Source organism: Hyperolius riggenbachi, chromosome 2, assembly GCF_040937935.1.
Source record: "Hyperolius riggenbachi isolate aHypRig1 chromosome 2, aHypRig1.pri, whole genome shotgun sequence".
Lineage (NCBI taxonomy): Eukaryota > Metazoa > Chordata > Amphibia > Anura > Hyperoliidae > Hyperolius > Hyperolius riggenbachi.
Window position 1 is genome coordinate 319,837,233 of NC_090647.1, and position 263,198 is coordinate 320,100,430.

The following is a 263,198-nucleotide window of genomic DNA, read 5'->3' on the forward strand; positions in this document are numbered from 1 at the left end:
TACTCGACATATAGCTCTGAGACAGCCGACAGCAAAACTTGGGCCCAGGTATATTGGACCATATCCAATTTCTGAAAGGGTTAATCATGTCACTTACAAGGTCAGTTTACTGCATTCTCTAAAGGTGGGGAAAGCCTTTCATGTGTTGCTCTTGAAGCCGGCTGTTCAGGTGGATTTCCTCCCACCTCACCCTGTCATGGTTGATGGTGAGCCTGAATGGGAGGTTGAGGAGATCTTGGACTCCAGACGATACGAGTTCAGGGTTCAGTGCAGTATTTGGTGCATTGGAGAGGGTACGGTCTAGAGGAAAGATCCTGGGTCAAAGCAGGTGATTTACATGCTGATAATCTTAGGAGACGGTTCCATGAGCTCCATCCTGACAGGCCAGGTGGGACGTGTCCGGAGTCCACGCCTAGAGGGAGGGGTACTGTAACGAAAAATCCGCAACGCCGGATGGATTGCGGAAATATGTTCGCATCCAGTCCGGCAAGTGGACCTTCCAAAGTGGGATGCGGAAATTCGTCCGCATCCGCTGTGCAAACCCGTCCGAGCACTCTGCTTCAAACTCACCAGCATGCTGCTCACCAGGGCTCTGCCATCTTGCCTCTACAGGGTGCGTGCGCACGGCAGACACGCCTTTATACTCTTAGAAAGCGTGTCAGCTGACCTGGAGGTCAGCTGACATTTTAGCCTGCTCTGATTGGTTGCTGCCTGGGGTGGAGACTTCTCTCCCAGGCAGTATATAAGGAAGTGCTTTTCAGTCACACTTCGTCTGTGTTTGCGATACCCTGTGTCAGCACTCAGACCTAGTCAGCCTTGTCTCTGGTATTGTGTTATATATTGGTTTATCGTCAATATATACACATATTATACTGTTTTATTTATGTTATCGCGACAGAAATTCTATGCTGATGCCCGGCGCTCACCTGAATTTGAGTTTTCTCCTGGAGACCTTGTTTTGGTTTCCACCCGTAACATTCCTTTGCGACAACCATCTGCAAAGTTGGGACCGAGGTTTATCGGTCCTCATCCCATACAAAAGAAAATTAATGATGTTGCATATCAGGTGACGTTACCTCAAACCATTAAAGGAGGAAACTCGTTTCATGTCACCCTTTTGAAACCAGCTGCTAACATAGTGTCGACTTCTACTCCTTCACCTTCTGTTGAGGTTGATGGAGGACCTGAGTATCAAGTGAAAAGGATTCTCGACTCCAGAAAGGTCCGTAACTCCTTACAATATTTGGTGGATTGGAAGGGACACAGTCTTGAGGAGAGATGCTGGGTTCCCGCACGTCAAGTTCACGCTGATCACAGTTGGTAAAAAAAAAATTCATCTCGAATACCCTGATAAACCTGGTAGAGAGTGTTCGGAGACCACTCCTCGGGGGGGGGGGGATAATGTATCAATCTTACATTTTCATGGCAGGTCTCGCAACATCTCCCATGGCGTCTCCGGCGGGACTCACTCGCGTGGGGGGTCTTCTGCGCCCTCAGCCTCGGTCAGAATCTCCAGCACCTCTTCAATGGTGAGTCAGAGCGGCCTTTACAGGCTTAGGAGCCATGTCTAAGGGTAGACTCGTCCTCCTGAGGGCTGGGCTGACTCATCACCTCAGCTATATTAGGCCAAGTGAGTCAGTTGCTCACTGGCCTTAATACTAATCAGTTCGCTGGTTCTAGGTCTAGCTAGTGATTTTGAGCTACATTAATATATTTTGTAGACGCACAATATATGTACTCCAGTTAGTCAGTCTTTGTTATTTTCGTATATATTCTTTGTAGTATTATTATATTAACATCTTATTATATATTATCTGTGTACCGACTCCTTGCCTGCCTCCTGACCTTGCTCCTGTCTTATCGTTTTGTACCGCTGCCATCTGATACACGTGTATTGACTCGGCCTACCTTGACTACTCTACTGCCTGATCCTTCTAACTCAGGGGTGCCTACACTTTTTCGGCTCGCGAGCTACTTTAAAATTCGCAGAGCCCAGGAGATCTACCAACATTTCAAATACTGAACTTAGCATTAATAATGCTGGTATATTACTATACAAGTCTTGCATAGTCATATAACAACATTATAAATGCTAAGTTTAGCATGGGACGACCACAAATTGCAATCTCATTGGCAGAAGATTTCCCCACACATGCAATCTCATTGGCAGAAGATTTCCCCACACATGCAATCTCATTGGCAGAAGATTTCCCCACACATGCAATCTCATTGGCAGAAGATTTCCCCACACATGCAATCTCATTGGCAGAAGATTTCCCCACACATGCAATCTCATTGGCAGAAGATTTCCCCACAAATGCAATCTTATTGGCAGAAGATTTCCCCACAAATTCAATCTTATTGGCAGAAGATTTCCCCACAAATGCAATCTCATTGGCAGATTTCCCCACAAATGCAATCTCATTGGCAGAAGATTTCCTCACAAGTGCAATCTCATTGATAGAAGATTTTCCCACAAATGCAATCTCATTGGCAGAAGATTTCCCCACAAATGCAATCTCATTGGCAGAAGATTTCCCCACAAATGCAATCTCATTGGCAGATTTCCCCACAAATGCAATCTCATTGGCAGAAGATTTCCTCACAAATGCAATCTCATTGGCAGAAGATTTTCCCACAAATGCAATCTCATTGGCAGAAGATTTCCCCACAAATGCAATCTCATTGGCAGAAGATTTTCCCACAAATGCAATCTCATTGGCAGAAGATTTCCCCACAAATGCAATCTCATTGGCAGAAGATTTCACCACAAATGCAATCTCATTGGCAGATTTCCCCACAAATGCAATCTCATTCGCAGATTTCCCCACAAATGCAATCTCATTCGCAGATTTCCCCACAAATGCAATCTCATTGGCAGATTTCCCCACAAATGCAATCTCATTGGCAGAAGATTTCCCCACAAATGCATTCTCATTGGCAGAAGATTTCCTCACAAATGCAATCTCATTGGCAGACGATTTCCCCACACATGCAATCTCATTGGCAGAAGATTTCCCCACACATGCAATCTCATTGGCAGAAGATTTCCCCACAAATGCAATCTCATTGGCAGAAGATTTCCCCACAAATGCAATCTCACTGGCAGAAGATTTCCTCACAAATGCAATCTCATTGGCAGACGATTTCCCCACACATGCAATCTCATTGGCAGAAGATTTCCCCACAAATGCAATCTTATTGGCAGAAGATTTCCCCACAAATGCAATCTCATTGGCAGATTTCCCCACAAATGCAATCTCATTGGCAGAAGATTTCCTCACAAATGCAATCTCATTGGCAGAAGATTTCCCCACAAATGCAATCTCATTGGCAGAAGATTTCCCCACAAATGCAATCTCATTGGCAGAAGATTTCCTCACAAATGCAATCTCATTGGCAGACGATTTCCCCACACATGCAATCTCATTGGCAGAAGATTTCCCCACAAATGCAATCTCATTGGCAGAAGATTTCCCCACAAATGCAATCTCATTGGCAGAAGATTTCCTCACAAATGCAATCTCATTGGCAGATGATTTCCCCACACATGCAATCTCATTGGCAGAAGATTTCCCCACAAATGCAATCTCATTGGCAGAAGATTTTCCCACAAATGCAATCTCATTGGCAGAAGATTTCCCCACAAATGCAATCTCATTGGCAGATTTCCCCACAAATGCAATCTCATTGGCAGATTTCCCCACAAATGCAATCTCATTGGCAGATTTCCCCACAAATGCAATCTCATTGGCAGAAGATTTCCCCACAAATGCAATCTTATTGGCAGAAGATTTCCCCACAAATGCAATCTCATTGGCAGAAGATTTCCCCACACATGCAATCTCATTGGCAGAAGATTTCCCCACAAATGCAATCTCATTGGCAGAAGATTTCCCCACAAATGCAATCTCATTGGCAGAAGATTTCCCCACAAATGCAATCTCATTGGCAGAAGATTTCCCCACAAATGCAATCTCATTGGCAGAAGATTTCCCTACAAATGCAATCTTATTGGCAGAAGATTTCCCCACAAATGCAATCTCATTGGCAGATTTCCCCACAAATGCAATCTCATTGGCAGAAGATTTCCTCACAAATGCAATCTCATTGGCAGAAGATTTCCCCACAAATGCAATCTCATTGGCAGAAGATTTCCCCACAAATGCAATCTCATTGGCAGAAGATTTCCTCACAAATGCAATCTCATTGGCAGACGATTTCCCCACACATGCAATCTCATTGGCAGAAGATTTCCCCACAAATGCAATCTCATTGGCAGAAAATTTCCCCACAAATGCAATCTCATTGGCAGAAGATTTCCTCACAAATGCAATCTCATTGGCAGATGATTTCCCCACACATGCAATCTCATTGGCAGAAGATTTCCCCACACATGCAATCTCATTGGCAGAAGATTTTCCCACAAATGCAATCTCATTGGCAGAAGATTTCCCCACAAATGCAATCTCATTGGCAGAAGATTTCCCCACAAATGCAATCTCATTGGCAGATTTCCCCACAAATGCAATCTCATTGGCAGATTTCCCCACAAATGCAATCTCATTGGCAGATTTCCCCACAAATGCAATCTCATTGGCAGAAGATTTCCCCACAAATGCAATCTTATTGGCAGAAGATTTCCCCACAAATGCAATCTCATTGGCAGAAGATTTCCCCACAAATGCAATCTCATTGGCAGAAGATTTCCCCACAAATGCAATCTCATTGGCAGAAGATTTCCCCACAAATGCAATCTCATTGGCAGATTTCCCCACAAATGCAATCTCATTGGCAGATTTCCCCACAAATGCAATCTCATTGGCAGATTTCCCCACAAATGCAATCTCATTGGCAGAAGATTTCCCCACAAATGCAATCTCATTGGCAGAAGATTTCCCCACAAATGCAATCTCATTGGCAGAAGATTTCCCCACAAATGCAATCTCATTGGCAGATTTCCCCACAAAGGCAATCTCATTGGCAGATTTCCCCACAAATGCACCCCCACACAGTGGCATTAACCCCCCCTCCCCACCCCAGCATATTTGGCAGCAATCCTTCCCTCAACAAGGGGTGCCCACATTAAGCTCAGTTAACCCCCCCCCATGCATCCCCAGCCCTCCCTCACCCCCCCCCCCCCCTGCATGGTTTCTATGGATAATAACTAAATCCCCTTCCCCCTGCAGCCCCACAGTAAAGTAATCGGCCCCGACCTGCAGCGCGACCCGACCCGACCCACCAGCACCATAATTCTATTGCCCACCTCGGCAGCAATGCAAATCCTCCGATCTCCAGTCCTTCCAAAGATGGATGCGGTGGTTGATGGTGTGCTAAAAGCCCGCGGGACCTGGGGGAGGCGTGGCCACAACGCATGACCATCACAGAGGAGGGAGAGAAGATGTTCACAATTGGCTCCTCTCCCCCTCCAGCCACGCCTCTCCCATCAGTGCTGCTCAATTGGCTCCTCTCCCCCTTCAGCCACGCCTCTCTTTTTAGCCGCGCCTCTCCCATCAGCGCTGCTTTGCTCGGAAGCAGATTCTGGCAGCCGCAGCACGACACAGAGTATGACGCGTGGCTATATTTAACAAGACGCGGCCAAGAGGCCGCGATCTACCAAATAGGCGGTCGTGATCTACCGGTAGATCGCGATCGACCTATTGAGCACCCCTGTTCTAACTAGACTGACATCTGACTTATGTGTATGATCCTGCCTATTATTGACTACGATATTGCCTTACGACTCTGTACTTTGTTACCTCTGACTTTGTATATGACTACGGCCTGTTCCAGATTATGTTACTCTCTTAATATTGTATATTGCTATCACTACGTCTACACCTTTCATGCATCAGCGTGATAGGTGGTTCGCGTTCAGGGTGAACCGCAAACTATATGTGAGTTCGACCCGCCCCCTATACTACATCATTAGGCTCAACTTTGACCCTCTACATCAGTCAGCAGACACATGGTAGCCAATCAGGCTACACTCCCTCCTGGAGCCCCCCACCTTCTAAAAGGCAGGCAGTGTCAGCCATTTCACTCACTGGTGTGGCTGCAGTAAGTAGAGAAGGGAGAGGAACCTGCTGTAGACATAGGAAAAGCTTAGTTAGGCTATTGTTAGGCTTGTTAGCTTGCTCCTTGCTGATACTTATTGCTAAAAAGCACCCCTCAATAGCGTGCGTGCGTGCGTGCGTGCGTGCGTGCGCGTGTGTGTGTGTGTGTGTGTGTCATAGACACTTGTTGCATATACAGTCCTGTCAATCAGTCGCAGCTGGCCCTTGGCCCTTTGGGAATTCCTACTGTGCCACTGCCAGGCCCAGTACATTCAGTGACTACCTGTTCACGGTACCTGTGTGTGTGTGACAGCTGCGCATTTGTAATACCAATCCCTCCATACCTGTTCAGTGCACCTACCCACGTGACCGCAAGCAGTGTTATATTATATACCAGTCACTGCACCTGTTCACGGTACCTGTGTGTGTGACAGCTGCACATTTGTAATACCAATCCCTGCATACCTGTTCAGTGCACCTACCTACATGTGTCTATATCCCTTCATGATCATTACCTTGCCGCGGTGAAGGGGCTTGTGTATCACAATGAAGCAATGATCGCTGGCTATATGAGTGTCTCGGGGGGGGGGCACATTCAAGATAATAAGGTCATTGCTTCATTGTGGACAGACCAAATTCGATCAGCTGGACACTGTTAAGCTATCATTGAGCTACCTCAGCCCAGCGACCATATGGGCTTGAAAAACACTATCGCCTGCACTCTGGCCATGGTGCGCACACAGTGAATTTGGTCTGTCAGTGTGAAGCAGTACACTAATTACACTACCTGATTGGAGGCCTCCAATTTAGCAATAAAATGTGATTTCTGCCTTTAAAACGCTACTGTGCGTCAAATCCGGATTTTTACCCGGGACTTTTGACGTGTATCACACTCCGCCATGCCTCCCTCCAGGTGTTAGACCCCTTGAAACATCTTTTCCATCACTTTTATGACCAGCATAAATGTTTCTAGTTTTCAAAGTTCGCCTCCCAATTGAAGTCTATTGCGGTTCGCGAAAGTTCGTGCGAACCGAACTTTTGCATTTGGGGGTCGCTAACCGAAAATCGGAGGTTCGAGCCATCTCTAGACAGCACTGATAGCGGCGGACTAGCAAATAGAGTTGGGGGGGGGGCTGGGGGAAGTAATAAGTTGCACACTAGTGTTAGGCTGGATTCAAAAGGGTCAGTTGTATAATGCATGCGTTTTAATGTGTGAGAACTGCAATGGGGACTGGACATAGACTTCCATACAAAGTCTGTATGCTGCGAGTTAGAATAACGTGATCAGTTACAACGCAGCACTGTACTGTGAACAGGCCCATAGAATTGTATGGGCAGGGAGTTGACAAGCATAATTATTCTGCAAAGCAACTGAGCACTGTGAAGTAGCCCTTAGATTAGGCAGAGGGAGCTAAAGTAAAGAGAAGTTAGTCGGTAGGTTAGCGATAGGAGATGGTAAGGAGGTTAGTGTTAGGCGTTGGTAGCAGTTGGTTAGTGTTAGGACTTGGTATATGGAGGGTTAGAGAGAGAAGAAAGCTATGTAAAGCATCAGTAAAGTTACCAATATTCTAATATTGGCATTAGAAGGTGCCCAGTAGTAGAATATCGGCTTCACCAGGTGCCCAAATTACCAGACACCCTTTTCCAGCATACACCCTATTAGGGGCCTATTAACAGAAAACTCTGAAAAATAAACCATGTCTATCTTGTACTTTTGTGCAGTGCACATAGTCTGCAGCTACCCAAGATCGCACAGCCCAAGGCTGTAAGCATGAAGACTCTCAGGAATTGGCCTCACAACACTGCTGATTCTGACTTCCTGGCCGACCCCTAAATGTTGATGTCCCCCCTCCCAACCTCCCCCCTGTTCAGATGGGCCAAACAATTCGCCCAGAGAGTAGTTTGCAGCGGACAAGGAGTATTTGCATTTGTCACCTCAGGCGAATGCATGCAGTAAGGTCGACCCACCCCCAAAACATTATAATGGAGCCAAACTTTGACCCTTCACCCCAGCGTCAACAGACACATGGCAGCCAATCAGCTTTCCCTCCCACCTGGACCCCCCACCTATCACAAAACCAGCCATTTTGCAGTCTGTGTTTGGCTTATGTCCTAGGCAGATCATGTAGGATGTGCTGCTGACAGGGAGAGAGTTAGGTAGGCCTGTGTTGTGTGTTCTCGTGCAGATTCTGGTTGCTACCACATTGTCCTGGACAGCTAAGTCCTTCTTAGGGCTGTTACATTGTCTTTCTTGCTATTGTGTTGCTGCTCTGTGTCCAGCGCAAAAGTTAGCTGTTGGAGACAGGTCTGCTGGTTCTAGAAGTGCACTGATCATAACCCAATAATCCTTCAACACCACTACTTGCATCTAGTATCCACTACTGCCCCCTGTAAAAGGCCTCAGTGCAGAATCTGTATTGTATTGGTCACCTAACTGTCATTTACCTCAGCCTGACCATAGAGGGTGGAAAAACGCAATCGCCTGCACTCCCGCGAATGTGCACACAAGCACGGCAGTCACTACACACCACTACACAAAGATTGCCACAGAGAGGACTAACATTTATGTCCGGGAGGTGTCAACTAGTAAAAACAAAGATATGCTCACCTGACATAATCACTAAAGGTCTTTGCGGTTGTTTGCAGACTGCGGTGCATTAAACACGGTGTTTGGTCTGTCAGTGTGAAGCTGGTGTAACACTTACACTACCTGATGGAGATGTACACACGCCAGATGTTTTAAAGCACTTTATTCAACCAATTTAGGAATGTAATGTGATTTCTGCCCTTTAGAGAGGAACACACAACTCTGCGTAAATTACGTAATTTTTGGTGGGACTTTTGCCATATATCCTCCTGAGGCATGCCACCTTCTGGGTGTTAGGCCCCTTGAAACAACTTTTCCATCACTTTTGTGGCCATAAACAGTCCCTTTAGGTTTTAGAATTCGCCTGCCCATCGAAGTCTATGGAGATTCGCTGGATTCGTCTGTTTACAAATCTTTGTGGAGATTCGCGTTTGCGAATCTTAAACTTTAATGTTTGGCCCATCTCTATCTCCAAGTCCTAGTGCATTGTATATCTCACCTTTCCAGCTGTACTGACTCCCGGTTTCCTGTGCTGTCTCACCGGAGCACCACTGTCACACCGAGCACCACCATGTGGTTGGCACGTACACCATGTGGCGTGTGTATGATGCTCCGGGGAGACAGTGCAGGAGACCAGGAGTTGCAGTAGTTAGACAGGTGAAATTTACAATGCACGGGCAGCAGGAAGGGGATGAGGACATTTACATTTGGTGGGGCAGCAGCCGTAGGTCCATTGCGTTATTGCACACCATGAATCGACCATGTCTGACCGGGATTTTCCAGCTTGCTTGATCAATACGTTCGACCAGTTTCAGCTCCAATGATTGATTGGGCATGCTTTTTGTGGCACAAATTTTTTATCTGATTCAATAAAATTATGGAATTGCATGGTGCAAAATTGCTAGATGAATGCCCACCCTTGGGCTACAGGCTGAGGTGTACAGATTGGAGATAGTTTTCTGACATGATCTTGTTATTATCTTCCCTCTGTACAGTGCTACACAGAGTGACAAACATTCTGTGCTATGGTGAGTGGAGGAGGGGATAGGAGCAGAAAGGCTCCCACTCAGAAAAACTAAAAGAACAATATATAATAACAAATGGCTTTTAAAAATTTAGTTCACAGGGCAAATAAATGAAATTGGCTAATGCTAAATACTTTTTTTGCCTACATTCACTGCAAATTCTATTTCAGCTGAAGCAATCTGCATCTATCTAGCCACCTAGCTATATAATACAGTATAAGTTCATGAAATTATGAATCAAAGCCAGCGTATGTCTTCTGAAAGCCAATGTAACGGTGTGTACAAATGGCTGTCAATTTAAAATAACAAGCTTCCTAAAGTTTACAATTTGTATTTGTATACCACACTATGTATACAGTGGGATGCGAAAGTTTGGGCAACCTTGTTAATCATCATGATTTTCCTGTATAAATTGTTGTTGTTACGATAAAAAATGTCAGTTAAATATATTGTATAGGAGACACACACAGTGATATTTGAGAAGTGAAATGAAGTTTATTGCATTTACAGAAAGTGTGCAATAATTGTTTAAATAAAATTAGGCAGGTGCATAAATGTGGGTACTGTTGTCATTTTATTGATTCCAAAACCTTTAGAACTAATTATTGGAACTCAAATTGGCTTGGTAAGCTCAGTGACCCCTGACCTACATACACAGGTAAATCCAATTATAAGAAAGAGTATTTAAAGGGAACCTAAACTGAGAAGGATGTGGATTTTTTCTTTTAAAATAATACCAGTTGCCTGACGCTTCTGCTGAACCTGCGTATCTAATACTTTTAGCCACAGCCCCTGAACAAGCATGCATAGCAGGTCCTCTGACTGAAGTCAGACTGGATTAGCTGCATGCTGGTTTCAGGTGTGTGATTCAGCCACTACTGCAGCCAAAGAGATCAGCAGGACTGCCAGGCAACTGGAATTGTTTAAAAGGAAACATCCATAGCCCTCTCAGTTTAGGTTCCCTTTAAGGGGGTCAATTGTATGTTTCCCTCCTCTTTTCAATTTCTCTCAAGAGTAGTAACATGGAGGTTTCAAAACAACTCTCAAATGACTTGAAGACAAAGATTGTTCACCATCATGGTTTAGGGGAAGGATACAGAAAGCTGTCTCAGAGATTTCAGCTGTCAGTTTCCACAGTTAGGAACATATTGAGGAAATGGAAGACCACAGGCTCAGTTCAAGTTAAGGCTCGAAGTGGCAGACCAAGAAAAATATCGGATAAACAGAAGCGACGAATAGTGAAAACAGTCAGAGTCAACCCACAGACCAGCACCAAAGACCTACAACATCATCTTGCTGCAGATGGAGTCACTGTGCATTATTCAACCATTTGGTGCACTTTACACAAGGAGATGCTGTATGCAGAGTAATCCTTTTCTCCGCCAACAGCACAAACAGAGCCACTTGAGGTATGCTAAATCACATTTGGACAAGCCAGCTTCATTTTGGAATAAGTGCTGTGGACTGATTCTGCTCAACTTCTCAGTGGCTTTTTGACACAGTTGATCATGGAATCATGCTTAATAGGCTACAAGAGTACTGTGGCATAAATGGCTTAGTTCTCCAATGGTTTAACTCCTTCCTTGCTGGAAGAACACAAAGGGTAGCCGGGGGCTCTTCCTCTCCAACCCTGTACCACTAAAATATGGTCTACTCCAGGGTGAGATACTATACCATTTGCTGTTCACCATATTCATGCTGCCACTTGGAAAAATCATCCATAAAACATGGCCTGACATATAATTGCAATGCTGATGAAAATGATGATGCTAAAACTAAATCCTGCCAAAACCGAGGTTCTTGTTATCGAAGTCTGTGCCAGATGGTAAAGCAGCTCCAGTGTCAGCCAGCACCGCTAAGGATAGGCAGCTCACACCTGAACAATTCAGCCTTTGTGTGCAGCCTGAGTGTACTAATTGACTGGGAATTTAACTTCAGGAATCAATCTCAGCTGTTGTGAAACATTCCTTTTCTCACCTTAGTATCATTGCAAAAATTTAGCACCTCATATCTCCAGCAGATCTTCAAACCCTAGTTCATGCCTTCACAACATCACTATTGGACTCCTGCAATGTTCTCTATACAGGCCTTCCAAACAAAGACCTGCACCACCTGCAATTAGTACAGAATACCGTTGCAAGGCTGTTAAAAAGACAATCCCCCCATTGCCACATAACAGAAACCTATCCACTCTACCTAACTCACTCCACTGGCTGCCAGTAAAATGGAGAATTCTTTTTAAGATTCACTAATTGACATTCAAATCCTTGCACAATCTGGGCCCAGGATACCTGAATAACTTGTTGCAAGTTGCAATTACATCACATCCCCACAATCATATATCAAAAGGATCTAATAACTTGGTCACCCCCAGAGTCCACCTCAAAACCTTTGGAGACAGAGCCTTCTGACATGCTGCCCCTACACTCTGGAACTCCCCGCATCACCCAATCAAGACATCTCCATCCCTGGAAGCCTTTAAGTCCAAACTGAAAAGCCGCCTGTTTAGTCTGGCATTTATGAACACCTGGCTATTTCCTCTGTAACACAGTCCACTCTGCAACCCTGTATTGATATGAGACATATCAATGCACTTTGAGTCCTATAGGAGAAAAGCACTTTACAAATGTTGTTGTATCATATATGTATTATTAAATTATGTTTTAATGAATCAAGTCACAAAAAGTTCAGAAAGCAGCTGCACACCTAACTAACTGATTTCCATCTGCTAGTGACCTCTAGGGAAAAGTAACAGCAAGTACTGAGATGAACACAATTATGCCAGCCTGTGTGTGTGTGTGCGTGTGCATGTGTGCATGTGTGTGTGTGTGTGCGTTTGTGCGTGTGTGTGTGTGTGTGCGTGTGTGTGTGTGTTTGTGTGTGTGTGTGTGTGTTTTTACACATATAGAGAGCTAATAAGGAAGTGAAACAAAGGACTTGATTTACAAAGTTCAAGGTCACCAATGGACATATATGACTTTGCAGGACGGCATGCTCATAAGTTTGAGTGCTTTCCCTGACTGCATACATACAGTTGGAACAGTTACATGTAGGGATCTGTGATTTTCAGTACTGATAAATACAGCATTCCTACTTTATTCTCATGTCAATGTGTGAAGAGTTTCTACATATAATAATAAAACTTCCCTAAACATAATAAATTACATAAATTTAGTGTCAAACAAAATAATGTTTTACAGTATGTTCGTTTTTTGTTTTATGTTAGTTTTAAGATTAATCTCAGTCTCACTATTAAAATAATTATTTAAATCAAGCTAGCCTGATTATTATAAAATAGTAACCTTAGCCCTTTTAAAAACAGGCTAGGTCCGTCACCGCCGCCACCTGCCAGCACGAGTGCACGCACCCCCACCCGTCCGCCGTGCTCGTCCACCCGGCCGGCCGCCCCCTGGCTGTCCTGCTTCTGTCCAAAGGGTGTCCCTGCAGCACATGCGCAGTAGCGAAAACGCAGACACACGGACACGGGACGCAGAGACACAGGGGTTTTATTATTGAGGATTCTGAAATGAATTACAGTATCTACTTTATCTTCATAGTTTTAACTTATAAAATAACTCATACAATAAAAAAAATTAGCAATATTTAGTCATAAGAAAACTCTTCAAAAACTTCACAAATATATGTTACAAAATAAACAGTTTTCAAAAGGGGGTACAAAAAGGAAAAGAGATTTGTAAAATGATATAGGTGGGAAAGTACCGCATTCGGATTTTCACAGGTGCTGTAGAAGTTCGGTGATTTTCCAAAACCCATGGCTTCAATTCATAAAAACCTGTTTGGTAACAGCAGAGCAGTGTGGAATTGTCTCTGTTTTGTTACATGCTGTTTCCTGCAGTGACGGCATTAGACAAGTAAAATGCATCCCAGACAACCTTTTAGAATGTACATGTTTGTAATACTGCCTCTGCTCCCTCTAAATCTGTCTGTTAGTCTTTCTTAACATTTTATTTAATTGCCACAGCTTAGATGCACTACCAGGAGACATTACACATGTCATGCTTAGGTGGTTTCCCCACCAGCTCCTCTGCATCTTCAAACAGGAACCTAAAGGGTTAAATGCCCGAAGGGCCACATGGGAAACCTCTATTGTTTGGAATCTCTCTCCTCCGCTGCCTGGGGGGTAGAAAACTTGCAGGAGACAGAGGCTGTTGCTATTGGCTCTCTGCTCCTGCCAGTCATAGGTAATCCCTTCTCTGCTTCTGTGAGTCATGGCTCCCACACACAGTGTCTGCACTGTTTTCGACATACCAGACTCAGCTGCCAGTAATTATCGAACATGATACTGGGCTTTACTGCATGCTGTAATCTCAATGAATTGACATTTGCTGACACTTGTTGAGGTGTTTACCGCATAAGTCTGTACTTTACCTCACTGCTCGGTAATTTCAGCTTGCCATGTGGTAACAGCCTTGATGAATTGACATTTTACAAAATGCTCCAAAAATAATCAGCTGTTTTCAGTATTAACGAATGCGGTAATGCTTGATGAATTGAAACCAAAGTCTTAATTTTTTTATGTACAGCTGTAAAGTAAATGTTTGTCGACTACAAAACAAGACATATTCAATGATTTAAAAAAATGAGAATTAAAGCATACAAATATTTAGATTTGTTATTAAAATGATAACAGACTGCAGAAAAGTTTAAGGAAATACCTTTTATATGAAAAACACTGGCCCATATGCAATTAACTTTTTTTTCCTGGGAGATCATTTTCATCTTCTCTCTAAATTAACTTTTCAGCATTTTACAATTGAAAAAGAAGGTACCCAAAAAGTTTGTGAAAAAGTGCTATCAAAATTATTTTGAGTACTTTCTTGCTTGTTGGTGGTTTAAAAAGGCATTTTATGACAAGGTGTGAAAATATCACCTAGGAGTTGAGATGGCCCGAATGGTTCACCGGCAAGCAGTTACAGGAGAACTTTGGGTGGTTCGCCTTCACCGGCGAAGGCGAACTTTCCCGGAAGTTCGATTCGCACCATAATGCTCCATTAGGGTCAACTTTGACCCTCTACATCAGAGTCAGCAGGCGCATTGTAGCCAATCAGGCTACACTCAGTCCTGGAGCCACTCCCCCCTTATATAAGGCAGGCTACGCCGGCCATTACACTCACTCGTGTGCCTGCAATAGTGAGAGTAGGGTGAGCTGCTTCAGACTGTTTTTCCTAGGGAAAAATTAGTTAGGCTCTTGGCTTGTTCGCTTGCTCCTAACTGAATCTTATTGCTATAATAGCACCCGGCAACAGCTCTCAGAGCCAATCCTGTTCTTGTGATTTTTTTTTTCTGTGTGTCACTTACACACTTGTGTTGTATAGACAGCTTTTGTAATTCATACTGTGTGCCACTGCCAGCCCAGGCCAATCACAATCAGACACCTGTGTCTGCTGCACATTGTGCAATACCCATTACTGCACTTGTGTTGCATGGACAGCTTTTGAAAAAAGCATATATATATTATATATATATATATATATATATATATATATATATATATATATATATATACTGTATATATATCTACCTAACTGTTGTGTTCAGTGAACCCACCTCATCACAGCATATACCTGACTGTTGTGTTCAGTGAAACCACCATCACAGCATATACCTAGCTGTTGTGTTCAGTGAAACCACCTCATCACAGCATATACCTTTACCTAACTGTTGTGTTCAGTGAACCCACCTCATCACAGCATATACCTGACTGTTGTGTTCAGTGAAACCACCATCACAGCATATACCTGACTGTTGTGTTCAGTGAAACCACCTCATCACAGCATATACCTTTACCTAACTGTTGTGTTCAGTGAACCCACCTCATCACAGCATATACCTGACTGTTGTGTTCAGCGAAACCACCATCACAGCATATACCTAGCTGTTGTGTTCAGTGAACCCACCTCATCACAGCATATACCTGACTGTTGTGTTCAGTGAAACCCGAGTATACAAAAAATCAAAAGAGCGTGCACCTTCCGTCTCTGGATTTATTTCCGCATTGGTGACAGTGAAACAATACAGCAAACTTCTTCATTTTCAATTAACACTGCATATAAACATTCGTGCATGGTTGGATCTTACATGTCCTTTGGTTAGTGGGTCATCATAGTGGAGGTGGGTGGTGGGCAATAGGGTGGTTTAGCGACGGCCGTTTCGCGTCTCCTGATGCTTGGTCACGCTGCGTACCACTATGAATGGAGGTTGTGGGCTTCCGGACTTAATACGGAGTTCTAAGCTCCGCCCCTTCCGGCTGCGTCACTTCCTCCATACTCGAGCTGGTTGCCATAACCACGGGGACGCCAATCCGAGGGGTAGAAGGCGGAGGTTCAAGTTCCGCCTCCGCCACCCTGACCAATCGGTGGGGATATCCACCGCAGTAGCCCCCATTGTAAACACATTAATACAACTATGACGGCGCATTATTATAAGCGCACAGTGCTACCCATGACGGGGCACCTGTGCAGCGGGCATATTTTTACAGCCTGCCCTGCGAACGTCAAAAAAAAGGGGGGGGGAATACTACAAAAAAGGTCATCATATCCCTCTGTGATCAGCGTCTCCGCTGTCATGGCAACCATGAGAGAAGTGTTATGTGACTAAAAAGTGAACCTTAAAAACACTTGGGGGCTATTAAATTTAGATTACACTAGAGTATATCATTTGTTCCCAATAGGTAGAGCCTCTAATCAAGGGGCGAACAGCAACAGGGATAAAGAAGCGTAAGTCATACATTGCCAATCTTAACGTTCTCAGGACCCGAACTAGACCATATCTATTGGTCATATATTTATCATTCTATGGTCCCTGGAACAAATTCTATCCGGCAGTGTATATCACCTCTATTCATACAGATCACAGATTATACCCGTCTTAGTTGTAACAATATGAATACAAATACTAATTTATACATGATATCAACTGATCTTTTTCTTATAGAAAAATTCTTTTAAGGGTCCAGCATGCAAGAAAGTTCCGTTTTGTCGTTAAGGCCTAATGGGCCCATTGCTTCAGTCCTCAAAATCATCTTTGTCTCTCTCCTCAGTAACAACCTCTCCCTATCTCCGCCCCTTAAAGGGATCTCTTGTTTTTCCAGGGCTATAAAACGCAGATTAAATCTTTCAGTAGAATGCTCGTTTCTCATATGTTCAATAAGTCGGGTACAGCCCTTTCCCGACTTTATAGAACTCATGTGTTCCCCAAATCTAACTTTCATTGGTCTAGTAGTCTGTCCTATATAGAACCGACTACAAGGACATATCAATGCATACACGACAAAATTTGTTTGGCATGTAAAAAATCCCTTTATCTGTATCAATTCTGCACCTATTTTTACAGTTTTTTGAATAATCAACTTTTTACACCATTTACAATGGCCGCATCTGTAATTCTCCATGGACAACATAGCAGTCAACCAATCCTTATTTTTGGGAGAGACGAAATCACTGCTAGTTAGTATATTGCCCAGATTTAGGGGCTCGTCTAAAGGCCACCCTGGGGATACTGTGCGAAATGCATGCCAAATCGGGATCTCTTTCGATCATGGACCAGTTGGAATGTATGGCCTTCCTAATTTGGTCGGCCATCGAGGAATAATCAAATGTAAATGTCATTCTTACGACTCTCTCGGAGTCAATAAACTTAAGAAAGTTTTATAGAGACAAGGAAGATTTTGACAGGAAAAAAATCTTTAGCTGGGGACCACCGGCCCCTTTAAGGAGGAACCCTAGAACAAAAGGCTATTGGACCACAGATTCTGGGTCAGATAGCGAAGATAACAAAGGGAAAGGAGGCAAAGTACCAGTTAAAAAGAGACATCCTAAGAAATTTAATAATAAAAATAAGGAAAAGAAAAAAGGTCCAAGTGAGCAAGAAGAATGTGTAGGTGCAGCAGCCCCTTTAGGAAATGAATCAGAAGAGGAGGAAGGAGAAGAACTAGTAAGCAGATTGAAAGCAGTCAGCTAGGAGGGTTCGAGCATCCTCAAACCAGTCAAAAAGAAACGGAAAGCGGAGAATTAGAGAAGGAAGATTTACAAGTTATAAATATTTCAGAGGTAGAGATACCACCAGAATGTTATGTGCTCCTGAGGAAAGGACTTAATTTTTGCCCTACACTGAGTTTTGATGTTGTCTCATTTACTATTGATCTATTCAAGTCTGTGCGTAAACTGGTCATTGCGCAGAAATTTAAGCAGGATGACCCCTCTCAACCCACGAGCGAGAAGGAAGTGGCCAGTGGATTGACACAACAAGCTCTCCCTATTGCCCCAATGATATTTGGGAATGTAGCAGGTGTGGATGGGAATATCTCTAATCCCCTGCAGGCATCTATTGAGGGGTTTTTACCATCGAACCATGATTTTTCTCCCTCAAATGATAGGGGATAATGATACGAGCACTCTTGGTTTTTTTCCTTCGGTGCAGTTGAACCCCACTGATGAGGAGATAATACAGGTACTGGAAGATCTGTTAATGGAAACTGATCAAAAAGAAGGTTTAGAAAGTATGGACTCTAGAATGTTGAGTTTAGGAGATGTTGGCTCGTTTAGGGCATGTAGGTCGGTACAGCCCTTTCCCACAGTCCCAGGCTCCACATTGGAGCATTTTTTCGAGTGCACACTTAGAGATGTAAAAGCTGTAATTTACGATTCAGTTGAATCTAACCTGAACGTGGAAGAGAGGAGAGCTTTGAACTGGCTAAAGAAGAATCGCGAGGTGGTACTCAGAAAGGCGGACAAAGGGGGTAACCTTGTCATTATGTCCAATGAACAGTATTGTACTGAGGCTTTAAGACAGCTCAATGACAGGGAGATATATCACCCCATACCTTCTGATCCCACCTCACGATATCAAAATGCACTACGCACTGTGTTGCGAATAGTCGTAGAAAAATGTTCTTTCATTTAAGTTGGCCACAGATTTGCTCCCACTCTATCCACGACTACCAGTGTGGTACCATATACCGAAGCTCCACAAATCCCTGACCTCACCGCCGGGGCGACCCATAGTTTCTGGCTGTGGGTCCCTCACGGAGAGGTTGTCCAGGTACCTGGACCACCTCCTGCGCCCCCTGTTGGAGGGGGTGCCATCCTACCGAGCACGCCACGTGGGTGCCCGGTGACAGACTGCCCACGATTGATGTGGTCAGTCTGTACAGCAGGATCCCACACGACATGGGAATAGCTGCGGTCAGACAGTACCTTTTGCGTACTAATAAAGACGAAGAGTTTGACGAATTTATCCTTGAATGCCTTAATTTTGTATTGACACATAACGCCTTCCTGTTTGACCGCAGCTGGTACCATCAAGTGTCTGGGACGGCCATAGGGACCCCCGTGGCATGCTCCTACGCCAACCTCTTCCTAAAGGGCGTGGGAGGAGTCTGCCGTGCTCTCAGATCTGAATCCGTTCAAGAGACACGTCAGACGGTGGTCCAGGTACGTGGACGACGTCCTGGTGGTGTGGTCGGGGACGGAGAACGAGTTTATGGAATTTATGCAATATTTAAATGTCAATGAGGTGACATTTTTGGATGAAGATAACCAGCTGATCACAAAGGATTTCAGAAAAAAACACAGCTACTAATTCTATTCTTCATGCACAAAGTTTCCACCCTAGGCACGTGATAGAAGCCATTCCCTATGGGCAATATTTGAGGTTGCGGCGCAATAATAGCAGAGATAAAGATTTTACTGTACAAGCTGACGAACTCACTGCCAGGTTCCAGAGAAGAGGATACGATCCTGACCTACTTAAAAGGTCTAGACATCGAGCCTGGAAACAGGCGAGGAGGTCGTTATTGACTCTGAGAGAAAAGTGAGACCAATGTCATAAAAATGACATTTACATTTGATTATTCCTCGATGGACGACCAAATTAGGAAGGCCATACATTCCAACTGGTCCATGATCGAAAGAGATCCCGATTTGGCGTGCATTTCGCACGGTATCCCCAGGGTGGCCTTTAGACGAGCCCCTACCCTGGGCAATATACTAACTAGCAGTGAGTTCGTCTCTCCCAAAAGTAAGGATTGGTTGACTGCTATGTTGCCCATGGGGAAATACAGATGGGGCCATTGTAAATGGTGTAAAAAGTTGATTATTCAAAAAACTGTAAAAATAGGTGGAGAATTGATACAGATATAGGGATTTTTTACATGCCAAACAGATTTTGTCGTGTATGCATTGATATGTCCTTGTAGTCGGTTCTATATAGGACAGACTACTAGAAGAATGAAAGTTAGATTTGGGGAACACATGAGTTCTATAAAGTCGGGAAAGGGCTGTACCCGACTTATTGAACATATGAGAAACGAGCATTCTACTGAAAGATTTAATCTGCGTTTTATAGCCCTGGAAAAACAAGAGATCCCTTTAAGGGGCGGAGATAGGGAGAGGTTGTTACTGAGGAGAGAGACAAAGATGATTTTGAGGACTGAAGCAATGGGCCCATTAGGCCTTAACGACAAAACGGAACTTTCTTGCATGCTGGACCCTTAAAATAATTTTTCTATAGGAAAAAGATCAGTTGATATCATGTATAAATTAGTATTTGTATTTATATTGTTACAACTAAGACGGGTATAATCTGTGATCTGTATGAATAGAGGTGATATACACTGCCGGATAGAATTTGTTCCAGGGACCATAGAATGATAAATATATGACCAATAGATATGGTCTAATTCGGGTCCTGAGAACGTTAAGATTGGTAATGTATGACTTACACTTCTTTATCCCTGTTGCTGTTCGCCCCTTGATTAGATGTTCTACCTATTGGGAACAAATGATATACTCTAGTGTAATCTAAATTTAATACCCCCCAAGTGTTTTTAGGGTTCACTTTTTAGTCACATAACACTTCTCTCATGGTTGCCATGACAGCAGAGATGCTGATAACAGAGGGATATGATGACCTTTTTTGTAGTATCCCCCCCCCCCCCTTTTTTTTGGGGACGTTCGCGGGGCGGGCTGTAATAATATGCCCGCTGCACAGGTGCCCTGTCATGGGTAGCACTGTGCGCTTATAATAATGCGCCGTCATAGTTGTATTAATGTGTTTACAATGGGGGCTACTGCGGTGGATATCCCCACCGATTGGTCGGGGTGGCGGAGTCCGGAAGCCCACGACCTCCATTCATAGTGGTACGCAGCGTGACCAAGCATCAGGAGACGCGAAACGGCCGTCGCTAAACCACCCTATTGCCCACCACCCACCTCCACTATGATGACCCACTAACCAAAGGACATGTAAGATCCAACCATGCACGAATGTTTATACGCAGTGTTTATTGAAAATGAAGAAGTTTGCTGTATTGTTTCACTGTCACCAATGCGGAAATAAATCCCGAGACGGAAGGTGCACGCTCTTTAGATTTTTTGTATACTCGTGATTGAGCTCTTTCTTCAGCAGTTCATGCGGAGCACACGTCTTGTGATACACAGTTAGAAGTGCATGTAGTGGGGCCCATAGCCATTCGCCTGTGTAACAAACACTGAGGACTATCTTCCTGTATGTGGGAAGTGCCACACGCTTGCTTCTTTCTCCTCTGAGTGACGTGTTCAGTGAAACCACCTCATCACAGCATAGACCTAACTGTTGTGTTCAGTGAAAGAACCTCATTACAGCATATACAGTGGGTTGCAAAAGTATTCGGCCCCCTTGAAGTTTTCCACATTTTGTCACATTACTGCCACAAACATGCATCAATTTTATTGGAATTTCACTTGAAAGACCAATACAAAGTGGTGTACATGTGAGAAGTGGATCGAAAATCATACATCATTCCAAACATTTTTTAGAAATAATTAACTGCAAAGTGGGGTGTGCGTAATTATTCGGCCCCCTGAGTCAATACTTTGTAGAACCACCTTTTGCTGCAATTAAAGCTGCCAGTCTTTTAGGGTATGTCTCTACCAGCTTTGCACATCTAGAGACTGAAATCCTTGCCCATTCTTCTTTGCAAAACAGCTCCAGCTCAGTCAGATTAGATGGACAGCGTTTGTGAACAGCAGTTTTCAGATCTTGCCACAGATTCTCGATTGGATTTAGATCTGGACTTTGACTGGGCCATTCTAACACATAGATATGTTTTGTTTTAAACCATTCCATTGTTGCCCTGGCTTTATGTTTAGGGTCATTGTCCTGCTGGAAGGTGAACCTCCGCCCCAGTCTCAAGTTTTTTGCAGTCTCCAAGAGGTTTTCTTCTAAGTTTGCCCTGTATTTGGCTCCATCCATCTCCCCAACAACTCTGACCAGCTTCCCTGTCCCTGCTGAAGAGATGCACCCCCCGAGCATGATGCTGCCACCACCATATTTGACAGTGGGGATGGTGTGTTCAGAGTGATGTGCAATGTTAGTTTTCCGCCACACATAGCGTTTTGCATTTTGGCAAAAAAGTTCCATTTTGGTCTCATCTGAACAGAGCACCTTCTTCCACATGGTTGCCATGTCCCCCACATGGCAAACTGCAAACGGGACTTCTTATGCTTTCTGTTAACAATGACTTTCTTCTTGCCACTCTTCCATAAAGGCCAACTTTGTACAGTGCATGACTAATAGTTGTCCTATGGACAGAGTCCCCCACCTGATCTGTAGATCTCTGCAGCTCATCCAGAGTCACCATGGGCCTCTTGACTGCATTTCTGATCAGCGCTCTCTTTGTTCGGCCTGTGAGTTTAGGTGGATGGCCTTGTCTTGGTAGGTTTACAGTTGTGCCATACTCCTTCCATTTCTGAATGATCGTTTGAACAGTGCTCCGTGGGATGTTCAAGGCTTTGGGAATCTTTTTGTAGCCTAAGCCTGCTTTAAATTTCTCAATAACTTGATCCCTGACCTGTCTGGTGTGTTCTTTGGACTTCACGGTGTTGTTGCTCCCAATATTCTCTTAGACAACCTCTGAGGCCCTCACAGAGCAGCTGTATTTGTACTGACATTAGATTACACACAGGTGCACTCTATTTAGTCATTAGCACTCATCAGGCAATGTCTATGTGATGAAACGCGGAAAAGCCGCTGCCTCTCAAGGTGAGGCGGCTGTTTCTGCGTCCAGCATGGCGTCACAATGCGGAAAAACCGCCGCATGCCGCATAGGCAGAGCGGCGGAATCCGTATTGGTAACGGCGGAAGCCGCATTGGAGGCGGCTCCCACACTCGGTTCACTGGATACATTGCAAAACAGTACTGGTGTGGCTGGGACTGATAGTCCACCTAGATTGAGAGTGACGCGCGCGCGCGCGCACAGAGGCAGAGCTTATATAACAGCCAGAAGGGAGTCAGCTGACCAGGCGGGTCAGCTGACATTTTCCACTACTCTCATTGGTCCAGCAATTAGGGAGGTCCTGGAGAGGTCCTTGTGTATATATACTGCTGGCTGTTCACTTGCTCTTTGTCTGGCGTTGCGAACACATACGTGGGAGCACTCAGACCCGTAGTCAGATCCTTAAGTGTGCCGGGACCAGCTGGAGCTGTAATCCTACACTTAGCTAGATTCTGTTGATAGCTTAAAGTACTAGTTTGATTGTGAATATCTGTTATGACCTTCTGCCTGCCTGACCATCCTCACTATTGGAGGCGGTTCCCCGTCCTGTTAGTGACACTTTCTCCTGAGTGTCACTCTCAGACTTACCCTTCTACTCGCAGCCTGACTCCTCCCGCCTTGGAGAGTTCAGGTCTTCGGAAGGAAGCCGTGCAGTACTCACTGCACTGAGGCTCAGTCCTCTTAGTGTTACTGTTACACCAAACACTACACTCTACTCTAGTACAGAGGTTAGCTGGTATATCGGATTATCGGTGATACTGCAGATCACTTATAATCTGGTATACATCTGTATTCCCAGTGATACTGCAGATCACCGGTAATCAGATCCTCTCCGTGCTCCACCGTTCGTTACAGTCTATAGGCAACTGACTGCACTCAGATCAAAGGGGGCCGAATAATTATGCACACACCACTTTGCAGTTACTTATTTGTAAAAAATGTTTGGAATAATGTATGATTTTCGTTCCATTTCTCATGTGTACACCACTTTGTGTTGGTCTTTCATGTGGAATTCCAATAAAATTGATTCATGTTTGTGGCAGTCATATGACAAAATGTGGAAAACTTCAAGGGGCCGAATACTTTTGCAACCCACTGTACCTGACTGTTGTGTTCAGTGAAACCACCTCTTCACAGCATATACCTAGCTGTTGTGTTCAGTGAACCCACCTCATCACAGCATATACCTTTACCTAACTGTTGTTTTCAGTGAACCCACCTCATCACAGCATATACCTGACTGTTGTGTTCAGTGAAACCACCTCATCGCAGCATAGACCTAACTGTTGTGTTCAGTGAACCCACCTTATCACAGCATATACCTGACTGTTGTGTTCAGTGAAACCACCTCATCACAGCATAGACCTAACTGTTGTGTTCAGTGAACCCACCTCATCACAGCATATACCTGACTGTTGTGTTCCGTGAAAGCACCTCATCACAGCACATACCTGACTGTTGTGTTCAGTGAAACCACCTCATCACAGCATATACCTGACTGTTGTGTTCAGTGAAACCACCTCATCACAGCATATACCTGACTGTTGTGTTCAGTGACACCACATCATCACAGCATAGACCTTTACCTAACTGTTGTGTTCAGAGAACCCACCTCATCACAGCATATACCTGACTGTTGTGTTCAGCGAAACCACCTCTTCACAGCATATACCTAGCTGTTGTGTTCAGTGAAAGCACCTCATCACAGAATATACCTGACTGTTGTGTTCAGTGAACCCACCTACCTACCTACGTAAGTGCACGCAGTGCGATATACCACTCTATACATACCTGTTAACTGCTGCACCTGTGTGACTGCACATTGTATTAGTCAAATCAGTGCATACCTTTCACTTCATCCCCCCGATATAAACAAAACAGGCAAAAAAGGTAGAGGAAGAGGTAGAGGCAGACCCAGAGGAAGGCCACCTGGCAGGTCTGTGTGAGGGGTCGTGTTGATGTGATTTCGTGCGGCCCTGGGCAAAAGTACAGTGCTCAGAAGAAGGTACGTCCCATCACTTCCCAAGATTGACAGAACATGGTTGACTATTTAACACAGAACACCATCTCCCGCAGCCACCAGTGCTACTAGAAGCACCACATCTGCTGCATTTGACACATCGCAGGAGTTATTTGGTGTGGAAATCACTGATTCACAGTCAATACTGCTACAACAACATGAAGGCGCTAAGCAAGTTACACCACCTCATACGTGAGTTAGGTGGCGATACTATGGACGTAACATGTGAGGAGGGGGAAGATGAAGTACCTGGTGTTGGTGCAGTTTTGGAGGTGTCTGAGGAAAGCGAAGCTGGGCAGGATGATTATGATGACGATTATACGGATGCCACGTATGTTCCCAATAGAGGAGATGACCAGGGGGACAGTTCAGAGGGGGAGTCAGAGAGGAGTAGGAGGAGATGAGTCCCTGAAAGAAGCAGAGGGGGCTCGTCTTCAGAAACAGCTGGTGGCAGTGTCCTGCGCCATGTATCGCCAGCTATGGACAGCCAGCCAACATGCCCTTCAACGTCAGCTGCTGATGCCACCATAGTGCCATCACCCCAGGGGGGCTCAGCGGTTTGGAAATTTTTTAATGTGTGTGCCTCAGATAGGAGCAAAGCCATCTGTTGTCTCTGCCTTCAAAAATTGATCCATGGAAAGGCCAACACTCACGTAGTGACAAGTGCTTTACGAAGGCACCTGGAGAAAAGGCACAAACAGCAATGGGAAGAACACCTGAGGAAAAGCAGCACCCAAAAGACAAGCCACCCTCCGCCTCCTCTTCCTCCTTCAGGTGCATCATCTTCAGCCGCTTTCTCCCTTGCACCTTCACAGCCACCCTCCTCCACTCTGCCTCTGCCCTTGAGCGATTCCTGCTCCTCTGCCCACAGCAGCCAGGTGTCCATGAAGGAAGTCTTTCAGCGGAAGAAGACAATTTCTGTCAGTCACCCTCTTGCCCGGCGTCTGTCAGCTGGCATGGAGGAACTATTAGCTGGCCAGCTATTACCATACAAGCTTGTGGACTCTGAGGCTGTCCGTAAATTTGTGGCCATTGGGACAACGCAGTGGAAGATACCAGGCCGCAATTATTTTTCTAAAAAGGCCATACCCAAACTGTACCGTGAAGTTGAGAGGCAAGTGGTGTCATCTCTGGCGAAGAGCGTTGGGTCAAGGGTCCACCTGACCACGGATGCCTGGTCTGCCAAGCACGGGCAGGGCCGCTACATTACATACACAGCCCATTGGGTCAACCTGGTGAACGATGGCAAGCGGGGAGTACGTGGCTGCGCAGCAGGCTCCACGGTTTGCAGGCAGGCCTCCTGCCACCTCCTCTCCTTCTCCTCCTGCTACATCCTCTTCGCTGTCATCCTCCTCCTCCTCCTCCTTGCCTGAGTGGCAGTTCAATTCTAGTGGTGCTGCCATCTCCTCCTCTCCAGCTACACAGCCCCATCTCCCCAGAGCCTACGCTGCATGCCAGGTACGACAGTGTCACGCCATCTTAGACATGTGTTGCCTCAAACCGGAAAGTCACACTGGACCAGCTCTCCTGGCTGCTCTTAACGAAGAGGTGGAGCAATGACTGACCCCGCACCAGCTGGATATCGACAATGTGGTGTGTGACAACGGCAGCAATCTCCTTTCCGCTTTGAATTTGAGAAAGCTGACACATGTACCCTGCATGGCACATGTGCTGAATCTGGTCGTTGAAAGATTTGTGTCAAAGTACCCAGGCTTAGAGGACGTCCTGAAGCAGGCCAGGAAGTTGTGTGGGCATTTCAGGCGGTCTTACACGGCCATGGCACACTTTACGGACATTCAGCGGAGAAACAACTTGCCGGTGAGACGCTTGATATGAGATAGCCCGACTCGCTCGAATTCGACCCTGCTCATGTTCTCTCGCCTACAAGAAGAGGAGAAAGCCGTCACCCAGTACCTGTACAATTACAGTAGAAGGACACAATCTGGGAAGATGGGGATGTTCTGGCCACCGAACTGGACGCTGATGTGAAATGCATGCAGGCTCATGCGGCAGTTTGAGGAGGTGACCAACCTGGTGAGTCACGCTGAAGGCACCATCATCCCCTACGCTTACTTCCTGGAGCGTGCCATGCGTAGAGTGGTGGATCAAGCTGTGGAGGAGCGTGAAGAGGAACAGGTACGGCAGGAAGATTCGTGGGATCGATTTTCATCAGACCCAGATGTTTCCTCAACACCTGCGGCAGCACAGAGGGGGGAGGAGGAGGAGGAGGAAGAAGAGTCGTGTGGGGAAGAAAAGGAGTCAGACTCGGAAGATGATGAGGAAGGTGTTTATGTGTAGGAGGAAGAGGCGGCGGCAGAAGAACAACCGCAGCAGCTGTCGCAAGGGGCTTGTGCTGTTCCACGTTCCCGTGGTATTGTTCGTGGCTGGAGGGAGGTAGAGGACTTACGTGACGTCACTGAGGAAGAGCAAGAGAAGATGGATAGTATGTCTGCATCCGAATTTGTACAGATGGCCTCTTTCATGCTGTCCAGCCTGTTGAGGGACCACCGTATAAGAAAACTCAAGGGGAATGACCTGTACTGGGTGGCCACGCTACTAGACCCTCGGTATAGGCACAAAGTGGCGGACCTGTTACCAACTCACCTGAAGGTGAAAAGGATGCAGCACATGCAGAACAAGCTGGCAATTATGCTTTACAATGCGTTTAAGGGTGATGTGACAGCACAGCGCAATAAAGGTACCACTGGCAGTAATCCTCCTCCCATGTCCACGCAGGCAAGGACAGGACGCTCCAGCGATCTCATGGTGATGTCGGACATGCGGGCATTCTTTAGTCCAACGCCTCGCCGTAGCCCTTCGGGATCCACCATCCACCAACACCTGGACCGGCAGGTAGCCGACTACCTGGCCTTAACTGTGGATGTAGACACTGTGAGCAGCGACGATAAACCCTTGGACTACTGGGTGCGCAGGCTTAACCTGTGGCCAGAGCTGTCCCAATTTGCCATCCAACTTATCTCTTGCCCTGCCGCAAGCGTCCTGTCAGAAAGGACCTTCAGTGCAGCTGGAGGCATTGTCACTGAGAAGAGAAGTCGCCTAAGTCACAAAAGTGTTCAGCACCTCACCTTTATCAAAATGAATAAGGCATGGATCCCGGATGGCTACTGGCCGCCCAAAGAGTACGTCAGTCCCCACACACAGCATCTCTGCCTGCACGCCGTGTGACTGGCTGCCTTCCCCAAGACTAAGTCGCTCCCCACACAGCACCACTGCCCGCCGGCCGCTTGACTGCATTCTCTGCCACCACCAACAGGGTCCAGAACTCCAAGCGGATTCCTGAATTTCTTAGGCCGCTGCTAGCAGCGGCCGCTATAATAATTTTTCTGGGGCGTCTACATGCCTGCCTAATTTTTCTGGCTGCACTGCGGGTGGCTGCAGCAACAAAACAAAAGGCATGTACATGTGCCCATCCCCCTTTGTGATCATTACTTTGCAGCGTTGAAGGGGCTTGCATATCACAATGAAGCAACAGACACATATTCATGTAAATTAGCTTAATTATATTGAGGGGAAATTTACAAAAAAAAAAAAAGGTTTGTACACAAAATAAAAACAATCCCAAAAATGTGTATGAAAAATCAACTGAAAAATACCCCAAAAATCACAAACACAGATTAATGCATGCAGGAAATTGCAAGCAGAAAATGGTATGAAAAAAGTCCTCTTACAATAAGAATCAGTACATTGTGGCCCATATGCAAATCACTTTTGCTCCTGAGTTATCTATTAGGATCTCCTCTTTAAAATATCTTTACAGCATTTTACAATTGCAAAAAGTTCCAAAAAGTGAGTGAAAAGTTCTATCAAAATTATTCTGAGTATTTTCATGCTTGCTGGTGATTTAAAAGGAGTTTTATGACAAGGTATGAAAATATCACCTAGGAGAAAACTCAGGAGAAAAAAAAAAAGAATTGAAGGTATGTTTTCAGTTTTTCTATAATTTTGTACACAGTTATTAACAAATGTATGTAATCTAATGAGCCAGCAGTACATACATATATTGCACATACTGTCTTTACAAAATATATTTTTCCATTCATTTTGTACTATGTGGGGCATGTCTGTATATTTGTAGATATACTTACATATATATATATATATATATTTATATATATATATGTATGTATGTATGTATGTATGTATGTGTATGTATGTATGTATGTATGTAAAGAGAGAGAGACTTTCTGGTAACTGTAACAATGTCAGGCTGTTCATATAAATAAAATATTATACATTGGAGATACTGTGCATACCATATTGTGGAAAATTCTTAATATGGCAACTGCAAGCACATATTTGTATAATCTGTTATTTGTTTACAATAAGAAATATGGATTTCTATATTTGGATAATATATGGTTATATAAACTTGATACACCTGTAGCTAAGGGTATCTCTGAATTGGCAGAAAAAAATATATTTTTCATTTCGCTTTAATTTTTTTCATTTTTCATTTCCTTTTCCTTGAATATTGCATCAGGTGAACGATTTGTTAATTTAATGATGTATTCATTTAATCTTCCATTTTTATTCTAATAAAAATGTTTCATATGAGATTCTCTATAAATTATATATATTTTACAGAGAAATTATTTGTAAATAATCGAAGGTCTACAGCCTAAGTGCACAACAATACAAAATCATAAATTACATAAATATATTAGATCTCCCTGACATCCCTATGTTTAGTAAACAAATTGTTATAATATGACTTTTATTTTCGGACTTTAACCTCCCTGTCGGTAAAATTCTGTCTGGATTTAGGAGTCAAAGGCGGTACAATTTTTTCAAGAATTTCAGGACCTCCGATTCTTAAGTTATAACTCACCAAAATATGTCAGAATAAGAGCCTGGTAGAAATTTTACCAATAAATAAAAGACTGGAACACAAATTTGTTGAATTAATTATATTTATGAATAAACTTGAAAAATTGTGCAACTGTACAAATAAGGCAGGTAAAGAGTATTCAAAATCCAGGCAGATGTCGGTGCAGCCACCGCCGCTCTGCTTGGTCGTCAGGTCCCCGCAAGAATAGCGGGGATATGGGGATCCCGGCGGCCGGACAAGTGCAGCTGCTGGGTGGAGAGACGCAGGAGTCCCTGGAGAGCGCTGATCGTGCGAGGGACTCCTGAAAAGCAGGTAAATTTGCCACCGCCGCTCCCATCACATGGGCCGCCGGGTTCCCGCAAGATTACCGGGGATATGGGGATCCCAGTGGCCGCACAATAAAGGCACACTTTGGGGGACTGATGCAGGAGTCCTGCTGCAGGACTCCTACACGCAGCCGTAGCAGTTTTTTCACTGCCCCGACCTGAGCTCGGGCTAATCTGTAGCAGCTGCTTTTTCCTACCCCGAGCTCAGGTCGGGGTTACCGCCAGGAGGGTTAAGGGGGTTTTCATGAAATTGACACAATGAATGGTATAAATTAAAAACAAATCTCTTTATTAACTACTTCCAGATCTTCTTCTCGCGATTGCTGCACCCTTTCCGTTCACCTCAGCGGGACATTGGCTTTCATTCACAAAACCGAAAGTTAACAGATACATTCACTAGTTCCCGTCTTATCAGGAACTAAGTGTGGAGCCAAGTGAAAATATACCCAAAATACACTATTATACACTATTAAATACAAAAATTAAATACATTTTTATTATGTTTTAACTCTTTCCACCCCTACCTCATAGTCAACAAATTAAAACACGTGTAAAAACATTTTTTTAAAATTACATCATTTAAAAAAGATACATAAATAGTTACCTTAAGGACTTTTATAAATATCTATGGTATGGGGTATATGGTATATTACTGTTAATTTTGCAAATAAAGGCTTGTAATTAGTGATATAGTATTAAAAATCACTAAACGGAAAAATATATATAATTATAATAACGGGGACAAATGGGCAACATAAATGTGTGGGTTTTATCCACAGCCAAAAACTGAATAATATTGTTTTTTGTTTTTTTTCTTGTTATTTCCTTTACAATGCACATAAAATAAAATCATTCTTAGCAAAAAGTACCACCCAAATGAAGCCTAATTTGTGGTGAAAAACAAAACAATACAATATATAGATTATTTCAGTTAGTTCTTTGTACTGGTTGAACTCGATGGACGTATGTCTTTTTTCAACCAAAATAACTATGTAACTATGTAACTATGTAATAAGTCATCATCTTTGGCCACACATCTTTTTCAGATGATTGTTGCTACATCAGCGGGTATTATCTTGTTAGAGTTGCCACATCTTCGCTTGTGGCCAAATAAGCCAATAGCAGCACGGCATTTCTTGCTACATTTGTCGCAGATAAAATGTGAAATGGTCAGTGCGCCCAAAGTGATGCAAAGTCTTTTCTGCTTTAGATTTTCGAGCCAGACTTCATGGTAAAAAGAGGTCATATTGATGAGCATTGTAAGTTAATTTTACATACATTTATATCTAAAAAATTCATAAACAAATACATGGAATATTGTGTCTAGTTTGTTGAATTGTACAGTTGACAATCAATTACCCTAGGTTTGTGGACTTTGCCATACCCCCTAAGAGTGAACAACAAAAAGTATCACTAGTGCTCATGATAAGAAGACCATAGCACTACGCATTTTGTTTTGTGATATAATATTTCCTTCAGGAGTTTTTTTGCAGGACTTATCAATAGACACAAAGGTAAATAATTATATAGGATGCTACACAACCTAATGTACCTTCTGGGTGCTAGGGTGAGAGTAATCCACCTCCCAGTCTATGAGGATGTGATTAAAGAGACACTGCCTCATGTAGTATTTGCAGGTATATTAGGTTCTTTGGGCTGTGTAATTCTAAAGAAAAAGGGTAAACCCAAAAGGCTTTTGGAAGACCCCCTTGTTAGATTGAAATTTGTACTGTTGAATTTCAAATAATCTTATAATTATACACACACAAAATGGCTTTAAAGTAACACGTAAAAGTCAGAAATCCCATTATGGGCAGACTCTGCCTTGAAAAATTAGTTTGCATATTTGTTTTGGGGCACCAATTACAAACACTAACAGTCTTGTTCCTGCCTTCCACAATGGAGTTCCCCAGTCTCTGTTATTACGCACACTTTTGTCATTGCACCTTAAATATCAAATCTGTAGAGCCATAAGGAATTTATGCTTCAGGGTAACATTCTTGCTTTTATCCATAGATGACCTTTAGTATCTTGAAATACGAAATTGTTGCGATGAAATACCAACTCTGTATTTAGCTCTAGGCAGTTGTGCCTCACCCTTTCTAAAATGACTAAAAAGTTGTGAAAAAGAAAGGGCTTTGGGTTGATAGATATTTTCTCATAAATAATGGAAAAGAAAAAGAATGATTTACGTAGACATGGAAAAAAAAAGCAAAAATGTGTCTGGCACACATCACACTGGTTCATCTGTCCATGTTATATATTTCACTGAGACTCAGAACTTAAGAAAGACAACAAAGGTAAACTTGACAGCCAGTAGTTGTTATGGTGATACATAGATGCCTATAATGACTCCCTGTCATTAAATATATTACGCAGTAACCCTACTGTTGTCACCTCGTATATCGTATATGGAATCCAACATAAGTCAGCCTTCACCAAGCTCATACTGCAAAAGAGAACTATGCTGATTTATGATTTTTCCTTTATTTATTTTTGTGGTCAGCTTGGTATTGCTTATGCATTTGAGATTGTTTTCTTTTAAACTACCGGCACACCTTTTTTCACACAGTATTTTGATTTGATTGTGAATCATCATCTTGACCAATAAAAATATAGTGTGTACATAGCTGTAAAACCGAACCATTATGCAGGCATATTGGTGTATTGATTAAAACTTTATTTAACCACTCCAAGGGTTTTTCACCTGTTAGAGCGCCTTCCATTCATTCGCCTATAACTTTACTACTACTTATCACTTTCTTTGGAGGGTACCATACTTTTTGCTAAGAATTATTTTATTCTAAAAGGAAAAATAAGAAAAAATATGGAAAAATTCATTATTTCTCAGTTTTTGGCCATTATAGTTTTAAAACAATACATGCTACCGTAATTAAAACCCACACATTTTACTTGCCCATTTGTTCCAGTTATTGCAATGTTTAAAATTTTTCCCTAGTACAATGTATGGCGACAATATTTTATTTGGAAATAAAGGTACATTTTTCCAGTTTTGCGTCCATCACTAATTACAAGCCCATAATTTCAAAAGTAACAGTAATATACCTTCTTGACATACATATTAAAAATGTTCAGACCCTAAAGTAACTATTTAGGAATAATTATTGGGGAGTGTGGGAGGTAGGGAGTTCCTTTTAAATGTCTTTTAATAAAAAAAATGGTTGTAGATGTAATTGTACTATTTGGCCACAAGATGTCCTTGTGCATCCCTTCTCTATGCGTAGTATTACTACACAAACAGGAATTAATGCATGGACGTGTAAGTATCGTTTTTTGTGAATGACGATGCCATCTCATTGATGACCGCGGTCATTCACACGGGGTCTTAGATCAATGAATGGGAACTGTGTTCCCATTTATTGATCTCCCGTCTAGCAAACCTTCTAAGAAGAGAAGAGATAGTGTTCAATCAGGATATGAAAAAATATCATCCCCACATCCTAGGCTGGTATAGATTTATTGATGATATTGTGATGCTTTGGAGTGGACCCAAGGATTTATGTGATGAATTCTCCAATATTTTGAACAATAATGAAACTCGACAGGTTTCGGCTACACAAATGGACTTTTTGGACAGTAAAATCAAGATGAATCCAGATTGTTCCCTGAGCACAGATCTTTTTTGTAAGTAAACAGCAGTAAACTCACTTTTGCATTACAGGAGCGCACACACCAGGCCATTACAATATCCCAACAGGCCAGTTTCTGAGAATACGACAGGTTTTTTTTTTTTTTCTAATTCTGATGACTTTTCCTCACAGGCCAAAGCCCTGACCAACCACTTTAGAGAAAGAGGCTATCCACTTTGAGTTATCTCCAAGGCTTATCAACACGCTAAAAGCACAGAACGTTCAGACTTGCTATGGAGTTACCCTAGACCACCAGACAAGCTGGTAAGATTTAGTACAATGATTAATGATCAATGTAAAGATATTTATCGGATTTTAAATTAATCTTGGCTGACACTGGCTAAATTTATTTGCCCACATGCCTCCATTACAGCAAAACGATGTCCAATTTTGAAGAATAAACTTTATTCTAGCCAGTTTATGGGAACCTTAACTGAGAGAGATATGGATGTTTCCTTTTAAACTATACAAGTTGCTTGGCACTCCTGATGATCTCTTTTACTGCAGTATTGAAATACGATAACAGAGGCGCCAAGCAGAATAAAATTAGTTAAAATTGTTAAAAAGGGGGAAGTGGGTGGACTCACCTCCCTTCTGAAAAAAAGGGCCGGACAATGGACAGGTTACTTACAGTCTAAAGTAACATTTATTAGTAACTTCAAAAGTGCAACGCGTTTCATGGGTAACAGCCCCGCTTCTTTAGGCAAACGATTTTTGGAGGGTGCAAAATCAGGTCCTGATCCGGGTAGAGCGCCTCTGTTGACAGAGGCGCTCTACCTGGTTCATGACCTGATTTTGCACCCTCCAAAAATTTTAACTAATTTTATTCTGCTTGGTGCCTCTGTTATCGTATTTCAATATTATCTAGTCCATCCTTGGTGGAGGGGTGTATCCCCATTTTCTCCTATCTACAGAGAGCGACTTTTTAAACCTGAGCGGGGTCAGGTTACAATTCTCCCCACCGGCCTGTCCAGTGGTTGTCTTTGTCGCGACCCACCCTTGTGATTATAATCATCTCATTTATTAACAACAGATCTCCATATTAACATACTGCACCATATTGGGCTCTCGGTTTCTCCCCCTTTTTCAAGCTCTTTTACTGCAGTAGTGGCGGAATCACACACCTGAAACAAGCATGCAGCTAATCCAGTCTGACATCAGTCAGAGCACCTGATCTGCATGCCTGTACAGGGGCTGTAGCTAAAAGTATTAGAGACACAGGCTCAGCAGGGGAGTCGGGCAACTGGTATTATTTTTGAAGGAAAAATCCATATACTTCTCAGTTTAGGTTCCCTTTAAGGAGTGGGAGTAACAGAAGATATACTAGACCACTTTGTGGCAGCCAGCCTTGTGGTCACTGCAATATATGTACTGTAGGTGTATGAGACCAAAAAAGGAAATATTTGATACAACAGGCCACAACTCCTACAAAATTAATGATTTCATCAATTGTAAAACCAGAGGAGTCATGTATACTTTAATATGTCCATGCACAAAGAGTTATGTCGGTCAAACCAAAAACATGTTTAAAACCAGAATACAGCATACATTTTTTCAAATATAAGATTAGCAAAAAGGAATTTTGAGGATGGGAAACAATTGACTTTGGTGGCAGCTCATTTTCTATCTAACGAGGCATCAATGAAGAAATAGATTGATCTGGCTTTCTAGACTAGTCAAGAGTATCCTTGGGGTCGTGGCTTGACTTATGGATAGATTATGTTGGTTGAAATTTCAAGTTAACCTATATATTTTTTCTCATACACATATCTATGTGATCAGTACTGCCTGTTTGATGTTCGTATGTGGATTTTGATGGTGTGTATATTGTACCCTGCATTCAAAAATGGACGTTATTTGCAAGGGTCTGGAGCATTTCGTACCATCCTAATGGGTGTCACTCCTTATGGACTCTTTGGTGGAAGTGATCATCTCACTTGGACCATTAATATTTCAAGATAGTATTATTACTGGGTTTTCTCTTCCTTTTACGGACCCATGCACTATATAAAATATTTTGGGACCTTTTTCTATATGGAACTGAATTGCCTCTCCAAAGGAACTCTATTTAGGTTGTTACCCAGGATTTATATAATGGGGACTGTTTCTATGCCAGGCTGTCGGTTCAGCACTGAAATTGTGATATAAAATTGTGTCCCCTACCCTCATTTTTCTATTTCAGCTCAAAATGTATGATTTTGTATAGAACTTTGTTCCCTTGCCCTCTTGTGGTTATAGGTGGTATTGGCATTGAGGTCCGTGTCGCCTGTAAATCCAATTGCGCAAGTACGTATTGAAGCATCTTGCACATGGTTATCCGCATTGAATGATTTGCATCTGTAAGGATACATAAAAACTTAAGCATAGACTGCTGCAATTTAAGTTCCAGTGTGGTTATGCTTTTTCCTGGGTAGTTTTCTTTTATACCAGACATCATTTCTGGCCAATGCGAAGGTGGTCTTGCACCTTCTGACCCTCTGGGCTTATTTAAACGCCAGTTAGCCAGTGAATGCTACAGCTGGCCCTCCTCTCCTTGAAAAAGTGGGGTTACACCCCCGATACTAGTTTGGTTGTTTAAGGGGGTTCTCCATCCTTCCATATCGCCATCCCGATGCTGGTACCACCCCACTTGTACCTGGGCTAAATATCCTCCTTATGTCAATCATTTATTTATGTCGCTCTGTGCACCTTGTTCTATTGGCCGTTCCAGTGTCAAATACACCCATGGTTACAAATTTATGCTGCATTTAGGTTTGTTATTGCACTCTTCCTTTTTTCTATTGCACATGTTCAGAATCAGAATCTCTTTATTTTGCCAAGCACAACTAGGTTGTTCTCGGAATTGGTTTTGGCAGGTACAGGGCTAGTGTGAAACAGGACATACATACAAACAATCAAACAATATTTAAAGAAAAATGCAGCAGATCAAAACATAGCAAAAATATTGAGTTGGCCGCTAATTTTGTCCGGTGTGAGGAGAGTTCATAGAGTTCAAAGAGTTGATAGCTGAAGGGAAGAAACTGCTCCTGTGTCTTGTGGTTCTGGTGTAGATTGACTGCAATCTCCACCCCGAGGGAAGCTGGCTGAAGAAGCGGAAGCCCGGATGAGATGGATCCTTGATGATCCTCAGAGCTCTGAAGTGCAGTCTGGAGTTAAAAAGTTGATCCAGGGAGGGAAAAGGTTTCCCAATGATCTTTTCCGCTGATCTTATGACCCTCTGTAGTTTGAGTCTGTCGTTGGCGGAGGAGCCAGAATACCAGACCAAGATGGAGGAGCAGAGAACAGATTCGATCGTGGCAGTGTAGAAGCTCATCAGAAGTTCCTGGGCCATGCCGAACTTCTTTAGTTGGCGGAGGAAAAATAGTTTCTGCTGGGCTTTTTTCTGGATGGAGGTCGTGTTTACTTTCCAAGTCAGGGTCCTTGTAAATTGTAGTGCCTAGGAGGCGTGCAAAGGGGACGCTTACCACTTTGAGGCCATCAATACAGATCAGAGGCGGGGTGGGAGCGTGCCTTCTAAAGTCAACAATCAGCTCAACGGTTTTTCCAGTGTTGAGGATCAGGCCATTCTCCGTACACCACTGACAAATTCTGTCAACCTGGTGGCGGTAACTTCTGCTCATCATTCCCAGAGGTGAGACCCACTATAGTGGTATTATCAGCTAACTTGATAACTTTAACAGAGTTCGCCGTGGACCTGCAGTTGTTTGTATAAAGGGAGAACATGAACAGCGACAGCACACATCCTTGAGGTGCCCTGTGTTGGTGGTCCTTGGTTGCGAGGTGATAGTGTCCAGCTTGACGGCCTGGGATCTGTTACTTAGGAAGTCCGTGATCCACAGGCGTAGGGTGGGGTGGACCTTAAGGGTAGCAAGGTTCTCTTGAAGAATTTAGGGGCTGATAGTGTTAAACCCAGAGCTAAGGTCAAGCAGGAGGATCCTAGCGTATGAGTCTGGCCTATCTAGGTGATTATTAACAAGTTCCAGGCAGATGATTATGGCATCATCAGTGGATCTGTTCATTCTGTACGCAAACTGGAAAGGGTCTAGCAGCACCTCAGTGGATAGTTTTAGGAGCGGCAGGACCATACTTTCAAAGTACTTCATGATGACGGATGAGAGAGCCACTGGCCTGAAGTTGTTGAGGTCGGATACTCCCTGTTTTTTAGGGACAGGGATAATAGGGGACCTCCTGAAGCAAGCAGGGACTTTGCCGACCAGAATTGACTCATTGAAGATGGAGGAGAGAACAGGAGCGAGCTGCCGTGCGCATGTTTTCAACAGGCTGGTGACACTCCATCTGGGCCTGAGGCTTTCCTTGCGTTCAACCTTGACAGGTGTCGCAGAACATCCTCCTCATTCACAGCTAGAGGTGGGAGGCTTGGAAGTGGGACATCTAGGTCAGAGGATGGGGAGGGAGGCCTGGGAGGCCTTGTGGGTGCTGCCTGATTCACAAGTCTGCAAGTTGTTCTTTTTGGTGAATTTCAGTTCCCTGTTTAGGGTGTTTTTTGCCCTTCTATAGTCTTCCTGGTTGCCAGACCTGTATGCCATTTCCTTGCTTCTCCGCAGTTGCCAGAGTTTATTAGAAAACCATGGTTTGTCATTGGGGTAGTGCTTGCGGGTTATTGTTGGGATGCAATCTTCCTCACAGAAGCTGATGTATGAATATATGTTGTCTGCCCATTCGTCTAGGTTTGGTGCTTCCAGGGCCTTCCAGTCTGTACAGTCGAAGCAGGCTTGAAGTTGTAGTTTGGCATCATCTGACCATACTTTCCTGGATTTCAGGACCGGTCTCGCAGTCTCCAGGAGTCTTTTGTAGGTGGGTATCAGGTGGATGAAGCAGTGATCAGATGAGCCTAGCGCTGCCCACGAGGTGGCCTTGAATGCATCTTTAAGGACCGTATAACAATACACAATTGGTATGTGTATGTGTGTTTTTATTCCCTGCTGATTCACAATGTTTATTCACAATGCATAAATTGGGTTGTAATATAACGCACTATTAATACTTATTACTGAACCCGACTTCAAAGCCACACATAGATCTCCTTGATTTCATGTGTTACTGTATATTACCAGTCCTAGACATAAGTGGTACATAATTTTGCATATGGTTTATTTAATTGATTTTAATTATTGCTTTCTAATGAGGTGTATACTGTGAGACATTATAATAAACATTTTTTTGTACTTTTCCAATATCCATTCCATGTATTATTTAATGAGTGGTGCTTTTCCTAAGGGTTTCTGTTCTATACTTGAAAGCACTTTATTCCACAAATTTCACAAATAATGTCGAGTTAGAAAAATTCTACAAATCATGTAATGTGATTTCTGCCCTTTAGTATTGAAAACACAACTCTGCGTCAAACTACATAATTTTTGGCGGGACTTTCGCCATGGATCCCCCTCTGGCATGCCCCCATCCAAATGTTAGGCCCCTTGAAACAACTTTTCCATAATTTTTGTGGTCAGAAAGAGTCATTAGAATGCGCCTGCTCATTGAAGTCTATGATGATTTTCAGATTCGCCAGATTCGCAAACTTTTATGGAAATTCACGTTCACTATTCGTGAATCTTAAATTTGATGTTTGGCCCATCACTAGCAGTGATCAGTTGTCCTAGAACTGTATGGGCAGAAATGTGATATGCAGAATTATTCTGCAACACAACTGACAACTGTGAACAGGGCCTAAGACTTTAAAATTTGTTTGGGTTCTAGGTATTACTTTCGGAAACTCGCATTTGTTTTTGTTTTTTTGGGTAAGGTTTGTTCATTTTTGAAATTCATTTTAAATGAGATTTCCATACCGCAAAGTTGTATTTGAGGTGGAAACAAAGGCCTTCATTCAATTCAATTTTCCCCATAAGTTTCTCCTAGGTGATATTTCCACACCTTATAAATAAAATGCCTCTTAAGCAGGGGCATAACTAGGAACCACCAAACCCCCCTGCAGAATTTCTAAACCCCCCTCCCCCCCGGGCCCGCTCAGGACCGTTTTGGGGGGCTGCAGCATGAGGGGACTCATGGCCACACATCAGCGGGGAGGGGGGATGGTCCCCCTCCTCCGCCTCCAGCTCTCCCCTATGCGCTCCCCTCCAGCATCAATCAGTGTCTGTGCTGGCGGCGGGCACGAAATACTCCGAATAATTTTGTCAGAACTTTTTCACTAACTTTTAGGTACTTCTTAATTTGCAGAGTGTGAAAAAGCTATTTTAAACAGAAGATAAAAGGTTATCTCCTAGGTGGAAAACTAGGAGAAAAAGTGAATTATATTAGGGTTATAGATGGGTTGCTGGAGCTGGGGTGTAATTATGCTGTGAAATAAATTACCTGTGTTGTGGTCAGCTTTTGGAATGGTAGCCTTTTAGGAAAAGCATATTTTTATTTTTGCACAATGCATGGATGGTACAATGGAGTAAATATTTCTGAGAGACGGGGGTGAGCAGTATTAATGCTTTTATACAGGTAAGTCTATTTCAGGACAACACTAAATATTTAAACAAAGAAATGCCACACCACAGAAATTACACCTACATAGTTAATTTAGACAGGTGTGTAATCCTTACTGCAACTGAAGTTATCACCACCTTCAGCAGTGACTCACAGAGGTGCAGAGGCTTGGGTCACCTGAACAGAATGTGACGAACCTGCTGCATCCACAATTTTCTCATTTTTTACCATATGACATATTTCTGCTAATTAAAAATATGTGTGAAAAAAATCCGCCCCATGTTAACTATGCAAGTTCACTGAGGTAAGGTCAGCAAATGGATCTGCTGCAGTAAATAATACTTTAAAGCCAGTAGAAATGAGAGTTGAGTACATTTAACCCCCCCTCCCCTTTCCCCTGGCCCCAACAAAAAGAAAAGCCAGAAACAACAGGAGCTGAATAAGACCTTTGCACAGAGCTAACCAGATTTGGAAGCAAATGATTAACTGACAGCTTGCTTAAAGTGAACCTGAGATTAGGAAAAAAAAATGTTTTATACATATCTGGGGCTTCCTCCAGCCCCCTTCACAATGTTTAGTCCCTTGCCGCCGTCCTCTGATGCCTGCAGCCTCTGCAATCCAGCCCGGGAACTTTGGGAGTCGGGGGCTTACTGAGCATGTGTGGCCCGACCCATTGCGCTCCCGTGTCCGGTAGATTTCTGTGCCTGCAGGAGTGCTGCGGGGGAGCTTGCGCAGCCGGACTGCGCCAACTGGCCGAATAACCGGGACGGACTGTGGAAGCTGCAGGCAGTGACAAGGCTAAAGGGGGCAAAGGGGGCTGGAGGAAGCCCAAGGCATGTACAGTTTAAAATGTTTCTTTGTCTTTGTCTCAGGTACACTTTAAAGGACATCTGAGGAGAGAAGCATATGGAGGCTGAGATAGTAATTTCCTTTTAAACAATTGAATTAGTCTGGATGTCCTGCTGATCCTTTCTCTCTAATACTCTTAGCTATAGCCCCTGAACAAGCATGCAGATCAGGTGCTCTGTCTGAAATCTGACTGGATTTGCTGCATGCTTGTTTTGGGTGTGGGATGTCAAAGAGATTAGCAGGACTGCTATGCAGAGGCGTAGCTATTGGAGTGGGACAAAGGAGGGCATATGTTCCTGGGCGCAGCACTGTAAGGGCACTCAGCACAGTCACTACACCCCCACAAGTGTGCTCACTGGCTGTCTGAAGGGCCCCTGCTTCTCTCCCTACCTCTGCAGAGGAGAGCAGAAGCATTAACAGCAGCAGAAAAAGAGGGGCACATCTGGCTATCTAAAAGGGGGCACATCTGGCTATCTAAATGTGTAGAAGGGGGTCACATCTGGCTAATTGGGTTCACATATGAGTATCTAAAGGGGGGCACATTAGGCTATTTCAAGGGGGGGCACATCAGGATATCTGAATAGGGGGAGGGGGCATGTGGCTATCTATAGGGGGAAGTGGGCACATCTGGCTATCTAAACAGCATTTGTACATTTGACTCCACCCATGACCACAACCACATTCTGATGCATGGCCATGACCATTTTGTTCAGAGGGGAGAGAGAAAACTGTCTTTGTACCAAGGTGCTGAAAACCCTAGCTACGCCTCTGCTGCCAAGCAACCGGTATTGTTTAAAAATAAATAAATATAGCAGCCTCCATATCCCTCTCATTTCAGAGGTGTACTTTAATTCAAAGTTCAGCCCTCACTGATAATGTCCAAGGTGAGTGAATAGCCAACACTGGGAAGCTCTTTTTAGACGTGTTCTTTATTCCATAACAATACTAATAATAATACTAATAATAAAATCATGGTAATGAGCAACTACCATTCTTCCCAGCCTGCTGTAGATCGGTATAGATAGGGATAAATATATATATAAAAGGTCAATAATTCATATATTTTGGCTTAGAACATCAGAAGTGCATAGACTACACTGTCTGATGTTTCCATCCACGCATTGCTATTCACTACAGAATCGCAATGCATGGTTACTGACAAAAATTCACAAATGCGGTTGCGATTTTCATTTATTATAATTAATGGAAATCGCAACCGCATTTGGGACCATCGGATAGCAATGCAAGTGTTGTGCACTGCAATAGCCACCTGTGTTGCCCACAGCACAAATGTGGGGAAGAGGCATAAACCTACTGATGTAGCTAATACACTGAAAAGAGAACTGTGGGATTCTAAAAACAATTCATTTTTAGGAGTAGGAGGATAGCCACGATTGTTTATCTCATCAATTTGTTTTCACCTCGGGTTTACTTTAGGTGTATGAGCTTTTCCTTTGGTTCCCCCAGAAAATTGTTCTGTCCGCAGTGAATACAAATAGCACATAACCTCTCCTCAAACATTACTGAGCATTCCCAATTGGCCAAAGGGAAGCCTGAGGAGCCTTTTGGTCATCAGGATGTGGCACTGGTGCTTTGTGAGGAGCATTACTCCCCCCACCTAAAAAGACATGCAGCATGCTATGGCTCAACATTAGGGTGGAGCCTCACATTTTCTTTCTCCTTCTGCAGACTGCTAGCTTGGATGCCTGGTCAACTGGCTGGCAGGGTTCTCTAGTGAATAGAGACAAACACTTTTTTTTTATCACAAAACTGTACTGTCACTTTAATATTTAACCATCATATGATGTGGAAAATTCCAGGGGATGTCTGAGTGACATCACAACCATAAATTGTCATTGAATATAATCTGGCTCAGCTACTTGCCAACTCCCTGTCACTAAGGGCTGAAAAACAAAAGCATGGATGAGAAAAATGTTGACGTGAATTACTTCAAAAGAAGCTAATAAACTGTCATTTTAAAGTAGGTTTGTTCTTATTTGTAGTATTAAAGGACTTCAGAAGCCTGATTCCAAAGCTGAAGAAATGTGATAAGACAGACAAAGAACACTTATATCACCCTTTTCTCCTGGCAGACTCAAAGTGCCAGAGTTGTGGTCACTAGGACACACTCTATAGGCAGTAGCAGCATTAGGAAGTCTTGCCCAAGGTCTCCTTACTGAATTAGTGCTGGCTTGTTGAACAGAAAGAGCTGAGATTTGAACCCAGGTCTCCTGTGCCAGAAGCAGAGCCCTTAACCATTACACTATCCAGCCACTATATACTGTAGAGGATGATGAGCAGAGAACCATAGATTCCAGTAGCTGTATGGACATCTGAAACTGGGATCAGCACCATTGAAATAAGCAGTCTGTAAAAATGGTACTTAGAACAAGCCTCATAAAAACGAGTTAAAACGCCATACATTGACAAGAACCACAACCTTATATTTGGAATCTTTTACAAAACAGAAATGTGTCTTCTTAAAACAGAAGGTATTTGCAATTATTCAGTTTGGAGTGAGCACTAAGGTGTCCCACAATGCATCACTGCTGAATATGCAAATTGCCCCTTTGTTTTCCCTGAAAGCTAAACACACTTTCAGAACAAGTGGCATGCAGCCAGTGATGTGTCAGTTTGCTAATATTACAGAGCCACAATAATCCTACATGCATACAGACTGTTTTGGACTGCTTAATCCTCATCAGTGCATGGCATAGACTACTATGGCTCTATGGGGTAGGACTTGAAAAAAACAGAGTTAGGGCTTGTTCACACCAAGAGCAATTTCGCTCTTTCTTTTTTAGCGTTGTCCATTGTACAGTAAAAATTACCTTAAAAGTGCTAGTGCAATGGCCGCTTATGTGAGTGTTCTCACATAAGCAATCCGCTTTCTATTAAATCGCAAATGCGGCTCCCACACCATTTTCTGAGCGTTTGTGTTCAATAGAAAGTATAGGGAGCTTGCAAAGCACTTTGAATTGCGATTTCCTGAGCGCTTTAATGATTAAATACATTGCATTTATTCATTTCCAGGTCAAAGAGTTCACTTCCTGATGGAAACAGGAAAAAAGGGCACATATGGCTAATGGACAAAAAGGGCGCACCATAGGCTGCAATGCAAAATATCGGCTATTGGGCGTTAGAGAAGAAATTAGGGCACCCGATAACTAGCGGTTACCAAGACCGTGAAACTTTTCATTTACAGAATACAGTTTGGGGCAAATATCGTTTACAAATCTGTTTTGACTTTCAGTTTAACTTATTTTATTGTTTTTAAAATTCGTCCTCAAAAGCATAGTGAGTAAATTTTCGTTTTCACTTATTTTATCATTTTAAAATTTGTTCTCAGGCGTATAATGCATTTTCGTTTTCAAGCTTATTGTATTACAAATATATCACTTTTTGTACTAACCTTGTTTTCAGAATTATAATGTGTAAATTATAGTTTTCAGATTTATTATCTTACTAATAAATCGCTTTTAATATTGATGTTATTTTAAGATTTTTTAATGCGTATGTGATTGTAAGGCTATTTATTCTATTAAAAATATATAACTTTTTCTATCCATAACATTTTTAATGCATACTTGATTGTAAGGCTATTTATTCTATTACAAATATATAACTTTTTCTATTCATTATGTTATTTGTAGTGAAGTTTTTTACATTATCAAATATATTATTGTTTCTATGTGTGTAAAGGTGTTTATGCAGAGGGGGTGTTTAGGGTTAGGCACCACCAGGGGGATGGTTAGGCACCACTAGAGGGAGTGGTTAGGGTTAGGCACCACCAGGGGAGGTGGTTAGGCACCGCCAGTGGGGTGGCTAGGGTTAGGCACAACAAGTGGGCTGGTTAGGGTTAGGCACCACCAGGGAGGGTGGTTAAGGTTAGGCACCACCGGGGGGTGGTTAGGGTTAGGCACCATCGGGGGGTGGTTATGGTTAGGCACTACCAGGGGGTGGTTAGGATTAGGCACCACTGGGGGGGGGGGGGTTAGGGTTAAGCACCACCGGGAGGGTTTTAAGGTTAGGCACCACCAATGGGGTTTAGGGTTAGGCACCACCAGGGGGTCTAAGGGTTAGGGACAGGTACATGGAGGGTTCTGTGTGAGAGTACAGTTAGGTATAGTTGCAGTAAAATATCTGTAATACCTAAAATGTTATTACTATGCTTAATACAAATGTAAATATTGTTTTTTGTTATAGACGGTATTTTGCGTTTTCATTACCGTTAATTCGACATTTTTAGCACTTGATTTTAGATTATAATATAGAAACGAAAAATATTGTTTTACATAAAAACATATAATTTAGTCCTTTTGCATGTATGCTTCCTGACTGACGTCATGTAGTGAAAAAATTAATCGCTAAACCAAAGCACTTACAAAAGCTGTTTTCTAAGCAAAAAGCACAGGGAAAAGCGATTTGAAAAGCGCTCACCAAATTGCCAGTGCTTGCGATAGTGCTGGCGATTTGTAATGTGAACAAGGCCTTACAGATTGCCCAGCATGCTCCTGGTAAAGCAGATCTCCTAGCAGTGTGTAAGGGGTTAAAAAAAAAAAACAATCCTCTTACTAAAAACGTTATGCAAAACAAAAATTTTCCTTCTTAAAACAGAAGGTATTTGCGCAAATGGTTGTTATCTTAAAAAAAAAGTGCCATGTGATAATTAGCTCAGCTGGTCATATGAAAATGAGTTTGCTTAAGTAACTTTTTCCCATGTAATTTTCTTGACCTAATTAGTAAATTTAGATGTGGGAGACTATGTTAAATGTTTAAAAAAATGATTGCAGATGAGCATTACAGTAGTAAGCAACTGCTCTACACAGTTCATGGCAGATATTAGATCTTTTGCACACAAAAAAATGACATATATAATATGCATATACAAATTAAATGTACCTAAATTATACTAATTTTATTTTAAATATTACTCTTTTTGTGGGAGAAATTGTTTAACATAAAAAAAATGAGAACAGACTAGTGCAACAGTTTATTTACAAACCTTTTTTTTTTCATTGTTCATGTGCCAATGCCAAGTCACATGCTCAATGACGACATGGGAAGGCTTGGCAAGAGGGGGCAGAAATCTCTCACCGCTCTCACAAAGTTCCCTTGTCCATGTCAGGAACTGAGAATAACTATGGAGATCCTCTGGAAGGAAGCTTATGTTGGAATCTGAAATTCCCCTCTAATAAACTACGTAAGTTTTTTGAATGAGAAAAAAAACACTGTGAAAAATCCCTTTCACAAGTAAATGACATTTCCTGAAGACAAATAAATTTGCTTTCTGTCTCGTGGTATTATTCAAGTTTGTCAAACTGTACCGGTCATTGTAATTCATTTTACAATCTTGATTGAAGAAGCCATTAATACTATGTTGGCTCCTCTGCACTAGTGTTGCAGCACTGAAAGGCAGCCCTGACATAAGCATATTTTTGTCCACTTATCTGATCAATTTGAATCCTTCCTGTTCACGCAAGAATGGACTAACGGGGAATACCTGCAGATGATTCCCACTAAAACCCCCAGGCACAGAAACACATTTTTCCCCCAGGCAGTCCTCCTCCTCAACTGAAGCCTTTTCCCAACGATACCCCCCAGGTTCCTCCTGCCACGCTGATGCCCCAGTGCCCCAGTGCAAGAATGCATGTCCCTATGTTTACTCCCACCTGTTGCACTGCACCATATGTCAAGTCACTGGCACTATGTGATTGTCATCTGCACTATGTTGTTGCTGCTGTTGTTATTGCACTACATTGTTGCTGCTGTTGTTGTTATTGCACTATATTGATGTTATTGTACTATGTCAATTGCCGTTGTACCACAAACAATTCCAGGTGCGGGACCTGTCGCACTTAGCAAATAAAGCTTATTCTGTTATATTCTATTTAAAGATGCTAATGGTGGGACTCCCTTTCAGTACTACAGTGGTAGTGAGGTCAAGAGGACAGAGCATCAGTTGAAACTGTTCAATCAAGTCCTGAAATAAAATAAAGAATTGTACTAACAACATGGCTGTACACCAGGGGTGCAGCTAAGGTTTTTGTGGCCCCAAGCGGACTGTAGCAAGAGGCCCTATCCTGCGGCGCGCGAAGCGCGCCGCGGCGAAAAATGGGTGTGGCTATCCCGCATAAGTGGGCGTGGCCATGACATGTGGGTGGAGCAGGAGGGCGGATTGGGGCGGGGCTGTTTGCGGGGAAAAAATGGATGTTGGGGTGATTGAGGCGCGCGTAGCGCGCCGAAAGATTGGCGCGGCCATGACATTGTATGGGCGAAGCTTAACCGTAGCACAGCAAATATAGCCAACTATGACCATTAAATAATAAATGCAGCAACAGTTACCCCAGACACCAGAAAATAAAAACGCAATTTGGGCCACATTTCAGCAGAAATCAAACGCAATTAGGGCACATTTTCAGCAGAAATCAAACGCAATTAGGGCACATTTTCAGCCGAAATCAAACGCAATTAGGGCACATTTTCAGCAGAAATCAAACGCAATTAGGGCAGAGTTCAGCAGAAATCAAACGCAATTAGGGCCACATTTTCAGCAGATATCAAACGCATTTAGGGCACAGTTCAGCAGAAATCAATCGCAATTAGGGCCACATTTTCAGCAGATATCAAACGCAATTAGGGCACAGTTCAGCAGAAATCAATCGCAATTAGGGCCACATTTTCAGCAGATATCAAACGCATTTAGGGCACAGTTCAGCAGAAATCAATCGCAATTAGGGCCACATTTTCAGCAGATATCAAACGCATTTAGGGCACAGTTCAGCAGAAATCAATCGCAATTAGGGCCACATTTTCAGCAGATATCAAACGCATTTAGGGCACAGTTCAGCAGAAATCAATCGCAATTAGGGCCACATTTTCAGCAGATATCAAACGCATTTAGGGCACAGTTCAGCAGAAATCAATCGCAATTAGGGCACATTTTCAGCAGATATCAAACGCAATTAGGGCACAGTTCAGCAGAAATCAATCGCAATTAGGGCCACATTTTCAGCAGATATCAAACGCAATTAGGGCACAGTTCAGCAGAAATCAATCGCAATTAGGGCCACATTTTCAGCAGATATCAAATGCAATTAGGGCACAGTTCAGCAGAAATCAATCGCAAATTCGCAATTAGGGCTGCGGCTGCAAAAAGAAAAGAATTTACTCACCTGGCAGGCTGGCACTGGCAGAAGTCTTCTCTCCCTGGTCTCCTCTCCCGGCCGGCTTCTCAGGCGCGCAGTTCCCACGGAGCTCCCTTCCTGGCTTCCTCCTCCAATCTCCCGCGCTGATTCATGCAGGGCTACGGGTCGGGAAGATGGCCACCCGAAGCCCTGTACTGGAGACATAGTCTCCAGAGCAGGGCTTCGGCGGCGGCCATCTTCCTGTAGCCCTGCTCTGCTCTGCCAGCCCGGCGGGGCTGCGGGGAAAAAGTGACGTCACGCCGACGTCACGGAGCCGCCGAGGCCCCTAAGATTGTGAGGCCCCAAGCGACCGCTTGGTTCGCTTTATGCCTCGCGGCGCCCCTGCTGTACACTTACCGTATGGCAGGTGCTCTGCACACAAGCATAGATCACACGATCTATTGTGAGGATGTATTGCATCTTCTACCATCCTGTTAATAAAGGATACAGATTGTTACTAGACACTTGGTCAGTAAAGCAGATTGTTAATCTAGCTGACCATGAGTTATAGTGGGCACAACAACCTACTTTGTTTCTTTCTTGTAAGAATTATTGCTAACAACTAATCTAAGTAAACATTAATGTATTCAAGAAAATCTAGAGGTTAGGAACCAGCAGGTAGTCAAGGAAGGCTAAATAATCCTCTATAATAAAAACCCCTGTGTCCTTTGGACAGGGAGCAGAACAGCCAGGGGGCGGCCGGTTGGGCAGACATGTGCACGCATGTGGCGAGCATGCGTGGTGGGTGCGTGCGGCGGGCAGAGATGCGCGCACACGCGCTGGCAGGTGGCGGCGGTGATGGACCTAGCCCGTTTTTTAACGGGCTTAGGTCACTAGTTATAGATAGAATTCACTCTGAGAAAGCCCTTCTACCTCATGCATTGCTATTTTCAAGAGATTGACTGGTGATATTTCACAGATCCAAGGGTATACAGCTGGGACGGTTCATGGGACTTGGATTACGGTATGGGACAGTAAGCAATTTTTTTTTTCTGCAATGAAATGTAATTTTTTTTATTAAAGTGTTTTTAATTTTTTAATCTAAACTTTAGCACTAATACGTATGTAGTACCTACATAAACTTTTACCCCCTTATACTAGCTCCAAACCCCAGGGAGAAACATACATTTAGAAGCCACCTTATTTAAGGGGCCTTTCAGATTCACCCCTCAGCCGCTATATTGTGTACGGTAGAGTCCCGGTTATCCAGCCTCAACCAACCAGCACAAATCACCGGCAGTGTTCACAGTGGCAAAGGCCAACTTCTTACGCTGTTTGTTGGCTCTGCTGTGTTTTCCAGCTCCCCAAGATTATTGAACTATCAATTACTGTATTTGAACATTTAATACAGTGTTCATGGTATGTGTATAAAGTGGGGTAGAGTACTTAGTGATGTCACGAATATGAAATTTTCAGTTTGCGAACGCGAATTTGCTCCAAATGTTCCTATTAGGACTGTTTCTGGCCACAAAAGTGATGGAAAAGTTGATACAAGGGGTCTAACACCTGGACCAGGGAAAGCCGGAGGGGGGTCCATGGCAAAAGTCCCACCAAAAATGACGTAGTTGACGCAGTCATGTTTTAATCTCTAAAGGGCAAAAATCACAGTACATTCCTAAATTTGTGGAATTAAGTGCTTTAAAACATCTGGAATTCGTACATGGTGATAATGTAGTGTAAGGGTTAGGCCTGGTTCACACTGACAGATGAAACATCACGTTTAATGCACCGCAAACAACTGCAAAGAGTGTTAGTGATAACGACAGGTAAGCACATAATTGTTTTTGCTAGTTGACATCTCCAGGACATAAATATTAGTCCTCTCAGTGGCAATCTTTGTGTAGTGGTATGTAGTGCTTGCCGTGCTTGTGCGCAGGAGTAGAGGCGATTGCGGTTTTCCAGCCCCTATGGTCGGGCTGATGTAGTTCAATGACAGTTGAGTGACCAAAAAACACTAATTCTGCACTGACGCCTTATACAGGGGGCAGTAGTGGATACTAGATGCCAGTAGTGGTGATGGATTGTTGGGTTATGGTCGGTGCACTACTAGTTCCTAGCTGGTCTAGCAGACCTGTTTCCAACAGCTAATGTGTGCACTGGACACACAAAACTGCAATATAACAATAGCAAGAAAAAGAAAAACAGCCCTTCGACAGGTGAACAGCTGAAGCACTAAGCACTGATTGCACCTGTCTGCAACAGCTAAAATGCACTGTGTGGACACACTGAACAGCAATATCACAAGATCAAAACACAGCTAGAGATGAGCGTAATGACCTAATTACGATTTCGCGAAATTTCGCGTAATTAGTGTAATTACGATTATGGCCGTAAGTACATAATCGTAATGAAGAAGGATTTCGCGAAATTTCGCGTAAGCGTAATTTTCGCATTACAGTCGTATCATGCCGTAATTTCGCATTAAACGCTACCGTAATTTCGCGTTAAACCGTAACGCTCCGTATACTATAAAAAAGCCGCCGACTTTAAGGGTTAATAGCAAAGCCCCCTTAAATGCTAAGAGCCTCAAGTTTGGAGAATATATTAAGGAGATCAGGAGGAATAAGAGGAAAAAAATTTTTTTCAAAAAGACCTTATAGTTTTTGAGAAAATCGATGTTAAAGTTTCAAAGGAAAAATGTAAACATTTAAAAACCCGCCGACTTTAACGGTTAATAGCAAAGCCTGCTTAAAGTTTAGGAACACCAAATTACCAGGGTATATTAAGGGGATCAGTGGGAATAAGAGGAAAAATTTTTTTTTCAAAAAGACCTTATAGTTTTTGAGAAAATCGATTTTTAAGTTTCAAGGGCGAAAATGTCTTTTAAATGCGGAAAATGTCAGTTTTTTTTGCACAGGTAACAATAGTGTATTATTTTCATAGATGCCCCCAAGTGGGAAGAGTTTTACTTACTTCGTTCTGAGTGTGGGAAATATAAAAAAAAAACGACGTGGGGTCCCCCCTCCCAGACCTCTTTAACCCCTTGTCCCCCATGCAGGCTGGGATAGCCAGAATGCGGAGCACCGGCCGCGTGGGGCTCCGCACCCTGACTATACCAGCCCGCATGGTCCATGGATTGGGGGGTCTCGGAAGGGGAGGGGCAGCCAAGCTTTCCCCTCCCCCTCCGAGCCCTTGTCCAATCCAAGGACAAGGGGCTCTTCTCCACCTCCGATGGGCGGTGGAGGTGGAGGCCGCGATTTCCTGGGTGGGGGGGTTCATGGTGGAATCTGGGAGTCCCCTTTAAAAAGGGGTCCCCCAGATGCCCACCCCCCTCCCAGGAGAAATGAGTATAGAGGTACTTGTAGTACCCCTTACCCATTTCCTTTAAGAGTTAAAAGTAAATAAACACACAAACACATAGAAAAAGTATTTTAATTGAACAAAAAACATAACCACGAAAAAAGTCCTTTAATATTCTTAATTAACCATTAATACTTACCTGTCCCTTTAAATAAATGATCCCACGCAATATCCTCGGAAATGTTCTATCAGTTACAATGTAACAAAGTTATTATGTAACAACTTTGTTACATTGTAACTACGCCGCACCCGACGCCACTCGCCGCTCAGCCGCCGCATACGCGTCCGTGCAGGACGCTAAGTCCCCGCAGCTCCCGCTGTCCACCCCGCCCACATCTGTCACCCACATGTCACCCATGACATGGGGGCAGCGGAGCCGGCGGGGACTTAGCGTCCTGCACGGACCCGACAGAGCTCTGAGCTATATAGCTCAGAGCTCTGAGAAGCATCTTTGTATTTGGGCTCCAAGGAGCCCCATTGGTCCTTAGCAGACCAATGGGGTTCCTTCAAATCAGAAGGAACCCCATTGGTCTGCTAAGGACCAATGGGGCTCCTTGGAGCCCAAATACAAAGATGCTTTCGAGAGCTCTGAGCTATAGCTCAGAGCTCTGTCGGGTCCTGCAGCGCAGACGCTGCGGCGGCGGCGGCGGTGAGTGACGTCGGGTGCGGCGTAGTTACAATGTAACAAAGTTGTTATATTGTAATAACTTTGTTACATTGTAACTGATAGAACATTTCCGAGGATATTGCGTGGGATCATTTATTTAAAGGGACAGGTAAGTATTAATGGTTAATTAAGAATATTAAAGGACTTTTTTCGTGGTTATGTTTTTTGTTCAATTAAAATACTTTTTCTATGTGTTTGTGTGTTTATTTACTTTTAACTCTTAAAGGAAATGGGTAAGGGGTACTACAAGTACCTCTATACTCATTTCTCCTGGGAGGGGGGTGGGCATCTGGGGGACCCCTTTTTAAAGGGGACTCCCAGATTCCACCATGAACCCCCCACCCAGGAAATCGCGGCCTCCACCTCCACCGCCCATCGGAGGTGGAGAAGAGCCCCTTGTCCTTGGATTGGACAAGGGCTCGGAGGGGGAGGGGAAAGCTTGGCTGCCCCTCCCCTTCCGAGACCCCCCAATCCATGGACCATGCGGGCTGGTATAGTCAGGGTGCGGAGCCCCACGCGGCCGGTGCTCCGCATTCTGGCTATCCCAGCCTGCATGGGGGACAAGGGGTTAAAGAGGTCTGGGAGGGGGGACCCCACGTCGTTTTTTTTTTATATTTCCCACACTCAGAACGAAGTAAGTAAAACTCTTCCCACTTGGGGGAATCTATGAAAATAATACACTATTGTTACCTGTGCAAAAAAAACTGACATTTTCCGCATTTAAAAGACATTTTTGCCCTTGAAACTTAAAAATCGATTTTCTCAAAAACTATAAGGTGTTTTTGAAAAAAAAAATTTTCCTCTTATTCCCACTGATCCCCTTAATATACCCTAGGAATTTGGTGTTCCTAAACTTTAAGCAGGCTTTGCTATTAACCGTTAAAGTCGGCGGGTTTTTAAATGTATACATTTTTACTTTGAAACTTTAACATCGATTTTCTCAAAAACTATAAGGTCTTTTTGAAAAAAAAAATTTTCCTCTTATTCCTCCTGATCTCCTTAATATATTCTCCAAATTTGAGGCTCTTAGCATATAAGGGGGCTTTGCTATTAACCCTTAAAGTCGGCGGCTTTTTTATATTATACAGAGCGTTACGGTTTAACGCGAAATTACGGTAGCGTTTAATGCGAAATTACGGCATGAACGAAACGCGAAATTTCGCGTTGAAAATTACGCTTACGGTATTTTCAATTACGATTTTAAGGGCAATTTCGCTACGCTAATTTCGCATCGTAATCGCAAATTTCGCATGCGTAATTATAGTAATGCGAAATTACGAAAATTTCAGCTCAACTCTAAACACAGCCTTTAGAAGGGCTCTTAAAGGACTTACGAGGCGAAATAGGTTAAAAAAGGTAATTACCTGCATGAAATATCAATGCACGGAGGACGTCATCCGCGCCCTCCGTGTCTTTCCGCCGGGGCCCCGCAGCTGAATGTCCCCCCCGGGCCGGTCCTGACCATACAGACCGGGTCGGGCTCTCCTGCCTCTTCCAATATGGCCGACGGAACTAGCCGCAGCTGCGCAGTCCGCGTATGTGCGAGCGCGGCTGCGCAGCTCTAGGGCCAACCCCCCGATCCACGCTACAGTCTATTTCCTGTTGCGTGGATCGGGGGGTTGGCCATAGAGCTGCGCAGCCGCACTCGCGCATATGCGGACTGCGCAGCCGCGGCTAGCTCCGTCGGTCATATTGGAAGAGGCAGGAGAGCCCAACCAAGTCTGTAGGGTCGGGACCGGCCCGGGGGGGGGGGGGGGGACATTCAGCTGCGGGGACCCGGCGGAAAGACACGGAGGGCGCGGATGGCGTCTTCCGTGCATTGATATTTCATGCAGGTAATTACCTTTTTTTAACCTATTTCACCTCATAAGTCCTTTAAGGTTATGCAGATGGTGAATTGGTACAGTAGCAGCAAGAAACTCCACTGGGGACACAGAACACAGGCCTAACTAATGCTTTCCCTAATAGCAGTACAGCTCTGTCCCTAGTCTGCTTCACAGCAGCCACAGTCAGAGTGTAAAATGGCTGCGGTGCTGGCTTTTTGATAGGTGGGGGAGCAGTCCAGGTGGGAGAGATAGCTGATTGGCTGCCATGTGTCTGCTGACTCTTGGGCGAGAGGTCAATTTTTGGCTCCATTATAATGTATAGGGGGCGGGTCGAACACACCATATGTTTTGCGAACAGACGAGAACACGTGTTTGCCATGAACTATTTGCGTGAACAGTTTGGGCCATCTCTTATATTACTATATTAGCTGTGCCTTTTTTTAACATTGAGTCTCAAGCAACCAGAAAGCACACTTATCTGGCATCAGCCTATCCTAGTCGGTGCTGAATAATCAAGACTCTACTGTCGTTACCCGCACCTCCTCCTGGGCACTGTAAGTGAGTAACAGCCCCTTGTCGTTAACATAGACAAGGGTGCTTTCTATAGTGAAATGATGGTTAAGAAGGAAGATGAATATGGATCAGTAATCTTGTATGACAGCAGTAGTGTCTTAAGAATCCCACCATGTGCACTGGCTTCCTATCAGCGCTCTGGTCTTCTCTCACAGTCCTTTTGTGCCAAAAGAAAAGAAAAGACCCTAGACTGTGACAGGGACATGGGGTGCGTGCCCCTTTGAAGAACAGATGTAAATCATTTAATGGTCTCTATAAAACACTGTCAAAAAAACAATAACAATATTTCACTCTGATAAAACTATTACTACCTAGCTAGAAAACAAAATAGAGCCTTATTTTACATGGCTCTTTGACAAAAATCACCCTTCATAATGACCGTCCATGAAGACTGGGGAAAACAATAAAATGATAAAAATCTATTTTTAAATTTTCTCCTGACAAATAATAAATGAAACTTAGTTGTTATGGGCAACACAAACAATTTGCTTTCTCTTGTCCCAAAACACTCATCAACTTGCTTAAAAAATAACGTCAGCCGATCTTAAATGTTTTTTTTTTTGTACCTCTCAGCCAGTGAACAAAAACTGGGTCCTCCTTTTTAAACAGCATGATTTTTGACGTAAGCTCTACCAAGGTCATAAGCTAAGTTTACTAAAAATATCCATGAACGTCTGAAGTGTCACTTCCATGACTTTCAAAGTTCTTTGTGTACCTGTATGTAAAAGGCAAGCTCTTTGGCAGCTAGAAATCAACACGAAAGAAGAAAAATAATAACTGTCTGACATTCTTGCGTCAGTAAGAACAAAAACCATGGGGAGGGTTGTGACAGTCAGAAAGCACTTTGAGCCTGGGAGGTGGGTTTCTTTTGAAAACAAGGGAGGGAATTAGGGAGGGTAACTTTACAAAGGGAGGGGGACTTTATTATATGTGCGTTGCATGTTGCAGGTTATTATTCAAAAGAAAAAATAAAATATGTAGTAGTTAACAAAAGAAAGAGTAGTGTCCACAACCATCACAGATTTCCTACAGTATCCTGCTTTAGGATATAAGTTTCCAAACCTGATAAGTTTTGAAAGGTTTTTGTGGGATGTCTTCCTTCCTATGAACACTGGCTGAGGTTTTTCTTTCATTTTTTAAAATAATTTCTTAAAAGTGTCCAACATGCTATTTTTCTAATACATAGCTATGAAAAAGTCAAGTTTTTTAAAGCCAAAGTGAAGAGCTTTAAAATAAATATATATCTATATACAGTATATACTCACCTATGGAGAGGGAAGGCACTGGATCTTATAGAGCCTTCCCGCTCCTGGTTCTAGCACACTCCCAGAGTTTTGGCAGCAAATCTTGGTAGGTTTACAGTTGTGCCATACTCCTTCCATTTCTGAATGATCGCTTGAACAGTGCTCTGTGGGATGTTCAAGGCTTTGGAAATATTTTTGTAGCCTAAGCCTGCTTTTAATTTCTCAATAACTTTATCCCTGACCTGTCTGGTGTGTTCTTTGGACTTCATGGTGTTGTTGCTCCCAATATTCTCTTAGACAACCTCTGAGGCAGTCACAGAGCAGCTGTATTTGTACTGACATTAGATTACACACATGTGCACTCTATTTAGTCATTAGCACTCATCAAGCAATGTCTATGGGCAACTGACTGCACTCAGACCAAAGGGGGATGAATAGTTACGCACACCCCACTTTGCAGTTATTTATTTGTAAAAAATGTTTGGAATCATGTATGATTTTCGTTCCACTTCTCACGTGTACACCACTTTGTATTTGTCTTTCACGCACAGCACGCAATTAGAACGGTACCAGAGCAGAAGGGAGATGGAAGCTGAAGCACTGCATTGGAGGCAATGAGAAAACAAAACGTTTCTTCACACTAGTGAAGAAACAGAGCATTCTAGCCAGGAAAATCCACTTTGGTGATGGGGGTCTGGAGGTGATATACAGAACCGAAACGAAAGCAGCTGAGTGCCAACGGAGTGAAAACAGATCCGACTGATCGGTAATCAGATCCGTTTTCGCAGATCTGCTTGTCACTTAATAAATAGCCAGTGTAAACCCGCCTGAGTGTATTGAACACTTTTATTGTCATTCATGCCATTTGTGTCCTGCTTTACACAAAGAACATATCCAAATAAATGATGCGTTACTTGCAGAGTGAGGTTCCTCAATCATAACTTTTTACCTTACAGATATTGCAGAACAAACTCCACGAGTGTTCTTTTTGTACAATTGTAACACTAACACTTTTCACTTATTACATAACCCCATTCCATTTGAAAACTGTGACATGATTTCAATATGAAGTATAACAATCTGGGTGGATGGAGTTCCCAGACCACCTGAAAAGTTTACCCATCATCGTCAGTGTTTACAGTGGCTTGCAAAAGTATTCGGCCCTCTTGAAGTTTTCCACATTTTGTCATATTACTGCCACAAACATGAATCAATTTTATTGGAATTCCATGTGAAAGACCAATACAAAGATGTGTATACGTGAGAAGTGGAACGAAAATCATACATGATTCCAAACATTTAAAAAAAATAAAATAACTGCAAAGTGCGATGTGCGTAATTATTCAGCCCCCTGAGTCAATACTTTATAGAACCACCTTTTGCTGAAATTACAGCTGCCAGTTTTTTAGGATATGTCTTTACCAGCTTTGAACATCTAGAGACTGAAATCCTTGCCCATTGTTCTTTGCAAAACAGCTCCAGCTCAGTCAGATTAGAATGGACAGCGTTTGTGAACAGCAGTTTTTAGATATTGCCACCGATTCTCGATTGGATTTAGATCTGGACTTTCTAACACATGGATATGTTTTGTTTTAAACCATTCCATTGTTGCCCTGGCTTTCTGTTTAGGGTCGTTGTCCTGCTGGAAGGTGAACCTCCGCCCCAGTCCCAAGTCTTCTGCAAACTTCAAGAGGTTTTCTTCCAAGATTGCCCTGTATTTGGCTCCATCCATCTTCCCATCAACTCTGACCAGCTTCCCTGCCCCTGCTGAAGAGAAGCACCCCCAGAGCATGATGCTGCCACCACCATTATTGACAGTTGGGATGGTGTGTTCAGAGTGATGTGCAGTGTTAGTTTTCCGCCACACATAGCGTTTTGCATTTTGGCCAAAAAGTTCCATTTTGGTCTCATCTGACCAGAGCACCTTCTTCCACATGTTTGCTGTGTCCCCCACATGGCTTGTGGCAAACTGCAAATAGGAATTCTTATGCTTTTCTGTTAACAATGGCTTTCTTCTTGCCACTCTTCCATAAATGCCAACTTTGTGCAGTGCACGACTAATAGTTGTCCTATGGACAGATTCCCCCACCTGAGCTGTAGATCTCTGCAGCTTGTCCAGAGTCACCATGGGCCTCTTGACTGCATTTCTGAGCAGCGTTCTCCTTGTTCGGCCTGTGAGTTTAGGTGGACGGCCTTGTCTTGGTAGGTTTACAGTTGTGCCATACTCCTTCCATTTCTGAATGATCGCTTGAACAGTGCTCTGTGGGATGTTCAAGGCTTTGGAAATCTTTTTGTAGCCTAAGCCTGCTTTTAATTTCTCAATAACTTTATCCCTGACCTGTCTGGTGTATTCTTTGGACTTCATGGTGTTGTTGCTCCCAATATTCTCTTAGACAACCTCTGAGGCAGTCACAGAGCAGCTGTATTTGTACTGACATTAGATTACACACATGTGCACTCTATTTAGTCATTAGCACTCATCAAGCAATGTCTATGGGCAACTGACTGCACTCAGACCAAAGGGGGATGAATAGTTACGCACACCCCACTTTGCAGTTATTTGTAAAAAATGTTTGGAATCATGTATGATTTTCGTTCCACTTCTCACGTGTACACCACTTTGTATTTGTCTTTCACGTGGAATTCCAATAAAATTGATTCATGTTTGTGGCAGTAATATGACAAAATGTGGAAAACTTCAAGGGGGCCGAATACTTTTGCAAGCCACTGTAGATCCATATTTCATAGCTCCCAACTGTCCCTCTTTCGGAGGGACAGTCCCTTTTTGGGAGCCCTGTCCCTCTTTCCCCATCATTTGTCCCTCTTTCAGGACTTTGTTCCTAATTTTATATGAATATATACATATTTCTATACTAAAAATGTGTTTGATTGACTTTAAACTTTATTCCCATCCTTTAAATTGATATATTTCTACTTTTAAAATGTTACTATGAAGGAAAATTAACCAGGATAGAAAGCACCAGCGTGGTTTCAATTTTAAAATAACTTATTTTTCTGATGAAATCTTTATGGTATGCATGACTAGGGGTGTGGTGGGCCGTGACCAGGGGTTTGGCGGGGCATGGCTTAAGTGTCCCTTTTTCTCATCTCAAAAAATTGGGAGGTAGGATATTTAAATATCCCTCCCTCCTACCACTTTGACAATATATTGCCTGACTCATGGGACATCCTGTAAAATAACCTCAAGAAACAGGCCACTAAAACTGGCTTTCCAAAGACAGCTATTATGGCCCTTATTCAATTCACTTTTTCTCATAAGTTTTCTTCTAGAAGATACTTTTTCATCTCCTAATAACTTTTCAGCACAATTGAAAAAGTACCAAAAGTAAATGAAAAAGTACTGTCCAATGATTACTGTATTTTATGGACTCACTTTTTCTACCCCAAAAGTGGGAAAAAAAGTCACTGCATCTTATAGTCCAAATGCAGGGAGTTCCTGACTTGTGAACATCTGCCAATACAAACCTCCAACCCACCACAATGTCGGGGACTCCCTGTACTGTGCCCGTGCAGTGGAGGACACAGGGGGACAAATAGAGTATACACGGGAACACAAAGGGGCATAGAGGAGGACACAAAGGGGCATAGTGGACGACACAAGGAGGGATACATGGGGGACACAGGAGTACACAAGGAGGACAAGGAGGACAGAGGAGGACACAGGGAGATACAAGAGGTAGAAGGGAGCATGAAGTACAAAGTGGGCATAATCCACAAGATGCCCCTTCACCATGGATGTTCCAGGTTTAGTATATATTTTTCCCTCTGGTTTTTTGTCCTCTAAATCTAGGGGCATCTTATGGTCAGGAGAATCTTATAGTCCGAAAAATATGGTACCTCTTTTAAAAAAAAATAAAAAATACATTGTTGATCATTACCACTACAGGACCAATAAAAAGCTAATGCAGAGGCAGGGCCCCTGGTGTGGTTACAACTTTGCTCAGGGCCGACACTTCCATACAGGCAAATTGGGCAATTGCACAGAGTCGGCAGATGCCACCCCCCAGGTCCCCGACCCCTCTCCTCCGCAAAGTGAATAGTGGTCTCACCGAGAACACAGCAACCTCATCTGTCTAGCTGGTGCGTGCCTTCATCAGTCTGTGTGCTTCCATCACCATCCTCACTTGCCACTTTTCATGGCAGCATGTTCTGTGGCTATATCAGTGAGAAGAGACACCACGCAAGGATGACGTTGGAAGCCCACAGACTGAGGGAGGAGTATAGATAACAATTCACTTAGGCTCTGGGGCACTGGGGGACAACCGAATGCATTTGGGGAGAGGGGGTCAGAGACAAAGGGCCCCTTAATGCAACGTCCAGGGGTAACAGGAAGGACCCATGTAATTTTTGCCCAGATACTCTGGACACTGGGCACTGGAATAATTAACAGAACCTACGTGTTATTAACTCAGTAAGCCTGGGAATTTCCTGGGTATTTCATTAGCAAAGGCTGTCAAATGCATAACACATTGATGTGACAGTCCTTAAAGCGATGCTGTGTAGCACATATCAGTGATTCAGCTTTGAACAGGCACATTCAGTTTATTGCTTTGAACAAAGAGGAAAGCTAAGCAAAGAACAATGCCTGAAGCCACACTGAGACTATTTTGAACCTATATGGATAAAAAAGAAAGGGTGCAGATGAAAATGGAGTGGTATAAGATAATATATGTATATATATTATTTTTTTTCTCTCCAACCTTTGATATCTTTAAACATTCCCTCAAAACTCACTTTTATTCAGTCAAGCGTACGCTCTACCATAGGCCATTCCCTCTTTGACCTCTAGCCAAGTTTTCCTCCTTACTAGATAATCTAAAAATAAATTGCCTCTAGGTATAATTAATGAATACTATCCCACCTTTGCACCCCCCCACCCCCCTACACACACACATTCCTTTACATTGTAAGCTCGCAAGGACAGGGCTCTCTCCTTTTCGTGTCTTGGAATTTGTTATACATTTTATTCATCGTATTACATTTGTCATTGTCATTTAGTACCAACTCTGTTTTTTACAAATTGATATATATATATTGTCATGTTTGTTTCTTACTTTGTACAGCGCCATGGAATATGTTGGCATTTTAAAAATCAATAATAATTAAGGATTGCAAAGATAGAAAATAATCACAAGCATGGAATAAACGGGAGATACATTTATATTTTCACCTGTAGATGTTGGGGGAAGTGTTGTTCCTAAATGGGCCCTGCAATCCCCGTCTGTTTTCAAGATATCATAGAATGTTGACTTCTGCTGTAATCTATCTTCATCTGTTATATTCTATGTTGCTTGCAGGTCCTCCTGATGGCAAGAAGCATAAGTAAGTCCATTTTTATTATCCCAACTTTTGATGACAACTCCCTACTGAGATGAGGTTATGTGAATTTGACACCTATCCCTGATCACAGCTGATCCGTCATTCGTTTGTCTGCTGTCATTGATTTGTCTGATGAAGGGGGCCCGTTAGTGGCCCCGAAACAATTGTCATACATAGTGTTTGACATATGATGGAATAATAAACAACACTTTTGCTTAATTGAGAAGCTGGTGTGCGAACCTACCCTTAGGCTCTTGCCAACGTCTGGAACAGGGGCGCCTCTAGGCATAGGCAGTACAGGCCATTGCCTGGACTGCCATTGGTCCTGGGGGGCGCCATGTTGCTGTATTAAGCTCCACCCCCAAATTAAGCCCCGTCCTGGACTAATTCCTGTCCCTGTGGGTGTTCTATTACTTCCTTCTGCTGCATCTACTTAGCGTAAGTTGCAGGCAGTTGCCACCTCCGTGCCTTGTGCATCCTTCTTTCCTCCTGTGTGCCCCCTTATGTCCCTTTTGTGCCTCCTTCTGTCTCCATGTGCCTCCTTCAACCCCCTGTGCTACCTCTGCCTCCATCTGTGCCCCTTTGTGCCTCCTTCTGTCCCCCCGTGCCTCCTTATGTCTTCTTTGTCTTTATTTGCCCCTTGTGCTACCTCTGCCTCCATGTTCCTCCTTCAGTCCCACTCTGCCTCCTTCTGTCCCCTTATGCCTCCATCTGTCTCCCTGTGTGCCACCTCTGTCCCACTGTGCCTGCTTCTGTGCCCCTTTGTGCCTTCTTATGTCTCCCAGTGGCCAGGCCGACCAGGTGGTCACCCGTGCTGTGCAGGGGTGACCCCTCCCCCCCCCCGCAAGATGTTGTGTCCCCAGGTGGTTAACAGGCTTGTGGAGTCTAATAGATGCCGTGCCAGTTCACTGGCTGCAGCCCATAAGCTCATTCTGCAGCTTTACATTATGTGTATTTTTTGGTGAAACGCTGCCCGCATTGAGTATTTTCTGGTGAAACGCTGCCCGCATTGAGTATTTTCTGGTGAAACGCTGCCACATTACGATTATTTTCTATGGAAATATTGCCGCATTATGATTATTTTCTGGTGAAACGCTGCCGCATTACAATTATTTTCTAGAGAAATGCTGCCGCATTACAATTATTTCCTGGTGAAATGCTGCTGCATTACGATTATTTTCATGGGGGGGGCGCCACGTGGGGGCACCACAGATTTTCTTGTCTGGAGTGATGAAATGGCTAGAGGCGCCCCTGGTCTGGAACACTACTGCACTACTGCATATTGTGAGAACATTTCTTCTACTCAGGTGCCAAGAGAACTATAACATAGGCTGAATAGGAAAATGAAAGGAAGCCTGGCAGACTACACTCCACAGTCAGTGGCATGTAAACTGGCAGATATTAGCAATGTAACACATATTCTTGCAACCTTATTGTTATACATAACTTATAAATGTGTTACTGATATTTCTCCTATATTTGGGCCATTTATGACTTAATTGGTACGTATACATGTAAAAAGGGTTGTTTATTCACAAATAGTGCGAATATCTAGCCATCTTCCAATGTACAAGGTAGGACATAAATGTAGCTCTCCAATAATTATAGCTCTTTGGTGCACGCAGCTCAGCAGGATACACCTGAGGATCTGTGCGTTCACAGCATGGCTGGGCAGTAGTAAGCACAACTGACAGTCGCCGTTTTGAGCGGTTCCCTGCTCTTTGTCAAGTGCAGTGGTCTTGTCAGATTGAAGATTATAGTCTGTAGATCCACACAGACTGGACCATGCACAAATGACTACTTGCAAGCCAGGTGTGCCATTCAAGGAGTACATATAGTACATGTAAAAAGGGCGCATGTAAAAATGTTTGCCTGAATAGGGGTAGTAGAATATTTGCAATTTTACCAATATTGTATCATACGCTTTAGTACAATATTAGTAATTTTACTGATATTCTATTATTACCCTCTGTCCCCTAACTACAACCTTCCCCCCATCTATACTTAACACTAAACACCCCCCAAAACCTGGAATTTGGCGACAATGTAGCCAAACTCCGGTGCACTACTGCTCGCAGCGAGCAAGGAGCTGCTCAACTATGGCAGAAGTCTGCCATTATCTTTTTACTATGTAGCGGAACTCCAGAACTTCACCAGGATGCAGGATACCAGGCAACTGTTCAGGTGTCCTAACTTCGTGGAAACAATATAGTCTATGTTGCAAAGGGGATTATCAAGCGCTTCACCAAGATGTAATAAATCAAGCTGCCAGAGGTAGATTCCAATCCAAAGTGGAACTTGCATAGACTGTATGTGTAAACCTCAGTGCTGTACTGTCACCCCAATCCTTTTCCTGAAGCCTGCAGACACCCAGTGCTCAACAAAGGTACACAGTGTCCACCACCAAGGGACAAAACAATACGCCAGGCTCAGTAGGATTTTGTTCACAGGGGGTTACAATTTTATTCACACAGTTGTATTAGTAAAACAAGACAAAAACAACTTACATTGTGGGCCCATGCACACTGGACCCACTTGCATGAAAATCGCTCATAAGGTTTTTGCACTGAATAGAATTCTAAGTGCACCTTATTACTTAAAACAGTGTTCAGAGTTAGCCCGTCTCTCCTTCCCTACCAGGTTTCGGCTCTATGCCGTCATCAGGGAATAACCCCTGTTGACGGCATAGAGCCGAAACCTGGTAGGGAAGGAGAGACGGGCTAACTCTGAACACTGTTTTAAGTAATAAGGTGCACTTAGAATTCTATTCAGTGCAAAAACCTTATGAGCGATTTTCATGAAAGTGGGTCCAGTGTGCATGGGCCCACAATGTAAGTTGTTTTTGTCTTGTTTTACTAATACAACTGTGTGAATAAAATTGTAACCCCCTGTGAACAAAATCCTACTGAGCCTGGCATATTGTTTTGTCCCTTGGTGGTGGACACTGTGTACCTTTGTTGAGCACTGGGTGTCTGCAGGCTTTAGGAAAAGGATTGGGGTGACAGTACAGTGCTGAGGTTTACACATACAGTCTAACTTCGTGGAAGACTATATGAAAACAAATTAATTATGGACTACCAGCTCAGCCCACCATTGTTGGTCAACCCCAATCCTGACTATGTTCCAGGCATGATACACAGGCATGCAGACTGAACCCTTCTGAACAGGATATTTTTCTGTGCATTCAATATGTGTACAGAAAAACATACAGTATACGCTATGAACTTTTAAGGTTTATAAATGTCACAGAGGAAGCTCAGAATGAACAGTGGCGTCTCAGTCTGACTACATTATAGACTAGGTATGCTTTGGATATGTCCCTGACTTTTAACTGAGAGGTTTGTGCTATAGTTGGAGACTTTTATTCTAATGATGATAAACATAATGGAACTCTGTTTGAAACCTTCCCCTTTTATACTCGCAGAAACAAATGATTAATAAAAGAGGTTTAACTAGAGGCTGGTTTTCAAGTTTATTTTAAGTTGCTCACTGGAAATTTCAGCCTGGGTGTTGTCCTTATTACATATCCCTGTCAATGCATGTTTATACCCTCGTCACACTGTGTTGTGTTGCAAACCTCCTCGTGATCTTATGTAAAAACTGGTAACGAAAGCTGCTGCTACTCCGTTGACTGTTCACACCTACGTATCCACTTCAAAACTGTGAAGGAACACAAACTCTACAGATGGCCTACAGCAGTCTAAGACAAATAAACCGAAAGGTGGTATTAAAACATCTAAAGCCTCGTACACACGCCTGATACCACATCTTAATCCCGATTTTTAAGAATACAAGAACAAGCTGCTACTCTTCGACACTGACCTCTCTGAAGCCAAACAATGTTATTTTGCTGCCCTGGAACCCGAGCTTCCAACCCTTAATGGATTTTTGCCATCTTTAATTCCATGCTCAACCCCACTCCTCCCCCTCCCAGCTCCTCCCTCTCAGCCAAAGACTTTGACAGCCACTTCACCAATAAAATTATAAACAAACCACAATTAAATCTCCCTCCTCCATCCCTCCCTTCCCATCTCCTCTCAGGTTGTCCTCTCACCTCTCCCCCAGCTGCTTCCTTGTCTCATCCATCCCTCACCTCTTTTGCTCCTGCCACCATTGTCGAAGTCAGTCTGTTGCTAGCAATTTCCCTTCCCACCACCTCCCCCTTGACTCTGTACCCTCAAACACCCTTTGCCCCCACTTCCCTGACCTAGCCACAGTCCTCACCTCCTTTTTCAACCTCTCCTTTTCCACAGGCACCTTCCCCAAAGCCTTCAAACAGGCCACTGTACTTCGTCTGCTGAAAAAACCCTCACTCGACCCAGCCCAATCTCCCTTTTTCCCTTTGTCTCTAAACTCCTCGAAAGTCTGGTCCACTGATGCATTACACAATACCTCAACACCAATACCCTACATGACCCCCTACAGTCTGGATTCTGACCTGCATAGAAGCAGCCCTCGCCAAGGTGGTCAACGATCTTACCCTTGCCAGAGCCAAAGGCAGTTATTCTAGTCGGCTCCTCCATGACCTTTCCTTTGCATTTGATAATGTAGACCACTCCCTCCTCCTCCAATCACTACAGTCCATGGGCATCCATGACCTCTCCTTGGCTTGGATTTCATCCTACCTTTCCAATTGCTCTTTCAATGGCTCCTCCTGAAACCCATCCCCCCTCTCAGTTGGGGTCACTCAGAGCTCTGTTCTGGGCCCCCTTCTGTTCTCAACATACACTTCCTCAATTGGCAAACTCATCACCTCCCTGGGCTTCAAATACCACCTTTATGCTGACGACACTGAGATTTACCTTCATACCCCTGATCTCTCCTCCTCCACCATGGACAAGGTCTCATCATGCCTTTCAAATATTTCCTCCTGGATGTCATCTAGGTTCCTGAAGCTTAACCTAGACAAAACTGAGCTCCTGGTCTCTCCCTCATGATGCTGCACCGCTCCAAGATTTCCACTTCACAATTGACAACACAACCATTAGCCCTAGATCCCAGGCCTATTGCCTGGACGTCACCCTGGGCCCTTTCCTTCATCCACCACATCCAAAACGTCACCAGAGCCTACAATTTCCACCTCCGACCGTAATGTCTCCAAGATCCATTCCTTCCTGACCCTGGACACTACTAAGCTGCTCATCCATGCCTCCATCATCTCATGCCATGATTACTGCAACTCCATTCTGTATGACCTCCCCTTGAAATGCATTGCCCCCTTCAATCAGTTATGAACTTATTTATTCTTTTCACCGCTCTGCTTCCACATTCCCCCTCTGTAATTCCCTGCACTGGCTCTCTATCCGATTCAGGATAAGTTTCAAGAGTCTATGCCGGACCTATAAATCTGTGCACAAAACCTGCCCTACCTACATCTAAGAGTTTGTTCCCAGGTATACACCAGGCCATCCCTTCCAGTCCTCCAACGACCTTCGCCTAACTGCCCCAGGCATCTTCCAATCCCATGCATGCCTGAAGGATTTCTCAAAAGCCGCCCCCACCCTCTGGAACCCCCTTCCACCACCCATCAGACTTGCTCCCGCCTTCAACACATTCAAACAAGCCCTCAAACCCTCAAAACCCACCTCTTTAAGATGGCCTACCCACTCCCTACCACACAGTAACTCTCTACTGAATATTTATTCTAATCTACAGCCCTACCTAGTGTGCCCACCTCCCCTCCCCTTAGATTGTATGCCTTTGGCAGGGTCCTACCATCCATCGTGTATTGTACATGATTGTTTTCTCCTTTCTTATGACCACCTTGTTTTTGTATTCCTGGTCCTACCTGACCAGCCCAAAATCACATGATCATGTATTTTGTACATTGTTTGCCTTGTATAGTTTTGTCCTATGTTGTATAACCTTGTTACATCTGTCATCCTTTGTATCATTTTATATATTTATTGTACAGCACTGCGTAATATGTTGGAACTTTATAAATACAATAAATAATAATAGTAAAGTAAAAACATGGCTGCCTGCCTGGTAAGAGCGGTCAGTGAGATTCAAATAATTCTGCAGGTGCAGGGTTATGCAAATTTAAGCAGCTTGAAAATAGACCAATCGAATTGCACCTTGGAAGGATTTATACCCCACTCCCCCAATACACACTTTCTTTTAGCAGAACTCCTACAAAAGTTCGTAACCTCTCTACCTGGTACACTGTTCTCGGTAGAGGCAGGTGTTAGGTATCCAAGTATGCCCCTAGATATTAATATTAGGTAGTCAAATGCACCCCCAATAGTTTTAGGCAGTCAGATGTTTCCCCCCAAAAGTATTAAGTAGCGAGAGGAGCCCCCCAGTATTAGGTAGCCAGGCATACCCCCAGCACTGAGTATCTAGAGGTACCCCCAACTATTAGAGAGCCAGAGGTATCTCTCAGTATTTGGTAATCAGAGGTAGCTCTCAAGTATTAGGTAGCCACAGGGCCTTTCAGTTTTCAGTAACCCCCTAGTAGATAGAGATAGTCCCCAGTATAGGTAGCCAGAGATGCCTCCAGGTGTTAGATAGCCAGGGGTACCTCCCTTGTGTAATTATCTGCCAGAGGGTCCCCCAGTATTAAGTAACCCCTCAGTATAGGTAGCTAGATATAACCCCTAATAACCTAGTACCCCTAGTATAGGTAACCTTATGTGCCCCAGTATAAGGTAGCCCCCCACATAGGTAGGCAGATGTGCACCCAGTCGGGGACATAACTATAGCCCCTGCAAGCCCCGCGACTGCAGGAGGGCCCGGAGACTCACAGGGGCCCACCCACACTGGCTACCTGCATAATGTGACGAGAGCAGGCATCAAGCAAGTGGCCGCATCAACTACAATATGTACAGTAATAAGTACGGAGAGTGCTGGTGGCACGCAGAGGCAGTAAACAGAGGTAACCTGCATCTTGGATGGAATACTGCCCAGACAGAGACACACATTTCCCAGCAGGCACCCGGCCAGCATCAGAGAGCCACTCACGTGTTACATCCTGCTTTTGGCCTACAGATGGAGCTGATCGCTTCTGATCCTCTGCTCTTTGATGCTGGCAGGGTGCATGCTGGGCCGGGTCCGTCAGTGAGGCATGTAGAGGACTTTTTTCTGGGAGGAGGCTTCTTATCTCCTGCACTCTGGTGTTGGGTAACACGGTGAAGGGGAGGATAGTCCAGGGGCAAAACTAGAAATCACTGGGTCCCCCTGCAAAACTTTGGACGGGGCCCCCTTCCACCTATTTGTCTAACAAAAACTTGGAATGAAGAGATTGTCAATGAAATGCTAATAATGAGGTATAGTCGTGACTATATATTATATATTATATATTACCCCGACTCTTGTTTCCTTCCTATTCCTTTAGATTGTACGCTCACAAGGACAGAGCTCTACCTCTTTTGTGGCTAGGAATTTACCATACATTTTGATCATCATGTTCCATTTGTCACTGTAATTATGTCTGCCAACGCTGTATTATGTACCAATGTAAATATACAGTGGGATGCGAAAGTTTGGGCAACCTTGTTAATCGTCATGATTTTCCTGTATAAATTGTTGGTTGTTACGATAAAAAATGGCCGTTAAATATATCATATAGGAGACACATACAGTGATATTTGAGAAGTGAAATTAAGTTTATTGGATTTACAGAAAGTGCGCAATAATTGTTTAAATAAAATTAGGCAGGTGCTTAAATTTGGACACTGTTGTCATTTTATTGATTCCAAAACCTTTAGAACCAATTATTGGAACTCAAATTGGCTTGGTAAGCTCAGTGACCCCTGACCTACATGCACAACGGAGGTTGTCCACAGACCTCAGGAATCACTCTGTTATTCTCGGGGAGTCACAGATCATCGTAGGAGGTCCATCAAGCCTCCAATCATAATCCAGTCCATACACAATCAATCGATTCCGGACTCAACCCTTGCGCGTATAATCTTCAGAATTTATTGTAATAATGTATGCGGTTATACAGCAGACAAAAAAAGCACAACGATTCGGGCTACATGCCCTTTCTCAAGTGCACCTACATGCACAGGTGAATCCAATTATGAGAAAGAGTATTTAAGGGTGTCAATTGTAAGTTTCCCTCCTCTTTTTATTTTCTCTGAAGAGTAGCAACATGGGGGTCTCAAAACAACTCTCAAATGACCTGGAGACAAAGATTGTTCACCATCATGGTTTAGGGTAAGGATACAGAAAGCTGTCTCAGAGATGTCGCAGTAGGAGAACAGAGGCGCCAGCAGGATAAAAGTGGATAAAAACTTTAAAATTTGCTGGGAGGAAGCGGTGGACTTACCTCCATAAAGGAGACACGAAAACTGTCTGAATAGTAGTCACATTTATTAATTAGTACCCCAAAACAGTGCAACGCGTTTCGCAGGCCCAGCCCGCTTCATCAGGCAATAAAAATGGGGACAAGACAGAATTTCAGCAATAGCAGGTGTAGCGCCTCAGTCACTAATAATGACTAATAAATGACTCGTACTAATTAATAAATGTGACTACTATTCAGACAGTCTTTCATGTCTGTTTTATGGAGGTAAGTCCACCGCTTCCTCCCAGCAAATTTTAAAGTTTTTAGCCACTTTTATCCTGCTGGCGCCTCTGTTCTCCTACTGCTATACCGTGTCCACCCCTGGTGGAGGGGTGATCTACCCCCTTTCGCATCTACAGAGAGCGACTTCTTATCCCAGAGTGAGGACAGGTCTAATCTCCTCACCTGCCTATACAGTGGTTGCCTGTGTGGTAACCCATGTTTGTGAGTATAATTTTCTCACGATAACCTTTACTTCATTTATGCTTAACATACTACACTATATTGGGCTCTCGGTTTCTCTACACTTTATCAGAGATGTCAGCTGTCTGACACAGTTAGGAACATATTGAGGAAATGGAAGACCGCAGGCTCAGTTCAAATTAAGGTTTGAAGTGGCAGACCAAGAAAAATCCCGGATAGACAGAAGCGACAAATGGTGAGAACAGTCAGAGTCAACCCACAGACCAGCGCTAAAGACCTACAACATCATCTTGCTGCAGATGGAGTCACTGTGCATCGTTCAACCATTCAGCGCACTTTACACAAGCAGATGCTGTATGCGAGAGTGATGTAGAGGAAGCCTTTTCTCCTCCCATAGCACAAACAGAGCCGCTTGAGGTATGCTAAAGCATATTTGGACAAGCCAGCTTTATTTCGGAATAAGGTGCTGTGGACTGATGAAACTAAAATTGAGTTATATGGGCATAACAAGGGGCATTATGCATGGAGGAAAAAGAACACAGCATTCCAAGAAAACACCTGCTACCTACAGTAAAATATGGTGGTGGTTTCATCATGCTGTGGGGCTGTATGGCCAGTGCAGGGACTGGGAATCTTGTCAAAGTTGAGGGACGCATGGATTCCTCTCAGTATCAGCAGATTCTGGAGACCAATGTCCAGGAATCAGTGACAAAGCTGAAGTTGCGCCAGGGCTGGATCTTTCAACAAGACAACGACCCTAAATACTGCTCAAAATCCACTAAGGCATTGATGTAGAGGAACAAGTACAACATTCTGGAATGGCCATCTCAATCCCCAGACCTGAATATAATAGAAAATCTGTGGTGTGAGTTAAAGAGAGCTGTCCAGGAGTCGAATCCAGCGTAAACGCAGGTGGACGACGTCCACTCACTTTTTTTGGAAAGTGGACTTCGTCCACCCTAGCATATATGGAGGGGAGCATTGTGCAGAGCAGCGGGGAAGGACGGACGTCTCCCCCCCCTTCCCTCACCTTGGGGCTCCTCTTCCTGGCTCTCCCCTCCAAAATATTTGCAGCGGCGTGGCTGGCAGCAGGCATCAGTGGGCGGGACTTTCTTCCTCCTGTTCCGGCAAGTTAAAGCTGTGCGTGCCACTGCTCTGGTCTTGACTAGACCAGACTAGCAGCACAGCTTCAAGTTGCCGGAACGAAGAGGAAGTAAGTCCCGCCCACTGATGCCCGCTGCCAGCCACGCCGCTGCAAATGTTTTGGAGGGAAGAGCCAGGAAGAGAAGCCCCAAGGTGAGGGAAGGAGGAGGGGGGAGACATCCGCCCTTTCCCGCTTCTCTGCACAATGCTCCTCTCCACTGCGCTGCTCCCCTCCTGCTGGGGGGACACCTGGCTACCTATTCTGGGGACACCTATACATCTGGCTACATATACTGGGGACACCAATACACCTAGCTACATATACTGGGGACACCTATACGCCTGGCTACATATACTGGGTGGGCACATATACAGCTGGCTATACTGGGGGCACCTATACACCTGGCTACATATACTGGGGACACCTATACACCTGGCTACATATACTGGGGGCACCTATACACCTGGCTACATATACTGGGCAACTATACACCTGGCTATACTGGGGGCACCTATACACCTGGCTACATATACTGGGGGCACCTATACACCTGGCTACATATACTGGGGACACCTATACACCTGGGTACATATACTGGGGACACCAATACACCTAGCTACATATACTGGGGACACCTATACGCCTGGCTACATATACTGGGGACACCTATATGCCTGGCTACATATATTGGGTGGGCACATATACAGCTGGCTATACTGGGGGCACCTATACACCTGGCTACATATACTGGGGACACCTATACACCTGGCTACATATACTGGGGGCACCTATACACCTGTCTACATATACTGGGCACCTATACACCTGGCTATACTAGGGGCACCTATACACCTGGCTACATATACTGGGGGCACCTATACACTTGGATACATATACTGGGGACACCTATACACCTGGCTACATATACTGGGGACACCTATACACCTGGCTACATATACTGGGGACACCTATACACCTGGCTACATATACTGGGGACACCTATACACCTGGCTATACTGGGGACACCCGAACACCTGGTTACATATACTGGGGACACCTGGCTATACTGGGGACACTTATAGACCTGGCTACCTATTCTGGGGACATCTATACACCTGGCCACCTATTCTGAGGACATCTATACACCTGGCTACCTATTCTGGTGACATCTCTACACCTGGCCACCTATTCTGGGGACAACTATACACATGGCTACTTATACTGGGGACACCTATAGACCTGGCTAGCTATACTGGGGGTACCTATTTTGGGGGAACTGCTGTCAGATCTGTATTTTTGGGGAACCGCTGATGCCAGATTACGTGTATTTTGGGTGTTACGTGTATTTTGGGTGATCCACTGCCAGGTTTCGCATATTTTGGGGAACTGCTTCCAGATTATGTGTATGTTGGGGGAACTGCTGCTGCCAGATTGTCTATTTTGGGGGAACCACTGTCATATTATCTGTATTTTGGAGGAACCTCTGCCAGATTATGTGTATTTTTGGTGAAATGCTGTCAGATTACAGCTACTTTTAGGGGATACACTACGACAGAGCTCAAACTTCCCCTGGCAGACCTTTTATACCACTGCTAAGGCCATGTATATTTGGCCCCACCCATGACCACGCTATGCTTAACCACGCCCAAGAGGCTTTTAGGGTAAGTCTACTCACCTCTTTTTCTAGGACTAGACCCCTGGAGCTGTCCATGTTTGGAAGCCATCAAACCTGAATGAACTAAAGATGTTTTGTAAAGAGAAATGGTCCAAAATACCTTCCACTAGAATCCAGACTCTCATTGGAACCTATAGGAAGCGTTTAGAGGCTGTAATTTCTGCAAAAGGAGGATCAACTAAATATTGATTTCATTTCTTTTTTGTGGTGCCCAAATGTATGCACATGCCTAGTTTTGTTTTAACAATTATTGCGCACTTTCTGTAAATCCAATAAACTTCATTTCACTTCTCAAATATCACTGTGTGTGTATCCTATATGATATATTTAACTGACATTTTTTATCGCAAAAAACAACGATTTATACAGGAAAATCATGATGATTAACAAGGTTGCCCAAACTTTCACATCCCACTATATAGTGTATATTTCCATTGTCGATATATTGTGTATGCCATTGTCTGTATTATGTCAGAATCAGAATCAGCTTTATTCGCCAAGTATGCCAGAGAAATACCCGGAATTGTTTTTGGAGCACATGGCATAGCATTTGTACATACATACATATATTAGGCCTACGGACGTGTGGCGTAAGGTGGGCAACATAAACATGAACATAGCCATGAAACATAGTGAGAGGCATTCAATAAATCATTCGGGGGTTATATAAAACATAAGCTGTCATGAAGGGTTCGAGTTCAGTTGGAGTACTGCTTGGGGAAAGAAGGTACTCCAGCGTCTGGTGGTTCTGGAGGGGACAGCCCTGTAGCGGCGGCCCAGTGGGAGGAGCTTGAAGAACCGACTGCCTGGGTGGGAGGGGTCAGTCGAAATCTTGGTGGCCCTAGTCCTCAATCTGGCCGTGTGGAGGAGGTCAAGGGGTGGCAGTGGCAGTCTGATGATCTTTTCTGCAGTGCTGATTACTCTGTGGAGTTTGTACTTGTCGTTGGCAGATGCCCCTGCATACCAGACGATAAGGGATGTGCAAAGAATGGACACCACGGTGGTAGTGTAAAAGCTCCTGAGCAACTCGCGTGGGATGCCAAATTTTTTCAGTTGACGCAAGAAGAATAACCTCTGCTTTGCCTGAGTCCAATGATTGTGGTATCGTCTGCAAACTTGATGACCTTGACCGAGTCATCAGTTGAGGTGCATTTGTTGGTGTACAGGGAGAACAGGAGTGGGGACAAGACACACCCTTGCGGAGCACCTATGTTAGTAGTCCTCACCTTGGAGTAGCAGTTGCCTAGCTTGACCCTCTGCGTTCTATTGAAAAGGAAGTCCCCAATCCACCTGCAGAGGGGGGGGGGGGCTACTCCCAGCTGAGCGAGGTTGGCAAGCAGGATGTCAGGGCAGATCGTGTTGAAGACAGAGCTGAAGTCCAAGAACAGTAGCCAGGCGTAGGAGTTGAACCTGTCGAGGTGCTCCGTGATGTACGCCAGGCTGATGTTGGTGACGTCCTCCACCGACCGGTTTGCCCTGTATGCGAATTGATGTGAGTCAAGGAGGGCATTGATGGAGTGCTTCAGGAAGGCAAGGACCAGCCCTTGATGTTTGTTACTCTGTACAGCACCATGGAATATAATGTCCCCTAATCTTTACGTGAGCTTTTCAGTTCAATGTAAACCATTAGATAGCCTGAATGAGTCTTTTACAAATAAATACAGTGTTTAAAATATCTGTCCAAGTGACCTGAAGCAGGTCAGCTGAAGAAGATGGCAGTAGGCTGATAACCTACAGGTGAGCAAAGGGGAAGGCAGAGCGGCAACACAAGATGGCCCTTGCATGCGGCACCGCAGCTACGGCCTGCGGGCCACTTAGAATTAACAACTGTACAGAGCTTTGGGGGCCACCAGAAAAGGCTTGGTGGGCCATATTTGGCCCCTGTGCCAGACATAGGATATGCCTGGTTTAGATAGATGCTTGTGGTGCCTGTGCATCCAGAATCGTAAATACAGCCAAAATTATACAAAGTCGTGATTTCCAGTACATAGACTTCAAAATACTAGGCATTAAGCATGCCCGTTTAAAACGGGCACTAGGGCTCACTCAACCGCGACCCCCTTTACCACCACCTTGCCTGGAATGCAAGCCACGCTCCCCACCTCGACCACTCCCTGCCGCGTGCGCGCACGCCCGTGCTCACCGCCAGACTTGTGCACAGGCCCACGCTTCCCACCACGTGTGCGCACATGCCTGCGCTCCCCCTGCACCCGTCCTCCTGCTCTCCAACGTCCGCCCGCGTGCCACACATGCGCAGTAGCGCAAACACACGGACACAGGGACAGGAGAGGACGCAGGGACACAGGGCTTTTATTATAGAGGATGACAAATAAAAGATGAAAGAAGGAAAGCATCTGTTAAGCTAAGCAATGCGGTGGGCAAAAATAGAACCTGTTCTTCATTGGAAAGTGTTTCTAGTTTGTTATTGTGAGCGTCACGCTCTCACTTGAATCACATGAAAACCTCAATAGAAATGTACCTAAAACTAGCCTACAGCAACACAAAAATAGGTGAAATTGTTGATATCTTTTTAAAGTACTGCACTGGATATACCAGTTGTACAGCAAATACTGACATTCTTTAAACCTAAGCGTATTGTTAACAAGTGAAGGAGTGCTGATGCTTTAGATTTTCCCAGTATGGTCGCCAAGATCTGACGCACGCAGGTACGTTCAGGGCTATGTATAGACTTCAATAGTATGGAGAAAAGTATCAGTTGTATCTACTGAAACCTTTTACAATTTATATTCAAAATCATCAACAATATACATGTTAACTAAGCGATACATAAAATAGTCACTTCTTTGTAACTCACTTAAACCTGTCCTCATGGTAGCAGGAAAAAAGGGCGCCGGCTGAGGGTGGACGAAAAGGGTGCCGCCATAGACTTTAATACAATTATCGTCAATGTGGCAAAAAAAAGCAGAAAAAAAGAGTGCAACGATAAACATCGTTAACAACATTAGAACATTCAAGTTTGTGAAGTAGGTTATCGTTTTAGAAGCTTTATAGTTTGTCATATTATTTCATTTGTATATACATTTTTAGGCAACGACCGGGGGGGGGGGGGGTTGGGGGGTTAGGCACCACCAAGGGGTGGTTAGGGTTAGGCACCACCAGGGGGTGGTTAGGGTTAGGCACCACCAGGGGGGGTGGTTAGGGTTAGACACCACCAGGGGAGGGTTCTGTGTGAGAGTAGGTTTTTACAACGGTATTTCTCATTAACCAAGTTTGACAACGATGTTTATCGTTATCAGATTTCGTTATCCACCAGTGCCATTTCGTTGTCCAGCCAGGTCCTTTTTTCATTGCACCTTTTTTCATACACGCATCCTCATCGTACAACTTCCTTTTCCCCTGTTTTATGGAAGTCCACACATTGCTAAAACCAGGAATTCCAGCAAAACATGCACTCTTGCTGAGATTTAAAGTATACATGGCCCAAGGCAGAACCACCTGCTGGATCTATGAGTGCATAAACACATCCAATTTTGATTGGCCAACCACTGGCCAATTTCACACCTCCACATAGTATGATGCCAAAAGATTTTAAAATAATGAACAGATTGTGCAAGTAAGCTCTCATACTACACAGAAGTGATAAAATTGGCCAATCAAAAATGGACGCGTGTATGCCTTAAGAAGGGATCAGGGCAGAGAGAAAAAATAAAGGTACAAAAGAAAGAAAATTTGGTTCTTGTAACGAATGCGGAATTATTGCCGTGGTCAGCGCACAGGACGCGCGCTGACACTGCGGAAATCCTCCACAAGCGTGTAATTTGATAGAACCCAACTATGGTGCTATGCACCTGTAGAGGGAAATTCCCACTGTCAGATGGAGCTGTGGAGTGCAGACGAACACAGCCTCTGCACTGCCACAGATGTCAGATGGGAATTGTACGAGTTAAAGCAATTCAGGGCAAGATAGCTCTTAAAGAGAGAGAGCACAGAGACAGAATGTATGTGTGTCCACCAATCTAGTCGCCACCCAGCGACGGTGAACAGACAACAAAGGAAACAAAGTGGGAACGCAATCACAAGTGTAGCGATTGCCAATAGTGACACAAGACCGAACTAGACAGAGCACAAGTGTAGCAAGAAAGACATAGCAAATAAAAACGATCAGAACATCAAGGAAAATCACCAACACTAGCTAAACGCGAAAACCACACTCATTCGCAACAGCGAACCCGTTTAAGACACGATAAGCGTGCCACCCTAACTAACCAAAGTAACACAAACACAAAACAGAGACCGCGAACGCTTGCTAAACTGTTACCTCACCGAGCCTGCAGCAAGCGTTCATACCAGACAAGACAGAGACATGGAGTAGCCAGGAGCAACCGCAGCTCTGGCCTACACTCCCAGACAGACAAAACGATTTCCTGTCAACCGCCGCTGGCGACAAGACAATCGCAACAGAGAGACAGAACAAGGCAATACAGATAATACAACCTGACTGCACTAGAAGGGATGCCTAGTGCAGTCCCAAGGAATTACTCTAAGAATATCTTTAGCAAACAATAGCACGGCTGATACTCCAGGAGAGTTAGCAGGAACAACCATCATGACCAGCAAGGAATTCTGGGAAGAAATGTTTTTTATACTGCAAGCCATCAGAGGAAGCAGCTAAGCAATTTGCATAACAAGTGGATGCAAATTCCTCCCCAGAACAGCAACTCTGCAGCTTGCAGAGTGGAGACAGGTCCCTTTTCCAGGAACCTGCAGCACTCAGACTTACAAAATAGTCAAACAGCTGTCTGCCTGTACAGACAGCAGAGCAGATCATTACAGTTCTCTACTAACTCACCACACTGCAAATGCCCCATCATTCATGATAGATTTACCTGCAAATCTTTGTTCAACTTCATACTGTAGCCAAAGACCAAGGGCTTTCCCTTCAAAACTTCAGCTACTCTGCCATGCCCCCTCCTAGTTTACATTTAATTCCATCACTTCCCTACAATCATCAGAATTATGGCAAGTCAGTCCAAGTTGCCCATTTACCATGGTACTTCTCAAGATACACCTTAGCATTATCCAGTTAAGCCTAACTGAACGGAAATACCCATCCAGCAGGCGCTGCTTAGCGGCAGTCTGGACGGATACAGTATATCTGTCCAGCAGTGTTGCGGTGAAAGTGGAGCAATTGGGGAAGTGAAACAAGTGTTTCTCTGAGCCAACCAAACCCCTTGAATGAATCAACATGCCTCGAATCACAAGGCATGTTGATTCATAAAACCGCAAATGACAAAATGTAAAAAAAAAAAGGACCGAGCACTTCCTGGTAACTACAACCAGGATAGCGCTCATCGCCACCTAGCGGCCGACAAGTAGTAATAAAGTGAAAAAAAAAAATAAATTTAATATTAATTAAAATCCTATTGACCCCTCCCCCTCCTCCTTACACAAACACATGCAAAACATTTTTTTCAGTTTTCAAAAAATACATAAATACATAGTAACCATAGGGACTAAACTATTTTATTATGTATATTGAGAGGGTATATTAATGTTATATTTGCATACGTGGGCTTGTAAATAGTGATGGACACAAAACTGAAAAAACGCACCTGTATTTTCAAATAAAATATTGGCGCCATACATTGTTCTAAGCCCCTAATTTAAATGTTGCAATAACCGGGACAAGTGGGCAAATAGAGTTTGTGGGTTTTAATTATGGTAGCATGAATTCATGGCCGTTTCTACGGCCGTGCGGGGCGTGCCGCCGCCCGGGGCGCTGCTGGGAGGGGGCGCTGTGATGGAGGGGGGAGTCGCAGCCGCGGGGAGGGCAGCCCGACCTCTCCCTCCCTCTCCCCGGGCCGCCCTCCATGCGATCCCCCCTCGGACGGACTCGGAGTGCAGAGTTATTATGCGCAGGGAAGCGCTATAGAAAACTACTCACCTCGCTGGCTCCACGCGCTGCTCTCTCGCCGTCAGTCTCCTCTCTCTGCCTACACGCTGATACACACGCTGCTTCCTGTTTAGCAGCGTGTGTGTGTATCAGCGTGTAGGCAGAGATGAGACTGGCGGCGAGAGAGCAGCGCGTGGAGCCAGCGAGGTGAGTAGTTTTCTATACCGCTTCCCTGCGCATTACACTGCACTCCGTCCGAGGGGGGATCGCATGGAGGGCGGCCCGGGGAGAGGGAGGGAGAGGTCGGGCTGCCCTCCCCGCGGCTGCGGCTCCCCCCTTCATCATGGGGGGCACCTACCTAACCTATACTGGGGCAGCTACCTATCTAACCTATCCTGGGGGGCACCTACCTAATCTAACCTATACTGGGGGGCACCTACCTAATCTTACCTATACTGGGGGGCACCTACCTATCTAACCTATCCTGGGGGGCACCTACCTAATCTAACCTATACTGGGGGGCACCTACCTAATCTAACCTACACTGGGGGGGCAGATACCTAATCTAACCTATACTGGGGGGCACCTACCTAATCTAACCTATACTGGGGGGCACCTACCTAATCTAACCTATACTGGGGGGCACCTACCTAATCTAACCTATACTGGGGGGCATCTACCTAATCTAACCTATACTGGGGGGCACCTACCTAATCTAACCTATACTGGGGGGCAGCTACCTAATCTAACCTATACTGAGGGGTCAGCTACCTAATCTAACCTATACTGGGGGGCACCTACCTATCTAACCTATACTGGGGGCACCTACCTATCTAACCTATCCTGGGGGTCACCTACCTAATCTAACCTATACTGGGGGGCACCTACCTAATCTAACCTATACTGGTGGGCACCTACCTAATCTAACCTATACTGGGGGGCACCTACCTAATCTAACCTATACTGGGGGGCACCTACCTAATCTAACCTATACTGGGGGGCACCTACCTAATCTAACCTATACTGGGGGACAGCTACCTAATCTAACCTATACTGAGGGGTCAGCTACCTAATCTAACCTATACTGGGGGGCACCTACCTATCTAACCTATACTGGGGGGCACCTACCTATCTAACCTATCCTGGGGGGCACCTACCTAATCTAACCTATACTGGGGGGCACCTACCTATCTAACCTATACTGGGGGGCACCTACCTAATCTAACCTATACTGGGGGGCACCTACCTAATCTAACCTATACTGGGAGGCACCTACCTAATCTAACCTATACTGAGGGGGCAGCTACCTAATCTAACCTATACTGGGGGGCACCTACCTATCTAACATATACTGGGGGGCACCTACCTATCTAACCTATACTGGGGGCACCTACCTATCTAACCTATACTGGGGGGCAGCTATCTATCTAACCTATACTGGAGGGCAGCTACCTATCTAACCTATACTGGGGGCAGCTACCTATCTAACCTATACTGGGGGCACCTACCTAACCTATACTGGGGGGCAGCTACCTATCTAACCTGGGGGGCAGCTACCTAATCTAACCTATACTGAGGGGGCAGCTACCTAATCTAACCTATACTGGGGGGCAGCTACCTATCTAACATATACTGGGGGGCACCTACCTATCTAACCTATACTGGGGGGCACCTACCTATCCTATACTGGGGGGCAGCTACCTATCTAACCTATAGTGGGAGCATTAACTTATCTAACCTGTATTGGGGGCACCTACCTACCTAGCTAGTCTATACAGGTGACAACTATACTGGCTACCTATATTGAAGGCACCTACCTAACTAACTTATACTGGGGGCATCTACCTATCTAACCTATGCGGGGGGCAACTATTCCGGCTACCTATATTAGAGGCACCCACCTAGCTAACCTGTACTGGGGGCACCTAACTATCTAACTTATAACGGGGACGCCTGCCTATCTAACCTATACTGTGGGCAACTATACTGGCTACCTATACTGGAGGCACCTATCTGGCTAACCTATACCGGAGGCAACTATACTGGCTCACCTATGCCTGGCTACCTATACTGGGGTGCCTATTCTGGGGGAATCTATACTGAGTGCAACTAGACCTGGCTAACCTACACTGCGGGCACCCATACCTTGCTTTGGGGGGGGGGGGGGGCGCAATTTTTACACCCTCGCCCTGGGTGCATTTTAGCCTAGAAACTGCACTGCATGAATTATTTTAAAACTATAATGGCTGAAAACTGAGAGATCATTTTTTCAATTTTTTCTTATTATTCCCGTTAAAATGCATTTCGAATAAAATGATTCTTAGCATAATGTACCACCCAAAGAAAGACTAAAAGGTGGCGAAAAAAACAAGATATAGATCATTTTGTTGTGATTAGTTAAAGTTATTCCCTTTGTCTTTAAAGACTACAAGGCAGGGCAGGTCAATAGTAGGGATGATCAATGAGATGCAAATGTTTCAGAAATTATGCAAATTTTTATGCAAATGTATGCAGTTTGAAAACGGACCAATCAATTTAAATCAAATCACATTTGGATGGATCAAACCTGCATAGATGAGAGTGTCCGGGGAGTGCGGGATGCGGGTGACCAGGGATAAGTGGACGGTACTACAGCCGTTTCGCGCCCAGCTGGCGCTTGCTCACGTACTTGCGTCCTTAGTGATGGCGGCGCCGAGCGGCTTTCCAGATAGGACCTGTTGGCTGCGGCGCACGCCATTGGTGTGGAGTAGTAGTATCAGAGAGGTGAGGGGTGAGGGGGCGGAGACTCGCCATAACGTCGAGAAGCTAATGCGCGTGTTTGAACGAGCCAGCAAATAAAGATAGGTTGCTGGCACTGCGTTAAAGTGCATGCATAAGTGACAAAACCTGTCTGTCCTCTATTAACCACTTGGGACGCATCCGTTTGGAGGGTGCCCCTTGTTTGGTTACTGCCACCAGGCATCGATGATATGCCGCGATTTGGGGTGCCACCCGCCCGTCCCGCTCCTCTTCGGGGCCCTCCCTGTGGTGCTTCTTCTTCTTCTATATGCATGATAACTTCTTCTTTAGGTCCCTATCTTTGGACTGGTTTCTTGGCTCCTCTTACTTAGGTGGCATTTCCTATCCCACCTTTCCCCTGGTACTTCTTTTCACTCCTTTGGAGTTTTCATATTCCCAACTGGTGTTGGCATGTCCCTAATTGGACTAGAGCACTAGCTATGTCTGGACATAATCCAGCTGATTGGTATTATTCTGGCCTCCTGTTTTTGTAGATATGTTTGGTTGCCATTCATCTAAAGAACAAGGTGAATACACCTTTTAATCCGTCTTTTTGGAAAAGCAGTCCCATCACTAGTCTTTTTTAGAGAGGGTTTTTAGGGGAACATTGTGGGGTTAATAATAAAAATTGGAGAATTAAATATATGCAATATACATGTCTACAATGCATAATGTAGTTTTAGATAACGTCGAAGATACAGTATGTACTGTGCAACAGCAATGCGAATATAGGTGTGTTTCCGCGTAGGGTGCACTCATTTATGCACTATAATTTAGTTAGCACAATGATTTGACACATAACTTTGCACAATCATGTTTTATGCCCTAATCCAGTTGGCTATGTCATTATCACGTTTGAAACCGTTATGTTTTTTGTAAATACACAATTTGCTTTCACTGCACACTGCCCCTTTAACGCAGTGCCAGCAACCTATCTTTATTTGCTGGCTCGTTCAAACACGCGCATTAGCCTCTCGCCGTTATGGCGAGTCTCCGCCCCCTCACCTCTCTGACACTACTACTCCACACCAATGGCGTACGCCGGAGGCGTGGCTTACAGGTCCTATCTGGAAAGCCGCTCGGCGCCGCCATCACTAAGGACGCAAGTGCGTGAGCAAGCGCCAGCTGGGCGCGAAACGGCTGTAGTGCCGTCCACTTATCCCTGGTCACCCGCATCCCGCACTCCCGGACACTCTCATCTATGCAGGTTTGATCCATCCAAATGTGATTTGATGTGAATGTACTACTGCAATGTTTTTCGGCAAGATGCTACATTAAAGAACTTAAAGGGATTGGTGCCAGATCTGTCTTCATGCATGTATACTACTAGACTATTGTTCACAGAAATTGATACCGATGCACATCCTGAGTTCCAGCTATACGCCATCTATTTGAGTGTCTTGGAAAGGGGAAGTGTTCATTGAATATCAAGCAAGTGCAGAGCCTGCCCCTCATGTACACGGACTGGGTCTGAGTGCCGAGTGTTTTTTTACTGCTCTACACTGTACCAATCAATTTAAACACAGGTTTAAATTGATTGGTCCATTTTCAAGCTTCATCTATTTGCATACAAATTTGCATAAATATGCATCAACTCGTAACAATTTGTATATCTGTGATCATCCCTAGTCTATAGGCTAGGTAGGGGTTAATACTTTACTGATGGAAAAATTTTAGATTTTTGATTGTGACTTTGAACTTTTACATTTTTTTAACTTGTAAAACTTTTATGCTGCCCTAACTTTATTGACCGGTTGCTATGCAGCAATCATTCAATTTTAAACCAGTGTATGCACACACACTAGTTCAAAAGGAACTAGTTAAGGCGTCATGTCGTATTCACTTTGTTCTTTTTCTGAATAGTTTAATTAGTTTTCACCTTTTTTCTGCTCTGTTTCCTTCCCTTCAAAAACTTTCCGAATGGCCAACAGCTCCAGGCTAAAGGAAAAATTAATTGTTTTCTGCTTTATCACACGTAGTAAAGCTTTGTAAATAGTTTGAGTAGCGCAGTAGTGTTGTTTCAACACTGTTGCAATACTCAACCTAAACCTAAGAAATGTTTATTCAGCACGGTTTGACATGCCTTGTTTCTCAGAATTCTCTGGATGCATATGATAACGCTTTGTTTTAGTAGTTTGTTTCAAGACAATTCTGTCATTTTAGCGAAGTATTAAAAAAATGGCATTCTATACATTCCACGTTTCTCTTTTCCTGGACATTTCTTATTCCCTAGAAAAGTCTTAGATCTTCTTTTGGCCTTTCTTTAGATTTTCTCTTTGGAATTGCAATACAATTTAGCTGTAAGTACAATATGAATGTGGTAAAAAACAAGTATAACAAGGTAAACATTAAAGAAAACCTGAACTGAACATTAAAAGTCAAAATAAGCATACACAAGTCATACTTAACTTCCATGTAGTCTACTCCTCAGTGTCTTTCTCCTGTCCCGCGTCCTATGTGTTCACTGTGATCAAGGGAGTTTTCCGTCCCCCATTTTGAAAATGGCCATTACCCATAACAGCTTTCTGATCTGCACACAGTTAAACTGTAACATCGCCCACTTGAGCCATAGGGAAACATGGACATTACTTGGTACATCAGTTTTCCTCTCAGCTATAACTGACAGCAACTGATAGTTTACTGACAGCAACTGATATATTTCTGATCTGACAAAATATTGTCAGAACTGGAAGGGATTATTGTCAGAAGAAAATGGTGAGCTTTTGAGAGGAACTGATGGCAAGGTAACTATGCAATGTTCATTTGAAGTTACCTCATGTGTTTATTTTAAATATTTTTACTCAGTACAGGTTCTCTTTAAAGTGAACCTAAAGTCAGGATGAAAAAATGAGTTTAACTCACCTGGGGCTTCCCTCAGCCCCCTGAAGCTGATCGGTGCCCACGCTGACTCCATCAGATGTCCCTGGACCGGCCGGCGGCGACTTCCGGTTTCGCCGTCACCGGCCGACAGGCTGGGAACGCGAGTGATTCTTCGCGTTCCCAGCCAGAATATCTTCCCCTATGCTGCTATTACAGCATAGGGAGGCCACAATAGCAGCATAGGGGGCACTATTCTGGCTGGGAACGCGAAGAATCACTCGCGTTCCCATCCTGTCGGCCGGTGACGGCGAAACCGGAAGTCGCCGCCGGCCGGTCCAGGGACATCTGATGGAGTCAGCGTGGGCACCGATCAGCTTCAGGGGGCTGAGGGAAGCCCCAGGTGAGTTAAACTCATTTTTTCATCCTGACTTTAGGTTCACTTTAATGAAAGTTGTTCCCTCATGGAGGGTGTAGTGAATAACACTCTCACAAGTAGTACTAACTAGAGTCCTCAGTTCACTCAGTTTATGTAAACCCATGAAGCCACATGAAGAAATGTAAATATCATCAGCATGGATTATGTTGGCACTTTATAAATAATAATAAATAACAATAATACTCTGTTGAGAATATTAGTTAAAGGCTAGCCTAGTCCTGAAAGAAAATGAGTGCTGGAGACATCTCTTCATTCAAAAAGCCTTGACGCAACACAGAGGAGAGGATGCTTGCTGGGCTCAAAATGAAAAGATTCATCAAGTGAGACAAAAGACTTCAATCAAGTACAGAACATGTTGAACACATGGCCATAGCATTTATCCCAGAAATATCTTCTAAGATTTCTAGCAATACTAAGAAACAAAAAATAAAATATTACTATTTTCATTTTTTTTAAGTCTTGAACTAACACATTTGGTATATTAGGATTCTTGCAGAAGAGCTCTGTACGCAATAGGTAAGTGTATATATATATATATATATATATATATATATATATATATATATATATATATATATATATATATATATATATATATATATATATATATATATATATATATATATATATACAGACACACACACACACACACACACACACACATATATATATATATATATATATATACACACAGTATACCGTGGTTTGCAAAAGTATTCGGCTCCCTTGACGTTTTCCACATTTTGTCACATTACTGCCACAAACATGAATCAATTTTATTGGAATTCCACGTGTAAGACAAATACAAAGTGGTGTACACGTGGGAAGTAGAACGAAAATCATACAGGATTCCAAACATTTAAAAAAAAAAATAACTGTAAAGTGGGGTGACTCAGCCCCCTGAGTCAATACTTCGTAGAACCACCTTTTGCTGCAATTACAGCTGCCAGTCTTTTAGGGTATGTCTCTACCAGCTTTGCACTTCTAGAGACTGAAATCCTTGACCATTCTTCTTTGCAAAACAGCTCCAGCTCAGTCAGATTAGATGGACAGCGTTTGTGAACTCAGATCTTGCCACAAATTCAAAGTTTTTTTTTTTAAACCATTCCATTGTTGCCCTGGCTTTTTGTTTAAGGTCGTTGTCCTGCTGGAAGGTGAACCTCCGCCCCAGTCTCAAGTTTTGCAGACTCCATGAGGTTTTCTTCCAAGATTAACCTGTATTTGGCTCCATCCATCTTCCAATCAACTCGGACCAGGTTCCCTGTCCCTGCTAAAGAGAAGTACCCCCAGAGCATGATGCTGCCACCACCATTATTGACAGTGGGGATGGTGTGTTCAGAGTGATGTGCAGTGTTAGTTTTTTCGCCACACATAGCGTTTTGAATTTTGGCCAAAAAGTTCCATTTTGGTCTCATCTGACCAGAGCACCTTTTTCCACATGTTTGCTGTGTCCCCCACATGGCTTGTGGCAAACTGCAAACGGGACTTCTTATGCATTTCTGTTAACAATTACTTTCTTCTTGCCACTCTTCCATAAAGGCCAACTTTGTGCAGTGCACGACTAATAGTTGCCCTATGGACAGATTGCCCCACCTGAGCTGTAGATCTCTGCAGCTCATCCAGAATCACCATGGGCCTCTTGACTGCATTTCTGATCAGCGCTCTCCTTGTTCGACCTGTGAGTTTAGGTGGACGGCCTTGTCTTGTTAGGTTGACAGTTGTGCCATACTCCTTCCATTTCTGAATGATCGCTTGAACAGTGCTCCGTGGGATGTTCAAGGCTTTGGAAAAATTTTTGTAGCCTAAACCTGCTTTAAAATTTCTCAATAACTTTATCCTTGACCTGTCTGGTATGTTCTTTGGACTTCATGGTGTTGTTGCCCCCAAGATTCTCTTAGACAACCTCTGAGGCCGTCACAGAGCAGCTGTATTTGTACTGACATTATATTACACACACTCTATTTTGCAGTTATTTATTTGTAAAAAATGTTTGGAATCATGTATGATTTCGTTCCACTTCTCACGTGTACACCACTTTGTATTGGCCTTTCACGTGGAATTCCAATAAAATTGATTCCTGTTTGTGGCAGTAATATGACAAAATGTGGAAAACTTCAACTACCAGACCGTATACTGTACAAACGGAACGTACGTTCCACATAGCAATGCAAAGGCTATGCGGACGTTCACACGCGTCCGTTCCGTACAGTACGGAGCCGGACGATTTTCCAACATGCGCTATTTTTCGGTCCGGATCATCCGGCCCACGCACCCAGACCGGAACCTGACTGCACCATCCGGAAATCTGAAAGCAATGGGAAACGGAAGCACAGAACACACTGGAGACAAACACCGGACGTTCTACCCCACTTCCTATGCGTATTTATAGCGGCCATTTCGGATGGGGACACATGGGCCCATCATATCTGGAGTGGAGCAGCAGTGACACACGTGCTGGAGCTGTTTTGGCAGTATGTCGGAGGTGGAGGTGAGGCCTACAGTGGAGGACCTGATTCTACAGGTGCACCAGGTGCACCGTCTGCAGACCCCAACAATTTTATTGTAATTTTGTTATTTTTTTACCCCACGGATCCGGATGGCAGCCTGATGCATGCCTGATGCAAACGGACCGGATTCGGATTGGATCCGGATCGGAACCGTAGGGTTCAGATCCGGATCAGGTCCTGATCCGATCCGGATCCGGTCCGTTTCCATGCCAAAACGCAAGTGTGAACGGGGTCTTAATCGTCATGATTTTCCTGTATAAATCGTTTGGTGGTTACCATAAAAAATGACCGTTAAACAGATCATATAGTAGACACACACAGTGACATTTGAAAAGTGAAATTAAGTTTATTGGATTTACAGAAAGTGTGCAATAATTGTTTAAACAAAATTAGGCTGGTGCATAAATTTGGGCACACAAAAAAGAAATGAAATCAATATTTAATAGGTCCTCCTTTTGCAGAAATGACAGCCTCTAAACCAGGGGTCTCAAACTCGCGGCCCGCGGGCCATTTGCGGCCCTCGATACAATATTTTGTGGCCCTCGCCAGCAAAAGCTTCCTTAGGCCTCTTGCACACTGCAAGCAATTCCGATTCTGATTCCGCTTTTTAATCGGTTTTTACATCCGATTCAGATTCCGATTTGCAGTGTGCAGGGAGCAAACTGAAAATCGGAATCGGATGTAAAAACCGATTAAAAAGTGGAATCTGAATCAAAATCGCATGCAGTGTGCAAGAGGCCTTATAGTTCGCTTCAGTGCTCCCAATTAATCCGCCGCATCCCCGCCGCTAAACGAGGGCTGCAGAGCCCACAAATCGCCCAGGGGGCAATCCGCCGGCATTTCCTGGAAGGGGCAAAGCTTTCAGTTTCAGCTCTGCCCCTCCTGACGTCAATCGCCGCACGGATCGCCGCCTCTCCCCGCCCCTCTCTGTGAAGGAAGAGTGAGAGGGGCGGGCAGAGGCGGCGATGCACCGCGATTGTGAAATCCCTTATGCGGCCCAGCCTCATTCTGACTTTGCCTCCTGCGGCCCACCAGGTAAATTGAGTTTGAGACCCCTGCTCTAAACCCTTCCTGTAGGTTCCAATGAGAGTCTGGATTCTGGTTGAAGGTATTTTGGACCAATCCTCTTTACAAAACATCTCTAGTTCATTCAGGTTTGATGGCTTCCGAGCATGGACAGCTCTCTAACTCACACCACAGATTTTCAATTATATTCATGTCTGGGGACTGAGATTGCCATTCCAAAACGTTGTACTTGTTCCTCTGAATGCCTTGGTGGATTTTGAGCAGTGTTTAGGGTCGTTGTCTTAAAAGATCCAGCCCCGGCGCAGCTTCAGCTTTGTCACTGATTCCTGGACATTGGTCTCCAGAATCTGCTGATACTGAATGGAATTCATGCGTCCCTCAACTTTGACAAGATTCCCAGTCCCTGCTCTGGCCACACAGCATGATGGAACCACCACCATATTTTACTGTAGGTAGCAGGTGTTTTTCTTGGAATGCTGTGTTTTTCCTCCATGCGTAACGCCCCTTGTTATGCCCAAATAACTCAATTTTAGTTTCATCAGTTCACAGCATCTTATTCCAAAATGAAGCTGGCTTGTCCAAATGTGCTTTAGCATACCTCAAGTGGCTCTGTTTGTGCTGTGGGCGGAGAAAAGGCTTCCTCTTCATCACTCTCCCATACAGCATCTCCTTGTGTAAAGTACGCCAAATGGTTCAACAATGCATGACTCCATGTGCAGCAAGATGATGTTGTAGGCCTTTGGTGCTGGTCTGTGGGTTGACTGACTGTTCTCGCCATTCGTCGCTTCTTTTTATCCGAGATTGCTCTTGGTCTGCCACTTCGAGCCTTAACTTGATCTGAGCATGTGGTCTTCCATTTCCTCAATATGTTCCTAACTGTGGAAACGGACAGCTGCCATCTCTGAGACGGCTTACTGTATCTTTACCCTAAACCATGATGGTAAACAATCTTTGTCTTCAGGTCATTTGAGAGTTGTTTTGAGGCCCCCATGTTGCTACACTTCAGAGAAAATTAAAAGAGGAGGGAAACTTACAATTGACCCCCTTCAATAATGCTTCTCATAATTGGATTCACCTGTGTATGTAGGTCAGTGGTCACTGAGCTTACCGAGCCAATTTGAGTTCCAATAATTGGTTCTAAAGGTTTTGGAATCAATAAAATGACAACAGTGCCCAAATTTAACCACTTTACCCCCAGCGGTACGGATATCTCTGTCCCTTTTTCCATCCTTTCACCCCCAGGGACAGAGATATCCGAACCTCCCGTGCTCCCACCGCTGCACGCGCTCCCGCTCTTGTGCACGCCGCCGCCCGCTCGCCCGGAGATCAATGAACGGGAAAAACCATTCCCGTTCGTTGATCTAAGCCACCGCAATGATCAGCTGCTTCTATGAGAAGCAGCGATCATTGTGAGAAAAAAACAGGTTTCCCAGCCTCCTAACACTTCCTTCAAGCGACCTTCCTGTACGCTTGCAGGTCGCATAAACAAAACGTTACTGTGGCCATCTTGTGGCCAAATAGTAAAACTACACTCTAAAGCATTTTTCATACACAAATACGAGTTTTACACTAAAAATTAACTCATTACCTCCCACACTTACAAATTTTTTATTTTTTGTAATACATTTTTTTTTTACAATAAAAAAATACATAAATAGTTACTTTAGGGACTGAACTTTTTTCAAATATTTATGTCAAGAGGGTATAACACTGTTACTTTATAAACTATGGGCTTGTAATTAGGGATTGCTGCAAAACTGAAAAACAAGCACCTTTATTTCCAAATAAAATATTGGCGCCAAACATTGTGATAGGGAAGTAATTAATTAATAATTTAATTACAGTAGCATGCATTATTTAAAACTATAATGGCCGAAAACTGAAAAACAATGATTTTTTCCCCACATTTTTTCTTATTTTCCCATTAAAACACATTTAAAATAAAATAATTCTTGGCATAATGTCCCACCTAAAGAAAGCCTAATTGGTGGCGGAAAAAACAAGATATAGTTCATTTCATTGCGATAAGTAATGATAAAGTTATAGACGAATGAATGGAAGGAGCGCTGAAAGGTGAAAATTGCTCTGGTGCTCAAGGGGTAAAACCCCTCAGTGGTGAAGTGGTTAAGCACCTGCCTAATTTTATTTAAACAATTATTGTGCACGTTCTGTAAATCCAATATACTTTTTCACATTTCACTTCTCAATTATCACTGTGTGTGTCCCCTATATGATATATTTAGCTGTCATTTTTTTATCGTAACAACCAATGATTTATACAGGAAAATCATGACGATTAACAAGGTTGCCCAAACTTTTGCATCCCACTGTATATAATATGTATACTCATATAATATATATAATAAAATATTAATCTCATCACTATTACTGGACTGGAGCATTTGGGTAGCACCATAAATCCCTGCCCCTTTATAGCCAGGCATCTTACCAGGCTTCAGTTGTCTGAAGAGCTTGTGTCCATTGGTAGTGGGCACAATGGTTCGGGAGGGAGGGATTAACCACCTGACTTGGAGCTCGCCCAATGCTGAAAAACATACTGGTAGTTTGTTTTCATTTTTACTGTGTGTACTGTGGGAAGGGAGACATCCCACTTTCTCCTTACTGCTCATTATTTACTGTAACAAGCACGACCACTATAATTGAAAATAGAAATGGGTTGGACCCTACATGTATGTCAGGTCTCTCTGTTTGTTATGAAATCCTATATCTGGATGATGGGGCCAGTATGCATCCAGTGGGTAGCCCTGCGGTTGTTTTATCTTTAATTTTACCACTGTGACCATAATGAAATAAATAAATTCATGTGCACAAACATTTTTTTTCTTTAAGTAAAAACTCACCAGTACTGTATTGGTGAATGCCTGCTTCAGGCAGGTCTCAAGATAGTCTTAAAGACAGACAGCTGAACAACTGTTAGGGATCATGTGTACCCACTGAATTTATTTACGCACAATTTCATACATATGCGTTATTTTATGTGCATAATTAGGTACAAACCACTCAAAACACTTCTCATGGATGTTTTAATATTAGTGAATAAGCATATGAAAACAAATGTGCAAAATCCTAAAAAATGTGACAAGACATGAAACTATAAAGGGTTAGTGCAAAACTGGCATCACTTCCTTTGTACTATACTAGCAGCTTCGAACAATAAAATCTATTTGACAGAAAGTATTTAAAAAATATTTTAACCTAACTATGGTTTTGTGAGTCAGATACATTATCCTCTTACAGAAATGTTTCCTGTTGCACCTTTAAATGCTAGTATAACTAGTAAGCGTGACTGTGTTAATCACCCATGTAATCCTTCATGGTAACAGGCATTCCGTTTCCTATGAAGCTGCTCCCATTGTTACACTGTGACTAGATGGCAGCTGACAAGTTGTCAATCACTGGAGTTTTACAGAGGAATTTACTGAACATAACAATTATATTATCATTTTTATTATTCAGTAACCGTTCCAACTACAGTCATGAGAGAAAAAAAAAATACCCGCTTTTAATTCTAAGGTTTTATTCATTAGGACATAATAAAAAAAAAAATCATCTGGTCATTGGCAGGTTCTAAAATGATCCAAATCTAACCTTATGTAAAAAAGCACAACAGATACCACTGTGTCATTATTTATTTTAAAACATTTAGGCCAAAGGGAAAGAAACAGGTTTGGCCTATGATTCAGTAGGTTTTACCTTTGTCAACAATAACTAAAGGACATCCGAAGTGAGAAGCATATCGAAAACACACGTACACAAGCGCTCAAGGACCAGTTAACAGAATAAATGCTCTACAACCTGGTAGAGGGTGTAAGAAAAAACAGGAACTGAACATACACCAGGCAGTCCAAAGGACGATGGAGCGCTCTCCTGCTACTGTAATAGCTAACAAACAGATAAGTAATATGTGATCAAGCGCTCAAATCCATTCCTGTGTCAATAGAATTCAGTATGCTTCAAAGTGTCCCAAAAACTCTCAGAGGTAAATGCATAGGATAAGTCCATTTCACAGAGATTAGTAATACAGCAGACCGTCCCCCAATATGGAGAGACTCACCGGATGCAGCGCCCAAACAGGGCCCGACTTCACGTTAGGGGTATAGGCCACCCCTCAGCCTCTCCGGCAACTCAGCTGGGCTGGACTCCTTCCACATTCACCACGTTACCTCCAAATAGAAGAGACGTTTCACATAGTGTAAAGGTATCCGACGTTTATTAAAAAAATTGCATAAAGCAACAAGTACAAAAAAGATCTAGTGCGGTGTGGGACTAGGGTGTAGCGAGCAAAGTATGCCTGGCACGTGGCTTAATTGCCACAAAACACCCGGTACAGACCCGAGAGTGAAACACCGCCGCTAGTTCAAACAGGATGCGTATGCGGACCAATCACCGCGTCCGGTGATGTCAGACGCAACGCTGCTCCGTAGCTCCGCCCTACGCGTTTTGTCGCTATGGCAACTCATCAGGGGCTACGGAGCCGTGGAGACAGCATGTTTAAATAGCGTAAGTCGACCTGCGCATTAGGAATTGCTTGCCTGCCCAGTCCCAAGCGCCGCTTACATCTGAAGATTATGAGAATAACAGCCAACATGAATGAATTAAAAACAAGTTAATAAACAAGTTAATAAAACAAATCTTGAAAGAAATATATAAAAGGATGAATTGGGACAATATAGCAAAGTCCACTAGATGGCGATCATACAAATTCAATGATGAAATAAGCATCAATGCAAGCATATTAGAAAGGTCTACCTATACAAGCAATCTCGGTCCTCTAATTGAATCCGTCAAACTCAGACCTACCACTACCCTTAATCAAATACGAATGGTCAAGAAATATGGCAGATTAAACCACACACTCCACCGAGCGGAGGTGGGGGCAAGAATTTGGAGGACCGATAGTAAAACACACCCCTACAAAACCCACACGATTCAGGCATTATAAATAAAGCAGTTATGGTCTATATCAATATTAAGACGCCCAGGCTCCAGAACACCCATCTTATGTATCCACTGGGTTTCCAATTTTGACACATCATGGGTGCGATTACACCCCCTTCATTGCGTCTTGACCTTTTGAACCCCACACAACCTCAAGCTTTTAGAACAAGAGCCGTGATGGGTGGAGAAGTGCCTGGGGACGCTATGCTGTTGGAAGCCTTTGCCAATCTTATAAATGTGCACACCCCATCTCTTATGTAGTGCCCTAGTGGTCCTCCCGATATACTAAAGACCGCAACCACACCATAGTAAGTAAACTGCGTATGGTGTATTACAGGTTAGGAAGTCCCTGATCTTAAATATATTCCCATTGGAAAAAGATTTAACAGAGTTCGTTTTAAGTGTTAGACCCTCGTGACAAGTCCTACACGGGTAAAACCTGGCAGTCTGCCAGGGATTGTAAGGACCCGTGGTGGGTCAACGCAGCTCGGTGCCAGGTAGTCCTTAAGATTCCTAGCACGTCTGTAAATGGAAATGGGACAATCAGGAAGGTGGGTCCTAAGTACAGGATCCTGCTGTAAGGCTGCCATATGTATTTCCTTTTAAACAATACCAGTTGCCTGGCAGCCCTGCTGATCTATATGGCTGCAGTAGTGTCTGAGTAAAACCAGAAACAAGCATGCAGCTAATCTTGTCAGATCTGACAATAATGTCAGAAACACCTGATCTGCATGTTTTTTCAGGGGCTAGGGCTAAAAATATTAGAGACAGAGGATCAGCAGGGACGCCAGGCAACCGGTATTGCTTAAATGGAAATAAATACGGCAGCCTCCATATCCTTCTCACTTCAGTTGTCCTTTACAGTAATCATTTTCTGTATGACTTTATTAGTCTCTCACGTTATTTTGGCACACTTATTTACATTACGTGAGTTCATTATAGTGTGCAGGCATTCATTTATGCACAGCTCTATTATAGTCCAACCACAGCATTTTGATCAGGTTTAGGTGCAGACTTTGACTGGGCCACTGCAATACATATATGTAAGAATGGTGCCACTATAATTTGGTTTCTGAGAATAGCCGCTAGTAGAATATTGACAAGATTACTGATATTCTATTACAGGGCAATACGCAACGATAATATAATATCAGCCATTTTTACCTATATTTTACAAATGGTAAACCTAACCCTATTCTCACTTAACCTCCTTAGCGGTAACCCTGTGCTGGACACGGGGTAAGCCGCCGCAGAGTATATCTCAGCCCCTGGTGGGGCGATTTCTGTTCTGTAAAGTGCTGTACGCGCAGCTAGCACTTTGCGAGCCGCACATACAGCTTGATCGGTGCCGCCGCGCGGCGATCGGCCGCACACAGCGGTGGAATAGGGCCCCCGCCAGAGCCCTGCACAGCCCGGACCAATCATTCCCGGGCAGCGCAAAGGGCTGGATCGGATGCGCCTGACTCAGGACGTTGGCTGACGTCCATGACATCATTCCGATCGTAGCCATAGCGACAGGAGAAACCAAATAGGAGATTGCGTTCTATACGCAATCTCCTGTTTACTGTTGTTGCCGGCGGCGGTCGGACTAGAGGGACACATGCGCCCTCTAGTGGTGTTTCATGTAGCTACCACCCAGGTAGCTACATGAAACAAAAACAAAAAATTACAAAAAAAGTGCAATGCAGCCTCCTTGGCGGAAAAAATGAACCGCCAAGGAGGTTAAACACTCCCTCAAACGATGCCTAACCCTAACCGACCCCAACAAGGTTTTCACCTTTCCCTGGATAAACTGGGATATGTGCGAGTTCAAATCCTTCCTAAACTTGATAGAGACAGAATATAAAAGAGAAAGAGAAAGCTGTCGGCTAATAAGCCTTCTTCAGGAATGGAGTAATTCAGGAATGGAGTAAGAAAAAACTTACGGTACTTTTTTCTTACACCTGAAGTGAGGGATATGGAGGTTGTCATATGTATTTCCCTTTAAAGGAGAACTGTAGTGAGAGGTATATGGAGGCTGTCATATTTATTTCCTTTGAAACAATACCAGTTGCCTGGCAGCCCTGCTGATCCTGTGTCTCTTATACTTTTAGCCATAGACCCTACACAAGCAGCAGATCAAGTACTCTGACTGGTTTTACTGGATTAGTCATATGCTTGTTCCAGGGTTTTGACTCAGACACTACATATGCCAGAAGATCAACAGGGCTTCCAGGCAACTGGCATTGATTACAAGGAAATAAATATGGCAGCCTCCATATACCTCTCACCTCGGGTATCCTTTAAGCAATACCAGTTGCTTGGCTATACTGCTGATTCTCTAACTCCATAGCCATAGATCTTGAACAAGCATGCAGCAGATCAGGTTTTTCTGACAATTGTTTCAAATGTGACAAGATTATCTGTCATGGTCACGACGTGTTCCTTTTTGTGAACATCATTGCATTGTGGAATTGTGGAAAATAACGGTTTCCAACTGCCAAGCAACCAGTATCGCCCTCTATGCATATGTATCTCTAATATATATATATATATATATATATATATATATATATATATATATATATATATATATATATAAACTTTTAGCCTTTTACATTGCAGTAGGTGTGGTTATAGATAAAGGCAGTTGATGCTAATTTTTTTCTTGTCTGCCAGCAGTAAAGCTGATGACCAGCAGGCTCATTGTGCATCAATCAACATGAACAACTTACATTACAACTTACATTTATTGATCTCTTCTATTTTTAAACTTGCAATGCTTTGATTTATTTTGTTCCCCTAATATTGTGTCGTAAAGCTCCTCTTTAATTTATGTTTACAATTTGTAGTTTTATATACTGTAGAGGGTCAAAAAGTGTGCTTTTATCAGCTTAAACATTTGAAATAGCAGCCACAGTATGTGAGGTCAGAAATATTGAGCAGTTACCTGCCTAAATATTTGAAATAACAGCCACACTATGTGAGGTCTGAAGAACTGCCTAAACACTTGAAATAGGAGCCACAGTATATGTGCCATGAAAATTAAGCCATTTAACATGTTTTAAATGGCCTAATCTCTTAAATGGCATTTAGAAGATACATTTAAATGGCATAGTGCCATCTAGGAGTAAGCATCTGCTTCTCTTGCATTTGCATCCATTGGGAACCCAAGTGGTGTGGAAAGGGTGTGGAAGGAGTTGTAGTACAGCAAGAGCCAACAGCGTGAGAGGAGCAGCCTCATGGCAGTCAGCTAGAGAGGGAGCCCAGAGCAGAGCAACACTGCCACCAACTGCAACTGGTGGAAAGAGACAGCCATCTGGATATACTGGGGGGAGTATAGCTACCTATACTTGGTGGACACCTCTGGCTACTATGGATGACCACAGATATGCAAATACTTCTGAATTTATGCAAATGTATAACATTTTTATGCAAATACTGCATGTTTGTATAAAAATGTGCATAATTTCAAAGTAATTTGCATCTAATTGATCATCCCTACTGGCAACCTGCACGGGAGGGGGGGGGGGGGGAGGGGTCATCTCTTGCCATCTATTCTGGTTACCTACCAGGTCTACATCTGATTACCTATACTGTGGTGTCATCAAGCTACATGTATTGGTGGGGGAAGGCATCTTATACTGGGGTGGGGGTATGGCTACCTATACTGGGGGCACATCTGTCTACCTAATGCTGATATCTAGGTGCACATGGCTAATTAATTCCTTCATTAACTGGTTCATAGCTACTTATTTGCTGTATATAGGGGCACCTGGCATCTTAATATTGCTGTCTGGCAGACTCATCTGGCTACCTAATATGACGATTTGGAAGCAGATAAGGTCAGTTCACACACTAGTTTCAAGATGCAGTGTTTCTGTTTATTGCATTTGTCAGCACAAATATATATGTTTGCACTTTTCTGAAGAAGGGGACCTCTTATGGCCCCGAAACAATTGTCAAGTTTGTGCTGACAAATGCAATAAACAGAAACACTGCATTTTGAAACTGGTGTGCGGACCTGACCTTATCTGCTTCTGTTGACTAAGTGGTGACATGGCTTGGCACCTAGGCCTAGCACCCAACCAATGGGTAAGGTGTGCCACATCGAAAAATGAATGGACATTAATATGACGATCTGGGGAAGGGGTAATACATGCATTCCTTCCCCAGTGTGTCATATTCCAGAGTGTCTTATATTCCAAAAAATACAGTATTTTAGTTGGAGGCATATAGCTATTTGACTGTTGTATCTAGGGAGAACATGGCTTAATGGCTTAATTTATGTGTGTAGGGGGCGGGGGAAAAGTGGCTATTTTATTCTTAGGACAGCACATCTGTCTTATTTTGTGTGCATTATGCAACACAACAAAAAAAGTATGGCTAACGTGAGCGACTGCAAATGACGTGTAACTGAAATCTATGGGCTGTGCAGCTGTACGTGCTTTGCTACATGCTGCAAAACGTGCAAGATTCTGACCAGTGTGCTCAAAGCCTCCATGGAAAGAGGGTCCTTGTACAAATTGGCAGCCCTGTTCCCATGCCAATGTAGAAGCCACTTCCAAGTAAATTTATTCCAGGATTTTCAAGTAAGCTAGACTGGGCTTTGAACAAGGGTTTTATGAAAGTTTCACATAGACGACAGTACCACATGATCACCATAGCACACTTACACAATTTTTTGCCATTGACTTAAATTCTAAGCAGCCGAGGTATTGTGAAAAGCCCTGAATAGACACTAAATTTCATGTTGAAACATAAAACAATTGAAGGATTTTCAAAAGCATTGACATTTTCAAACAAATATTTCTTAGAGTCATCAAAGCCTGACATTGCCCTTGAACAAGTGGTAGACCTACAACGCCCTAAACATGCCTGAAATGATTTCCAGCCCTACCTGTTCGATGTTTTTAGAAACTGTTCTGTTGTAATTAGTCACATGTAGCACTAGATGGTGCTATCATTCTATGTGTTCGTGATATCAACTGTGTATGATGTGCTGTGAAAATATCTGTCTTTAAATTGTACCAGAGACTATTATAAAAGATTTATACATACCTGGGGCTTTCCCCAGCCCCCTCCGTATTGATCGCTCCCACAACATCTTCCTCTGCAGTCTCCTAGTCCTGATAGAAGCCCCATAAGTTTGGCGAGTCGAGGTCAAGCTAAGCACGCATCCCCCCCCTCCTCGCTCCTGCGACTAGTAGCGTTCAGCACCTGTGCAGCAGTACTGCGGCAGGGGGCACAGGAGGTTAACCCTGTCTGTTTCCATGAAAGCAGGAAGTAGATACACTACAGATTTATTGCAGGATTTGTATTAGCTGTAACAAAGTATTGTTTATAGGTTTATAGGTTATTATGCTGTTGCGTATTTTTTTTAGAGCAGAGAGGAAGTTCTTTGTTCAGGTCCGCTTAAAAGCAGTATTCCCCAACCCTATCCTCAAGGCCCACCAATAGTGCATATTTTGTAGAAAACCAGAGGTAGTTAATCAGCTCTTCTAATTGCCTCACCTGTGGGCGATTGTGGTTTCCTACAAAAACATGTACTGTTGGTGGGCCTTAACTACTTTCAGACCGAGCGAGTACGAATCTACGGCGGGCAGGGGGCGCTGCGGTCCTGACCGGACGTAAACTCTAGGTCCCATTGACTGCGCGCCCCAGCCCGTCCGCATCGCTCGGTCCGCTCTGCCTCCGCCGCAATGTGATGCCCTGCTGCCTCTATGATGGCAGAGCACTGTGAGCTGGGCAGGAGCCGTTTTCATTGGCTCCTGGCCCTATCATTCATGTAAGCCGTTCCCATTGGCTTACATGGAGTGACAGGGTCAGGAGCCAATGAAAGCGGCTCCTGACCGGCGCACAGCGCTCTGCCATCATAGCGACGGCAGAGAGTAGTGATGGGAATTCTGGCTCTTCTGAATCGGCTCCCATTAAAGAGCCGGCTCTTACGGCTCTCAAACGGCTCTTCATTGAATATCACTAGACACCACTCAGAATCGGAGTAAAAGCCCCACCCCCGTCTCCATGACAACTCCAGACTGCTTCTCTGACTGGTGCAATCCCTCCTGCTACTGCTCTGCTCCACCCGATACACAAGCTGCGAGAGGAGGACTACATCTCCCAGCATGCCTCAGCACCCTTTATTACAGACCAAAGCAGGGCTGTGTGGGACGGCTGAGGCATCGGCTCTTTTGAAACTGAGAACCGGCTCTTGTCGTTCGCAGCAAAGAGCCGGCTCTTAGAGCCGGCTCGTTCGCGAACGGCCCATCACTAGCAGAGAGAGCAGCCTGCAGCGGGGACAGAGCGGCGTGTCCAACGGGAGCGACGGTAACTTGCTTGTAAATTCGTCGGGAAGCAGCGGTTTGCTGGACCAGCACATTCTGGTCCTTAAGGGGGCAGAGGGTGCTGGTCCAGAAAGGGTTAAAGACAGGGCTGGGGAACTCTGTTTTAAAGGATGACGTCCCCTGCCAAAACAAAACTGCATTAAGATCTACCCTTGCACCTTGATGCAAACAAATGTGGCAGCAGCTCTATCCCTATGCAGACCCTCAGTGAAAGCTGTGGGGGCAGGAGGCAGCCATTATTCCCTATGGCTGTGCTATTCTATACATACTAGCTCCATAGTGACATACCAGCTCCATAGTGACATACCAGCTCCATAGTGACATACCAGCTCCATAGTGACATACCAGCTCCATAGTGATAGAGTGGCCACCACATTTGTTTTAAGTGAAGGACTGCAGGAAGCAGTGGTAATTTCTGCATTTATGGCAGAGTTCCATTGATGCATACTCACCTCCAATTTTGATTGGCCAATAATACCACTCCCAAGTAGTATGAGGGCCAACAGACTTTAAATACTAACAGATAGTGTAGGTAAGCTCTCGTGCTACATGGAAGTGGTAAAATTAGCCAGTCATTGGCTAATCAAAATTAGAGGTGTGTATACAACCTTTAAGTCTGGGCACTTTTATTGATATGTGCTCTTATAATTAAAAGGAAACCTAAAGTGAGAGAAACATGGAAGCTGCAATCTTTACTGCTTTTTCAAAAATCCTAACTGACAGGTGGTGCACCCGCCGGGCACAATTGGCTATGAAGTACGCAATCCGGTGAAGTCAGTACTCCCTTTGGCTCACATCTAGTGCCAGGCTTTCTCTTTACCATATCGTTCATACCCGCACTTGTTAGATAGACAGGCACGACCCGATAAGAGTCAAATCGGAGCAGGGCAGCAGCCATGCTCAGACACGACATGACATGGTCCTCTGCCACTGGGCAACACCACCACGTTAGCACTTCACACACACACGTGGTGTTACAATCCACTGCAGTTCAGCTGCATTTAAAAAGCACCAAAATTGAAATGGTGGAGTGCGGATAAAACGCTGAACTGCTAGGCAAGTGCGCAGGTCACATACACAAAGTAACAAAAATAAGTTAAAGAACTTCCAAGTTATTGATGATTTTGAAACTGAATTTGGTATCCATTAGACCTTTCTTGTCCTGCCATGGTCTGCCGTTCAGCTGCGATCAGACCCGGTAACTGCTTCAGTCAAATCCAGTCCGGGTCTTCAGGAGACCCAGACTGATGCGACTGAAGCAATTACCAGGCTGATTGTGGCTGAACGGCAGACCACGGGAGGACGGCGAGGGGCTCACACGTTTGTGGGGCAGGAGGAGGCCCCGGGTATATATAAATTCTTTGTGTTTTAAGATCTCTGGCTTCCTTTAATGCAAACAACCCCAGTAATTCAACACAAGCTAACCAGATTACAGCTTTGGACACATCATGGAGAAGAAGCTACATTGTGGTAGGATTGAATAGATATTTTTCTGGTCTTCTTTGCTGTTTCCTTGTGCAGTCAAATGGATGAGAGCAGCACCATCTGGTACTTAAGGTTCTGTATCCCTGCAAACTTGCCCTTGTTTTTAAAATGTGTGTGTTTTTTTACTATGAATTTTTTGCCCTGCAAACTTGCCCTTGTTTTTAAATGTGTGTGGGTTTTTTTTACTATGAATTTTTTGCAATCAATAAAAATTATCTTCTATTAAGAAATACACGTTATACCAATTATTTACAATTAATTTATGCTCTTTATTAAACTGCTTTTGGACCACGGCAATTGAACTCTCCGTCTTGTTATCCTTGCCACGGTGCGAAGATTTCAGTTAACGCACTGCACGCTCCCACCGCTCTGCCACCGCTGCAGCCCACTTGCCCTGCTGTCAGCACGACTGCAGAGCTCCGTGAGTCGGTCAGGAGACAATTGCTCACAGTGGCGAGTGCGACAGGCATGACGTTGTTGAACCCCGTTTTGTTTTTACCAAAAAGTATCTGGTCCTTAAAAGGCCAGAGACTTCGGGTACGTGAGTGGCTAAACCGCAGCGACGTTTCAGAGGTACACACTGCAGCTCCTATCTCAAGCTTGTTAACCTGTATATTAAATACAGTCTGACATACACGTATTTATACAAACATGGTTCATAAACCACCAACAGAATCACCTCATAGAATTATTTTATTTGTGGCTTGTGAGGGGTTTCCATGTCATACTGCATTTAATATACAGATTGACAAGGTTGAGAAAAGAGCTGCATTATATAGCTCTGAAACATTGCTGCCGTTTGTCAATGTCATGTAAAATAAAGAGCTACAGAATAAATACTAGATAAAGCAAAGTAAAGGGGAGGAAGACAGAGCCCAATAAGGTGTAGTATGTTATGGTACGAGAAGTTCTAGAACGTTTGAGTAAGAGATACACACAAGTATTGGTTAGCACAAAGGCAACCACTGAAGGAGCAGGTGGGGATCACAACCCTGTCCCCACTCAGGTTGAAAGTCACTTTTTGTGACTGGAAAGATTTCGGAGATACACCCCTCCACCAAGGGTGGACAACAGATAATAATGAATGTAACAGAGGCGCCAATCAGAATAAAATACGTTAAAAACTGTTTAAAAGGGAGGTAGTGGTGTACTTACCTCCAGGTAGTTGGACACTCAATGTTATTATTCAAGGTAGATAACTGCACTGCGATGTGTTTTGCGGGCATATTCGCTTCCTCAGGCTAAGTTAGTGGAGCATCTCTTTATCCAAACAAATGAGCTTGGTGCCTTTGGACTTTTTAGCATATTTTATTCTGATCGGCGCCTTTGTTATAAAATACTAGATGGTGCCGCTCTCATCCAACTGACTACGTATTGGTCAGTGGTACCAAATGAACGACCTGGCAGATCAAAGAAAACCTTGAATACTTCATGCTGGTACAGTGTCTCTCTCTCATCATGCAGTGGCAGTAAGATAGCAACTATATCTGGCAGCTTACAGTCCTGCCTACTCTAGAGATACAATGATAGTGTGTGTGTGTGTGTGGGGGGGGGGGAACATTTTAATTATTGATTAGTTCTTTAAAAATATATTACAAGTTTTGAATCAGGCACCCAGATTCTAAACTGCTTGCTTTTACTGATGGCTAACAGTATAATACTGTACTAAAAACGTATTGGTGAATGAGGTTTTGAAAGTGACCTTGCACTTTGAAAGGACAGGTAAGATGCCAATTACATCAGCTCACCATGGGTGGCCAGGCTGTCTGCAGGTGCTCATTAATGGTTCCAACTTTCTGAACTATCTCCCTCCAATTTGATCGTTTAGAAACGATCATTTGAGCGCAGCAACGGAGGGGAAAATGATAAGCAATCAGATCAGACTAAAATAATGGTTCTAAAATTTGGATTGACTGAATGAATGATACCAGAAGATTTGAGTGCAAATTTATTTAAGTGGTACCACAAATGGTTGTCCTGCCTGGTGCTCTGGTGGACGGACCATTGTGCACCTCATATAAGAAGGGGGGGGGGGGGGGGGGGGGGGGCTGGGAACTCTAGTTTTCTAAAGACATTTAAAAAGCACTTCTGAGGATATTGATATGGTTTTTAAAACCCCTTATTTCAAAATGCTAAAACACAATTATCCTGCTTATGTCTGACATACATTCATAATCCACTTAGCTGCACTTCAAGCAGTGAGGTAGATATATGAATTTTCCATTGAATTCAAATAGTACATTTTAACGATGTAATATTGTGCACTGCTAAAACACTTATCTCGCTTATGTCTGACATCCGCACATAATCCACTCAGCCGAGCTTAAAGCAGTGAGGTAGATATATGAATTTTCCATTGAATTAAAATAGCAAATTTTAAAGCAGTAATATTGTGCATGGAATAAATCCAAAGCTGTGCAATCTGTTCCATTTTATCCTAAAATTCTATTTGTTGCTGTAAAACTGGAATCAAAATCTGCAGCTTGATATATACAATAAAACGTTTTATTATTTTTTTTATTTTTCTGTTTAACATAAGTAGTCTATTTTTTTCACTCTGTATAGATGTGCAACAATTTGCAAATTGTAGAAAAGACAAATCACTCTGACCAAAGATGGCACCTCACGAGGGACCTTCCAGAGTAAACCAGAGTAATGACAGATCAGATGACACATACGGTATCCCAAGCAGGTGCATTCTGTCCATAGCAGCAACCCTCAGACATGGCTCCCCAACAGATTCAGATCCTTTAATCTGCTTCACAGTGGTCACCTAGAGAGGTAGTCTTTAGCTTCACATTTAAGTATGTAATAAAAGAAATAAAATTCTTAGTCTGTTGGATCCTGGCACTCCTCACAATCTCTCATATCCTCTGAATAATTTTCTATCTGGATGGTTGTTGTGTGAAAATGAAATTTACTCTGCAATCGAGAACTGGCTTCTTTCAGTACCATCTGGGAGTCGGCATCTTCATCTAAAGTGAGGGAACAGAACAAGAAAAAAAAAAAATCAGCTACAAAAACAACAGTTGCCCTAATCAGTGATGTATTAACAAAACCATTTAGAAGCCATCTACCCAACATCTTGTTTACATTGCAGATTTTCTTACAACTCCTCCTTCTGGTCGTGGTTACCATTAATAGCAGGGGTCTCAAACTCGCGGCCCGCGGGCCATTTGCGGCCCGCGATACAATATTTTGTGGCCCCAGGGCCCCAGAGCTTGTAGGGGCCACCAGTGTCTACAAGAGGAAAAAAAAAATTTCAAATCGGCCTTATAGTTTTTGAGAAAATGGATTTTAAAGTTGCAAAGGAAAAAAATACACATTTAAAAACCCGCCGACTTTAATGGTTAATAGCAAATCCACCTTAAATGCTAGAAACCCTAAATTTGCAGGATATGTTAAGGAGATCATTAGGAATAAGAGGAAAAAACAATTTTTCAAAAAGACCTTATAGTTTTTGAGAAAATCGATTTTAAAGTTTCGAAGGAAAATAGTATACTTTTAAATGCGGTAAATGTCACTTTTAGTAGCAAACCTAACGGTAGTGTAATTTTACATGTATCAAAAGAAAGAGCAATACATTTCCAGACAGGGTTTCCAGGGGGTCCATACGCAGCCGCAGCGCTTTGGCCAGGGATCGCTATACAGCCGCAATATGGCTGTATGAAGATTCCTGGCATTTTTTCCTATTTTCCCATTTTTATTTTTTTTATGTTTAGAGTGTGGGAATTTTTTTTAAAAAAATTATGTGGGGTCCCCCCTCCTGAAACTTTTTAACCCCTTGTCCCCCATGCAGGCTGGGGTAGGTTTATTTTGCTCTGGGGCCCCATTGTTGCTTAAACCGGCCCTGCCTGCCGGCAAAAGCAAAAGAGACACGGAAGCAAACTATATTTGCCCATTTTACCTTATAGTTCGCTTCAGTGCTCCCAAGTAATCCGCCGCATCCCCGCCGCTAAACAAGGGCTGCAGACCCCCAAATCCCCCGCGCAAACATCTACGACTGCGCTGAGGGGCAGAGCTTCCAGCTGTAGCTCTGCCCCTCCTGACGTCAATCGCCGAATGGATCGCCGCCTCTCCCCCGCCCCTCTCTGTGAAGGAAGAGTGAGAGGGGCGGGCAGAGGCGGCGATCCGCCGCGATTGACGTCAGGAGGGGCAGAGCTGAAGCTGAAAGCTCTGCCCCTTCCAGGAAATGCCGGCGGATTGCCCCCCGGGGCGATTTGGGGGCTCTGCAGCCCTCGTTTTGCGGCGGGGACACGTGAACTCCCTTATGCGGCCCAACCTCATCCTGACTTTGCCTCCTGCGGCCCCCGGGTAAATTGAGTTTGAGACCCCTGATTAATAGGAAAATGTCATGGCCCAGTCTGAGACCTCATCAAACCAGATCTTTCAGGCCCCTTTCACACTAGCACTGAAAACCAGTGTTACATTACCCTTTCTTACCACAAGGTGTTTCAAGTGCAATGAAGGTCAAAGGAATCTTGTACAGTTATTGTGATACAATGAAAGCATCCGATCTGGTGCAAAGTCTGCAGGGCATTACTGCATGATCCATGCCTACTACACGGATTATACAGCAATGAATTTCAATGGGCAACATAGCGAGTGTGCATGACCAAGGCACACTGTGACACGGCACACATTGATGGGAATCCCAGTGAAGTACTTCCTGCCCAGCAGTGAGTACACCACTAGCCCGGGAAGGTGTGGGGCAGGTGTGGTGCTATGCAAATGACCGTCAATGCACGGTGGCGCAGAGTTTAAAGAAAGCCGATTTTCTGTGGTGCGATGGGGCAGGAGCATCGCACCGCACACATCAAGTGTAAAACCGGCTTCAATGTCCTTTAATGTCTTTTGTGGCACAGTAAGGTCTCATTCACACTAAATGTGTAGCCATGCACATTTCGGCATAGGCATATAGATTTCTATATGCAAGATCAGAAGTGCATAGACTGTACTGTTTCACAGTCACAGTATTGCACTGCGCAGGAGTGCATTGCGATATTGCACTGCTACCCGCATTTTAGGACAAAATACACTGCTGACCTATTCACTGTTTTGGACAACATTGGCTATCAGTGTTTCATAATGTAAAGGACACCTAAGGATAAGAAGGCAGTAGGAAAAGGGAAGAAGACATTAGAAGGTACAAAGACTAAAGCATGAAGTAGATGAGGTATTAACAGGTGGGCAGCACTGAGTAATATGGCATTATGAAATATATAAAGTTCTGTATAGGAGGCACAGACAGAGGACTGAAGCATTGTAAGATGTGAGATATACAGAAGACTGAAGTATATTGGAGACATGGAGTACACCGATGCAATGAAAAGTTACATAGTTAAGTTCAGCTGTTCAAAAAGTCTGGCTATTTGATGGAGACTGTGGGTTGTATCAAGCCAGTGCTGGAACGAACTTGTCTAGCACCTAAGGTAGAGATAAAAGTAAAGAAAGAAGGAAATCCTGGTGCTATGCATCATATACTACCAAACTAAATATAAGATAAAGTCCACAGAAATGTGGTCTACGTGCATGCATCATCTACTGTCACCCTATAGGAGCTAGGAATACTACAGGAAATTTGTAGCTCAAATTAAAGATTGAGACCGGTACGTTAAAGGACTTACGAGGCCAAGAACTGAGAAAAAAAATTAAAAAAGTTAGCTACCTGCGTCAGCTTGTAAGTGCCGTCCGCGCCATTTCGCCGGGTCTCCGCCGCTCAATAGCCCCCCGAACGGTCCCCGACCGCGCGGCCCGGGTCGGGCTCTCCAGCCTGTACAAAGATGGCGGCCGGAGCTGGCCGCGGCTGCGCAGTACACATAGCTGCGAGTGCGGCTGCGCAGCTCTAAGGCCAACTACCCAATCCAAGTAACAGGCTGTTTCCTGTAGCGTGGATCGGGGGGTTGGCCTTAGAGCTTCGCAGCCGCACTCGCGGGTATGCGGACTGCACAGCCGCGGCCAGCTCCAGCCGCCATTTTTGTACAGGCTGGAGAGCCCGACCCGGGCCGCGCGGTCGGGGACCGCTCGGGGGGCTATTGAGCGGTGGGGACCCGGTGGAACGGCACGGAGGGCGCGGACGGAGTCCTCCGTGCCTTACAAGCTGACGCAGGTAGCTAACTTTTTTTTTTTTCTCTATTCTTGGCCTCGTAAGTCCTTTAAAGGGAGATGAGACCACACACCAACTCCCTTTTTTACTAGCAGCAGGGAAACTAAAATCTAACTGCTCAGCACTGGACTTACAGTAATTCCAGTACCATAAAAAGAAGGACATCTAATCAAAATCCAATTACTTATTCAGTAAAGCAGTGCCTGGAGTGAAGCTGAAGGTAGAGTAACCACAGCAATCAATCCAAACCCATCTTGACTGAGAAACATGTTAGAAATGTGCAAATCTCACCACTTACTTATAGCTATGTGAACAGAAAGTACAGGCTGGGATACTGTCAGAGCCCAAATGTGCAGGCTATGCAGAGCCTTCACTCCATTTATAGAGAGGATGGTATCTTTTACCAAGTTGAAGTCCACACCTTTGGGAGTGCCTAAATTAAAAATTCCAAAGGAAAAACAGTTTGTGATAAAAATGTAATTCTTAGCAGGATCCAAAATACATATATCGTATACAGTGGTTTGCAAAAGTATTCGGCCCCCTTGAAGTTTTCCACATTTTGTCATATTACTGCCACAAACATGAATCAATTTTATTGGAATTCCACGTGAAAGACCAAAACAAAGTGGTGTACACGTGAGAAGTGGAACGAAAATCATACATGATTATTATTATTATTATTTATTGTATTTATAAAGCGCCAACATATTACGCAGCGCTGGACATTAATTTAGGTTACAGACAATATTTAGGGGTGACAAACAGCAATATGACAATACAGGAATACAAGAAAACACACAGTACAAGGTAATGCTTAGTCAGTCACTGGATGGGAGCATGGAGATTAGTAAAGTTAGGTTCACTCAAATGCATAGCATGGGTGCACAGTAATGGAGGTGCATGATCAGGTAGGACACAAAAGGAGGAGGACCCTGCCCATAGGCTTACAATCTAGAGGCAGAGGTAGGGACAAGAGAGGTAGGGGACCAGAGTTCAGCTGTGGGTTTAGAGCAATTGTGAGGGGTGGTAAGCCAGAGTGAAAAGGTGAGTTTTGAGGGCCTTCTTGAAGGTGTTGAAGGAGGAGGCTGCCATAATGGGTGGAGGTAGGAAGTTCCATAGTATTGGAGCGGCTCTTGAGAAGTCTTGGAGGCGTGCATGGGACTGGGTGATGCGGGGGACGGTCAGGCGAAGTTCATTGGAGGAGCGGAGTGAGCGGCTTGGTGTGTATCTCTGAGTAAGATCAGAGATGTAGGTTGGACAGGTTTTGTGGACGGATTTGTAGGTCAGACACAATATCTTGAATCCGATTCTGGACTAGATAGGAAGCCAGTGGAGGGATTCACGGAGGGGAGCCGCCCTGGTGGAGTGATGGGAGGAGTGTATAATTCTGGCTGCCGCATTCATGATGGACTGCAGTGGGGCTATTCGGGTCATAGGGAGACCAGACAGAGGGGAATTGCAGTAGTCGAGGCGAGAAATTATGAGGGCATGGATGAGAAGTTTGGTGGTGGCAGAGGTCAGAAAAGGGCGAATCTTACAGATGTTACGAAGGTGGAAGTTGCAGGACTTTGTGAGGCTTTGGATGTGGGGAGTGAAGGAGTGATTCCAAACATTTTTTACAAATAAATAACTGCAAAGTGGGGTGTGCGTAATTATTGTCTGAGTGCAGCCAGTTGCCCATAGACATTGACTGATGAGTGCTAATGACTTAATAGAGGGAACCTGTGTGTAATCTAATGTCAGTACATAGCAAGGAAATGAACAGCGCTACTTAAAAACAGGCAAGTGCCTACCTGCAAAAGAGTGCAAGCCCCACTTGTGGGATATAATACACACCGAGCATACACATGACCTGTCTACCACTGGAGGAGGATGTTAGTTTCCTGTAACAGCTTGCATGCAACCTATTAAGTACTCGTCCCTCCCACTGTGAAGAAGTCGATCCTCCATGGGAGGGGCCTAACACTAACTAAATCCTAACCTATGTATATGCATAGCCTGGGTGCGGCTAATAAAATAAAATCGAAAATTGAAAATTGCGCAAAAGGTGGATCAGCGCAACACCAGGCCGCCTCCGAATGGCCTCCAATCAGAGGTGCGCTGAGCCCCCCCAGAAGCCACAAACGCACCTTGAACCCAAACAGAATCTCTGCATATACACCAAAAGCATGGCTGTTAAGTGTCAGTACAAATACAGCTGCTCTGTGACGGCCTCAGAGGTTGTCTAAGAGAATATTGGGAGCAATACCACTATGAAGTCCAAAGAACACACCAGACAGGTCAGGGATAAAGTTAGTGAGAAATTTAAAGGGGAACTGAAGTAAGAGGTATACGGAGACTGCCATATTTATTTCCTTTTAATCAATACCAGTTGCCTGGCAGCCCTGCTGGTCTATTTCTCTGCAGTAGTATCTGAATAACACCAGAAACAAGAATGCAGCTAGTCTTGTCAGATCTGACTTTAAAGTCTGAAACACCTGATCTGCTGCATGCTTGTTCAGGGGCTATTGCTAATAGTATTAGAGGCAGAGGATCAGCAGGGCTGCCAGGCAACTGGTATTACTTTAAAGGAAATAAACATGGCAGCCTCCATAAACCTCTCTCTTCAGTTCCCCTTTAAAGCAGGCTTAGGTTACAAAAATATTTCCAAAGCCTTGAACATCCAACGGAGCACTGTTCAAGCGATCATTCAGAAATGGAAGGAGTATGGCACAACTGTCAACCTACCAAGACAAGGCCGTCCACCTAAACTCACAGGCCGAACAAGGGGAGCGCTGATCAGAAATGCAGTCAAGAGGCCCATGGTGACTCTGGACGAGCTGCAGAGATCTACAGCTCAGGTGGGAGAGACTGTCCATAGGACAACTATTAGTTGTGCACTGCACAAAGTTGGCCTTTATGGAAGAGTGGCAAAAAAGGAAAGCCATTGTTAACAGAAAAGCATAAAAAGTCCTGTTTGCAGTTTGCCACAAGCCATGTAGGGGTGGGGGTGGTGTGGGGGGTCGAAGCAAACATGTGGAAGAAAGTGTTTCTAGTTAGATGAGAGCAAAATTGAACTTTTTGGCCGTTTAACTTTTTGGCCAAAATGCTATGTGTGGTGGAAAAATAAAAGCTGCATATCACTCTGAACACACCATCCCCACTGTCAAATATGGTATTGGCAGCATCATGCTCTGGGGGTGCTTTTCTTCAGCAGGGACAGTGAGGCTGGTTAGAGTTGATGAGAAGATGGATGGAGCCAAATGCAGTCTACGCTGTAAAGAAGATTTATCAAGTGCTTCACATAGGTGTAGTCAATTAGCTGCCAGAGGTAAATTTCAGTCCAAAGTAGAACTGCAATAACTGTACAAGTATTCCTCAGCGCTGTTATCACCCCAATCCTGTTGTTCCAGCCTGCAGCCACCCAGTGCTCAACAAGGGTATACAGTGTCCACCACCATAGGACAAACAATATGCCAGGCTTAGTGGGATTTTGTAGTAAGGAGTTAAAATTTTATTCCACAATTTGCAAAGTTAAAAACAAAGCAACTTACATTGTAGGTCCATGCACACTGGACCCAACTGCATACATATCGCTCATAAGGTATCTGCACTGAACCAAATCAAAGTGCACCTTAACACAAATCTTTATGTGTTAAGGTGCACTTTGATTTGGTTCAGTGCAGATACCATATGAGCAGTTGGGTCCAGTGTGCATGGACCCACAAAGTAAGTTGCTTTGTTTTTAACTTTGCAAATTGTGGAATAAAATGTTAACCCCTTACTACAAAATCCCACTAAGCCTGGCATATTGTTTGTCCTATGGTGGTGGACACTGTATACCCTTGTTGAGCACTGGGTGGCTGCAGGCTGAAACAACAGCGCTGAGGAATACTTGTACGGAGCCAAATACAGGGCAATCTTGGAAGAAAACCTCTTGGAGTCTGCAAAAGACTTGAGACTGGGGCGGAGGTTCACCTTCCAGCAGGACAACGACCCTAAACATAAAGCCAGGGCAACAATGGAATGGTTTAAAACAAAACATATCCGTGTGTTAGAATGGCCCAGTTAAAGTCCAGATCTAAATCTAATCAAAAATCTGTGGCAAGATCTGAAAACTGCTGTTCACAAACGCTGTCCATCTAATCTGACTGCGCTGGAGCTGTTTTGCAAAGAATGGGCAAGGATTTCAGGCTCTAGATGTGCAAAGCTTGTAGAAACATTCCCTAAAAGACTGGCAGCTGTAATTGCAGCAAAAGGTGGTTCTACAAAGTATTGACTCAGGGGGCTGAATAATTACGCACACCCCACTTTGCATTTTTTTTTTAAATGTTTGGAATCATGTATGATTTTCGTTCCACTTCTGACGTGTACACCACTTTGTATTGGTCTTTCACATGGAATTCCAACAAAATTGCTTCATGTTTGTGGCAGTAATATGAAAAAATGTGGAAAACTTCAAGGGGGCTGAATACTTTTGCAAACCACTGTATACTAGAGGATAAGCAGAGCTTTTGAGACCAAAAAAGTGTCCCAAAAGTAAGGCTCTCAGCTTATACTCAAGTCATAAGCACAGAGTACTGTGTACAGAGTACCCCCCTACCCAAACCACTATACTTCCTACCCTCTGCTTATACTTGAGTCAATCATTTCCCCTTTTTAGTGTAAAAGTTGGGGGGTGGGGGGTCAGCTTATACTCAGGCCGACATATTCAATTATATACGGTGATCTTACTTTCATTCTATTTGTAAAATACCACTTACCCTCCATCAGCACTAGAAGAACATCTCTGAGAATGGTCAAGGTTGTTGCCAAAACAAGCACAGAAAACAGGAATGTGCAGATCGGGTCAATGATTTTATATTCAGGCTGAAACAAAAACAAAAAAGGTTAAAATAAAAGCCGTATATGCACAGGATATATAGGTACAGGTAGTCCCTGGTTAACAAATGAGATCGTGACTGTAGGTTTGTTCTTAACCAGAATCTGTCCACAAGTCAAAATACTGTGTCATCTCTGTCCACTGTACCTCCTCTATGCCCACCTGTGCCAGCTCTGTTCCTCTGTGCCTTCAGTGCCCCCCTTTGTGCCACATCTGCCTCCCCATTGTGTCACCTCTGTCCCCCTGTGCTCTCAGTGTACTGCAGCAAAATGTTGTTTTAATCAATTTTCTCAAATACTAGAGGGAGTTTTCGAAAAAAATAATGTTTTTAACTAATTCCCACAGAATCAAATTTCACATTTTCAGGCTATTCATATCGTCGAGTTGTTTGCAAGTCAGGTGTTTGTAGGTTGAAGACTACCTGTACTACAATTTCTGTATAATTTTAGGGATGCTGTACTTCTGTAGTATCGAGGATGTGGCAAAGCATTCAACTTTTCACAGATTACAAAAAGAAGAATGGCACACAATACACACTGGAGAATAACAACCCCAGCCTAGCAGAGGAACTTAACAACTTCTTTGCTAGATTTGAAAAAGACATTAACCCAGCCTCCAGTCAACTTTGGGCCCACTACAGACTCACAGCCTTTAATCCTTCATATACATGACGTGCGGCAGGCATTCACAAATATTTAAAGGGAGGGAGGGAAAGAAAGCCCATAACAACAGTACCACTCAAGAATAAGCAAAAATTTATTGATACATAATTACAATATTTATTAGGACATTTGTTGAATATTCAAATAGATAAAAACACTAAAAACAGACCACATGTTTCCATAAACAGCCGCAAAAAAATCCTGCCAAATGAATGGTGTATCCATACACATATATATATATACAATAGCGTACATAGACCACTGAATCACATATGTGTGTAGGTCTATTGATAATGAATAAATAAATAAATAGATGAATATACCTTTGTGGGCATCAATAAGAGCCCATCAATGGTTGAACCCGGGTTCAGTAAAGTGCAAAGTGAAAAAGCTTGTAGTACAAAGAAAAAAAATCACATAAATGACATATACCATAAAGTGCAATACAATGTAAAATACAGGTGCAAAATAGCAAAATGGCTGCAAAAACAGTTGAACAATTATATATCTTGGAGCAGCCTATGTGAAAGTGCATAAGAGGATGTGCGCAAGGAAGATACTTAGCCCAGGGAGCAATGGAGGAAAAGACCAGGCAGTGCGGCTGAAGATGGACAGAAGGATCCCCTCAGGACATTCCCAGCAGCTCCGCGGGCGTCACCCCGCTTTGAAAGGAGGAGAGGACCTGTGAGGTGTGCAACGCCAGATCGGCGTTTAAATGCTACTGGAGGGCGGGCAACAGCCCAGGAGCCGTCGTGCGCCAGGTTCTCCTTTATATGTGCATTTGCTTGTTGATTATACATGGTTTGTACTAACATGTTGTGTCTTTATATGCAGACTGCTCAGTTTTGTCATATGTTCATCGTGATTTCCTTTATTTATGGACTCTTTTGTGACTTCGTTGTGTCAGTCTTTTTGATGCATGGACCCTTAAAGACTTTTCCTGGAACCAGGAGGGACTTTTACAGACTGTTGTATATGGTTGTCCTTCAACTAATGGAGTTTTGGAACTTGGATCTCTGACTCTGCCTTTATTTGGACATGGACCCTTTTAGGATGGAATATATCCATGGATTTCTCCTGTGCTTGAATTGTGGCCCTCAAACTCTTTTGAAATCTAACTTTGTTTGCTATGTTGCTCCCTTGGATGCATTTGTGGACCTTTGGCTGTTTCTGAAATTTGGCACTAACATGCAGATATATGTATTTCAGAGACAGGATGTGGCCCTTATACCTTTAAATTTAAACTACTATTGTAATATATGGATATTGCACATGCTAATATATGTATATGTATTGCTGGTATATATTGGTTTGTAGTTAGGGGCCTCCTTTATCTTTATCTCTTGTTCTCTTTTTCCTCCCCCTGGTGGTTACTGCGGGCGCGCGCTGCTTATTTATCTTCTGCTGCGACTACTCACCTATTGGTTCTTCTCTATGCGCTCCAGCGTGGTGCTCACTTCCTGGTTTCCTGGTCTTCCTCTTATGCGCTGTACACATTGCTTCCGCCTTCGTGACGTCACGTCCGCCTGGCGAACGACTGCTCCTGGGCTGTTGCCCGCCCTCCAGTAGCATTTAAACGCCGATCTGGCGTTGCACACCTCACAGGTCCTCTCCTCCTTTCAAAGCGGGGTGACGCCCGCGGAGCTGCTGGGAATGTCCTGAGGGGATCCTTCTGTCCATCTTCAACCGCACTGCCTGGTCTTTTCCTCCATTGCTCCCTGGGCTAAGTATCTTCCTTGCGCACATCCTCTTATGCACTTTCACATAGGCTGCTCCAAGATATATAATTGTTCAACTGTTTTTGCAGCCATTTTGCTATTTTGCACCTGTATTTTACATTGTATTGCACTTTATGGTATATGTCATTTATGTGATTTTTTCTTTGTACTACAAGCTTTTTCACTTTGCACTTTACTGAACCCGGGTTCAACCATTGATGGGCTCTTATTGATGCCCACAAAGGTATATTAATCTATTTATTTATTTATTCATTATCAATAGACCTACACACATATGTGATTCAGTGGTCTATGTACGCTATTGTATATATATATATATATATATATATATATATATATATATATATATATATATATATATATATATATATATATATATATATATGTATGTATATGTATATGTATATGTATATGTATATGTATATGTATATGTATATGTATATGTATATGTATATGTATATGTATATGTATATGTATATGTATATGTATATGTATATGTATATATATATATATATATATATATATATATATATATATATATATATATATATATATATATATATATATATATATATATATATATATATATATATATATGTGTGTGTGTGTATGGATACACCATTCATTTGGCAGGATTTTTTGCGGCTGTTTATGGAAACATGTGGTCTGTTTTTAGTGTTTTTATCTATTTGAATATTCAACAAATGTCCTAATAAATATTGTAATTATGTATCAATAAATTTTTGCTTATTCTTGAGTGGTGCTGTTGTTATGGGCTTTCTTTCCCTCCCTCCCTTTAAATATTATCTTTTTGGGCCCTAGCACACTCATTAATATATATTGCTTAGTGTTGCGGACATTATCCTTCTAGGCATTCACAAATATCAACACCAGGAAAGCTGCAGGTCCTGATGGTGTGCAAGGACATGTGCCCTTTAGGCCTGTGCTGGTCAACTAGCGGAAGTGTTTACACAAATATTCAACCTCTCTGTTCTTGGGTGTAGTCCCCTCATGCCTTAAATCCACAACCATTGTGCCAGTCCCAAAAAATTCCAGGATAACCTGTCTTAACAATTACCGACCAGTTGCTCTAACCCCTGTCATCGCCAAGTGCTTTGAATGACTGGTAGCCACACATCAAAGCCTCCATCCAAGCAAACCAAGAACACCACCAGTTTGCATACCGGACAAATAGATCAACTGAGGACGCCATTTCTGTAGCTCTCCATGCTACCCTCTCACACCTAGAAAAGCCCAACTCCTATGTTAGGATGCTATTTGTTGACTACAGCTCAGCATTTAACACCATCGTATCTAGCCAGCTGACTAACGAACTCCATGCACTAGGTCTTGCTCCCTCCATATGTACCTGGTTATTGGACTTACTTACTAATCGCCCTCAAAACTGTCAGACTAGGAAAACAGACATCCTCCACCCTTACCCTGAGCACTGGCCTGCCACAGGGCTGTGTATTAAGCCCTCTCCTCTATGCACTTTTCACCCATTACTGCCAGCTTATTCATACCTCAAACTTAATTGTTAATTTTGCAGATGATACAACTGTCATCGGGCTTATATCAGACAATGAGAAAGCTGCCTACAGAGAAGAAGTTAGGAACCTGACTGCATGGTGCAATATTAACAACCTGTTATTAAAGAGAACCCGAGGTGGGTTTGAAGAATATTATCTGCATACAGAGGCTGGATCTGCCTATACAGCCCAGCCTCTGTTGCTATCCCAAACCCCCCTAAGGTCCCCCTGCACTCTGCAATCCCTCATAAATCACAGCCACGCTGCTGACAAACAGCTTGTCAGAGCTGGCTGTGTTTATCTCTATAGTGTCAGTCTGCTGCTCTCCCCGCCTCCTGCAGAACTCCAGTCCCCACCTGCATCCCTTCCCTCCCTGCTGATTGGAGGGAAGGTACGGGGGCAGGGACCGGAGCTATGCAGGAGGCGGGGGAGCAGCTAAGACTGACACTACAGATGTAAACACAGCCTCACAGCATGGCTGTGATTTATGAGGGATTGCAGAGTGCAGGGGGACCTTAGTGGGGTTTGGGATAGCAACAGAGGCTGGGCTGTATAGGCAGATCCAGCCTCTGTATTCAGATAACATTCTTTAAACACACCTCGGGTTCTCTTTAAATACAAAAAAGAAAAAGGAATTATTGTAGACTTTAGGACCACCAAAAAGACCACTCACTTACCGCTGCAGCATTCACAGCATTCACCGCTGCAGCATTCACCAGAAAATATTAGTTATGTGCGCAGCATTCACCAGATAATAATTGTTATGTGCGCAGCATTCACCATTCTTCCTCTATTACACATTCTTCATGCACAATCCGAACAAGTTTTATGGGTGACAGACAACACCTCTGTGTTCAATGTGCACAACATTCTCAGTGGATTCCCTGCAGCTCTGTGGGGAGTGCATATGTAGAGTATAGTATTACTGTGTAACAAAGTAAACCTGAGACAGATGAAATTAAAGTTTTATACATACCTGGGGCTTCCTCCAGCCGCCTTCAGGATAATCAGTCCCTCGTTGTCCTCCTCCACCACCTGGATCTTCTGCTAGGAGTCCAGGTACTTGAGCCAGTCGGGCGTAGTGCGCATGCACACACTCCGCCGCCAGGAGCATACTACACCTGTGCAGCACTATTGCGCAGGTGCAAAATGTTCCTGGCTGTGGGAGCGGCATGCGACCGGACAGCGCTGACTGGCTGAATTACCAGGACTCATAGCAGAAGGAGTCGGAGTCGGTGCATTTTTTCCCGACTCCAGGCACCCAAAATTGCCCAACTCCACGACTCCAACTCCACGACTCCAACTCCACGACTCCAACTCCACGACTCCAACTCCACGACTCCAACTCCACGACTCCAACTCCACGACTCCAACTCCACGACTCCAACTCCACGCAGCATTCACCAGAAAATCGCAATGTGGGAGCATTTACCAGAAAATAATCACAATGTGGGAGCATTCACCAGAAAATAAACGCAATGTGGGAGCTTTCACCAGAAAATAAACGCAATGTGGGAGCTTTCACCAGAAAATAAACGCAATGTGGGGGAATTCACCAGAAAATAAACGCAATGTGGGGGCATTCACCAGAAAATAATCGTTATGTGGGGGCAGTCACCAGAAAATAATCGTTATGTGGGGGCAGTCACCAGAAAATAATCGTTATGTGGGGGCAGTCACCAGAAAATAATCGTTATGTGGGGGCAGTCACCAGAAAATAATCGTTATGTGGGGGCAGTCACCAGAAAATAATCGTTATATGGGGCAGTCACCAGAAAATAATCGTTATGTGGGGGCAGTCACCAGAAAATAACCGTTATGTGGGGGCAGTCACCAGAAAATAATCGTTATGTGGGGGCAGTCACCAGAAAATAATCGTTATGTGGGGGCAGTCACCAGAAAATAATCGTTATGTGGGGGCAGTCACCAGAAAATAATCGTTATGTGGGGGCAGCCACCAGAAAATAATCGTTATGTGGGGGCAGTCACCAGAAAATAAACCTGTACAAATAAAAAAAATTCACTCACCTGGCCAGCCTCTGACGGACCTGACTAATCACTGTATGTGCATTCCTTAGATCAATGGTCTGTGACCTGCAGACCACAGAGGCACGGACAGCAATCCAACATCTCAACATACAGAACAACGGCACTCACTCCTGCTGCCTCTACTAACGGTGCACCCGACCTCCTCCTCCTGGAACTTTGCCTGCTCTGCCCCGTGCAGTTGAAGCTGGAGAGGCTAGAGGCCAGCCAGCACCAGGGGAGAGAGCGAGTGACATCATAGTCACAGACAGTGACATGACTCATCTCGCCAGACTCGCCTGGCTCCAGGGGTGAGCCTGGGGTGCCTGGCACCTGGGTGCAAGATTTTCTCTGGCGCCTATGGGAGTGGTTAAATTAACCACGCCCAACCACATAACCACACCCATGTCCTGCCTAATCACACCCACACCTACCTCTTTACGCATGCATGCGATACCCCATTCCTACCCCTCTTTCATGGGCTTGCTCCTGGCTGGCTTTGGCTGCCTGCGAGTCTGCTAGTCTCTGGACTGACTCAGGCTGAGAGGCTCTGCGAGTGCGACGCAGTCACACACTGCGTATTTATGGCTGCCTGCGGCCACCCTACTCTCGCTCGCTGTCTTCGGCTCCTCCCCCCGCCAAGCCCAAGCGTGAGGTGGGCTGCCTGTATCTTTACCGTTGCGCCGCGCAGCCTGCCAGTGTTGCCAACCTTTCACATTATTTTTTTACTGACAAATACCTAAAAATTCACTGACAAAAGATTTTTACTGACAAAATTTCCCCACTAAATGCACATAAGAGACAGCGTTTCACCAGTAAATGCACATAATGAGAGACCGCTTTTCACCAGTAAATGCACATAACGAGAGACCGCTTTTCACCAGTAAATGCACATAACAAGAGACCGCTTTTCACCAGTAAATGCACATAACAAGAGACCGCTTTTCACCAGTAAATGCACATAACAAGAGACCGCTTTTCACCAGTAAATGCACATAACAAGAGACCGCTTTTCACCAGTAAATGCACATAACAAGAGACCGCTTTTCACCAGTAAATGCACATAACAACAAACAGCCAGTGTCGCCAGGGGTATATGTCCCCAGTATACGTAGGCAGGGGTATATGTCCCCAGTATATGCAGCCAGGGGGTATATGTCCCCAGTATATGCAGCCAGGGGGTATATGTCCCCAGTATATGCAGCCAGGGGGTATATGTCCCCAGTATATGCAGCCAGGGGGTATATGTCCCCAGTATATGCAGCCAGGGGGTATATGTCCCCAGTATATGCAGCCAGGGGGTATATGTCCCCAGTATATGCAGCCAGGGGGTATATGTCCCCAGTATATGCAGCCAGGGGTATATGTCCCCAGTATATGCAGCCAGGGGGTATATGTCCCCAGTATATGCAGCCAGGGGGTATATGTCCCCAGTATATGCAGCCAGGGGGTATATGTCCCCAGTATATGCAGCCAGGGGGTATATGTCCCCAGTATATGCAGCCAGGGGTTATATGTCCCCAGTATATGCAGCCAGGGGGTATATGTCCCCAGTATATGCAGCCAGGGGGTATATGTCCCCAGTATATGCAGCCAGGGGGTATATGTCCCCAGTATATGCAGCCAGGGGGTATATGTCCCCAGTATATGCAGCCAGGGGGTATATGTCCCCAGTATATGCAGCCAGGGGGTATATGTCCCCAGTATATGCAGCCAGGGGGTATATGTCCCCAGTATATGCAGCCAGGGGGTATATGTCCCCAGTATATGCAGCCAGGGGGTATATGTCCCCAGTATATGCAGCCAGGGGGTATATGTCCCCAGTATATGCAGCCAGGGGGTATATGTCCCCAGTATATGCAGCCAGGGGGTATATGTCCCCAGTATATGCAGCCAGGGGGTATATGTCCCCAGTATATGCAGCCAGGGGGTATATGTCCCCAGTATATGCAGCCAGGGGGTATATGTCCCCAGTATATGCAGCCAGGGGGTATATGTCCCCAGTATATGCAGCCAGGGGGTATATGTCCCCAGTATATGCAGCCAGGGGGTATATGTCCCCAGTATATGCAGCCAGGGGGTATATGTCCCCAGTATATGCAGCCAGGGGGTATATGTCCCCAGTATATGCAGCCAGGGGGTATATGTCCCCAGTATATGCAGCCAGGGGGTATATGTCCCCAGTATATGTAGCCAGGGGGTATATGTCCCCAGTATATGCAGCCAGGTATAGTGACCCCGTTTAGGTAACGTGACCCCCTTTAGTTAGTGAGTGACAGGAGCCCGCCGCCGCTGCTCCCCCCTCACCTGCAGCATCAGCCAGACGGCCCAGACCTCAGCATCAGCGGGCGACCCGACCAGAACGGGCGCCGATCGCACCCGCTCTATATGCGGAAGTGATGTCACTTCCGCATATCAGTGCGGGTGCTAGGTCCTAGCGCCCGCACTGTTGGTCGCCGCCTGATCGAGGTCTGACCTGACGCGGCGCCGGCGGCTAGAGGGAGGGAAGGAGGGTTGGGAAGAAGCGGCGGCCAGAGGGGGGGGGGGGGAGCGGCAGCCGGGCGGCAATGCACCCGCCCAAGCTCGGCCCTGCCTGGCTCCACCGCTAATCACTGCTGTGCTGTCTGCTGCTGACGCTGGGGAGGAGGGAGGTGGAACCGAGGGAGAGAGAGAGATGCACTCCGGCTCGTCCTCGCAAAAAAAGTTACATTATGCAAACAGGGAGGGGGGGGGGGCGGCGGCCGGGCCCCCCCTCAAGGCTTCAGGTGGCGGGCCCCGTCGCGAATGCGACCTCTATTGCTATGCCCCTGGGTGTAGAGTGGGTCAATTGGAGCAGTCGTTTGTTTTGGGGTAGCGTAAGTAAGTTAGTAGTGCGTGCTACAGCAGTACAGTAGTGTGCCTACTTTGAAATTTTTTCTTGTGCTGTCACACTAAGGGCCCTTTTAAACTTAATGCATTGGTACGCGTTTTTTCCATAGCAGTGCATTGAGAAAAAGCTTTCAGTTAAAACACGTATAGTGGGTACCAAGCCATAGGAAAACATGGGCATTACTTTGAAAATCACTTTTTTTTTCCAGTTTTAACTGAGAGCAACTGATTACGTGGAAAAGGGGCCTAAGCTGTGCTGCTTGAGCAGTGTAGCTTAAAGGAATACTATCGATTCACATATTTTTTTCAATTGACACAGGAATTGTTTGGGAAGTGCTGCTAAGTACTGGTGTATACATTTTAGTAGCAACTTCTTTACTGTTATCAAAATACTTTCAAACTTTACTGATGCCAAAACTGACGGCTGACTGAGCCATGAGGAGAGGGGAAATTCCCCTCACACTTGATCAGTTAACTGTATGGCCTGGTGCACACCAGAGGAGTTTTTCTGAGCGTTTTGAGTTTTTAATCTGCTGCTAATGTTATCCTATGTGTCTGTGCACACTGGAGCAATGAGGTTTTGTAAAAAAAAACCCATAGCATTACATTGGGAAGAGCTTTTAAAACCTCTAAAAGCTCTTCCCAATGTAATGCTATGTTTTTTTTTTTTTTACAAAACCTCATTGCTCCAGTGTGCACACATAGGATAACATTAGCAGCAGATTTAAAAACTCAAAACGCTCAGAAAAACTCCTCTGGTGTACACCAGGCCAAAGTGTAACTCTGTGTGTGACAGAGAAGAGAGCTCCCAACAGCTGCAGATCCTGTGTCCTGTGTTTCTGACTGAAGTGTCTGAAGAGAGCAGAGGAAATGTTACTAATTGTCACAGCTTTTCATACAGTTTTTGCTTTCAGATTTTGATATGTTTGATATTTGCTTTCTGTAGTCTGATATGCAACTCTGGCTGTGCATTGAAGGAGATACCCCTTCTGCAATTGATTTGTCCCAATATAGCTAAATCCTACCCTCAATAAATTACAGCTTTTGCCTCTGATATTTAACATGAAAAGTAGGAAAATGTTTACACAGCTACTTAGACATTATTTGCACACTGTCATTTTAGAACACTTGGGTATCGATAGTATTCCTTTAATGAATCAATCGCTACTGATTTGTCTGTGAGCCAGATGCAGCCATCAAAAGAGCCACAGCTGGCTCCCGAGCCATAGGTTCCCTACCCCTGCTCTACACGCTACTAAAAAGGGGGAAAACTACGACCCTGTTGGAAAGATTTACCACAGTTCTTATTCCAAACAACTCCACAATAAAAAGATGTTTTTATTGTCTTGTCCCCATTGCAAAAGCAATTATTACTATTGCAAAAGATCTCCATGTAGATAAATCACGTGACTAACTAGTACAAGCCACTGACACTACATAGGAAATAAACTGGGCTCTACAATGTATGCCTGTGACCTCCAGTGCATCCGCTAGCCCCATTTTTTGTAGCCCCATTTTTGACTGCGGGTGGCCCCCAGCACTTGCTATTTATCGGATGCTGCAGGCACCCAAATTTCATACTTTTTTTGCGACTGAATTGACTAAGGTTAGGTGTGGGGGGAGTAGGCTTAGGTATAGTTGCAGTAAAATATCTGTTATTTACCGATATTTTACTATTATAATTGCCAATTTAAGAATGCAGAATATCGGTAAATAATATCAATACTCTACTTGCCGAAATTGGGCACCCAAATATCCCTAAGTCCCTTTTTCCTGCACGCCCAAATACCAACCTCACCTAACCCCCCCCCCCCCCCCCCCCCCGACTACTTTTTCACCAAAAAAGAAACACAAATTAGCAACAGGAAGCAAGAGAAAAGGTGTGTGTGAAAAGGCATTGCAATAACAGATACAGCTTGGATACTTTTTAGTGCTTTGTGGATTTTTTTCATTTGTGTTATGTTAGTGACATGATTTAAAGTGACATGATTTAAAGTGACACTGAAGCTCCTCCTCCAGCTACTTGCTCAAAAACCTAATGTATTGTATAGCGTCAGCGAGCGGGGAGCTTACCTACTTCCTCCGCTTACCGCGTCACTTCCTACAAAGTCGCCCTCTATACTTCGGAGGGCGACATTGCAGGAAGCGACAGGGCGAGCAGAGGAAGGTGGTAAGCTCTCCGCTCACTGCCGCTATACATTAGGTTTTGTGCAAGTAGCTGGAGGAGGAGCGGGGACGGGGGACCCAGGTGAGGGAGGGGGTTTGACACCCTCCCCGTCCTGGCTGCTATCCCCTCCAGCACGGCAGCCCCCTTCCCCACCCACAGGCTGTGACACAGAAACGGATCAGTTTCTGTGTCCAAAACTGCCTGTGTAGAGAGAGATCAGTTTTCCTATTCCCCTGCACTACCCCTCTGTGTATCCGGATCCATGTGCGGTCCTGAAAAATGCAGCAAATCCGGACTGTCAATTCAGGTTTTTAAAACGCATACCCCTGAATGCAGATGGATCAGGATTTTTTTAAGTGAAGAAGGATGCTATTTTTAACATTGGTATCAGTGGCTCCGTTTTTGATTCGGGCCAAAAAACGTAGCCACGGATACGCTTTTAAAACAAGTGTGAACCTATTCTAATGCACTGTGTAAAGTGCATTAGTGCTATAAAAATACATAGTAATAACAAACCTCTGAATTCCAATATCCTGTAACAAGAGCATTAATGTGAATGTCCTCTCTGGTTCAATCATTAAAAGATATTAACCTTTATTAGATTGAATATGATTAAAGCATCACAGGAGGTACAAAATCACAGACCCAATTTTTTTTTTTTTACATATCCCTGACTCATTAAGCCAACCAATCAAATCAACACAAATGAAGAATCAAAGGTGACCATTACCTTAAAATAGATGACGTAGGCAGCAATAAGGACACCGAAGCTCTGCAGTAAATCTCCTACCACATGAATAAAGGCAGCACGAACACTGGGATTACCCTGCCCTTCATGGCTGTGTGAATGAGAGTGAGAACTTGCTCCTCCGTGACTGTGTCCATGTCCAGTTTGATGAAGCGTCACCCCCATTCTGCCAGTCAGAAATAGAAAGCCTGTCAGTCATTTCATCAAGCATCAATTCCTAATGTTTCATGTGAGATAAAGAGGGATGTCTACCACTGCTGGCACAACTGCAGACCAGGGATGGTCAATGGCATGCAAATAATTAGGATTTGATGCAGGATTATGCAAATTAGCACAGCCAAAATGGACCAAATTCCACTTACCATAAATTATCTTAAAATAGGTCAATGGCTGATAAAGCAACACGCCTGCAATACTGCAGAAATTCAGCAATTACAGAGGAGGAGAGTAAAGGCTAGTTACTATATTTTTTTTATCCTATAAATAAGATTTCCTAACATGCCAGTATCCTAAAACAGGTCTAAAATTAACAATGCAACTGTTCATGATTAATCAGCCTCACTTTAAATTTTAACCAAACTTACAATAAAGTACACTTTTAAAGAGGAACTGCAGTGAAAATAATGTAATAAAAGTGCTTAATTTTTACAATAATTATGTATAAAAGATTTAGTCAGTGTTTGCCCATTGTAAAATCTTTCCTCTCCCTGATTTACATTCTGAAATGTACCACATGGCGACATCTTTACTGCTACCGTAGCAGGTGATGTTTGTGGAAGGAGATGCTGCTTTTTTGGCAGTAGGAAACAGCTGTTATTTCCCTGAGTGCAACAAGACTCCCACAGTGTGATGCCAGTACCTAGGTGACTTCCCACTGTGGGAGGGGTTTCACCACAATGGCCTTGATTTATAAAGTATTACTTTGGAAAATGTCAATTCATAAAGTCGGTTACCGCATGAAAAACTGAAATTACCAAGCAGTAAGGTAAATTGCCAACTTGTGCGGTAAATACCTCAACAAATATCAGTAAATGTCAATTCATAAAGACTACAACATGCGGTAAAGTCCATAAATGTTACCGTACCTCTGGTGTGGCGTAATCAGTGCGAGACTGTGGGAAGCCAGCCTTGACTAAGACAAGCAGATAGGGATAATCTATGACTGAAAGGAGCAGAAGCAAATAGAAACAGCCCCTATCTCCTGCAAGTCCCGTTGATCGGATGCGGATAGGTTGCGCAGGCTTCTCGGGAGGTTCCAGCTTTTTTACCCCCCAGGCAGCAAGCAGAGAGATTGGAACAAAAGAGGCTTCCACTGGGGCCATTTAACCCCTCAGGTTCCTGTTTGAAGATGCGGAGGAGCTAGTGGGGAAATAATCTAAGCATGACATGTGTAATGTCTCCTGGAAGTTTTTCTAAGCTGTGGCAATTAAATAAAATGTTAAGAAAGACTAATAGATTCAGAGCGAGCAGAGGCAGTATAACAAACATGTACATCTAAAGGGATGCAGGGATGCCTCTTACTATTGTAATGCCCTCACCGCACGGAACAGCACACTGCTCTGCTGTTACCGAACAAGTTTTTGTCTACTGAAGCCGGTAAATGACCAAACTTCTACCGTGCCTGTGAACAAAAGTCTAAAATACCGAATGCGGTATTTTTAACATCCAGATTTTTTTTAATCACACAGCCTTTTATGAATTAAAGCCAATATCAGCCATACATAGCCCCCTGATGATCAGTATGAGAAAATGTAAGCTTTCTCTTGAGAAAGCGGGTATGGGCTACTGATTGCGATGAAGTTCAATCCTTGATTACAATTCCTCTTTAAACTGTTACTTTAAGTTTGCATTATTGTAACAGTATATAAAATTAAGGACAACTGGCCAGTCTGATCATTAAGCCAGATGCATTAGTGTTTTGACCAATTTAGTGTAATATACACCATAGTAATGGCATAATACATTTTTACATCTGCAGCATTCTGTTCAGCTCATATATGCCAACAGAGTTGCCCTACTATTATAAGTTTTACCAACGAGCTTTCTTATAAAGTGCCTAAAAGGGTTTACTTTTATTTGCCATAGGAAACACATCTGTCACTGAGTTCTCCAGGATGCCAGGAGATAACACTCCAGGGAGATTCCATGTGCAAGTTAAACTGACAGAAAGCTGTGGTTTCAAGAAGACAGCATTTAACTGCTGTGAGGAAGAGGGACGACCCCAAAAACATGTCCACATATGGGACTACATGGTTGAAGAGGATCTGACAGCTGTTCACACGCTCAGAAGCAATTTTTTTTTGAGCCCCAAGGCAGAATCACCAACCTTCCAGTTGCTGGACACAGCCCACTCGGACCCCTTCGAGACATGCATTGTCATGGTTTTTGTCAAGATATTCTCTAGTAACCAGTGGCGTTTCTAGGTAAGACAGCGGCAAATTAAATTTTATTTTTTTTATTAAAATAAAGCTTCTTAGCACTATGCTTTTTTCTTCTGGTTTACAGATTGAACTGGATCGTATATTATAAAGCAAGATAGCTGCTTGCAGTCCAGCTGACTGACTCAGGGGCAAGGAATTTGTACATTTCACACAGACTTTCAGTCAAAGTCACTTAGAATACCCATATAAGTAACAGGTTTTTAACTGTACTTTTGCAGTGCTGTGATTCAGTTGTATTGTGTAGGGAATGCACTTTGATCAAACTGAATATCAGGCTGTACCAAGATGACCAAGGGTTTGATTTATTAAGATTTATCCATGATCAGAGACCATGAAAACACAATAAACCCAGCCAGGATTGATTAAATACTGTTTCCTATAAGGTGGTAATGGACCGCAACCATCAAGGTCAGTGCATTACAGACTGTGAGACTCCAGTTGTTTGCACACACCCTTAGTAACCGTTGAAAATTCAGGGCTGATATTTCACCTTAGTTCATTATTCATGTATTTATATAGCGCCGACATATAACGCAGGGCTGTACAGAGTATATGGTCACCTAACTGTCCCTCAGAGGGGCTCACAATCTAACCCCTACCATAGTCATATGTCTCTATGTATCGTGTAGTGCATGTATCATAGTCTAGGGCCAATGTAGGGGGATGCCAATTAACGTATCTGTACGTTTTTAGGATGTGGGAGGAAACCGGAGTGCCTGGAAGAAACCCACACAGACACAGGGATAACATACTCCTTGCAAATGTTGACCTGGCTGGGGTTTGAACCGGGGATCCAGCGCTGCAAGGCGAGAGCGCTAACCACTACGCTACTGTGCTGCCCATTAACCACTTTCTGCAAAAAGGATATGTATAAAGGTCCTCTTTGTACATGTTTAGCGCAAATCGAGCATTTAGAAGAGTCCAACTATTCCACCAAAATATATGTGCACTTGTTCCATGTTATGAAACAGTACAATTGGGAGGGGGGGGGGGGGGGGGGGGGAATCAGGCAGCCTGGCAGCACTAGGACAATTTTCAATAGATTTCATGCTGCGATCTCTTGGCAATCTGTCTGCAGTGTGGGCAGGCAATAAATCCTCGTTACAAACGATTTGTGAAGAAATGCAATCAATTTGTGAAATACGTAATCAATCTGTTTTCTGATTGATTCACAATTCCAATTTAAATTGCATGTCTAGGGACCCACAGAGCAAAAAGCTGGGGTCTGGCTATTCCAGCAGGTAACACATTCTATTCATGCGACTACAGCTGTTGGTCCTGGGAGGCCATTGTTTTTCTTTAAAGGGAAACCGAGGTGAGAGGGATATGGAGGCTGCCATATTGATTTCCTTTTAAACAATACCAGTTGCTGTCTAGCCTGCTGATCCTCTGCCTCTAATACTTTTAAGGTGGCCATACACTGTTCGATTTGCCATCAGATCGACCAACAGATAGATTCCTCTCTGATCGAATCTGATCAGAGAGGGATCGTATGGCTGCCTTCACTGCAAACAGATTGTGAATCGATATCGCTATGAAACCGATTCACAATCCGTGGAGCTGCCACTGACAACCCCCCCCCTGATACATTACCTGATCCGGCCGGTGCGAGTCCCCCGGTCTCCGCTGTCTCTTCTCCAGGGCTACAGCTTCACTTTACTTCCTGCCGGGAGAAGTTTAAACAGTAGAGGGCGCTCTAATGTTTAAATTTCCTGTCCAGACAGAAAGAAGTGAAGCCTGCCGGAGCACACCAGAGAAGAAGCAAAGGTGACGCGCCGGCGGAGCAGGTAATGTATTGCTGCTAGTGTCGGACATTCGAACGCCGCTATCGACGCACTCCCGACCCGCCAGCGATCAAGTGAAATCTTCCGCACGGACGGATCGACAGGAACGATCAATTTCGGACGGAAATCGATCGTTCGGTCAGCGTTTGCGCAACGATTTCACAGCAGATTCGATCACAGTGATCGAATCTGCTGTATATCGGCAGGAAAATCGTTTAGTGTATGGGCCCCTTTAGCCATAGACCCTGAACAAGCATATGCAGATCAGGTACTCTGACTCACCTGACTCATTTTACCGGATTAGCCATATACTTGTTCCAGGGTTAAAGAGGAACTCCAGTGAAAATAATGTAAAAAAAATAAAAAAAAAAAGTGCTTCATTTTTACAATAATTATGTATAGTCAGTGTTTGCCCATTGCAAAATATTTTAAATCCCTGATTTATATTCTGACATTTATCACATGGTGACATTTTACTGCTGGCAAGTGATGTAGCTGCTGCTTGCTGTTTTGGCAGTTGGAAACAGCTGTCAACAGATATTTCCCACAATGCAACAGGGTTCACAGACAGGAAACTGCCCAGAGTACATACTCAGAATTTCTTTGTGGGAGGGGTTTCACCACAATATCAGCCATACAGCGCCCCCTGATGGTCTGTTTGTGAAAAGCAATAGATTTCTCATGTAAAAGGGGGTATCAGCTACTGATTGGGATAAAGTTCAATTGTTGGACGGAGTTCCTCTTTAAGACTCAGACACTACTAATGCCAGAAGTTAAACAGGGCTGCCAGGCAACTAGCATTATTATATATGTAAACTGCGCCTACCCGTTATAGCTATCTAGAAAAGGGATGAACCTTAGTGACATAAAATAGTGAACAATATACCGTGTAATCATGCAATATTAAAATCATTAATAACCCAGCACTCGAGTTTGCGCTAGCAATGGGAGTCCAGCAATAGACAATATGAGATGATGTATGTCAGCGCTCCTCTTCTTCAGACTCTTTAATCTATAAAACACAAACAAATACACTGCACATAGTGCATTACTGCCAGTCATTAAATCCCAGACTTCGTGACCCTTGCACAAAAACACCCAGGGTGACAAATGGTGGTGCCTCCGTGCCAAACCCAGTGAATGATGCCAAACTGCTCACCAGATGGTTGCCACCTCAGACAACAGGTGGATCTAGCACTTCGGTATATAAACCAGGCAAACACCTCTCCAATAAAATTCGGAATCTTTAATCCAGATTAAGCTTGCAAAACACAAATAAAAAACTCTCATAGCGTACCATATAAAAACAATACACTTCAGCCTGCGCCTTTAGAGCGCACTTACGTAGCAAGATGATTTATAGGCGTATCGGGCTCAACGGCCCAGTGATGACACTCCTCTCCGGGTGAAAACGGCGTCCCGTAATTCCCCCTCGGCGTGCCCGCTCACGATTTCCGTATGTTCAATGCGGCTGGCTAGCACTTCCGCATCCCGTGACGTCAGACGCACCTGGCTCCGCCCTACGCGTTTCGTCCGTGCGGACTCATCATACGCCTATAAATCATCTTGCTACGTAAGTGCGCTCTAAAGGCGCAGGCTGAAGTGTATTGTTTTTATATGGTACGCTATGAGAGTTTTTTATTTGTGTTTTGCAAGCTTAATCTGGATTAAAGATTCCGAATTTTATTGGAGAGGTGTTTGCCTGGTTTATATACCGAAGTGCTAGATCCACCTGTTGTCTGAGGTGGCAACCATCTGGTGAGCAGTTTGGCATCATTCACTGGGTTTGGCACGGAGGCACCACCATTTGTCACCCTGGGTGTTTTTGTGCAAGGGTCACGAAGTCTGGGATTTAATGACTGGCAGTAATGCACTATGTGCAGTGTATTTGTTTGTGTTTTATAGATTAAAGAGTCTGAAGAAGAGGAGCGCTGACATACATCATCTCATACAGGCAACTAGCATTGTTTACAAGAAAATAAATATGTCAGCTTCAATGTCCCTCTCAAAGGGTTCCCTACTGCAGGCAGATCACAGTTAGGTTTGAAACAGCAATGTGAAAGGAAACTTTTGGTTTGTCACTGCCACAGAGGAAGCAAAAGCAGCTTCTAACTCAGCATGAGAGCTGGCTTGCTGAAGCCGCTCTAATATTTAAAATAAATGTATTGTATGATTTTTACCTTTCTAAGAGATACCATACTTGTGACAGTTAGGAAAATTATATCATCTGAACTGCTAAGTTTCCTCATATTTTATCTATGCAGCTGGCACACCCAGCAACTGGGTTATTAAAGAGGAGCTGTCAGCAATACTATTTCGAAAAAAAACTAAACAAAAAAAACACACATATACAGTGCTGCCCATAATTATTCTTACCCCTGCCAAATTTTGACTTAGTTACTTTTATTCAACTAGCAAGTAATTTTTTGACGGGAAATGACAAAGGTGTCTCCCAAAAGATAAGACTATGTACAAGAGGCATTATTGTGGGGGAAAAAAAAACATTTCTCAGCTTTTATTTACATTTGAGCAGTGTCCAGTCCAAAATGATTCATACCCTTCACAAACTGTCACAGTCTGTGGGAAAATCCAAAGTTCTATACCATTCCAAATAGTCCAAGCTGTTCTAAAGCATCCTAATTACCCTGATTAATTGGGAAAAGCTGTTTTACTCACCTTAGGTGAAAACCAGCAGCTCTCTGCAGTTGGTTAGTGGACAGTCATGGCTAAGACAAAGGAGGACGCCACTATTCCAGATAAGGCACACAAAAGCTCACTTGGCCTTTGCAAATGCTCATCTGGACAAAGAAGAAGACTTCTGGTCTTCTTCTGTGTTATGGTCAGATGAAACAAAAACTGAATTGTTTAGTCACAATGATCCTTCCTTCATTTGGCGTAAAAAGAGAAGTCTTCAACCCAAAGAACACCATCCCCACTGTCAAACATGGTGGTGGGAACCTAATGCTTTTGGGGGGTGTTTTCAGCCAATGGATCAGGGAACCTAATCACAGTAAATGGCACCATGAAAAAGAGCAATACATGACGATTCTCAATGACAACATCATGCAGTCTGCAGAGAAACGTGGCCTTGGGCACCAGTGGAAATTTCAGCATGACAAGGACCCAAAACACGCAGCCAAAGTGGTGAAGAAATGGTTAGCAGACAACATTAATGTTTTGGAGTGGCCCAGCCAGAGTTGACTTGAATCCAATTGAGAATCTGTGGAGGGAGCTAAATATCAGGGTGATGGCAAGAAGACTCTCCAACATGAAAAATTTGGAGCTCATTACTAAAGAAGAATGAGCAAAAATACCTGTGGAGACATGCAAAAAGCTGGTCTGAAATTATAGGGAGTGTTTGATTGCTGTAATAGCCAATAAAGGCATTTGTATTGTGTATTTAGAAGGGTATGAATAATTTTGGACTGGACACGTTTTGCTCAAATGTAATTTTTTTTTTTTGCCACGTTAATGCCTCTCTTACATCTTATCTTATCTTTTGGGAGACACCTATGTCATTTTCTGTCAAAACATTGCTTGCTGGTGGAATAAAAGTAACTAAGTCAAAATTTACCAGGGATATAAATAATTATGGGCAGCACTGCAAGTGGATAAATACTTGCTCCAATTACATTTGTATCGCACTGTCCATGTTTTGATTATAGTGATTTTTCTATGGTAAAAAAAAGAGAAAATCTTTCTCAGTATTCTCAATTTTAACGGTGTCCATCTTGAAGCCAATCGTGATGTAATTTCCTCCCTTACTCGCCTCTGCCTGATTGTACATGCATTGCCCGCCCTCCTCCCAGTCTTCAGACATTCCCACCCAGCTCTGCAATAGAAAGTGCATTGTCTCTGCATGAGAAATATTGGCCAGAGAGGAACAGAGGTGTGGGAGGGGAACACAGGAGGGAAAGAGGCTTTAGCCAATCAGGTTACATTAGTTAAGTCGGAGGGGAAAGTAAAGAAGCAAAAGAGACAACCCACCATGCCTTGCAACTTCCTTCGTGTGGCAGATGTACCAAATAAGAGCCAGGGAAACTGGGGAATGTATGTTTTGGATTGCCTGGTTAGCATCCTTATTAGTTTACTAGATAAAGAATAGATTTTTTATTTTATGCCTGACTGGTACACTTTAACCACTTTAGGACCATAGGCTTACACCCCCCCCCCCCCCCCCACACACACACACACACACACCCGTGACCAGGCTGTTTTTTACAATTCATGCCACTGCAGCTTTAAGAGCCCGCTGCAGGGCTGTACGACTCAGCACACAAGTGATTCCCCCCCCCCCTTTTCTGCCCACCAACAGAGATTTCTCCCGCTAGTAAAAGCTTTCAAGACATAAAAAGGTACAGGTGTCATTCAAACACTCATATTCTGAATTGTTAAAAAGACATTAAAATGATCCTAAACTGAAAAAAAAAAAAGTAAGAGTCACATACCTAGGGCTTGAACCAGCCCCCCGCAGCCGTCCTGTGTCCACGCTGTGCCAAACCGATCCTTCGCAGCATTCTTTCCGTTCTGCCTAATGCAGGTGCGGTAAAGAGAGAACCTTTTACTGTGCCTGCGCAGGATGTGTTCAATGACATGAACACTCACGAGGATAAGCATGGCAAGGGCTGCGCAGGAGCAGTGGTCCTCTGACTGATCAGTCGGCAGAATGGAAAGTAAGCCGCAGCGCGGGGGGCGCAGGGGTTTTTTGGTTTCGGCACACCGTGGGCACAGGACGGTGTGTGGGGGGGTGGGCTGGTCGATGCCCCAAGTAAGTGAAACTCTTGATTTTTTTTCAGTTAAGGATCGCTTTAAGCCACTTTTCCACTATTTCACACAGCCCTCTTTTACTTTTACACAATTTTGATGTCTGTGTCCATCAGAAGACCAATTAGAAAACAATACTTATGGTTCACGTACATGATGTTAACAGCTACTGCGCAACCAGATGTGATGAGCATTGCTTCCCCTTCAATCTCATAGTTTCCTGAAATGATTCGCTCTACAGCCAGGTACACCAAAACTCCAGTCACTACCCAGATGGACAGAACAGATAGAAGGGCTCCCAAGATTTCTAAAAAGAAATAAACACAAGTTAGAACAATAAGTAGTAGTTTAAACAACCAGGCTGCGAGCAAAAGCATTGGGAGGTGCGAAACTCGGTGTTCCAACATCACCCTTTGGCACCGCCTATTTCAAACTCCCCCCGCTCTTTATATTGAAGAATTTTTAATAAACATGTGAGATATTTCATTACGTGGTGGTGCCCATATTCCCTCTATTTTAAATAAAAAACGCTGGCAAGCATATCAGTAGACCAGTTATCCTACCATCCATACCTCCACCCAGTCATAAAGCTGCTACATACCCAGGTGCCCTTCAAAACCACATTACTATTTAACCTATTTTGGTTCCTGGACGTAGAAACGACGTCCAGGAACCATGCGTGCTACCATGCGCTCCCGGCCCGCGGTTCGTTAGCCAGGCAATCAGTGAATCGGGCTATGGTGCCCGATCACTGATTCCTCTCCCCCGCTGAAAAAGCGACAGCTTCTCTCGGAAGCTGCGCCTTTTCTGGCTGTTACCTCCCCCATGCGTCGCTCTAAGCGTGTGTTACGCTTAGAGTGACGTCATGTAAACAAACTCATGGCCGCCATCTTGTGGCCAAAAAGTAATACTACAACTAAAAGTAAAAAAAAATGAAAATCAACACACATTTACATTATAACACTACTGTTTACCTCCCACCCTCCCAAATAAAATGTTTAATATAAAAAAAAAAAAACATTACAATAAAAAAAAACAAAAAAAAACATGTAAATATTTACCTAAGGGTCTAAACTTTTTAAATATCAATGTAAAGATGAAATATTTCTATCTTTTTTTTTTATTTTAAACTTGTAAATAGTGATCGATGCAAAACGGAAAAAATGCACCTTTATTTCCAAATAAAATATTGTCGCCATACATTGTGATAGGGACATAATTTTAACGGTGTAATAACCGGGACATTTAGATTTTATTGGGGTTGGGGTGACCAGTGCGCTCCTCGGATCACGAGCTAATGAAATGAACTTCTGTCCTAGTTGCCTGGTGCGCTGTAATCAGCAGGGGTGTAGGCCCTGAAATAGAATATATATAGAAAAGATAGTAGCGCTCAACAGGACTTGTGTGCAGGTCACCAATTACTGGGTTCAAAATCACAATATTCTATTATGCTGGGTTCAAAATCACAATATTCTATTATGCACCAATGTGGTATTAGAAATCTGCCCACAAGTGAATACAGGATTAGATTGGAGATACAATAAATCAAAGTTAACGATTAGAGATCGAACACATGCTTTTGTTGACCTATTATCCCGATTAGAGATCGAACACATGCTTTTGTTGACCTATTATCCCAAGGTAAAAAATACTCTCAAAAACCTCATACACCTTTAAAATTGCCTGTATGGGAGAAAAAGGTTAGCATCATTTTCCTATTGGTCCTCTCCTTAAATACAAAGTTCACAAGGGTGTCTTATGGCTAAAACACCTATAAAATGTGAATCCGCAAAAGTCCTAGTTATCAAGTCCCAAATATCAAAGTTGCTTATAATCGAACGAGATTTCTACAACAGCTTGCCCAATCCTCATATAGATAATAGCCGTGCTCACCAGATCCAGGTGCCAATCACAACAGTTGGCAATATTCGCATTTGGCCCAGCCTGTTTAAATGGATGCAATCTTCCTATGTCCTCATCCGTATTCTCAATGGTATATGCAAAGAAAAAAAGATATACACGCACTATGGCATAGTATGTCTGAGACTTTTTCACCCAAACGTGCACCACACTCAGAGAAAGGCTATCGTGACCCAGCACCTCAGATTCCTCCTCGTATGAGGGCTACTTTTAATGTCCTAGCCTCTTACCCTGTGCTATGGCTGACCCAGTGCGATCAGCATGCTCGCTTGTGTTACACTCTTTGTCTTGAATCCATGCAGGTGGTGAAAGTGCCTTAGACTCAAAGAGAGGCCAACATAGCATAATATTGTTTTTATTCCGGATAAGAAAGATAAAAATTACACTCACAATTCTGCAGATAAAAATGCGCATATAATATAAAATCCTCGTGGCCTAGCGTCTCCTTCCGTATTAGGGCTCCGCCCTACTAGTTTCGTCAATGATGACTCATCAGGGCATGCCCCTGATGAGTCATCATTGACGAAACTAGTAGGGCGGAGCCCTAATACGGAAGGAGACGCTAGGCCACGAGGATTTTATATTATATGCGCATTTTTATCTGCAGAATTGTGAGTGTAATTTTTATCTTTCTTATCCGGAATAAAAACAATATTATGCTATGTTGGCCTCTCTTTGAGTCTAAGGCACTTTCACCACCTGCATGGATTCAAGACAAAGAGTGTAACACAAGCGAGCATGCTGATCGCACTGGGTCAGCCATAGCACAGGGTAAGAGGCTAGGACATTAAAAGTAGCCCTCATACGAGGAGGAATCTGAGGTGCTGGGTCACGATAGCCTTTCTCTGAGTGTGGTGCACGTTTGGGTGAAAAAGTCTCAGACATACTATGCCATAGTGCGTGTATATCTTTTTTTCTTTGCATATACCATTGAGAATACGGATGAGGACATAGGAAGATTGCATCCATTTAAACAGGCTGGGCCAAATGCGAATATTGCCAACTGTTGTGATTGGCACCTGGATCTGGTGAGCACGGCTATTATCTATATGAGGATTGGGCAAGCTGTTGTAGAAATCTCGTTCGATTATAAGCAACTTTGATATTTGGGACTTGATAACTAGGACTTTTGCGGATTCACATTTTATAGGTGTTTTAGCCATAAGACACCCTTGTGAACTTTGTATTTAAGGAGAGGACCAATAGGAAAATGATGCTAACCTTTTTCTCCCATACAGGCAATTTTAAAGGTGTATGAGGTTTTTGAGAGTATTTTTTACCTTGGGATAATAGGTCAACAAAAGCATGTGTTCGATCTCTAATCGTTAACTTTGATTTATTGTATCTCCAATCTAATCCTGTATTCACTTGTGGGCAGATTTCTAATACCACATTGGTGCATAATAGAATATTGTGATTTTGAACCCAGCATAATAGAATATTGTGATTTTGAACCCAGTAATTGGTGACCTGCACACAAGTCCTGTTGAGCGCTACTATCTTTTCTATATATAATAACCGGGACATATGGGCAAATACAATACGTGAGTTTTAATTATGGAGGCATGTATTCTTTTAAAACTATAATGGCTGAAAACTGAGAAATAATTTTTTCCGTTAATTTCTTATTCTTCCTGTTAAAATGCATTTACAGTAAGGCCCCGTTCACATCACAAACGCGGATGGCCATGCGTGCGGAACGCGTGCGGACCGCAATGCGTACGAACGCACGCCATCCGCGTTTGTGTGCGTTGCCTGGCTGAACCCATGAAAAGTGAATGGGACAGCCATGCGGTTTTACAAAAAATGCATGCAGCATGCGTTCCCGGACCGCACAGGTCCGGAACGCATGCAGTGTGAACATCAGACATTGCACTCTATGCAATGTCTGATGTCGTGCGTGTCGGCCACCTGCACGCGTTTCCAAAACGCGGCTGGAAACGCGTGCAGTGTGAACGGGGCCTTAAGTGGCTCTTAGCAAAATGTACCCCCCAAAGAAAGTCTAATTGGTGGCGGAAAAAAACAAGATATAGATCAGTTCATTGCGATAAGTAGTGATAAAGTTATAGGCTAATGAATGGGAGGTGAACATTTCTCAAGTGAAAACAACGGAACGTGAATGGGTTAAAGAGGAACTGTAGTGAAAATAACAATAAAATGGCTTTTTTTTTACAATAATTATTTAGTCAGTGTTTGCCTCTTGTAATATCTTTCCTCACACTTACATTCTGAAATTTGTCCCTAGTGGCGGCATCTTTAGTTTTTCCAGGTGATCTGTACAGAATGTTCATTATTGAGAGTTCTATGCATTGAGAGAGATATTGCTTGTTGGCAGATAGAAAAAAATCGTTATTTCCCACAATACAATGAGGTTCACAGACAGCAAACTGTCAGAACTATAGTCATGACATCACACTGTGGGAGGTGTTTCACCCCAATATCAGCCATAAAGCCCCCACTGATTTGAGAAAAGGTGAAGATTTCTCATGTGAAAGAGGATATCAGCTACTGACTGGGATGAAGTTCAATACTTGGTTAAAGTTCCTCTTTAAAGAGACTCCGTAACAAAAATTGCATCCTGTTTTTTATCATCCTACAAGTTCCAAAAGCTATTCTAATGTGTTCTAGCTTACTGCAGCACTTTATACTATCACTGTCTCTGTAATAAATCAATGTATCTTTCCCCTGTCAGACTTGTCGGCCTGTGTCTGGAAGGCTGCCAAGTTCTTCAGTGTTGTGGTTCTGCTATGAACTCACCCTTCCAGGCCCCTCTCTGCACACTGCCTGTGTGTTATTTAGATTAGAGCAGCTTCTCTCTTCTCTCTTACTAGCTGGATAAATCGTCCTCTGAGCTGGCTGGGCTTTCACATACTGAGGAATTACAAACAAGGGCAAAGCTGTTTGCAGGAAGAAAAGAGCAGCCTGAAACTTCAGTGCATGGGGGAAAGAAACACACAAATGATCTCTTAAGATTCAAAAGGAATGCTGTATACAGCCTGCTTGTGTATGGATGTATTTTCTATGTGTGGACATACTGTACAACAACCTACTTCCTGTTTTGGTGGCCATTTTGTTTGTTTACAAACAAACTTTTTAAAACTGTTTTTAACCACTTTTAATGCGGCGATGAGCGGCGAAATTGTGACAGAGGGTAATAGGAGATGTCCCCTAACGCACTGGTATGTTTACTTTTGAGCGATTTTAACAATACAGATTCTCTTTAAAGGGAAGGTTCAGGGAGGGTATTGAAAAAATAAAAATCAATTTCCACTTACCTGGGGCTTCCTCCAGCCCGGGGCAGGCAGGAGGTGCCCTCGCCGCCGCTCCGCAGGCTCCCGGTGGTCTCCGGTGGCTGACCCGACCTGGCCAGGCCGGCTGCCAAGTCGGGCTCTTCTGCGCTCCAAGGCCCGGCACTTCTGCGTCCCACGCGGGCGCGCTGATGTCATCGGACGTCCTCCTGGCTGTACTGCACAGGCGCAGAACTACTGCGCCTGCGCAGTACAGCCCGGAGGACGTCGGATGACGTCAGCGCGCCCGCGTGGGACGCAGAAGAGCCCGACCTGGCAGCCGGCCTGGCCAGGTCGGGTCGGCCACCGGAGACCACCGGGAGCCTGCGGAGCGGCGGCGAGGGCACCTCCTGCCTGCCACGGGCTGGAGGAAGCCCCAGGTAAGTGAAAATTGATTTTTATTTTTTCAATACACTCCCTGAACCTTCCCTTTAAAATACAGTGGTTTGCAAAAGTATTTGCCCCCCTTGAAGTTTTCCACATTTTGTTACATTACTGCCACAAACATGAATCAATTTTATTGTAATTCAACGTGAAAGACCAATACAAAGTGGTGTACATGTGAGATGTGGAACGAAAATCATACGATTCCAAACATTAAAAAAAATAAATAAATAAATAACTGCAAAGTGGGGTGTGCGTAATTATTCAGCCCCCTGAGTCAATATTTTGTAGAACCACCTTTTGCTGCAATTACAGCTGCCAGTCTTTTAGGGTATGTCTCTACCAGCTTTGCACATCTAGAGACTGAAATCCTTGCCCATTCTTCTTTGCAAAACAGCTCCAGCTCAGTCAGATTAGATGGACCGCGTTTGTGAACAGCAGTTTTCAGATCTTGCCACAGATTCTCGATTGGATTTAGATCTGGACTTTGACTGGGCCATGGAGATGTTTTGTTTTAAACCATTCCATTATTGCCTTGGCTTTATGTTTAGGGTCGTTGTCCTGCTGGAAGGTGAACCTCCGCCCCAGTCTCAAGTCTTTTGCAGACTCCAAGAGGTTTTCTTCCAAGATTGCCCTGTATTTGGCGCCATCCATCTTCCCATCAACTCTGACCAGCTTCTCTGTCCCTGCTGAAGAGATGCACCCCCCGAGCATGATGCTGCCACCACCATATTTGACAGTGGAGATGGTGCATTCTGAGTGATGTGCAGTGTTAGTTTTCCACCACGCATAGTGTTTTGCATTTTGGCCAAAAAGTTCCATTTTGGTCTCATCTGACCAGAGCACCTTCTTCCACATGTTTGCTGTGTCCCCCACATGGCTTGTGGCAAACTGCAAACGGGACTTTTCTGTTAACAATGGCTTTCTTCTTGCCACTTTTCCATAAAGGCTAACTTTGTGCAGTGCACGACTAATTGTTGTCCTATGGACAGATTCCCCCACCTGAACTGTAGAACTCTGCAGCTCATCCAGAGTCACCATGGGCCTCTTAACTGTATTTCTGATCAGCGCTCCCCTTGTTCGGCCTGTGAGTTTAGGTGGACGGCCTTGTCTTGGTAGGTTTACAGTTGTGCCATATTTCTTCCATTTCTGAATGATCACTTGAACAGTGCTCCGTGGGATGTTCAAGGCTTTGGAAATCTTTTTGTAGCCTAAGCCTGCTTTAAATTTCTCAACTTTATCCCTGACCTGTCTGGTGTGTTCTTTGGACTTCATGGTGTTGTTTCATGGTGTTGTTGCTCCCAATATTTTCGTATACAACCTCTGAGGCCGTCACAGAGCAGCTGTATGTGTACTGACATTAGATTAAACACAGGTGCACTCTATTTAGTCATTAGTACTCATCAGGCAATGTCTATGAGCAACTGACTGCACTCAGATCAAAGGGGGATGAATAATTATGCACACCCCACTTTGCAGTTATTTATTTGTAAAAAATGTTCAGAATCATGTACGATTTTTGTTCCACTTCTCACGTGTACACCACTTTGTACTGGTCTTTCACGTGGAATTCCAATAAAATGGATTCATGTTTGTGGCAGTAATATGACAAAATGTGGAAAGCGTCAAGGGGGCCCGAATACTTTTGCAACCCACTGTAGATATCTGGTTCATTTTCTTTTTTAGATTCCCAAGGAGAGGGAAGCCTCTGGGTCCTATAGAGCAGGGGTCCCCAACCACCGGGCCGTGGGCCTGTTTCCTGCCGGGCCGCAGGCCTCTTGCTCCACCTCGCCCCACGGCTGCCACTAACGATACCTTAGCTGGTGGCCGCTGCCTCTTTATATTGCTCTGTCCGCCCCTCTCATACATGCCTGTCTTTTCATTCACAGCAGTGCGTCCCCCGGCTGCTGTGCACAAGCCGCTACAGGAAGCCGCTTCCTGCTTCTGGGGGGAGGGTGTAACTACCTATACTGGGGCAACTATACTCCCTATACTGGGGCAACTATACCCCCTATACTGGGGCAACTATACCCCCTATACTGGGGCAACTATACCCCCTATACTGGGGCAACTATACCCCCTATACTGGGGCAACTATACTCCCTATACTGGGGCAACTATACTCCCTATACTGGGGCAACTATACTCCCTATACTGGGGCAACTATACTCCCTATACTGGGGCAACTATACTCGCTATACTGGGGCAACTATATCTAGATTCAGCAGTGGCTGAATGGAGTAATGGTTAAGGGCTCTGCCTCCGGCACAGGAGACCAGGGTTCGAATCTCGGCTCTGCCTGTTCAGTAAGCCAGCACCTATTCAGTAGGAGACCTTAGGTAAGTCTCCCTAACACTGTTACTGCCTATAGAGCGCATCCTAGTGGCTGCAGCTCTGGCGCTTTGAGTCCGCCAGGAGAATAGCGTGATATAAGTGTTCTGTGTTTTTTTGTTGTTAGATACCCTATGCCTGTACCTGGCTACCTTTTCTGTACCTGACCAAAGCCCCTCCCCTCCATGAAAACCATTACGCCTATCACCTCACCCCCCCCCCCTCTCAGTCCCCAAGGAAAAGTTTTGTATGGATAGTGGTCCCCGGGCCAAAAAAAGATGTTGGGGACCCCTGCTATAGAGGCTTCCCACTCCTCTCACGGTGCCCTGGTTTGAGCGCCGGCTCCCTGTTTGCATCTCCCGTCGAGGAGATGCAAGTCTTTGTGGGGCCGAGTGCACCCAAAGACGGGCAGTTTCCATACTGCACATGCACAAGAAGGGGCGCTAGCACAGACGCAGTACGGAGCCACCTGTCTTCCGGAGCCTCCTTCAGTGGCAGAAAGCAGTATTTGACCAGTTGATTGAATACTGCTACCGAGTGAACCAGCGCTGGAACGGGGGATCCGGGAAGGCTCTATAAGACCCAGGGCCTTCCCTTTCCTTAAGTATCTGGCTCATTTTTTTAACTCTCGATTCCGATTCACTTTAAAATCCATGTGCTAATAACCAGGGCTGTGGAGTCGGTACAAAAATCAACTGACTCCGACAACTCAGTTTATGAAACCACCAACTCAGAATCCAGGTGCCCAAAATGTCTCCTACTCCTCGGTCTCATACTTACCAGGGTACTAGTACAAAAATCATCTGACTCCTCAGTTTATGAAACCACCGACTCCAACTCCAACTCCTGGTACCCAAAATGGCTCAGACTCCGACTCCACAACCCTGCTAATAACCATACTGCTATCCAGAGAACAAGTGCCTTCGTACCTGCCCGATGCCAGCCAAAATTCATCTTTTTCGTTGCTGGACGAGAAGACATCCAGAGGGCAAACAAACTTATCATCATGCTAGCAAAATCTGTCAGAAGGTGAGCAGCATCTGTCATGATTGCCAAACTGTGCGCAATGTAGCCTCCTGTGAAATGAAAGGGCCGAATGTCAAAAACATTAAAATTATTAGTTCACAGACATTTAGAAATTGATTTTCCAATTACATAATCCATACCTTTACTAAATAGAGTTGTGCATTAGAACTCAATCATTTATCGGTTTCAGGTCTTTGTCATGCATTTGCACACAAGATTTCATAAATAGACAAATAGCTATTTTGAAGTCAGACCTAAAGCTCTGATTTAATGTGATCACATACTGCTTCTCAGACTTCCAAATCTATCTCCTGATCAAACTGATCCTATGCTTCTCCATGAATTGTCCTAAACATGATCAACACTAGTCTGCAAACACGTGACAATAGTGACCTGACAGGTTGCCCAAGTTGATTTTGAATTCTTGATCAGATTGTAGCAGAAATCACTGCTCTATGACATATATACCATTCAATGAACTACAATTTTCCAAAAGAAAAGGTAGCTGCGTTTGGTTGTCTTTTTGTGTTCTAAAGGAATTCCTTACTTTTACAGAGCAATTTCTTCAGTTCATGTGTCTCCCCCCATTGTATTCCATATAGCCATATCAATTCCTGCCATGTACTGATGAGGACCAAAAGTCTGAAACAGGCTGTCTACATGTGGGGTTGATATGGCTGTGTAAAATATAAAGCTATAGGTTTGCTATACACCAGCAGTTCTGGATGCTAGCATGGCTTACCGGGGCAAAGAGACAATTTGCATATTCAGTAGCGGAGCATTGTGGATAACCACAAATGTTCACTTATAGCTGAATTATTGCAAGTTTACTTCTGTTTTAAGAAGGCAAATTTCACCAAGCATTGCTTTTTAGTAGGAGGGCTTTTTGATCGCTTTTAGCCCCCTATACAATCCTAGTGGTTTGGGTCACCCCGAGCTGCCTGGTTACTCTGTTCTCCCCCTTTGTAGCAAACCTTGATATGGAGGACGTGAAGAGCTGTCTGAACATATTCATGGGAATGAAGTGATAGCATTTACACCTCTACACCTTGAGGCAGTAATGTTCCAGAATAAGTACAGAGTATAAGCCGAATTTTTGAGACCAAAAAAAAAAAGTGTCTCAAAAGTGGGGGTCTCGGCTTATACTTGAGTCAGCTGCTAGATGGGTCCCTGGCAGTCCACCAGCCACTGTCCGCCCGACCTCCCCCAACCCCTCCCGCCCGCTCTGAAGCAAAACGTGCATACCTCTGTACATTTTTGTGCCCGTCCATCTGCCCCAGCATATGCATAGCTCTGTGTCTGTGTCCGTCTGCCCCCCGGCATACCTGCATACAGAGCTTTGTGTCCGTCTGTCTCCCCACAGGCTTCTGTGACATCTGTCCCCTGGCGTTTGCAGGCTTCTACGAACATCCATCCCGCCGGCATATGCAAAGATTTGTCCCACCGAAAGTCCGTCCCCCGGCAAATGCAGAGCTCCACGTGGTTCTTAACTCAAAGTTCCGCGCCACTGTCCCCTCCATAACCAGTCAGTGGCAGTCTCTACGTATGATGCCCTCTAGTGGTGCCTCTCATTATGTGCCCAACCACAGGGATCATAATGAAGAGACTGCCACTGACTGGCTATGGAGGAGACAGCCACGCAGAACGGTGATTTAAGAACCACGTGGAGCTCTGCATTTGCCGGGGGGATGGACTTACGGTGGGACAAATCTTTGCATATGCCGGCAGGACGGATGCTATGACACAGAGCTATGCATATGCTGGGGCGATGGACGAGCACAGAAATGTACTGAGGTATGCATGTTTTGCTTCAGAAAGGGGGGGGGGGGGGGAGGAGGTCAGGCGGGCAGTGTGACACATGGCCATAATCTACCAAGACAGGGCCAACAGCACTCTGCAGGTGGGGGTCGGGTTGGGCAGCCTACGGACAGAGTCATCTATATTGGAGTGGCTGGTGCACGGATATTCAGCAAGATGTTCTCCCCTTTCTCTGAAGATTTCCTCATTATTCTGATTTTAATGCCATTGTTCCGCGGTTAATGACATTGTTTTGCGTTTAATAACTTTGTTCTGCGTTTAATGACTTTGTTGTGCATTTACCATTCTAATACTGCTTCCGGTCTGGCTGGGGGCACACACTAAGTTTTCTACCCCCGGCTTGTATTTGGGTCAGTCATTTTTTCCAAATTTTTAAGGTAAAAGTTGGGGGTCGGCTTATAATCGAGTATATACAGTAATAATTATAATAGCACCTTTCTCCTGTCGGATTAAAAGCCCTTAAAGGCTGCACCCAATAAATGCGCACCAAACGGGCCACCCTGCAGTGTTAAGGAGTCTTACCAAAGGACTCCTTACTAAATGTGTACCGGCTTACTGAACTTGTATAGCCAAGATTTAAACCCTGGTCTCCTATGTCACAGGCATTGCCCTTAATTGGTGCACTTTCCAGCCAATGTATCTGCATTTAGGCTTTAAATGCACATGTGCACACACCCGTAGCAAGAGAAATTTTCAGCATATCTAGTAAAGCCTGGATTTATCAAACCAAAAAAAGAAGAAAAAAAAAAAAAGTTGTTTCTCCAGGCACAAAAACAGTCAGAAGCCACTAGATTACTAATCAGTGACCCCCATCTTCAGACGGGTGAGGACTACAAATATTGTTGCCACTTTACAGACATTTTTAATCTAGTACTGGTTAACACATGTAACGTAAAGTAGAACAGAGGCGCCAAAAGGATAAAAACGGCTATTAAAAAGTCTAAAAAGTGCTTAGGAGGCAGTGGTGGACTTGCCTCCTGCAAGCAGACACAAAAACTGTGTATTCAAAACAAGTTAAATTTATTGGTACACTTTAATTTAACTTGTCTTGAATACACAGTTTTTGTGTCTGCTTGCAGGAGGTATGTTCACCACTGCCTCCTAAGCACTTTTTAGACTTTTTAAAAGCTGTTTTTATCCTTTTGGTGCCTCTGTTCTACTTTACGTTATATTTGATACCCACCCCTGGTGGAGGGGGATACCCCAATCTTTCTTCTATCGTCCGAGAGCGACTTCCTAATCCTCCTGAGTGAGGACAGGTTAATCTCACCTGCCTATACAGTGGTTGCCTGGAGGTAGCCCTGCTTTGTGAGTATAAAATTGTACTTGTTTCATTATACCCGATTGTCAGTACTTACTACACTATATTGGGCTCTCGGTTCTCTTTTTACATATATAGTTAACACATGCTTCGTTTATCCCAGTAAGCACTATAGCCAGGGGCGTAACTAGACATCACTGGGCCCCCCTGCGAAATTTTGGATGGGGCCCCCCACCCCCCTCACTTTCTGCACAGGAAAACTAAGGACCAATGTGTTTTCCCCATGCAGATAAAAACACTTAGACTTAAAGGAAACGTCAGGCAGCCTACGCTACCCCTAGATCTACCTACCCGGGGCTTCCTCCAGCCCCTTGCAACTGACAAGTCCCTAGTCGCAGCTCTGTTCCCAGTACATACATACACACACACACAGCCTTATTATTTTACTACATGAGAGCACATGCTATATGGAGGAACAACAATGACATGCTGAACGTAAGATATAGTATCAATGTAACTTTGGCAAAACATTCAGAATGTCACTGATTGATACTGTTATTACGGGATCTTGGACTCCATGTGAAACTAGAAGCTCTCAATGAAGCAGCAACAGTCAGACATCAATCTCCTCTCCATTGCCGCGTAGAAGTATTCAGAGGCCATAAAGTCATTAGCCCTTGTGATAAGAATCTAGGAATCCTTTTGCTGAAAAGGGAAAGTCTACAACTTTTTTTCAAAATGTGACTCCTTTGTAAGGTAGTACATCTAGTCATCAGATCTTTGCAGCAGTGAGAGACAGATGTTTTTTATGAACCCTAGGGAGCAGGGACAGTGTACAAATTCCAAAGTGTGTGCGATTCCTTATCTGTGTTGTGGACACGTGCAGTCAATATAACAATGGTGTGAGAGCAGAATAAGTTTTTTTTCTCCATGCCGTTCAGTCTCCTGAACAAGAATGCAGATCAGATGTTGACTTTAATTTGACATTTGCCACATACATGTTTCAGGTGTGTGATTCTGTCACTTCTGATGCCTGAAAGATCAGCAGGACAGCCAGGCAACTGGTATTATTTAAAATGAAATAAATATGGCAGCCTCCGAGTCCCTCAAGTTATTTGTCCTTTAATAGGGGGTTTGAACATCAATTTATAGTAAATTAATAAAGTCACATCTACTCATGCCACAAATATATCTTACCTATAACCTCTCCAATCATAAAGAGCAGGCAGATGGCAGATGCCAGATAAAGCTTCCTCCGGGCACGGTCCTTTTCACTACTGTGCCAGCCCTCTGGTGATTTGTTGGAGTGGCAGTGATTGTTGCCTTGGTGACCCAGTTCAATGTTATTCAAGTCTGTCACATAGGTGAACACAGGGCCGGGGCCGAGAAAATCACTACTAGGAATTCCAGAGTATGAACTGTTTAAAATAAGATACATGGTTTATGATAAGTATCAGAAAACTACTATCTGTGATGGTTTACTGTACAGCACCAACACTTTTTCATAAGTCACTAATGATAGGATAATAAAATGACAGAATGATTGTTCACATAGACCAGGGGTCCCCAAACGTTTTGGGTCGAGAGCCGGGTCAACATACTTCAGACTGCTGGGAAGCCGGAGTATACATAAAATGATGTAGAAGTCTTTGCGGGCCAGACAGTGAAGCATACCCAGGTGACAACCTGCAGTCTAATTGGACAGCAGTGTCACCTGAAGTGGAAATTGATTGGAAACCAGCAAATTACTGCTTTCTGGCTTCCATGTGGATGGGTGGTGCCAGCAGTGCTATTCTATATGCAGACCAACAATATTTAAAGGATACCACAACTGAAAAAGAATGATTGCTGCAGAGTGAGTGAGTGAGTGTTAAAAGTACATACCATCCTCTCCTCCTGCCCCCCCCATCTGCCGCCGTTAGTGTAATATTCATTGCTGGGACCGGGCGACTTGCTTGACCACTCACCCCATGGGATGTTTCACACTATTCTACGTTTGCTCTATTGAAAACGTAACCAGAAAGAATACTGTACAAAGAAAAAAGGTTTAATGTTGTATTGTCTCATACGAAATATGATGCAGGGCCATATACAATTCACTTTTTTCCCCTGAGTTTTCTCCTAGGAGATAATTTTTCATCTTCAATTTAAATTAACTTTTTAGTACTTTGCAATAGAAAAAGTACCAAAAAGCAGGTGAAAAAGTACTGTCAAAATGATTTTGAGCATTTGTTTGTTTGCTTGCTGGAGATGTAAACGGCATTTTATTTACAAGTTGTGAAAATATCACTTAGGAGAAAATTCAGGTGAAAAAGTGAATTGCATATGGCCCGCGTGCTTTTACATAGTCTGTGTCCCAGAGCTAAAATATATGAACTTTTGACCCTTTTTATCTATCCCATGCACTCAGAAGCAGTTTTCTGCCAGTCAAGTGGTTTATGGCTGTAATTACTTATCAGTGAGGTTCACCACTAGGTCTGGACTATAAAGAAACTGCCACTCACATACCTGAATGGTTAAAGATGCCCATACACTGGCAGATGGCCAGCAGATTAGACCATCCGATAAAGCCTTCTCTGATCGAATCTGAGAGGGATCTATTGCTGCCAGTGTAGTGCACACTGATTTCCAACAGATTTCAGCATGAAATCTACTGAAAATCTGCGCATCTGCAACTCCCTGCCCCGCCACCCGGTCTTCCCCATGTAATAGGTTTCTCCCATGGCAAGTGTGGAATCACTGCTTGGCTCACCTGTGCCTGGAGCACGTCCTTCAGTGGCCTGTATTTTCTCTCTATAGCCGCTGTGAGCGCCTATATCGCGTGACCCCATGCATGCGGTCAGGTCATGTGGTACAGTCATTGGGAAATCAAACCCCGCTACCGCCATGCAGCTGAGCATACCCTTTTGAGCTGTATTTTTTCAGCATACTGAATCAATTGATTTCTTCCTGAAATCAATTGAAGTTACGATCAGGTGGCCACTTTGCAGCCCGCGAGGATCCCTCCCTTCCCCCCAGTGTGGAGTGCGTGGGTTAGTTGACATTGGACCGGGGGTTAGAATCTCTGCAGGAGAGGGGCAGAAATTCTTCCCCTCTACTGCAAAAGCACCTTTGTCTGGGACAAGGTGCTTATCCACACCTTGATGCTGAAGAGGTGGGAGCAACTACCCTGCTTTAAAAAAAGGGACACCAGGTGTCCCTCCCAGGTAAATAAGTACACAGGGTAATTTTAGACACTCTACCTATTTGTAGCACCTTACCTATTTATTTTTTTCTACCCATTTAGAAGAAAGAGCTGTACTGGTCAACAAACCTAAATCCACTCCATCCTGGAGAAACTATAAAATATACCATAAACTATCTGAACGCACATTCTTCTTTAGTTTCTATGAACGAAAAAAACATTCCAAACTGTATTATAGATTCACCTAGTATTAGGCTTCCTACAATTGACCAAAGTGCGATCACTGTCTGAAAGCCCTTGCCTCCTTAGGATTTGCCACTCAGCTGCTGTGAGTTTGAACTGGTCTGAACTGGGGTGAGGCCTGGTAACCACTAAAACACTTTTTTCAGTGTTTAGGCAATGCTTTAACCACTTCAGCCTACAGTGTTGTTCACCTTATGCATCCAAGCAACTTTCACCTCCCAGTCATTCGCCAATAACTATCACTACTTATCACAATGAAATGATCTATATCTCGTTTTTTCCACCACCATTTGGCTTTCTTTGGGTGGTACATTTTACTAAGAATTATTTTACTCTAAATCCATTTTAACAGGAAGTTTAAAGGGGTTCTGTGGGGGTTCCTGAGGAGAAAAACTGCCACTTACCTGGGGCTTCTATCAGCCCCCTGCAGTGGTAATGTCCCACGCCGTCCTGCTCCCATCTGCCATTCCCCGCAGCCGGCACCGGGCTATTATTCGTCTGTCACACAGACGAATAATACGCGTTGCCGTGCCTCCGCTCGCGTCATCTGAGGCTTACTGCGCAGGCGCAGTACAACGGAGCCTTGTACTGCGCTTGCGCAGTAAGCTTCCGATGACGTAGGCGGAAGCGAGCGGGTGCGCAGCCACTGTAGCGCAGCCGCAGTTGGATCCCATGCCGCTTAGACCGGGGCCGGCGCCGGAGAAGAGCAGATGGGAGGAGGACTGCGTGGAACATTACCGCTGCACGGGGCTGATAGAAGCCCAAGGTAAGGGTCTGTTTTTCTCCTCAGAAATCCCTAACAGAACCCCTTTAAGAAAGAAATAGAAAAAAAGTCATTATTTTTCAGCTTTTGGCCATTAGTTTGAAATTAATACATGCCACCGTAATTAAAACTGTGTATTTTATTTGTCCATTTGTCCCAGTTGTTACACCATTTAAATTATGTCCCTATCACAATTTATGACGCCGATATTTTATTTGGAAATAAAAGGTTAATTTGTTCAATTTGCATCCATCAGTATTTACAAGCTTAGAATTAAAAAGATATACAGTGGCTTGCAAAAGTATTCGGCCCCCTTGAAGTTTTCCACATTTTTTCACATTACTGCCACAAACAATCAATTTTATTGGAATTCCACATGAAAGAATAATACAAAGAGGTGTACACGTGAGAAGTGAAACGCAAATCATACATGATTCCAAACATTTTTACAAATAAATAACTGCAAAGTGGGGTGTGCGTAATTATTCAGCCCGAGTCAATACTTTGTAGAACCACCTTTTTTGCTGCAATTACAGCTGCCAGTCTTTTAGGGTATGTCTCTACCAGCTTTGCACATCTAGAGACTGAAATCCTTGCCCATTCTTCTTTGCAAAACGGCTCCAGCTCAGTCAGATTAGATGGACAGCGTTTGTGAACAGCAGTTTTAACCACTTTACCCCCGCCCATACGAATTTCTCCATCCCTTTTTCCATCCTTTAACCCCCAGGGACGGAGAAATCAATACTTTCCGCGCTCCCGCCGCTGCCCGCTCGCTCTAGTGTGCATTCCCGTGGGTAAACACGCCGCCGGCCACTCGCCCAGAGATCAATGAACGGGAAAATCCATTCCCGTTCATTGATCTAAGCCCCGCAATGATCCACTGCTTTTCCGCTAAGCAGCGCGATCATTGTGAAAAAAAAAACGTACCCAGCCGGAAGGACGCTTGGAGGTCGCATTAAACAAAAAGTAAAACTACACCCTAAACATTTTTCACATACAAATTAGTTATACACAAAAAATTAACTCATTACCTCCCACACTCCCCATTTTTTTTTTTGTAATAAAATAAAAATAAAAATTTACAATTAAAAAAAATACATAAATAGTTACATTAGGGACTGAACTTTTTAAATATTTATGTCAGGAGGGTACAACACTGTTACTTTATAAGCTACGGGCTTGTAATTAGGGATAGACGCAAAACTGAAAAAAATGCACCTTTATTACCAAATAAAATATTGGCACCAAACATTGTGATAGGGACATAATTTAAACGGTTTTATAACCGGGACAAAAGGGCAAATAAATTTCATGGGTTTTAATTACAGTTAATTTTAATTATTTAAAAACTATAATGGCCGAAAACTGAAAAATAATTAATTTGTTCCCACATTTTTCCTATTTTCCCATTAAAACACATTTAGAATAAAATAATTCTTGGCATAATGTCCCACCTAAAGAAAGCCTAATTGGTGGCGGAAAAAAAACAAGATATAGTTCATTTCATTGTGATAAATAAGTAATGATAAAGTTATAGACAAATGAATGGAAGGAGCGTTGAAAGGTGAAAATTGCTCTGGTGGTCAGGGGGTAAAACCCCTCAGTGGTGAAGTGGTTAAGATCTTGCCACAGATTCTCGATTGGATTTAGATCTGGGCTTTGACTGGGCCATTCTAACACATGGAAATGTTTTATTTTAAACCATTCCATTGTTGCCCTGGCTTTATGTTTAGGGTCGTTGTCCTGCTGGAAGGTGAACCTCCGCCCCAGTCTCAAGTCTTTTGCAGACTCCAAGAGATTTTCTTCCAAAATTGCCCTGTATTTGGCTTCATCCATCTTCCCATCAACTCTGACCAGCTTCCCTGTCCCTGCTGAAGAGAAGCACCCCCAGAGAATGATGCTGCCACCACCATATTTGACAGTGGGGATGATGTATTCAGAGTGAAGTGCAGTGTTGGTTTTCCGCCACACATAGTGTTTTGCATTTTCGCCAAAAAGTTCCATTTTGGTCTCATCTGACCAGAGCACCTTCTTCCACATGCTTGCTGTGTCCCCCACATGGCATGTGGCAAACTGCAAACGGGACTTCTTATGCTTTTCTGTTAACAATGGCTTTCTTCTTGCCACTCTTCCATAAAGGTCAACTTTGTGCAGTGCACAACTAATAGTTGTCCTTTAGACAAATTTCCCCACCTGAACTGTAGATCTCTGCAGCTCGCTCAGAGTCACCATGGGCCTCTTGACTGCATTTCTGATCAGCGCTCTCCTTGTTCGGCCTCTGAGTTTAGGTAGACGGCCTTGTCTTGGTAGGTTTACAGTTATGCCATACTCCTTCCATTTTTGAATGATCACTTATTAAAAACAGTACTCCGTGGGATGTTCAAGGCTTTGGAAGTCTTTTTGTAGCCTAAGTCTGCTTTACATTTCTCAACTTTATCCCTGACCTGTCTGGTGTGTTCTTTGGACTTCATGGTGTTGTTGCTCCCAATATTCTTAGACAACCTCTGAGGCTGTCACAGAGCAGCTGTATTTGTACTGACATTAGATTACACACAGGTGCACTCTATTTAGTCATTAGCACTCATCTGGCAATGTCTACTGGCAACTGACTGCACTCAGACCAAAGGGGGCTGAATAATTACGCACACCCCACTTTGCAGTTATTTATTTGTAAAAAATGTTTGGAAGCATGTATGATTTTCATTTCACTTCTCACATGTACACCACTTTGTATTGGTCTTTCACATGAAATTCCAATAAAATTGATTCATGTTTGTGGCAGTAATGTGACAAAATGTGGAAACTTCAAGGGGGGGGGGGGCGAATACTTTTGCAAGCCACTGTATATTCATATACTCTCAAATCTAAAAAAATGCTGCGCTGCCCAGCTATTATTCAAACTACTTCCAATAAAGACCAACTTAATCACATCAAGTCCAACAAGTGTGCTGTGGTTCCTCCTGTTGAGAGTATATGTCCTTCTGGTGCTATGCACTCCACTGCGCGCTCATCCACAGAATCTATATAAAACAGCTCCACATAGCATAATACTGTATGACCAACAGGTATATCATACTCCATGGGTGCGGGTGATAAAAGTGCTCACACGTGATCCCCACTGCCCTAGAAGTTAAAAAGGCTCACCAGATGAAAACCACCGTATCACAGGTGGCAATCTCACATCAGTTTATATGTATCACTCAGGACATCAGTGACCATATCCAATTCCAGTAAAAAAAGCCTTTACTAAAACATATATGACAAAATCATTGCGCAGCATGTCAGTCCAAAAGTAAAAAACACACTGCGCCTCTCGCGCACTCAGGTAACTTACAAGATCTCAATGGGGATAGGTTAGCCCGTCATAGCGGCAAATCCCTCTAGTTCAGATGTGCTGTCTCTCTATCAGCCGTTCCCGGCGTCCAGCTCCTGTGCCTCCGGACTTCATTGTCTCAGACCACGTGACCTGCGTCAGGCATACTGGCTCCACCCTACGCGTTTTGTCACCAGGACTCATCAGGGGCTCATAAATGTAATATAATTATTTAATTTAAAAAAATGTATGTGGGTGTAGTTTTACTATTTTGCCACAAGGTGGCCACAGTCAAAAAGTTCTGGAAGCTAACAATCTCGCTTCCAGGAAGCACTAGGAGGCTGGGATTTTTTTTGTGTGTAATAAGAAGCCGTCAGTTTTTCTGCGGGGGACTTAGATTGATGAATGGGAACTATATTCCCATTCATTGATCTGGGGGTTAACTGCAGGTGGCGGGGAGTGCGAGCGATTGCGCGCCTCAGGCAGCAGCAGCAGCACAGTCTATCTGGACGGATATATCCATACAGATAGACTTAAGTGGTTAAAGGGGCACTATGTCGAAAAAATGTTTAAAATTTAAAATATGTGCAAACGTAGACAAATAAGAAGTACATTTTTCCAGCGTAAAAGGAGCCATAAATTACTTTTCTCCTATGTTGCTGTCACTTATAGTAGGTAGTAGAAAACTGACAGAAGCAATAGGTTTTGGACTAGTCCATCTCTTCATAGGGGATTCTCAGCAAGGCTTTTATGCTTTATAAAGACAATTCCCTAAAAAGGATTTAAACAATGATGCTGGCCAGCTTCCCTGCTCCCTACACAATTTGGCAGTTGGACAGAGCAACTGCCATTCACTAAGTGCTTTTGAAAATAAATAAGTCCCTAGTCCAAAACCTGTCACTTCTGTCAGATTTCTACTACCTACTATAAGTGACAGCATCATAGGAGAAAGGTAATTTATGGCTCATTTTTCTTTGGAAAAAACGTACTTCTTACCTGGATATGTTCGCACATATTTTAAATTTTGCAATTTTTTCACCATATTGCCCCTTTAAATTGCTAGCGATTTCCCTAAACACTGTCAATGTAAATAAAGATAAATTCCACAGTAGAGATTGCGATTAGCAAAATCGCAATCGCAGGAAATGCAACATTTTGGGAGTGTTTGCGCTTCAATGTAAAGTATTGAAGTGCTGAAAAATCTCTACACATAGCGATTTCTGTGAGATTTTAAATTACTTGCAAACTGTAAACTAAATTATAATAAATTGAAAGGACCAATCAGAATTAAAATCGCTAATTGCTACACAATCACTGGCAAAAAGCTTACACCTTTTTAAAATCGCTACCAAAATTGCCAGAAAATGCTCAAGAAATCACTTACAAAATGCTAATTGAAAACACTACAGATTGTGCTAACGATTTGCAATTTGTAGTGGGTTCCAAGCCTGAATCTGATTCCCCTGAAATAGAAGGTCCGGTCTGGGATCCAGATGCCAGGGGCCCTTCAGGGTTAGTATGCACAAAGGGTAACCATGCCTTCCCTGCCCACCATGAGGCTATGAACATTATCTGCCACTTCGATGTCTCTATCTGCCCGAGTACCCTTAGTATCAAGTTGAAGGGGGGGAAATCATACAGGAGACCTTGTGGCCATGGCACTGACAGGGCATCCAGCCTCCTGTGTGAAGGGGGGAAAAAATAATATTGGTCAACTTTGTGTTGGCTGGAGTTGCAAACAGATCTAAGATGGGTAACCCCCATTTCTGAATTAGTGAGTTGAACACCTCCTGGTTTACTTCCCAGTCTGACTCCACTGGAGCTCTGCTGAGCAAATCTTACTTTGTCCTCAGGAAGGAACATCTTCTGCGTTGTGTCCCACAACAGTCCTAAGAAAATTAATTTTTGGGTTGGAAGCAAGTTGGATTTCTCCTTGCTCATCAGCCACTCCAGGCCCGACCTGAACAGAAAAATTAAGATCCCTGTGCAAGTCGGCCACAGAGTCTGCTAGAAACAAAAACTCATCCAGGTAAGGGAGAACCCTTACATTGTGGAGATGGCCTCTGCTTCTGCTATAATCTTTGTAAATAGCCTCAGGGCCTAAGATATTCCGAAAGGAAGAGCTCAGTACTTATAATGGCATACGGTGTCGCCGAACCAGACTGCGAATCTTAGAAACTTCTGAAACCGTGAATGAATCTGGCATCTTCTAAATCTATAGTTGCCATAAAGGCTTTTGAACAGGAGCAATGCTTTCCATCCGAAAGTCTTTCTCCACAATGTAAGGGTTAAAAGGTTTCAGATTTAAAATTATCCAGAACTTCCCTGGAGGTTTCTTGATAACGAAGATCTTCAAATAAGCCCTTTGAAATGGTCCTCCAGTGGTACCCTTTGGATAACCCCTTGCTCCAGCAAGGTAGTCACTGAGTTCAGTAAGCCCTGGGCATTGTCTGGGTCTCTGGGGGTCCCTGTGACTAAATGACTGCAGGGAGGTCGTGACTGAAATTCCAGTAGGTATCCATTCTTTATTAAAGTGATTCAGTTAAAATTAATGATTTTAACTTACCTGGGGATTCTTGCAGCCCCCTGGAGTCTTCCTGTTCCCGTGACGCCGGTTCAAGTCCCTCCGGCAAGCAGTGGCGACCCCCTCTAAGCTAGAAATGCTGCTTTTAACCACTTCAGCCTAACTGGACGAAAATTTTCGTCCAGTTTGGCTGCGCGCACTCCCGCGGGTCGAGCGCGCTCCCGCGGACCCCCCCATTAGAGTTGGGCCGAACCTCCGATTTTAGGTTCGCGAACCTGGTTCGCGAACTTCCGCGGAAGGTTTGGTTCGCGTTAAAGTTCGCGACCCGCAATAGACTTCAATGGGGATGCGAACTTTGAAAAAAAAAATAATTATGCTGGCCACAAAAGTGATGGAAAAGATGTTTCAAGGGGTCTAACACCTGGAGGGGGGCATGGCGGAGTGGGATACATGCCAAAAGTCCCGGGGAAAAATCTGGATTTGACGCAAAGCAGCGTTTTAAGGGCAGAAATCACATTGAATGCTAAATGACAGGCCTAAAGTGCTTTCAAACATCTTGCATGTGTATACATCAATCAGGTAGTGTAATTAAGGTACTGCTTCACACTGACACACCAAACTCACCGTGTAACGCACCGCAAACAGCTGTTTGTGTAGTGACGGCCGTGCTGGACTGGTGCGCACCATGGCGAGAGTGCAGGTTTTGGTGGCTTTACAGCCCATATGGTCGCCTGGCTGATGTAGCTGAATGACAGAACAGTGACTGTCCAGCTGATCAAATTTGGTCTGACCACAATGAGGCAACGACCTTATTATCGTGGGTGTGCCCCCCGAGACACTCATCTAGGCGCCGGTCATTGCTTCATTGTGATACGCAAGCCCCTTCACCACGGCAAGGTAATGATCACGAAGGGGAATGGGCGCATGTACATGCCTTTTCTTTTGTTGTTGCAGCTGCCCGCAGTGCAGCCAGAAAAATTAGGCAGTCATGTTCACGCACCAGAAAAATTATTACAGCGGCCGCTGCTAGCAGCGGCCTAAAAAATTCAGCAATCCGCCTGGAGTCCCGGACCCTGTTGGTGGTGGCGGAGAAGGTAGTCAAGCGGCCTGCAGGCAGACATGCTGTGTGGAGGGACTGGGAGCGACTTAGTCTTCTTGGGGCAGGCCAGGCAGCCAGTCACACGGCGTGCAGGCAGAGATGCTGTGAGTGCGGGGACTGACTTAGTCTTGGGGCGGGCAGCAGCCCTCCGGGATCCATGCCTCATTCATTTTGATAAAGGTGAGGTACTTAACACTTTTGTGACTTAGGCGACTTCTCTGTGACAATGCCTCCAGCTGCGCTGAAGGTCCTTTCTGACAGGACGCTTGCGGCAGGGCAGGAGAGAAGTTGGATGGCAAATTGGGACAGCTCTGGCCACAGGTCAAGCCTGCGCACCCAGTAGTTCAAGGGTTCCTCATCGCTGTTCACAGCAGTGTCTACATCCACACTTAAGGCCAGGTAGTCGGCTACCTGCCGTTCCAGGCGTTGGTGGAGGGTGGATCCGGAAGGGCTACGGCGAGGCGTTGGACTAAAGAACGTCCGCATGTCCGACATCACCATGAGATCGCTGGAGCGTCCTGTCTTTGACTGCGTGGACACGGGAGGAGGATTAGTGGCAGTGGTACCTTGCTGGCGTTGTGCCGTCACATCACCCTTAAAGGCATTGTAAAGCATAGTTGACAGCTGGTTCTGCATGTGCTGCATCCTTTCCACCTTCCGGTGAGTTGGTAACAGGTCCGCCACTTTGTGCCTGTACCGAGGGTCTAGTAGTGTGGCCACCGAGTACAGGTCATTCCCCTTGAGGTTTTTTATACGGGGGTCCCTCAACAGGCAGGACAGCATAAAAGACGACATCTGCACAAAGTCGGATCCAGTACCCTCCATCTCCTCTTGCTCTTCCTCAGTGACGTCAGGTAAGTCAACCTCCTCCCCCCAGCCGCGAACAATACCACGGGAAGGTTGAGCAGCACAAGCCCCTTGCGATGCCTGCTGAGGTTGTTCTCCTGCCGCTGTCCCCTCCTCCTCCTCCTCCCCCAAAGAAACACCTTGCTCATCATCCTCTGAGTCTGACTCGTCTTCTGCACACGACTTCTCTTCCTCCTCCTCCCCCCTCTGTGCTGCCGCAGGTGTTGAGGAAAAAGCTGGGTCTGATGAAAATTGGTCCCATGCCTGTTCCTGCCGTAACGGTTCCTGGTCACGCTCATTCACAGCTTCATCCGCCACTCTACGCACAGCACGCTCCAAGAAGTAAGCGTAGGGAATTAAGTCGCTGATGGTGCCCTCACTGCGGCTCACCAGGTTGGTCACCTCCTCAAACGGCCGCATGAGCCTGCATGCATTTTCCATCAGTGTCCAGTTGTCGGGCCAGAACATCCCCATCTTCCCAGACTGTTTCATTCTACTGTAGTTGTAGAGGTAGTGGGTGACGGCTTTCTTCTGTTCTAGCAGGCGGGAGAACATGAGCAGGGTCGAATTCCAGCGAGTCGGGCTATCGCAAATGAGGCGTCTCACCGGCATGTTGTTTTTCCGCTGAATTTCTGCAAATCGTGCCAAGGCTGTGTAAGACCGCCTCAAATGCCCACAGAACTTCCTGGCTTGCTTCAGGACATCCGCTAAGCCAGGGTACTTTGCCACAAATCTTTGAACAACTAGATTCATGACATGTGCCATGCAGGGTATGTGTGTCAGCTTCCCCATATGCAAAGCGGCAAGCAGATTGCTGCCGTTGTCGCACACCACGTTGCCTATCTCCAGGTGGTGCAGGGTCAGCCACTCATCCACCTGTTTCTTAAGAGCAGCCAGGAGAGCTGCTCCAGTGTGACTCTCCGCTTTGAGACAAGACATGTCTAAGATGGCGTGACAGCGTCGTACCTGGCATGCAGCATAGGCCCTGCGGAGCTGGGGCTGTGTAGCTGGAGAGGAGAACTGCCACTCAGCCAAGGAGGAGAAGGACAGCGAAGAGCATGTAGCAGAAGGAGAGGAGGTGGCAGGAGGCCTGCCTGCAAGCCGTGGAGGTGTCACAATTTGGTCCGCTGCGCCCTGCTTGCCATCGTTCACCACCAGGTTCACCCAATGGGCTGTGTACGTAATGTAGCGGCCCTCCCGTGCTTGGCAGACCAGGCATCCGTGGTCAGGTGTACCCTTGACCCAACGCTCTTCGCAAGAGATGACACCACTTGCCTCTCAACTTCACGGTGCAGTTGGGGTATGGCCTTTCTCGAAAAATAAATGCGGCCTGGCATCTTCCACTGCGGTGTTCCGATGGCCACAAATTTACGGAAGGCCTCAGAGTCCACCAGCTGGTATGGTAACAGCTGCCGAGCTAACAGTTCCGCCACGCCAGCTGTCAGACGCCGGGCAAGGGGGTGACTGGCCGAAATTGGGTTCTTCCGCTCAAACATTTCCTTCACGGACACCTGACTGCTGCTGTGGGCAGAGGAGCAGGAACCGCTCAAGGGCAGAGGCGGAGTGGAGGAGGGTGCCTGTGAAGGTGCAAGGGAGAAAGCGGCAGAAGCAGATGATGCACCTGAAGGAGGAAGAGGAGAAGGAGGGTGACTTTTCTTTTGTGTGCTGCTGCTGCTTTTGCTCAGGTGGCCATCCCATTGCTGTTTGTGCCTTTTCTCCAGGTGCCTTCTTAAGGCACTTGTCCCTACGTGAGTGTTGGCCTTTCCACGGCTCAATTTTTGTTGGCAGAGCGAACAGATGGCTTTGGTCCGATCTGAGGCACACACATTAAAAAATTTCCACACCGCTGAGCCACCCTGGGATGTGGGCACTATGGGGACCTCAGCAGCTGATGCTGAAGGGCAAGTTGGCTGGCTGTACATCGGTGGCGATACATGGTGCCGGACTCTGCCACCAGCTGTTTCTGACGAAGAGCTGCCCCAGCTTCTTTCAGCAACTTCTCTCCTCCTACTACTCTCTGACTCCCCCTCTGAACTGTCCCCCTCTTCATCTCCTCTATTGGGAACATACAGAGGATCCCTATCATCGTCAGCATCGTAATCATCCTGCCCAGCTTCGCTTGCCTCAGAAAAATCCAAACATGCACCATCAGTAGGTCCTTCATCCTCCTTACACGTTACATCCATAGTGTTGCCGCGTAACGCAGACATATGAGCTGGTGAAAAATCATCTGGCTGTAACAACAATGGCTGTGCATCAGTGATTTCACCACTAAATAATTCTTGCGAAGTGTCAAATGCAGCAGAAGTGGTACTAGTAGTAGCGCTGGTGGCTGAGCAAGATAAGGTGTTCTGTGTCGCTAAATACTCAACCACGTCCTGACAATCTTGGGAGGTGATGGGACGTGCCTTCTTCCGAGCACTGTACTGTGGGCCAGGTCCACACGAAATTACATTTACACGACCTCGCGCAGACCTGCCGGGTGGCCTTGCTCTGGCACTACCTCTTCCTCTACCTGTTTTGTCCATATCGGGTATGCACGGAGTGGTATATCACACTGCGTGCACTCACGTAGGTAGGTGGGTTCACTTAACTGCACAGGTATGCGCACTGATGCGGTGGGTTCACTGAACACAACAGGTATGCAGTGGCGGGTTCACTGAACACAACAGGTATGCAGTGGCGGGTTCACTGAACAGGTATGCAGTGGCGGGTTCACTGAACAGGTATGCAGTGGCGGGTTCACTGAACAGGTATGCAGTGGCGGGTTCACTGAACAGGTATGCAGTGGCGGGTTCACTGAACAGGTATGCAGTGGCGGGTTCACTGAACAGGTATGCAGTGGCGGGTTCACTGAACAGGTATGCAGTGGCGGGTTCACTGAACAGGTATGCAGTGGCAGGTTCACTGAACAGGTATGCAGTGGCGGGTTCACTGAACGGGTATGCAGTGGCGGGTTCACTGAACGGGTATGCAGTGGCGGGTTCACTGAACGGGTATGCAGTGGCGGGTTCACTGAACAGGTATGCAGTGGCGGGTTCACTGAACAGTACAGGTATACAGTGGCGGGTTCACTGAACACAACAGGTATGCAGTGGCGGGTTCACTGAACACAACAGGTATGCAGTGGGGGGTTCACTGAACACAACAGGTATGCAGTGGCGGGTTCACTGAACACAACAGGTATGCAGTGGCGGGTTCACTGAACACAACAGGTATGCAGTGGCGGGTTCACTGAACAGTACAGGTATACAGTGGCGGGTTCACTGAACACAACAGGTATGCAGTGGCGGGTTCACTGAACAGAACAGGTATACAGTGGCGGGTTCACAGAACAGGTATGCAGTGGCAGGTTCACTGAACACAACAGGTATGCAGTGGTGGGTTCACTGAACAGGTATACAGTGGCGGGTCCACTGAACAGTACAGGTATGCAGTGGCGGGTTCACTGAACAGAACAGGTATACAGTGGCGGGTTCACAGAACAGGTATGCAGTGGCAGGTTCACTGAACACAACAGGTATGCAGTGGTGGGTTCACTGAACAGGTATACAGTGGCGGGTCCACTGAACAGAACAGGTATGCAGTGGCGGGTTCACTGAACAGTACAGGTATACAGTGGCAGGTTCACTGAACAGAACAGGTATGCAGTGGCGGGTTCACTGAACACAACAGGTATGCAGTGGCGGGTTCACTGAACACAACAGGTATGCAGTGGCGGGTTCACTGAACACAACAGGTATGCAGTGGCGGGTTCACTGAACACAACAGGTATGCAGTGGCGGGTTCACTGAACACAACAGGTATGCAGTGGCGGGTTCACTGAACAGGTATACAGTGGCGGGTTCACTGAACAGAACAGGTATACAGTGGCGGGTTCACAGAACAGGTATGCAGTGGCAGGTTCACTGAACAGAACAGGTATGCAGTGGCGGGTTCACTGAACAGTACAGGTATACAGTGGCGGGTTCACTGAACAGTACAGGTATACAGTGGCGGGTTCACTGAACACAACAGGTATACAGTGGCGGGTTCACTGAACACAACAGGTATACAGTGGCGGGTTCACTGAACAGGTATGCAGTGGCGGGTTCACTGAACAGTACAGGTATACAGTGGCAGGTTCACTGAACACAACAGGTATGCAGTGGCGGGTTCACTGAACACAACAGGTATGCAGTGGCGGGTTCACTGAACACAACAGGTATGCAGTGGCGGGTTCACTGAACAGGTATACAGTGGCGGGTTCACTGAACAGAACAGGGATACAGTGGCAGGTTCACAGAACAGGTATGCAGTGGCGGGTTCACTGAACACAACAGGTATGCAGTGGTGGGTTCACTGAACACAACAGGTATGCAGTGGTGGGTTCACTGAACACAACAGGTATGCAGTGGTGGGTTCACAGAACAGGTATGCAGTGGTGGGTCCACAGAACAGGTATGCAGTGGCAGGTTCACTGAGCAGGTATGCAGAGATGGGTTCACAGCACAGGTATGCAGTGGCAGGTTCACTGAACAGGTATGCAGTGATGGGTTCACAGCACAGGTATGCAGTGGTGGGTTCACTGAACAGGTATGCAGTGGTGGGTTCACTGAACACAACAGGTATGCAGTGGCGGGTTCACTGAACAGTACAGGTATACAGTGGCAGGTTCACTGAACAGAACAGGTATGCAGTGGCGGGTTCACTGAACAGTACAGGTATACAGTGGCGGGTTCACTGAACAGTACAGGTATACAGTGGCGGGTTCACTGAACACAACAGGTATGCAGTGGCGGGTTCACTGAACACAACAGGTATGCAGTGGCGGGTTCACTGAACACAACAGGTATGCAGTGGCGGGTTCACTGAACACAACAGGTATGCAGTGGCGAGTTCACTGAACACAACAGGTATGCAGTGGCGGGTTCACTGAACACAACAGGTATGCAGTGGCGGGTTCACTGAACAGGTATACAGTGGCGGGTTCACTGAACAGAACAGGTATACAGTGGCGGGTTCACAGAACAGGTATGCAGTGGCGGGTTCACTGAACACAACAGGTATGCAGTGGTGGGTTCACTGAACACAACAGGTATGCAGTGGTGGGTTCACTGAACACAACAGGTATGCAGTGGTGGGTTCACAGAACAGGTATGCAGTGGTGGGTTCACAGCACAGGTATGCAGTGGTGGGTTCACAGCACAGGTATGCAGTGGTGGGTTCACAGCACAAGTATGCAGTGGTGGGTTCACAGCACAGGTATGCAGTGGTGGGTTCACAGCACAGGTATGCAGTGGCAGGTTCACTGAGCAGGTATGCAGAGATGGGTTCACAGCACAGGTATGCAGTGGCAGGTTCACTGAACAGGTATGCAGTGATGGGTTCACAGCACAGGTATGCAGTGGTGGGTTCACAGAACAGGTATGCAGTGGTGGGTTCACAGCACAGGTATGCAGTGGCAGGTTCACTGAACAGGTATGCAGTGATGGGTTCACAGAACAGGTATGCAGTGGCAGGTTCACTGAACAGGTATGCAGTGGTGGGTTCACAGTACAGGTATGCAGTGGTGGGTTCACAGTACAGGTATGCAGTGGTGGGTTCACAGAACAGGTATGCAGCCAACCAGGAACAAGTTAAGCCTAACTAATCTTTCCCTGAGAGACAGTCTGCAGCAGCTCGCCCTACTCTCACTAACGCAGGCAGCACACGAGTGACCGTAATGGCCGCCGCTGCCTGCCTTATATAAGGGGGGGTGGGGCTCCAGGGGCTAGTGTAGCCTAATTGGCTACACTGGGCCTGCTGACTGTGATGTAGAGGGCCAAAGTTGACCCTCAAGGTGCATTATAGGGCGAACCGAACTTCCGCAAAGGTTCGCCAGCGGGACACGAACGCGAACCACCGAAGTTCGCGTGGAACCGTTCGCCGGCGAACTGTTCGGCCCATCTCTACTTCTGGTACAGTTTCTGCCTGCTCCATGCTGTCCGGTCGGCTCACATGAATAAAACGTCAGAATTTTAACATTTGCGCCTCCAGGTTCGGCACCGCCTCCTCTACGGATGTCAGTCAGCCTCTGCAGCTCTATCTGCCCAAGGGTGGATCCTGAGTAATCCTCTGACTGGCGGAGAATACCACCAATCATATTTAGCCTGTCCGCCCATCGCACTAGCTGTATGCAGAAGACGCCGCCAGCCACAGGGGAGATGGTCCGCCCTGATTGATGCTCAACATCGTCCATCTCTACCGGTTGCCCCTTTGCTAAAGGGACGAAAATACGCAAGAGTCAGCTGACGCATGAGCAACGCATCACTCCTGTTGGTCAGAATCACCCATGCAGCGCCTCTGAGGATGCCGCAACACATGGAATAGGAGGCGGCGGCCGCAGGACCTTTCCTTTTGCTCCACGGAGCTACACAGATTGGCAACCAGATGAATAGGTAACAAAACACTACCCACAGTCAGTTGCCTAGAACACCAAACAAAGTAGTTTCCCTGCAGCCAGATGCATTTTACCTAAACACTAGGTATAGACAGGTGCCCACAGGCTCCCCATCTCTAGTGTCCCTAACTGACTGTGACCTCAGGTGTAGGGATGCAGTCAAAAACTGGTCAGCAATGGAGGAAGGGGAGCTTATATGGGCTAACTAATTAAATTATTGTCTGTTTCCTGTAGGGGTGGGATCAGTCTTCTCTCAGGAGGAAGGTGTCCTGGAGGACGATGAGAGAAAGTAAAATTACCGACTAGTGAGGTAAATCACTGACCTGTTTGGTAAATACCTAAAGAAATGTCAACAAATTGCAATTCACAAAGCATTTGGTAAATTAAGTAAAAGTGGTCTGGATTCACTAAGCATTTTCAGTAGTGATATTGTGGACAGAAAAAAAACTCATGCACATCACTTGTGGAAAGACTCACACAGCTTCCTGCCTGGCCTGCACCACAGCTAGTGAGACTTACCGAGCAGGGCTTAGTGAATTGAAGCATGTCTTCTCAGTATATTACCGAACTTCTGCCGCATGCCAGGAAATCTTTAGGAAACCACTGTAAGATACCGAATGCAGTATTTTACCATCCTAAATTATTTTACCTAACTGTCCTTAGTGAATTGAGGCCAATGTCACAAAATAGAAGAACAAATAAAAAAAGGTGTTTGATTCTTTTGTTTGCAATTACCGAGCAGGCCATTCAAATCAATGGCCAGTTTGGCATATGTGGCAAACCACGCAAAATCCTGATAGGGCCCATTTCCACTGTGTGCGAAATTGCAATGCAAATTTTCGCATTAACACTGAAACCATAGTAGTTGAATCCAGTTGTTCCCATTCAATGCGTTTTTCCAGATGTGTTGCAAAGCAGAAAAAGTATAGACTGCATGCAGCAAATTTCTGCACCACGCACTAATCCACAATGGTGATTGAAAGTCAATAGTCCAGCATTTGCGATGCAAATTTCTGCATCTGTTTTTCCATCACTCCCTCTTCTCTGCGCGGCCACCCCTCCTGGGGACATCTATACACCTGGCTATACTGGGGACATGGTAAGTCCTGCCTGCCTATACTGGGGACAGCCACACGTCTGGCTGCCTACACTGGGGACAGCCACACGCCTGGCTGCCTACACCGGGGACCGCCACACGCCTGGCTGCCTACACCGGGGACCGCCACACGCCTGGCTGCCTACACCGGGGACCGCCACACGCCTGGCTGCCTACACCGGGGACAGCCACACGCCTGGCTGCCTACACCGGGGACAGCCACACGCCTGGCTGCCTACACCGGGGACAGCCACACGCCTGGCTGCCTACACCGGGGACAGCCACACGCCTGGCTGCCTACACCGGGGACAGCCACACGCCTGGCTGCCTACACCGGGGACAGCCACACGCCTGGCTGCCTACACCGGGGACCGCCACACGCCTGGCTGCCTACACCGGGGACCGCCACACGCCTGGCTGCCTACACCGGGGACAGCCACACGCCTGGCTGCCTACACCGGGGACAGCCACACGCCTGGCTGCCTACACCGGGGACCGCCACACGCCTGGCTGCCTACACCGGGGACCGCCACACGCCTGGCTGCCTACACCGGGGACCGCCACACGCCTGGCTGCCTACACCGGGGACAGCCACACGCCTGGCTGCCTACACCGGGGACAGCCACACGCCTGGCTGCCTACACCGGGGACAGCCACACGCCTGGCTGCCTACACCGGGGACAGCCACACGCCTGGCTGCCTACACCGGGGACAGCCACACGCCTGGCTGCCTACACCGGGGACAGCCACACGCCTGGCTGCCTACACCGGGGACAGCCACACGCCTGGCTGCCTACACCGGGGACAGCCACACGCCTGGCTGCCTACACCGGGGACAGCCACACGCCTGGCTGCCTACACCGGGGACAGCCACACGCCTGGCTGCCTACACCGGGGACAGCCACACGCCTGGCTGCCTACACCGGGGACAGCCACACGCCTGGCTGCCTACACCGGGGACAGCCACACGCCTGGCTGCCTACACCGGGGACAGCCACACGCCTGGCTGCCTACACCGGGGACAGCCACACGCCTGGCTGCCTACACCGGGGACAGCCACACGCCTGGCTGCCTACACCGGGGACAGCCACACGCCTGGCTGCCCATACCGGGGACAGCCACACGCCTGGCTGCCCATACCGGGGACAGCCACACGCCTGGCTGCCTATACCGGGGACAGCCACACGCCTGGCTGCCTATACCGGGGACAGCCACACGCCTGGCTGCCTATACCGGGGACAGCCACACGCCTGGCTGCCTATACCGGGGACAGCCACACGCCTGGCTGCCTATACCGGGGACAGCCACACGCCTGGCTGCCTATACTGGGGACAGCCACACGCCTGGCTGCCTATACTGGGGACAGCCACACGCCTGGCTGCCTATACTGGGGACAGCCACACGCCTGGCTGCCTATACTGGGGACAGCCACACGCCTGGCTGCCTATACTGGGGACAGCCACACGCCTGGCTGCCTATACTGGGGACAGCCACACGAAGTCGCGTCAGTCACTAGAGCAAGAAGTGTCCACGCTGGAACGCACGGAAGGTATGTTTGTCTGCCACTGCCCGCCGCACATATATAGCTATTGAAGCTGGAGGGGAGCGCAGAGGGGAAAGCCCGAGGTGAGGGTGGCCATAGCTTTCCCCTCATGCAGCAACCCCTCCAGCCCCCTAAAATGGCCACGAGCGGGCCCCAGGGGGCTGCATCCCCTATTGTTACGCCCATGCTGGGGACAGCTATAGGCCTGGCTACATATACCGGGGACAGCTATAGGCCTGGCTACATATACCGGGGGGCACCTATAGACCTGGCTACATATACCGGGGGGCACCTATAGACCTGGCTACATATACCGGGGGGCACCTATAGACCTGGCTACATATACCGGGGGGCACCTATAGACCTGGCTACATATACCGGGGGGCACCTATAGACCTGGCTACATATACCGGGGGGCACCTATAGACCTGGCTACATATACCGGGGGGCACCTATAGACCTGGCTACATATACCGAGGGGCACCTATAGACCTGGCTACATATACCGGGGGGGGGGCACCTATAGACCTGGCTACATATACCGGGGGGGGCACCTATAGACCTGGCTACATATACCGGGGGGCACCTATAGACCTGGCTACATATACCGGGGGGCACCTATAGATCTGGCTACATATACTGGGGGGGCACCTATAGACCTGGCTACATATACTGGGGGGGCACCTATAGACCTGGCTACATATACTGGGGGGGCACCTATAGACCTGGCTACATGTACCGGGGCAACCTATAGACCTGGCTACATATACTGGGGGAACCTATAGACCTGGCTACATATACTGGGGACACTGTCTGTCTGTCATTACATGCATTTACTGGTATTACATGCATTTACTGGTGAAAGGCTGTCTTGTGCATTTACTGGGAAACCGCTGTCTCTCATTACGGGCATTTACTGGGAAACCGCTGTCTCTCATTACGGGCATTTACTGGGAAACCGCTGTCTCTCATTACGGGCATTTACTGGGAAACCGCTGTCTCTCATTACGGGCATTTACTGGGAAACCGCTGTCTCTCATTACGGGCATTTACTGGGAAACCGCTGTCTCTCATTACGGGCATTTACTGGGAAACCGCTGTCTCTCATTACGGGCATTTACTGGGAAACCGCTGTCTCTCATTACGGGCATTTACTGGGAAACCGCTGTCTCTCATTACGGGCATTTACTGGGAAACCGCTGTCTCTCATTACGGGCATTTACTGGGAAACCGCTGTCTCTCATTACGGGCAATTACTGGGAAACCGCTGTCTCTCATTACGGGCATTTACTGGGAAACCGCTGTCTCTCATTACGGGCATTTACTGGGAAACCGCTGTCTCTCATTACGGGCATTTACTGGGAAACCGCTGTCTCTCATTACGGGCATTTACTGGGAAACCGCTGTCTCTCATTACGGGCATTTACTGGGAAACCGCTGTCTCTCATTACGGGCATTTACTGGGAAACCGCTGTCTCTCATTACGGGCATTTACTGGGAAACCGCTGTCCCTCATTACGGGCATTTACTGGGAAACCGCTGTCTCTCATTACGGGCATTTACTGGGAAACCGCTGTCTCTCATTACGTGCATTTACTGGAAAACCGCTGTCTCTCATTACGTGCATTTACTTCATTTTTTTATGTAACTACTAGAGATGGCCCGAACCTCCGATACTACCGCAAAAGTTCGGTTTGTGCGAATTTTCGCGAACTGCAATAGACTTCAATGGAGAGGCGAACTTGGAAAATTAGAAAAAATTATCCTGGCCACAAAAGTGATGGAAAAGATGTTTCAAGGGGATAATACCTGGAGGTAGACTACATTGTAGTGTGTTGTGTTGGTGGTATAATGGTTAGGATAGCACCCTACCATGCGGTAGGCCTGGGTTCGATTCCTGGCTAATGTATGCAAGCTGGCTTTTGACATACTACAAATCCCTAAGCAAGCTCATTTTTCTCTTGGATATATCATAATGGTACATGCTAGGCTGGCTTTAGCATGTAGTGTTGGTGGTGGTATAGTGGTGAGGAGAGCTGCCTACCAAGCACTAGACCTGGGTTTGATTCCCAGCCAATGTATGTAAGCTGGCTTCTGAAATCCTACAATTCCCTGGAAGACAAGACCCTCCTCCGGAGGAGGAAGTGAGGGAGAGGGGAGGAGGGAAGAGAGAGCTGTTGTGGGGTGAAATATAAGGAATAACAATCAGCCTAGGAGCAAGCTAACAAGCCTAACTAAGCTCTCCCTAGCAGAGTCTGTCAGCAGCTGTCCCTTAACTAATTACTGTAGGCAGACGAGTGAGTAAAACAGCTGGAGAACCTTGCCTTTTATAAGGGGGGGGGCTCCAGGAGTGAGTGTAGTCCGATTAGTGATAATGTGCCTGCTGACTGTGATGTAGAGGGTCAAAATTTACCTTGATGGAGCATTATGGGGCGAATCGAACTTCCGCAAAAGTTCGCCTTTGCCGGCGAACGCGAACTACCCAAAGTTCGCCTGGAACCGTTCGGGCCATCTCTAGTAACTACATTAGCTGGTATAACTACATTACAGTTAGAAAAAGGTGGGGGGAAAGGCTGCGCGTCCCTAAACACATGTTGCAATTGAATGGTTAATCGCACAGGCATACACCGCCTCTATCAGACTGAAAAAATGCATGCCCTGCATCCTAGACAAGTGCTAACATTTATTAAACTAGGAGGAACTTTAGCTTCCAATATGGTTTGCATGCAAAGTATATTAGACACTTGCGCCACGGTGAGGTAAACCTCCGGGCAAGTGACCTAACCTAAATTTAAACTTTTTTTTTAACTTTGTAACTATGTAACTGTCAGGTTAGCTGCTCCCAGCCCCTCCTCCTGAGTTTCCTGTTTGCATAATAAGTAGTAGCAGATATGAATCTGAATTGTATGCAAAGTGTGCAGAAAATCTATTTAGGTGCTTTACACTGAGCTAGTGGTCATTTCAGATGCAGCCTTAGTGGTATGCACTGGAGTTCTCCTCGCTGTTCAACAAAATGTACATTACAGTTAGCCCCGTCCATGTGATGTCATGACCACGCTACAAGCGCTGCACTACCGTATCTAACAAAAAATGTTCTCAGACATGATGCCCCCTTCACATTTCTGACCTCATATGTGCCTGTCTAGAACCGGCTCTGGTTGCCTGGCAGCCCTGCTGATCCTCTGCCTCTAAGGTTGAATAAACACATCCAATTTTGATTGGCCAATTTTAACACTTTCATGTAGTACGAGAGCTTACTACACAATCTGTTCATCGTATTCCAAATCTGTTGGTCTGCATACTACAAAGAGATGATAAGATTGGTCAGCTATTGGCCAATTAAAATTGAATATGTGTATCCACCCTAATACTTTTAGCCATAGAACCTGAACAAGCACATGCAGATCAGGTGTTTCAGACATTATTGTCAAACCTGACAAGATTAGCTGCATGCTTGTTTCTGGTGTTAGTCAGACACTATTGCAGCCAAATAGCTCAGCAGGGCTGCCAGGCAACTGGTATTGTTTAACAGGAAATAAATATGGCATCCTCCATATTCTTCTCACTTCAGGCGTCTTAACAAGGACTCACCTGGCAGTCACAGTTCACTCACCACAGATTCTGCTTGAAAAGGGAAATGGGGAGTGCTCAATTCTCGTTAGTAGCTAGATATTATTAGTCATTTATAAAGCACCAACATATTCCGTGGCACAGTAAAAAGCAAGAAACAAATATGGTGTACATAATACAGACAATGGTAAACACCAAACATAGACACTGGTACAAAATACAGAATTGGCCTCACTAAGATCATGCTGGAGATAATAAGGCAAGAGAAAACTTACCTCCACACAGTGAGAGAGTTATCTTCTCTCTTCATTTCTTAATGTACCTCCTCTGTAGTTAATTTACCTCCTCTGTAGTTAATTTACCTCCTCTGTAGTTATTTTCACACGCAGTTAATTAACAGCCTGTCTTTAACTCTGGAGTTATTTTAAGGATTGGAGAGTTAACTTAAAGACAGAAGAGTTAACTTTAGGTTTGCCTGAGGTAAAATGTTTCCTGAATACTACATGCCTTATCACCATGGTAACAACTCTAGAAACGTTATTAAAGACAGGAGATAAGCTTAGTGAATTGAGGCCAATTACAATGACAAATGTAACATGATCAACAAAATATATAACAAATTCCAAGACACAAAAGGGAGAGAGAGCCCTTCCCTTGCAATCAAATGCCTTGCCTAGCAACACAACCCAATATTCCATAAGATTGATGGTCGAAACGATTATTTCTGTCAGGTGCCATCTGATTTCCGATAGTTTTTGTATAAAAGTGATTGGAAAAATCGATCAGAAATCAGATCAGACTTGCCGGAAATAATTGATTCAACAGTCAATCTGTAAGGGAAAATTACATTGTGTGTACTATCAACCTTATGACTGGTTCAGTTTTTATAAACCATCCCCACCAAACTGAACTGTAGAAGAGCATTGTGCTGTTGCCCACAGCAACCAAAAGCCAAAACCATAGCTCCAGATAAACAGGTTAAAGCCAGGCCAACTGGAGCAAAACAAGTGCGAACGTGGAGCAGTTGCTCAGAGCAACTTATCAGCACACTCTAATTTGATCTACGCATCTGCCTCACTTTTGCTGAAGTTTTCCATGCACTGCTTTTGTAGAGTTTATACAATGCCTTTCTGCTTAAAAACACCACCCAGTATGCAGCGTGCTGCTGATCAGCTATAGCAGCAGGTGGGTGAGAGATTGGAATAAAGTCATATTCTTACCGTTTTTCTTCAGTAAGTAACTTCACTGTCTCGCCTCCTTCCATGCTTGAATTAAGAAACTTTGGGATGTTTTAACTCAACAAGTTAGTGGTCTTTACAGCGCTGCCTAAATAGCCAAATGTCTACCCCAATGTCGGCTCGTCTCTTTATCTCCTTGCAGTCCGTGTGAATGCAGCACCGGGTGCAAAGGGCCGGCTGCAAAACTTTCCAAAATCCCAAAACAGCGCCTCCCGTGTAGAGCAGCCGGCTGCCCCGCGTGCCCAGCAGCAGCAGCAGCCTGCACTCCACGCCTCAGCCTGGGGAGCCGTCCACTCGCTGCTGCTAGGTCATCCTTCATCAGCAGCACTGCACACGGAGCACGGCATTCCTCCACTAGCAGCTGATCCAATCACCCTCCCTCTTCAGGCAAATCCAGAAACACCACGTTACTGGAATAGGCTTCCTGAACAGGTTGGATAACTTTTGTCTTCTGTGATGTATTCCATATGGCTTTGATTTCAGATCGCAGGGGAATAAAATAAACTGGTTACAGGTACCAGTGGGAAGGATTTATGAGATCTGATCACTTTTCAGTCTATTAAGCCCTGATTGTACCTTTGATCAAACACTGGAAACTCCTAATCACGTATACAGTCATGTGCAATTGTGATGGTCAATGAGATGATATTTTTTTTCAGCTCACTTCCTAATTGTATACAACTGTCTCTGACTACTTGAAACAATTTCAGTCAAAATAAATTGTTTCCAAACTGCAAATAGTGAGGGGCACTTTCACACAGAGGCAGTGCAGTATTTTTACCCCACCCACCGCTGTGGAGACTTTCATACTACGACGTTATAGTGTGTCGTATCGGAAGAGACGTTTTCACTACTTCTCCGACGCAGGTCAAGAACTACGTTAATGCTGCAGCGATGTTGCGATCTGCATCGTCCCAGAAGTTATGTTAGTCTATGGCGACGAGTGGATTTGACAAAAATTACAGTCGCAGTGCACATGTGCGGAAGCGTATTTAAACAATACGCGCATACCCGTAACAGGAAGTGACGGCAAGCGCGCATCACTTTCTGCTTGGCCGGTGGCCAGACAGGGAACACCGTGCAATAGCGCGGTGTTCCCTGAAGGCCTTTTTTTTACGGGGCGATGCACCGCATCGCTAATGCTGGTTTTGAGTATGAAACCATCCTTAGGCCTGGGACCCACTACAAATCCAAAGCGCAATCACTAGCGTTTTTAAGTAGCATTTTGTATTCGATTTCATGAGCGTTTTCTGGCGATTTGGTAGCGATTTTAAAAAGTGTACGTTGTTTGGCAGCGATTGTGATATCGATTTGCGATTAGCGATTACAATTCTGATTGTTCCTTTCAAATTATTATAATTTTTTTTACAGTATGCAGTAATTTAAAATCAAACACAAATCCCTATGTGTAGCAATTCATGAGCAATTTGCCAGCACTTTAATACTTTACCTTGAAGTGCAAAATGCTGCATGTCCTGCAATTGCAATTTAGCTAATCGCAATTGCTACTGTGGAATTTGTTACATTTATTTTCATTGGCAGAGTGTTTAGGGTACCGTATATTCCGGCGTATAAGACGACTGGGCGTATAAGACGACCCCCCAACTTTTCCAGTTAAAATATAGAGATTGGGATATACTCGCCGTATAAGACTACCCATCTTCCAACGCACACCAAATTAAAATAAAAATTAAAAAATCATGTACTGGTGCTGTGTATGAACAGATACTGGTGCTGTACTGTATGTGTTACCCAGTATATAACAGTATATAGTCAATTGACTTGTTGCATTGGTCAACTCTCCTTAAGTAGACTGGTCAGCTCTCCTTGTCTACCTGTTTATCAGAGCGGTATGGAAGAATAGATTGCACTCCCTCAGCAGGGAGATCTGAGAGGCGGTAACAGGATAGAGCGTAACACCCCGCATCAAAGACACCCGGTGTATAAGACGACCCCCAACTTTTCTGAAGATTTTCAAGGGTTAAAAAGTAGTCTTATACGCAGGAATATACAGTAATCGCTAGCCTTCCAGGCCTACAACCCACTAGGAGCGCTTTTCTGAGTGCTTTGTGATTTGAAAAGCTCTTGCTAATGTAATGCTATGGGTGTGATCCCACTTAAACGGTGTGATTTTACAAAAATCCCCCATAGCATTGCATTAGCAAGAGCTTTTTCAAATCACTAGCACTTAGGCTCAACACACACCATACAATCTTGGTTGTACAGATTTACCAAATCTATGTAGTATAAGGGCCAACAGATTGAAAATACCTTGAATGATTAATTGGATAAGCTCTTATACTACATGAAAGTGGTAAGATTGAACACCCAAGATTGTATGGTGTGTGTTGAGCTTTAGAAAGGGCTGCTAGTGAGTTTGAGCCGTATGGCATTGTGCACATCTACAATTGCAATCACTGAGGTCAGCGTTTTGCGATTTTGTGAGTGATTTTTTTTAGAGCTACAATTTTTTGTAAAGCGCTTTTCTAAGCGCTTTTGGAGAGCGATTTGTTTGGTCACTTCCTGACGAAAGTCAGGAAGTGAACTCTTTGACTCGGAAAAGAATAAATACAATGTATTTATACTTAGATGTGCTGGGGAAATCACTATACAAAGCGTTTTTTCAAGCATTTTGCAATTTCCCTGTACCTTCCATTGAGGCAAATCGCCCCAAAAATGGTACAGGCAGCGCTTTGGTGAGTGGATCGGAGTCGAACCGCTCAGATGTGAACACTCTCATAGGGAATCTTTGCACAATCGCTTTTAGGGCGATTTTGCAAATCGCCAGCGCTTTAAAAAATAGGCGAAAACGCCTTTTTAAGGTGTGAACAAGCCCTCACAGGGATAATCTGGGATGCTTACTTTGGAGTAACATTATGCTCTGCAGGAAGCAGAATGCCTTTGGGCAGAAGTGAAAGTAATGATTAATTTAGACTCTGAAGTCTCCCAAATTTCCTCTTTTTATTTCAGATTCCTCTTGAGCACTAATAGTACAGATGAATCGCCGCATCCCCACGGCCGTAGGAGGTCTTAATCCCCCCAAATCCCGGGGCAAAAACCTACGACTTTCAAAGTCGAAGATTTTGCTGCCTGGAGGAGGCAGAGCTTTGTGCATTAGCTCTGCCTCCAGTTCATTCAATCACCGTTGATCGTCGCCTCTCCCCGCCCCTTTCAGTCTTCTTTCAAAGAGATCTGCGGTGATTGAATGGACTGAAGGCAGAGCTACAACAAAAAGCTCTCCCTCTTCCAGGAAATACCGGAGGGATTTGTGACGGGGATCTCGGGGGAGATAAAGACCTCCTACGGCCGCGCAGATGCGGGGATTCATCTGTGCTATTAGTGCTCAAGAGGAATCTGAAATAAAAAGAGGTAATTTGGGAGACCTCAGAGTCTCTTTAACTAATCAGAGTTCCGGTATTCATCATTGAGGCCACATTCACAGTGGTGCGCTGTGCGGCTCGCCACAATGCAATGCAACAACTATGCAACATTCACAGTGTGTTGCTGTAGAACAGATTGTGACAGGGATATCGCAAAACGTGCATGTTAATAGTTACACTGAAGCATTCATTTTGACTGTATGTTAGTAATGAGCGGTGCTGCTTTGCCCATTTGTTTTGTTGCAATCTTGTTGTCATAGCAATGCAATGCACATTGTGAACATGCTTAAAGATGCTTAAAGAGACTCTGTAACAACATTTTCAGCCTTATTTCTTCTATCCTATAAGTTCCTATACCTGTTCTGATGTGGTCTGTCTTACTGCAGAATTTCCTAGTTGCACAGTGGCTGTTTTATCTCTGTTATATACGCTAATCTTCTTTCCTCTGACAGCTTTGTCGGGCTCAGGCACTCAGGCAGGAATGTGCTGGTCTGCTTGTGATAGGATAGAAGCTATACACACCCTCTCCACGTCCCCTGCAGGCTCTGTGTGAGTCACAGATTGAGCTCCTCTCAGCCTATCACATGCCATGTCTTTTGTTTGTAAACACTGCCTAAAACTGGCAATTACAAGCCAGGATTGCAGCAGGGAGTGGCAGAAACAGCACAGAGGGGCCCAGGAGAACATAATGAATAGAATGGTATGCTTTTTATTGTAAGAATTTTAGAGTACAGATTCTTTTTAAGGTCACACTTATGAAAATCTGCAGGGTTTTGCTGCAATGCGAAATCACATGCGAAAAAGTAAATAATGTTTTCCTATGGGACTGCTGCATTTTCAGAAGCCATGTGCAATTCTGTATAGCATTTTGTTTTTTGTTTTGTTTTGTATTTCAAAGATACGACCTACACTACTTTTCTTCACAACGCATGCGATTCCTCATAGCACTGGCAACTGTGCAGACACGTGTGTGATCCCATGCTGGCGCAAGGCTCACAAATTGGCAGCATTTTGCAGCAATACGAAGTCACATGTGAAAATGCATATAATGTTTTCCTATGGGGCTACTGTGATTTCAGGCACTCTCTGCGATTTGGGGATGCAATTTTTCTTTAAAGTTCTTTAATGTCTTCTCAGCTTTGTGGCGTTGTGCCCAGATTTTCTTCTCAGCTTTGTGGCGTTGTGCCCAGATTTTCAGCTGTAGTTATATAGGCGGCTATGGTGCGCTTGCACAGAATGCTCTGGCAATGGGAGCATGATCATGGGGTGCGCTGCCCGGAACAGTGCATGCATAGTGGCCCGATTGCAGACTTCACAGGAGCACAGTGGATCGGACCTGAAGGACAACAAGGGAGCTGACAGACTACATGGTGCTGGAAGAAGCCCCAGGTAAGTAACAATCCTTTTCTCCCATTGGTCTCAGGTTTACCTAGCCAATAAATTGTATTATCCTGATTCAAAACGTCCTGCACTTGAACAATATGAGAAGCTCATAAAGCAATATTGAAAGAGACATTAATACAATAAGGCCCGTTTCACACTTGCATTAGAGTGGCAAGCAGATCTGTTTTCATTCCGTTGCCACTCCATTTCCGTTCCGCTGCTTCCACTCCGTTCCCCATCCATCCATCCCCCTCCCCCCCCCCCCAGACCTCCACCCTCAAAGTGGATTTTTCTATTTAGAATGGTCCGTTTCTTCACTTCCATGGTCCATTCAATGGATCATGCAGAACAGGTTCATTTGAAAGGACGGATGTGAACAGATCCACAGGTTAACACTGGATCAGTTCCCTTCAGATCCGGAAAGGTTTTTTTTACTGCTAATGTGAACCGAGCCTTAGCCTCTTAAACAGAAACAATAAACAGCAGCAAACTAGAAAGAGACTACAAGAATTGAACTGAGGAGTATAAACAGGATCCTTCAAAAGCTAACAAACTTGCATGTGACGGAGCTAGAGACGCATATAATATCTGCCTGTCGCTTCAAGCTGAAAATCAAATTAGGTGGCAAAGATTTCAATTTACATTCAATTCAATTAAATTTCAAGTTAAAGCAAATAAACCAGACAGATTGCTAGCCCACAGACGAAAGTACCCACAATTATGAAAAAAAACACATACCTAATCCTGCTAACAAAGTGGAGGTCTTTCATAATGACCTGGATACATTATACATATAAGCACAAAAGATGATAATGTAAGTGTTAATCTATCAGACCAGATACTGAACACAACAGAACTCCTCAGATGTCTGATAGTGAATGGCAATTATTAAAGCAGTTAATAACACAAGAGGAGATAGTAGGAGTTATCAAAATGTTAAAAGTCGTTAAACGCCCAGGCCCAGATCGATTCCCAGCCCTATACAGCAGAATCCCTTTATAGTAAACTCCAAGGGACTGGGAAAAGTTCTTATTACTATATCAGAAGTTTACTATATCAGAAATGGTCATACTTAAAGAGACTCTGAAGCGAGTCTAAATTCACTTTTTTTAGCATGCAGTCATGTTAAGAACTATAACCCCTGCTAAACCGCCGCTATCCCGCAGCAAAACGAGGGGTTTATACCCCCCAAATGCCCTCTTCTACCTCTGGGGAGCACTTCCTGATGAGGCAGAACTTATGGCTGTAGCTGTGCCTCTCAACGCGTCAATCCCCACTGGTCACCGCCTCTCCCCGCCCTTCTCAATCTGCCTTCACAGAGAGGGGCGGGGCAGAGACAGAGATCCGCCGGCAGATTGATGCGCATGGAGGCAGAGCTACAGCTCATAGCTCTGCCTCCAGGAGCAGCAAAATCCACAACCAAGAAAGTTGTGGATTTTGTAGAGGGCATTTGGGGGGTATAAACCCCTCGTTTTGCTGCGGGATAGTGGCGTTTTAGCAGGGGTTATAGTTCTTAACATGACTGCATACTAAAAAAGTGAATTTAGACTCGCTTCAGAGTCTCTTTAAGCACATAAAGTATACTGTAGTACTGTATGTTAATTCAGTCAATTATGTGGCGTCATTTTTTTTCTTTTAGGCCTTGTTCCCATTGCGTTCCGCTTGCGCGTCCATCAGCGTTGGGCTTTTTTAGAGGCGTTTTTTTTTTCTCTCCCGGCGTTTGCGGTTTTGTTAAAAGCTCTTTCCCTAAGTGCTTTTCCCGAGCGTTTTTTTAATTCACTTCCTGACGCAAGTCAGGAAGTGAACTCTTTGACCCGGAAAAGAATAAATACAATGTATTTATTCTTAAAAACGCTCACGTAATCGCTGCACAAAACGATTTTGTGAACGCTTTGCGTTTTTCCTATACCTTCCATTGAGGCAGAATCGCCTCAAAAATGGCCCATGCGTCGCTTATCTGAGCGGATTGGAAACGAACCGCTCAGATGTGAACTTTGTCATAGGCAATCATTGCACAAGCACTTTCAGGGCGATTTTGAAAATTTTCAAAAATGCCCCTAGTGTGAACGAGCCCTAAAGTGCTTCAGCAAGCGAGCACAGATAGCATCTAAGCTAGATCAAAATGCACAGTGCTCAGCTTGCACAGGAAGCATAGGTCTCACCAGTTAACGCAGGTACAGTACTGATAGTGTGCTCCTCTGTCCACATTTCTGTGCAGCCTGGATGATACTGTAGTGTTGCAGCCATGCACAGATTACAGGCAGCATCTTACACAGGAATCTTAGGTCTCACTGACTAGTGCTTTTGAAGTAATCCACGTAGGCCTAAAGTAGTGTGCAGATAGCAATTAGGCCACAAGTGGCTGCCCGCCCACTAACCCCATGGTTCTCTAACAGACGTATGACGTATGTGCCTTCCCACTTTCTACTATAGCAATATACAGATTACCGAAGGGGCCAAAAAACAGGTTTACGATTACAGAAGTTCTATTATATCAGGGTTTACTATATCAGGGTGTACTATACCAGGCATTACTCCCACATTCTTATAATGGGGCTTCGCCGGGACTTGGACACTTAGGGCTTGATTCACAAAGCGGTGCTAACCTACTTAGCACGTCTAAAGTCTTTAGACGCGCTAACCAGGGTGCTAAGTAGGTTAGCACCGGATTTCTCAATCAGATCGCGCGCTAACTTTGCGCGCGCAAAGTTTTATGCGCGCAAAGTTTTACGCGCGCTAAGTCCCATAGGCTTTAATGGGCACTTCGCGCGGAGCGCCCTGTGCTCTGTGCAGTACGCGCGTAAAGTTTTACGCGCATAAAGTTTTGCGCGCGTAAAGTTTTATGCGCGAAAAGCTTGTTTAGACGTGCTAAGGGGGTTTTCACAGGCGTGCTAACAGTTAGCACCGCTTTGTGAATCAAGCCCTTAGTTTACTATAAACATGATACTTACTCTACCAAATCCAGTGATATAGCTCCCGAATCTGTCAATTAACCTGACACATTCTGTATAGATCACCTGGCAGAACTAAAGATGTCAACACCAGTGATAAATGTCAGAATGTAAACCAGGGAGAGGAAAGATTTTACAGTGGGCAAATACTGACTAAATAATCTATAAATATAATATTGTAAAGAATAAGCAATTTTATTCATTATGTCATGTTGACTACAATTCCTTTTTAATATAGAGTAACACAAAAGACAGACACAGAACATTTATATCACGCATTTCTCCTGGTGGACTCAAAGCGCCAGAGCTGCAGCCACTAAGACGCTCTCTATAGGCAGTAGCAGTGTTAGGGAGACTGAATATGTGCAGAGGCAAGATTTGAACCCTGGTCTCCTGTGTCAGAGGCAGAGCCCTTAACCATTACACTATCCAGCCACTCAAACATCTTCAACAGTCAAAATATTACAAGATAAATTTGAATTCCTACGGGAACCAAATAATATTCTCTATCAGGATATTGCACTTATTTACTAATATCAATCTGCTTATAAAGGCAATTATCCAGGCTTAATCAAGAAAATGAAGCTATTGCTCTAAAGCTGGAGGAAGCTTGCCATGTCTCGGCTAGGCCAAATAGCAGCTATAAAAATGTTGATCCTCCCAAAAGTCTGTTATTACTTCGGGTTTCACCGCCCAGTTGCAGTCTCGGATGATGCCCTTGTTTCACTACAGAGTGCTATACATGATTTTGTATGGGTCAGGGCTAAACCTAGAGTCCCTAGGCAGACATTGCACAAAGCTAAGGGGGGGTTGGGCCTCCCTAATATAGCAAAATATCTATCAGGCAGCCCAAGATCTGTGGCATGAAACTCCTGATCCCCCAATATGGGTGTTAATTGAATGAGACAGTTCAGATATTGATAGTGGCTGGATAGTGTACTGGGCTCTGCCTTTGACATGGGAGACCAGGGTTCAAATCCTGGCTAGGGTCAGTACCTATTCAGTAAGGAGTTCAAGTCAAGACTACCTAACACTGCAGGGTGGCCTCTTGAGTGAGTCCCAGTGGCTGCAGCTCTTGAGTGCTTTGAGTCCAACAGGAGAAAGCCGCTATACAGATATTTGGATTATTATAATTATTATTAAGATTAATCAAAGAATCCAATTATCCTACAATCATTAAAGAGTTAATCCCCACAGAGGGAGACGGAGTGTCAGCAGTGATCACCCAGTTCTTCATGAAATAAACCTGCGATGATGGCTGATGCTGCTGAGGATCCCGATTGCTGACATCTGACAGTGCTGGTCAAGGTGTTCCAGTTCAAAAGGTGTAGTAGAGTTAATTTCTGTGGTGGGTGCCGACTCTTGGGCAGCATTTGGCAGGGCTGGTCAAGATAATCTGGCTGTCACAGAAGTGTCAGCGGCCCTTACTTCATGATTAACGGCTGGCATCATGGAGGGGCTGATCCAAATGTGTTCCTGCTGCGGTGGATCAGCAGCAGCCAATGGATGAATGGATGGAGCCTGCATCCAGCAAGGCCAAAGGTATCCTGATTGGCAGGTTGTCTTCCGACCTAAGGCCTCTTTTCCATGGACTGTTGAACTGTGTGCTCAGCAAGCAGTTACCAGGCAGCAACAAGCAGTTACCGGGCAGCAGTGAGTAGTTGTGAGAGTTTGAGAGGCATTTCACTGCCTATCAACAGTCCGTGGAAAAGAGGCCTAAGTGGGGCCCTGACCTCCTGGGTAGCAGTGGTGGACTCCACTTGGCCTGTACCTGCACAGACAACGGACCCAGGCAGGGGCAAGGCAGAAAAAAGGTCCCGAACTCCCCACAACCCACACCAGCATCCCAGGCTACACCGGACCACACTGCACACCTTCAGGGTGGAAAGCAAGGTGAATTGGTAGTGAAAAGGGAAGAAAAAGAAGAAAAGGCCAGAATCCTGTGGCCATGGCAGCCAATTAAGGCGTCATTTTCCTGAAACAGCGTTTTAAGTCAATTAAGTCATTTCAGAATCTCGCAGAGAACAGACCCAGTCTAGAGATATTTAGCTATCTACAGGTTAAGACTTTTATGCTGGGCATACACGGGTCAATCCGGCGGCCGATTAGCCGCCGGATCGACTCCCGCCACGTCCCCGCTCATCCGTGCGTGCACCCAGATCGATTCCCGCTCGTCCCCGCCGGCGCTTCTTATCTTCTGCTCGATTCGCCGCTATTGTCCGCCCGAAGGTATCGAGTGCAGAATCGATCCCCGCGGTTATCGGACACGTCGATATTATCAATCGAGCCATCAGCGGCTCGATTGATAAGCTAGCGTCGAACTGTGTTTGCCCAGCATTATACTGGGTTTAGTAAAAGGTACAGGGACTTCACTCACCAGAACCTGTTTTGAACACAGATCGGAATCCTTTAGCCCCTGGCATGATCTACATTATATAATTACAAGCATCAGTAATCCAAAAACCCCTATATTTACAGAACTAAGAACAAGAGCTTTTTGTTATTGCACTGAAAGGGGCATGGAAAAAATGTCTACAGCAGCTCCGTTTGCTCAAAATGTGATCTAAATAATTCAGCCAGATGCTTTAGGTGTTGTGCACAAAAGGTTACTTGCCTACACATGTGGTGGTCCTGCTCTAAATCTCATAAACTATGATGTAGACTAGAGCATACCAGATTATATACTCCATGCTGGGTGATCAGGTCCCTAAATTGCCTGAAATAGGCTTATTGTTTCTCAAACCAGACCAGGATTCCTCTGTACAGTACAAATTGATCACACTGCAGTTAAACAGGTTGCCTGAAAGACGCCCGTTCTTTCTTATGTCAAAGTGAAACTTTGCTTGAGACATATTTTATGACAAAATGAAAGGCAATAGTGATGATAAAATGAAGGCATTCTACAAAAAAAAAAATCTGGAAGCCCTTATACACGCAATATTATCATGTTTTTCCTGCTCCTTCCATGGCAATATTTAAGAGTCAATAACGATTGAAATTAGATATATGTACAGTATAAGGAATGTACATAACACCTTAACCCCAAAATTCAGTCTTCTCCCTCCTACCCCTTCTTCCTTATCCTCACAGCTGCAGAAGTGAATGTTTTGTCCCAAATACTTAAAGCAAAATTAAGGCTACTCTGTGTTTGTGTGTGTGGTGTGTGTTTAGTATTGCATTATTAACAGGACATAAAATAAAGATGTATCATAATTTGGCTATATAGCTAATATTTACGAATTAGCATTATTTCTGTATTGAACATTCGAGAGTTAACCCCTGGCCACCATGTTAGATGGATGGGCAATCCCCAGGTCACTGAGAGTCCTCCATTGCCTGGTGACTTGGCTTCAATCTTCTCATATTTAATATGTACTTTTGTGATCTTAGCCTAAATTATGAGGCTGTTGATCGTACTTGTGGTTGCATTATATATGTGAAAGTTTATTTGCAGAATGCCTAATATGTCTTAAAACCTTTCAATTAAAAAACTACTGAAACAATCAAACCAAATAATGAAGCGAGTCAGCATGAATACTTACATTACTTTTTGCATTCTTCTCATTATTAAACAGTCAGGATGTTAATGTCCAGAAATCAGTTCAGCAATCCTGGTTACATAAAGTTAGTTTGAATTGCGTAGCTCAGAGACTGTGAGATCTCTGCAGAGAACCTGTATGTAGCTTGTAGCAGGAAGATGACCAGTATAGTGCTAGGTGATCAGATATTTGACTTTTGAAGGCAAGGAGAACAGGGTGGGTCCCAATTTTCCAGCTAGTAGAGGGCGAAGCTAGGACTGTGTCAAATTGCTGGATTGCTCACGGTTTGTTAAAACCATTGTGTTAATTATTTTATGCACAATCCTTTTTGCTACATACTTCTTTGTATAAACATCATATAGATATAAGAACAAGGAAATATGTACTTTCTTGAAATGTGGTCTCTTTCTCGCCATAAATTACACAGAAATACTGAGTGATCATCTGGTTTATAGCTATCATAATTCCAAAAATATGAAGATGTATGCCTTGTCAGAGGTTGTTCAGGTCATCTGTAGGTCTTTTACACTCAGTCTCAGGCATTCGTCCTGTGCGTGCAGTCAGGTGCATCACGCTGTATGGGGTGACGCTGTATGGCGTGATGTGTTAGGCAAGTTGGTGTTTCTCCGTGTGTGTACATGTGCAGTTCTGAGCGCATGCAAATGCACATGCTCATAATTTTAAATCTGACACCAGATTACCTGGGCTTCCCTATAAAATTCAGCTTTTGCAGAAGTGCTGTTTGTTCTTAGCAGCTCCCTTTATACCAGTATCTGCCTTGTTCCAGTGATTGCTTACCCGTTGTAACCCAGCCTGTGAACCCCGGCTACTCCAGATATCCACCTGCCTCGGATCTCTAGCAAGTGACCCTGACTATGCCAAGGTACATGACTTTACATTTATCAACATTATATTTTATCTGCCATATGCCTCCCTATATGGCCAGGTGTAGATATCCTGTTACAAGGGCAGCTTCCTGCCTCTGCTCCGCATACCCATAGGCCTGTCAGCTAAACCCATCACAAATTATCATTTTAGCTGACAAACACTAAAGTCTGTAGGGGTCCTGAATTTGGTTCAAACGGCAATCAACTGTGGAAGAAAATGTCAGTCTAATGGAACAATTTTGAAGTGGAATCAGCTATACAAACCATGCACAGAGGCATTCTAAGGTAAAATTTGGATTTTATCTGAAATCCTATATAAGTAGAAGTGTTGCAATGGGTAGCCTCTTTTAATGCTTCCTTGATCGTTTTTTCAGTCAAAAGAGTATAAGTTCACAACTGGCAAAATGGGATTTTTTATCAATTTAAAAATCTGAAAACAGAAATGAGCAATTACTGTATTTTTTGGAATATAAGACTCACTTTGTCTCCCCCAAAAGTTGGGGGGAAAAAGTCACTGCATCTTATAGTCTAAATGCAGGGAGTTCCTGACTTGTGAATGCCTGCCAATTTGAACCTCCAACCCGCCGCACTGCCGGGGACTCCCTGTATTGTGCCCATGCAGAGGAGGACACAGGGGGACAAACAAACAGAGGACACAGGGGGACACAAAGGGCATAGAGGAAGACACAAGGAGGACACAATGGGGCATAGAGGAGGACAGGCAGACACATGGGAGACAGAAGAGGACACAAGGGGGACAGAGGAGGACACAGGGAGACACGAGGTACAAGGGGCTTGAGGTACAAAGGGGGCATAATCTACAAGATGCCCCTTCACCATGGATGCACCAAGTTTAGTATATATATCTTTTTCCCCTGGTTTTTTATCTCTAAACCTATGTGAGTCTTATGGTCAGGAGCGTCTTGTAGTCCGAAAAATACAGTACTTTTCTAGAGCAACTGTTCTAGAAACTGTTCTTAAAGGAAACCTGAGGTGAAAGACATATGGAGGCTAACACATTTATTTCTTTTTATACAATACACATTTCCTGGCTGTCTTGTTGATCCTCTGCCTCTAATACTTTTAGCCATAGACCCTGAACAAGCATGCAGATCAGATGTCTCTGACTCAGTCTGGATTAGATGCATGCTTTAATTCAGGAGTGTGATTCAGATACCACTGACGAGAAAGATCAGCAGGACTGCCAGGTAACTGGAATTTGCAGGAGGAGAAAAAGAAACACCAAGAACCCAAAATAGTTTAGTATGTTCAGGAAGCTATTGGTAGTAGTAAGGTGTATAAGACTTTATTCTCACAAACGTGGGTTACTACAAAGGCAACCACTGTATACTCAAGTTAAGAAGTTGCTCTCTGTAGATAGGAAACAAGGAGTAACACCACTCCACCAGGGGTGGACTTGGAAATATGGAGAGAAACTTGAACAGAGGCACCAGAAAAGAGTAAAAACGTTGAAAAAACATTTAAAAAAGGGCGGCAGTGGTGGGCTTACCTTCCCAACAAGTAAAACACGGACTGTGTTGATTAAAGTTTCAACAAAGATACCGTTTATTTAAGTACTCTAGGATGCAGTACAGCTACACTCGTGCATGGCTCTGTGCTACTGTGCAGGTGCTAACGTACTCGCATAGGCGGAGCACAGCCACACTCGTGGATGGCTCCATGCTACTGTGCAGGTGCGGCCGTATTAGTACAGGCGCAGCACAGCCACACTCCTGCATGGCTCCGTGCTACTGTGCAGGTGTGGCCGTATGCACTAGTACCACCACACTAGTGCATGGCTCCATGCTACTGTGCAGGTGCGGCCGTATTCACGCAGGCATAATACCGCCACACTGGTGCATTGCTTTATGCTACTGTGCAGGTGTGGCCATATTCACGCAGGCGCAATACAGCCACACTTGTGCATGAAAAGGAGCGCGGACACAAACTTCCAGAGTTTTCTGGGCAGTGGCGAAGGTCTGTAGGAAGCTTCTGGAGTATTCAGAGTATCTTCCTATGTATGGTAAGTAACGTATCTATTTTTTTTTTTTTTTTTTTTTGTATTTAATCGCATTAGGTTGTCTTTCAGGGAAAATAAATGGATATTTTACTCTTATTCCAAATGTCAAAATTCTAATTTATTTATTAAAATGCATCCAACAAACATAGAAAAAACACAACTACTAAAACCATTAAACATGGAACCTCTTAAAAGTGCATTTGATTGGTGCAATTCCAATACCTTGCACCAGTAGATATAGGATAACATTTCAGTAGATGTTTATGTCCATATTAAATCTAATGTATAATCAATTAAAACATCTAAAAGTGTATGTCTAACTATTAAATAGGAAAAAAAATCTTTTCTAGTACCATTTAATTTATAGTTCCACTATAAATACCACTCTGGACTATAGGCAGGTCATTGGAAAAGGTATTAGTTGTTATAGGACAAAGACTTCACAGCAATAGACCCAGGAATCTATCACAAGACCAAAAAAAAATGTATTCAAGTTTATCAGTCATTACATTTATAGCAGGCTACTCATTTTATGTGACCCAAATCCTTGCCCACATTTTACATCACAGAATTCCTGGCAGTGTGTAAACCAACCCAAATGCAGAGTCACAGCACCCAACAGAATTATAAAATACAAGTGAATATATACATCTTGATCAGATGACCGAGAAGAAAGGTCCTCTGTTAACTAGCAGCAATCCTGAGTTATATAGCCCAATGGCTCTGCAATCTCATGTGATTCTTCCCTGAAGACTGTGGCACCTTCTCCGTTCTCACCTCCCTTTCAGCTTTTTACACAGTCTGTAATTCCTGAAGCCCTGAAAAGAGAGTAAAAGATAAACACCAACTGCATAGAAAGTTCAGTTTAGTCAGTATCAGTTCACTTATATTTATAATTAGTATTGAAGAAATGTATGCATGCAGTGTGCAAAAGGCTGTGATATAGTGAGCAAGGCATAACGGTGCAAATCTGGCTCTTACATATACTGTACACCATATAGTAGCAACATCTGGTGAAGTCTATGAGACTATATATATATATATATATATATATATATATATATATATATACAGTATATGTATATGTAGATTGGCACAATTTACTGTATAAACAAATTAATTTATTTCAATTTTTATAATACATTTAACAGCGTTTTTTCCACTTTAGGTAAATACTTGACCATAATGTGTATTTTTAACAGATTGAGTTTTAACGGATTTAAACGATCTTTTTAACAGCACACCTGAAATGAGAGAGATATGGAGGATGATATATTTATTTACTTTTAAACAATGCAAATTCCCTGGCTGTCCTGATGATCCTCTGCCTTTAATACTTTTGGCCATAGACCCTGAACAAGCATGCATATCAGATGCTCTGACTGACATCTGACTGGATCAGCCTCATGCTTGTTCCAAGTGCGTGATTCAGATACTACTTCCAAAGGCAAACGCAGGGGGAATTACAGCCGCCCAGAATCCCCACTCAGACCAGGGCCAGTGCAGTGTCTGGGGACAGACAGAGGTTGAGACACCAGAATATCTGCAGGCATCCTGCAGCTGACAGCACTGCCCCCTTTCTTTTCCTGCTACAGTTGAGTTTGGATGGAGCAGCAGTGTGTGTACAGAGCATGGAGCAGCTCTGGGGAACTTAAGAGAATCAGGTATGAGCACAGCCCTGTGCTGTGCTGTGTAAATGCTTCACATTCCCTTTCATTAACCATGTCGGCTGTCCTTTATTATTATCTGTATCCAAACTGCTCCCGATCGATCACATATAACCTATCATATTATTATACTGTATTGTACGAGGCTGAGGGAGACCTTTCAGGAACCCACCACCCCCCCTCGAAAATCCTGGGTTTGCCGCTGTCTACAGCCAAAAAGATGAGCAGGGCTGCCAGGCAACTGGAATTGTTTTAAAGGAAATAAATAAGGCAACCACTATACACTAGGTGTATGTTAACTGTTAAAGAGACTCTGAAGTCTCACTAAAATGAGGTTTTTCTTTTAAAAACCTCATTAACATTATAGTCTCACCTAAAACGCTGCATTCCCGCAGCTGCAAACCCCCCCAGATCTCCACAAACTGACGGGGTACGGGAAGGCAACTTCCGTATAGAGGCAGCGTGGCTCTGCCTCTATGCACGTCAATCAGTGTGGCTCGCTGCCTCTCCCCCGCCCCTCTCAGTCTTCCTTCACTGAGAGGGGCGGGGGAGAGGCGGAGATACATGCTGAGGGGCGGGAGCAAAATCCACGACCAAGAAAGTTGTAGATTTTGCCTGCCCTGTACCCCCGTGAGTTTGGGGTGATCGGGGGGGTTTCCAGCCGAGGGAATGCAGCGTTTTAGGTGAGACTATAATGTTAATGAGGTTTTTAAAAGAAAAACCTCATTTTAGCGAGACTTCAGAATCTCTTTAAGGAACACTCTTTACAACTTAATAAAGAAACCCTAGCTTCATAAACTTCCTGTTAGGAAACCTTCATATAAAAATGCGGATCACTAACTTAGCTGACAGTGGGCATGATATGATCATTGCTCATTTCGACGAGTTTCAGCCAGACTTGCAAATTACTGTTATGTCTGTGGTACCAGCAGACTTGGATAAAATGGCAATCAGGCTTGTATGATACTTTCAAGGATGTCTGTCTGTTCTCTCCCTTGCATCCTGGTAAAAGTCAATAGGTTGTTTTACCCTCTGATGTCTATGGTTTGTTGTAGAGGTAGTGAGTGCAACAAATGCATCCTTGATGAAAAAGATACTTAAGAGTGCTATGATCATACACTACACAGAACGAAGTCTATTGCTGCAATTTCCATGTATAAAAGGAATCGGTGCATTCATCATTCATGTTGAATGTTGTGCCATATTTTGGAGGCATAATGACAGAGACAATCTGGTAACTAACATTCAGTGCAGTATGTCAGTGATCAAAGATGCAGCAATCAGTGTTTGTGTACTCCGTGTGTATGTCCCTTGTTTTTGTGGTCACGTATATCATTGCCTTTCATATTACTAAAGAGGTATTCTACAGCCCTGAAACATTAGCCCTTCAATCTGATTTATTCCCAAAAAGATGTTCCCAGACAGACAACAAACCAGGCAGTTTTTGTTCTAGTATAATTTAGGTCTTTCAGGCTGATGGTGTACATTTGCATTTACCTTCTCCATGGGAACACAGCTAACAACTACATTTGATATATGGGCCTGTATGCAATTCACTATTTCACCTGAGTTTTCTCTCCTAGAAGATAACTTTTCATCTTCTATTTAAAATAATTTTTGAACACTTTGCAACTGATAAAGTGACAAAAAGTAGTTGAAAATGCCAAAAAAAATTGAAAAAAATCAAAATTAATTTGAGTATTTTCTTGCTTGCTGGTGGTTTAAAAGGCATTTAATTGACAAGTCTGAAAATTTCACCAAGGAGAAAACTAAGGAGAGAAACTTCATTACATATAGGCCATGGTCTCATTCTGATTTGGCAAATTCCTTTCATTTGCCAACCTCAGTGGCCCATATGCAATTCACTTTTTCACCTGAGTTTTCTCCTAGGAGATCATTTTTCATCTTTGATTTAAAATAACTTTCCAGCACTTCTCAACTGAAAAATACCAAAAAGTAGATGAAAAAGTACTGTCAAAATTATTTGGAGTATTTTCTTGCTTTCTGGTGGCTTAAAAGCCATTTTATTGACAAATTTAAAATTATCACCTAGGAGAAAACTCAGGTGAAAAAGTGAATTGCATATGGGCCAGTGACTTCATTGTCATGACAGGAGTAAAGTCAATTCTCCCAAACAGTGACATGGTCAGCAAGAAAAACAGAAGTTCTAGCCCTTCCTCACTCAGTCTAAAGGAATATAAACATAAAAAGCTAAAGCTCCATGGCAGGTTCCTACCGTTAGAATGGTCTTCTTCTGGCTCTTCATATTCTTCAGTATCTTCCTCTTCTTCCTCATCTTCACAACCTAATGACATGACATGCTTAGCTGATTTATCCTATGTAATAAAACCTAAGTGTCCCTGCTACTGCGCATGTGCAACACATACAGCCGTTGGGACAGGAGGACAGGGCCAGGGAGCCAGGCGGGCGTGTGCGCTGGTGGACGGGTGCGCGTGCGGCAGGTGGGGGCGTGCATGTGCACTGGCATCCGGCGGCGGTGTGACAAAGACCTAGAGCCCGTTTTTAAATGGACTTAGGTCAACTAGTTCATTTATAAGCCATGAGAAATGTAGCGGTTTTTGTACAGCTATTTTGCCACAGTATAAAGAGCCCAATGGCATTGATTACTCTTTAATTGTCTGACATGCAGAACTGGGTCATCCACAGTGCAACCTAGGCAGATGCCAAGGACCTGGAGATTGTCCAGGGGCCTAATAGCTACTTCATCTGATCTTCTTTCCACCCTTACTCAGCTCACCAAAAATGTCAAATGGAACCTAAGGTGGTTTCTTGCCTAGGACCCCATTTCACCTTAATCTATATGTACCTGCATGTCAATTACATTGATATGTATAACTAATATTACAGCACTATACTTACTTGTACTAAAATCAAGGTTTCTTAAGCATTCAGTCAGAGGTTCAATGTCCAGAATAAATTGGTCCATGCTCTCAAATCCATTGTCTGTCTTCTCAAGCTGACTGCCTTTAGAGGCATCCATAATCCTGTGGACAAGGAAAATGATGAAGTATGGCAGTGGCGCTCTAGTCTTACTTTTCATCACAATTAATAATTATGAAACAACTTCCTAAAGATGAGGATGTTAACGTTCCATCACTTAAAAGTTACCAGTAGCTAATGTCCTTTATGTTAAAGGTACTCACTTATATTTATCTAATTCATTGCGATACGAAAATTTCCTGTATCGCCTCTCTACCTATTTAAAGAGGAACTGTAGTGAAAATGACATTCTTTTATTTTGATTTAGTCAGTGTTTGCCCATTGTAAAATCTTTGCTCTCCCTGATTTACATTCTAAAATGTATCTTTGGCGGTGACATCTATAGTTCTGCCAGGTGACCTGTACGGAATGTTCGTTTATGAGAGTTCTATGCACAGAGGGAGATACTGCTTGCTTGGCAGGTGGAAAAAGCTGTTCTTTCCCACAATGCAGCAAGGTTCACAGATGGCAAACTGTCAGTACCATGGTCATGACACCACACGGTGGGAGGGGTTTCACCACAATATCAGCATACAGATGTCCCTGGTGATCTATTTGAGAAAAGGTAAAGATTTATCATGGAAAAGGGGTATCAGCTACAGATTGGGAAGGAGTTCAAACCTTGGTTTAAGTTCCTCTTTAAAATATAATTCTATCAATTTATTTTGCTAACACAATTATCTTTCTTTTAACGATTTTAATAGAGGACAATTTTCAATAACAAATGTAGCTGAGGAAGTCAGATCATTGAGTTTGTCTGAGTTACCCATGCCTCAGTGTCTGACCACATTAACCCTAAACGAAACCTGTAAGGGGAATAAGAAGTGTGCCATTTTTATTCCCTGTTAGAAATGGCTGTTGCTTGGCTGCTATGCTGGTCTTTTAGCTTCAGCAGTATCCCAAGTCACACGCCTGGAACAAGCATGAATGCAACAAAGTTGTAATGAGAAGACATGATACGCATACTCATTCTGGACATGCAATCAGGAAACTAAGCATGGAAAAAAGGGAACAAAAATGGCAGTTTCCATGTTTCATTCTCTACGGTTTCCTTCAAGAGGCCACCAAGGTTCTCCTGTTGTCATCTTATTAGATTTATTCTCTTCTCAAAAACAGTTATTTGTTTAAAAATTTAGTTAGCTGTCATAACGCCAGACACAAAATCAACATACAACAGAAATATATCTGTAAATTGTTTACAGATAAAGGTTTTGTAATTCGGTCCTGCTAGTCTTGGCAGCTGTGTCCCCTGCCACCTCATTGGACAGTGACTCAGCAGTGCAGTGATGGTGACTCACTAGCTAATTGAAATAAGATATAGTGGTATCACCTAACTGATTATATAGTGTGTCAAAGGTGGGACAATCTGGCAGAACATATTTGATGACTAAATAGTTAGTATATTTCAGAGCCGGATTAAGGCTAAATGGGGCCCTAAGCAAAGTAACTGATTTGGGCCCCCCATCATGTCGTAATAGAATCAGAAGATGCAGCCGCACACACCGGGGCAGCCGAGCTACTGGTTGCTATGGGCCACAGCCCGCTTTCCTCTGTGGGTGCACAATGCAGGGAATAGCAGTGGCAAAATGCAGAGTGAGAGATGAATGGCTGGGACATTTGCATTCAGGGGCTGGGGCACCCCTGTGATGAGGGCGCCAGATATCACAGCAGCAGCACTTTCCCCCTGCATCTCCAGCCTGGCAATAGCAGAAAGCTCTGGACACCGCCAACCCGGAAGCCGTTCCCCAGACAGAATTACGTAACCACCACCCCCACCACCGAACAACCGAGTTCCTCCCAAACTAGACAGCCACCATGCAGCCTCCATCCCAGTGAATACGATAGTCCAGCAGAGAAGGCAGCCGCAGCGGGGGAGAATGACAGCACCAGATGACTCACATTCACCTATTGCGATCCAAGCAATAGAGGTCCCGTCATCCGGAGCCCATCTGTCTCCTCTAGAGTGCTGCCGCTCTGTTACTACTACTATTACTACTTCCTACTTCCTGTCTGATCTGAGAATCAGGAAGTTCAGAGCGAGCGGCTGCACTGTAGAAGAGACAGATGGGTTTCAGATGACGGTATCTCTATCGCTTGGATCATGGATAGGTGAGTGAGCGTTTGCCATCTGCTGCTATCATTCTTGCTGCAGTGGGCAGTGGCAGAGCGCACAGTAGCAGGAGGGGGACCTAGGAGGAGAGCCTGGCTCTGAAGACAATAAGCAGCGCACGGCATCATTTGACAAGACAAGACAAATAACATTTATATCGCGCTTTTCTCCTGGCGGACTCAAAGCGCCAGAGCTGCAGCCACTAGGATGCGCCCTATAGGCAGTAGCAGTGTTAGAGAGACTTGCCTAAGGTCTCCTACTGAATAGGTGCTGGCTTACTGAACAGGCAGAGCCGAGATTTGAACCCTGGTCTCCTGTGTCAGAGGCAGAGTCCTTAAAGGGACTCCGAGCAGTGCCTGTGGGTATGCCTTTAAGCATACCCACAACTAATTAATTACATCCTCACACCTACCAGCATGATGTTTGTAATTATATCCCCCTGGGTTCCTTATATTTCATTGCATTGTGCTGAATCGAGCTGCTGACTTTGGAGAAAAGTCGTCCCGTGTAATACAATGTAACTATGGAAAGATGCATATCATTTTGAAGCTCTCTTTCTCCTCTTTCCAATGATAGATAAACTGCCACCCTACGCCTTTTAGTTTTCGCTATTTTCACAATCGAAATTGCCGCGGTTTCTATCGCGTAGGGCGGCGTAGGGCGGCGGTTTATATATCATTGGAAAGAGGAGAAAGAGAGCTTTAAAATGATATGCATCTTTCCATAGTTACTGCACTGCTCAGAGTCCCTTTAACCATTATACCATCCAGCCACCGCTGACAGGATGGCGAGGGCTGGTTTATGTGCTGATGGGGCCCCTTTGACTCTGAATGGGGCCCCAAGCGACTGCTTTTGTTGCCTGGTCGGTAATCCGGCCCTGGTATATTTAGAATGGGTCAATTTTTTGGACCCAAATTGCCAGAGCCCTCTTTTTTTCCCCCTCCTCGACCCCCTCTTTTAGTTTGTGTCTATTGAACTGAGCCATTAAAGAATCCATTCAATGATTAAAAGTGTCAGACCTTTACATGTAACAGCTAAATTATTTTTTGATCAACAAAACAACTTATTGAGGTCACATCAAATACAGCAATCATAAAAGAGCAGGGCAGTATTGCAGGATAAACAATACAATAACAGCAAAATAGAGTGCTATATAATAACATTTGGTCTCCTAGATAATCCAATATTAGCAAGAATTTGATCCCTAACTAGGTCAGGGTCAACATAATCCTGTGCAGCTAGCCAGTTGCAACAATTTTTTCAAACTTTCCAATAGAACCCCTATGTGTATATATAACTTTCTCAATTTTTAAGGAGTTGTTGAATTGCAAAACCCACATAATCAGGGAAGGAGGGAAAGAATTCTTCCACATTTGGAGAATCAATGTCCTGGCCAAAAATAGAGACCTAATCACCACAATTCTGATATGTTCAGATACACTGCCATCTTCAAAAGCTCCCAGTACACAGACAAGGATAGTTCAAGGGATTGTTATGAGAAACACTTGATCTATGACATCCAGAACCCAGACCCAGTCCCTCCTTAGTATAGGACAATTCCAAAGCATATGAATGAGTCCCTAGCACATCTAGGACAGGCAGGTGAGGGAAGAAAGCCAAGACGATGCAACCGCTTAGGGGTAACAGCTAAATTATTGAATTGATTACTTTTGAAACACAGGTTTTTTTTATCTGCTATCTAATTTTTTTAATGGAATTAACGTATTTTTCGGAATACAAGACGCACGTTTTCTCCCCCAAAAAGGGGGAGAAAAAGTCCATGTGTCATATATTCCAAAGACAGGGAATCCTTGACTTAAAAACGCCCGCTGATACAAACTGCCAACCCGTCTCTACGTCGGGAACTCCCTGCCTTGTCCCCCTGTGTGGTCTGCCGCCCCCCCCCCCCCCCCCATCTCTCCACTCCCCGGAGTAACAATAACTGCAGAGCGACTCACCTCCCTATTGATTCCAGGGCTGTGGGGTCCTCTCCGCCTCCAGCATGTCAGGGCTACACCCACAGACATCTTGAGTACCTCGCAACTTCCTCTAGTGACGGCTCCTGTTAATTACTCATTAACAGGAGCCGATGAGTCATTAACAGGAGCTGTCGCTAGGGGAAATCGCGCGGTACGCGAGTTGTCTGCAGATTGGTGCCGCTGGAGGAAGGTGAGCCGCTCTGCAGCTAACTATTCTTTTACAGGTGTAGCGCTGACATGTTGGAGGCGGAGAGGACCACACAGCACTGGAATCAATAGGGAGGTGAGTCGCTCTGCAGTTATTGTTACTTGGGGAAGCGGAGACATGCTGGGGGGGTGGGGAGGGGGCTGGAGCAGACACAGAAAGGAGGACAGGAAGGGACAGGGGACTGGAGGACAACACGGGGGCTAAAGGGGGCACTGACACACACATAGGGGAGCAGGAGGGGACACAGACACACACAGGAGGGGACACTGGGACTGGAGGGCCACACAGATGGGCTGAAGGGGACACGGACACACACAGGGGGGGGGCAGGAGGGGACACAGACACACAAACAGTAGGACAGGAGTGGACACAGGGGGTCAGGAGGACCACACAGGGGACAGGAGGGGACACATGGACAAACACAAGACGACAGGAGGGGACACATAGTGAACATAGGAGGACAATGGGGAATAACATGTACGAGATGCTCCTAGAACATGGACACACCAGGTTTAGTATATTTTTCCCCCTGATTTCTGCCCTATAAACCTAGGTGCGTCTTATATTCCGGTGGGTCTTATATTCTGAAAATACGGTAATTTTGGACCTCTATAAATGCATTACAATTTTCCTGATTTCCTTTTAACTGCCTAACTAAAGGAATGTCATGAATGTAAACAATTCTATCATACATTTTATTTAGTCTTGAATAGTCTGCAAAGCAGGTTTAGAAACGTTTGTGGGTGTTTATTACAGTCTGTGTTCCTAACAGAGTTATGTTACCTCACTTCCAGTTCCTGGGACTCCCATGGAGCTTTGTGACTTTATTAGGAAAATTGGTAATACTGGGGACAGAAAATGAGGGATTGCAGTAAAGATGGGGATTCTAAAGGTGGGTACACACATACAATCATTATTCCCTGCAGCGATTGGGATTCAATCACTCGGGTGACGGTTTCAGGGACCAAGTGTCGTACCACTGTTTAGTTGCTATAGAGGGGTAAAGAGGGAAAATTGTGTGGTGAACAATGGAGCAGCTTCCAACAGGCAGGGTAAGGGCTTGTTCACACTATAACAGCTTTTCTAAGTGCTTTGGGATTTTAAAAGCTTGTGGTAATGTTATACTATGTGTGTGTTCTCCCTGGTGTTATGTGATTTAGTAAAAATCCCCCATAGCATTGCATTAGGAAGAGCTTTTTTAAAATCACTAGCGCTTAAAGAGAATCTGAAGCGAGAATAAATCTTGCTGATTCTCTTATATATAGCAGGGGCATGTTTGCTAAAACGCCGCTATACCGCCACTGAATGGGGGTCCCTTACCCCCCAAATCCCTTCCTGCAAAATCCGCAACCAACTTGGGCGTGGTTTTTGCTGCTGCTGGAGGCAGAGCTAACGGCTATAGCCCTGCCTCTCAGCGCATCTATGAGGCGGCGGATCTCCGCCTCTCCCCGCCCCTCTCAGTGAAGGAAGACTGAGAGGGGAGAGGAGGCGATCAGCGCTGACAGACGCGCTGAGAGGCAGGGCTATAGCCGTTAGCCCTGCCTCAACAGGAAGTGATCCCCGCGCTGCACGGAGGGGATTTGGGGGGTAAGGGACCCCCATTCAGTGGCGGTATAGCGGCGTTTTAGCAGGGGCAAACATACCCCTGCTATATATAAGAGAATCAGCGAGATTTATTCTCGCTTCAGATTCTCTTTAAAAAGCGCTTGTAGTGAGAACAAGCCCTAAGGGCCTGTTCATACTTGCTGCGTTTGTAGAACGCGTATAAATTCAAAGAAACGCAAGTTGAAAAACGCATGCGTTTTTCTTGCGTTTGAATGCGTTTTCTATTGCGTTTTGCACAAACACTTGACCCAGGGGAAAAAAAAGAATTATGGGAACCGCAGAGGAAAACGGACGCTAAAAACGCAATAGTACGCATTTTTGATACGCGTCCATAGACTTTCATTGCGTCCGTTTCTATGCGTATCGCACAGAACTGCGTGCAGCAATGCGGATGAGAAACGTATGCGTCTCATACGCATACATGTGAACTAGCCCATTCAAAAGCATTAGGAGCCGTTTCTATGCGTTTTTGGTACCCGGACATGTTCCCTGAAAACGGCTAGGAACGCATATAGTCTGAACAGGCCCTTAGGAGGGAAAAATGTGTTTAGTCAAGACAATTCGGCATCTCTCTGTGACAAATCAGGGCAGCTGTACACATGCACGAATCTCAGTAGAGATGACTATGACCAGCAGCCTCAACCAAGTACACTATCATCTACCAGCCCTAACTCTTTTCTAGTCTACAAAAATATATATTTGTTGCTGTCTTTGCCACTATTGGGAGAGATTTTTTTCTCTCCTTGTCTGGACAGGGAGTGATGGAATTTGTAAGCGATGGCGACACCCGACAGCAAAAGCCACTAACCCCGTTCTAAACTAGAGTTGCTCTTTAGTGTTTCATGAAACCTGCCTTTTTTTTCCATGCCTAAATATTGGTTGGTATGCATATTTTATATGAGTGATGATTTTAGGTAGATCTTCATGTGAAATCCCTTTGTATATATCCTGTCGTTTATCAAGTGTAAACTTTCAAGTTTTCTTGTATATTAATTATTTGGAATCTAGAACTTGTTATCTGCCTGTATTTCAAATAGATTCCCATCTACCTCTGTTCTATAGATTCCTACATGGGCCACAGCTATTCTATGACTGCAATTGTGTGCCAGGATATTTCATATAAATGTACTACTATAGGCTGTACCTCGTGCTCTGTGACTACTTCAATGGGATGTACAGTGACCATATGACAGAAATATATGTCTGCCAGTAGCCTTTTCAGTATTAGTGTGTGTAATTCAAGAATGTGATCTGTACTACTCCAATACCTAATATTAAAATTCTGCTTACCTTTTAATAAGCTGTTTGGATTTCTGGAGGGAGATTAAAAGAAGGGAAACAAGAAAAACAGTGTTGAGTTAAGTAAAAGGGATACTTAAGAATACAGTAATTATAGCTATTTATCTCTGTAACAATATAATATTATGATCAGTCACTATGACTGCATCTTCAGGTTACATTATGTAGATTGATAGCACAAGTAAGTGTACACTACTGCATTGTGTAAAAAATAAGTTTGCAGGATCAAGTTTCACGTTATCTTAACCACCTCATGCCTATCCATAGGCATGTGCGCACGTCAGTGGATGTGCAGTTCAGCAAAATGCAGGCTTATAAAACAACCTATTTACACTATTTAGTGCAAAAAAATAGGATTTTTAAAGTGAACCCAAAGTAAGAGTGATATGGAGCCTGTCATATTTATCTCATTTTAAGCAATACCAGTTGCCTGGCTATCCTGCTGATCCTTTGCCTCTAATACTATTTGCCATAGACCCTGAACAAGCATGCAGCAGGTCAGGTGTTTCTGACATTATTGTCAGATCTGACAAGATTAGCCACACGCTTGTTTCTGTTGTTATTTAGACACTACTGCAGCCAAGTAGATGAGCAAGCTGCTAGGCAACTGGTATTGTTTAAAAGGAAATAAATATGGCAGCCTCCATATCCCGTTCACCTCAGGTTCAGTTAAAACTGTCTATTTTGCAGGAAGTGGTTAAACATGGTCTGATTTATCCTAAGCTAGCTGGGGCAAGAATCAATAATTGCTCACAGTGACCAATCAGATTCCATTTATTGCACAAATGAAGGTTTCTGGTGGGCTATTCATGGCAAGTACATTAATTTTGCTCCATTTTTTTCCTCCCCATTTTGATAAATCCGTCATATGATGTTTTAAAGCATGTGATATACAGAAGTTATACCTAAATGTGTAATGTCACACATTTATAAGTTATGAGGTTTTGTTATTCTGTGATGACCCAAGGATGGAATAACACAGTGTGTAAACTCACCAGTAAGAAGGTGGCGTGGCCTGCCTGTTCTGAAGCCTGAAGTGCACTCTGCAGCAAGTTAGAAGCGGATTGTAGTTGTTGCTGATATCTGGCGACGAGAGAATTCACAAACAGTAGCTTCTGCTCCTCTGCTTGTGCTATCCTCTGTACAAGATCTGTCTTCTTTTCTTCAATGACTTTGCTTAATTCTTCAAATAACTGATTTACAGACTCCTTCCTCTTCTGGCTGTTCTCCTATGTAACCATTTAAATTGTTAGTTCCTTAGGTTCTAAAAGATAGGCACAAACTGAGATTAAAGTGAAACTATACTATTGCTTGGAATGGGAATGCCTTCAGATTGGTTCTGTACAGTGCTGTGATTAATGCACTGCCTATGATCCCCAGTGGTGACTGACATGATTGTTAGCTGTTAGATCAGGGATGTCCACCTCCAGTCCTTGAGGGCCATTTCCATGCCAGTGTTTAGAATGGACAGAAAAATGGAGAAAGTACTTGATGAACCACACCCTTCCTGGTTCAGTCCAATCACTAAATTTGAGCTGTGCCAAAATGTGTGAGGACCTTGGCCCTTGAGGACTGGAGTTGGACATCCCTGTGTTAGATGGATGCTGTTGTCTGTAGGTTAGCACTGTGTTGCTGCTATCTGGTTTTGGTTGTTTTTGTTTCTTTAGGGTAGTGCTAGGTGGCAACTAACTTTAATCTGTGGAACCTAGGACCCATATGCACTAAACGGCACCAATGCACTCCTTACCCAACGACTGTGGCAGGCACCTTGGAAAGAGGTAAGGTTGCACACCATATTACCTACAGAAAATTGCAGCAGTGCAATGCAGGAAAGTGTTGAGATAGTTAGTACTAGCCCAGCTGCAGGGACGGATCTAGGGGGGGGGGGGGGGGGGGCAAGCGGGTATCTTGCCCCAGGCGCAGTTTGTTGAATTCTTAAAAAGGCGGTGTCACAGGAGCCCTCAGTGGCTGACCGCACTTAGCCTTCTAAACGGTGCCAGCGCACAGATCGTGCGAACTCTGGTCGCAGTCAATGCGCAGGAACCGTTAAGAATTAGCTGCAGACAACTCAGAAGGGAGCCTGTGAGACACGGGTAATTACAACGTCACCTACTGGTTCAGAGTAAACTGCCACCACCCTGGTTACTATGGGACCGTGGGGCCCACTAACTGACTGACTAATCCTGCGAATAAAACGGTTAAACACACGATATTCTGTCTAGCCAACAACAAACAAACAGTAGCGTATCTTCAGAGACCCGGGATCATTTCTGTGTGTGCTGATAAGCAGGGTAGCGAAACAGTGAATGACTTGGGGAAAGTCGTTTATTCACGCAATATAAATAATTAATATATACAGACAATTATGAAAATCAACAATTATTAAAACAGTAATAGCCAGTATGAAAAATAAAAGAAGGGAGAAAAATACTTAGTTCCTGGAAAGATGTCCTTATTGTGGGAAGAATCATAAAGTTCTTGGTTTCAAAGTCCAGAGTTCAGAGTTCAGACCAGGTGGATGCCAGCATATCCTCAAGCTGGCATCTGATGAGTGCAAGATGGTTCAGTGTGGAGGACACTGAGTTTGGGTCCTCAGCCATTCTTATGCCCCTGCTTCAGTAGGAGGGAGTGAGGGCGGGGAGCCATACACCCCCTTCAAAGATGAGATGAGCCCTCCCCTTGTACTGGGGCTAGAAATCATATCTACCCATATATGGGCTCTATCTCACAGAACCGTACAGGTCAGGGCAGATTTATTAACATTTTCAGGTCTGTCTTGATTTACCCAGCGCCCTGATACCAGACATGAGGGGTGGGACCCCTGTGGTATCATCAGGGCCTTTTCAAACTGCCTAACTGGCAGTCCTTACCTCAGAATGTTCTGAAACTTCCTCAGAACCAGCATCGGGGCTCATGCTACACTTCCCCCACGTTTGGTGAAGTTGCCATCTCAGGAACCCCAGAAATATGACAGATCTGGGAAGTTATGGATTTGCTATGAGACTCAGGTTATTCCCAGGCAAAGGCTCTTTGAAGTTTGGAGCAGCCAGCGAGGTGTCGCCTCCCCTGCTGGGAATGAGCCAGTGGGTCTGGCTTTTAGCCCAACTAGATTGCTCCTGCCATGGTGCTTGTCACCTTATACCTGATGGATGGGCCATCAGCACAGCTTGAAGCCAGGGACTCTCTGGGGCAGATTAGGCTCAGGCTCATTAGCATATCAAAAGAGCCATCCAGCCTTTGGAATGGTGCTCTCTTTGCTAAGAAAAGGACTTCAGCTGTCCCTACACACTCAACCCAGATTGTACCGTTTTGAAGCGCAATCGATGCAGGAATCGAGTGCGATCGTTCTTTTCTTCACGGGCGGTTCCAGGACGCGCCTGCGTCCCCGCAATCGTCCGTGACAGGCGGCAAAATTTGGATGGGGAATGGCAGTTTAGGTGCCAAAACCTGACCTTGCCCCAAGCGCTATTTGGTCTAGATCCGTTCCTGCCTAGCTGTCTGTTAATTGCAAAGTGACCCTATAGTGAGACTGATATGGAGGCTGCCATATTGTTTTTTTTTTCTTAAACATGCCGTTGTTTTAAATCTTGCCGTTGTTACTGGCTTCAGTATTGCCTGAATCCCACACCTAAAACAAGCATACGGCCAGAATGGTCAAATTTTGGTCTGAGCTCCTGGTTTGCATACTTGGCTCCAAGGATTATAGTATTGAAGGCGCAGGATCAACATGACAACCTGGCAGTTGTCATTGCATAAAAGGAAAGAAAAATGGCAGCTCCGTATCCTTCGTACTACAGAAGCACTTTAAGATTAGCAGAATTTAAATAGCAAAATAAAAGCCTTGGATTAGGGACTGATCTGAATTGAGGAAATAGTGGAAGTTATGTCAGCGTTGAATATTTGAGTATTATGCCTTACGGGCTCTAGGTGCACCAAAATCATTTTGAGGATTATCAGATGCTCATAGAAGAATGACAAAGGAGTCTGCGCAATGGAAGTATTGTTAGTTTCGTAATTGTTAAATTACAGACTCATTTTAACTGACTGCTTGAGTATGGGGTAATTTAGTTGTCTGAAGTGCTATATCTACATCTAGAAGCCCTAGACAGGCATGCTGTCTATTCTCCAAGGTGTTTTTATAGAACACAGCTGAGTATTTCCCCTGCACATAGCTCATACTGTTGCACTTAGCCTCATACTGTACCTTAACGCATTTAGATAACTCCTCCAGCTGGCTGAGGATTGCCTGAATTCTGTCATTACCAGCAACAAGCATCGATATACAGCTGCTAAGCTCTGTCTGGAAAGGGAGGAAAGAAAGCAATGACATTAGTATAGCAATACAAAAATGAAGAAACTAAACTTATGGCGTTGGATGATTGACTTATTAAATGGAAGCAATGCGGTGCACCAGAGCAGCCAGTGACATTTCACTTTTTACTGGCTGATAGATGTATTCCAATGAATAAATGTAGATCATTGCATTTCACGTATAGTTCTTTGTCTTACTCAATAAAATAGCAATGAAATGTAAGCAAGAATAAAACATTAAAAAACTTCCTGAACTCATTTTTTGTTTATTAAAACAATGAAAGGCTCAGACACACTATAAGCGCTTTTCTGGGCGCTTTTCAAAAAAACAATCCCATTGACTTGCATTACAATTGCCGCAATCACAATTTTACTGCGATTTTAATGTAAGTCAATGGGAGCGTGTTTTTAAAAAGCTCTCAGAAAGTGCTAATGGCTGAAAAATGCTCAGAAAAGCGCTGAAAGTGTGTCTGAGCCCTAAGGGTAGGTTTCCACTCATATTGAATTTGGATGCACACTATTTTTGTATGTGTTGTATATTTTAACCTGCCCTTTGCACATACACCCCAGTGTGGCAGGGAGTAGTGATAATATTTTGTAAAACAAAAAAAAGTGCCTACTGCACCAATTCCTACTTCTGCCTGCTTACTCCCAGTCAGTCTGCAATTGCCCCCCTTTCGTCACATAGGCATGTGGGGGAGAGAGAGATTGATCTGTCACATAAAGCAATGCCTCCCTGAAGACTGCTCATCTATCATAAGTCATGTCTTTAGAATGGGAATAGGGGAATGGGGCAGGCAGTTTGGGTGGCTAAGGATCTATGATATGGTGCAGCAGGAATTTTCAATTTGTATTTATTTTTTTACAATATTAGGCTTTTTTTTTGTTTTACATAATTCTTTTTATGTATAACAAAAATTATATTCTGATAAATGTGTATTTAAAAAAAAATATAAAAAATATGGACAGTAAACAATAGTGCAACAGGTGAAATCAAGAGAAAATTAAACCCAATGAGTATGAATGCTGCACAGCCTATAATAGAGTTCCTCTCAAATATCTCCCTGCAACCTGTTGTGCCCTCACAGCCCCACACAGCTGCGCCCTCTGTAAGATGACTGCTTCCTCAACTCTTTCTAAATATAACAGGTGATCTGGGATGGCCTCTGCGGATAAATACAAGGCTGCTATTGATAGGTCTAGCTGTGGCACTGACAGCTAATGGTCTAGCTAGGACATGTGCTACCTGTCTGGTTGACATTGTGCTTGGACTGATCTTACAGCTTCATATGAAAAATACTTCCTATTCATTCATTGAAAAATGCAAGTTGAGTGCATTGCACATTGGTATGATTCCATCATTTTTGTTAGCTACTCAGTAGCTTTATCATTTTTTAATGCATTTCTGTTAAAGTACACAATAGCACGCATGTTCAGTAGTGCCAGGAGCAAAGCATGGTGATCATGTTACCCATTTAAAACCCAACTTGTATTGATCTGGGTTTAGTATTATTAACTCTAATTAGGGGTTGTTGGTCACTGTACTTTGCATACAGCACTTTTTTCACTGTACTGCTTTTTTTTAATAGGGCTGTATATAAATATGTATGTTGTGTATGTATTTATACCATTATACACTCCACCAAATTTCGGGCCTGTTTTATGTCTGCATATAAAGATTCTATCCAAAGACAGACAATGGTGGTAACAATAAAGCTAGGTACCCGCGTGAAGACTGCAGAAGATAGATTGGGGAACTTCCGGCGACCTGCAATCCAATGAAGGCTCGTACCCTGATTCATCTTCTGCAGTGGGTACAAATGAGGGCACACGAAAGCTGTGACGCAATCGCTGCACTTTTGCTCAGAAGTCTATGGCGACTGGAACGATCATTCACGATTAGAACACTTGGGAAATAGTGTCCACAATCACTACGGGTGCCTGCATCTTGCAACATTGTTTAACAAGGCTTTGCTGTACGATGTCGTGAATAATCGGTGTACAAATCGTGTTGTGGGTACGGGCCTTTAAGAAAATGACTCAGTATATGTATATCAATCAAGAAATGAAAGCATGCAGAGAAGGACACCATGAAAGGCCAAAGATGAAAACTCTGTGTAGAAGGATGTAAACCTGTGTATGGATCTGAGACACAACTATGCACTTTAAATCCTAAGGGATAAAAGCGCTTTTCAAATGTTATTGTATTGTATTATTGTATAAGGTGTCTATTCACACCACACTTACAAACACCACATCACATGGTTAGCACACATCTTTAAATAGAGGTCATTTACTTTTCTCCACTGATTGTGTGTTGGATAGAATGAGGAGGAATGCTTTTAGAAGGCCATGACCATGTGAGCTGCAGTAATCCTTGAGTGTATTAATAGCTCTGAGCTTCTCACCTTTTGAGTCTGGTATATACTTTGTAAGGGCGACACTTCACAGTCTTTATGGGCACCAAAAACTTTGCACATGGAGCATGTAGGTACTTGACAGGTGACACAATAAATATTTATCTTCTCATCTTCATGCTTTTCACACATTGGTTGGTTCTCCTTTTTCTCAGGCCGACTAGTCAAGAGAAAAGCAAAAGTTGGCATAATGTTTGGAAGAATAATTATCATGATATGACATGAATGAACACTGTGGTTAATGATAATTCATAAGTATTGTTTACTGAACATGTTGACAAAGCATTTATTTCATTACAAAACATTCACAACTATTGATTCTTGCTCACCTGTAGTCCTGTTTGTAGATGTCTATTATGTTTTCTACAAGCAGGTTCCTCTGTAGCCCATAAACTCCATGGCGGTCTAAAATAACCTCATGACGACAAGTTGGGCATCGAAATTTTCCCCCAGACACAGAAGTTCTGGTTGGCCAATATGGGTTACCAGCCTATGGTGATGGAACCAAAAATAGCTAAGCCATATGTGACCGTAATGTTAAACACAACACAAAGTACAAGATGTTGCAAAGGTCAGCAAAATTAAAGTAAGTTCCAGTCAGTAATATCAATGTATTCAATCAAAACACTTATATGGCATACTGAAGATCTTAGGTTTACTGAAGATCTTAGGTTTATTTGAATTAGGATGTTCTCTACCTTTCTTTACAAGTTTCTATGAACCTGGTAACTTATTTCTCAATATAATTGCAAAGAAAACTAAAACCAAAGTGAAGCAGTTGTCCAGAGCTGCCAATCCGATTTATCATTCCATTTAGCAGTGTAAACCTTGGCTGTTCCAGGCAAGAATTGTATCCTGGTTTTATTAGGACATGTATAATAAGACAATGGGGGGAAGGCATAGTGGTTTTGTGGTGGTCACTCTTGCCTTGCAGTACCAGATACCCAGGCTCAAATCTTAGCCTTGATACTGCATGGAAGTTGTATCATCTCTGTGTTTGTGTGGGTCTCATCCCAACCTCTCAAATTTAGTGCTATACTACAGTATGTTAGAGATATTAGATCTAAAATATAATAAGGACATTAAACTGTGAGTCTTTACAAAGCAGAGGAAATAAAAATAATAAGGTTTTTCAAATGTCTTCTTACCTGAAACACGTCATTGGCACATTTACGACACAAGTTGTGTTGGCATGGCAAAATCACTACAGGTTTCTGAAACATTTCGAGGCAGATGGGGCAAATTAGCTGCTTCTCCAAGCTGTCCATAGGGTTATTGTCCCGGATAATATCTGAATTGTAATCCATTTTGTTTTAAAGTCCTTTACCACGTGGCCTCTTCTTTTCCCAGATGAGTATAACTCTGTTCGCACTAATCCTTTATGATATATCCTCTATCAGTCCTGTATGCAGTCTTCTTCCCACCGGTCCTGTCTGTGAATCCCTCTTGCCTTTGTATGATTCTCCCAATCTAAGATTAGCTTGTATTTTCTCTGCTGCTGCTCAGATACATCCTATATATAACTTGTGTGCTGGTCACATGCATATGGTGGGGACGGACATGTCACACATTCCTTTTGTCTTGGAGGTTCAGGTTTCCAGTGGTCCCTGAGAGTTCGCAGAGCTGTCACATGGAGCTATGAGTAATCTGCAGGAGCTCAATCTGTAAACAGGATCCCTCTTGTACAATCTGAATTCATGTTTTTCCAGGACAGGCATGAAAACAAACAAGTACCCTAACCAGAAAAGCCCAGACACAAGACTCTCCAGCTCATGTTTACTAGCATAGTAGTATTATATATCTGTTGCTAATGATTCTGTTGTGTTTCCTAGGTACCATGCTGTACGTCATTAAATTAAACTTCCGATAAAGTGAAGCTGACCTGAAGTAAGAAACACAAGGGGCCTCAATCACTGTTGCTTACCTCACCTGTTTTAACATGAAAGAACTGGCCGGCCATACCACTTCCTGATTGTGTACACAGAGCCCGCTTCCCTAGCACAATGTTTGGCCAATCAGTATGAAAGGTGCAGTCATGAGAACGCATGCTCCCATGCTAATTCTGAAACCTCCTGGGTGTTGGAACCGGTATATAAAAGTTGGGACTGGCCACGTCCCCACGGGACACTTAGATAGGAAAGTAAGGATAGTTGGCATTCATATTTTTTTTATTTTAATTCAGGGTGACTTCATGAAAAGTCCCTAAAAATCTGGTTGTTTCATACATGAAGCTACAGTAGATATGATTATTGGTTTTATTAAATTGTAATGCTGGGCATACACTGCATCGAGGGGAGGATTATCAATCGAGCCTGATGGCTTGATTGATAATATCCGACGTGCCCGATCACCGCGGGGATCGATTCCGCGCTCGAGCGGGTGATAAGAAGCGCCGGCGGGGACGAGCGGGAATCGATCCGCGTGGACGAGCGGGGACGTGGCGGGGGTCGATCCGGCGGCTATTCGGCTGCCGGATCGACCCGTGTATGCCCAGCATTACTCTAGGTAAAAAGAAAAATCCATTGGGGAGCAAATAGGTACAATAATGTCTTTCCTGGCAGCAAATCAGATATCAGGTCCCTTGATACTTGGATAAAGTGCTCCAATATCTGCTAACAATAGTGTTCTAACCTAACAGTATCATAGTGGCCATATACAGTAGAATCCCTTTATAGTAAACTCAAAGGGACCAGGCAAAGTGGTTTACTATATCAGAAATTGTCATACTCAAGCACATGAAGTATATTATAGTACTGTATCTTAATTCAGTCAATAATTTTCAATGCTTCCTCAAGCGAGCACAGATAATGGATAAGATATATCAAAATGCACATTGCTCAATATGCAGGAATTTGCATGCAATATTCACACAACACAGAATATGTATGTGCCTCCGCGCTTGGGATGTGTAAACCTCTGCTCTGTGGTGCCTGCGATCACCCAGTGCTCACAAAACCGAGTGATGTGGCCACCACCAAGGTACAAAAACCACAGTCAGGCTATACTTAATTGCACAGGGAGGTACACTTTAATAAAACCACATAAGATAAATTAAAACAACTCACATTGAGGGTTCATGCACACTGGACCCTGTTGCATGAAATCGCATATAAGGTAAAGTGCACCCTGAAATCACTGCCACTATTGGCATATCAGGAAAGATTGCCCACTCTCCTCTTCTAAGAGACTTGGAAGTGGGGAGCCTGACTGTGGTTTTTGTACCTTGATGGTGGCCACAGCACTCTGCTTTGTGAGCACTGGATGATTGCAGGCACCACAGAGGAAAGGTTTGCATAGCCCATGCGCCAAGGCATTTACATATTCTGTGCTGTTGATCCATTGTGGAGTGGGAACCTCTGACAGCTGTTTTTCTAGTTGAGCGCTTATATCATCACTTACCAAAAGTCACACAACAACTTGCACAGGAAGCATAGGTCTTACCAGTTAATGCAGGTACAGTACTGATAGTGCGCTCCTCTGTCCACATTTCTGTGCAGTCTGGATAATACTGTAGCAATGCAGCCATGCACAAGCAAGTCACAGATTAAAGGCAATTCCCTTTGTGTGATCGGCACAGAAGTGTGCATCAGCGCTGTTCTACATAGGTATCAGGCAGCAGCTTATACGGGAAGCAAATGTCTGACCGGCTGGTACTTTTGAGGTAATTCATGCAGGCCCAGAGTAGTGTTCAGATAGTGAGCAGGCTACAAGTGGCTGCCAGCCCACCGACCGCATGCACCAGCCCACTTTCCATGTTAGCCGGATATAGAATACCATAGGGTGTGAAAAACAGTTTTGTGATAACAGAAGTTCTGTTATATACAGGTTTACTGTACCAATTGTTTATCCCATATACTTATAATGGTGCTTGGCTGGGACCTGTACGTTTAGTTTACTATACTTAAAGTTTTACTATATCAGAGTTTACTATAGATAATACTGTTCCAAAAATGCTGCTGTAACTCATTGGAACTTTACCTTGTGTTAGCACTTATAAAGAATCCCTTTAAAGTAAACTCCAAGGGACCTGGCCAAGTAGTTAACAATTATCCTGACATTAACTGGGAAATTGAGGCCACTCTAGTAAAAGTGACAGCTTTTTATCAACACTGCAAGAAAATGATTTAAAGGTAACCTGAAGTGAGAGGTATATGGAGGTTGCCATATTTATTTCCTTTTAATCTACATCAGTTGCCTGGCAGCCCTGCTGATCTATTTGGCTGCAGTAGTGTCTAAATCACACCAGAAACAAGCATGCAGCTAATCTTGTCAGATCTAACAATAATTTCAGAAACACCTGATCTGTTACATACTTGTTCAGGGTCTATGGCTAAACGTATTAGAGGCAGAGGATCAGCAGCATAGTTAGGCAACTGGTATTGCTTGAAACAACAAACAATGCCGACAGTGGCGTAGCTAAGGAGCTGTGAGCCCCGATGCAAGTTTTACAATGGGGCCCCCCAGCACTCTATACATAACAATTGATACAGCGCACCAAAACCTGCCAATGGCAACTACAGTGTCAGAGGTGCAGGAAGGGGATGGGGAACAGTTTGTTTATGATTACCACTATTCAAAGTATCTATAGAAGTGATTATTATGAGCACAGGACCAATAGAGAGCTAATACTGTAGTTGAGGGCCCTGATGCGGTTGCAACCTCTGCAACCCCTATTGCTACGCCCCTGAATGCCGATGTGTGTACACGGAAAAATTGAATGCAACACGGGAGTCAATATTGACTCAGAGTCCCACAATTGTACAAAGAATCGTGTCGTAGGTCTCGACACATCAATTTCCTAAGTCACCAGGACTATATCTAAAGTTTATTAAGAGATTCAGTTAAAACATATGTCACGGCCTAATGCCTATAACAAGCTCCAAGTGGGAGTCTTTGCTTATCCCCCCACATGATACATCACATGCACATGAATTGTACATGCTACTGCATGCTTGGACACACAGTCAGTAGGGTGTAGCTAGCACTGAAAACCTGGACTTGATCGCACAGGTGTTGTTTATGGTATAATACCAAAAGATGTGTGGGGATCAAAGTTTGACCAACAATACAGTGATAAATGGCAAGACCAAGACAGAACCGACAGATTTGCTTTAGTGTGTCAGCCTGCTCGCACATACAATGATCACTGGAGGTCACCCACACACATCTCACTATTACAGCCGGGGGTATATACTGTATACAAGGATTAGAGAGTGCAATACATATTTACAGTGCTAACAGTGCTCGACATGTTTCATCTTAGTTAGATTTCGTCAGGAGCAAAATAACGTGTGGAAAATAATAAATAGATAACCCCCCCCCACCACTACAGTATCACCCCAGCAGCTAAACGCTCAAGTCAGAGCTGAAGCGCCCATTGAATGATGGGTTTTTATCTGTTCGTGATGTCAGGGATCCCCCTCCCATTCAGGGTGTGACCAACACACCCTCAACCCTCTCGGTATTCATTCATGCTTGTTAATTACCTTAATACGTGTCTTACTGGCCTGAATCAAGATCCAGTACCCTGCATAATGTAGAACAGCGATGATGCACACTTCTGTGCCGATCACACGCTGATTCCTGAGTGGAGTTTGGTATAGGCATTAGGTCGTGACATATTTTTTAACTAAATCTCTTAATAAACTTTAGATATAGTCCTGGTGACTTAGGAAGTCAGGACTACGATACGATTCTTTGTACAATTGTGGTACACTGAGTCAATATTGACTCCTGTGTTGCAACTGGTATTGCTTAAAAGGAAATAAATATGGCAGCCTCCATCTACCTCTTGCTTCAGGTTCCCTTTAACTCCTATGGTAACCAAACCAACCAGGGAAGATGATCTGCATGATTTGGCCATTTCAAATAAGATGATATCTAATGTGCAAGTTCGAGAACACTTGATCTACTCTATTTGATTTGATCTATTTGATCTACTACTCAACAGGGTTGTGAACTAGGGGACAACTGAAACTATGAATTTTAAAAAGGCGAAATTTAAGAAGCTCAGGGACTTGCTAAAACTTGTAGACTGGGAATGTATATTACAGGGCAAGGACACTAAAAAAAATGACAAACTTTCAGATTCTTAATAACTATTGTAGAATGTACATACCTTACGGAAATACAAATTCTAGATCTAAACAAAGGCCAGTATGGATAAATAATACTGTTTTGGACATGATTAAGAGTAAAAAGAATGCCTTTAGGACCCTAAAGAATGAGGGGACTGCATCTGCACTAAAGAATTATAGGGAATGTAACAAAAACTGCAAAAAGGTCTTTAGACTTGAGAAACTGCAAGTGGAAAAAGTAGCTAGTGATATAAAGTCAAATCCAAAAAGGTTTTCAAATATATAGACTCAGAGAGTGTCACTTACTTGGGGCTTCTGCGCATCCTCATACGCTCTCCTGTGGCCAGGAGTGTCCTGCACAGGCACATTAAAAGAAAATCTCGACTGCGCCTGTGCAATACGCTCAAGGCAACGGATGTGTGAACAAGGACGTGCATGGCCATGGCCGCGCAGACGCAGTGGTCAGCGACTGCCAGAAGCAAAAGTGAGTATGGTGGGGGAATGGAGGATCATTTGGTAACTTTGCGGGCACAGGTTGGCTGTAGGGGGCCAGCAGAAGCTCAGGAAAGTGAAATTATTTTTTCTTAATCTCTTCAGGTCTGCTTTAAATGCTTGATTTGCTTCCATTGTTACCAGGGTGATGCCTTTAGCTCATAATATGGCCCTGGGTTGTTCCCACTCTACCTCGTTCATCTTTATTTTATTTTCTGTGATTCTCTTTCAAGTAGGTCAGTTCCTTATGACTGGCATACAGTGGACTTTACTACTTCCTGCACTAGATGTAGCACCCGTACCTCTTTCTGTCCCGCGGGCAGTGTGTCTCCTCGCTAGCTATACACAGTCTGCAGTGAGTGAATGTGCAGAGCAGCATAGTGAGTAGAGAGAATGATTGCTGTGCTGCAGCTGGAACATTAGCAGGGAGAGGTGGCAGGATGTGTTTAGTGCTTTAGAAGTTGCCTGTCATTAGTAGCCATGTGCACTGGCTGCTGTAATACCAGAGCGCCCTGGACTATTGATTATTCACCCTGATCAAAGTCATTATTCACTAATGCAGGGCAGTCTGCTGTTGCAGAAGCCACTGATACAGGTGCTGACAGCTGACTTCTGTAGTGAGCAGAGAAGCAAGCTCCGGGCAGATTTTAGTGGCTTCTTTTAACAGCATGTCTCTGCCAAACAGCACTGGTGATGTCTGCAGTCCTGGTGAGAGGTCTTCCTGCCATTTCTCCTCTCCCACCAGGCTCTCTGTCCTGTGCCTCTACCTCTTTATCCCCCTTCCTCCTATGCACCCGCTCTTTCGTAAATAACCCCCTTTTCTGACTGCCCTCAGAGGAGCTCACAATCTAATCGTGCCATAGTCATAGTCTAATGTCCTACTATATTGTTTTTGTGTATTTATATAGCACTGATATCTATAGAGTACAGAGTTTCTTAACTGTTAGCTCCATTCACATCCTGATGACTCCTTTCCCCCAAAATCCCAACATTTGCAGTGACACGCTCGGCACCCAAACCCATCAACCCTTCCATCAAAAAATGTATTTTTTTTATTATATGGGGGGGGGATGGGTGGGTGTCTGTAAATAATCAGCACTGGATGTCAAATTCCCTATGTACGCCACTGGAGCAGGCAGAGCCATTGAGCAGGTCAAGGTATGTGAAGTTCAGACAGAGTTGTTGAACAGACTGAGGTCTGGGCAAGCAGAGTACAAGTAGAGTCACTGAGCAATCTTAGGTCAGAGCAGTTGGGGTACAAGGTGGAGTAAAAGCAGAGTCGTTGAGCAAGCTAAAGTCATGAGAGGTGAAGTAGAAGCAGAGTCAATGATCAAGCCAATGTCAGGGCAGGAAGAATGAAAACAGTCACTAAGCAGGACAAGATTAAGATAAATGTTGGTGAATTCATGTTGCGTTAGGAGCTGGGAATATAACACTGAACAGCTGGCAGAATATTAAGCTGGAAAGTTCCTGTAGCCTATGAGAAGGGGGGCTTATTTCTCTGGCTGGTGGTAAGCTATGCCTTGATATGCAAGGATGCATGCCAGTAGACAGACTGACATTCCTACCTGCATGTATACACTCACTGGAGCAAGGTGCATCTGTGAACACCCACCTGTCCACTACCAGATACTCATCCAGATATCTTTGCCATCTCTGGGACATTCTACAACACAGCACCTCTTCCCCTTTCACCTCCCCAGGGGCATTCTCCAGTTGCCCACCTGAACTAACTTTTTGGATGTGGCAGGGAAGCGTTCAGCTGATTCCTAAGAGGTGTCTTGAGGCCCACAGCCATTCCATTTAATCAGATAAATGGAGATAAACTATCCTTCTGGCATTAAAAATAGCCACCACCTGTTTCCTTTTTATGTATTTATTTTTTACTTTTCTTCTGTTGTATTTTCTTTTTCTTTCTTCCTAATTGTAGCTAAACCTTGTTGGATATTGGGCTTTGCAATCACTTTCCTTTGTATTTCCTCTTTGGATAATGTTTATGTTGTTATACTAATTTTGTACTGTTCTTTTATTTTTTAAATAAAAAGAAAGTTGAAAAAAAATAGCCACCACCTTTAATCAAAACAAAGGTGGAGCAGACACATCCCAACTGGAGAAGGATTATTTTGTAAAAACATTTTAGCAAAAAACATGGAATACCAGGTGAACCTTTTATGAACTCGCAAGCCAAAGTTCCTTTGCCATCCTCGTAGAGATGGACCTGATAAACTTTGAACCATGTTTTCTAGAGGGGCATTGTTTAAAAGCAGAATTAGCAGATGTTTTCTTATTTACATTATATTTGGCCTTATGCTGGGTACACACAATGCGATTTCCCGCTCGATCTGCGGGAGCGATCGATTATTTCCAACATGTTCGATCAGGTTTCGATCAATACAGCCATCGATTTTAAATGTTAAGTATGAAAAATCGACGGCTGTATCGAATGAAACCCGATCGAACATGTCGGAGATACTGGATCGATCCTGCTGATCAAGCGGGAAATCGCATTGTGTGAACCCAGCATAAGGCTCCAGTAACAAGCTAGATGAAACTTGTCTGAGGCAGCCATCAATGATTGCTTCTGCAGAATCCAGAGTGTGTACACCAGCCCCTAATGCCTCTCTGCCAGCGATCCACCTGGTGGATTGTTTTGACCGAGCGGAGGCTGAGAGCATTGTTTTACCCACTTACCCTGCACACCGTATAATGTCACTTCCATGCCACTCCGCCAACTCCTCCCACATACTGAAGGAACAGAACACGTGGCTACAGCCTCAGCCCTGCAAGATCACCCAGAAGGATTGGGTGCCGATCACCATAGAGCGACATGAGGCTTAAAACTGGGAATGCAGTAGCGAAACCAGAAGGTTTGGTCTATCATAAACCATCGAGACATAGGATAAAGATGATACATTTATGAAACTTTTGTAATTGACAGCTGTTGCTGCCAATTCTGTACACACTTCTGTGCTCTTAAACAAAAGAGAGGGAGCACCGTTTCCAAAAAAGAGTATGCAGCATGCCCAAGGTCTCTCCCCAGTGCCTCCTGGGAAGTGCAGTCCAGATAAAACAGAAAGGACCGGCACCGCTGTCTTGTATCAAAGCTCTTTTAATAGCACCAAAGTGGCAGCAGTGACAGACTGCTGTTTCGGTTTACACCTTTATCAAACTGCTCAAAGCCATAAAAATTGTGACAAGACAAACACCTTTAAATACCCCCTTCCTGTATGGGAGGGGCCCCAGAGCGGACCTGAGAGGGAACTTCAATGGTAATATGCAAATATGCTCATGTTTCATGCACACTGAAAAAAAGTGTAATACCTGAATTAGCTTGTACACCACACCCCCAAGCTGGGATAGATCGATGATCACTTCCAAAAAAGGGAAACACTTTCTCCTCCTGTCCCTCCTCCAGCCAGCCACTCACAGCTGTGCAGGCAGTGCTCTGACAACTTCCAGGTCAACCCGGAAGTAGTCAACACATTATGGTCATTGCACCCTGCAGTAAAAAATGAAAAGTTCAAGATTAAGACACTGACATCTTGTGGCTTAATCTTGAACTTTTCATTTTTTACTGCAGGGTGCAACTTTAATGTCGCACCGACCTTTAGTGAGCCATCTTGTGGCCACTTTTGGTAATACTGCAACCTGATCACTCCAATGACCATAATGTGTTGACTACTTCCGGGTTGACCTGGAAGTTGTCAGAGCACTGCCTGCACAGCTGTGAGTGGCTGGCTGGAGGAGGGACAGGAGGAGAAAGTGTTTCCCTTTTTTGGAAGTGATCATCGATCTATCCCAGCTTGGGGGTGTGGTGTACAAGCTAATTCAGGTATTACACTTTTTTTCAGTGTGCATGAAACATGAGCATATTTGCATATTACCATTGAAGTTCCCTCTCAGGTCCGCTCTGGGGCCCCTCCCATACAGGAAGGGGGTATTTAAAGGTGTTTGTCTTGTCACAATTTTTATGGCTTTGAGCAGTTTGATAAAGGTGTAAACCGAAACAGCAGTCTGTCACTGCTGCCACTTTGGTGCTATTAAAAGAGCTTTGATACAAGACAGCGGTGCCGGTCCTTTCTGTTTTATCCACACTTCTGTGCTCTGACAGCTCTCTTACCAAACTTTCATAAGGCACAGTTCTATGTGTTCATCAATAGGCCCTAGAGTTTGGTCCTCTGAGTGGAAATGGGCACAGAGCTGAAAAGACACATATTTTTTTGCAGTCCGCAATTATATCAGACCATACATCAAACAAAATCTAGGGTCTAGTGTCTTATGAATAAAAAATGTGTTTTTATGGACAGCTACGTGTCATCATATGCAATTTTCTATTAATGAATTTCTTGTCATATGGACTATCGGAGCTGGTGCAGCCGTGAACAATTATAATAAACCAAAAAACAAAGCAAAAAACTGGCATAACACAGCTATTCAATATAGTCCACCACAATCTATTTTATTGCACATTGAAGTGGACACAGTTGTGCTCCTCACATGGAGCCAAAACACAGACAAAAGCTAAAATAATTTCTGCACAGAACAATTTAAAAACCAGGAACCATTTCTTCCCTTTCTATTTGTTGTCTCAACTTGTTTGCATGGAGGCAGGTCAAATTAATTGACTCACATGCTCCATGCATTCAAGTCCATCTCCCCCACTCACAAGTGCACACAGCATTCCGCAATCATCCAGCAGCTGCCTCCCTCTAGCAGGGATAAGTCCTCTTAACTTGTAGTGCAGCAAATGCAGTTGGCCGGCTATGTTGACATACACTTGGTTGAACACCATAATGTCACATTTCACTCCTCCCATTCGGTTTGGAGAAACCTACTACTGACAGTAGATCAAACCAGTCAAAACTTAGAAATAAGGCCAGAGTGTTCACTAGAGGGGTTGATACTACTATTAAAATCTACATACTTTGGACACATAGGTCTATATGCAATGGATTTTTTCTCCTGCATTTTCTCCTAGGAGATCATTTTTCAACTTCTATATAGAATAACTTTTCAGCACTTTGCCATTGAAAAAATACCAAAAAAGAGGTGAACAAGTACTATTAACATTATTTTGAATATTTAGTTGCTTGCTGGTGATTTGAAAGGCATTTTATTGACAAGTTTGAAAATATCACCTAGGAGAAAACTCCTAGTAAAAGGAAGAAAAAAGTTGATTGCATATGGGCCATAATGGGATTCTTTGGAGAAATACTTGATGCTTGGAAGAACTGAGGGCAATAGAAGAAGACTGCAAGCAATGGGCAGCGCTCACAGGCTGCAAGTGAAGTGAAAGCTCCAGAGATATGCCCAGCCCCTTGGGGCTAAATACATACCTTGAATACAAATCAGATGCAAATTATGTGCTAACACTAATCTAAATTCTAAAATTTGAATGCAAGGTGACACCCCTACAAAACTTAAATAGAAGAAGACTACAGATGCAAAGATGGATAGATATCGTATGTGAAGCTATGAACATACCTATGCAACAGCTGAAAGAAGCCATGATTGACAGACACATCTGGTTTGCAGAAGTACATATGGTCAAAAAGAGTCGGAGTTGACTAAACGAATGAGGGACAGGACTGCATTACAAGGTCAGCAATCCCTATGTACAAAGCACCTCATCCATAATTACTGAAAATCACAAACTTTATCATCTTAATAAAATCACTGCATAAAAAATGATTTACAACAAATTTTAAATGTTTCCAAAAAGTTGTACTGGAATAGCCACACTTTCAGTATGCATATAAAGTGAAAAAGTGCTGAGTATATAAACCACATAAAAGTGGATAAAGAAAAAAGTGCCATAATTGTAATAGTGAGGCAGCAAAGATGGATGCCGAAGTGTTCTCTATTCACATTTACTAACTATGAAAAATCCAGGCGAGAGAATTAGGACTTTAAGCAGACAGATGCTTATTATGTTGAGTAGCAATAAACAGTGTAAGTAGGAGGTAATGGCAGCAGGAAGTAATACAATGAATATTTTTGAAGATACAAGACTATAGTTTTCCTCAAAATTAGTGAAATTTGCATTAGAGCAGGGTTTGTGCAACTATTTTTGAAGCTGGTGTGAGACTTACCAAACTAAGTAATGTAATATCATGGAACATTTACCATGATCATTAATAGGGATGTTTTATAACATTGGTCTGCTTGGTCCAGGACTAGACATTTACTGATAAATATTGTAACCAATAATATACCAAAAACCATTGTGCACCACAAAACAGAATGGTGTGACCCGTCCCAAATGAAATCAATTAAAACTTTACTGTAAACACTTTCTTTGCATGGTAAAATATTGTTTGTGTGAGCAGGTGCTTCACAGCAGGGGCAATTGGCCTCAATTCACTAACCTTATCTCCAGTCTTTAATAACGTTTCTAGAGTTATCACCATGGTGATAAGGCATGTAGTATTCAGGAAACATTTTACTTCAGGCAAACCTAAAGTTAACTCTTCTGTCTTTAAAGCAGATCCGAGATGAAACACTAACTATAACAAGTAACTTGTATATATATCTTATCTAAAGTTTAGATAGTTTACACAGCAAATCTAGCTGCAAACAGCTTTAATAGAAAATGGTTATTTTTTCCTGTAATACAATGAGGGCAGCCATGTTGTTTGTAAACATTACACAGAGGCAGGCTTATCTGCATCTTGAGCAAAAAACCTAATCCCCCCTCCTCCCCTCTGCCTCTGAAATCTATGGCTAGTAATACCTCCCCCTCCTCCTGCCCAGACTGAGCTCCCATGAGCCCTTGCTACTGTCTGAAAGTGCCTTGGCTCTCTGAAAACCTGTGGGCATGGCTTGTTTAGTCTATAGGGAATTAGAGTATTAAAACAAAAACAAAAAAGTATTTGGCTTGAGGAATGTCCTATAAACAATAGGAAAGGAACACAATTGTGCAATGAGTAAAAGTTCATCTCGGATCCACTTTAAGTTAAGGAGAGATCTCTAAAGTTAACTCTTCAATCCTTAAAGCAGTATTGTTACCATAAAAATCAAATTTCAACAGCAACTGGTCTGAGTGTATTAAGTGATAAAGATGCTAATCCTGCATTCAAAACTTTTTTCTGCTGTTATGGTTTGGAGTTATTACATACTATAGGAGCACTGGCCCTAGTGCCAAACAGTGCCAAAAAGTTGAATGCTGGGAGTTCTTTTGAATGCTGGGAGTTCTTTTGTATGCTGGGAGTTCTTTTTATCTATACTATATTCCTCCTCTTCCATTTATTTCCCTGCCTAGCTGATCACTTGTGTTTACAAGCAAGGCTGAGGTGACTCAGTGATTGGATGTGTAAATAAAAAAAGACTGGGAGGAGGGCAGCTAATGAATACACAATGAGCAAGAGAAGGGACGAGGGAAAACAAGAGTCAGGGAGGATATGATGTCAGCATTAGCTTGGCAAGATGGCCACTGCCTAGAAAAGGATTTTCTGCTTTTCCTTTGTAAAATTCACAGGAATCATTACGTGGATAGCACAATACATCTGTTATGTAAGTAGAGGTAGTATTTATCTACTTATATATGTGTTTTTTATTTGTAGGTTAGCATGGGTGTCGCTTGTTCTTTAAAGACAGGTAGTTAGTTAACTGCATTTGAAAATAACTAGAGGAGGTAACTAAAGGACTGACGAGATAAGATAACTCTCTCACTGTGAAAACTTATCTCTACACCTTAATAAGGCAAGATCGATGTGTGGTGGTTAAGCCCAATCTACATTATACGATTCTTTGTGTGATTCGATTACGATCCGATTAAATCCGACATGTCCGATCTGGATTCGATTTGATTCAATTCGATTTGCCATTGCAAAACAATGGCAAATCGAATTGAATCACGATCAACCATGTCGGATTTAATCGTATCGTAAATAGAATCGTAATCGATCGCACAAAGAATCGTATTGTGTAGATGGGGGCTTAAATTTTCTCTTGCCTTATTATATCCAGCATGATCTTAGTGAATTGAGGCTATTGTCTTATTCAGTGCTGTTACAGAGTGAACAAAAGCACAATTGTTTGTCTACTATATTGAAGTGGATCATTATGGGTGTTGCTTCTTGGACATGTAGATGTGATACTTATAAATCTCTGTATTTTGCAGTGTTTTTAGTAGGGCAGTGGCGTAGAAGTAGGGGGTGCATGTGACTTCAGTACACCTGGGCCCCTGAATCAAAGGACCCACCCTCAGCTGTTTCATCTGATCTTCATTGGTGTCAAAGTAGTAGTGATCACCTCTTTATCTGCTATGGTCCAAGAAAGGAAGAACAGCTGGTTACTGACTCACTGATGTACTGTATGTGGGAGTCTAGCCCAACTAGTCCAACTCCACAGAAGATCTACTATAGCACAAACTACTGAAAAACATAATACTGACCATTAGAGAAAGTTGTTAGAAAAGGTGTTTTTTATTTGTTAGATGATCAGTGTATACCATTCAGCAACCCTCAGTAGCATGTGCTAAGGCCTGAAAAGGGTGGCAAATCCTATCCACTTGATAGCAGATAATTGTTAACGGCACTCATGGAAGTAATACTTGCACAAACCGTCTGCTATGAGAAGGCAAAACCGTACCATGTTTTGCTTGTGGAAAGCACTGTCTGATGTCTACAGTCTTGAAATGTCCTCTAATTTTACTTTGCGACACTTTTCTCCAGTATAATTCTATATATTTATACAGATTGGAAACAGAAATGTTAAGGAAAACTACAATGAAAAACTAAAACTTAAAATACATGTGTACAAATAAGATGTACAATTGTCCCGGAGTGAAATGCACTGTGCATGACTTCTCATGAGTAGCTGTCACAGCAGACATTATTAAATTTTTGGATAGGTAGAGAAGAAAAACCGTGCACCTTCCGTCCTTGGATAAGTGTGTTTATTTGCAGCAAAAGCATTCCATCATACCGGGTATCTTGCATAAAGCCTCTGATTACGTGACCCCTGCATAGGCAATGGTGGTGGAGGAGGTGGGTGGCGGGTGAGGATGGCGGAGAGCGACGGCCGTTTCGTGTCACACAGACACTTGGTCACGCTGCGTACCACCTAGGTGGTTAGGTGGTACGCAGCGTGACCAAGTGTCTGTGTGACACGAAACGGCCGTCGCTCTCCGCCATCCTCACCCGCCACCCACCTCCTCCACCACCATTGCCTATGCAGGGGTCACGTAATCAGAGGCTTTATGCAAGATACCCGGTATGATGGAATGCTTTTGCTGCAAATAAACACACTTATCCAAGGACGGAAGGTGCACGGTTTTTCTTCTCTACCTATCCAAAGATTTATTCTTCCCTGTACTGTGGCATGACGGAGCACACGTCTTAAAGGTGACAGACAGCAAAAGATCAAGACAAAGGTGGTGAGAGTTTTTTTGCTTTTTATTACCTTCCAGTGTATTTTTCTAAGGAGTGCCGCACTACACTTTTCTCTCTTGTATGAAACAGACATTATTAAATTGACTGTGGTCTGAACAGGTTAAGGTTTCCTTTGTGCTTTTCAAAAGCACTCACTGACAAGGACCTATGCTAAAATGCCAACCGGCCTGCCTACTTGCATGCAAGCTATTCTGACTGTTGGGCTGAGCCACGAATCATTCACAAAATGCTATTGAAAATAATGGAAACCTGGAAAATCACCAATGAGGAGAAGTACTAGTCTGTCACATCAATAATATTTACAGTAAATGACAGCTACATAGGAAAAACGGCATTACAGTGTAATTTAAACTGGGACAATTGTATATGCCTTTATGTGCACACATGTGTTTTCAATTTTATAGTTTTCTGACATAGTGATCGCTCAAATCTAGGAATAAAATGAACATTTAAAATGGATTATACTTTACTCGATCAACTTGGATCTTATGAAACCTGTTTACAAGAAAGAGTTTTCCTCCCTTGTCTCATGTGCTTGTTCTCACAAATAGAGATACATCTTGTAACAGAAGGGGGGTCATATGATGTATAGTTGAGTAAGTGCAATAGGTACACGTTCTCAGAAATGCATAGAGTCCAAGGACAAGGGTTGAATACAGAGAGGTATTGCTTCAGGTCCACATGACATGTGGTGTCAGGCTGCAGAAACAAGAGGACCTGTTGATAAACAAACTCTGAAGGGGGATGGAGCTAGGACACATGAATGAGGACTGAAACTAGAAGGGTGGGCAGCTTGCTGCTCTGTTTAGAAATGAAATGTCCCTGGTGTTGCAGGCAACAAAGTTTGATGATGACGTTTGAAGAATTTTCATTATGGAAGCATTGGTAATTTTTCACACTAAAGACATACATAATTGGTTAAAGTATTGTTATTTATAAAAATAATAGAGTGTCAGGCTTCAAAGGCACCATAAAACCCATGTAGAATGGGGGTAGCACAGATGATGACAGAAAAGACTCTTGTTACAAGAGCTTGGCAGTGTTAAGGTGCAGTGCTCTAGACATCTGGATAAAAGCTCTTCTCTCTTCCTCGCTGCCCTCCTCCCTTGTCACAGATGAATTTAGGCTGGTTATTTTGGCTGCGTCTTCTGCAGCTCCCGGAATGGACAGTGCAGGATTCAGAGTGACAACACGGTCCAAAATAGAACATGACACAGCTACTGCAGGCAAGGCTTCACCCAAATAACACACAGCTAACTGGGGGAAGAGGCACAAAGTAACCACTACAATTAACAAACCAAAAAGCAATATATACACTGCTCAAAAAAAGTAAAAGAAACACAAAAATAAGATATTCTAGATCTGAATGAATTAAATATTCTTATTAAATACTTAGTTCTTTACATAGCTGATTGTGCAGACAACAAATTCACAAAAAAATTCAATGAAAATCAAATGTATCAACCCATTGAGGTCTGGATTTGGAGTCACACTCAAAATTAAAGTGGGAAAAAACACTACAGGCTGATCCAACTGTGATGTCATGTCCTTAAAACAAGACAAAATGAGGCTCAGTAGTGTGTGTGTCCTCCACGTGCCTGTATGACCTCCCTCAAATGCCTGGACATGCTCCTAATGAGGTGGAGGATGGTCTCCTGAGCCCTGAGGGATCTCCTCCCATACCTGGACTAAAGCATTCACCAACGCCTGGACAGTCTGTGGTGCAATGTGGCGTTGGTGGATGGAGCGAGACATGATGTCCCAGATGTGCTCAATTGGATTGAGATCTAGGGAATGGGCAGGCCAGTCCATAGCATCAATGCCTTCATCTTGCAGGAACTGTCGACACACTCCAGCCATATGAGGTCTGGCATTGTCTTGCATTAGGAGGAACCCAGGACCAACCACACCAGCATATGGTCTCACAAGGGGTCTGAGGATCTTATCTCGGCACCTAATGGCAGGCTACCTCTGGTGAGACACATGCACATTTGTGGCCCTATGGAGGTCAATTTTCAGGGCTCTGGCAGTGTTCCTCCTGTTCCTCCTCACACAAAGACGGAGGTAGCGGTCCTGCTGCTGAGTTGTTGCCCTCCTACAGCCTCCTCCATATCTCCTGATGTATTGGCCTGTCTCCTGGTAGTGCCTCCATGCTCTGGACACTACGCTGACAGACACAGCAAACCTTCTTGCCACAGCTCACATTGATGTGCCATCCTGGAAGAGGTTCATTACCTGAGCCACTTGTTGGGAAATAAAGGTGATTCTGATCCTGTGTCTCTAATATAATACTTTTAGCCATAGACCCTGAACAAGTCTGCAGATCAGGTGCTCCTACTCAAGTCTGACTGAATTAGCTGCATGCTTGTTTCAAGGTTTTTACTACGACACTACTGATGCCAGAGGATCAGCAGGACTGCCAGGCAGCTGGCATTGCTTAAAAGTAAAATACATAAAGCAGCCTCCATATCATTCTCAACTTGGGTTCAGTTTAAAGGACACCGAAACTGAGAGGGATATGCAAAACACAGTATACAGCAGTGTGAGCAGATATATTAAGGGGGCAGTAACTCAGTATACAAAAGCCGATAGTGGTGACCCGTGCCCAAAAACTCTAAGGGGAAATTATGGCATGCTGGAGGGTGAATGGCGTGAAGAGAGTTCAAGAGATTGACGGCCTCGGGGAAAAACCTATTTCTATGCCTTGAGGTCCTGGTGGAGATAGTCCTAAAGCTCTGGCCAGATGGGAGTTACCTTAAGAAGCGGTGGCCTGGGTGTAACGGATCGTTGGCAATTCTTAGCACTCTGGATGGTAGTCTAGTCTGTGTCTGTTGCTTGTAGAGCAGCCAGTATACCAGACCAGGATGTAAGAACAGAGGACAGATTTAATAAAGGCGGAGTAACAATAACAATAATATTTTTATAGCACTTTTCTCCCTGAGGACTCAAAGCGACCCTGCATTGTGCAGTCTCAAAGGCTAGGGAAAAGAGGTGAGTTTTTAGCCTCTTTTTTTAAAGCTGTGCAGAGAAGGAGCCTCTCATACTGATTATGGAAGTGAGCCTCTCGTACTGATTATGGAAGTGGCCTTCAAGTTCAGGTCATTGTAGATGGTTGTGCCCAGGAGACGGACGCAGGATACTTCTGTGCCGTTAATGTAGATTGGAGGTGGGGTAGGGGAATACTTCCTGAAGATCATCTCAACAGTTTTGGCCGTTTTGAGGACCAACCTGTTTTCTCTGCAACAGTGGTATAAAATGCCCACCTGCTGATGGTAGGCCTGCTCTTCGTTATTCATAACCAGGCCAACGATGGTGGTGTCGTCAACAAATTTGAGGACCTTTACAGAGTTTGCTGTGGATCTGCAGTTGTTAGTATATAGGGAAAACAGTATCAGTGACAAAACACATCCTTGTGGGGCACCTGTGTTGATAGCCTTCAGTTGAGATGAGATAGCACCCAGCTTGACAACTTGGGACCATGATCCACAGGCATAGGGTGGGATGAACCTCGAGAGTGGCAAGACTCTCATACTCCTGGAGTATGCGGGCCAAGATGGTATTAAAGGCTGAGCTGAAATCGAGAAGGAGGGTCCTGGCATATGAATCCAATTTGTCCAGGTGGTTGCTAATGAGCTCCAGGCAGCTGTTGTTGATTGCATCATTGGTGGACCTGTTTGATCTGTATGTGAACTGAAACATGTCCATTTGGGCAGGTATGGAAAGCTTGAGAAAGGCTCACTCTTTCTAAGATTTTCATAATGTAATAGCTACAGGCCGGAAGTTATTGAGGTTGGAGACTACCTGCTTTTTGGGGTATAGGATGATGGTTGACCTCTTAAGGCACGTGGGGAACTTTGCCTTTCTGAAGGGATTTGGTATAGATGGAGGTGAAAATAGGAGAAAGCTGCCTTAAACCTGTTCTCAGTCAGGCTGGAGACACTCCGTAAGGGCCTGAAGCTTTCCTTGCATTCAGTGTTGACAGGTGGTGCAGAACATCAGACTTGCTCACAGCTGAAGGGGGAGAACTTAGATTAGGGATATTGTCATTGGAGGTTAACCACTTGAGGACTCAGCCTTTACCCCCCCTTAAGGACCGGCACTGTTTTTTCCATTCAGACCACTGCAGCTTTAACGGTTTATTGCTCGCTCATACAACCTACCACCTAAATGAATTTTGCGTCATTTTCTTCTCACTAATACAGCTTTCTTTTGATGCTATTTGATTGCTGCTGCGAGTTTTAGTTTTTATTATATTCATCAAAAAAGACATGAATTTTGTCAAAAAAATGACTTTTTTAACTTTCTGTGCTGAAATTTTTCAAATAAAGTAAAATTTCCTATACATTTGAGCGCGAAAGTTATTCTGCTACATGTCTTTGATAAAAAAAAAACATTCAGTGTATATTTATTGGTATGGGTAAAAGTTATAGCGTTTACAAACTATGGTGCCAAAAGTGAATTTTCTCATTTTAAAGCACCTCTGATTTTTCTGACTACCTGTCATGTTTCATGAGGGGCTAAAATTCCAGGATAGTATAAATACCCCCCAAATGACTCCATTTTGGAAAGAAGACATCCCAAAGTATTCACTGAGAGGCATGGTGAGTTCATAGAAGATTTTAATTTTTGTCACAAGTTAGCGGAAAATGACACTTCGTGACAAAAAAAAAGAAAGGTTTCCATTTCTGCTAACTTGTAACAAAAAAAAATGAAATCTGCCACGGACTCAACATGCCCCTCTCTGAATACCTTGAAGTGTCTATTTTTCAAATTGGGGTCATTTGTGGGGTGTGTTTACTGTCCTCGCATTTTGGGGGGTGCTAATTTGTAAGCATCCCTGTAAAGCCTAAAAGTAGTCATTGCACTGTGGGCCCCTTAGCGCAGTTTGGCTGCAAAAAAGTGTCACACATATGGTATCGCCATACTCGGGAGAAGTAGTACAATGTGTTTTGGGGTGTATTTTTACACATACCCATGCTGGGTGGGAGAAATATCTCTGTAAATGAAAATTTTTTGATTTTTTTTTACACAGAATTGTCCATTTACAGAGAGATTTCTCCCACCCAGCATGTATATGTATAAAAATACACCCCAAAACACATTGTACTACTTCTCCTGAGTACGGCGATACCACATGTGTGGCACTTTTTTGCACCCTAACTGCGCTAGGGGGCCTAGAGTCCAATGAGTACCTTTAGCATTTCACAGGTCATTTTGCGACATTTGGTTTCAAGACTACTCCTCACGGTTTAGGGCCCCTAAAATGCCAGGGCAGTATAGGAACCCCACAAATGACCCCATTTTAGAAAGGAGACACTCCAAGGTATTCCGTTAGGAGTATGGTGAGTTCATAGAAGATTTTATTTTTTGTCACAAGTTAGCGGAAATTGATTTTCATTGTTTTTTTTTCACAAAGTGTAATTTTCCGCTAACTTGTGACAAAAAATAAAATCTTCTATGAACTCACCATACTCCTAACGGAATACCTTGGGATGTCCTCTTTGTAAAATGGGGTCATTTGTGGGGTTCCTATACTGCCCTGGCATTTTAGGGGCCCTAAACCGCGAGGAGTAGTCTACAAACCAAATGTTTCAAAATGACCTGTGAAATCCTAAAAGTACTCATTGGACTTTGGGCCCCTTAGCACACTTAGGGTGCAAAAAAGTGCCACACATGTGGTATCGCCGTACTCGGGAGAAGTAGTACAATGTGTTTTGTGGTGTATTTTTACACATACCCATATTGGGTGGGAGAAATCTCTCTGTAAATGACAATTTTTTGATTTCTTTACACACAATTGTCTATTTACAGAGATATTTCTCCCACCCAATATGGGTATGTGTAAAAATACACCCCAAAACACATTGTACTACTTCTCCTGAGTACGGCGATGCCACATGTGTGGCACTTTTTTGCACCCTAACTGCGCTAAGGGGCCCAGAGTCCAATGAGTACCTTTAGCATTTCACAGGTCATTTTGAAACATTTGGTTTCAAGACTACTCCTCACGGTTTAGGGTCCCTAAAATGCCAGAGCAGTATAGGAACCCCACAAATGACCCCATTTTAGAAAGAAGACACCCCAAGGTACTCCATTAGGAGTACGGTAAGTTCATAGAAGATTTTACTTTTTGTCACAAGTTAGCGGAAAATGATTTTTATTGGGTTTTTTTTACCAAGTGTCATTTTCCGCTAACTTGTGGCAAAAAATAAAATCTTCTATGAACTTACCATACTCCTAACGGAAGACCTTGGGATGTCCTCTTTGTAAAATGGGGTCATTTGTGGGGTTACTATACTGCTCTGGCATTTTAGGGGCCCTAAACCGTGAGGAGTAGTCTTGAAACCAAATGTCTCAAAATGACCTGTGAAATGCTAAAGGTACTCATTGGACTCTGGGCCCCTTAGCGCAGGTAGGGTGCAAAAAAGTGCCACACATGTGGTATTGCCATACTCGGGAGAAGTAGTACAATGTGTTTTGGGGTGTATTTTTACACATACCCATATTGGGTGGGAGAAATATCTCTGTAAATGACAATTTTTTGATTTCTTTACACACAATTGTCCATTTACAGAGATATTTCTCCCACCCAATATGGGTATGTGTAAAAATACACCCCAAAACACATTGTACTACTTCTCCTGAGTACGGCGATACCACATGTGTGGCACTTTTTTGCACCCTAACTGCGCTAAGGGGCCCAGAGTCCAATGAGTACCTTTAGCATTTCACAGGTCATTTTAAAACATTTGGTTTCAAGACTACTCCTCACGGTTTAGGGCCCCTAAAATGCCAGAGCAGTATAGGAACCCCACAAATGACGCCATTTTAGAAAGAAGACACCCCAAGGTACTCCATTAGGAGTACGGTGAGTTCATAGAAGATTTTACTTTTTGTCACAAGTTAGCGGAAAATGATTTTTATTGTTTTTTTTTTTACCAAGTGTCATTTTCCGCTAACTTGTGACAAAAAATAAAATCTTCTATGAACTCACCATACTCCTAACGGAAGACCTTGGGATGTCCTCTTTGTAAAATGGGGTCATTTGTGGGGTTACTATACTGCTCTGGCATTTTAGGGGCCCTAAACCATGAGGAGTAGTCTTGAAACCAAATGTTTCAAAATGACCTGTGAAATGCTAAAGGTACTCATTGGACTCTGGGCCCCTTAGCACAGTTAGGGTGCAAAAAAGTGCCACACATGTGGTATCGCCGTACTCGGGAGAAGTAGTACAATGTGTTTTGGGGTGTATTTTTACACATACCCATATTGGGTGAGAGAAATATCTCTGTAAATGGACAATTGTGTGTAAAGAAATCAAAAATTGTCATTTACAGAGCCTTCTTCTCCTGGGTACGGCGATAGCACGTGTGGCACTTTTTTGCAGCCTAACTGCACTAAGGGGCCCAACGTGCAATGACTACCTTTGGGCTTTACAGGGGTGCTCACAATTTAGCCTCCCCCCCCCCCCCCCCCACACACACACACACATGACAGGACAGTTAACAAACCCCACAAATGACCCCATTTTGGAAATAAGACACCACAAAGTATTCCATGAGGGGCATGGTGAGTTTATAAAAAAATGTATTTTTTGTCACAAGTTAGCAGAAAAGGATACTTTGTGAAAAAAAAACAAAAAAAAAACAATTTATTCTAACTGGTGACAAAAAACAAAATCTTCTATGAACTCACCATGCACCTCACGGAATACTTTGGGGTGTCCTCTTTCCAAAATGGGGTCATTTGTGGGGTCTGTCCTGTCATTTTAGGGTCTCTGCAATCATTACATGTATGGCCAGTATTTCTTCTATACTCCTTATATTGGGCATACAGGTAGTGCATTCTGGGCTAAAAGGAAAAATGAACGGCAAACATCCCTTCATTCGCATCGATCAATGTGGATGAACAAATATCTGCCAAAAAATGTGAAAAAAAAAGAAAAGAAAGACGGGAAGGCGTCCGCCTGGACATAGGAGCTGCCACCCCAAAAAATCCAAACCCACCAGCTCGTATGCCCAGGCAAACCTGATTTATTCCTCCACATCGATCGATGTGAATGGAGAAATCATTGCTTGAGTTCTTTTTTGATACAAAGTGCTTGTCAAAGCATATGAACCCCAACACCACTCCTTGGCCCATATGCCTCGGCAAACGTATCGTTTTTACTGTGGAGGAGAAATCTCGTCCTACAGCGCTGCATGCACCGATTTTGTGTAACCTGACAGAAGCGCAATGCTTCTGTCAGGATGCACCATCAGTGCTGCAGCTGATTGGTCGGTCGGTCGGTCTGGATAGAAAAAAGAGAGAAGAAAAACGAAAAAACAAAACAAAAAGGAGGGGAAGGCGTCCGCCTGGACATAGGAGCTGCCACCCCAAAAATCCAAACCCACCAGCTCGTATGCCCAGGCAATCCTGATTTATTCATCCACATCGATCGATGTGAATGGAGAAATCATTGCTTGAGTTCTTTTTTGATACAAAGTGCTTGCCAAAGCATATGAACCCCAACACCACTCCTTGGCCCATATGCCTCGGCAAACGTATCGTTTTTACTGTGGAGGAGAAATCTCGTCCTACAGCGCTGCATGCACCGATTTTGTGTAACCTGACAGAAGCGCAATGCTTCTGTCAGGATGCATCATCAGTGCTGCAGCTGATTGGTTGGTTGGAAAAAAAAGAGAGAAGAAAAAAAAAAAAAAAAAGCAAGCAAGCAGCAAAGCACTTCAATAACATTAACTTTTTAAACTTTATTAAATATGTTCAAACCAAACAATAACATTGGTAACCAAATATTAACTTTTTTGCTTACCTGTTTTTTTTTTTAAGTTTTTTTTTTTTTACTTGCGAGCTGAGGATAAACTTCTCCTCCCCCATGGGTCAATGTGCAAAGTGCAAATCGCACAGATATGTGGCGAAGTACATTATGCACTCTGTCCCAAGTGAAAGGAGAGGTATCTGGCAGGCCAGTGTATTTGGATCTCTCAAAACCTGATGTTTGGGTTCACACTGCATACTGGCCTATCCGGTCGGTCGAGCCCGCCACACCGTCTCGCCCAAAATAGATCTTCAGGGAATACCACAAGAGTAGCATTCGGCCTAGTAATTAACTGCGTCGCCATAGACTAACATGACTTCTGGGCCGACCCAAATTGCCGCAGAAGCCACGCAGTAACGTAGGCATGCACTAGCGTTAAGTCAAACACTTCCGGCGTAGGGGGGGACCGTGTGACTTTTGCTAGGCAATTTGCCCTAACGCATCGCGCCAGTGTGAAATAGCACTGAGAGACCCTTGTGTGCCTACTGCTGTGTCTGTAGTTCCCTAGGTTCTAAAAGTGTGCCTTCTCGTGGTACCTCTCATAACACTCCCCTAGGCATAGGCCAGGCTGGTCAGGGCAGGAGGGACAGTAAACGGGGGTGTCATGCCTTATTCCAGCCCTGCTGCAGACACGACATCTTTTTCTGGGGTTGCGTTGAGTTGGGGTACTGGGAATCGTGTAGGCATAATGCCTTCCATGCAGCCGGCTAGTTGCATTTGGGGGTTGGGCTCTGGCACCTTCTGGATACAGGAGTGCCGAAACGATCTCTTCCTGGAATTGAAGGAAAGATCCAGTTCTCCCAGCCTTACTGTAGAGAACAAAGCTGTTGTACGTCGCCAATTGAATTAAATACACAGACACTTTCTTATACCAGCGTCTGGTTTTCCGGGAAATTAAATAGGGCCCTAACATCTGGTCATTGAAGTCCACCCCTCTCATGTTGGCATTATAGTTGTGGATGGCGAGGGGCTTTTCAATGACCTCTGTTGCCCGTGTAATTTGTACTGTTGTGTCTGTGTGAATGGTAGACAGAAGGTAAACGTCCCTCTTGTCCTTCCATTTCACCGAAAGCAAGTCATCGGTACACAAGGCGGCCCTCTCCCCCCGTTGAAGTCTGGTGTTAACGAGCCGTTGGGGGAAGCCCCGGCGACTAGGCCGCACGGTGCCACAGCATCGGATTCCTTCTAACTTTAAGTGCTGAAAGAGGGCCACACTTGTGTAAAAGTTGTCCACATAAAGATGGTACCCCATATGGAACAAGGGTGACACCAAGTCCCACACAATCTTTCCACTGCTCCCCAGGTAGTCAGGACATCCGACCGGCTCCAATTTTGAGTCTTTTCCCTCATAGACCCTAAAACGAGATGTATAGCCTGTGGCCCTATCACAGAGCTTATACAGTTTCACCCCATACCGGGCGCGCTTGCTTGGGATGTACTGTTTGATACCAAGGCGCCCGGTAAAATGTACGAGGGACTCGTCTACACAGATGTTCTGTTCAGGGGTATAAGCATCTGCAAATGTGGATGACAGGTGGTCTATGAGGGGCCGAATTTTGTGGAGCCGGTCATAAGCTGGGTGGTCTCTTGCATGACAGGTGTCGTTGTCATTGTAATGCAGGAAGCGCAGGATGATCTCAAATCGCGCCCTGGACATGGCAGCAGAGAACACGGGCATGTTATGTATTGCGCGTGTAGACCAATAAGAGCGCAATACATTTTTTTGGTAATACCCATGTTGAGGAGAAGGCCCAAAAAAATTTTAAGTTCGGAAACTTGGAGTGGTTTCCACTGAAAAGGCTGGGCGTGGCAGCTTGTCGGATTGGCGGTTATAAATTGTGTGGCATAACGGTTGGTCTCAGCCACAATTAAGTCAAGGAGATCCTGGGGGAGGAACAGTTCAAAAAAGTCTAGGGCCGATCCTAGTTCAACTGTCTCCACCTGGACTCCAGACTGGGCGGTGAAAGGGGGCAGTACGGGTGCGGCGGGATCAGGGGAATGCCAATCAGGGTTTGCCAGCACCTCTGGAAAACCAATGGGAGTACGGGCCCGTCTACTTGGTGGCTGCGAATCGGGTCTTAATTCACGTACCACCGAACCAGTTTCTACTTCCGGGCTGGTGTTCGCCACTTCACCAGGGTCTTCTACGGAAGTACTGGTGTTGAGAGGTCCAGGAGATGCTGCGCTGCTGGTGCATGCCTCACCAAGAAAAATCAGATCAGCGCCAGCATCACTCTGCTGCCCTTGAGACTGATCTTCCGCCACCTGCTGTCCAGTGACATGGGGTGTGGTACGCCTGGCTCTAGCCGGGACCTCAACCTCGTCATCGGAACTATCGGTCAGAGAGCCACTGCTGTCTACAGGATCGTACTCTGAACCAGAAGATTCGTCGAATAACTCGACCCAATCATCCTCATCCGACTGGTCCATGTACCTGTAGATGTCTTCATTGGAAAACCTCTTTTTTGCCATGGTAGCCTGCTAAATTTAGGAGGTATTCCTCTGAGACTACCCAGGAAAAAGAGCACCTACCTAGCGAAAGGGAGTACTTGAGAGGTAGAAAGCTGTGGTCACTGAGTTTTGATTAAAAAAAAATCAAAACTGCTGTTTACAGTGCCACAGCTAGTGTACAGAAATAAATTTCTGTCACTGCGGTGGGGCGGGCTGAACGCAGTGCAGGCGAACGATCAGGTCTGATCGGGCAAACACTGCGTTTTTTTGTGGATCCTAGTGACCCTAATATAGATCTGACTGTGATCACTAATGATCACTTACAGATACTATATAGTACCAATGCTGATTAGCGACAGTGATGACGCTAATTAGTGACTGTGGTGCAGTGGGCTGAGCACTAACTGACACTAACAACCCTTTTGGAGTTACTGGCCTAACTGTTACCACTAGTGATACTAAAAAAGTGACAGTTTTCACTGATCACTGTTTTTAGATCACTAGAATAGTGACGGTGAGGGGGAGGGGGGGGGTTGTGGTTGGGGATCAGAGAGCAATCACAAATAATCAAAAACAATCACGAGGCAATTACAACACAATTACAGCAATCTGCGCAATGAAAGCCAATCAAGGAGCAATTGAATCCAATAACACGACAATCAAAAACCAATTACGTGACAATCGAAGCCAATCACACGACAATCGATGCTAATCACAGGGCAATTGAGACAATTGAGACACAGGGCAAAACAGCCAATCAGAGGGCAATTGGCACAATCAAAATCAATCACGGACAATTGAAGCCAATCACGCGACAATCGAAAAACCAATTACGTGACAATCGAAGCCAATCACACGACAATCGATGCCAATCACAGTACAATCACAGTACAGTTGAGACAATTGTAGCCAAACAAAGCACAATCAAGCCTTACAGACAGGAGATAAGATACACAATGGCAGGGGGGAGAATATACGCAAGCAATGCACTAGGAAGGTGTGGGGAGGAACTGAAGGGGTGGGGGGTGATCAGATACCCCTAAGGGGTAGTTGGGGGTCTAATCTGATGGATAGGAGTGACAGGTGGTGACAGGGGATGATAGATGGGTTATTGACGGGTGATAAGTGGGTGTTTACAGAGAAAAACAGATGCAAACAATGGACTGCTGATGTGATCAGGGGGGGGGGGGTCTCGGGGGGATCTGATAGGGTGGGTGGGTGATCAGAAGCCCCTAACGGGCAGTTGGAGGTCTGATCTGATGTGGGGCAGTGACAGGTGGTGACAAGGGATGATTGACAGGTGACTGATAGGTGATTGACAGCTGATCAGTGGCCGATTACAGGGAGATAGATAGATGCAGTATACAGGGGGGGAGGGGGTCAGGGGTGGGGGAGATCTGAAGGGGTGGGGGGGTGATCAGATACCCCTAAGGGGTAGTTGGGGGTCTAATCTGATGGATGGGAGTGACAGGTGTTGACAGGGAGTGATAGATGGGTTATTGATGGGTGATAAGTGTGTTTTTACAGGGAAAAACAGATGTAAACAATGGACTGCTGATGTGATCAGGGGGGGGGGGGGGGGTCTCAGGGGGATCTGAAAGGGTGGGTGGGTGATCAGAAGTCCCTAAGGGGCAGTTGGGGGTCTGATCTGATGTGGGGCAGTGGCAGGTGGTGACAAGGGATGATTGACAGGTGATTGACAGGTGACTGATAGGTGATTGACAGCTGATCAGTGGGCTATTAGAGGGAGATAGAGATATGCAGTATACAGGGGGGGAGGGAGGGGGGGAGATCTGAAGGGGTGGGGGGTGATCAGATAACCCTAAGGGGTAGTTGGGGGTCTGATCTGATTGATAGGAGTGACAGGTGGTGTCAGGGATTGATTGATGGGTGATATGGGGGGTGGTTGGGTCTAAGCTGCGTGCTGCAGGGGTGTACGGGGGGGGGGGTCTGATGGGTGCTGCGGGTGTGTGGGGCTCCTAACAGGTGTGGTGCGCTCACTCACTGTGCCTGCTCTCCTCGCCGGTGGTCGATCGCTAAGTGTGACCACCAGCGGGGAGGCAGGCAGTATAATACAGTTTGTTAGGTAAACAAACTGTATTATACCTTTCTAAGTGGCTCGTTTGAAAAGTTACAACCCGCCGGCGCTGCGGATTGGCCGGCGGGTTGTAGTCACAAGAGGGCGGCACCACGTGACACAGCGATCGCGATCGCTGATTAATTACCGAGAACCTGGCGACGCAGGTGTGCGTCGCTGGTCCTCCAGGAGCCACTTTGCCGACGCGCGTTATGAGTGCGCGGTCGGCAAGTGGTTAAGGATGGGGCAGGTGGCATTGAGATCTGCAGTAGAAGCAACTGAGTTCCTAGGATAGCTCAGTGTTGGGTGTTGCATGTTGGGGGTGCTTGTAGTATGACTGCATTCGTGATTCAGACACTGCTGATGCGTAGAAGATCAGCAGGATATCAGGCAACTGGTAATGTTTCAAAATAAATAAATATGACAGCCTTCATATCCCTCTCACTTCCAGCTGTCCTTTAAGTTTGTAGCGAGGTAGAACAGGAATGGTGTCAGCACTATCAGTGCCAGGGGTAATGTTAAGGGATCCCTGTGCAGCAATATTACTGTGTGCTCTGGAAGTTAAATGTACAAGTGTTCAGTCAATGGAAGTAAAGCAAAATTCATCCAGCACTGCAGCTAATGTGTATTTGTGTTGACACAGTTGTATTATATGATATTTAGTAAGGCAGGATACATATAGTAAATGCTTTATTCCTACTTTAAGTTTCAGTGAAAGTGCTAGCAGGGGTTGCTGGGCACTAAACTGAAGCATGGCAGCCATGTCACACAACGATGCTTCTTCCAAGAATGGTCCACGGCATGGGAGAAAGCCAGATCCGGCTTTATTTCCTAGAGGCAGGGTGTGTACCGCTACCTAACTTTGCTCTGCCCATCATGTCATGTGTACCACGTTATCAGAGAGATGCATCCCAGCAGGTCAGGAAAGCTTGCACTCTGCTCAGCTGTAGGCTGGACTTGTGCATTCACCAAGTCTGAGGTTTAATAAACCCTTGCATTGCTGAGCTTGTGGAAATCCATAGCCAGGCTTCACTTTTCAAGAAGTGAATAACAGTGAGTGGAAAGATTTAAGAGGGAGAAAGGAGTGAGAGGTGATTTAGGAGTGAAAAGGATGTCAGGTGCCTCAACTACTTGGTCATTCCTATTAATACAGGGTACCCTCCACCAGAGCAGGTTGTTGGGGTAGGAGTTGATTGTGGCCAGACTCCATGGGCTTGATTCACAAAGCTGTGCTAACGGTTTAACACGGGTGTGCTAAACAGTTAGCATGTGAAGTGCCGTTCGCGGACTTTTGCGTGCGCAAAGTGCCACGATTCGCGCGATCGCGGACTTTGCGCACGCAAAAGTCTGCGAACGGCACTTCACGTGCTAACTGTTTAGCACACTCGTGCTAAACAGTTAACACGGCTTTGCGAATCAAGCCCCATATGTTATATGATTCCTGCCAGATGAACAACCTAGCCATGGGGTTGCTGCTGGAGAAGGGGGTGTGAACATGGGGGATTTCCATCTCAGATTTTGTTAGTGGGCCTGATGAATTGCAGTGGACCCCCCCAGTTTTGATGTCGTTGTAAGTAGGGCAGCACTGGATAGTTTAGCTCCAGCATGACTCCCCTGAGCACCAACAAGCACTGCAGTAGACAGTGGGCACTGACATATGGCGTTAACACTAACCTTTTTTTTACGTGTCTATTTTAATCATGAGGAAAAAGGAACCATTTTTTCCGAGAGTGGCAGAAGACACTGCAAAAGACAACAGCAAATCTCTGGAGCAGTACTCCATACCTGTACAAGTCAGAAATGGTCCTGCTCCTAATGGGTCCATTATAGTTTGAACTGAGCCTTATTCCAGGAGTAACAATCCAGATATCTGACAACACAGCTGTGAAACAAAGCTCTTGATACCTATGAAGAGTTTTCAAACAACAAGGATGTTTGACTATGAGACCATTATTATTATTATTTTCAGTATTTATATAGCGGCGACATCTTCCGCAGCAATGTATAGAGTATATTGTATTGTCACTAACTGTCCCTCGGAGGCGCTCACAATCTAATCCCTACCATAGTCATATGTCTATGTATGTATTGTGTAGTGTATGTACTGTAGTCTAGGTCCAAATTAGGGGGAAGCCAATTAACTTATCTGTATGTTTTTTTGGGTGGGATGTGGGAGGAAACGGTAGTGCCCAAAGGAAACTCACGCAGCCACGGGGAGAACATACAAACTCCTTGCAGATGTTGACATGGCTGGGATTCAAACCGGGGACTTATCTGTATGTTTTTTTGGGTGGGATGTGGGAGGAAACGGGAGTGCCCAAAGGAAACTCACGCAGCCACGGGGAGAACATACAAACTCCTTGCAGATGTTGACATGGCTGGGATTCAAACCGGGGACCCAGCGATGCAAGGCGAGAGTGCTAACCACTACGCCACCGTGCTGCCCATGAAGGCAACTATAATTGCCAAGTACAAGCTAACCCCAGAGGTCTACTACAAAAGGTTCTGGTCCCGCAGAATGCACCCACAGATACTTATGTAAATGTGGCCAGCTGTCTAATTACAATGCATTCCATGTACCTTTCACAGTTATGCAGTGTAATTAGACAGGAGTACATCATACCAATAAGGTAAACCATCAAAACCTCATAATGCAACAACCAGAGAACAAATCCTGGTATGAGGAAATATAAGGTCAGAAATCAAAGGCACAACATTTCGGCGTAGTTCCCCTTGAGGACACTCAAGGAAGGGATCTAATGCAAAATGGTATGCCTTGTTGTTGCTGTGATTTCTGGGCTCTGGCTTTCATTTATACATACTCTGGTGAAGAATTGATTTGAATAACGAGGTCCAGCCCCCAGGAACTAATGCAATCTCCTAGATTGTGACATCACAGAACGCTTGTCATATGCGAATTTCAAGGCTTTTCCTGTCACACCTAGCAGCCTTTAAAGAGACACTGAAGCGAGACTAAATCTCGCTTCAGGTCTTATATATAGCAGGGGCACGTGTGCCCCTGCTAAAACGCCGCTATCCCGCGGCTTAACGGGGGTCCCTTCACCCCCAACCCACCCCCCGCAAACCTTGGTCGCAGACTTGGTCGCTTTTCCCCTCTTCCTGGAGGCAGGGCTAACGGCTGCAGCCCTGCCTCCCAGCGCGTCTATCAGACGCGCATCGCCGCCTCTCCCCCGCCCCTCTCAGTGAAGGAAGACTGAGAGGGGCGGGGGAGAGGCGGAGATACGCGTCTGACAGACGCGCATGGGGCAGGGCTGCGGCGGTTAGCCCTGCCCCAACCAGGAAGCGCTCCCCCGCTGCACGGAGGGGGTTTGGGGGGACAGGGACCCCCGTTAAGCCGCGCTATAGCGGCGTTTTAGCAGGGGCACGCATGCCCCTGCTAGCTATGAGGTCTGAAGCGAGATCTATTCTCGCTTCAGACTCTCTTTAAAGCAATCCTGTGTTCGGTCAAAATCCAATTCCCACAGGCAGACGTCTACAGTTTGACAGGTCTAGTCCATACATCAAAAGATTGCATTTTGGTTACAGGTAGCAGTTTGCCTGTAATTGCCTGTAAACAGACACAGACAATCACCTCCGAGATTGTCTGCTATTGTCCTCCCTCAAATGCAAATGTACTACAAGAGATTCAATTAGCAGCATCCAATTTCCAGAGGAACTGACTACAAAAGCTCAAAGACCTTCATTGTCATACAGCAAACACAGTTTCTCCCAAAGCCAGAATGGCTGTAGCCGACATCACAGTCAGAAAAATGAAAGAAATATGTTCCTGTATTATCCTTAACATCATCAGAACCCCAATATATGACCACACGGATATTCTACTATCGACTTATCTGATACCCTATACTCACACTAACTCTCCCTCCTAATGCCTAACACTAACCTACCCTCCTAATGCCTAACACTGAGCTCCTAACACTAACCTCCCTTCCTAATGCCTAACACTAACCCCCCTCCCCAGCGCCAAAAGTAACTACTAGAAACTTGGCTAGTAGTAGTAGTAGTAGTAGTGATAGCTGATCGGCTGCTGAACTACTAGCCAATTGGCTAGTGATAGCCGCATGGCTGGTATTGGGCACCTGACTCACCACCTTGGCACCATGTAACCACAATTGAATATTGCAGGCTATTGCACATCCACACAATTCACCTGATCCCAGTAAAGGTAGGATGGGGGAGGAGTTTGGACATTTGATTTTGTAATACAATTAACTACTAACTAAATACTATACGATTAACTATTGAGTGCAACAAATGGAAGGATGAACTTGGGTTTTAGCAACACAGAAAGCCACTCTGGCAATGTCACATGAGGTATTACTCCATTCAGCTGTTAAGCTATGTACAGATATTAGTTGTTTGTCATCTGATCTGACCATTTGCAATTAAATTGGGCAACCGTCCTGTATCTTTACACAATCCTACTAGACTCAGCATGACGGATTAATGTCCTGCCAAACTGGACTTTCTTGGCCTAACACTGCTGTATCCCCACATGGCAGGAAGTCCACAACCTTTGTCCTCTTTCATATAAACGAAAAGGCAAATTTGGCCAAACTAAGATAATAGTAATGTAATGCCTAATCTATTAAAAAAAGAAAAAAGAAAGCGTAAAGTGATTGTGAAGTGATTTATGAAAACAAGTACCAAAACACTGGAAAATGGAGTGGTAGCCAGGAACAACCAATTAGGTTTCAGCTGTTGACTGAAAGAAGGGTGACGACCCTTAAGGTGCCCATTAACTGTTTCATTTTCAGTAAGTAATTGTATTTTTGATCAGATTATTAAGATCTTGTTGTATTAAAACAAAGAAGCTGATGGGCACAATCAATCCTGAACTATTGCATTATCATTTCCTTAAGGCTAGGTTCACAGTGGTCAGTTGCATTATGCACATTATAATAACTGTGAACTGCAATGGAGATTGGCAATAGACTTTTAATACAAAGCCTGCATGCAGTGAGTTAGAATAACGTGATCCGTTACTGTGAACAGACCAATAGAATTCTATGGGCAGTGAGTTGACATGTGCAATTGACCACTGTAAACAGGGCCTAAATAAATTATTGTTTCCCTTGGTGGAGATATTATTTTTATTATAACTGGTTGGGTGAGTATCTGGGAACAATTAAAGAAATGTCCGGGGGAGTAAGATTGTGGAGAGCTTTGTAGGTTAGGGTTAAGAATTTGAACTGGATACTCTGGTTAATTGGTAGAGAATGAAGAGAATGACAGAGAGGAGCAGCAGAGGAAGAGCGAGAAAAGAGATGAATGAGACAAGCAGCCGAGTTCAGCACACATTGAAGAGGTGCCAGACGGTTAGTTGTTATTCTGCAAAGCAGTATATTACAATAGGCCAAACAAGATATTATAAAAGCATGTACTAACATTTCAGTTGTATTTTCAGTGAGAAAAAGTCAGATGGGACATATGTTTTGGAGTTGGAGAGGACAGGAGCTGGTTAGGGAGTGAATGTGAGGAATAAATTAGATAGAGGAATTAAATATAACCCCTAAGCAACGTGTTTTGGGAACTGGTGTGGTGTGAATAGATCAGATACAATCTTTTCTTTCAATCAGAATGATCTTATAGAAAATATGAACATTCACCAAAGTCCTGAGAATAAGTACCTTAAAGCCTGGTAGACACAACCAATTTTAACACTTCCATGTAGTATGAGAGCTTACTTACACAGTCTGTTAAAAGTATTCAATATCTGTTGATTTTCTTGCTACATGAAAGAAGTAAAATTGGCCAATGAAAACTTGATGTGTGTATGCACCTTTATTGATTTGGTCAGCTGCTCCACTCTTGTTCCAGGTCTTTTTGCAGCTATATTGATAACTGAAGCCCAGAAACTGCAATCTCTTTAAAAAAAAAACAAAAAAAAAACTGTGCCTTTTTATTTTAATGATCTGATATTTATTTAGTTATTCATGTACTGCAAAGTTTTCATAGCTGTTAAAATGTGATTTTTTTTTTTTAGCAGCAATAGGGGTTGTGGAAATTACGACCGCACTGGGGTCCCTGAACAAGAGGGCCCACCCAGGACCCTTCTTTGATGCATTAGATCTCCAATGGTCCTATAGTAAAAGCTATCACCTCTAGAGGGGCTTTGACTAGTAGTATCCCTTAACCCTCCTGGCGGTATGAAACATTCCGCAAGGAGGCAGCACAGCAGTTTTTTTTTTTTTTTTTTTAAATCATGTAGCGAGCCCAGGGCTCGCTACATGATAGCCGCTGCTCAGCGGCATCCCCCCGCCCGCTTCGATAGCCTTCGGCGATCTCCAATCAGGTAATCCCGTTCAAAGAACAGGATTTCCTGGAGGGCTTCCCCGTCGCCATGGCGACGGGGCGGGATGACGTCGGCGACGTCGTGACGTCATTGGGAGTCCCGATCCACCCCTCGGCGCTGCCTGGCACTGATTGGCCAGGCAGCGCACGGGGTCGGTGGGGGGGGGGGTTCGCGCCGCAACGGATAGCGGCGATCGGGAGCGGGGTGGCAGCGATCGGTGTGCTGGCACAGCTAGCAAAGTGCTAGCTGCGTCCAGCAAAAAAAAATTATGTAAATCGGCCCAGCAGGGCCTGAGCGGCACCCTCCGGCGGCTTACCCCGTGTCACACACGGGGTTACCGCCAAGGAGGTTAAAATGCACCTCTCACACTGCAAAAGTAAAACAGATTTTGGTGCTCTGCATCATGTGATTGTTATACTGTATATATAGAACAAGATGGTTGGGGGAAACCTCAGAGCAAAATTTGCATTGGGACCCATGGCTCTATAACTATGACGCTGAATATATACAGTATAAACTCACTGTATATTAGTGTTATACAATTTAAACTAGACTGCAATGAAAACTCTGCTTTGCAGTTGCAGAATATATAGTATCAGTAACAGCCAGGAAACACAGGAAAGAAAGCCAAGACGCAGAGAAGCACCTGCCAGCAGCACAGGTGTACAGCAGACTGAGTGACTTCCCACGCCTTGAAATTACAGATCATCCAAAATAATTCCCATCTATACATTTTGTAAAATATCCACATTTTTATTGAGGACATCCCATCCTTATATTGAGACATACAACAGTTAACACATTGCAGACCTCACTGGGGTCCTTAGTCATAACTCCTTATTTATCTTAATTATGGCTAAAGTCAACTGTTTAGATGGATGTCTCAATACAAGATTCTCAATAAAAGATATTTTACACACAGTGCAAAGTGCATCGAGAGGACATTTTTTTGGAGATGATTATTAGCAGCCAAAAATAACTTTTCTGATTAATCTTCTATCTTCTGTGATAATAAACTGAAATATGCTTGCCAATATTTTTTTATTACATAAGGCCTATTTGTGACGCTCACACGTTCCCAAGAAAACCGTTTGTGCGCCATTTACGCCACAAACGCAATTTCATTGCAAGCAACCAAAATGACATTTTTGGTTTAAATCAACTGTTTTTTTTTTTCCCTCTCCCCTTCCTGGCTCTGCTAGCAAGCACTGGCCGTTTTCTAATTACATAGTCTCTCTCATCCAAGTGTGAAATCTGTCCCCTAGCATTCCTGGGAAGTTATATAGCTCATCCATCAGACGAAGTCAGATATCAGCCTAACAGAACCAATTTAAAGCATCCTTCTCTAGACTGGTAGGAACTAGTGTTGGGCGAACACCTAGATGTTCGGGTTCGCGAACGTTCGCCGAACATCGCCGCGATGTTCGGGTGTTCGACCCGAACTCCGAACATAATGGAAGTCAATGGGGACCCGAACTTTCGTGCTTTGTAAAGCTTCCTTACATGCTACATACCCCAAATTTGCAGGGTATGTGCACCTTGGGAGTGGGTACAAGAGGAAACATTTTTTTAGCAAAAAGAGCTTATAGTTTTTGAGAAAATCGATTTTAAAGTTTCAAAGGGAAAACTGTCTTTTAAATGCGGGAAATGTCTGTTTTCTTTGCACAGGTAACATGCTTTTTGTCGGCATGCAGTCATAAATGTAATACATATAAGAGGTTCCAGGAAAAGGGACCGGTAACGCTAACCCAGCAGCAGCACACGTGATGGAACAGGAGGAGGGTGGCGCAGGAGGAGAAGGCCACGCTTTGAGACACAACAACCCAGGCCTTGCATGAGGACAAGAAGCGTGCGGATAGCAATTTGCATTTTGTCGCCATGCAGTCATAAATTTAATACAGATGAGAGGTTCAATAAACAGGGACCGGAAACGCTAACCCATCACAGATGTTCATTGTTCATGTTACTTGGTTGGGGTCCGGGAGTGTTGCGTAGTCGTTTCCAATCCAGGATTGATTCACTTTAATTTGAGTCAGACGGTCTGCATTTTCTGTGGAGAGGCGGATACGCCGATCTGTGACGATGCCTCCGGCAGCACTGAAACAGCGTTCCGACATAACGCTGGCTGCCGGGCAAGCCAGCACCTCTATTGCGTACATTGCCAGTTTGTGCCAGGTGTCTAGCTTCGATACCCAATAGTTGAAGGGTGCAGATGGATTGTTCAACACAGCTATGCCATCTGGCATGTAGTCCTTGACCATCTTCTCCAGGCGATCGGTGTTGGAGGTGGATCTGCACGCTTGCTGTTCTGTGTGCTGCTGCATGGGTGTCAGAAAATTTTCCCACTCCAAGGACACTGCCGATACCATTCCCTTTTGGGCACTAGCTGCGGCTTGTGTTGTTTGCTGCCCTCCTGGTCGTCCTGGGTTTGCGGAAGTCAGTCTGTCGGCGTACAACTGGCTAGAGGAGGGGGAGGATGTCAATCTCCTCTTTAAAGTCTCCACAAGGGCCTGCTGGTATTCTTCCATTTTGACCTGTCGGACTCTTTCTTCAAGCATTTTTGGAACATTGTGTTTGTACCGTGGATCCAGAAGGGTATAAACCCAGTAATTGGTGTTGTCCAGAATGCGCACAATGCGTGGGTCGCGTTCAATGCAGTCCTAGGCCGAAGAGGTCATAGCCTAGGGTCACAAAAACCTGTTTATTTGGGCTATTTCAATGGTAGTGATGGTGACGTACATAAATCTCAGCCATGGCCGTTAGCAACGTCTGAATTTCACGAAATGTCTCATGCAGGTAGAAGACATATTGTTAGACTTGGATTCCAAAGATGGGGTCCCTACATCTCTGCAAACCAGAGTTACAGGGATCCAAAATTGGTAAAATCCCCCATAGGCTTTCATTGGGCCTCCTATTTACAGTTCCAAAATCTCACATCTTTTCAAAGTGCAAATGATCAGCAGTGGCAAATTTTCTAGCATTGTAGGGACCCTTAGGGGGAACATGACTGGTGAGTTTCGGGCCCCTAGGCCGAAGAGGTCATAGCCTAGGGTCACAAAAACCTGTTTATTTGGGCTATTTCAATGGTAGTGATGGTGACGTACAGAAATCTCAGCCATGGCCGTTAGCAACGTCTGAATTTCACGAAATGTCTCATGCAGGTAGAAGACATATTGTTAGACTTGGATTCCAAAGATGGGGTCCCTACATCTCTGCAAACCAGAGTTACAGGGGTCCAAAATTGGTAAAATCCCCCATAGGCTTTCATTGGGCCTACTATTTACCGTTCCAAAATCTCACACCATTTCAAAGGGCAATGGCTCAGCAGTGGCAAAACTCACCAGTCATGATCCCCCTAAGGGTCCCTACAATGCTAGAAAATTTGGTACTGCTGAGCCATTGCCCTTTGAAAAGATGTGAGATTTTGGAAAGTGAAATAGGGAGGCAATAAAAGTCTATGGGGGATTTTACCAATTTTGGAGCCCTGTAACTCTGGTTTGCAGAGATGTAGGGAACCCATCTTTGGAATCCAAGTCTAACAATATGTCTTCTACCTGCATGAGACATTTCGTGAAATTCAGACGTTGCTAACGGCCATGGCTGAGATTTATGTACGTCACCATCACTACCATTGAAATAGCCCAAATAAACAGGTTTTTGTGACCGTAGCCTATGACCTCTTTGGCCTAGGGGCCCGAAACTCACCAGTCATGTTCCCCCTAAGGGTCCCTACAATGCTAGAAAATTTGGTACTGCTGAGCCATTGCCCTTTGAAAAGATGTGAGATTTTGGAAAGTGAAATGGGGAGGCAATTAAAGTCTATGGGGGATTTTACCAATTTTGGAGCCCTGTAACTCTGGTTTGCAGAGATGTAGGGACCCCATCTTTGGAATCCAAGTCTAACAATATGTCTTCTACCTGCATGAGACATTTCGTGAAATTCAGATGTTGCTAACGGCCATAGCTGAGATTTATGTACGTCACCATCACTACCATTGAAATAGCCCAAATAAACAGGTTTTTGTGACCCTAGGCTATGACCTCTTTGGCCTAGGGGCCCGAAACTCACCAGTCATGTTTCCCCTAAGGGTCCCTACAATGCTAGAAAATTTGGTACTGCTGAGCCATTGCCCTTTGAAAAGATGTGAGATTTTGGAAAGTGAAATGGGGAGGCAATGAAAGCCTATGGGGGATTTTACCAATTTTGGAGCCCTGTAACTCTGGTTTGCAGAGATGTAGGGACCCCATCTTTGGAATCCAAGTCTAACAATATGTCTTCTACCTGCATGAGACATTTCGTGAAATTCAGACGTTGCTAACGGCCATGGCTGAGATTTATGTACGTCACCATCACTACCATTGAAATAGCCCAAATAAACAGGTTTTTGTGACCCTAGGCTATGACCTCTTCGGCCTAGGGGCCCGAAACTCACCAGTCATGTTCCCCCTAAGGGTCCCTACAATGCTAGAAAATTTGCCACTGCTGATCAATTGCCCTTTGAAAAGATGTGAGATTTTGGAACTGTAAATAGGAGGCCCAATGAAAGCCTATGGGGGATTTTACCAATTTTGGACCCCTGTAACTCTGGTTTGCAGAGATGTAGGGACCCCATCTTTGGAATCCAAGTCTAACAATATGTCTTCTACCTGCATGAGACATTTCGTGAAATTCAGACGTTGCTAACGGCCATGGCTGAGATTTATGTACGTCACCATCACTACCATTGAAATAGCCCAAATAAACAGGTTTTTGTGACCCTAGGCTATGACCTCTTCGGCCTAGGACTGCATTGAACGCAACCCACGCATTGTGCGCATTCTGGACAACACCAATTACTGGGTTTATACCCTTCTGGATCCACAGTACAAACACAATGTTCCAAAACTGCTTGAAGAAAGAGTCCGACAGGTCAAAATGGAAGAATACCAGCAGGCCCTTGTGGAGACTTTAAAGAGGAGATTGACATCCTCCCCCTCATCTAGCCAGTTGTACGCCGACAGACTGACTTCCGCAAACCCAGGACGACCAGGAGGGCAGCAAACAACACAAGCCGCAGCTAGTGCCCAAAAGGGAATGGTATCGGCAGTGTCCTTGGAGTGGGAAAATTTTCTGACACCCATGCAGCAGCACACAGAACAGCAAGCGTGCAGATCCACCTCCAACACCGATCGCCTGGAGAAGATGGTCAAGGACTACATGTCAGATGGCATAGCTGTGTTGAACAATCCATCTGCACCCTTCAACTATTGGGTATCGAAGCTAGACACCTGGCACAAACTGGCAATGTACGCAATAGAGGTGCTGGCTTGCCCGGCAGCCAGCGTTATGTCGGAACGCTGTTTCAGTGCTGCCGGAGGCATCGTCACAGATCGGCGTATCCGCCTCTCCACAGAAAATGCAGACCGTCTGACTCAAATTAAAATGAATCAATCCTGGATTGGAAACGACTACGCAACACTCCCGGACCCCAACCAAGTAACATGAACAATGAACATCTGTGATGGGTTAGCGTTTCCGGTCCCTGTTTATTGAACCTCTCATCTGTATTACATTTATGACTGCATGGCGACAAAATGCAAATTGCTATCCGCACGCTTCTTGTCCTCATGCAAGGCCTGGGTTGTTGTGTCTCAAAGCGTGGCCTTCTCCTCCTGCGCCACCCTCCTCCTGTTCCATCACGTGTGCTGCTGCTGGGTTAGCGTTACCGGTCCCTTTTCCTGGAACCTCTTATATGTATTACATTTATGACTGCATGCCGACAAAAAGCATGTTACCTGTGCAAAGAAAACAGACATTTCCCACATTTAAAAGACAGTTTTCCCTTTGAAACTTTAAAATCGATTTTCTCAAAAACTATAAGCTCTTTTTGCTAAAAAAATTTTCCTCTTGTACCCACTCCCAAGGTGCACATACCCTGTAAATTTGGGGTATGTAGCATATAAGGAGGCTTTACAAAGCACGAAAGTTCGGGTCCCCATTGACTTCCATTATGTTCGTAGTTCGGCTCGAACACCCGAACATCGCGGCCATGTTCGGCCCGAACCCGAACATCTAGATGTTCGCCCAACACTACACGTGACCCGTTCGGCCAATCACAGCGCTAGCCGAACGTTCGGGTAACGTTCGGCCATGCGCTCTTAGTTCGGCCATATGGCCGAACAGTTCGAACAGTTTGGCCGAACACCATCAGGTGTTCGGCCGAACTCGAACATCACCCGAACAGGGTGATGTTCTGCAGAACCCGAACAGTGGCGAACACTGTTCGCCCAACACTAGTAGGAACCGATCTCAGCAGGGGGTTCCCTCAGCTGGAAGATCAAAGGAGGTCCTCTCCCAGCTGGCTCAGCTCAGAGAGCAGATGACCCTACTGTAACCCTTAATAATCCATAAACTAATATATTTGTAATATTTCTGGGGTTACAAAGATACCAGGTCCTTCAAATTCGCAGAGTGTGTTGGACTTCACGTGACACTGGTCCTGAGAGATTTTCAACCACCTGGATCTTTCAGTACCTGTGATAGAAAGTAAGAACAGTGCTATGAGTTACCCAGACTCCTCGTGTTTAGTATCAGCAGATTCACACAGTTATGCTGATTATGAATATGCATTCTGGTTCTTGATGTGACCTATGGGCACGGAGAAAGCGGGCAAAACAGGAATTGGGCCAAAATCGCTCCCTGTCTAACAGGGCACTGTCTTATTCAAATTGCACAAGGCTAGACTTTTACGTGTCATGACCCCTCCCATCTACAGTGAGGATTAAAACTCCAATGACACAAGGGTCCAGCTTCCTTCATCTAAAATCTTGTCGAATAACATCCCGGCAGCCAGCTGGACACTGGCACAAATCTCTTGGATTATTTATCACAAAGGCATGGCAATCGCCATCTTGGACTTTCCGACAAAGACTTGCGATTGCCGCATGGGCTACCAATAATGGTATTTGAACGGTACATTCAGACATTCTGTTTCTTTTCATCTCTACTCTCTTGCTATCAAACCAATCTGTTCTGCCGGACAGGTATAATTATCTGTGGGCTAAAATAGGCTGTGTGTATGTAATTTTCGAATAAAAACGATTTTATCGTTCAGTCTTGTGCCTGTTCTGGTCATTTGATTGTTGCTACAACGAATCTGCCTTCTGAAAAGTCAGTCATACTACCGCATTGTTTTATTATTTTCTTATAAATTGTTAATTTGCTAGCTAGGTTGTAAATAACCGCTTCTTCCTTCTAGGATTAGCTAGTACCCGATTTCCTGTGCGAAATCGATAAATTTAGTTTATCGATAGGACATACAATTGAGATTGCATCATATATGGACCCAGTAACCTTTCTTTAAATGTCACATTGCTCACAGTCTTTAAGCCTTCGGAAGTGACTATTCCCTGAATGGTGACTGGAGCATGTCAAATGTGATTGAACTGGCTACTGTATTATGATAGCGTTGGGGGTCTCTTCTCTTTCCAGGGCGAAATCGATATTTTTTAGTTTACCGATTGTACATACAATCATGATTGATCGTGATTGTACATGTAAGGGCACCTACAACCAATCTTAACCGTTTACTACGCACACAGTGAATCTGCCTCCAGAAGTCTCTAGTGCACGAGACCTGCATGGCAACAATAATAATTATGGCCTAGTAATACGGGATTGGTGAGTGATTGTCACATTACATATTGTCGACAGCATTGTGACCAATCTTTATTGTCTGTCTGCTCCCCGTACTTCCTGCTAATGCTAACGGGAGCAGATTAGATGGGATTGGCACACTCTGTCACAATAACTACCTTGTATACAATGAACAGAGGCACCAAAAGTATAATATTAGATTAAATTAGCTGAAAAACCAATTTAAATGGCAAAATTGAAGGAGGAAGTGGTGGTCTTACCTCCCTCAAGCAGACACGACAACGACTGTGATTCAGACAGTCAAACACATTTATTAGAAACTCCAAAAAGAAATGTAACACGTTTCGCAGGTTCAACCCGCTTCATCAGGCAATATAGGGAGGAGTATCAAACAATCTGCACAAGGATTCAAGTTAAGCGCCTCTGTCTGAATCGCAGTCGTTGTCGTGTCTGCTTGAGGGAGGTAAGACCACCACTTCCTCCTTCAATTTTGCCATTTAAATTGGTTTTTAAGATCATTTAATCTAATCTTATACTTTTGGCGCCTCTGTTCATTGTATACAATTTTGAGTCCACCCTTGGTGGAGGGTTGCTGTCCTTTCTTCCTGTCTACAGAGAGCGACTTCTTAATCCTGAGTGGGGTCAGGACAATCTCCCCACCTGCCTTTACAGTGGTTATTGCCACCTTGTCCAGTACGAATTACACTATTGGGGCTCTTGGTGTTCCCTGTTTTTATTTACAATAACTACCTTCTTCTGACAATCCAGCAACCGGTCTTTATTGTCAGTCTGCTCGCCGTACTTCCTGTTAACGCTAATGGGAGCAGATTAGACGGGATCGCGGGGTTGGATTGTCACATTATTTATAAAGGCGTGAGAGCAGATCACTAATTTTTTGATCACCATCAGACACCTTGAAGATAACCATATTTATAAAGAAGTAATCTGATTTGTATGGTGGTATCAGTACATTGATCATCCATGATAAATATTTTAAAGTGGGGATCTATAGCTTCATTCACTTTAATGAAACATTGGATCAGACGTGAGGAAAATACAATATGTCAAAAAAGGGGCCCGTGTTGACTTACACTGTGACCACCACTTAAAAAAATCACCCTGCCACACTGAAGCCAACAGCGTCTTCATTTTGAAAAATGTAAACACATTCTTTAAAGTTGCCATTTTATACGGTAAATACGGCAATCATAGAAATTAATGTGATTGAGCTGATAAAGCAGAAAGTGATGTTCAGCACTCAAGGAACAGCTGATTGCAGATGACACCTTTATTAATAGGTTCCATAATTAAGTAAAATTATAACTGATAAAAGGCCCAATCTAATTCACTTTTTCTCCTACATTTTCTCCTAGTAGATAATTTTCATCTTGTGTTTTCAAATAACTTTTTAAGTTGGTGAAAAAGTACTGACAAAATTATTTTGAGTATTTTCTTGAGTGCTGATGGCTTAAAAAATTATTTTATTTACAAAATCAACATAGGCTTTGTTGCTTTCTCAATGGAAAGTAAAGAAAGTAAGGAAAGAAAGTAATAATTATGGCCTTAACATAACAGGAACATCACCCTGTACTGTCTCATTCTAAACCTGTTTTCCAAGGACCATGCAAAATCGATTTTCATCCTACTGAAATATCTAGTGGTACTTACCATACAGTCTTGTGAACAAGTTTTCAGTTTTCATTTTAACAATTTTTACAGTTGGCATTTCTAAAAATAGTTTTCTTTATTACACTGAAAGAAGAGCTAACTGTAGATAACTGAGCATACAACAGATGTTGGGAATCTTTTAATATGCTGATGTGATATTCACGGACCGCTGTCGCAAAAAAAGTAGGCAGTTAAAACCTGACAGAACCGACAGGTTTTGGGCCAGTCCATCTTCTCATGGGGGATCCTCAGCGTGTTCTTTGTTTTCAACAGCATTTCATGAACAGCAGTTTAACTGCCAAAATAGTAAGATACCAGCCAGCCTCACTACCCACTTGTACACTGTTTTGTCAGTTAGACTTTGCAACTGCTATTGAAAACAAAGAAAACCCTGAGAATCCCCCATGAAGAGATGGACTGGCCCAAAACCTGTCGGTTCTGTCGGATTTTAACTGCCTTCTTTTTTCACAATACTTAAAGAGAAACTCCAACCAAGAATTTAACTTTATCCAAATCAGTAGCTGATAACCCCTTTTACATGAGAAATCTATTGCTTTTCACAAACAGACCATCAGGGGGCGCTGTATGACTGATATTGTGGTGAAACCCCTCCCACAAGAAGCTCTGAGGACCGCGGTACTTTTGACAGTTTGCCACAATGTAACAAGGTTCACAGACAGGAAATAGCTGTTTACAGCTGTCTCCAATGGCCAAAACAGTTAGACGCAGCTACATAACCTGCCCACAGTAAAAATGTCACCATGTAATAAATGTCAGAATGTAAATCGGGGAGAGGAAATATTTTACAATGAGCAAACACTGACTAAATCATTTATACATAATTATTGTAAAAATGAAGCACTTTTTTTATTACACTATTTTCACTGGAGTTCCTCTTTAACCACTTGCCGACCGCGCACTCATACCGCACGTTGGCAAAGTGGCAGCTGCAGGACCAGCGACGCAGATCTGCGTCGCCGGCTGCAGGCTAATTAATCAGGAAACAGCCGCTCGCGCGAGCGGCTGTTTCCTGTCATTTCACGGCAGGAGGCTCCGTGAATAGCCTGCGGGCCGCCAATCGCGGCTCGCAGGCTAAATGTAAACACAAGCGGAAATAATCTGCTTTGTTTACATTTTTACAACGCTGCTACAATAGCAGCGTTGTAGTAGATCAGCGATCCCCGGCCAATCAGCGGCCGGGGATCGCTGTCACATGACAGCGGGGAGCCTGTTAGAGGCTGCACAGGACAGATCCGTTCCGTGCAGCCTCCGATCTCTCGGGGAAGGGAGGGAGGAGAGGGGGAATCCTGAGGTGGAGGGGGCTTTGAGGTGCCCCGCCACCCACAGCATGCAGGAGCGATCAGACCCCCCCAGCACATCATCCCCCTAGTGGGGAAAAAAGGGGGGCGGTCTGGTCGCTCTGCCTGTCATTTGATCTGTGCTGGGGGCTGTAGAGCCCACCCAGCACAGATCTGAAAAAACAGCGCTGCTCCTTAAGGGGGGGGGGGGGGGGGGGGTAAAGGCTAGGTCCTCAAGTGGTTAAAGGACCTCTGTCGCAAAAAAATCTTAAAATTTTAAATACATGTAAACATATACAAATAAGAAGTATGTTTCTTCCAGAGTAAAATGAGCCATAAATTACTTTTCTCCTATGTTGCTGTCACTTACAGTAAGTAATAAAAATCTGACATTACCAACAGATTTTGGACTAGCCCATCTTCTCAGAGGAGGTTCTCAGGGTTTTCTTTTATTTTTAAAAGCACTTAGTGAATGGCAGTTGATCCGTCCAACTGCTAAAAAAGTGTGCAGTGAGCAGGGAGGCTGGTCAGCATCAGTGTATAAATATTTTTCAGGGAATGTCTTTATAAAGAATAAAGGCCATGCTGAGAATCCCCTATGGAGAGATAGACTAGCCCAAAATCTGTCGGTAATGTCAGATTTCTAATACTTACTGTAAGTGACAGCAACATAGGAGAAAAGTAATTTATGGCTCATTTTATTCTGGAAGAAATTAACTTCTTATTTGTATGGGTTTTACATTTTTAAGATTAAGAAACTGCTGTGAAATCGATAACGCAAACGCTGACCAATCGACTGATTGCCATCCGACATTGATCGACTCAGTCGATCATTCCCGACTGAAAATTTTGCTCGATCCCCGGCGGGTCGGAAGCGCATTGCTAGCGGCGTTCAATTCGGCAACAATGCAGTATAGCGGCAGCAATACATCACCTGTTCAGCCAGCGCAAGTCCCCGGGATCCGCGCTGTCTCACTTCTTCCAGCTGGCCTTCATGCCCTCTTCACTTCCTGCTGCACCTTGAGACAAGCCGAAGTTCAAAAAGTAGAGCGCCCTCTACTGTTTAAACTTCCGCTTGGCACAGGTCGAAACAGGAAGTGAAGAGGACATAGAGGACGCAGAGAGAAGGGAGACAGCGCGGGTCCTGGGGACTTGCGCTGGCCGGACAGGTGATTTATTACTGCGGGCCGGGGGAGCTGGAGTGACCTGAGGCGGCGAGGCTGGCAGCTGTGGCGGCTCCACAGGTTTAGAATCAATTTCATGCTGAAATCGATTCAAAACTGTGTGCAGTTTATGGGCAGACAATAGATCCCTCTATGATCAGATTAGATCAGAGAGGGATCTATCTGTTGGTCGATCTGGTGGCAGTTGACCAGTGTATGGCAGCCTTTACAGTTCACATTAAAATGGTATTGTCATCAAATTGCTGAGAACTTTATCTTGTCTATTTGCAGAGCAGTATCATAGTGTTTTTTATTCAATTTTTACTGTGCTTAAAGGGGTTCTGTGGATTTTTTAAAAACAAAAACTGACACTTACCTGGGGCTTCTACAGGCCCCCTGCAGCTGTCCTGTCCCACGCTGTCCTCTACGATCCCGTTCCCCGGCGCCGGTTACCATCCAATTATTTGTCTAACTAGACAAATGCCACTCTGCCTGCACAGCTGCACGCGTCCTCGCTCCCACTTGCATCAGCAGGAGCCTCCTGTGCAGGCGCAGTATGAAGTTTTCTCGTACTGCGCCTGCGCAGTAAGCTCTCGGAGACGTGATCGGGAGCTAGGACACGCACGGCCATGCAAGCGCAGTTGCATTCATTCTAGTTAGACAAATAATTGGACGGTAAGCGGTGGCGGGGAACGGAGGATCGGCGTGGGACAGGACAGCTGCAGGGGGCCAGTAGGAGCGCCAGGTAAGGGACAGGTTTTGGTTTTTTAAAAAAACAACACACAGAACCCCTTTAATGTTTTAGAGGAAAACAAATTAATGAAAAAACCACTTTATTCAGCATGTCAGTATGATTGCTTTGAGAATTTATGTATTTCAGTTTTGGGTTCAGTTGGAGTTTTTTAACAACCAATGTATCTGTTACCTTAGTCTGCAGAAACAGAAAATGTAATAGAATTTCTCCTTCAAAAGCCAGAGTGAAGCAAAAATAATTTAGTTGCTATGGAGTTAGTTGGAGTTGTAAGAAGACACTTTTATGATGAACTTAGCAGCAATGTCCCTTGTCACTGCCAAAATGGATGAAGCACAGACTTACACATCTGAAGTATCACTGTTTCTTGGTATGTAAGTGGTAGGGGATTTCAGTGCTGGCATATGTTACAATGATGCCACATTGAGTCACAATAGTTACTCATAAACCGAGGCTGTCAGTGAAAGACTTGTGCCATATTTTTGTATCTATCAGCTTCACAATGAAACTGGCAACATAGAAGAATTGTCTTAAATACCCTAAAATTAATTAATGTATTTAAGATCACCTAGCACAATAATGTCTCCAATGACTATAGAATACTGCATATGACTTATCTAAAGATGGACACAGACTTAGTTGCTAGGCAACACCATGGCACAGCCTTTAGTCACTGTCTGGGCAATCATTCAGCTACAAGGTCAACTCAAGCACAGTAAATAGAATTGCTTCCATGCACAGTAAACAGTAAGGAAGCTGGTGCCCATACAAGAAGGACTATAGTCAAGAAACTAAGCCAATAATGTGTGAAAACTACAGTTTATTCAGTAGATTAAAGAATTGATGGTGAGTAACCTACATGACAAAGTCTGGTTATGCCCACGTGTAGATTCACCTTTTGGACTGTTGGAAAAGTGTGTTTGTTATGGCCAGTGACTTATCTTGACAAAATTCTATTCATATTTGCCCTTTATCTTTTTATTTCCTACTTTAACACTCCAGTCCCCTATGATAAGTGACATTTTTTGGTCTTAGTTCTAGGTCTTGTAGGTCTCCATATAATTGGTTAACTTCAGCCTTATCAGCACCTGTAGTTAGGGCATAGACTTAAACTACAGGGTGGGCCATTTATATGGATACACCTTAATAAAATAAAACACCATTGTTTTTCTTGTGAAATTCCCAATAAGTTTGATGTGTCACATGACCCTCTTCCTATTGAAAAAACAAAAGTTGGATTCAAAATGGGCGACTTCAAAATGGCCGCCATGGTCACCACCCATCTTGAAAAGTATTCCCCCTCTCATATATTAATGTGCCACAAACAAGAAGTTGATATCACCAACCATTCCCATTTTATTAAGGTGTATCCATATAAATGGCCCACCCTCTACAGTGATGTTGAACAGTTTGCCTTGAATTCCAACAGATATCATTCTATGGGATTCTTGTCCAAAGTAGTAAATATAGTGGTCGCCTGAATTAAATTTGTCCATTCTTGTCCATTTTAATTCACTGCCTCCCAAGATATTAATGTTGAGTTTTGTCATCTCATCTTTTACCACCTCCAACTTACCTTATGTACAGGACTCAAATGATGGGTCCTTCTTGGAAGCAGGTGTGGACGGGGAAGGAGCTCGAGGTAGTGTTAGGCAACCATCGGTTGCATTGTTTTGTTTTGGTTACAGGGTCTCAATGCTCTGGAACAGGAGGGAAGGACTAGGTGGGCCTTCCTGGTCCACCCCCAATCCATTCCTGTTTTTTGGAAGCAGCCTTAAGTGTGCTCTGATAGGGGATATGGTGTTTAGTGCATGCAGCAGGATGAAAGCTAACTGGACACAAGGTCTGTTTGGTGTTTTGCTTTGTCAATTTTTCCAAGCTGGATTGCTCTGAAACAGTGAACTCTTTGTGGACTGAGGACTGTGTCTTTCCAGTAGGCTGACATAAGCCATTTTTGCATTTACCGTAAGCTCTGTTTTGCTGAAGAAAAGCATTTTTCCTGTTTTGCTTATTACGGAGTCCCAAATAAATTGGACTTTCATACAATCGACTGTCTCCTGCATGCTGGCTGGCTGTGGTCCCAGGGCTACACCCCCCCCCCCCCACGTCACACTTAAAGTGAACTTTAAGTCAGAAAAAAAAAATGAGTTTTACTCACCTGGGGCTTCTACCAGCCCCCTGCAGCAGTCCTGTGCCCTCGCAGCCACTCACTAATCCCCTGGTCCCCCGCTGCCAGCTAGTTTGTTTTTTGCCGACAGGCCCGTCAGGACTGGCCAGGCGTAGCTTTTTCCGCATTCCCGACTGCAATTAGCGCTATTGCGGGCCACAACGCGTACAAAAATACGCGTAGCCGTATATCTGCGTTCGTAATGCAATATATTATCTTAGGGATTTGGATAAATCACAATGGTACATGCTAGGCTGGCTTCAGCATGTAGCATTGTAGTGTGTTGTGTTGATGGTATAATGGTTAGGATGGCAGCCTACCAAGTGGTAGGACTGGGTTTGATTCCTGGCCAATGTATGTGAGTTGGCTTTTGACATCCTACAAATCCCTAAGCAAGCTCATTTTTCTCTTGGATATATCACAATGGTACATGCTAGGCTGGCTTCAGCATGTAGTGTTGGTGGTGGTATAGCGGTGAGGAGAGTTGCCTACCAAGCACTAGACCTGGGTTCGATTCCTGGCCAATGTATGTGAGCTGGCTTTTGAAATCCTACAATTCCCTGGAAGACAAGATCCTCCTCCGGAGGAGGAGGGAAGGAGGAGTGGAATATGGAAGCCTGTCGAGCAGAAATTCTTATTTTTAGGCAGAAATTAGTTTGGTGGCGAAAAAAATAGCATTCTGTAGAATTCCGCGGAATTTCAAATTTTTCCGCGGAAATTCCGCCATAGTGATATAGCAATTCTGTTCCGTCGCAACGGAACGTACTCACCAAATTCCGGCCGGAATCATGGAGATCATAATTCCACAGAATCCAGCGACCATCCCTACATATATCTTACATTCTAGGTTCCTATAAATTATTGTTCTTTACAGCATCAGACTTTCCTTTCACCTTCAGCTACATCGGAGCTTACTTTGGGCTTTTGCCCAGCTGCTTCATTCTTTCTGTCGCTACTTGTATTTGCACAAACCTCCAGCCGAAAGCATACTACGCTCTCATCAGCTACTCACCGCGGAGGATCCAAGATGGCGCCGGGAGAGAAACAACGGGAGGCCTCGCCGGCTCCAAGAAGTTTCAGCATGTAGTGTTGGTGGTATAATGGTGTGGATAGCTGCCTACCAAGTGGTAGGCCTGGGTTTGATTCCTGGCCAATGTATGTGAGTTGGCTTTTGACATCCTACAAATCCCTAAGCAAGCTCATTTTTCTCTTGGATATATCACAATGGTACATGCTAGGCTGGCTTCAGCATGTAGTGTTGGTGGTGGTATAGCAGTGAGGAGAGCTGCCTACCAAGCACTAGACCTGGGTTCGATTCCTGGCCAATGTATGTGAGCTGGCTTTTGAAATCCTACAATTCCCTGGAAGACAAGATCCTCCTCCGGAGGAGGAGGGAAGGAGGAGTGGAATATGGAAGCCTGTCGAGCAGAAATTCTTATTTTTAGGCAGAAATTAGTTTGGTGGCAAAAAAAATAGCATTCCGTAGAATTCCGCGGAATTTCAAATTTTTCCGCGGAAATTCCGCCTAAGGCCTCGATTCATAAAGCATTCCCGCATGCGGGAATGCTGAAAACGGCACACTTTACCGACCACACAGCAGAATCTTTATTCATAAAGGCTTTTTCCGCATGAAAAGCCGACTTTCGCGAGCAGAGTGATAAATCACCGCCTTGCGCGGTGATTATCATAGCAAAAGTAACAAGTAGTCAATTCATAAAGATTAGAGGTAGCGGTATGCGGACGGGTATTACCGCTACCTCTGATGTGGCGAGAAGCGTGCGGAATACATTGCAGTGAATGGGACAGACCTCCCAAGCAGCTGCAGAGAGAACACCGCACGGAGGGATTCCGCCTGCTTCTCCTGTTTCCGCATGTCTCCCGACAGCCTAACGCCTGCCTACAGCGGAATATCTCCGCACGCCTGTCACAACTAGCAACATTTTTATGAATTACCACCCTGAAGGCGGAAATACCGACAGCGGTGTTTCTCCGCTCGACGTTACCTTCCCGACAGCACTTTTATGAATCGAGGCCATAGTGATATAGCAATTCTGTTCCGTCGCAACGGAGCGCACTCACCAAATTCCTTCCGGAATCATGGAGATCATAATTCCACAGAATCCAGCGACCATCCCTACATATATCTTACATTCTAGGTTCCTATAAATTATTGTTCTTTACAGCATCAGACTTTCCTTTCACCTTCAGCTACATCGGAGCTTCCTTTGGGCTTTTGTCCAGCTGCTTCATTCTTTCTGTCGCTACTTGTATATGTAATAGCATTTTGCTATGACCTGTCCATCTTGGGTGGCCCTGCACAGCATAGCTCCAGAGTTACACAAGCCCCTTTGCCACAACAAGGCAGCGATCCATGAAGGGGATCCAGAAACAGATTGACTATATACTCTGCAGTCAGAGATGGGGAAGTCCTATTCAGTCAGCAAAAACAAGACCTACAGCTGATTGTGGCTCGAATCATCAACTTCTAATTGCAAAATTCAGACTTAAAGAAAGTGAACAAATGTACTAGACCATACAGGTATGACTTAAATAATATCCCTTATGAATATTCAGTGGAAGTGAAAAACCAATTCAAGGGATTTGATCTGGTAGACGAGTACCTAAGAAGCTATGGACAGAGGTTCATAATACTGTGCAAAAGGCAGCAACCAAAAACATTCCAAAGCAGAAGAACAGCAAGAAAGCAAAATTGCTGTCTAATGAGGCTTTACAATTAGCTGAGGAAATAAGAGAAGCAAAAGGCAAAGGAGAAAGGGAACAATATCATCAACTGAATGCAGCTTTCCAGAGAATAGCAAGGCACTCCTAAACCAGCAAGCCAAGGAAATAGAGGAAATCAACTAAGTTGGAAAAACAAGCGATCTCTTCAAGAAATTTAGAGATATCAAGGGGAACATTTTACCCTAAGATAGGCATGATAAAACACAAACAATGGTAGGAACATAAAAGAAATGGAAATGGTTAACAAAAGGTGACAAGAACATATAGAAGACCTATACAAACAATATCTCAACTTCACTGATAACCCTGATAATATGATTTTTGATCTAGAGCTAGACGTTCTAGAGAATGAAGTTCAATGAGCTTTAACCTCCCTGGCATTCTATTAAGATCGCCAGGGCGGCTGCGGGAGGGTTTTTTTCTTATAAAAAAAATCTATTTCATGCAGCCAACTGAAAGTTGGCTGCATGAAAGCCCACTAGAGGGCGCTCTTGCCGCATATGTCTGATCGCCTCCGGCGATCAGAAGTAACAAGAGGGGCCGCGATGAGCGGCCCTCCTTGTTTTGCTTTTCTCGTCGCCATGGCGATGAGCGGAGCGACGTCATGGACATCAGCCGACGTCATGGACGTCAGCCGCCTCCGATCCAGCCCTTAGCGCTGGCCGGAACTGATTGGTCCGGCTGCGCAGGGCTCGGGCAGCTGGGGGGACCCTCTTTCGCCGCTGCTCGCGGCGGATCGCCGCAGAGCGGCGGCGATCAGGTAGCACACGCGGCTGGCAAAGTGCCGGCTGCGTGTGCTGCTTTTTATTTATCGAAAATCGGCCCAGCAGGGCCTGAGCGGCACCCTCCGGCGGTAATGGACAAGCTGAGCTCGTCCATACCGCTCAGGAGGTTAAAAAGCATTGATAACAACAAGGCTAGCGAAGATGATGGAATTCCAGTTGAGCTATTTAAAATAGTAAAGTAAATCTGGAAAACCAACAATGGCAAAAGGACTGGAAAATGTCAGTTTACATATGAATTCCAAAGACAGGTAATGCCAAGGAATGTTCCAACTACCAAATAATGCCCTCATTTCACAAGCTAGCAAGGTTATGCTCAAGATTTTGCAGACTAGGCTTCAGCAATATGTGAACGAGAACTACTGGAAGAGCGAAAGGCAGGGCAACTGGCCAATTTGCAAACCTTTGATACATTATGGAGAAAGCAAGGGAGTTTCAGAAAAACATTACTTCTGTTTCATTGACTATACCAAAGTCTTTGATTGTGTGGATCACAATAAATGATGGCAAGTTCCGAAAGAGACTGGCGTACCAGATCACCTAACATGTATCCTGAGGAACTTGTATGCAGGTCAAGAAGCAGCTGTGAGAACTGAACATGGAACAACTGATTGGTTCAATATTGGAAAAAGAGTATGACAAGGCTGTATATTGTCACCCTATTTATTTAACCTGTATGCAGAATATATTGTGCAAAATGCTGCATTGAATGAAGCAAAAACTGGAATTAAGATTGCTGGAATAAATATCAACAACCTTGGATATGTAGATGATGGACTCTTATAGCAGAAAGTGAAGAAGAATAGAGAAAGCTCTTGATGAGGGTAGAAGAGAAGTGTGCAAAAGTTGGACTAAGGCTCAATATTAAAAAAACTAAGATAGTGGCTTCAAGACCGATTCCCTCCCGAGATATAGAGGGGGAAGAAATGGAAGTAGTATCAGACTTGGGGCTTGATTCACAAAGCGGTGCTAACTGTTAGCACGCCTGTGAAAACCCCCTTAGCACGTCTAAACAAGCTTTTCGCGCATAAAACTTTACGCGCGCAAAACTTTATGCGCGTAAAACTTTACGCGCGTACTGCACAGAGCACAGGGCGCACCGCGCGAAGTGCCCATTAAAGTCTATGGGACTTAGCGCGCATAAAACTTTGCGCGCGTAAAACTTTACGCGCGCAAAGTTAGCGCACGATCTGATTGAGAAATCCGGTGCTAACCTACTTAGCACCCTGGTTAGCGCATCTAAAGACTTTAGCCGTGCTAAGTAGGTTAGCACCGCTTTGTGAATCAAGCCCTTGGTGTCCCTGGGCACAAAGACAATGCAGGAATGACATTAAAATACGTTTAATCCTTGAAAGGAAAGCAATGGCAAACTTGGACAGTGTATTAAAAACATAGATGTCACCTTGTCAACAAAGGTTTGTATAGTCAAATCCATGTTTTTTCCAGTAGTAATGCATGGTTCTGAGAGTTGGACAATAAGGAAGGCTAAGCGCGGAAGAACCAACACCTTCGAATTGTGAAGCTGGAGAAGACTTTTGAGAGTCCCCTGGACTGCAAGAAGATCCAATCAGTCAATGAGAAGGCAGGACTCATTGGAGAAGACCCTGATGCTGGGAAAGATCAAGGGCAAAAGGAGAAGGGGACGGCAGAGATCGAGATGGCTATATAGTACCATGGAAGCAACAAACACGAGCTTGGAAAAGCTTTGAGAGGCAGTAGAATATAGAGGGGCCTGGCAAGCTGTGGTCCAAGGGTTCGCAAACAGTCCAACACAACAGAATAGGGACCGAACAAAAACAAAAATATATGAGAAATTATCACACTATGCAGGGTATACTTTATTACACTCAAATGACCCAGATCTGTCCTAGCAAGTTACTCTGACTCTAATGTATAGTATGGAGGAGAAAAATCTGCAAACTCTTGTTGAGTACTAAAAGCCGGTAGCTTTATTTCAAGAAGACAGACACAAAAAAACCCCAACATAATTATCCACAGGATCACCTGACGCATGTCGGGCTTACAATGTGCCCTTAGTCATAGCTGCCTAATTTATACATTTGGATGTTTCAAGGCATCTAAATTAACTAAGTCAAGACAATAATTTTCCCTACTGACAGTGAAGCCAAAATACTGGCGACTTCATTGTTGCAGCATTGGACAGATCTGTCCTGAGTACTCTTTAACTGTTATCGGGTAGAAAAGGCTTGGAAGCGAAGAAGGTAATTTGGGCACTGGTGGCACTTTGGTAAAATGGGTTCTTCTGAATAGACTGCAAAATTATCTGCAGCTCTAGTGGCACCCAGGGGGTAATTTGGGTGCCGGCGGTTTTAGACGGTTAGGGTTAGGCATCGATAGAGCTAGAATTCAACAGGCATGGGCTTCCGGAATTCCGCGGAATCTAAAATTCCGAATTCCGTCGGAATTTGGGTTTCCGGATCGTTCTGCGGAATCCGGAATTTACAATCCGGAATGCGGAATTCCGCGGAAATCCGACCAAACGGAACCGGAATGAATTGACCAATGAGGAGATGCGGAATGAGTTGACCAATCATGATCAGAGGAAATTTAGCGCGGTAAAAAAAAGCGTAATTCCGTGTATGTAATGCGGAAATCCGTATAAATATACGGAAATTTGATTTAAACGGAAAAGTACTGTCCAATAACTGTCCTCATAAATTTACACCAATCACAGGCCCTAGCAACCACATCCTAGCAACCTATCAGAGTCTATCCCACCCCTCTAGTATATAAGACAGGCTTATGCTGATGTCATGTGTGGGTTTTAGTTAGAGGAGAATTGTGAAAGAGAGAGCTCAGAGCTGCATTATTATATTGTGTGCTGTTGAGACATTTTTTTTCACTGTGATTGCTATTATTGCTATATATATTAGATAGATACTAGTAGTAGTGAGAGATAGATTAGATTGTAGTGTGATTGTAGACAGTGTGAGAGCAGTTTGAAGTTAGATCAGGCCTGTATTAGTAGTGTGAGTGAGAGACAGATTTAGTGTGATAGATATAGTATTGAGTGACAAGTGACTGAGAGTATTTTGAAATTAGTAAGTCAGTGAGAGTGGTTAGATAAAGCTAGATAGTGTAGTGTATTTTATTTCTTTTTCATAGTGTCAGTTTTTCATTTATACTTTTTTTCTTCATTTATTTCATTGATTTTCTTCATTGATTGCCTGTAAGTCCCCTCCCTTCTTCTTTAATTTCATTACTGTCCCCGACCCCAAAAAAAAAATTTAAAAAATGAGGCACATCAAGAGTGTTGGTGGACGAGGTGGCTCCTCCTCATCAGGACGCCAGCAGCAGGCAGGGCCCAGCAATGTAGCAGAAACAGATCAGGTTGAGGTTCTTCCTGGGCGCAGCAGGGGAACTCCCCGGATCACTTCTATGTTCCCAACCACTAGGCGCCGCATCATTGGCAAGCAGGATGCGGCCTCATTGGTTGACTGGATCGGTGCGGAGCCCTCCACCCAATCTGAAGAGCTGATGTGCAGTGGCAGCAGTGCAAATAGCAGGGAAGACTCTGTGGCAGCTGGTCATGTTGCAGAGTCTGGCTTCTCCCCCAATCTTTTTGAAGGTAATGCTGACGAGGGTAATATTGGACAATTGTGGGGAGAAGCCCTGCATGAGACTATGGGACCCAATTCACAAAGTTTGGTGGAGGATGTGGTGAATGAAGTGGGTCCAGTTTTTTCTCCATCCACTCCACCAAGAAATGCCCCAGTCACTCGTCGTCGGGAATTGTCAAGTCCCCATTTGGAGGACGATTTGTCTTGTGTGGGTGATGATGAGGTGGCCGACAAAAATTGGACGCCAACTAATTCACCGAACAGCAGCAGTGAAAGTGAACCTGTTAGGCGTCCATCGGTCAGGAGGGTGCATCAGGTGGAGTCTAGGGGGGGCATGGACTCCGCTGGTGGTGTGATAGGCAACAGCAGCAGCATGCTTAATCAGCAGGGCCAAACACAGCAGCAGCAGCAGCTTGTCCAGCAGCCTGCAGCACCATCTGTGAGCACCCAGTCCCATGCTGGTCAGCGACCGGTCAACACCAAGAGAAAGGGCCGGACCTCCCAAGCATGGGACTATTTCACTGATCACTCACAGGATCCTTCCCGTGCAGTGTGTAACCTGTGCAGTGTGACGGTGAGCAGAGGGAAAGCAGCATCTGGGTTTGGGACATCAGGTTTGCGTTCCCACCTTAAAACAAGTCATATTGTGCAGTGGGACTTAATAAAAAAAAATACCAGCCAAGGTAAAGGCAGCAGTGCACAGAGTGCGGCAGGAGGAGATGCAGCAGTTCCTCTCAGCCGTTCCTCTGTGCGTCCTGTGCAACCTGCGCAGTCCCACTGCATGGCTGTTCCCTCTGCACGCCAGGCTGGTGGCGGCAACCAGACCTTGACGGTGTGCTCATCACCAGCTGTATCCTCCCCACAAAATGTTGCCGCCCAGCGCCAGGCCTCTCTCACTGAGATGGTTGCACGGAAGAGGCCTCTCCCCCCTAATGATCCCATAGCGCTACGCAACAATGGGCTCGTGGCAAAGCTGTTGGCCCAACAGCTCTTGCCCTATCAGTTTGTGGAAAGTGCCCCCTTCCGCCAACTGATGAGCTGTTTGGCTCCACAATGGCGGGTCCCCAGCCGCCATTACTTTTCCCGAGTTGCTATCCCTGCCCTACACCTGGATGTAGCTGGGCGTGTATCCCTTTCGTTGGACTACGCGGTTTGTGGAAGGGTGCACCTCACTACCGATGCCTGGACCAGCAGGCATGGGCAGGGACGCTATTTGACTGTGACAGCTCACTGGGTCACCCTTCATGGCGCTGGGGAGGGTATGAGCTGTGGGGCTCTGGTGGTGCCGCCCCGGGGGGTCAAGGGGAGGCCCGTCTCCCTCCCTTCTGCCACTTCTTCTGTAGCAGGTCAGGCCGCTGCTGAGCCTCCCAGCAAGCGGCCACGCTGTTACGCTAATCTACAGCACAAGCGCTGTCAAGCTGTGCTGAGGATGGAGCCAGTGCAACACAGGAGTCTGACGGGAGATGTGATCCTGTCTGTCCTACAGGAGCAGATCCAGCATTGGCTGACCCCCCGAGATCTGTTGACAGGTAATGTGGTGTCAGACAATGGCACCAACATTCTGGCCGCCATTCGTACTGGTGGCTACACACACCTGCCTTGCCTCGCACATGTCCTCAACCTCATCGTGCAACGGTTTCTGCGAACCTATGAGGGTTTGAGTGACGTCGTGCTTTTGGCACGTAAAGTGTGTGGCCACATTAGACGCTCCGCAACCGCCACCGCGTCCTTGGCCAAACTGCAGCGCATCCACAGCTTGCCGCAGCACAAGCTGATGGTTGACTGCCAGACGCGGTGGAACTCCACACTGTAAATGTTGAGAAGGTTGTTGGAGCAAAAAATGGCGGTCATCCATTACCTGTCTTCAGCCTCCTCCTCCCATTCGTCAAGACCACCTCCGGAGAATCTGACTGGGGACCAGTGGCGGCAGATCAGGGAGGTCTGCAATGTTTTGGCGCCTTTTGATGAGGCTACTAAGGTGGTCAGCATGGAGCACTGCAACATTTCAGAAGTGCTCCCCCTTGTGCTAATGCTGGACAGGACACTGGGTCACCTGATAGAATTGGCGGAGGAAGTCCATGCTGGGGCAAGTGGTGGAGAGCCCCAGGATGCTCAGGCCCAGGAGGAGGAGGAGGAGGAGGAGGTGGTGGTGACAGAGTCAGGGCCTGAACATGCGGGAGAGCTAATCGTCCGGGGGTGGGACGACCTTAATGAGCAGCAGGAGGATGAAGCAGAAAATGCCCTTTCTGACAGCCAGGAAGAGGTGGAAAGCGGTCATCTCTCCCACATGGCTGCTCACATGCTCCTCTGCCTCAGGAAGGACCCCCGGATAATCCGACTGAAAGCGAGGGATGATCTGTGGGTGGCCACCATATTGGACCCACGCTGCAAGGGGAAAGTGGGGGAGTTAATGGGATGTACCCAACAATTTAGCTCCCGAATGTCAGCGATCCGGCAGGATTTAATCAGGCGAGTGGAGCAGGCCTTTCCACCACCACCTGAACCTCCGCTTTCCCATACTACTCAGCGACAGCCAGCTAGTCACAGCCAGCAGAGGTGTGGTGGCGGTAATACGAGCACCAACCCCACCCGACCTGTTAATCTGCTGGCTGTGATGAGGGGATTTTATACGCCCCAATCACCCAATACTCCCACCAGCAGCAGCACTATCGGCAGCAGTAGTCATCACCACCAACGGCTGGTTCGCATGGTGAATGACTACTTGGGGTCATCCAGTG

General features: G+C 44.4%; 2 protein-coding genes and 1 long non-coding RNA gene across 5 annotated transcripts; 1 reads left to right on the forward strand and 2 right to left on the reverse strand.

The window, feature by feature from the left end:
* The first annotated feature begins 45,979 nt into the window (after window positions 1-45,979).
* LOC137544403 (uncharacterized) lies at window positions 45,980-125,916 on the forward strand. 2 transcript variants are annotated; one of them, XR_011025855.1, is made up of 4 exons: window positions 45,980-46,069; window positions 56,215-56,429; window positions 60,982-61,006; window positions 125,520-125,916. It is a non-coding gene; the product is annotated as an uncharacterized lncRNA (long non-coding RNA). The 2 variants fall into 2 exon arrangements; XR_011025854.1 differs by lacking the exons at window positions 60,982-61,006; window positions 125,520-125,916 and having other exon boundaries at window positions 56,215-56,489.
* On the reverse strand, window positions 103,216-170,623 carry SLC30A2 (solute carrier family 30 member 2). Of its 2 annotated transcripts, XM_068265470.1 has the most exons (8): window positions 170,273-170,623; window positions 145,648-145,868; window positions 141,275-141,421; window positions 132,577-132,730; window positions 123,417-123,600; window positions 111,575-111,680; window positions 107,131-107,265; window positions 103,216-103,701 (listed from the first exon to the last, which is right to left on the reverse strand). In XM_068265470.1, the coding sequence occupies exons 1-8, from the start codon at window positions 170,314-170,316 to the stop codon at window positions 103,556-103,558; spliced, it is 1,137 nt and encodes a 378-aa protein (XP_068121571.1). In that variant the 5' UTR covers window positions 170,317-170,623; the 3' UTR covers window positions 103,216-103,555. The 2 variants fall into 2 exon arrangements, with proteins under 2 accessions (XP_068121571.1, XP_068121572.1); XM_068265471.1 differs by lacking the exon at window positions 107,131-107,265.
* A 13,920-nt stretch (window positions 170,624-184,543) lies between these two features.
* TRIM63 (tripartite motif containing 63) lies at window positions 184,544-204,549 on the reverse strand. The gene is made up of 9 exons (XM_068269203.1): window positions 204,195-204,549; window positions 203,376-203,536; window positions 203,038-203,206; window positions 200,523-200,618; window positions 197,314-197,547; window positions 196,310-196,332; window positions 188,998-189,122; window positions 188,354-188,422; window positions 184,544-185,268 (listed from the first exon to the last, which is right to left on the reverse strand). The coding sequence occupies exons 1-9, from the start codon at window positions 204,351-204,353 to the stop codon at window positions 185,243-185,245; spliced, it is 1,062 nt and encodes a 353-aa protein (XP_068125304.1). The 5' UTR covers window positions 204,354-204,549; the 3' UTR covers window positions 184,544-185,242.
* Window positions 204,550-263,198: the final 58,649 nt, after the last annotated feature.

Excerpts from the sequence above, each read along its gene's own strand:
- TRIM63 (XM_068269203.1), bottom strand. The coding sequence starts at position 204,353 with ATGGATTACAATTCAGATATTATCCGGGACAATAACCCTATGGACAGC. Across the intron at positions 188,423-188,997 it reads AAACCTTGATTTTAGTACAA|GTTGTGAAGATGAGGAAGAA; the intron begins GTAAGTATAGTG and ends TCATGTCATTAG. Across the intron at positions 185,269-188,353 it reads AGAAGAAGACCATTCTAACG|GGCTTCAGGAATTACAGACT; the intron begins GTAGGAACCTGC and ends CTCTCTTTTCAG.
- SLC30A2 (XM_068265470.1), bottom strand. The coding sequence starts at position 170,316 with ATGGAAGGAGGCGAGACAGTGAAGTTACTTACTGAAGAAAAACG. Across the intron at positions 123,601-132,576 it reads GCAGTAGCTGTTAACATCAT|AATGGGGGTGACGCTTCATC; the intron begins GTACGTGAACCA and ends TCTGACTGGCAG. Across the intron at positions 111,681-123,416 it reads CCTACGTCATCTATTTTAAG|CCTGAATATAAAATCATTGA; the intron begins GTAATGGTCACC and ends TTTTTGTTTCAG.